The 288,358-nt window shown below is 37.1% G+C and overlaps 2 protein-coding genes across 2 annotated transcripts; one reads left to right on the top strand and one right to left on the bottom strand.

Annotated features, from left to right (window-relative positions):
• The first annotated feature begins 594 nt into the window (after positions 1-594).
• LOC149776131 (bifunctional 3'-5' exonuclease/ATP-dependent helicase WRN-like) lies at positions 595-202,838 on the top strand. The gene is made up of 28 exons (XM_089942399.1): positions 595-632; positions 14,422-15,142; positions 20,171-20,269; positions 42,177-42,261; positions 45,023-45,098; positions 47,267-47,334; positions 51,164-51,272; positions 58,089-58,163; positions 61,363-61,451; positions 62,632-62,738; positions 65,915-66,021; positions 76,396-76,556; positions 79,943-80,034; positions 90,237-90,309; positions 94,704-94,812; positions 103,476-103,577; positions 112,808-112,888; positions 117,100-117,229; positions 127,263-127,369; positions 140,160-140,191; positions 140,634-140,829; positions 141,580-141,712; positions 145,752-145,864; positions 156,458-156,608; positions 158,097-158,186; positions 169,693-169,855; positions 189,809-190,026; positions 194,135-202,838. Exons 2-28 carry the CDS (start codon positions 14,450-14,452, stop codon positions 194,324-194,326), a joined length of 3,651 nt encoding a protein of 1,216 aa, XP_089798525.1. The 5' UTR covers positions 595-632; positions 14,422-14,449; the 3' UTR covers positions 194,327-202,838.
• Positions 202,839-215,771: 12,933 nt separating this feature from the next.
• Positions 215,772-218,305, bottom strand: LOC149776132 (uncharacterized). The gene has a single exon (XM_089942593.1). It carries the CDS (start codon positions 218,303-218,305, stop codon positions 216,533-216,535), a length of 1,773 nt encoding a protein of 590 aa, XP_089798719.1. The 3' UTR covers positions 215,772-216,532.
• Positions 218,306-288,358: the final 70,053 nt, after the last annotated feature.

Consider the following 288,358-nt stretch of genomic DNA (forward strand, 5'->3'; position numbering starts at 1 on the left):
TTATTTAATTTCTATTGACGGGTCTTCGGTAATATGTTTGTAGTATTTTTCATATTTAATTGACTTTCAACTTCATTAACATAACCATCTTGATTCATAATAATAATAGTGTTTGACTTATCATCCTTTTTAATCACTATACTGTCATCATTCATTAGATTATATAAAGACTTAACTTCGTCTTAGAAATATTACTATGATATTGCTTTTTATGAGTACCAGTTAATAACTCTTTTGTGATTGCGTATATATAAAAATCTACATATGAATCACGTAAAAGATGATTTAATTCTGTTATAAAAAAGGTTATCTGGGTGACAAGTTTTGGGGTGACTTCTCTAACCAATCTGGGGCAACTTCTCTAGATACGTTGGGGCGAGTTCTCCATGGGGCGAGTTCTCCGCATACCCACTGTTGACGAGATAGTCAAATACTCTGGCTATCTGAACTTTTGAGCTCATTATGATTCCATATAACAGCCTTGTTCTTTCCAATAGACTCAGAATTATTAATATCGATACCTGAAACAGGATATCATGTGTACTACACATTTTGCAACAGAGTCGTAAAATAGTACGTGGGCTAAATGTACCGAAACACCGTTAGACAGTGGTTATTAAGAACAATCCCGGGTGAGCTATTTTAAACTTTGCATTCTGTTTAGTGTATTTCTAGACGATGTCAGGTATCAGAAAGTTTCATAATAGATTCAGTTCTTATACGGGAAAAAAAGTGTCGTGAAAATGTTCGAAGATATTATTTAAGAATCATTCGGTTCTGTGCAGATCGGCTTGTGTTAACTTGGTTAAATCTATTCTTAGTTAAACCTTAATTAAATGTTATGTTGTTGGACTTGCATGATTCATTTTGTATAAACCCAGTTATACTAAAGTTACAACTGAGATTGTATTGATACACGTATATATCAAACCACATTCTTATTCACAGTAAAACATGTTTTCAGTGTCAGAAATTAATTTCTCCCAGTAACTGGTTTTGTGACTTGACTGTAGTCCTTCAACGTAAGATACATGACACGATATTTTTATTCTGGGGGTGGGGGTGATGCACTAAAACAAAAACAACATGTGCTATATCGTACATTGTAGGACTAACTTGACTGTAGTACAGACTGAGTGTGTGTGTGTGTGTGTGTGTGTGTGATTAGGATTTTTAACGTAGCTTTTAACAATTTTTGAGTCGTATCGCTACGATGTCTGCAGTGTGGCAGTTTATAGTGATGTCTAGCACTGGGGCATCATGCCGCAGACACGTGGCATGATGTCCCACCCAGTCACATTATCCTGACACCAGGCCAACAAAAACTAATACTACTCTCTTACTGCTGAGTGCCATGTGAAGCAGCTGTTCGTACCATTTTTACAAGTCTTTGGTATGACTCGGCCGGGGTTCGAACCCACGATTTTGTAGTATAGGTTGAAGCCATCGTCATATACATTATCGTTGCTTACAATTTACATACAAACCCTAGAACTAATATTAGTACCCCTACTCCAACCACAACAAATCAAGTTGAGGCTACGACATCGTAGCTAATACAAACCCCACATTTACTTTAGGTTATATAGTATATGTATGATTTGTGGGTAAATTGCAAGCAACGATACAAGCCCCTGTGTATATACAATCTTCCATTTTGTGCAGCAACTAATGTCCAAAATACAAGAAATTGTATTTAACGTTATACTGAGTAAAATACATCGAATATTAGCTCTGTACTAGCTGTTTTACCAATATAATTATAATATTTCATAATTCTACAGACAGGTACACAGATAGTACATTACAGTGGAATAGTACACATGTAGACATTACAGTGGAACAGTACACATGTAGACATTACAGTGTAACAGTACACATGTAGACATTACAGTGTAACAGTACACATGTAGACATTACAGTGTAACAGTACACATGTAGACATTACAGTGTAACAGTACACATGTAGACATTACAGTGTAACAGTACATATGTAGACATTACAGTGTAACAGTACACATGTAGACATTACAGTGCAACAGTACACATGTAGACATTACAGTGTAACAGTACACATGTAGACATTACAGTGTAACAGTACACATGTAGACATTACAGTGTAACAGTACACATGTAGACATTACAGTGTAACAGTACACATGTAGACATTACAGTGTAACAGTACACATGTAGACATTACAGTGCAACAGTACACATGTAGACATTACAGTGCAACAGTACACATGTAGACATTACAGTGTAACAGTACACATGTAGACATTACAGTGTAACAGTACACATGTAGACATTACAGTGTAACAGTACACATGTAGACATTACAGTGTAACAGTACACATGTAGACATTACAGTGTAACAGTACACATGTAGACATTACAGTGTAACAGTACACATGTAGACATTACAGTGTAACAGTACACATGTAGACATTACAGTGCAACAGTACATATGTAGACATTACAGTGCAACAGTACACATGTAGACATTACAGTGTAACAGTACATATGTAGACATTACAGTGTAACAGTACACATGTAGACATTACAGTGTAACAGTACATATGTAGACATTACAGTGTAACAGTACATATGTAGACATTACAGTGTAACAGTACATATGTAGACATTACAGTGCAACAGTACACATGTAGACATTACAGTGTAACAGTACATATGTAGACATTACAGTGTAACAGTACACATGTAGACATTACAGTGTAACAGTACACATGTAGACATTACAGTGCAACAGTACACATGTAGACATTACAGTGCCAATGGTAACAGCAGATTAAAAGAAAATTAGATAAAGGACAATACAACAGTAGATAAAAGACAGTAGTTAACTTACAACAAAATGGTAGACATTATGCAGATGATCATTTTTTTATATTTATGTATAAACATAAGTAACATGTCACAGAGGAACACACTTAATAATTTAAATATAAAAAATGACTATTTATTGTTTAAATAAAAGCATGCACAATGTCAGTGATTACATATGATTAAAAGACAAGACAAAAAAAGATTATATCCCATGAAGCTAAAGGTGTTCATTAGGTAAGAAAAGTGATGTTGGGTGAATGGAGGGTGCTAATAGTTAAAATGGAAGAAGGTGCTTACTTAAAATAGGTATCATGGTTGCAGGATTTAAGTCAGACTATCGCAGTGAAAAAGGTAACTGTACAGCTCAGGGGCATGCATTATTTTCAGGAGTTTGGGGGGCAAAAATGTAGTGGTCAGCTACTAAGTTTTACAGATGTTGACCAAAACATGTTTAGAGGTGAAATCCAGAGGTGGGTGTTGGGGTGAGGGGGCATGTGCCTCCTTGCCCCAACGTGAAGGCACCCATGTTATAACTTGAATGCCATTGAAAGCTAAATAGATAAACATAACACACATTTACATTGTGTCCCAGACCATATTTGAATCAGTCTGTTCAATTCTTTAAAATCAGAGATTGTTCTTAGTTCATTTGGTTGGCTGTTCCAGACTCTGGGAGCATAAATTTTAAAAGAGAACTTACTCTTGGTACTGTTGCCAGATTTTGTTTTCTTAGAATGTATTTGCAGTTTTGGAAAGAGACCAGATAACTTGAATAATTTGGTGTTTTTTGTGAAGTATCTCATATACTTCAGTTAAATCTGAAACGGATAATGTAAAGAGCAGGACGGTTTGCTTTTCTTCACAGAGAATCATATGAGATTGTAAAATCACAAAACACCAGTTTTGTGATCTATGCTGTATTTTTTCCATTTTATCTGAGTTTTTTTTGCTACATAAATGCCAAAATAATAGGGCAGTAGTTGAAATTTGACCTAATAAAGCATTTGTAGGTTAGTTGCTTGATATTAGGGGATGGATAGTCATTGCAAGGTGTTTAATTTTCTTAATGCTTTTTGACAGATTTTATATACGTGGTTGCTGAAATTTAGTTGAGAATCAATATCTATGCCAAGGAATTTCACAGAGTCCTTATGTGGTATTTCATGGTTTTCTCACGTGATATTGGTAACTTGTTGTACATTTTTGCCAAGAATAATAGCTTGGAATTTCTGAGGGTTTGGGTGTAAACCAGTCTCTCATTATCTTGCTCAGCCTTTTGTTGAACAGATATTACAATATTTGGATCTTTATGGATGTATGATATGGTATTATTATCAGCCTCTTTATGGATGTATGATATGGTATTGTTATCAGCCTCTTTATGGATGTACGATATGGTATTGTTATCAGCCTCTTTATGGATATATGATATGGTATTGTTATCAGCTTCTTTATGGATGTACGATATGGTATTGTTATCAGACTAATTATACATTGTTGTTCTTTGAAGTAGAATATGTCATTTATAAAGATAATAAATATCAGAGGTCATAGTATTGAGCCTTGCAGTAAGTCTTTGGACATTATATCCAAATTACTGTATGAGGATACCAGTTAAAGACATTGTTTTCGGTTATACAAATAGTTTTCAGTTGGTTTGTTTGAGTTTAGACCAGTGTCTTGTAGGATTTCATTTTTTTTAGGATGAGGCAGTGTGGACGATAGTCAAAAGCCTGGGATAGATCCATTAGTACTGCACCCACATTGAAGCCATTATCCAATGCACCCTTCCAGTCCTCCATCATTTTCAAATAAGTTGTTTGACATCCATACCCTTTCCTAAAGGCAGATAGAAAGCTATACAAAATGCACTTGTATCTGATTACATAGAAGCTTTTAAAAATATTGGAGGTGAAAGGTTGCATAGAAGCATTTAAAAATATTGGAGGTGAAAGGTTACATAGAAGCATTTAAAAATATTGGAGGTGAAAGGTTACATAGAAGCATTTAAAAATATTGGAAGTGAAAGGTTACATAGAAGCTTTTAAAAATATTGGAAGTGAAAGGTTACATAGAAGCTTTTAAAAATATTGGAGGTGAATACTAACTGGTCCAAAGTTGTCCTTATCAGTAGGATCAGATTAAATTTTGTAAATTGGGGTCACCTGTTCTCTTTTAAGATGATATGGAAATGTTCCTTTGTCAATAAAAGTATTAATCTGTAGGTAATCTGTTCTGAAATTGTTAAAATTATTGAGGATATAGGTATTGTGAGTGTTGTAGTAAATTGATTGAGCATATAGTCATTGTGAGTGTAGTATTGATTTATGTACTCCTCTTGGGACCACAAAGTCACATATTGTTAGTACTCCCCTGGGGACCATAAGGTCACACATAGTACTTCCTGGGGGCCCATAAGATCACATATAGTAAGTACTCTCCAGGGAATCATAAGGTCACATATAGTTACTATTCCACTGTGGACTATAAGATCACATATAGTTAGTACTTCCATGGAGACCAGAATGTCACATAATGTTAGTACTCCCCTGGGGACTATAAGGTCACATATTGTTAGTATTGCCTTGAGGACCATAAAGTCAGATATTAATACTCCCCTGGGGACCATTAGGTCACATATAGTTAATACTTCCCTGGGGACTATACGGTCACATGTTGTTAGTATTGCCCTGAGGACCATAAAGTCAGATATCAGAGATCTCGGAAATACTTAATTACGCATATTTGGATGCCAATTTTTGATCTGGGACGCAGAAAATCACTGAGGCAGGAGTCCTCCGTACGCATGTAATAGGTATGCGGCAAAGTTCAGACTTGCCAGTCCTACTTCAGCCACCTGCTTTGTGGGAAAATATGTTGATCATTTAGCTGTGCTGATATTTACCATGACAGAATTCAGTGACTGAAAGACCCCTTGATGTACATACATGTTGCCATTTTATAATAGTACATAAAAAAGAACATGATGCAATAGCTGGGCAGCAAGTTCAAAGGCTTTGACTGGCGGGGGGAGGGTGAGAAAATGTACTGATATTTACAGTGATTGAATTTAGAGGCAGAAATGACACAGAGATGTACATGTGGTCATTTATAAAAGTACATCAAATAAACAACTTTAGCTGTCATTATTGTGTTCATTTCCGAATGTAGCGGAATAAGCAGTGCACGTGACCTCAGAATCAAGACATGTTGAGACTTAGACAAAATGCCATTCGTTAGTGGGTGGCAAGTCACCTAAAAATGTAAACTTCGCCTTCTTCTGTTAGGAAAGCGAAAACAACTTTGCCCTGTGATTATTTAAGAGGTACATTGACTGACCATACCATATTTTTTTTAATGCCCCTCGCCTTATCCCGGTTAGTTCTAGTGTTGTATCAAAATGTATTCATCAAGGCATCAGTAGATAGGCCTAGTTTTATATAAATTACGTTGACAAACTCTTGCCCATTCACAAGCATTATGTTTTGATAGCTGATTGACCATTAATCCTTTTCTGAGTCAAGTAGCAACTATCAATTTCCTGCATGCTATTCTTTGATGATAAAACATACAAACTTGTGTTTTAAGATCAGAATCAATGATCTGGATATTTATTAACTGCCTCTTATACACTGTTTCATCATAAAATTAGTTTGAAACTGTAAGTGAACCAGTAGGCCTAACAGGAAATAATGGCGGACTTCGCTAAGTCTGGCATGTACCAGTTTATTAGATTGTCTGTTTTCTTAAATCATTGAGCAAATATATTCAGAAAAAATACACAAATCATTGAAACCAAAGCCTAGGTATTATGTTATTAAAGATTTAACTTTAAAATGCAAATTATGTAGGTCAGAAACGTATGGGACAATGCTATGTTGTGGAATTCACGAGATGCGCTTTACGGTCTAAGCTGTTTTCTGACTTGACACGTATTTGCGAAAATACAGGAAAAAACAGCAAATTGGATATTATTTATTTGCCTACAATTATTACAAGTATGTATACAAATAAATAAACCATAAATTTGTGATCCTGTCAGTGGACTGTTGTAATGAAGCTATATTATAGTGAGTGATTACATTACGAAAACCTCTCCATCTAAAAATAGATGCACTCACATCTGTGTTGATTCTGTAGGAAAGAAGGGACTGCAACTTTTGATGGTGGGACTCCTAGTTTTAAGCTCCTAGCGAGAACTCTGGATATTAGTGCTCCCCTGGGGACCGTAGGGTCACATATAGTTAGTACTTCCCCTGTGACCAGAAGGTCACATATAGTTAGTATTCCCCTGGAGACCATAAAGTCACATATAGTTAGTACTCCCCTACAGACCATAAAGTCATATATTGTTAGTACTCCCTGGGGGCCATAAAGTCATATATTGTTAGTACTTCCTGGGGACCATAAAGTCATATATTGTTAGTACTCCCTGGGGACCATAAGGTCATGTATTGTTAGTAATTTAGTACAAGGGCAGGGTAGGCATCAAGTTAATATACCTCGTAGCTTGAAAGGAAAAGGATTTTCTACAGGCCATATTAATATACAATAGCTTTGTGAAACTGAGGAAATGAAACAAGTATTTAGCTGAAACAATATACATATTCTAGGTTATTTAGAATCTCAGCTTAAAGTTAAGCACCCTGATAATCTGTTTGAAACTGAGGATACCACAGGCCAGTATGTAAAGATAGGACCACAGATCCTAGAGTTGGAGGGAAAATGAAACATGTTGGGAGCATTATCAAGGGTATACAGCTGATATTGAGGCCATATAAATTCAGGAGAGAAATAGGGGGCCATTCCTTGTTGGGTTTGTGTATGTGAGAAAGCTTGCCAGTAGTGTTCTGCGAGTTAGTGGTTCTTACTGGAGTTTTCCCCGGGTTCTTCCTCCAGAAGTTATGCTGGCTGGTATATATAGCCTATCTTGTGTTGAGAAAAGGCATTAAACCCCAAAACAACAACAATGTTCTTCACCTGTAAAGTAAGATAATTCCTTCCAAAGACAGCCAGGCCACTATCAAATACAGATATTTTAATCTGGATATTTTTTATATGATCTGTGGGATACAGATAAGATATTTGATAATGTAGATGAACCCCTTGATACCAGGATGAAATTATTCTTTGGTGTAGCTGATCAAACACTTGCCTCAAAATATTTAAAAGGTAAAGTTTGAACACCAGACCCCAAAATGGTTGACAGCCAATACAGTTTGAACACCAGACCCCAAAATGGTTGACAACCTATAAAGTTTGAACACCAGTCCCCAAATTGGTCGACAACCAATAAAGTTTGAACACCAGTCCCCAAATTGGTTGACAACCTGTCAAGTTTGAACATCAGTCCCCAAAATGGTTGACAACCAATAAAGTTTGAACACCATTCCCCAAAATGGTTGACAACCAATATTCTTGAAGCAGTGAGAGCCAGCAACAGAGCTAACGCTAGGGGAAATGAAGACTATTACAAGTTTCAGAGGAATAAAGACATAACTCCTATTTTTATCCTAAGAAAAATTGCCAGAAAATTATGTAGAAGAGAGATCCCAGTTCTGTTTTAAAAAAATTATAAAAATTGGGTAAAATGGAACAGTTTTGTGATGTTAAAACTATTTCACAAGATGGACAGGATATCACTGATTTTGATCAGATAGCTGATATTTTAATGACTTTTTGTGCATGTACCTGCTAAATTAATAGAGCCAATTGCTACAGATTATGATATGCTAAAGGCTTTCTATACATAGAAAATATCTATGATGCACTTTTCAAAATTCATGAAGTTCAGATAGATAAAGTATTTAATGTCACTTGTCAAATGTTGTGAGTCTCAATCTGACTCTAACCTTGACTTGTCAAAAGCAATGACTCAGTCTGACTCAAAACTTGTCAAAAGCAATGAGACTCAATCTGAGTCTCAACTTGACTTGTCAAAGCAATGAGACTCAGTCTGACATTGAACTTGACTTGTCAAAAACAACAAGACTAGATCTGACTCTAAACTTGAGTCACTTGTCAAATGTTGTGAGTCTCAATCTGACTCTAAACTTGATTTGTTAAAAGCAATGAAACTCAGTCTGACTCTAAACTTGTCAGAATCAATGTGACTCAGTCTGACTCTAAACTTGACTTGCCAAAAGCACCAAGACTAGATCTGACTCAAAACATGACTTGTAAAAAGAAATGAGACTCAGTCTGACATTGAACTTGACTTGTCAAAAGCACCAAGACTAGATCTGACTCAAAACTTGACTTGTAAAAAGCAATGAGACTCAGTCTGACATTGAACTTGACTTGTCAAAAGCACCAAGACTAGATCTGACTCTAAACTTGACTTGTAAAAAGCAATGAGACTCAGTTCGACATTGAACTTGACTTGTCAAATCAACAAGACTAGATCTGACTCTAAACTTGACTTGTCAAAAGCAATGAGACAGTCTGACTCAAAACTTGTGAAAAGCAAGAAGACTAGATCTGATCTAAACTTGACTTGTCAAAAGCAAGAAGACTAGATCTGACTCTAAACTTGACTTGTGAAAGCAAGAAGACTAGATCTGACTCTAAACTTGACTTGTCAAAAGCAAGAAGACTAGATCTGACTCTAAACTTGACTTGTGAAAGCAACAAGACTAGATCTGACTCTAAACTTGACTTGTCAAAAGCAACAAGACTAGATCTGACTCTAAACTTGACTTGTGAAAGCAACAAGACTAGATCTGACTCTAAACTTGACTTGTCAAAAGCAATGAGACTCAATCTGACTCTAAACTTGACTTGTCCAAAGCATCAAGACCATACATCTGACTCTAAACTTGACTTGTCAAAAGCAATGAGACAGTCTGACTCAAAACTTGTGAAAAGCAAGAAGACTAGATCTGATCTAAACTTGACTTGTCAAAAGCAAGAAGACTAGGTCTGACTCTAAACTTGACTTGTGAAAGCAAGAAGACTAGATCTGACTCTAAACTTGACTTGTCAAAAGCAAGAAGACTAGATCTGACTCTAAACTTGACTTGTGAAAGCAACAAGACTAGATCTGACTCTAAACTTGACTTGTCAAAAGCAAGAAGACTAGATCTGACTCTAAACTTGACTTGTGAAAGCAACAAGACTAGATCTGACTCTAAACTTGACTTGTCAAAAGCAATGAGACTCAATCTGACTCTAAACTTGACTTGTCCAAAGCATCAAGACCATACATCTGACTCTAAACTTGACTTGTCAGAAGCAATGAGACTCGATCATATTGGCCCCGAATGTTTGAAAGCAGCTTGCCATGTCACAGCAGAAAGCATTATTTACCTTTTTGACAGTACTCAAACTGGGCAGATCTCCTCACACATGGAAGGTAGCTAAAATCACCTTAATTCACCAAACTGGATCTGTGAGTGATGTTAACAATATTAAACCACTGTCAGTTCTACCAACCCTTTATAGATTATTAGAAAAATGTGCACCACTGTTTAATGGATTTCATTGTAATTAACAACCTAGTTCTTGAAAATCTGTCAGGATTTTAGCACAGTCACTCATGAAATGGCCTTAATATTAATGGTAGATAATGGCTAAAAGCTCTATATGTGGGAAGGCTTGTAGGGAGAGTCTTTAAATAATTGAAATTTTGTTGTGTCTTAAAATTGACCCTCAATATCTTTAGGAGAAACTGCACATTTATAAATTTGGACGGACTGCTTTAAAATGGTTTTCATTTTAACTCTTAGAGAGGTACCAAAAAGGTCACATCATAATGATCAATTTGTACAGTAGGGTTTTCCACAGAATGAAGTACTAGGTCCCCTCCTGTTTTTAATCTTAATCATTGATTTGCCACTTTAATTACGAAGTAATGTGTCAACTATAGCTTTCTATGCTGATGGAACCACACTCTCTAAAGCACAGTTCTCTTTTGTTGCACTACAGATGTGCAAGGTGCCCCAGTTGATTTGGAAATTTGGTACAAATAGAATGGAATGACTCTAAATATAATATATCAAATATAAAAATTATTCAGATTACAGACAAGATTAAGATTATCTGGTGCAACACTGGACAGTTCTTAAAAGGATGCCTCACTACTTTTCACACATGAGATTCTTGGTGGTGCATGTTGATAACACTATTTTTCATACAAGGATATGTCATGGCAGGTTTTCACACATCAAGTTCTTGCTGTGCATGTTGATAAGAACACTGTTTTTCATACAAGGATATGTGATTGCAGGTTTTCACACACAAAGTTCTTGGTGCGTGTGTTGATAAGAACACTATTTTTCATACAAGGATATGTGATTGCAGGTTTTCACACATAAAGTTCTTGTTGTGCATGTTGATAATAACACTTTATGTTTCATACAAGGATATGTCATTGCAGGTTTTCACGCATAAAGTTCTTGTTGTGCATGTTGATAACACTATTTTTCATACAAGGATATGTGATTGCAGGTTTTCACACATAAAGTTCTTGCTGTGCATGTTGATAACACTATTTTTCATACAAGGATATGTCATTGCAGGTTTTCACACATCAAGTTCTTGCTGTGCATGTTGATAACACTATTTTTCATACAAGGATATGTCATTGCAGGTTTTGACACATACATTTCTTGGTGCGTGTGTTGATAAGAACACTATTTTTCATACAAGGATATGTCATTGCAGGTTTTGACACATAAATTTCTTGGTGCGCTTGTTGATAAGAACACTATTTTTATACAAGGATATGTCATTTCAGGTTTTGACACAAATTTCTTGGTGCGCGTGTTGATAAGAACACTATTTTTCATACAAGGATATGTCATTGCAGGTTTTGACACATAAAGTTCTTGGTGGGCGTGTTGATAAGAACACTATTTTTTATACAAGGATATGTCATTGCAGGTTTTGACACTTAAATTTCTTGGTGCGCGTGTTGATAAGAACACTATTTTTCATAGAAGGATATGTCATTGCAGGTTTTGACACATAAATTTCTTGGTGCGCATGTTGATAAGAACACTATTTTTTGTACAAGTATATGTCTATGCAGGTTTTCACACAAAGTTTTTGGTGTGCATGTAGATAATTTATTTTTCTTACAAGGATATGTCATTGCAGATTTTCACGAATGATACAGTTCTTGTTGTTCATGGTGATAACAACCTGATATGGATTGGACTCGTTAGACATGTAATGAAAATGTTCTGATTGCTTTATGGTATGGGGAAACTGTTGCCAGATTTAATTCTTGCAATGACTCAACAAAGAATACTTTAAATGAAAGGAGAGATATTTGTGAAAAAATCAAAACTTGTATATCAAATTTGAGATGAAGAGGGTCCTCAGCGCTAGTGAACTGTGCTCAGACCACAGCAAGCAGGTCCTTATTCAGCATTGTTAGAGGCTACATCAAGTAGTACTGGTAATTCCATTCAGAACATAAAAGATAATTATTTACCAAAAAATTTGCATATTCAGGCCCATGGAATAATTTACCTAAAGAAAGAATCACCCACATTAAATACTTTTTCTTCTCCAAGAATAAGAAATTAGCTACAAGTAAGAAGTACATTCTTTTGTTCCTCTAGTTTCTTCCTTTTTCTGTTCTCACAATATCATACTGTTACTTTACATTTGCCTCTCTCTACTTTGATGAAATTGTAAATAACCATGCTTCAAGGCTTCTTTGTACATTTGTTGTAGTATAATTATATAAAATAGAGGAGTTTAAGGGAAATTAGCCTGCAAACTCTGAAAATAAAGACCTAATTATTATTATTATTATTACTAATATGATTACTTCATTCAGAAATATGCTCATTTTAAAATATTTAATGATTGCATACTTATTATCTAATTGAAAAAGATCTCTATAAGAAAATTAGTGATGATGTTAATTTTCTGAAAACCATGCCGTTTTCATTTCCCTTGATTACAAATTAACACTGAAATAGAATGTACATTATTGCCATCTTCGTTCTTGTCCATTTCAAATTATGGTCTGTACCCTGTAGATTCTGTCAAATCTGGTCCAAAAGAAGAACCTTTCATGAACCAAAACAGGGGGCCATTCTTACTTGGTACAGGTATGTAGTTAGGATGTATACTTCGATACTAGTGAGAGCGTCCGCCTCAAATGCAGGAGGTCATGGGTTTGATCCCCGACCGAGTCATACCAAAGACTTACAAAAATGGTACTAACAGCTGCCTCGCTTGGCGCTCAGCATTAAGAGATTGGTGTTAGGACTGGTCGGCCTGGTGTCAGAATAATGTGACTGGGTGGGACATCATGCTACATGTCTGCGGCATGATGCCCCAGTGCTAGACACCACTATAAACTGCCACATTGTAGACATCATAGCAATATGGCTGAAAAATTGTTAAAGCTACGTTAAAAATCCAAATCACATCACATCGATACTAGTGTGTCCAAGGTGGATTGATTTTTAATACTTTGCAGAACTAGCTCATTCCACATTTTCAAACTTTCTGAATTCTTAAATGTTTTCAGTCATTTCAAGAACTATGGTACCCCTTTGCAAATTTACAGGCAAAAACTGACTCATTTTTTGATGAATTTTGGATAATGGAAGTTTCTTGTCAAAGTGCTGTGTCATATCAACATGTATCTTTATTTCATAACGCAGTGAGTTAACTTTTTGATGACCTTATAACCTTACTTTGTACATCATTTAACAAATGTAGGCATCTATGACCCATCTTGAAAAATATTATCTCTACTCCTCCAAACTGATGGTTTTATTAACATGGGGTTTTCATCAGTAGACTTCTTATGATGTTTACATGGTCCTAAATGAAAATAGTGACCTTATGTTCAGTGGAAAAAATTGTCTTGAATTCCTGAAAATTCTTTTAACCCAATAGAACATGAGTCTTTAGTGCTGTTTACAGGTACATTATCATGTGTTCATAGTGCCATTTACAATTAACATTATCTACTCTAACACTTTACATTATTATCTAGTTTAACTCCTTGCATTTATAATGGGTAGGACAGGGCATGTTGGCTCAGATAGCTCAAATGGTAGAGTGCCCGTCTAGAGTTAGGGAAGTCCCAGGTTTGTTTATCCCCGGTCTGGCAGTGAATTTTTCCTGTTTAGCAACGCTGACAGGATTCCACATCTATACATCCAGTCTTATAAGGAGGATGCAGTTAAATGGAAGTTAAACATCGAGACATAGGGACACGTCTCAGAAATGAAGAGAGAAAGTGTAGCAGGTTGCACTGGATGTGTTGACTCAGATTGCTCAAATGGTAGAACATCCATCTTGAGCTATGGAGGACCCAGTCTCAACCCTGGTTTGGCTGTAAACTTTCCCAGTTACACATTATTATTATTAACTTTTTTCACTTTACATTATTATTTAGTGTAACTCTTTTCCGTATCATTAACTTTAACACTTTACATTACTTAGTTTAACCCTTTAATTATTATTTAGTTTAACTTTTTTTTTGACAATAATATCTAGTTTAATTGTTTACATTATTATCTAATTGAACTCTTTTCATTATTATTTTGTTCAGCTCTTTACATACATATGAAATAACATTTTGCTTGCTTTTATTTACAGACTGATGATGTAACATCAAGCCGTAAGAATGGCTGATGAACTCAAGAGCAAACTCTTTGAAATACAAGAGTTGGTATCAGGCTTAATTCAGAAAATCCCATCTAGATTTGACAAAGGAGAAACTCTTCCAAGATTAGCAAAACCTTACGTTGAAAAAACTATTGATAACCTGAAGGATATCAAGAAGTTGTTTGAGAGAAAACATAGAGAGCTACAAAAAGAAGTCAAACTCACCGAGATAAAAGTTTCAGACAAAGACTGGGATTCAGATGCAACAGATGATTTGAATGATGATAATGCTGATAAAGAAAGCAATGATGTATCTAAAAAAATCATAGGAGTTAAGTTTGTGGGTTCAGATACAACACAAGAATTGGATAATACGTCCGATAATGATTCAGATGAAGAGTTCTTGTTACCAGGAGACAAAACAGTTGTAAAACCTTCTGAATTTTTTTGTAAATTTGCGGAAACAGATGATGATGCAAATTCAAACTCTCAAATGGCTAAAAGTGGTGGAAAGGCAGACAAAAGCAAAAATAATAACTATGACTCCGATGACCTTGAAAATTTTGATGAGTTCACTTTGGATGACACCAAATCATTTTCTACACCTGTTGGGAAATCTAAACACAAAATGGATGAAAGTGCCAGTTGTAATGATGATGAATCCAGTGCTTGTGATTTGAGCAAAGATGAAGAGAATCAGCAAAAAAATGAAGTAGGTGAATAGGGTTTCCTTTAGACCCCATAAAATGAGCCCCTGACTTGTAAATATGTGAAACTGCTTGAAACTCATCACTTATGCTCTTTAAAGGACACATAGCTTAAAAGATACTTACCGTAGTTTAAAACACTTAGTTTTGAAATCTTCGGAAAATCCCTGATTTATATGTTCACATTTAATCTATAATTCTACCGCCTGGGTGTAAGCCCTATTATTTGTTGGTGTAAACATTGAGCCTGTTTTGGACGATGTCCGTATTCTTGCATTAAAAATATAAGCCCATTAATTAATTCACATCTAAATTTAGGAACTGCTGAATTAATGCCATGATTAGAATTTCTCCGGAATAAAAAGTTAGCTGTGTCTAGATTTTGTAGAAACGTTTTGTCACAGGAATGGGCATTCAAATGCATTTTTATGTATTTATATATAACTTTGCTTCTGTCATTTCACTTTTTATTTCCCACTAAAAATTCTTCTCTAGTTTTGGACTTTGAAGTTATACATGGCATAATGGCTTAGTTTATTATTACATAATAAATACATAAAATAGAACCATTTTGTTAGTATTGATGCTTTGACAAAACATTGCCTTACTTCCAGATTTGAAGTATTTTTGTCTGTGAAAATGTGATTGATTTTTAGTTCTACTTTGCAGTTTGCTTACAAATATTCCACTTTATAACCTGTTGTAAAATGTCAAATATTCTTCCATTATATCGCTTGTGTACCTTAATATCATTGTGATCTGCTGATGATATCCCCACATTAAGTCACATGGTGATCTGCTGATATCCACACATTAGGTCACATGGTGATCTGCTGATGATATCCCCACATTAAGTCACATGGTGATCTGCTGATGATATCCCCACATTAAGTCACATTGTGATCTGCTGATGATATCCCCACATTAGTTCACATGGTGATCTGCTGATGATATCCCCACATTAAGTCACATGGCGATCTGCTGATGATATCCCCACATTAGGTTACATGGTGAATCACTGATGATATCCCCACATTAAGTCACATGGTGATCTGCTGATGATATCCCCACATTGAGTAACATGGAGATCTGCTGATGATATCCCCACAGTTCATTTGGTTAAAGCGCGCTCACCAATTAATATTTACTTTAGAGAGAGTGACATATGTAAGGTGAAGTAGTTTGCATTTAAAACATGTACAATGGAGAGAATGTTGGCATACCTGTATGCTACAGTAATGTAATGTGGATGATCTTTCTTTGGATATTGTACTTTTGGAAATTTTACATGATTTAAGCACACTGCTCTTTTTTATACAATTTACCTCTGAAGTTCAGGAAGTGAAAATGACCAAGTAGAGCTAGCACTTTTTTGAAAGGTGCACATTTGAAGTAAGGCCAAGTTGTATACTCTATAACCCATAGTACACCCATCAATCATACACCAAAATAAAGGGAATTAAAGGTTCTTTGAATTATACCTAAGATATATAAGGTCTTTTTTAAATAGCCAGTATAACCAGTGAGGAAAGCCGGGGAAATTCTTTTTCTTTAAAATCCTAACCCTATGGAAAATACAAAACTGTATAGCGCCATCTTAAAGCTTGTTTGTGTGAGTAGTGACCTAAATTATGGAAAAATTAGAAGTCTTAGAATATAGGAATAGAGTCAACTTAAATTTAAAACTGTTGCAATAAGTAACAGAAATACATGGTGAAAATGTTTCTTTTCATTTATTTGTAATGAAATGAAAAAATAAATGATGAGAAAGTGAATTCACTTCTTCTATATTAAACAGTAGGCAAATATTTTACACTTTGACCTTTGACCTTTATGAACCTGATGAGTTACCTCCCTTTTCAAATTGTAAAATTCATTGTTGATATCTCAGAAATAATTCTGGCTAGTTTCATGTTCCTGTCATTCAGCATAACATTGGTTGCTATGTTTACAAAATGTAATGTGCATTCTTAAAATAGCTCACTTTTTATCATAAGGGGGTTGGGCTGGACTTGTTAGAGACTCTGACAGTCATAAATACTGTTCTGTGGGGGGAAAGGCAGGAGAATTATTCAGAAGGATTGTTTTGATGCTTGCGACTTAAATGTTTCAGCCATATAAACATAATTAAATCATACAATAATAATACCTATATTCTCTTTATGGGGGTGCTCACCAATTAATATGTACTTTAGAGAGAGTGACGTATGTAAGGTGAAGTAGTTTGCATTTAAAACATGCACAATGGAGAGAATGTTGGCATACCTATATGCTACAGTAATGTAATGTGGATGATATTTCTTTGGATATTGTTCTTTTGGAAATTTTACATGATTTAAGCACACTGCTAACTAAAATGACTGCTCCCTTGTGTTAAAAAATCAGCCTGAATTAGTCTAAAGTACACTATACATAGCAGCTATTAATATAGGGAAAATGAATTTTGCCAGACTAGACAATACCAGCTTCTGAAAGTGCAATTAATGAATTACCAGATATATAAAACGTAAAAAAAGTTATTTGCTCTTTTTTATACAATTTACCTCTGAAGTTCAGGAAGTGAAAATGACCAAGTAGAGCTAGCACTTTTTTGAAAGGTGCACATTTGAAGTAAGGCCAAGCTGTATACTCTATAACACATAGTACACCCATCAATCATACACCAAAATAAAGGGAATTAAAGGTTCTTTGAATTATACCTAAGATATATAAGGTCTTTTTTAAATAGCCAGTATAACCAGTGAGGAAAGCCGGGGAAATTCTCTTTCTTTAAAATCCTAACCCTGTGGAAAATACGAAACTGTATAGTGCCACCTAAATAGGTTAGAACCTTGGGCACACGGTAATTTGATGCAGATAACCCAACACTTCTGGTGGTTGGGCAGGTTGTGGCTTAATCAATCTGATTAAAATCAGATCTACGCTGTCCTACATGAAGATCTCATGATGACCGCTTAGGGGTAATGTTCTGGTGACCTTTGAATTAGTCAATGGAAATGCAGCTTTCAAAAATCTGAAAGTGAATCAAATCATTCGGTACACATTCATGCTCTTCATCCACAATGCTTAGTCTCCAAATGCGATGATATAAGACTTCATCTGATTGGCTGATAAAATTAGTGATTATGGTGATAAAATAGGTTACCAGAACATGACCCCTAAGCAGTCACTATCAGATTTTCATTTATAACATTGGAGGTCCGATTTTAATAAAGTTGGGGACTTAGTGTCTATGGTGATTTTACTTTATCTGTCCTAACACTTCTAGCTTTTGGACAGGTTGGGGCCTGTTGCCGATGGTGATTTTCTGCAGCTGTGCTGACACTTCTGGTGGTTGGACCAATTGGGACCTTGGGAACTTAGTGAGATGCTGTATATACTTGCACACTTCAACTGATTGAACAGGTTGGGGCTTTGTACCTGTGGTAATTTAATACAACTATATCCACACTGCTGATAGTTGAACAGTTTGGGGCCTTGTGTCTATGCTGACTTGCTGAAGGTATATCCACACTTATACTGATCGAACAGTTTGGGGCCTTGTGCCTGTGGTAATTTAATACAGCTATAGTCTATATCCACACTGCTGATTGTTGAACAGTTTTGGGCCTTGTGCCTGTGGTAATTTAATACAGCTATATCCACACTGCTGATGATCGAACAGTTTGGGGCCTTGTGCCTGTGGTGACTTACTGAAGGTATATCCACACTGCTGATGATCCAACAGTTTGGGGCCTTATGTCTGTGCTGACTTACTGCAGGTATATCCACAGTGCTGATGATCGAAGAGTTTGGGGCCTTGTTTCTATGCTGACTTACTGCAGATATATCCACACTGCTGATAGTTGAACATGTCAGGGCTTTGTGCTCTTTCAGCATTGAAAATCAGAGTATCTTCATTACCATCATCATAAGGACTTAGTGTTAATCTTCATTACCATCATCATAAGGACTTAGTGTTCATCTTGATTACCATCATCATAAGGACTTAGTGTTCATCATCTTGATTACCATCAGCATAAGGACTTAGTGTTCATCTTCATTACCATCAGCATAAGGACTTAGTGTTCATCTTGATTACCATCAGCATAAGGACTTAGTGTTAATCTTCATTACCATCAGCATAAGGACTTAGTGTTCATCTTGATTACCATCAGCATAAGGACTTAGTGTTAATCTTCATTACCATCAGCATAAGGACTTAGTGTTCATCTTGATTACCATGAGCATAAGGACTTAGTGTTCATCTACATTACCATGAGCATAAGGACTTAGTGTTCATCTTGATTACCATCAGCATAAGGACTTAGTGTTAATCTTCATTACCATCAGCATAAGGACTTAGTGTTCATCTTGATTACCATCATCATAAGGACTTAGTGTTAATCTTCATTACCATCAGCATAAGGACTTAGTGTTCATCTTGATTACCATCATCATAAGGACTTAGTGTTAATCTTCATTACCATCAGCATAAGGACTTAGTGTTCATCTTGATTACCATCAGCATAAGGACTTAGTGTTCATCTTGATTACCATCAGCATAAGGACTTAGTGTTCATCTTGAATACCATCAGCATAAGGACTTAGTGTTAATCTTCATTACCATCAGCATAAGGACTTAGTGTTCATCTTGATTACCATCAGCATAAGGACTTAGTGTTAATCTTCATTACCATCAGCATAAGGACTTAGTGTTCATCTTGATTACCATCAGCATAAGGACTTAGTGTTTATCTTGATTACCATCAGCATAAGGACTTAGTGTTTATCTATGTTACCATCAGCTTAAGGACTTAGTGCTCAAGTTTTGAAAGTCAGTAAATCTATGGTATTCAAATGAAACTATTACCTTATTTACTTTATGCCCGTAGATTGTGCTCTGATGTGCAAGGATTCCTTTCGCACCCAGTTAACATTTAACAGTGTCTTTATATTGCATTTATTGGCAATACATACAGTTCCACACACTCCTTGTTCTAATTAATCTTCAAAACTAATTTAACCACTATTCTGAAACATTTTTTCTTCAGAATGACATGTCACATGAGGAATTAGAGGAGATAATGCAGGCTTGTGTCAATGATGGAGATGAGTTTAATGATGATGACTTTGATGAGGAAGATTTGCATGTATGTATTTAGTATGTTCTTTAGATATGCTTTTGTTATATTGTTACACCTAACACTTTAGTATTTTGTACATGGCTCTGTTTTTAAAAGAAGAAAGTTAGTCCTTACATTTGACCTTTCGAACCATGTGTTTTAAAGACTCCATGACTGGTTATGTTTGATGAATCAGTTTTATTTGGGTATTCAGTACATACCAGATGCTGTGGGTAATCTTTCTTAGTATTATCGTCACACATTTCTGTATGTACCAGACACTATCATAATGATTACCACAGGGTTCCATATATACCAGATGCAGTGGGGTATCTTGCTCAGTATGATTACCAGCAGCAGAGGGGCTGTACAGACCGAAACTTTTTGCACAATAAACCCCTCCAGGAAACTATTCCTCGATAGAGGGCTTATTTCGACGAAATAAACCCTTCTATTCAGAATACAGGACAAAAAAAAATGTCCCCCGAAAACTCGAAGAGTTTCCAGGGACAAACTCGTTGAGTTTGCACTGACAACTTGGGTTACTTCAATAAATCTGAAACAGTTTCCGTGGCGGGGTCGTTATTGAAAAATCCATGGGTCGGGTCCATCCCCTCTGCTGCTCTGGGAAATGAGTTTCCAAGGAAAAACATTTTTATGTTGCAAATAGTGTATCAAGTCCAATACGGTATCTTGTTCTGGGATCGTGTAAATTTATTGTCACAAATCCGTGAGGTTTTCTTTGAGCATGACTGAAGAAATTTTTAAATTTATTTAAATCCATATCGCCACCACACCAGGTTTGATGAATATTTCTCAGTGTATGTGTATCAACTCCATTGAATATCGCAAGAAGATTACAATTATCCCTGATTACTTTAGGAATTTGTGTATAACGCTGAGTAACATAAATCACATCAGTGTTTTTGTGACGTCCCCGGGAAAATATTCTTGCGGGATTTTTTTGCTTGTCCAACATAACATCATCATACACTACTAGGTTGTTAATTGATTCATCAAGATCCTCGACGCTGGGGGCTTCTTCGATATCAGTGATAAATTCAACAACATCCTCACCGTCTTTACTCAGCGCGCTTGCACTCTCATTAAAATCTTTTATAACGTTATAGCATCGTTGATCATCTACAGATGGAGCTATCAAATACAGTTTATCCCATTTCATCCACTTCATTATCAAGTTCAGCAACAGCTGTGTTTTACCTGAACCGGATGGCCCAATTATAATCGCGCGGATAGAGTTTGGTAGCACTGAATTATGCTTAACTGGCTCTTTCTTTTTTGTCGCAGAAAAATCTGTAATTTCCATTTGTATATAAAGAATAATAATTATGGATCTATATTGTGTGAAGTGTAAGGCACGAACCCCTACGAATGATCTAACAACCATTACAACAAAAAATAACAGACAAGCACTTTCTGGTAAGTGTACGCGATGTGGCACAAAAAAATTTAGATTTAAAAAAAAAAGCGAGAATTTAGCGGAGGTGACATTGCAGCCAAACTTGGAAAGCTCCCCGGAACTCCCTGGGCAAAGTATCCCGGAGAAAAACATCTCCCAGGATACAATTACTGCGGTCCAGGGACCCGACTAGATATCAGACTTGATGAACAATCTAAACCAAAACCGGGAGAGTATCCGATAAACGCTATCGACGCAGCGTGTCACATACATGATGTTGCTTATCGAAGTAAAGATCTACAAGACAGGCATATCGCGGATGTGAAATTAATTCATGCACTAAGCGCCATAAAAAATAAATCATTTAAGGAGTCACTCGCTAATTGGTTAGTAAGATCAGCGATGAAATCTAAATTAGTATTAGGCGCTGGATAATTAAATAAAAATGCAAGCGATTTATTATTCCCCAATCGGATACTGGAGAGGTAACTCAGCAATTAATAAACTCGCCAACGCGGCATCAGTAACACGCGAGGTTGCCAAAAATTGGCTATCAAAACAAGCAATATGGCAAATCTACTTACCACCACCTCGACAAATCAACTTTGCACATTTTGATGTTAGTGTGCCCAATGAAGTTCATCAGGCTGACATACTATTCCTGCCTCATGATACTGTCCGTAGAAAAATATACAAATACGCGCTAACAGTAGTTGATGTTGCCAGTAGATACAAAGAAGCAGAACCGTTAGCGACTAAAACAGCGTCCGAAGTCGCCTCTGCGTTTAAACGAATTTATCAACGAGGACCTCTAAACTGGCCACGATTATTACAAGTTGATCCTGGCAAGGAATTTCAGGGCGCGGTGTCATCACTGACAAAGCAGCATAACGTTACCATACGACGAGGACATACTGAAATTCATCGGGATCAGGCAATTGTTGAGCGATTTAATAGAACACTCGCTGAGAGATTATTCGGATACCAGTATGCGAGGGAATTCATTTACGATACGAGATCTCGTGAATGGGTTGCAAGACTGCCAAACGTGATAGCCGCACTGAATAATGAAATTACCAGAACAACAAACATGAGACCTGTAAATGCAATCACAAAAAAATATATACCCCGCGTCAGTGAACGCGGACAACAGCAACAAAATGTTTCAACGCAGCCAGGGACGCTAGCGTCCCCACTGCTGGGTAATGTCACCGTTAGGTATTTATACGAACCAGGCGAACTAGAAGGAGGAAAAAAAAGAGCAACCGATCCCACATGGAGTGTTACTACACATAAGATATCCAGCATAACCAGATCAACTGGGAGAAACGCAATCTACAGATTAGATTCGACTGCTCCTCAACGCGGATTTAAACGCGAGCAACTTCAGGTGATTCCCGAGGATACACAATTACCACCCCGATCACTAAAGTGATCCGCACTGAAGTGATTCAATCATTTAAATAACTGCAGCAACACCTCTGCGTCGGTTACACTCAAGACAGGTCAACATCACATTTTCACGTGTATGACCGCGACTGCTATCTATTCTATCTACGGTGAATTGCCTTGGGTCGTTTTTCGAATACTGCCACAGCAATAAACAATTACAACTCGCACAGTGATTATTCTGCTGTTGTTGTAATTGTATTACAAATTCAACATCCAAACTTTGTTTGGGATCAAACTCTCTACCATTTTTTTTGTCGCTCTGTTTGTAACCGGCTAATTTCTTTCTTATTGTGTCATCAGCGATTGAGCTGTCGTTGACAACATCATCTAATACAATTCTTCGTAACTGACCTATCCTTCTTACTCTTGACACGGCTAAATAAACTAAATTTGACCACTCGATGCGATCATCAACAATCCAAACTGTTGTATCTGAAATAGTTAGTCCCTGCGAACTGTGGATGGTCATAGCGTATCCTAGCGTCCACGGGGATTTGCTCATTTTCAGTGCCTGTTCAACAGCATCAACATCAACTGTGACAATATCATTTAATACTAAATTCTGTTTCTCCGGACCCGACGCAGTCAGGCGCCCTGGAATATCAACATCAATATTCTGCAATCGCGTATCAGCTGGTCTATAACACAACGGCACTGGCAACATGGGAAATTTCTTCTGATGTAACTGAAATAACCGCTGCTGAAGTGTGTCCCTGACTATCTTTCTACTTGCCACAATTAAATCACCTGGTTTCCACGTTTCCCAAAAGTCGCTCAGCGAAGTCTCTGGAATTATTTCACGCATTATCTCACACTGGACTTTATTGGTTTGTAGCCTGATCAGTGCCTTAAACTCTTTCAGCGTTTCATCGAGTGCTCTAACATCGTTAGTTATTTCCTCATAATAATCTACAAAAGTTTTCAGCCACTCGTGTGGAGATTCACCTGTAAATGGGGGTGGTTGACCATGATCGCCGCACATCACCACTGCGGTATTTTTCTTTAGCAGCCAATCCAGAAACTGTTTTAATGTATCCAACGGCACAGTGTCTATCTCATCCCAGATGATTTTCTCGGGAATATATTTCGTTCCCATTCGTTCAGGTGTCCACGTGCCGCCGCTGTATTTGAAAAAACTGTGATACGTGCACGCGTTAACATCCCGTTGTCTCATCTCCCTGGCAAGTCTGTGTGTGGGTGTTAGCACAATCATGTCAGAGTTTCTAAATAATTCAATCGCTCGAGTTGTTTTACCAGAACCACCAGGACCGTTCAGATAAACTGTTTTGTGTCTTGTAACAGGATCGTGCACCGGCGGCAACAACGAAGTTGCCCCCGACGAAACCATCGAAGATATTTCTGCGCTGCGATACTCATCCTCGATTTCAACATCAGCCGATTTACAATATCCGTGTAACATTTCATTCTTTATTCTCCACGAGCCCCACGATGGATCATCCGATATAACATTATCCAACAGCGCTGAGTGTTTTTTATCAATATAAAATGAATCCGTTGCAACTCTCACTGCGGCAACAGGGAATCTATTGATCATCGACAACAAATTTATGGATACATAAGCCAGCATCGAAGATCTCAAATGTATGTACTGAGATGATTCTCCGTCAATATAACTAAAAACAGTCCCTAGTTTTTCCCCGTTTGACAGAAACACATCTTTGCGGTTACAGAACATGTTGTTCGTGGCTGCATCAGCGACAATAAGATCCAATTCAGTCTTGTCCATGATTAATCGACTGTGATGTTGTTTATGATCATACGCTCCACCTTGAGTGAATTTCCCTATTATTCTTCGTCCTAGATCTTTTGCTGTGCTTTCATCATTTCTGAGTTTGCTTTTAAGTACTTCAGGAGCTTTCTTGATGATAGCGTCGATAGAAGTTTCTGGATATTCTCGTGACCAATCTTCGATGACTTCTTCTAACGTAACCGGCGTTGGAGTTGGCAACCAAACTTCGGTTTGACGACAATAACATATAATCGCTTCGCTGACCGTCAGCGACAACAGTATTCGACTGTCAAGCATGTATCGCAATAACACTATCGGTGCCCATCGCTTCTCAACGAAATGTCTGCCAAACCAAACATAACACACAGGATGTAAATCCTTAGCGAATTTAAACGACGACACACAAGCAAATCCGGTCAAGTCAGAATCGGGTAAAACACCGTTGACAGCTACTCTTGTCATGGTATTGCCAGCGTGGCCAAACCGTTTAAAATATTCGCTGCATTCTCCACGCCCAAGGAAACTTCCTGGATAACACGCCGTCATGTCCACGGATATCATACCGCGGTGATCATACTGAGTATTCCACAAACCGCCGTGTCCGTATTCGACACAGCTCTGCTGGATATCAGCAAGAAAACTTTTCGGAGTTGGTCTCCATGAATTTCGTTCCCGGGCTACATGCGCGACAACACCCGGGACAGTAAAACAGTGTGTCAGTAACGTATCAGTGTTGCCAGCATGATATTTTTCTGCGAGTTTTTTCATTTCCTGCTGTAACGCCATTGTTCTGTATATTTCCCCGTTGGGTCTCACAAACTGATCATATTCTCCATCTTCGCTACTTCTGAATAACCACACAGACACTGGATCGGTTTAACTTATCTGATAAATAAAATCAAACATGCTCCCAGAATTGCTTTGCAATTCCGGATAATACTTCACAACACGGTCTTGCGGAAATATCCTAACCGAGTCAGTCCAGGCGTGACTGTTATGATCGATAATAGTTATTGGTGTTCCACGGGAATTGTATTTACACTCATACAATACCTCACCGGTTAACGATGAAACCGTTATAGGAAATTTTAGTAATCGCTCTAGCTCAGCAACATCATTTATTGACGCTCCTTTATCCGCTACTCGTGTCGCCCACGCTGTTATTTTAGTTTGTCTTAGCGGTGTTAGGCCGTTTCCTCGCATTGCATTTTTAAAATGTTCCATTACTCGCTCAGCTACACAATTCAACACCGACACCTTCATCGGTTTGAGTTTATCAACGCGTGGTTTCTTCATCGGATAAATTCCATAAACAACTGCGGTCACAGGATACGCTCTGGCATAATATGGTATATCAATCCCAACAAGTACTCCCGGTTTTGAGTCTTTACTTAACAGAACGGTTTTTCCACGAACGCCTCTGGCATCAAGAACAGGGTCTAGTTTGTCTCTGATAATCCACGTTCCCTCGCCGACTCCAACAATAAATTTTATCTGTACGAAATATCTTCTATCGTCGAGATACCCAATTATGTTACGCGCGATTGTATCGTTCATGGTAGCATCAATGATACGGTCACGAGAAATGCTTTGCATTTCCCGAGAAACGCTCGCGTTTCCGAGGATAATTTTATACGAAGACCACGTGTGTGCGGCACCATCACGACGAAACTCTTCTTTGGCATTCTTGATAACACCAATTACCTCTGCTAACTCTCTTCGTCGTGGATCAGCGGTTAACCGGTCAAGATCGAATCTAGAACCTGATATGGGTTTTATTCTGGATAGTCTTTCAAAACCCATTATTATAATTAAGACAAATATTTAAATAGACAAATATATTATATGATGAACCAATGCAAGTGGATCAAACTAAATTCATCAGCGCCGTGTAGCAAACCCTGCAGAGGCGAATACTGTGGACAACATGCTCAACAGGTCCGCGGTGGGAGTCTAGGACCGATACCGTGTATCAGATGCGGCATTGGAGTACGAGGAAAAACGCAATTATGTTCAGCGTGTGGTGGAAAACGCTATCGAGAACTAAAACGGTATTATGATAAAAAAAATCCAGACTGTGATAACGCTCTCAAATGCGAGCGTGATTACATAAATAAGTTTTCAGACAAATTATGAATTAGACAATGATTTGCTTATAGTATAATGAATCAAGAATTCGTCCGACATCCAACTATTCCAAATTATGAGGCAAACCGAGATGGCATAGTGAGAAACTACAGGCTGAGGAAACAAGTTGGTACAGTTGATAATGCTGGTTATTTAAGATTTACTGTTAGGAAAGGGAGGTATTTATGTCATCGTTTCGTCTATGAGGTTTTTAACGGAGAGATCCCTAAAGGCCTTGTCATTGATCATATTAACGGGAACAGACTTGATAACAGTATTGAAAACCTTCAAGCGATCACTCAGAGCAAGAATACCATACGAGGAAGAGTTAAATGTAAAACAGCTATAAGAAGAGCAGTGAAATCTGTGAATGTTGAGACTCGTGAAGAAATAATATTTCAATCAATGAGCGCAGCCGGTAGGTATTTCGGTATTTGTCCACCTTCTGTACAGCATGTCGCAGATGGGATCTACAAAACAGCATTTTCAAAGAAGCTCAAACAGAAGATTTCATTCTGTTATATAACTCTTATCGTTGACACAAACGACGATAACTCCTCCGAGAGTGTGTAACGCTTTGCAGAGTTGTCGTTGCTGGTCAGAGGATTTGCTCCCCCTAAGAAAGCCACCTTGATAAAATATTTTATCGAGTTCATAACATGTAATCATTTATTTACCGTAGAATATATATTTTTTTACAAACAATATCCTCGTTTTACTGAATATATCCGACTGTTTTGCTCTTCTGTGCTTGTTATATGACCGCGCTTAAGAAAACATACAATTAAAATATTTTAAACAAGTCCCGCCCACTGCTAGAGCGAATTTCCAACTCGCAAGTAACAGTTGGGTTATATACGAAATCGCTCCCTAAGACCTTTGGGTCGATCGAAAGTCAGCACGCGCAAGCAAAACCATAAATTTAATCCGCCAATGGCGGGTGTCTTTTGTGCACCATCCAATGGTCGATTCAATGGATGGTTTTGCTCTGCTGCTGACCGTAGAAAATGACCCACCTGTGTATGTTTGTGTCGTCATAGGATAAGGTCTTAGGATAAGTTAGGATAAGATTACATGTTCATTGTGCCTTTACTTGCTGTCATACTCGAATCAGAGGTTAAAGGTTGTCTGTTCTGTACCGTCTCTTAGGATAAGATTACATGTTCATTGTACCTTTGCTTGCTGTGATACTCGAATCAGAGGTAAAGGTTGTCTGTTCTGTACCGTCTCTTAGGATAAGATTACATGTTCATTGTACCTTTGCTTGCTGTGATACTCGAATCAGAGGTAAAGGTTGTTTGTGTTGTCAAATAAATGTTTGCCGGGCCTGCTAGAGAACTCGATCCTAGAAGCCAGGGCTGTCTCGTCTTGTAAATAAATGTGCCTCTGAGTCACTTGGCAGTCAGAGGGGTCCGTCCTTAGGATAAGTTACGTGTTATATGTTTGTCCTTGTCAATTCACTAAACACGTCCTCTTGAGCCTATAGAACGTTATTTGACGATCTAGAGGCTCTTGCAGGGGATAAAGTGTTTCGTGTTACATGTTGTATTGTCATGTCGGAAGCAGTCCTCGTGGGGTTCTAGAACGTTATTTGACGATCTAGGCCCTTGCAGGGGATAAATGTTTCCGACTGTCTCGTTTTGTTTTGGAAAGCTAGCGTTTCTCATGCAAAGTGTTTCTATTAAAAATATAAAAATATATAATAATATGAATCACGAAAATATAAATACCATACTTGTTGAAATTAAAGAATTACAACAGCGAGGTTTTAATATTTTACTAGACACTGAAACAATTATGTCAGATTTTGAATCCTTGAATGAGCTATCACGCTTGGGGAAGAACAATCTCCCTGCTCGTTATAGGTTCATTAAGGGTTTGCAAGATCGTGTTTACAGATCACTTGCCGGGATAACTGAAAATCAGGTATCTGAATTTATTCCACTGTGCCGTGCAGTTAAGAAGATTCGTCTTGGATTGTCACAAGAGTATGAGACTCGAAAATTAATTAGCACCAGGGTGAGACGGTTAAAAGGTTATATAAAGAATCTAGACACGGAAATGCCTTGCATTTCTGACAAAAATACTAGTGTTTCTGACTACGAGGCCGACAAGGAAGTATAAACCGCATAGCGTGTGACTCACAGCACAAAGTGAAAGTAGAACCTGAGAACGCTAGCGCCCCCCCCCCCCGCTTGGAGTGTAAAGCACATTTCCACGGGTAAAAAAAAAAGTGTATTATTTTTTTTGCCCTTGGAAACTCAAAGAGTTTCTCAAGTGAAGGGCGCTTTCAGATTTTCAGGATTTGCTTAAGCGTTTCAACATCAATACAGGAATGAGAATAGTTCATAATCTGTTCTCGTTGACACCAAACTATGATCATATGATTTTGCTGTAGCTCTGTTAATTGTGACGGAGTTAACAAGAAGTCTTCGTCACCATACACGTCAATAACTATTTTAACGGGGAAATACTGTTCTGGGAATGTCTGTATTTGAAATGCGGTTTTTATTGCCTCGTAAAGAATTTGCTTATCATGAATATGAACTCGTGCATGAATGTACTCGGGTTGATACATTATACACAACCGTTTTTTTTTAAATGCGTGCTAGCACTTTCAACGATAACTTATGCTGGTTTTGATAGGGTATTTGCACGATAAAATGACGAAAATGGATCAGTGCAGAAAAAAAAACTATTATAAATATTATGGATCCCTTGACTTAGGACTTCACCAGTAAGTTTATACTAACAGTCTCGTCACGCAGGTCCAACAAATTCCCCCTCTGGTCGGTGAGTTTGAAATTTATCGTTGACAACCACGGGTTATGACACCGTAGATAGACCGGATTGATTGGTTCTTGCACAATCAGAAAACCAGGGGGGTCTCTTGGTGTGAACGTATACAGGATAAACCCCTGTTGTGCCGTCGTAGTATCTGATGCGCTGTAACTGCCATCGATGACGTCACATACAAGATTGACCGCAATAACATCTGTGATATTTACGATCCCGGGTGAGATGTGTCTGCCATCGGATGCTGTACTGTTGTCGTGCTTGAGAATAACAGGTTGTGGTTTTATTCGTTCGTACGCGGCAAGAATATCTTCGAAAGATTGATCGATGAGATCAGAGACTGATTTTCTCAGCTCGGGCACGTTATATCCAGGAAATTTAAAATCTGAAATATCATTCACTTGAATACCATATTTAATTGCAAAATCTGCTCTGGCTATCTGTCTATAATTATCATCGATATAGTCTTTAAGATCCAGTAAAGCCTGAATTATTCTTAGATTTATAGTTTCCATGGCCGATGCGAGTTTGTTTAGTTTTTCTATGGTTGTGATAATATTATCACGCGGACTTGTTAAATCAGAAATATAATCTTGGAAATATACTCGCAGGAGTTGTAGCTGTTGTTTATGTACTAGATTGATCGGAATAAATAATTCAGATTCTATATCATCTAGACGGTAAACACGGAGCTCCTGCCCCCCCTTAACACGTGGAGCTTCTATACTCCAAGTATCGGGCATTAAAGTACTTTTTCTTGCTAGTAATTGATCTGCAAGGAGTAAATAATAATTGTACTCGAGGTCGTGTAGTGCTTCTTTATAGGTCATAAAATCCGATTTTTCAGGTTTTGGTGGACGAGGTTTAACCTCGGGGGCCTTTGGCCATCCTAATAATGTTCGGATTGAGCTGTTATAAATATCCACGGCGTATCCTGGCGTTGAGATTTCAATGACCGCAGACAGCGTTGGTTCATGAGCTGTTATAGATATTTTGGCTTCCTTGCCGGTGATTCGTTTTATTTGGCGTTGTATCTCATTATTGATTTCTTCGATCTGATAACTCCCAGTGGGAAGTGTAATTGTATTCCAGTCAAGTTCACCCTGTTCGCCGGAGTCGGCTTTGCTTTTCCCGAACACGAATGAATTATTTGGCTGCAGACCACCAAATGATGCCGACCTAACATTGGGCCAGCTGTGATACACACTGAGCTTTGCTAACGCGATTTCACTCACTGGAATTGGAGTTCGAAAATTAATACCGAATTCTGGTGTCGTCGAGGACACTGAGATCATTGTGGTCCTTACCGGTGTTGTGTTTGTGACTATTTGTTGAAGCAGTTCTATTGACATTATTTATTTGTTTAGTTTTCAAATAGTCATTGTACGCATCTGACATTAGTTTGAATTCAGAATCTGATATCGTAGCGTCGCTACTTTGCACGTCTAACGATGATGATATCAGCGATGATAATTTCTGATATGCGGTCGTGGCTGTATTTAATTTTGTCGTGTAATCGTGTAATTTTGTGTTAGCACATGATGATATTTTTTTTGCTATGATGCCGAAAACTCCAGCTGTTGTTGTGGCCGCGGAAACACAGATCGTGGCGGCGACTGCTGCAGTTACCGGAGTGACCGCTGATAGTATTGCTCCGGCAGATGCAACAACGGCAGATACTGAATAAACCATAATATCCAGCACTGTTATGCGGCGCTTGTATTTTTTTACTTTTTGACTAGTTACTTCGATGACAGTTTTTAACTCAGATTGCCACTCACGGACTTGATTGTATCGATATTGTTGAGCATCTGGCGTCGTTAACATTATTCAATTACGCGGTAACCAATTGAGGCGTTGCAGCGACGAATTCCAAACAAAACCAGTAAGATGTTGCTGTTAAACTATCGTCCTCGGCTTCAAGCATAAATGTTTCCTCGGTTCCGCTGTTTAGTATTACAGTGCAAACCCCGGAATACTTATCGGTGGAATGTCTCCAAGGATATGTTGTGAAGATTTCAAATTTAGCGGCTGAAAACACAGACAACCTGTAAACACCGGTGGCTGTTGCTGTATATTTGATAGTGTTATTTTGTCGTGACCATGTTGCGAATCCCGATGATACCGTGAATACGATGTTGGTGATATGCCCCGGAGTAACTCCAGTGGGAACTTTAATCAAACTGGTTTTGTTAACGATATCAGGAATACCCGATACGATATCCTGCTGTGTTTGTTTGATCGTGTTAATGTCGGTCTTTACATCAGCGAGTTTTACATCGACGACTGGAGGAGTCCCAAAGAACTTATCCACGACCTCATCAGTTTTTACGAAGTTTCTTCGAAATCTTGTAAACGCGCCCACGTGAACATCATGCTCTGCACGCAGCGTATTTAGTTTACCGTTGACGATGTCCACGTATTGTTTGTTTGACGCATCCTGGTCGGATTCGGGATTCGCTAACGCGGTTATTTTGTTGCCGCTCATGCTGAGTTCGCCTGTCATCGTGTCACCGGCTTTTTTCACACATTTATCAACACCTTTATCAATACTGTCTTTGATGCTTGCGATTGATATATTCGAGTCCTTGATCCGGCCGCCATCACTAAATGCAACGAAGTTATCCTTGGTAGCTCCAAGAACTCTGCGAATTATATCATTCCACTTAATGTTGCTCGTTCTTAGTTTTCCTTGCCTGTCTTGGAAAATAGCAACTTCATCTGGGTCAACTCCAGCTATATTCAAAAGATTATCGACTTCATCTTTGGTCGCATATTTTGAGAGATCAGCATCTGTGCTTGGTTTACCTCCTCGTGTGAAAGGTCTTCCGTAAATATCCACCTATATTCTTATTGCTGTTTTTCAAATGCTAGCATTTCTCGATGCGGTATATTCATACACTACTTTATGAGGAGGAGTTGCTGGATTTCTTGAGATTGCATCAAGAACATTTAAAACCTCCCTCCCACAAATGGGCGGATCAATTAATGTTTGTGTTGGTAACGTCGACTGCCACACTGGAACATTAGAAAATCTGCTGACATACTTGAGAAACTCAACTGGCGGTGCTAAACCGTACGAATCAAAATAGATAATTCCACGTGGATCGATCGCGTAAGCAACCCAGTGAGTTCCCGGACCATCTTTGTTGTCGAGATTGATAATGCCAGTTTCTGGATTATTCGGTCGTTGCGGTAATTGATCTCGCATAAATACGCCTCTGAAATGTTTTACACGCAATTTTTTAACAGCATCGAGTAAATCAAAATTGCTCAACGGCGTTAGAATTTTTTTGGATACCATGATGGTGGAGTTCCTGGTAGTCTTAGACCGCGTCCCTTTTTTTTCTTGTATCCTTTTCCCGTTGCCTTTTTTAGTGCCATTCCAGCTGCAGTTCCAACTGCACCGAGTGCTGCGGCTTTTGCTACGGCTGGTGCTGCCGCGGCAATCAACGCCGGTATTGCTGCGAGAAGAGGAAATATTCCACCGGTTTTAGTCATGTCCTTGATAGCTGCAGCAGAGAAATCAAGTCGGACACCGGTTTTTGCTGTTAGTGCCTTATTAAAATGTTTAAGCTGAGTATTAGTCAACGACAATTTGTTTGGACCACCAGTAATCTGATCTCGTTTTAGTGTTATTGATGTCCCGCACGTGCTTGCGTTCTTTGATTGCAATTTCTTCGTTTGACCGGAAGTCAAGGTGACATTAACATGACTGTATGACATTATATCCTAAGTTTGATTTTAATTGCGTTACATATTCTCGATTGGAGCGTCGATGACCCTCATTCGTCCGCCAACACCTTCAAGCAGCATTGCTTTATCGGAGAGTATGACAGCAATCGCTCTGTAACCACCAGCAGGAACACCTACACGAGCTCGGAAATGTAGGTCGACAACAGATTGTTTAACCAGATCAAGATGTTCCAGCGAAAAGTAATAAATCGGATATAAACTCATAAAGTCTCGCTGTGATATTTGCAGGCCAGTGTCTACATTAAGGTCGCGCCCCATAAATGACATCAGACGATGATACGCGCGTGCGACACGATGATGTTCGAAATCTATTAATATATCCTCAGATGGCTCCTGATGCCCATTTATTCTCAACGAAACTTCAGAAACTCCAAGTGTATCAAATACCATTGGATTTCTTTCCTGGCTATCTGTTCTAGCACGGTATTGAAATGCAATGAAAATATGTCGTGGTGCTGATACTCCTTGTTGCGATGATATATGCCATGTAAACAACCCACCATTATCACCCTGAATAACGTCTGTGGTTGTTGTTTTCCAGGATAGCAGTGATTTACCGCCCGTGTCCATGAAAGACAACAGTCGTTGTTCTTCGGTGATTGACGGAGACAACACTGGCATCCACAACCACAGTTTAGTTAGTATTACCTGACCAGGGGCAACAGCAGCATCTCGCCAGATAGCGTCATTATCATCAGGTTTTCGCACAAGTACAACTGTGTGTTTGGCACCGAATATGACCTTGTGGACATCTCTGCAGAATCCAAAGATGTGAGACAATGGAATCACACCTGAGAACTCTTCATCTCCACTTAACATCGATCTACGTGTTGCAAAACCCAAATTAAAATTTTCGTTCATCGATGCAACTGCGTCACCGGCATTATTCATTGTTACATTCCTGTTCTCGGGGCTGTCGGTTATATCCTTTGCAAACATCATTGATGGTCCGGCTGATCTGGTGTAATCATCCGAGTATCTCGCCAACCCGAGAATTGTTGTGGCAACGTCGACGTTATCATGAATTGTTTCAATTTCTTTTCCATCTATCATGTAAATAGCGGATTTAAATAACGCCATGATGCCGTTGTTAACAAATCCAACTCGGTCGCCGATTCCGTAGTTAGTGTTATCATTCTTTAAAAGCCTACCTTCAACTTCGATGAAGGCCTCAGCGGGCAAGAAGTATCTACTTGTATCCTGGACCTGTAGTTCAATTCTTCCGCGTTGGTTAGGATCACGTGCTTCATAAGAATAATATTGAAAATCACGTACAGAATCATCTTTAAGTACTGGTTTGGACATATCAAACGCGTCATTGGATTTTCGTGCAAACATTATTATTATTTGTGATGATCTAATTAAAATGTTATCGTCACCGGAAACCACTACCAGCTATCAAATTAGCAGTTACACTATCTTGCAACGCTTTGGAGGTAATTCCTGCTGTTGCGATCTCAGCTAATTTCTGATTTACGGCCTTATTTACTACGCTACTAACATTTGCCGGCATAGCTTCAGTGGATGGTAGTTTTACTGGCACCAACCTCTCGACTGGGTTTTTTTTTCGTATCAGCTGTGCTAGTCGATCCTTGATTGATTGAAATGCTTTCCCGGCAAGACTACCAACAGTGCCAATGGCTTTATCCTTGACAACATCAGCGGCTTTCATCGCGAATTGTTTTGCTAACGGTCCAGCTTTCGGAGCGATTCTTGTGACTAAATCCCTAACAACATCACCGACTCCATCTCCGTAAACAACCTCGTATACTGGTAATCGTGAGTTTACTACTCTGACACTTCTTGGTCTGCGAAAAGAATCGTGTAGTATCATTTTATTTAATTATTGTTTATCTAACTGAATTTGCTAGCAAATTTAATTATTAGTCGCTGTGGTAACCGTCTGCGAGTTCATCAATGAGCCCCCGGTAGATGCTGATATCCATGATGCCACGCTGAAATAGTCTCTGACAGATATCTGCGGCTTCATTTATAATTTCCGGAGAATTGTTTCCGGCACGTCTTCCTCCGATGAGAACTTCCAACCGTGATACATCATCGATGATATTATTAGGGCAGGCAATAAAACCGGATCCTAAACCCTCCCCTGTTGATGGTACAATTCTTGGGGATAAAATGTCTTGAGGCAAACTTTCAGAAGATGTTGTTAAGCTAATTATCGGCGACCTAGTTTGTTTGAATTTTTGGCCCCGCGGACTTCCTTCAGATGCAGCCTCGTATTCACTTAACGGAGTTAGGTCAGGATCTATTGCTCTTCGCCGTGAAGGATATTGTTGTCGTTCTGTGTGTTGCAACGGTGATTTTTCTTCTTGAGGTTGCGATGGTGGAATTTCAAGTTTACGTATAGCATCTACAAGTCTATCGTATTTTGTATCGTCCCTGCTGATTTGTTTTTTATTTTCACGTATACGATACGAATATTTGATAAAATTATCATCTGTCATAGAACCGTGTTCTGGGTTTAAAGACACATCTCTTCTAATCAATCCTAACAGTATTGTCTCAGGTAATTTCTCTTCTGGTACATTTTTAAGAAGTTCAATATAATCCGGCGTAAATCTTTTGGCGGGGTCAGTAATTCTCCCTGTTACTCGCTTACCAGCAGGTACTGACACAACAACTTCATCGGGTGGAGGCGGGGGTTTAAGTCCAGCTGAAATATCCTGTAAAATTTTCCTTTGCTCTATTAAAGCCTCTTTGGTAACAGCTGCGGATTTTTCAGTAGCTTTGGTCACGGGTTTAAATAATTCCTCCGTAGTCTCTGCAAAGCCTTCCCGTGCTTGCTGTCTTAGTTGTAATTTTTGTCTGACACTATCACGGACAGGAAGAAATTTCTGAATTGCTTCGAGACGTTCTCGAGCTAATCTAGTCGTATGTGCTTCTCCAATATTTGCCATTATTTATTTGTCAATGATTTAATTCCGCTAACATAAAAATGTTTTTCCTTGGAAACTCATTTCCCAGAGCAGCAGAGGGGATGGACCCGACCCATGGATTTTTCAATAACGACCCCACCACGGAAACTGTTTCAGATTTATTGAAGTAACCCAAGTTGTCAGTGCAAACTCAACGAGTTTGTCCCTGGAAACTCTTCGAGTTTTCGGGGGACATTTTTTTTTGTCCTGTATTCTGAATAGAAGGGTTTATTTCGTCGAAATAAGCCCTCTATCGAGGAATAGTTTCCTGGAGGGGTTTATTGTGCAAAAAGTTTCGGTCTGTACAGCCCCTCTGCTGCTTTACCACAGGGTTCAGTTTGTACCTGACACTATGGGTATCAGAATAGTTACCAGAGGGTTCAGTATGTACCAGACACTGGGGGTATCAGAATGGTTACCAAAGGGTTCAGTATCTACCAGACACTGTGGGTATCAGAATGGTTACCACAGGGTTCAGTATGTACCAGACACTGTGGGTATCAGAATGGTTACCAAAGGGTTCAGTATGTACCAGACACTGTGGGTATCAGAATGGTTACCACAGGGTTCAGTATGTACCAGACACTGTGGGTATCAGAATGGTTACCACAGGGTTCAGTATGTACCCGACACTATGGGTATCAGAATGGTTACCACAGGGTTCAGTATGTACCAGACACTGTGGGTATCAGAATGGTTACCACAGGGTTCAGTATGTACCAGACACTGTGGGTATCAGAATGGTTACCACAGGGTTCAGTATGTACCAGACACTAGGGGTATCAGAATGGTTACCACAGGGTTCAGTATGTACCAGACACTGTGGGTATCAGAATGGTTACCACAGGGTTCAGTATGTACCAGACACTGTGGGTATCAGAATGGTTACCAAAGGGTTCAGTATGTACCAGACACTGTGGGTATCAGAATGGTTACCACAGGGTTCAGTATGTACCAGACACTGTGGGTATCAGAATGGTTACCACAGGGTTCAGTATGTACCCGACACTATGGGTATCAGAATGGTTACCACAGGGTTCAGTATGTACCCGACACTGTGGGTATCAGAATGGTTACCACAGGGTTCAGTATGTACCAGACACTGTGGGTATCAGAATGGTTACCACAGGGTTCAGTATGTACCAGACACTAGGGGTATCAGAATGGTTACCACAGGGTTCAGTATGTACCAGACACTGTGGGTATCAGAATGGTTACCACAGGGTTCAGTATGTACCAGACACAGTGGGTATCAGAATGGTTACCACAGGTTTCAGTATGCTTTAAGGATGAGTACATACAGGATTAATACAATTAGTAGTCAGAAACGTGTAAAACATTATAGATGAGTATGTGATAATAATGTTATAAAGATAGCAGCACTGAATTAAACAAAATCATGCAGATGATTGTTTCTGTAGATGTTGACTAAGAAGCTTTTTAAAAACTTGGCATGTGTCAGCTGACTTTATATAAAGGTGGTATGGAATTCCTTAGTTTGGCTCCTGAAAAAGCAAAACTCTTCTTATAAAACTCTGAATTTGGTTTAGGTAAATATAACTTGTTGTTTGAGATGGATGTTAGTTCATACATATGTACATTTTTACCAAATTTAAAGTTACATTTAAGATAATCAGGAGCCAAACTATGTAAGGATTTATAGACTAGTAAACCCTTCTGAAATTGAGTTCTCTGCTGAAATGGTTAGGGGTTTTAAAAAATTGTTGTTGGTGTATCTAAATTAGCATCAAGAATAACTCTAGCTGCTCTTTTTTTAAATTTCAGTAATCTTTCCTGATTTTCTGTACAGTATTACAACAGATATAACATCAGTATTCTAGGTGAGGCATGATATATGCATTGTAGAATATCTTTCTCTGTTCTTGAGGGAAATAAGATTTTATTCTTTTCAAGAGATAAAGCAGTGAGTTAACTTTTTTGATGACCATATTAACTTATATTTTCCAGCACAAGATATTGTCTATCATAATGCCAAGTAGTTTTTCATTTTTAGACTGTTGTATATCCATTCCTTTTTTCATTACTTAGAAATCATTTGTCTCTGCTTTTACTCTTGCTTGACTACCTGTGATCATGGCTTTTGTTTTGGCTGCATTTATCTTCATACCATCATGTTCACACCAGTTATTTATTTTTACCATATCTTTAGTTAATTTAGTACTAATTTCAAACTGTTGATCCAATATTATTTATACCAGATGCTGTGGGCAGCTCTTTCAGTATAATTGCCACAGGGTTCAGTTTATACCAGACACTATGGGTATCAGAATGGTTACCACAGGGTTCAGGGTTCAGTATGTACCAGACACTATGGGTATCAGAATGGTTACCACAGGGTTCAGTATGTACCAGACACTGTGGGTATCAGAATGGTTACCACAGGGTTCAGAATGTACCAGACACTGTGGGTATCAGAATGGTTACCAAAGGGTTCAGTATGTACCAGACACTGTGGGTATCAGAATGGTTACCAAAGGGTTCAGTATTTACCAGACACTGTGGGTATCAGAATGGTTACCAAAAGGGTTCAGTATTTACCAGACACTGTGGGTATCAGAATGGTTACCACAGGGTTCAGTATGTACCAGACACAGTGGGTATCAGAATGGTTACCACAGGGTTCAGTATGTACCAGACACTGTGGGTATCAGAATGGTTACCACAGGGTTCATTATGTACCAGACACTGGGGGTATCAGAATGGTTACCACAGGGTTCAGTATGTACCCAACACTGTGGGTATCAGAATGGTTACCAAAGGGTTCAGTATGTACCAGACACTGTGGGTATCAGAATGGTTACCATAGGGTTCAGTATGTACCAGACACTGTGGGTATCAGAATGGTTACCATAGGGTTCAGTATGTACCAGACACTGTGGGTATCAGAATGGTTACCAAAGGGTTCAGTATGTACCAGACACTGTGGTTATCAGAATGGCTACCACAGGGTTCAGTATGTACCCGACACTGTGGGTATCAGAATGGTTACCAAAGGGTTCAGTATGTAACCAGACACTGTGGGTATCAGACTGGTTATCACTGAGTTCAGTGTGTAACCAGACACTGTGGGTATCAGACTGATTATTACAGGGATTAAAATGTACCAGAAAATGTATTTATCTTGCTCAGTATGATTATCACAAGCTTCAGTATAGGCCTGTTTGTAGATAGCTGTTGTTACTGTCCCTGATAATAGGCTCCCTTGAAGAGCTCTTCAGTGCATTGAAATAAAAAAATCATGTGCACAAATTTATAATCCCTATTTGTGGCAAGCAATACCCCATTATGGGTGCATCAACTTGGCTGCCTGAATTGACAGAAAAGTGTGTACATGTGTTTTTTTGTTTTTGAGTTTGAATCTATATTATCATTAAAAATCAACCCATCATACATAAATTCTCCTATTTAAAGCATTTTATTATTATTATTATTATTATTACTATTAAATAAATCATCCATACACTTATTTATATAAATTTATTGTTTCCCAGGTAACCCTAGATGTGTAAATAGTCAGGTTTATTTTTTTATGAAAGTTCTTGTGCTTAGAAAAAGAGAGGTCTGAATTAGATTTGTCTGGAAATGACACATTAGAAAAACAATTATCAGTTCTGTCTAATATGTAATAAACACTGGGATTTGAATGATTACCACAGTGCTCAGTATGTACCAGATACTGGGCTTTGAATGATTACCCCAGTACTCAGTAGGTACCAGACACTGGGATTTGAATGATTACCACAGTGCTCAGTATGTACCAGATACTGGGCTTTGAATGATTACCCCAGTACTCAGTAGGTACCAGACACTGGGATTTGAATGATTACCACAGTGCTCAGTATGTACCGGACACTGGGATTTGAATGATTACCCCAGTACTCAGTAGGTACCAGACACTGGGATTTGAATGATTACCACAGTGCTCAGTATGTACCGGACACTGGGATTTGAATGATTACCCCAGTACTCAGTAGGTACCAGACACTGGGATTTGAATGATTACCACAGTGCTCAGTATGTACCGGACACTGGGATTTGAATGATTACCCCAGTACTCAGTAGGTACCAGACACTGGGATTTGAATGATTACCACAGTGCTCAGTATGTACCGGACACTGGGATTTGAATGATTACCCCAGTACTCAGTAGGTACCAGACACTGGGATTTGAATGATTACCACAGTGCTCAGTATGTACCGGACACTGGGATTTGAATGATTACCCCAGTACTCAGTAGGTACCAGACACTGGGATTTGAATGATTACCACAGTGCTCAGTATGTACCGGACACTGGGATTTGAATGATTACCCCAGTACTCAGTAGGTACCAGACACTGGGATTTGAATGATTACCACAGTGCTCAGTGTGTACCGGACACTGGGATTTGAATGATTACCCCAGTACTCAGTAGGTACCAGACACTGGGATTTGAATGATTACCCCAGTACTCAGTAGGTACCAGACACTGGGATTTGAATGATTACCCCAGTACTCAGTAGGTACCAGACACTGGGATTTGAATGATTACCACAGTGCTCAGTATGTACCAGACACTGGGATTTGAATGATTACCCCAGTACTCAGTAGGTACCAGACACTGGGATTTGAATGATTACCACAGTACTCAGTAGGTACCAGACACTGGGATTTGAATGATTACCACAGTACTCAGTAGGTACCAGACACTAGGTATCATGTTCAGTATGTACCGGACACTGGGCTTTGAATGATTACCCCAGTACTCAGTAGGTACCAGACACTGGGATTTGAATGATTACCACAGTACTCAGTATGTACCAGACACTAGGTATCATGTTCAGTATGATCATGACATGACTCAGTAGGTACCAGATACTAGGACCGGTTCCTTGTGTAAGGATAATATGAACCCTTAGGCAAGTAGTACCATACATGCTGATAAACAAAATGAACAGAACCCTTGGGCAGGTTGCTAACAGGGGAAGATGGGCCTCATGCTGCATTAGGCAGGATGCTAACAGGGGAAGATGGGCCTCATGCTGCATTAGGCAGGTTGCTAACAGGGGAAGATGGGCCTCATGCTGCATTAGGCAGGATGCTAACAGGGGAAGATGGGCCTCATGCTGCATTAGGCAGGTTGCTAACAGGGGAAGATGGGCCTCATGCTGCATTAGGCATGTTCTGGGCATGATGATATTCTGTTTTTGGAGCTTTTTCGGGAACTCTCACTAAACAGGGTTCTTACGGTCTTTGAAGGTCTTTGACAGTTTTAGAAAAATGAGGTAGCATTTTCAAAGCCTTGAAAGTTTGGGAAAATCAAGTAGATTACCCTGAAGTCTTTAAAAGTCTTTGAAAATTGAAACGAACTCAAACATTTTAATATCTTTCCAAAATCACAAATAAAATTGTCCAAGGTTGTTAGATCGGATGTAGTCAAATTTTCCTGGTTTCTTTTTTTCTAAATTAGGAAATTAATTATAGTTTGAATTGCATCATTAAAAAAATATTGTAGTATTTTGCATTTGTTGTTTTCTCATACAACATAACTTGTATACAAAATGTAACAAAATACAAAGTGAATATAGGTCTTGAAAATCTATGTTTGTAGTCTTTGAAAGTTTGGGAATTGAGAATTCTGTATGAACCCTGCTAAAGAACTCACTGAAATGTAACTGAATGTACAAATATTGACAGATGCTGGAAGAGGCAGAGAAGTGTTACGCAGAAGATACAAATGTACAGGATGTGGAAATGGAGGAGAATGGTAATGAAGAGGAAGGTACAGTAACCAGGCATTAAAATCTTTTTTAAAGTTGCCCATGAGCCAGCCAGTACTGACATAATTTTACTTTCCCATGTACAATTTTACATATTGTGTGTAAAGGTGTTACGTATATCACATTTATTTCCTAAGAGCTTACCTAAATCCAATTATCACATTTCTTTCCTGAGAGTTTACCTAAATCCAGATATTACATTTCTTTCCTGACAAGTTGCCTAAATCCAGATATCATATTTCTTCCCTGAGAGTTTACCTAAATCCAGATATCACATTTCTTTCCTGACAAGTTACCTAAATCCAGATATCACATTTCTTTCCTGACAGGTTACCTAAATCCAGATATCACATTTCTTTCCTGAGAGTTTACCTAAATCCAGATATCACATTTCTTTCCTGACACCGCTCCGGTGCCTAGTGGTTAGAGCATCCGCCTCGGATGCGGGAGGTCGTGGGTTCGATCCCTGGCCGAGTCATACCAAAGACTTACAAAAATGGTACTAACAGCTGCCTCGCTTGGTGCTCAGCATTAAGAGGTTAGTGTTAGGACTGGTCGGCCCGGTGTCAGGATAATGTGACTGGGTGGGACATCATGCTACATGTCTGCGACATGATGCCCCAGTGCTAGACATCACTATAAACTACCACATTGCAGACATCATAGCGATATGACTGAAAAATTGTTAAAGCTACGTTAAAAATTAAAATCACATCACATCTTTCCTGACAAGTTACCTAAATCCAGATATCAATTTCTTTCCTGACAGGTTACCTAAATCCAGATATCACATTTCTTTCCTGACAGATTACCTAAATCCAGATATCACATTGCTTTCCTGACAGGTTACCTAAATCCAGATATGTGCTTTCCAATGTAAAAATATGTTCCCCAGGATCCAGGCAGTGGGAAATTTGAAGGTCTGAGTAAACCATTTATTTGTATTCTCCAAGTGTGTAAATACTCAACCATTGTCTGTTGATCCAGAAAGCTTTTGTAATATTACACAAAGTGATAGCAATTGCACAATCATTAATAAAGTTACATTTTTTCCATATTTATGGGAATTATTATTTCATGCTGAAATTGTTTTCTCAACATATGCAAATGATAATCTACCATATTGATCATGGCTCATCTGAGATGCAGGAGAAATAGTTACCCCGTTGCCTTTCATTTTGCCCAGATATGCAGAAAAATGAAGTTGACATAATCTATTCTACAGTAAATTCAGTCTCAATATGATCCAGTAGGCACATGATTCAAGTTTGTTGGAAAAATACCTCACCAAATAAAAAATGATAACTTGCTAATCTTAACATTGCATGAATTCAGTTATATTTAGCAGGTAACTGAAATTAAATTTAATTAAGAAGTGTGATTTGTAGCAGACAACAGAACACACGGGTCATTAATGCAAGTTATTGTATTAATGTTTTGCAAGGTATTGTGGGTAAAACTGGTACCATATTATATTTTAACATCCCTGAAATCAAAATAAAAAAATTGCAAACTAGAACCTAGTACAAGCCATATATATTATGCAGTGCAGAAAATTACCCACATTGACATGTAAAGATGGCTACAATTTGTACTTAAATTTCTCTTGCATTGACATTCTTTGCTTCAAACCAAACCATACTTTTAACTGAAATGGAAATTCATTTACCAGCTAGAAATAACTGAGCTTTCATGTTGTCGAGGTCTGCAGTTATCATTTGAAGTTTATGTAAATATTTATTTCAGAAAATAATGGAAAGATAAACCTATTTGACCCTTGGGAGAGGAACTTTGACATCTTAACCCATGTATCTGCCCTTTCTGTCCGTTGAAGGATTTTGTATTCCATGTACAGTATCAACTTTTTGGTGTAGTTTTTGTTCCGTTAACACTGCTGAAAATTGTAAAGCTTAAAAAGGTGTGAATTGTTTTGCATTTATGGCTTGATCACATGCAAATTATTTGTCTTTTGGGGTGTATATACTGATTCGTAGCAAAAGTGAGCTAGTGTATTTCATATTTCATCCTGTAATGGTAGGCAGAGAATGCTTGTGCCTGAGAATAAAGTCATAGTACAATTTTGAAATTTCGAAATTGTGGTCTCCCTGCACTCACTTCTAAGCTATTTTCTCACCATGTAGCCATGTTCTGGCTTGGAAAGAAGCTATTTTCTCACCATTTAGCCATGTTCTGGCTTGAAAAGAAGCTATTTTCTCACCATGTAGCCATGTTCTGGTTTGGAAAGAAGCTATTTTCTCACCATATAGCCATGTTCTGGCTGGAAAAGAAGCTATTTTCTCACCATGTAGCCATGTTCTGGCTTGAAAAGAAGCTATTTTCTCACCATGTAGCCATGTTCTGGCTTGAAAAGAAGCTATTTTCTCACCATGTAGCCATGTTCTGGCTTGAAAAGAAGCTATTTTCTCACCATGTAGCCATGTTCTGGCTTGGAAAGAAGCTATTTTCTCACCATGTAGCCATGTTCTGCTTGAAAAGAAGCTATTTTCTCACCATGTAGCCATGTTCTGGCTTGAAAAGAAGCTATTTTCTCACCATGTAGCCATGTTCTGGCTTGAAAAGAAGTCATTTCACCCTAAAAATTAGAGTCCAGTATGGACCCAATATAGACAACAATGTAAAGAAATCATTTTTTGGACTCTGTACAGGAACAAGAAAATCAGTATAATGTATTTAGTAAATTTGATGGAGATTTCTTGATTTATTAACTACATTTATATATATCTTGCTATTATTCTTTTACAGATCTTGAAAATCAGCCCCAGGACAAGAAATATCTTGATGTTTTGAAGCAGTATTTTGGATACTCAAAGTTTAGACCGTAAGTGCTGAGCAGTATTTTGGATGCTCAGAGTTTAGTCCATAAGTGCTGAGCAGTATTTTGGATGCTCAGAGTTTAATCCGTAAGTTCTGAGCAGTATTTTGGATATTCAAAGTTTAGTCCATAAGTGCTGAGCAGTATTTTGGATTCTCGGAGTTTAATCCATAAGTTCTGAGCAGTATTTTGGATACTCAAAGTTTAGACCATAAGTGCTGAGTAGTATTTTGGATACTTGGAGTTTAGTCCATAAGTGCTGAGTAGTATTAGTATTTGGGGTACTCAAAGTTTAGTCTGTAAGTGCTGGGCAGTATTTCGGATACTCAAAATTGAGACCAAAAGTGCTGAGCAGTATTTTTGATACTGAGAGTTTAGACCGTGAGAGCTGAGCAGTATTACTAAGTCATTAGAATTATTACCAAATATTGCAAATGTTTTGTTATAAAAACAGTGCTATGTAAGTGCAGTTCTTCCAAGTGGGTGGGTGGGTATTGTTGGGAGTATGGTCAGTGTTTGTTATTTTGCGAAAATAAATTAGACCCGTTAAGAATACAAGTTTCATGAGTAAAATAAAATTGTAAATTTTTAATGACTTTTTATTACATCTCTAGGGACGTTTATGGCATAATGGAATCCGGTGTATTTATATTGTGAGGATTTATCATGTTTATACCAGTGTTACATCTATGAGGCAGGGTCCCCATCAATATGTGATGAGCACAATCAGCAATAAAATCTGCTGGCAGTGAACACAATTAACTATAATGTTATTAATTCCTGTATCTAGTATATAACTTTCCTGCTGTTTATTCTTTTGAGCCTGTTGCTGGCATTTGTTTTCCTTGCGGCTACTTCTCAGTCTAATGAGGTGTTTGACCTCATTGCGGTGATCTCACTAGAGTTTACTTCCAGGTAGTTTTTTTTCCTGCGTCCAAAATTTCTGAAGTTTTGTAGAATTTGTTTTGTATATTTCTCCACAAAGAAACTGTGTTCGTTGTGTGGTAATTATTATTTAATAAATATTAAGTTACTGTAAAAATGATGTTGTTCTTCATTGAATATTCTTGCTTTTTTTTAAATATATTCCATAGTGGGGTTAGAATCTTTATGATGGTTTTCCACAGAATTCTGATTGAATTCTATGGGATTTTGTAGGGTATATAAACCAGAGGCTTGTCGGAATAAGGAGGAATGGTCAAACATTTATCTTAGGGAACCATCCCCATTTTACGTCAGAAATCCAAATTATATGTACATATATATTAAATTTACATGTATTTCAACTTGTACTAAATAAAACTGATTTGATTATAGTCTATTTCAGATAAGGAAGAGGGAAGTAATAAGTAAATCCTTGCATATAAATTATTACTTTAAACTTATAAGCATACAGCTTTAACTTTTATATGAAGGTTTAGTGATCTGAAATTTTCATTATAATTCCATTATAATATTCATTTCAATTGGTGTAACTGAGATTTTAGTTATAAAACCAAATTTTATTTTGTTTATTTTACTGTGATATTCAGCACTGTTCCAGTATTATAAATAAGCTTAAATTATTTTAATTCTTAAGCTTGTTCTTTAGCTAAATATTTACATGTTATTTTTGAGCTTGATTAAATTATTTTTGCAGTAAACTGAGGAACCCAAAATCAGAGTTGGTTAGTCACTTAATTCTATGATACATATGCACACATGCATTCATTTGTTTGCAATACAATTACAGATAACTACATACATCATAATGTTGACAGTCACACACACACTACCAAAGGATGTCACAATATTGTCTAAACTATTGACAGCTACACCCTCTTGCCATAGATGCAATTGCAGGCAGTGTTTTTGAAAAATATCTGCCCCAAGAAAATGCGCATCCAACATAGTTCATGGAGTGTTCCAACATTAGTCCTTGAGGTGTTCTGACAGTAGTCCTTGGAGCTCCATCATAATTCTGTGGAATGTTCCAACATTAGTACATGGGGCATTCCAACATTAGTCTGTGGAGTGTTCCAACATTAGTCCTTGGGGTATTGCAGCATTAGCCCATGGAGTCTTCCAACATTAGTCAATGTGGTGTTCCAGTCCATGGGGTGCATCCCCACCTTTTAGATTGAGCTCAATCGTACATTTAGACATATAATTAATAATAAGCATATGCATTTCAGAATGCAGTGGAAAATCATAAATTCTGTGCTCAATGACAAGAGAGACAACTGTGTGGTTATGGCGACAGGTGAGTAAAGTACAGAGATGAAAATTTTGATCATGTTAAAAATAAACTAGAAAATACATGACAGTCTCTTGATGCTGACTGTATATAGGTAGCTTGTCTTTAAAATTGACAAAACTGCTAATGTTATTAACTCTAGTATGTAAACTTCTGCTGTATTAACTGCTGTTATTTTTAGCTTGAACTTTTAATTTTGCTTGCTTTTTGTAGAAGGCAGCATTCAAACCTAAACAAGAAATTAAATGGTTAATTAGTTAAAAAAGACTTTTGGCATTTGCATAAGATGAAAATACAAATCAGTGGGTTCCAGAAAGGTTACTTGCATTGAAAATTCCAATGTGTGAATCGGTGGGTTCCAGAAAGGTTACTTGCATTGAAAATTCCAATGGTTTCATTCAGATGAAGCCGTTCTTACATGCCTGTCATAAGATGGCATGCATTGTGTTTTGATATTGTCTGTCTGTTCCCAGTTATTGTTTCTGCACATTCACTTTTGTTCTCCATATTTACAGTTGGCAAACTTAATGGCTAGCTTGCACTTTGGGTAAAGAAGAAGCCTTTCAGTTTCAGTATCATTGGTCAAAGGTTTAGGCCAGTGTGGCTGATAGAAGTGAAAAAAATCCTGCACAATTACATTAGATTTGTATTACAGACTTGGACCAAATTTTGGTGGCTTGCTCTTTGGATAAGGAAGAAATGTATTAATTTTGGGATTAAAAGATTAAAGGTCAAGGCTGGTGTGACTTAAGAAGAAAAATGGTTTCTCCACAATAACGTTAGTTAGCATCACAGGCCTAAATCAAACTTTGTAGATGGCTTGCCCTTGTGAAGCAGAAGAAGCCTGTCAGTTTTGGGGTTAGAGGTGAAAGTACTGGCTGAAAGATGAAAAATGGTTTCAGTACAGAAAATTCAAGTCTTTTCTACATACTTTTACCAGTGTTTGGGGATGACTTACACATTGGATAAGAATATAAAGCCAATTCATTTTGGGGTCAAGTTATTAAAGGTCAAGGTCACTGTGACTGGGAAAAGAGGAATGTTTTTGCATTACTCTAGTTCTAGACCATGTACCTTGACTGATGTTTGTGGAGTAGGAAAGATACCTTTGGACTTTGGTGTCAAAGGACCAATAGTCAGGGTCATTGTTATTTAAAGACAAATCAGTTTCACAGAATAACTTTTGTTCTAACGTAAGTTTGTTGACCAAAGTTTGTGGATGGCTTGCAAACAGGATACCTATTTTTTCTAGGTTTTTGATAGTGAATGATCAGATGATGGTATGTCTAAAAAGAAAATAATGATTTCTCCATAGTAAGTTGAGTTGAAAACCATATTCCTTGACCAAAGGTCAGAGTCATTGAAACCCATTGGTCAGTAATTCCTTGAGTTAATTATGCTCTACTAATGCCTACCTTGAGGATAATATACTGTCATGGTACTCTGTATAATGTACTGTCCTGGTACTCTGTGTAATGTACTGTCATGGTACTCTATAATGTACTGTCATGGTACTCTGTATAATGTACTGTCTTGGTACTCTGTATAATGTACTGTCATGGTACTCTGTATAATGTACTATCATGGTACTCTGTATAATGTACTGTCATGGTACTCTATAATGTACTGTCATGGTACTCTGTATAATGTACTGTCATGGTGCTCTGTTTAATGTACTGTCATGGTACTCTGTATAATGTACTGTCATGGTACTCTGTTTAATGTACTGTCATGGTACTCTGTATGATGTACTGTCATGGTACTCTTAGAAAATGAAACATGAGCTGATTTTGTTGATATGTCATATCCAGGTTAATGCAGCACATTCTCAAGATAATCTTGTTTCATCAGAATTTATAACTAATGCACATAATTTTGTAAAACAGATTAGAAAAATGAATTTGAAACTTATTGATTCTTATGATGAGATATGTGCTGTAATAAATATATCACATTTGCATGTACACATTATATTTGCATATACACATTATATTTTCATATACACGTTTTCATATACACATATTTTCATAAAGACATATTTGTATAAACACATTATATTTGTATATACACATTATATTTGCATGTACACATTATATTTGCATGTACACATTATATTTGTATATACACATTATATTTGCATGTACATATTATATTTGCATGTATGCATATTTTCATCTATACATATTTTCATAAACATGTTTTCATATACACATATTTGCATAAAGACATTTGCATATACACGTTATATTTGTATATTGTTATGTATATTTGATTTAATTTATATTTGATTTGATTTGTGTTTGATTTGATTTTATTGTTTGTGGGTTTTTGTAATCTTTTTATTTTCTTTACATGTTAATGTAATATAATTTTGCTTACAAAGAATTTGATATTTTCCAGAAAATTCAGTTTGACCTGAATGTTTCCATAAATACCTAATAATAGAAACAATTGTTTCTATTTTTGACATAGTTCTTGACCTTGATTGAGGGTCAAGTAAACAATTTTTCTTGGAGTAAAATGATTGGTTCTTGTCAAGGACATACACATGATTACGCGATCCTCTATTTTGCAATTAGGCATTTCCAAAATTTTGAAATACTTAGTATTAATAGTGATGTTTAGAGAGAGAGATCTCAGAGTCAGGGCTTTTAAACACTTGATGCCAAGTTGTTTTCTTCTGTTGTGACTAGTATTGAGTTTTTGAGTTATTTGTTAAGTTTGTTCAGATTATTTGGACTCTGAAAGATTAATTCGTTTCACTGTAAATATTATTGTATTCATACAGAATTCTTGAACAAGGACATTTCTTGAAAATTTTATTTGGATTTCCAAGACCGGAGGATTAATTATTGTGTTTGTACAAGGAACTGTAGACTTAACACAGTACAAGTTACATCATACGTCATCACCTTCCATCTTGGATTCTTTGTCGGGACTTGAACTTGGAATCATTAGAACATTTCAATATTAGGACTTCAAAAATTTTATTTGTGGATTATTCTTGGATTATTATTGGATTTGATTCTGGAAACCATAAGTTCATATATTTTCATTTTTACAGAATTTTTCCAGGGAAATAAATTATTTATTATATTCGTCAAAGCTTGTTGTTTTCACTCTTTCTTGTGTTACTGTGTATTCAAGCCAAAACACATAAGAATATACATATTATATTTGCATATACATGTATTTTCAAATACACATTCAAAGGAAGTGCTTGTTGTATATTTCAATTTGAAATAGGTTCTTTATACACTCAGCAAAATTAAAATTTTCACATCTCCAAGTCAAATGTCTAAATTTGAGTACGGAAAGAAATGCATCAGTTGCACCATAACCATATTTGTTTCATATAAATTTGGACTGCTCTGGTGTCTGACGTAGTTAGAGTGCCTGTCTCGGATGCTGGATGTCACGGGTTTGAACCCTGACCAAGTCATACCAAAGACTTATCAAAATGGTTCTAGTAGCTGCTTCGCTTGGCATTCAGCACTAAGAGATTATTGTTATGGACTGGTTGGCCTTGTGTCGGGATAATGTGACTGGGTGGGACATCATGCTACATGTCTGTGGCATGATGCCCCAGTGCTAGACATCACTGTAAACTGCCACACTGCAGACATCATAGTGATATGTCTGAAAAATTGTTAAATCTTTGTTAAAAATCCAAATCACACACGCACACACACACAGGCACACACACAGACACAGGCACACACAAACATTACCATAAGGGTGTTAGCAATATACAACATGCATTATTTATTTTGATTGTTTTTAAATGTGAGTAAAAATATTTTCATTCACTAGCAATCAATATATGTCATTTCAGGATATGGAAAAAGTCTTTGTTATCAATTCCCGTCTGTGTTCACAAGTGGAACAACTCTGGTTATTTCCCCTCTAATTTCTCTCATGCAAGATCAGGTTCAGGGACTACAGTGAGTATAGAAAAGATGTTGATGTGATTTAAAGCCTTGTATAGTGCTTTACAGAATCACACTAATTCTTGGTAAGAATTGTTACAACACCAGGACAATCACACTAATTCTTGGTAAGAATTTTTACAACGCCAGGACAATCACACTAATTCTCGATAAGAATTTTTACAACGCCAGGACAATCACACTAATTCTTGGTAAGAATTTTTACAACACCAGGACAATCAAACTAATTGTTGGTAAGAATTTTTACAATGCTAGGACAATCACACTAATTCTTGGTAAGAATTGTTACAACACCAGGACAATCACACTAATTCTTGGTAAGAATTTTTACAACACCAGGACAATCAAACTAATTGTTGGTAAGAATTTTTACAATGCTAGGACAATCACACTAATTCTTGGTAAGAATTTTTACAACACCAGGACAATCACACTAATTCTTGGTAAGAATTGTTACAACACCAGGACAATCACACTAATTCTTGGTAAGAAATTTTACAATGCCAGGACAATCACACTAATTCTTGGTAAGAATTGTTACAACACCAGGACAATCACACTAATTCTTGGTAAGAATTGTTACAACACCAGGACAATCACACTAATTCTTGGCAAGAATTTTTACAACACCAGGACAATCACACTAATTCTTGGTAAGAATTTTTACACCAGGACAATCACACTAATTCTTGGTAAGAATTTCTACAACACCAGGACAATCACACTAATTCTTGGTAAGAATTTTTACAACGCCAGGACAATCACACTAATTCTCGATAAGAATTTTTACAACACCAGGACAATCACACTAATTCTTGGTAAGAATTTTTACAATGCCAGGACAATCACACTAATTCTTGGTAAGAATTTTTACAACACCAGGACAATCACACTAATTCTTGGTAAGAATTTTTACAACACCAGGACAATCAAACTAATTGTTGGTAAGAATTTTTACAATGCTAGGACAATCACACTAATTCTTGGTAAGAATTGTTACAACACCAGGACAATCACACTAATTCTTGGTAAGAATTTTTACAACACCAGGACAATCAAACTAATTGTTGGTAAGAATTTTTACAATGCTAGGACAATCACACTAATTCTTGGTAAGAATTTTTACAACACCAGGACAATCACACTAATTCTTGGTTAGAATTGTTACAACACCAGGACAATCACACTAATTCTTGGTAAGAATTTTTACAACACCAGGACAATCACACTAATTCTTGGTTAGAATTGTTACAACACCAGGACAATCACACTAATTCTTGGTAAGAATTTTTACAACACCAGGACAATCACACTAATTCTTGGTAAGAATTTTTACAACACCAGGACAATCACACTAATAATTGGTAAGAAATTTTACAATGCCAGGACAATCACACTAATTCTTGGTAAGAATTTTTACAACACCAGGACAATCACACTAATTCTTGGTTAGAATTGTTACAACACCAGGAGAATCACACTAATTCTTGGTAAGAATTTTTACAACACCAGGACAATTACACTAATTCTTGGTAAGAATTTTTACAACACCAGGACAATCAAACTAATTGTTGGTAAGAATTTTTACAATGCTAGGACAATCACACTAATTGTTGGTAAGAATTGTTACAACACCAGGACAATCACACTAATTCTTGGTAAGAATTGTTACAACACCAGGACAATCACACTAATTCTTGGTAAGAATTGTTACAACACCAGGACAATCACACTAATTCTTGGCAAGAATTTTTACAACACCAGGACAATCACACTAATTCTTGGTAAGAATTTTTACAATGCCAGGACAATCACACTAATTCTTGGCAAGAATTTTTACAACACCAGGACAATCACACTAATTCTTGGTAAGAATTTTTACAACACCAGGACAATCACACTAATTCTTGGTAAGAATTTTTACAGCACCAGGACAATCAAACTAATTGTTGGTAAGAATTTTTACAATGCTAGGACAATCACACTAATTCTTGGTAAGAATTGTTACAACACCAGGACAATCACACTAATTCTTGATAAGAATTGTTACAACACAAGGACAATCACATTAATTCTTGGTAAGAATTGTTACAACACCAGGACAATCACACTAATTCTTGGCAAGAATTTTTACAACACCAGGACAATCACACTAATTCTTGGTAAGAATTTTTACAATGCCAGGACAATCACACTAATTCTTGGTAAGAATTTTTACAACACCAGGACAATCACACTAATTCTTGGTAAGAATTTTTACACCAGGACAATCACACTAATTCTTGATAAGAATTGTTACAACACCAGGACAATCACACTAATAATTGGTAAGAAATTTTACAATGCTGGGACAATCACACTAATTCTTGGTAAGAATTTTTACAACACCAGGACAATCACACTAATTCTTGGTAAGAATTTTTACAACACCAGGACAATCACACTAATTCTTGGTAAGGATTTTTACAACACCAGGACAATCACACTAATAATTGGTAAGAAATTTTACAATGCCAGGACAATCACACTAATTCTTGGTAAGAATTTTTACAACACCAGGACAATCACACTAATTCTTGGTTAGAATTGTTACAACACCAGGAGAATCACACTAATTCTTGGTAAGAATTTTTACAACACCAGACATTGATAAAATGGTGGTGCTTACATTTTGTGAAGACAATGTTTATACTTGAAAATCAAAGTTAACATATTGGATGAACTAAATGCTGCATTGTATCGGTGGTAAAGAAGCATTTCCATGTTGAAAAACATTTTTCTACTATTCAAATGTACCATTATATATTTACAGCAGTGTGTTATTGCACTGAGTGTAATATTTTGTATATAATAGTAATAGTATGTATTTTTAGTAACTCTGTGAATACATTAATTTGTTTTGAGACCTTGTTGTACATCGTATTCATTTATGAAAAAAACAATCTTCAGAAGCAAAAGCAAGTAAAGATAAATCATTTAACTTTTGAAATACCTATATGCCTAGTTTCTCCCTGGGTGGTATGTTTTAATGGTCCCACTGCTGATTTGTGTCATCTCATACATTGTCAGTATGGCTTCCTAGTCTGACCACACAGTCTTAATGGAAGACCAATACAGCTTGTCAGAAGCCGTCATTTACTACCCAGTACTTTTCCATGATTACTGTATTTACTGAGCTGGTGTACTGCTTTGACCTTTTGTTATACCAGCCATGTCCTACTTGTGTGTTATGTTGATTGCTTTGACCTTTTGGTTATACCAGCCATGTGCTACTAGTGTGTTAAGTTGATTGGCTTGACTTGGATGGTTATACCAGCCTTTTGCTACTAGCGTTTTGCATGATTTCTCCACGTGCATCAGAAAGAGGCAAGTTTTACAGTGTTGTGATTATGAAGTCAGTAGTTGAGTTGTTATTGCAGGTCTATATCAAGACATCAGAATGTTTCATTTCCAGTTTTGTTAGAATAATTCATTAAAAACCGAATGAATGCACCATCCAGTGCATCTCACTCAATGACCTTCACCTTTCCATAGCAGTTAAGATTCATATTTGATTGAAAAGGGAACACAAAATAACATTGCATATCAAGAAAGATGATTCCTTATCCTTTTATATAAAGACAGCCTCTTAACGAGTTTATACTGCTTTTATAATATATAGTTTGGAATTGACATTTTTATTCTCATGCAATATTGTACTTATAAAAGGAGGTCACTTGTATTGCAGATGAATGTATAAAGAGAGTAATTTGCATTGTATTTGAATACATGTGCACAATGGAGTGGATCAAGGAAATTGGGCATGGAATAATAAAGTGAAAGTGATAAGAAAAATAAAAGCAAAAACAAAATAATTTTAAATTTGTATATTTTGTCTGCAGAATATTTATTGGACAGTATTATAATATCAAATGGCTCATACTTTCAAGATTTTATTTCTGTAAATTGCCACTGACTTAGCTCATTGTTAATTCATATATAACTAAGAAAAATATTTGCAAATATATTTCATTGCAATGTTTATTTCAGGAGTCACTTTTCTATATATGGAATGTAATGTATGTTAGATACTAAATCAGGATATTTATGCTCTTACACAGTTTGCATGTTTTACAGTTTCAAACAGTGCCCACCCACCCCACACAGCTTTAGAAATGTCTTGGACAAACCCCTGCCTATATTCATAACATATATCTGACCACGGGTGTCATGACACATGCATTCACACACTGACATACCCATTCACATTAATACAAATTCATTCACACACTGACATACCCATTCACATTAATACACATACATTCAAACACTGACATACCCATTCACATTAATACAAATTCATTCACACATTGACATACCCATTCACATTAATACAAATTCATTCACACACTGACGTACCCATTCACATTAATACACATACATTCACACTGACATACCCATTCACATTAATACAATTTCATTCACACACTGACATACCTATTCACATTAATACAAATTCATTCACACATTGACATACCCATTCACATTAATACAAATTCATTCACACACTGACATACCCCATTCACATTAATACAAATTCATTCACACATTCACATACCCATTCACATTAATGTTCATACATTCACACACTGACATACCCATTCACATTAATACAAACTCATTCACACATTGACATACCGATTCACATTAATACAAATTCATTCACACACTGACATACCCATTCACATTAATACAAAATTCATTCACACATTCATATACCCAATCACATTAATGTTCATACATTCACACACTGACATACCCATTCATATTAATACAAACTCATTCACACATTGACATACCGATTCACATTACTACAAATTCATTCACACACTCACATACCCATTCACATTAATGCAAATTCATTCACACATTGACATATGCATTCATATTAAAACAAATTTATTCACACACTGACATACCCATTGACATTAATACAAATTCATTCACACACTGACATACCCATTGACATTAATACAAATTCATTCACACATTGACATACCCATTCACGTTAATGTTCATACATTCACACTCTGGCATGCCCATTCACATTAATGTTCATACATTAATACACTGATGTACCCATTCACATTAATAACAAATTCATTCACACACTGTCTTACCCATTCACATTAATATAAATTTATTCACACACTGACAAACCCATTCACATTAATACAAATTCATTCACACACTGACATACCCATTCACATTAATGTTCATACATTCACACACTGACATACCCGCTCTGGTGGCCTAGTGGCTAGTGTGTCCGCCTCGGATGTGGGAGGTCGTGGGTTCGATCCCCGGCCGAGTAATACCAAAGACTTAAAAAAATAGTGCTAACAGCTGCCTTGCTTGGCGCTCAGCATTAAGAGGTTAGTGTTAGGACTGGTCGGCCTGGTGTCAGGATAATGTGACTGGGTGAGACATCATGCTTCATGTCTGCGGCATGATGCCCCAGTGCTAGACATCACTATAAACTGTCACACTGCAGACATCGTAGTGATATGACTGAAAAATTGTTAAAGCTAAGTTAAAAATCCAAACCACACACACACACACATACCCATACCCATTCACATTAATACAAATTCATTCACACACTGACATACCCATTCACATTAATACAAATTCATTCACACTGACATACCCATTCACATTAATACAAATTCATTCACACATTGACATAACCATTCACATTAATGTTCATACATTCAAACATTGACATACCCATTCACATTAATACAAATTCATTCACACATTGACATACCCATTCGCATTAATGCAAATTCAATCACACACTGACATACCCATTCACATTAATACAAATTCATTCACACACTGATATAGGAATTCATATTAATACAAATTCATTCACACACTGACATACCCATTCACATTAATGTTCATACATTCAAACACTGACATACCCATTCACATTAATACACATACATTCACTCCCTGACATACCCATTAACACTAATACACATTCATTGATACACTGACATATCCATTCACATTAATACACATTCATTGATACACTGACGTACCCATTTACATTAATACATATGCATTCACTCACTGGCATACACATTCATATTAATACACATTCATTGACACACTGACATACCCATTCACATTAATACACATTCATTGACACACTGACATACCCATTCACATTAATACAAATTCATTCACACACTGACATACCCATTCACATTAATGTTCATACATTCAAACACTGACATACCCATTCACATTAATACACATACATTCACTCTCTGACATACACATTCACATCAGTACACATACATTGACACACTGACATACACATTCACATTAATACATGTTGTAATGTGCAGAGTTTCATGTCCTTTGCACATGCAGATAAATATTAGTTGCATTTTCAGTCCAACTTATAGCTAACATACAACACATTCTTTTTATCCCAAAAAATAGAGAAACATGACTTGTAGCTATAAATGTAAAAATTCCAACTAGTGTGTTAGGGAAACATGACTTGTTGCTATAAATGTAAAATTTCCAACTAGTGTGTTAAGGAAACATGACTTGTAGCTATAAATGTAAAAATTCCAACTAGTGTGTTAAAGATGTGTGCAAATAAGAGAATTTATATTTATAATATTTTAGTGTAAATTTTATGGGCATTATTTGATGAGGTACTTAAAACAGGAATTGATTATAAATTTTGCATGTACAGTGTATTTTAAGATCCATCAACATATCTGATTATTGTGACTTGATTTTTAGGGTGGCCAATATTGAAGCTTGCTTTCTGGGCTCTGCACAGGAAAACTCAAGGCAGGTTAAAGAGGATATGCTAAAGTAAGTCTCGATTTAATTTCTTGTTTTTATAGCGCTTTAGTGTCTTACTGTTGATTCTAAAGTAAGTCTCGATTTAATTTCTTGTTTTTATAGCGCTTTAGTGTCTCACTGTTGATTCTAAAGTAAGTCTTGGTTTAATTTCTTGTTTTTATAGCGCTTTAGTGTCTCACTGTTGTTTCTAAAGGAAGTCTCGATTTAATTTCTTGTTTTTATAGCGCTTTAGTGTCTTACTGTTGATTCTAAAGTAAGTCTCAGCTTAATTTTGTTTTTATAGCACTTTAGTGTCTCACTGTTGATTCTAAAGTAAGTCTCAGCTTAATTTTGTTTTTATAGTGCTTTAGTGCCTTATTGTTGAATGATGCATGCATAATTTGGGATGTTTGGGAGTCCTTTTGTCCATCCATCATTCACATGATTTTGTCCATCCATCATTCACATGATTTTGTCCATCCATCATTCACACGGTTTTGTATTCATTCTTGTTATTCAGATTTTAGTGAATTGCAATAAAAGGAGATGTATGTTACAATAATATGGAGATATATGTTCTTTGAGTTATGTGATTGTTGTTTTTCCTTCTATCTTCCCTCCTTTTTACTTAGAATATTTTTAGATCAGGGGTATGTTGTCATCTGCATCCAGCTGGTACATGCTGATGAGTATTTGGTTGGTTGTTGTTGTTGTTGTTGCTGTAGGGTTTAATGCCATTTTTCAGCACACGATAGGCTATACATGGCGGCCAGTATTAATGGTGGAGGAAGAAACCGGAATAACCCGGAAAGAAACACCGACCCATGACAAGCTACCGGCAAGCTTTCTCACATACCCACATTAGCTGAATCTGAGACTCGAACCCACGCAGACAGAGATGAGATGGCAGTGATCCGTAACGGAGAACGCTTTAGACCACTTGGCCACTTGGGGCCCCGAATATTTGGTTGGGATATTGCTGGATGAGACATATGGTTGCCAAATATACAGATTCTGATAATTTGATTGGCAAAAGGAACAAATCAACAGTAATGCCTTTAATCTCTCATCACTATAAATAAACGTTTGTATACATTTTGTAAACAGAAACACTGGAAGGTCAGAGGTAATAACCATGTATATTAAACTTAAATAGTTGGGCAACATTTTGTGTAGAAACAGTTAATATGGCCTGATTATTGAAGACAGTAACATGAGTAACAACGAACTCAGTAGATTTAATGTTACAGACTTTATATTAAACTTGTCAACATGTTACCTTTCTTAATCCAGCAAGTGTTGATGATGATGTCAGCTTGTTACCTTTCTTAATTCAGGAAGTGTTGATGATGATGTCAACATGTTACCTTTCTTAATTCAGTAAGTGTTGATGATGATGTCAACTTGTTACCTTTCTTAATTCAGAAAGTGTTGATGATGATGTCAACATGTTACCTTTCTTAATTCAGTAAGTGTTGATGATGATGTCAACATGTTACCTTTCTTAATTCAGTAAGTGTTGATGATGATGTCAACATGTTACCTTTCTTAATTCAGTAAGTGTTGATGATGATGTCAACTTGTTACCTTTCTTAATTCAGCAAGTGTTGATGATGATGTCAACTTGTTACCTTTCTTAATTCAGTAAGTGTTGATGATGATGTCAGCTTGTTACCTTTCTTAATCCAGCAAGTGTTGATGATTTTGAAACACTTTAATTTAGGACATTTATTTTCAGCAATTTGATCATGCAGTGTGCATTGAAACTTAGTATCATATATACACAAAGAAGCACCTGATAGCACAAAAAATAGTTTTCTGTAAATGATTAATGCAGAATTTCACCTCTCACTTGTACAAGATTCATTCAAAACTTCACCTTTCACCTGTAAAAGAGTAATTCAGAACTTCACCTTGCACCTGTTAAAGATTAACGCAGAAGTTCACCTCTCACCTGGGAGTCATGATAGCTTTGTTGGTAGAATGAATGCAAGTCTTGTAATCCTAGCATTGCAGGTTCATTACCTGCCCAGGCCAATCCAGGTCAACTGTCCCAGTGTATCCTTAAAAACGGTACTTAGGTCCCGTTTCCTCTGCTTGATACAGTCAGTAATGTGTTAAAAGTCATGTTAAATCAACACAAAAACCAAAAGCTTGTGTAACATTTGTCTTTGCCATCATAGTGATAACTGTAATTTTGGCTTGTAGTGATTAAAAACCCTAAAAAGCCTACGAGAAGTTGTCTACTGTTACTAAGAAAAGTTTGTGTTTCTTATAATAGGCATTTTACTATTTTTAGCTTTAGTCGCCTTGAAGGTATCACGGTACCAGTTGTTTTTCCATATACGTCAATGCTAATGTTTTGTGAAATATACTTTCTATCCTACCTCAGCATGCATGTCACACATTGTCATAGAGAAGAATGTTAGATTGTCAATTTGACAAGGACAAAACCAGGTACTCCATTGCATTTAAGAGAGATAACTCTACTGGAACTAGACAGGGGTAAGAGTTATCTTGTCACAACAGTCACATTTTCAGCTATGTCTACCACATTTTTTAAAAAATCTTAAAAAATACAAAATATTATCTAGATATGAATTAACATAATCTCACATGTTGCCAAGAGGCTCAACTTTAACTCTTACATAATGCACCAATCACAGCTAGTTTTGTTATTTATTTCTGAATAAAATGGTTCTACACCTTAAGCTCCACCCACCTGGGTTTGTTCAGTTGGTACCGTTATACCTGAAAGTCTAGTCTTTTCGATGGGACATAACTCATTCTATACCTTGGAGGAAATTAGAATCTGAGTGGTTATCTCCCTTGATATAATTTGCTGGCTTCTCTGTAGTACTTAAACAAGTGGAGAATCATTTATTTAGAAATGAGTGATACAGTTAAAATATTTTCTCTCAAAATTTTTATAAGTTTTAAAATCACTCAATCATTTGTTTATTGGCCAAAAAAGAAATTAAATTTCATATATTTACAAGATTGTTGGTATTCACTTGTGATCATTAACAAGAAACAAGATTTTCAATATTTTGCAAGTTATGTTCATCTTTTCTATTCAGTTTAATGTTGTCGTACCTGAAAATTTCAATTCATAAAGGGGAGTATAATGATAGGCACATTTTGCTTTTTGATTCAGGTAATGTTGAAGGATACTTATTCTTTACAAATTTACTGACAACTCATTAATTATATCTTTTTTTTTTTACAGTGGCAAATTCCGTGTTGTTTACATAACTCCAGAATTTGCTTCTGCTACTGGTGTAGTAGACATGCTTAAGGACCTCAATGCAAAAGTTGGTTAGTAATATGTTCATGAAAGAGAGCAGGCTTTATGGTTACGAAACATTTTTTTTATCACAAAATGTGAACTGAGACTCAGATTTCATAAAATTCTTTTTTATTAACTTCACTCACAATCAGTTTGTAGGGGATCTTAACTATATGCATTTCTGTTCTGATGACTCAGTCATTGTAATGATGTCACCTGGCTTCATTTCTAAAAAGCAGGATACCACTGATAGGTAACCAACAAATGACTATCCACTCTGTCCCTGTCCTGCAGGACTTGGTATGTACCATGAAATGCTATCAGAGGCATACAGAATGTGAGTGGTATCTGTCAAAGGCTCTTCCTACCGGTTAAGGCATAAAAAGAAAACATAATTCTACAAGCAATGGCAGCTTGGCTAAAGGGGGTTATTAGATCAACAATGGCTGCCCAGACAGTTACCACACACTATTCAGGGTAACAAAACATCAGACCCAGGCATGGCCTTGCAAGGTTCGCTGGATTCACCCAGGAAATCTTCGAATGTAAGGCAATAGCCTGCTGGGGTTTCATATAACAATTACACTTGCATTTAGATAAACACATAATCTTCAGTTGTACTAACCTCACACTAGAAGAAGAACAGTCATCATGATCCTACAGGGTGACATGGGTAGATGTTGAATGTTCAGAGATTTCTTATATTTTTAACTTATTCTTCTAATGTTCATTTGATTGGGTAATGTATTTGATGGAGAAAGGAAGTTCTTTGGTAAGATGTTTCACTGAAAATACTTACCCAACATTAATGTCAATCCCACCCACATGTCCATACAAATGTGAGCATCTAGGAAATATATTAAGACGGAGATATATCATTAAAGTGAAATATTGTATCAGATATATGTGGAATTTTAGGAAGGTATAATCTGATTGTTTCATAGCAATTCTGAAATGAAAATAAGGAGTCATTAGGGAGCAATGATGGGTATGATGTGAAAGATAACCTTATTTATCCAAACCCTTCATTAAACAAATATTTGGTTTAACTGAACCAACACCATGTCTGCAAGACAACTTTAATATATAGAGATTTTATTATCAAAACTCCATGTGATCTAGCCAGTCTCATGTCCACCAATGAATTTAGAAAATGGAAGTTCTAAATATACTCGGGGACAATACACACAATGTGCATATCTCTTGCAGGAATTGATCTAATTGCCATAGATGAAGCCCACTGCGTCTCTCAGTGGGGCCATGACTTCAGGTCAGCCTACAGATCTCTGGGACAGCTTAGAAATGTTTTCCCTCAGGTTTGTTGTCTTCATTAATACAGTTTCCTTCATTTCTGTCATGAATATGGGTGTGGGTATTGAACATTAGTTGCCATAAGTTCTCTGTAAACAGAACATGTTTCAGTCTATATGACCATCTTTCCATTATCAAAGTGTATGTGTGTGTGTGTGTGTTCAAGTTGTCTGACAGATTTTGATGAGTGTAGTGAAATTGTGTTGGCAGACATTCATTATCATTGTTACTTATTCATGTGAATATTATTTATGTAGTTGTTACAGAAGTCACTTCTCCGTTTGAGGACAATGAGAGAGCAATTTTAACTCACAGTGACCTTCTTGGGGACAGCACTTACTTTCCTATACACTTATATTTCAGCTATGTTTTTATGCATCAAAAACCTGCAGAATTTGTCACAAGTGACTTTTTGACTGACTATAAAATTCACAAAATTAGATATTAATAGTTCATGCTGCCCCATACTAAACTCATATCCAGACATAGTAAATAATTGGTTTAACTGAAAACCATATTGACATTATCCTATTCATAAGATAGACATCACAGTAGGTAAACAGAATAATGCAATCTCTACCAGGGCCAATACAAGAGAACTTGTTCTCAGCCTCAATCAAGTTTGGGTGTAGACCATTCAGTTTTGCAGGTAAGATGGAAAAAAGGAATTCCCATAAAACAGTTAACTTTAAACTCATTCTCAAAGAAAGAAATAGTGAAATAATACCTCATCATCATCTTTATTTCCTTCCATGGAAGATTACATGATATAAGAATAAATCACCTGAATACAATCAATAAATATAAAAAAAAAATAAAAAAATAAAAAAATAAAAAAAAAAAAAAAAAAATTCTATATTGGAATACAAATTCTTACACAATATCAATCAACAAAGTGTTCGTCAACTCATAAGTTGCAAGTTTCAGTACCTTATTTACAGAAGATAGCTGCACACTGCATGACAAAGTATGCTGCATACAGGACGAATAGCTTGGAGTTTTCTTTGTCGATTACTCCTGATGGTAACCTTTTACCTAAAAGATATTGTAGTTGCAGCTCATCTTCTGCATTAAATAACGTAATGTGCAGGCTCAGGGGAAATTTATCAGTAAGGAAATCCCAGAAAGAATTTCGAAAGTTCGACATATAAGGACAACTAACACAACAATGAAGTATCAAGTCTGTATAAACATTCCCACATCTAATACACATATCAAGCTGTGTTTGTGGAACAGCAGCCCATAGTTTAGCTACATATGTAAATACCTTAGTGTGTTGTCTAGTTTTAGCCGACTGCCACACTGAGGCAGGTCGTAAGTATTCGTGTATCGAAGAGAATCTATCAAAATCTGCTTGATTAGACATACGAACTCTCCAGAGGCTATTTTCAAGACCAACAATTTTTGACCTTACAATTTCTTTCCAATTATGTTTATCTGGAATTTCAGAATGATGTAAATAATCAGTTAGATACCCGAGCAAGTCAAACTTCTTTGAGGTATAATATAAATTTGAAATTAACCCGCAGCTTGACATGCATCCGCTCAGAATGAAGTGAAATAACGCAACGTTAAACACACGTTTAGTATGTACATTGTTAGGCATCAAACACAATCTGTGTAAAAACATCAATTTTCTTCTATCAATTTCGGACTGCGCTGATGTCCATCCTAGCATTCCCAGGGCAATGTCTGATCTTGTATGTATTGGAAAACCTTGTAAATGTTTGGCAAAATACCTCAGAGTTTTATCCAATAAAGCGAGGTCACTTTTTGAAATGTTACACCATAATTCACTTCCATAAAACATTGAAGGGAAAATTACCTTTTTAATTACATTTGCAGCAACCAAAGGATTTAAACCATTCGGTTTAATGCCAATACCAAACAGACCGTGAAAAGATTTTTTCCCTTTCTTGCATGCATCGAGTATTGCGTCATGCGACGTCAGCTTTGAGTTAATCCGGTGACCCAGGTGTGTTGCCGAATCGGTGACCGGCAAACATGACGGGCCAAGATACCATTTCATATTGATAAAATTCTTGTATTGGGGTCCGAAATTAAAATAACAATAGCTTTTTACTAATGCACAGCAAAAACAGTAGGATGCTTTACTTGAACAGCCGAACACCTTGACCCTTACAACTTAAATGGTTATATTCCAAAGTCAGATCAGTTTGTCGTCTGTCTGAGTGAGATGATGCTTATATTTGCATTTTAACTTTTAAGAAATAAAGAAAAGGATTGTGGCAGATTTTAAGCATATTGGGTAATTCTGTTGCTTGTTTAATTTACTAAAAACAGACCAAATATGGAATGTATTGGAGTTAACTTCGGAGGTAAGATGAACAGGATGTGGGGGTGGTAACGGGGAACATGGAATGGGGGTGGTAATGAAGAACAAGGTGTGGGGTGGTAATGGTATATGGATTGACTACAACTGTTGATAACAAAGCAGATGTCCAAAACGGTGCACAACTTTTTTGTCCAAAAATGCCGATATTCATTGAAGGTTTTTCTTCAGAACATACTTTCTTATAATTCAGATCTGCCATCACATAATGCGCCAGCACATCTTGGTTTTTGCAGTTATCACTACAACAAAACAATATTAACCCTGATTTGCTGGAACATTATATTTTGGTAGCTTAAGGTCTATGTTGTTTGAAGTTGGACCTGACTTGTAAGAGAGTACCTGCCAGCTGACATTATTTCAAGTTAGGTTTTTAATTTTAATATTTGCACTGGCCATTAATGTTTTGCTTAAACAGTGTAGCAAATGCAGTAATCAGATTGGTTGCAATTGTCGACATATATATACCTATTGAAATGGCCGAGGATATCACTTTATATAAAAATGTATACAGTAATTTCGACATTCAAAAGCAACATTTAACAATAGAGATGATAAGCTGGAAATATTTTAAAACCTGAAATAGGAGATCAGTTTTTGAAAATGTTTAAGGAAGTCTCTGAAGGCAAGTGGTCCTTTAATTAAGAGAGTCTCTGAAAGCAAGTGGTCTTTTAATTCATGTTTTTTGAGCATCTTAGTACTGTGGCAGATATGGAATTCAAATTTGGTGTTGGTCTCTTGGATGAGTTTCGTATGTTATTCACCTTGTCCTGCTCCTTGCCTGAAAGATATTCTGCCAGAATGTTAGACCCAAACATCCATTTCCAGGTTCCTATGATGGCCCTTACTGCCACAGCCACTCCTGAGGTCAGGAAGGACATTTGTCGGTCCCTCAAGCTGAAGAACCCTGTAGTAATTTGTACTGGCTTTGACAGGTAAGCATTACTGTGTGTCAGGTTAATTTTACTGCTGTAAATGACTGCAAAAAAACCCACTAGTAAAATTGGATAATTAAGTTTTGCAAGTGATTACTTTTAATGACTAAAGGATCAATCTATAATGGATTTTATGTACATTTCTCCATAACATACATTATCCATTACATTAATGTTAGGGAATTACTTCAGGTACCTCCTGAATCCAGCCCACCCATGGACTTGAAAAATTTAATGTCTATACTTTGTATGGAACATGGGAAGTAACTCTTACAAATTACCTCCCCATACATCACTATTCGGTGATCAGTGTACTGAATTTACTCAGTTTTAACTTTCATTGCACTGTCAACGGGTCTGCAAGAATCTGGATTTTTATCCTTTTCTGTTAGCCATCCAATAGTCCTTTTTAGATTTACAGTAAGTCAAAAATTGTACTATGTAGTGTTTACTACAATTTATGTATTTTCAGATAGTTTGTGCGAATTTGTTACCACTTCATGTGATATGTTTACATTGGTAACGCCATATTGCAGGTATGTGTTACTGCAGTACAGTTGTTCTTGTTCATAGGCTCATCTATTGCACATATTGTGTCTTTATTCAGGTATATTTAGTTCTGTCCTATTTAATTCAATTAGTTGGTATTTGTTTTTCGTTTTCCATTTGCAGACTGTTGTTGATTTAGAATGTCTCATGAATTATATCTTCATTTTTTATATATTCTCACATTGTGTTTACACTGGGTGTGTTTTGTTTTTCATATTTTCAGATAGTCTGCGACAACATGGCTATTAAATGTAAAAAATGCAAATGTTCTAAGGTGGCAGAAGACATTCATGAATCATTCCTTTCCTGCACTAAATGATGTTTGTGCAAAATCTGTAAGGTGTGCTCTTTGTGGAAAGAAGGGGTTCGAACCATTGATCTTATGAAAAAAACCAGCTCAAGGGCAAGGAGAAATGGGCTCGATCCAAATCCAGTGATCAATACACCTTAAGTCTACACTTGCCCTCTGACTCGTTATCTTGTTTTGCCAGTGAATGCCTTCCTTTCCACCTGTTAAATTGCATCCTATTGAGAACATATCGCAGATGGATACCAAGAGAGATCTTGAATTGAGGGTGATATATGATCCATAAAGCTTTGTCAACAAGAATGATGAAGTTGCATTGTACAAATCTAGGCAACCCACTGAGTATAATTCCAGCTCCCCACAAAGAAATGATATAGGCAATGAAGCTGTTCATATTGGAGTGATTTTATGATTTTGCCAACCAATCTGGCTAGTGTCATTATTAGGGTAAATTATTTACTGCTCTGGCTGTTGCATAGCTGCCAAGTGTCCCGTTTTTTCGTATTTGTCCTGTAGTTTGGACCTGAATATGGGTGTACGTCTTTGTGTGCAAAAAATGTTTTTTAATTTTAAAAAATAATAAAATATTTCCTTGCAGTTTTCAGTTTAGATTGGGTACTTGGTTCCATTCTGATAGAAAAATATCACATGTATATAGGAATACAGTTCTACAATATGATTGGTACATTTGAAATCAAGGCTACCATATCTGTCTTTATCTGCCATCTTGGGTTTTGCAAACAGTTACTGCAGTCACTGTATCTCATCTTTGTAATATTCAACTTCTAATCATATTGAATAGGAAAGCAGAATATTCAAAATTTTCTTCAGGAAAGAAAAGATAATGGAACTGGAAGGACAATTGTGCCATCTTGTTTAGATTTGTGAAACTATCTTGTAAAGGAGAAAACTTTTATGTTTTGCAAATTGTGTAATGTGATTTCGCTATTGGGCATGGAGGCACCCATGAAATACAAGAGCACGCTAAAGCTAATAAACATCAGCTTGCTGCTTCATCATACACAACTCAGCCTGAACTTATGACGTATATAAATACCAGAGAGAACCTTGATGTAATTCGATCGAAATTTGGTTTATTAAATTTCTTTTAGAAATGAACCTTCCTCTTTGAGTTACTAATGTTGCTGGTGATTGTTTTTGCACACATTTTCCAGACAGTACAATTACAAAGGATTACTTGTATGCTTGAACAAAAATAGTTAAGTAAAAAAATCTCACAGAATTGAGAACACCAGTGAAAGTTGGTGTATTGGAATCAATAATGATTGAAAGAAACAAAAAAATAAGGTGTGGAAAAGGCTCCTATAAACAGCCTTTGTCTGAGTGTGTTGCACTCTTGCACCTTCTGAATGGGCACCCAAATGGAACATGGTGCCCATCAAGAAGGTACAAGTGTGCAACACATGCATCTTGGACATTAAATAATTAAGTAAGGTACTATCCTACTTTACTGAATGTTGTTTTTTGTAAATAGTTACATATGCATTAAAATTTTAAAATTCACTATTTGTTCCTGAGAATCAGTATTTTTGTCACAGGCAGTCAGTATTTTTGTACTTGGGGGCTGGCAGCTGTGCTGTTGACAAGTTTGTCCAGCCATCAAAAGTAATATATTTGCAGTCCTGGCTGTTGAAAGAATCATACAGCTGTTCGGACTCAGTAGATATGGTACGAGTTCAGTTGTCAAACATCGTTCATCCATACCATCAGCGATGACGTCTTATACTGCTTTAGCTGCCTGAACCAGCCATCTATCCAGCTGTCCTTACAACCAACCCAACAGCACCTGTAATGCTGATTCAACACATGCAAGCACAGCAGGGTAACCAGCCAAGCCAACTTATCATACTGACTCACCCACCCCAGCTGTCCATGCCAACCCAGGCAGACACTCGTATTAATATAGAAGTTGTCTGGAATGTCCCAAAGTCACCATTTGTAGACTGCCAGTTTCATTGCTAAGAACAGGCTTCTATCTGCTGGAAACCAGATAATAACTTTATGGCCCCTTCTTGTTGATTGATACTTCATTTGAAGCAAGGCTACAGGAACGCTCTCTGAATTTATCCAAAGTACTCAAAGTCCATCTGGTCCAGACACCAAAGGCTTTTCCTCCCACTGAAAGGAGAGAAACATGTCATAACCCCACAAACATTATTGTTTTGGCTAAAGGAATTTGTCCAATCAGCATATTCTGATCTCTCACAGAAACAGGTACATCTGATGAGATTTTTGCCTCCTGAAATATACGCTGTTTCTATGAACCTGGGCTTTCAGTGCAATGTCTCAAGTAAAAGATATAATGGAATAAGTCGGTTGGCGTGCCCAGTCCACTTTTTCCTGTTTCTATTTGCGTGACATGGTCTCACATGAATCTACATGGTCCAGTGATTTCTGTTCAGACGGTCACCAGACCACACCACTCCTGACATAACCACATATTTGTGTAGGACTTTTGCTGGATTGCCAGAAAAACCTTCCTTATTAGTATTTATTGGGTACTGGAGTTTGCAGGTAGTTGCTTGCACATGTATATATGCTTATATTCGGTTGTGTCACCTATGGTTAAAATAGTCTTACCCTTAAAATTAGAGACTTCTTTTGATCCTACAGGGAGCTTTTAGGTAGAGGTTGTATGCTTAGCATTGTCTCCTCCTCTTACTCCTTTTCCTAACATTAATGTGATTAATGTATTTGACAGAGCAAGAAAATTGTATGTTTCTCTGAAAATACTTATCCATCACATTACTGTAAATCCCACTATCCTCCCCCAAAATGCAAGCATCCTATCTCTGACAGTACTCAGTTTACTGAGCACCACCTAGTGGGGTAAGGGGAGGTAATCTATAAGAGATCCTTCCTTTTATCGGAGAGACTTTTTCACATCTATGGGAGGGTTGGATTTAGCAGGTAACATAAATAATTCCTAATGCTGATGTGATTGGGTTAGCATTTTCTTTATGGCCAGTGATAAAACAAGGCTTTAGAGGAGATATAGTACTAAATTATGTATGTTACATTGATATATCATGTACTAGCCTAAGCACTGTTTGTATCATTGTTATATGTTGGTGTGTCTGAAAATAATGTCCTTTTCTGTTGATTCAAAAAGTTTGTCAATGACTCGGATTGCCAATTTCACCCTTCTAGAATCTATTCTGATCAATTGAACTTTAATGCATCAACTTAAAATCTCATATTGTCTGTGCCATTTAAACAAATTGGTAATACTGTTTGAAAAAATTAGAGCCACTCAGACAAGAAAAGAAGGATGTAGACTTTTTAAAAACATCTTTGTGTTCACAAAACATTGCTTGTGGCATAGTTTTTGGCAAAAATGTATCTCAAATTGAGCATGTTTTTCAAGATGACAGCATTTGATTTGAAGCAAGTTTTTGACCTTAATTGTACAATAACTAAAGTTTCACAAAAATGCAGCAAAGACACAGAAGTAGTTGCTGTTTTCACATTCTTGAGTCTGAGCAAGTCTGATTTCTTCAGCTGCTTCAACAGCTGTTGCAGGTGACTGTCACATAAAGCCATTGCCAAAAGATGAGGTTTGCAGTTGGCTGTCACATAAAGCCATTGCCAAAAGATGAGGATTATTCCAGCTATTGCCTTTGGCTGTCACATAAAGCCATTGCCAAAAGATGAGGATTATTCCAGTTGTTGCAGTTGGCTGTCACATAAAGCCATTGCCAAAAGATGAGGATTATTCCAGCTATTGCCTTTGGCTGTCACATAAAGCCATTGCCAAAGGATGAGGTTTGCAGTTGGCTGTCACATAAAGCCATTGCCAAAAGATGAGAATTATTCCAGCTATTGCCTTTGGCTGTCACATAAAGCCATTACCAAAAGATGAGGTTTGCAGTTGGCTGTCACAAAAAGCCATTGCTAATAGATGAGGATTATTCCACATACTTTTGGTGTAGGTTGGTGAGATTGGTTCCTATACATACTGCCTTAAAAGTCAAGTCCAGCTGCCAACTGCATAGACCCAGAATTAACAAAAGCAAAATGTGCCAGCAGGGTTAATGCTGAGATAACCATTGATGGGGAAAGGGGCTGTTATCTTCATAGATTGATCATTGTTCATTGATAGGGAAAGGAGGTGTTACCTTCATATGTGGGTTATTGTTCATTGATAGGGAAAGGGGGATGGAGGCTGTTATCTTCATTATTGGATCATTGGTCATTGATGGGGAATGGGGGCTGTTATCATCATAGATGGATCATTGTTTATTGATGGGGAAAGGGAGGCTTTTTTCTTCATAGATGGATCATTGTTCATTGTTGGGGAAAGGGGGTCTGTTATCTTCATAGATGGATCATTGTTCATTGATAGGGAAAGGGGCTGTTACCTTCATTGATGGATCATTGTTCATTGATGGGAAAGAAGCTGTTACCTTCATAGGTGGGTTATTGTTCATTCAAGGGGAAACGGCATGTTATCTTCATAGAGCTGTTATCTTCATAGGTGGTTCATTGTTCATTAGATCTTTAAATGTGTGGTTTATTGTAACAAAATTGGCAAATATAGTAAATTGGAAAGGTGGGTCATTGTCTATTTGGTGTGAATTCTATTTGGTGTGAGTTCTTTTTGATTTTGAATTCTATTTGGTGTGAATTCTATATGGTGAATGTTTGCCTCAGATTTTACTCAAAACATTCTAAATTGATGTAAGAGAGGACTTTCCATGTAATGCTTTTTTCATACCTAATGTACTCCTAGGATAGCCATCTAATTAGCCCATTTTCCTTCAGATATGTACTATGGACTGTTGGTTAATATAACGTAGAACTGCAAATGCAAAATCAGAAGTTCTTAATCGATGCAGAAAATTCTCATAATTGGTTAACATGAATAAATACCCATGGTAGATAAGGTTATTTTACCGCATCCAATCAAAATTAAGTTGTTCAAATTTGAACACTGCTCTTATGTGATCAAGACAAGGAGAGCATATAACTTGAATGGACTGATAAATAAGCAATTTTCCAGTGCCAGTCCGTGTTTGTACAAGTACCTTTCACTCAAATACACCTGTAATGGCTTCCCTCTGGTACATAGTCATACTTTTGTTGTTAAACTTTAAATTTTTCCTTTTTAGGTCAATTGCCCCCACCATTTTTGGCCAATGTACAATGCATTATGCTATTTTTCCTTTTTAGGTCAATTGCCCCTACCATTTTTGGCCAATGTACAATGCATCATGCTATTGGTTAGTTGGCATTACATACTAAGGGAGACAACTCATGAAATTCAATAGCTGTCGCTAGGACAAGGCATCACTATATCTGTTCGATCTGCCAAGGTATAGTTAGGTTTATCAGAACCTTGGCTAGTGAAGTTGATTGATAATAAACATCTGATAATCTACTTCTTTAATAGACTTTCATTCTAATTGTATCCTCAGTTGAAATAAAATCTATGAATATTGGTAAGCCACAGATAAGAGTGAATTTACAGTATTGCTATGGCCTCTATTGACCCTTCAGTAACCTATAAATTTTAATTTCTGTTCATACACTCAAGAATGAAGAAAGTATCTCAGGCAAACATGGAGGTAAACTGAGATAACACTTGAAATTACCTATAAACTGAGATAACCCTTGAAATTACCTATAAACTGAAATAACCCATTGAAATTACCTATAAACTGAGATAACCCTTGATATTACCTATAAACTGAGATAACCCCATGAAATTACCTATAAACTGAGAAAACCCCTTGAAATTACCTATAAACTGAGATAACCCTTGATATTGCCTATAAACTGAGATAACCCTTGATATTACCTATAAACTGAGATAACCCTTGATATTACCTATAAACAGATAACCCTTGAAATTACCTATAACCTGAGATAACCCCTTGAAATTACCAATAAACTGAGGTAACCCTTGAAATTACCTATAAACTGAGATAACCCGAGATAACCCCTTGAAATTACCTATAAACTGAGATAACCATTGAAATTACCTATAACCTGAGATAACCCCTTGAAATTACCAATAAACTGAGATAACTCCTTGAAATTAGCTATAAACTGAGATAACCCCTTGAAATTACATATAAAGTGAGATAACCCTTGAAATTACCTATAAACTGAGATAACCCCTTGAAATTACCTGTAAACTGAGATAACCCTTGAAATTACATGTAAACTGAGAAAACCCCTTGAAATTACATATAAACTGAAATAACCACTTGGAATTACCTATGAAATAGGATTACACTTTAAAATTACCTATAAATGGAGATAAGCCTTGAAATTACCTATAAACTGGGATTACCCCTTGAAATTACCCATAAGCTGAGATAACACTTGAAATTATCTATAATAATAATAATAATAAGTACTTTGTATAGCGCCTAATCTTTAGAAGCTCTAAGCGCATTACAACATTGGCAACACCTATAACATAACAAACATATATAATGATATGATTACAAAAAGCAAACACCATGAAATTAGAAAACATAAAAAACATGCTGAAAATATTTAAGGTAGAAAACATTTTTAGGTCTTTAAATTTGTTCTTGCAGTCGAAATAAGTGAGTTTTGAGAGCACTCTTGAATGGGATCACTGTGTCTTTGTGTCTAAGTTCAGTGGGCAATTCATTCCACTTGCTGGGCCCTGGCATGCAAAAAATTGCTGTCCATATGACTTTGTTTTCAGAGTGGGAATAATGAGTATACAATTGTCAGAAGAGGAGTAGGTATCTTGCTGGTGTGTACACATGGGTGAGGTCGGATAGGTATGTTGGACTGGAGTCTGTCAGTGAAACATAGCACAGGGAACAAATTTTATGTTTGATTCTGGATCAAATGGATAGCCAGTGTAGGGTACAGAGCAACGGGGAGGTGTGCTATGATCGTGGTACTCTAAGTATGATCTGAGCAGCTGTGTTTTGAACTTTTGAAGTTTCTGGAGTAGATATTGAGATGAACCAGACGGAATTGAGTTACAATAGTCCAGTCTTGAAAGTAGTAATGAGCACACAAGTGTTTTAGTGGCATCAACTGAAAGATATTTGCGAATGGAGCAGATGCGTCTCAGCTCAAGATATGCAGCCTTGCATATGTTCATGACATGTTGGTGCAATGTGAGAGTACTGTCCAGAGTAACACCTAAGTTTTGTACTGACTGTGTGAATTTAATGTAGATGTTGCTGATATTTATTGTTTGAGGTAAAGAATGTGAATGAGAAAGTCTTTGTGTTGTGATCAGAATGGCCTCAGTTTTATCATCATTCATCTGCAGCTTGTTACATGTCATCCATGATTTAACATCAGAAATGCACCTCTCTACATCTTGGATGGTAGCATCAACTTCAGTTGGGTGGCTAGATTTGTATATCTGGGTGTCATCAGCGTACAATTGGTGAGACACTGGATGATGATCTATGACACTTGAGAGCAGCTGAGTATATAGAATGAAGAGAACAAGTCCAAGAACAGACCCCTGTGGAACACCACAACATAGATTAACTGGGCTGGAGTGTATTCCATTTGTAGACAAAATTTGTGTCCTGTTGACCAAGTAGGACTTGAACCACAGTAAGGCTGTATCATGAATGCCAAATACATGCTGGAGACGGTGAAGTAATATATCATGGTCTATTGTGTCAAATGCTGCAGACAAATCAAGGAGGGTGAGGACTGTAATCTTTCTGCTATCCAAAGCAGAGAGAATGTCATTAACTACTTTTAGAAGAGTAGTTTCAGTACTGTGGCAAGGGCAATATGCAGATTGTACATTGCTAAAAAGACTGTTTGAATTTAGATGAAATACAAGCTGGGATAGAACAACCTTTTCTAAGATTTTTTATATGAATGGGAAATTAGAAACTGGGCGGTAGTTCTTTAAATCGTTATGGTCGAGTGTTGGTTTCTTCAGCAGAGGCTTTACAATGGCAGTGTTGAAAAATGATGGGAATTCCCTGGATGAGAGAGAGGAGAGATATTAATAATATCAGTTAGTAAAGGCAATACTGGATCAAAGCACTCAAGCAGCAGTGATGTTGGAATTGGATCAAGTTCACATGACTTTAGTTGCACTCTTCATCAGGATTGTATGTACAAAATCCATACAGACAGGTTCAAATGCTGCTAATGGTTGCCGCTCAAATTCTCTATCCCAACTGTATGGTGACGATGAGTCAGTTGAAATTGTGGTGTCAAGCTTATCTGTAATGGTTTGTACTTTGTAACAGAAGAAATTTGCAAGCATGTCCGGAAGGTCGACTGGAGAGAAGGTAGTTGGAAGTGGTGTAGATTTGTTCCTTGACATTAACTTGTTAGTAATCTCGAAGAGCTCTTTGGAGCTGGAACTTTCCATGATCTTAGTAGTGTAGTGGGCTGATTTCGCTGCATGGACTATATTTGTGACATTCTTCTTAGCGGCTTCATAGATTTGCTTATGAATAGTGAGTCTGGTGGAAAGCCAAAGCCTCTCAGCTTTACGGTGGTATTTTTTAGCAGTGCGAAGCTGGTCCCTAACACTGCTATACCATGGAGAACACTTTTGAATTGATACTCTGCACTTGTTAGCTGGGGCATGTTTGTCGAGCAATGAATGCAGGCATTTATCGAGTTGTTCTGCTGTAGGAGGTAAGCAAGTTGTTAGGTTTGCTTGGATGTCATGCATTAGTTTGGTTCTATTTATCATACGGAGGTTTCTCTTAGTAGCAGATAAAGGTGGAGGGTTAGGGACTGATACGTCAAGATGGCATATAATGCAGAGGTGATCTGATGCAAGTTCATGGGATACCAGGGAGGACCGTAGAATGTTATCATCAGGTCTATGAAGAATCCAGTCAAAAATGTGACCATGTTATGGGTGGGTTGGTTAACTGACTGTTTGAGGTTGAAAACATTAATGGAATCTAGCGGTTTTGATGTGTTTGGGTTGAGATAACATTTGAAATTATCCTTAAACTGAGATAACACTTGAAATTATCCTTAAACTGAGATAACACTTGAAATTATCTATAAATTGTGGAGAGAAAAAAGAGAAAATATGTTACATCCTCTACAGAACCTACTTTTGAGACCTATATCTAAATAAAATGTATTGTTAATCTGAAACAAATAATTATACATTTTACTTGGTATCAATATTTGTGGTTTAGTTTCATCAGGACTTAATGAGGTTTTGGGGAGAGATCCTATTATTTACACAGAAAATTGGTTGGTTGGTTTTTAATGGTACTTTTAACATCATGCTGTCCATATCACGCCTAAGAAGTGGGAGCTAAGTGCCTTTCACAAGGACACACTGGTATTGGAATAGTTCATTGGCGCTTTAAATTCATTGTTGTAGGAATTATGAACTCAATTATTTTAACCCCAAGGAAAAATTATGAATATTCAGCATCTGCTTTAGTAGATATATCCATCAGTAATTGGATTAATTGGATTAACATAATAAAGAAAGCAATCCATAATTTTATTTGATGACCTCCTTTCAAACAATGAATTTGTTTCAGACCTAACCTATTCTTGTCAGTGGTGCCCAAGAAGGGTGATGTTCAGATGGACCTCAAGGCATTGATGGTGAAAAATGGGAACAAATATGCTTTTGAGGGACCAACAATTGTGTATTGCTTGACTAAAAAGGTCACTGATGAGGTTGCCACAACGTTACAAGGTATAGTAAGTCAATTGATTTTAAGTCTGGTATCTATTTAGATGCATTTTATATGCTTTTTTTACACTGGAGCATGTTTTGAGGAGATGTTACCATTTTCTGTCAGTTTAGAAACAATTTACAGAACTTTATATTACATCTTGTATGTTTATTTGGAATTCTTTATCTTCCTAAAATGTTGTGCAATTCAGTTTCATATTTGTTTTATTTAACTTTTGTTGGCACAGAATAACCACTTTTATGCAGAGGTGCCATAAAACACTACTACATGGGGATTTTGGCAGTTTTTGCCTTTACCAATTTTGTAGGACAAGGTATTCTCCAGGATTGTGCTGATTAAACCCAATACATAAATCTTAAACACTTTCTCCACCTAATGCCAAAGTGCGATCCATTCATTGATTTGTGTATTGTCTCACACACTTTAATATCAGTTAGATATTTCACTCATTCCAGTGTTGTCCTCATTAAACATTAGTATTTTGGTTAAATGTTGTTTATTTTTCTCGTCATGTTCATTAATCCAGACTGTAGTATCAGTAAGTTCTGCATTTTCATACCCATGTACCCCTACCCCCATCTGACCATCAGATAACGGTCAAAATCACTTTAAAATCTTGTTCAAGTTTTGGTGACTTTTGTTCTGTATGACCAGAAGTCCCCAAACCAAGGAGTGATTGTTAATACTTGAGCAGTATGACTTTGTATAATTAATTAGCACTGCATTATCATATCTGTGCACCCCATCTTATCCCTCTGACCTCAAGGGAAGTTTAAGCTAGTTTGAAAATGAAATCATACCTTTATCTGCCAAGGCAAAATATATAATTCCTTGGATTTTTATTGTTATTTAAACTCCTTAACTATTAAAACAGTTAGATATATGACAATACAGTATTAAACACCTTGACATTTTACAAGATGATTTGTCACATATTGCATGCAAGTACTTTGACTGGAAATAAGTTCATAGGAAAGTAAATTATTGTATTTGAACCTGTTCTGTATTTCTTGAATAACTTTTCAGCTATGGTGATAAATTTGTGAAACTCCATGCACAGCTGAATTTTGTTGAGAATCCTACATTCAGTTGCCATGTAGGTCAGGATCACATCAAATGGAAGTGCTATCACATTACATGGTAACAAATTTCACAGTAAAAGAGATGGGTACATGATTATTCCTCAAGCCCAATCAGGGATGCAGGATGGGTACATAATTAACCCTCAAGCACAATCAGGCAGGCAGGATGGGTACACAATTAACCCTCAAGCCCAATCAGGCAGGCAGGATAGGTACATTATTACCCTTCAAGCCCAATCAAGCAGGCAGGATGGGTACATTATTAACCCTCAAGCCCAATCAGGCAGGCAGGATGGGTACATAATTAAATCTCAAGCCCAATCAGGCAGGCAGTTGTGTAGAACTGAACTCCACGTAGTAAAATTCAGTTTTGAAATCAAATTTTCTACTAACCAGTTATCATCATCTCTATTCATTATGTCGAAGTCTACATCATAATCAGCACTGCCGAAAACATAAATTTTCCTACAAAATCTGCTTCTACATCACTGCCATCACTTTACTTTTAGTACTGATCACTATTTTGATCCCCACACATCAAAACTCAATTTATACTTTAAAATTTTACAGATTGGGAGCTTTTTAGAACTCATTCCATCACAGTGCATTTGCATACCTTCTACCTTTATTTCCATTTTTTCAAAGGAGTACACTTAAAATGATGATCTGTTACATAGTTTAAATGCATACTTCCACGAAGTGGTAGACAGAATTAAGTGAACATGCGATTGAAATTGTGTCGTGTATGAAAAGGTAAAATACAACTGGAATCCTATTAATTGTGTCATGTATGAAAAGATAAAATACAACTGTATGAAAAGGTAAAATACAACTGGAATCCTATTAATTGTGTCATGTATGAAAAGATAAAATGCAACTGGAATCATGATAATTGTATCATGTATGAAGAGGTAAAATACAACTGGAATCATATTAATTGTGTCATGTATGAAAAGATAAAATACAACTGGAATCCTATTAATTGTGTCATGTATGAAAAGATAAAATACAACTGGAATCATGATAATTGTATCATGTATGAAGACGTAAAGTACAACTGGAATCCTATTAATTGTGTCATGTATGAAAAGGTAAAATACAACTGGAATCCTATTAATTGTGTCATGTATGAAAAGGTAAAATACAACTGGAATCATTAATTGTGTCATATATGAAAAGGTAAAATATAACTGGAATCATATTAATTATGTCATGTATGAAAAGGTAAAATACAACTGGAAACTATTAATTGTGTCATGTATGAAAAGGTAAAATGTAATTGGAATCATTAATTGTGTCATGTATGAAAAGGTAAAATATAACTGGAATCATATTAATTATGTCATATATGAAAAGGTAAAATACAACTGGAATCATGTTAATTGTGTCATGTATGAAAAGGTAAAATATAACTGGAATCATTAATTGTGTCATGTATGAAAAGGTAAAATATAATTGGAATCATATTAATTATGTCATATATGAAAAGGTAAAAATGCAACTGGAATCATATTAATTGTATCACGTATGAAAAGGTAAAATACAACTGGAATCCTATTAATTGTGTCATGTATGAAAAGGTAAAATACAACTGGAATCCTATTAATTGTGTCATGTATGAAAAAGTAAAATACAACTGGAATCATATTAATTGTGTCATGTATGAAAAGGTAAAATACAACTGTATGAAAAGGTTAAATACAACTGGAATCCTATTAATTGTGTCATGTATGAAAAGGTAAAATACAACTGGAATCATATTAATTGTATCATGTATGAAAAGGTAAAATACAACTGGAATCCTATTAATTGTGTCATGTATGAAAAGGTAAAATACAACTGGAATCTTATTAATTGTGTCATGTATGAAAAGGTAAAATACAACTGGAATCCTATTAATTGTGTCATGTATGAAAAGGTAAAATACAACTGGAATCCTATTAATTGTGTCATGTATGAAAAGGTAAAATACAACTGTATGAAAAGGTAAAATACAACTGGAATCCTATTATTGTGTCATATATGAAAAGGTAAAATATAACTGGAATCATATTAATTATGTCATACATGAAAAGGTAAAATACAACTGGAATCATATTGTGTCATGTATGAAAAGGTAAAATACAACTGGAATCATATTGTGTCTGAGACAGATTAAACTCTTAATGTAACTGATTAAGAACTTAGGTTGTTTTTTCCTCTTACTCTAGTTATATGACACAATTTTTTTAAATGTACACTTTTTATCATGAAAAAATGATGTAGATTAGTTATTTTTTAAAATATTTCTTTCTGCTTTTCAGCTATGGGTCTAAAGTGCATGGCATACCATGCTGGGATATCTGTGAGTAGGAGGAAGGATGTTCATAGTAAATTTGTCAACGATGAACTCCAGGTATAATTTGGGTATAACCAGGTGAAACAGAAATACTTAATACCATTTGTACTGTTTTCTTCATACAGTAAAACAAAATTGTTACATTCTTAGATTAAATGTTTCCTTGTTTGAACACTAAGTTTAATGTCCCCATTCAAAATCCTAATTACTGTATATTCTATAGGCTTTGTCTTAATAGTCTTTATTAAAACATTTAATTGGTAATAGCATTTGATTTGTGTGGTCCATAAGGTACAATTGCAGTAGCATTTGATTTGTGTGGTCCATCAGGTACAATTGCAATAGCATTTGATTTGTGTGGTCCATCAGGTACAGTTGCAATAGCATTTGATCTGTGTGGTCCATCAGGTACAATTGCAATAGCATTTGATTTGTGTGGTCCGTCAGGTACAATTGCAATAGCATTTGATTTATGTGGTCCGTCAGGTACAATTGCAATAGCATTTGATCTGTGTGGTCTGTCAGGTACAATTGCAATAGCATTGGATCTGTGTGGTCCTTCAGGTATAATTGCAGTAGCATTGGATCTGTGTGGTCCATCAGGTACAATTGCAATAGCATTGGATCTGTGTGGTCCATCAGGTACAATTGGTAATAGCATTGGATTTGTGTGGCCCATCAGGTACCATTGCAATAGCATTTGATTTGTGTGGTCCATCAGGTACAATTGCAATAGCATTTGATTTGTGTGGTCCATCAGGTACAATTGCAATAGCATTTGATTTGTGTGGTCTATCAGGTACAATTGGTAATAGCATTTGATTTGTGAGGTCCATCAGGTACAATTGCAATAGCATTTGATTTGTGTGGTCCATCAGGTACAATTGCAATAGCATTTGATCTGTGTTGTCCATCAGGTACAATTGCAGTAGCATTGGATCTGTGTGTCCATCAGGTACAATTGCAATATCATTTGATTTGTGTGGTCCATCAGGTACAATTGCAATATCTTTGGATCTGTGTGGTCCATCAGGTACAGTTGCAATAGCATTGGATCTCTGTGGTCCATCAGGTACAATTGCAATAGCATTTGATTTGTGTGGTCCATCAGGTACCATTGCAATAGCATTTGATTTGTGTGGTCCATTAGGTACCATTGCAATAGCATTTGATTTGTGTGGTCCATCAGGTACAATTGCAATAGCATTTGATATGTGTGGTCCATCAGGTACAATTGCAATAGCATTGGATCTGTGTGGTCTGTCAGGTACAATTGTAATAGCATTTGATCTGTGTGGTCCGTCAGGTACAATTGCAATAACATTTGATCTGTGTGGTCCGTCAGGTACAATTGCAGTAGCATTTGATCTGTGTGGTCCATCAGGTACAATTGTAACAGCATTTGATCTGTGTGGTCCATCAGGTACAATTGGTAATAGCATTTGATTTGTGTGGTCCATCAGGTACAATTGCAATAGCATTTGATCTGTGTGGTCCATCAGGTACAATTGCAGTAGCATTGGATCTGTGTGGTCCATCAGGTACAATTGCAGTAGCATTGCTCTGTGTGGTCCATCAGGTACAATTGCAATAGCATTGTATCTGTGTGGTCCATCAGGTACCATTGCAATAGCATTTGATTTGTGTGGTCCATCAGTTACAATTGGTAATAGCATTGGATTTGTGTGGTCCATCAGGTACCATTGCAATAGCATTTGATTTGTGTGGTCCATCAGGTACAATTGCAATAGCATTTGATTTGTGTAGTCCATCAGGTACAATTGCAATAGCATTTGATCTATGTGGTCCATCAGGTACAATTGCAATAGCATTTGATTTGTGTGGTCCATCAGGTACAATTGCAATAGCATTTGATTTGTGTGGTCCATCAGGTACAATTGCAATAGCATTTGATTTGTGTGGTCCATCAGGTACAATTAGCTCAGTTATAGCTGGGTTTTTTTCATCTGACACGCCAAATCCAGGCAGACAGTGATGGTGGTTTTTTCGTCTGACACGCCAGATCCAGGCAGACAGTGATGGTGGTTTAAATAACAAATGCACAGCTTAAATAATAAAATCGTGATAATCACACTTCATTAATAATCAGTAATTCAGAATCACAAGTTGCTGGTTCAGTGCAATTAAAATGAAAAGAAAAATGTTTACAGTTAAATTATCCTATTCTATACTTGTATTGAATAATTGAGCTTAGCAATAATTTTGCCATGAATTTTCTTCTTCAGTTTCATAAATCTTGAACTCAATTTCTCTCAGATTCATTTTGGCATGAGACTGTACCTACAAGCTCAGAGTGACACATTGATATTTATATATTCATTTTGACATGAGACTGTACCTACAAGCTCGGAGTGACTCACCTGATATTTTTATAGTCATTTTGACATGAAACTTTACGTACAAGCTCGGAGTGACTCATCACCTGATATTTTTATAGTCATTTTGACATGAAACTTCACCTACAAGCTCAGAGTAACTCACCTGATATTTTTGTAGTCATTTTGACATGAAACTTGACCTACAAGCTCAGAGTGACTCATCACCTGATATTTTTATAGTCATTTAGACATGAAACTTTACCTACAAGCTCAGAGTGTCTCACCTGATATTTGTATATTCATTTTGACATGAGACTGTACCTACAAGCTCAGAGAGACTCACCTGATATTTATATATTCATTTTGACATGAGATTTGAACTACAAGCTCAGAGTGACTCACCTGATATTTATATATTCATTTTGACATGAAACTTGACCTACAAGCTCAGAGTGACTCACCTGATATTTATATATTCATTTTGACATGAAACTTGACCTACAAGCTTGGAGTGACTCATCACCTGATATTTATATATTCATTTTGACATGAAACTTTACCTACAAGCTCAGAGTGACTCACCTGATATTTATATATTCATTTTTGACATGAAACTTTACCTACATGCTCAGAGTGACTCAGCTAATATTTATATATTCATTTTGACATGAAACTTTACCTACAAGCTCAGAGTGACTCATCACCTGATATTTATATATTCATTTTGACATAAATTGATTTTTATTATTCACCAACTGTTACATACACAAGTATGTTCACTCATTTGGTGGATGGTAGACTGTATCATTGCTCATAAATTTTTTCATGAAAACATGTACAAATGAGTGCTGTTTAAAAAAATAAATGTGTGCTGTTTGAAAATGTAATTACCATTACAAGTGTTCAAATAAATGAGTTCAGACAGTAAATCTTATAGATTATTTACTACATGTATGTCCAACATTACTGACACTAATTGCCACCACTTAGAAGTCAGAATATCTCATAAAAATTGTGACCACAGTAGAATATTGCTTCTTGGACTTAAACTGCCAAGTAAAGGTGTGCATCTGTCCATGTCTTAAACTGTATTATAAAAAAAGAAGTCCCTGTCTATAACCATGTGAAAAGTGAAGCAGTCTCTGTCTATAACCATGTGAAAAGTGAAGCAGTCTCTGTCTATAACCATGTGAAAAGTGAAGCAGTCTCTGTCTATAACCATGTGAAAAGTGAAGCTGTCTGTGTCTTGAGCCATGTAAAAAATGAAGCTGTTCATGCCATAAACCATGTCAAAGAATCAAACAGAGATAGCTGATTTGCTGTAACTAGACCATTTATCCCAAAAGGCATTTTTTTCCTTCTCAGTACAGACATCAGCCACTTTCTCTTTATCGTTGATGTCTATATACCACAGAGTGATTAAACTCATACCCAACATCTACACTTCACCCACACCAGTTGAGTTTAAACTTCAGTACTGGTAAAACTTTCTCTCACATTTCCTTCTCAAATCTTTCAAGAATCTTGATGATTTTGAACCACCTGTCCGAAAGTGCAGTGAAATTATGTGTTCAGTTAGTCTGTAAGGGATTAGTAGAAATGCATTTGGGGGGTTTCTTTTTTGTATATATATCTTCAGTATTTTTTAAAGCTTGTGGACGTTATTTTCTCACCTGGTAAGTCACACTTGACTTGTGTGAACTGTAATTTTGAATTGCAAACATGGGTGAATTTGGTATTTTTCTGGGTGTTGTTGTTGTTGTTGTAGGGTTTTCTTCAGCACCAGATTAGCCATACATGTCAGCCAGTATAAATGGAGGAGGAAGAACCTGGGGAAACTCCGGAAAGAACCACCAGCCCACGAGAAGCTACTGGCAAGCTTTCTCACATACCCACATTGGTCGAATCCTAGACTCGAACCCACGCAGACAGAGGTGAGGTGGCAATGATCCATAACAGTGAGTACTTTAGACCACTTGGCCACTCAGGACCTCTTTTTATGGGTGTTATTGGCGAATTTTCACATTTCATAATAAGTTTCAGAGGTGCAAGGTGGTTTTCTTGTCTTCCAAAATAACATCTAGTAGAAAGAGAGGAAGACTGAAAATGAAGCATGATATGATTATTCCAGAGTTTGATGTGTTGAGTTTTCATCCTGTATCCTCCTCCATCATCATTATAGTGAAGGATGCTTTGTTGCAACCCCCCTCCCCCCAAAAAAAGAGATAGTTAGGAAAGGGTCGCCAGATAATATCATATCTAATCAGATAGAGATGGATAATGCATTGTATCTAAATGTATAAAAAAATTACACCAGACTTCTGTCTTCGTGGAATTGATGATGGGGGATTTATCAAGGAGGTAACAGCACAGTTGCTTTCATTGGGATAATTGTTTAACCCTCTTCACTTTTTAAAATAAAAAATGCTTTTGTTTTGCCTGGAGAGCTTACTTACGATGTTTGGCAAATCTCCAATAGTGGCCTGGAGCATACAAGAGAGTGTCCTCCCTTTGGCAGCCTGTAGGTTCAAATCATCCATGCATGACTGAGCAAGGCCTTTGGGCCTGTCAGGCAGGACCATGAGGATTGTTTAAGATTTGGCTAATATGGGTTTCCAGCTAATACAGCCACATGTTAACCGTCATTACATTCCTTCCTTCCATCCTGGTGATAGGAAGTGAATTTTTTCAATAGAATGTGATGCACACCAGCTGCACATTCCATTATATATGAAACTCAGAGATCAGATTGGTCTATCCATTTTACTAGTCAACGTACCTTCCAAATGACAACATAGCCTTCCTTTCAGCCTACCTTAGGGTCAGGTGGAACATACATTATTGTTGACTGACCTTCAGTACAATGGGGCTGACTTGATTGGCCTTTAGTGACATGTATAACACATACGCTCTGAATGTTGCAGCGGTATAAATATCTTATCCACTATTCTGTAAAGTCAATTTCAAAGTATTTGAGGCAGCTTTGAAACTGATGCAGAATACGTTGGTGACATCATTAATGCTAGATTTAGCATCTTCATAAATTTATGCCTCGCCAAAACAATGTGGGAAACAAGGATGCATGGGAGTCTACATCCTGCATAGCCAAATTTATCAATAGGGCAGCTCACCAATCAAGTGTAAATGCCTTTATGGCTTTGTCAAATCTTGTTTTTATATGAAATGACATGCTTCTTTTTTTGTCATTGCTGAAAATACATTAGTTCCTGGCTTTGTGATCATTCTGTTCGGCTCACTGCCATTGCTTACAAGTCATAAAGAGGAAAAATGAAAACAGTTGGTGCAAGTGGTAGTCGCAGCTTCAGAGGAGAGATAATCAGGAGGCAGAGGGTTAAATGGTACCTTCAAGGGGGAGATAATCAGGAGGCAGAGGGTTAAATGGTACCTTCAAGGGGGAGATAATCAGGAGACAGAGGGGAGATAATCAGGAGGCAGAGGGTTAAATGGTACCTTCAAGGGGAGATAATCAGGAGGCAGAGGGTTAAATGGTACTTTAAGGGGGAGATAATCAGGAGGCAGAGGGTTAAATGGTACCTTCAAGGGGAGATAATCAGGAGGCAGAGGGTTAAATGGTACCTTCAAGGGGAAATAATCAGGAGGCAGAGGGTTAAATGGTACCTTCAAGGGGGAGATAATCAGGAGACAGAGGGTTAAATGGTACCTTCAGGGGGGAGATAATCAGGAGGCAGAGGGTTAAATGGTACCTTCAAGATTTGTGATCTTAATCACAACAAATCTTCAGATATCAGCAGACATTTAAGTCTTAGAGGCAATTTAATAATGAAGAAAGGAAACTAAAGTTTCTCTTTACCCAAGATTTCCAACAATCAGCAGTGACTCAATAGCCCCAGGACCCTTCAGAGAGTCTCTTTCTCTGTGTGCCAAACTGCTGTATTTCAGTTATACTTGGAACAACTTTTTTTCTAACAATGAATGGGTCATCCAAGTAGTTTCAGATAAGCATTTGAATTCATTTATCCAGCCCTCTTCCTCTCATTTTCCCGTTCTGTGATGGATATTTTAAAAGGAAGCTATTGTTTTACTCTCCAAATAGGTGGTGTAGCTAGTTCACAAGCCAAACTCTCCAGGATTTTATCCAAGGCTTTTCCTGGTACCAAAAGTCAATGGCAGACTCAGGTCATTGATAGACCTAGCAGTACAAATCAAATTTGCCTTTCCATCAAAATGTGTGAGATTGCAATCAACCTTGATCCAACAGGCACATGTGTCAGATTGCTGTCAACCTTGATCCGACAAGCACATATGTCAGATTGCAATCAACCTTGATCCGACAAGCACATGTGTAAGATTGCAATCAACCTTGATCTGACAAGCACATGTGTCAGATTGCTATCAACCTTGATCCAACAAGCACATGTGTCAGATTGCAATCAGCCTTGATCCGACAAGCACGTGTCAGATTGTAATCAACCTTGATCAGACAAGCACATGTGTGAGATTGCAATCAGCCTTGATCCAACAAGCACATGTTCTTATCCATTGATCTTCATTCAAGCTCCTTTGCCAGTCTCAAGACCAGTGTCAAACACTGGTTTCTATGAGGGATCTTACACAGCTCAACTGTTTATTAAACACAATGGCATATTTGATTCTCCTGGGTCACCTCTCTTTTGCACCCTCTGCAGATGGCATTGCTTGCAATGTCACCTATTTTCCATCCTCAAGACCAGCACATTTGACCTGGATTAAGTTAAAGCAGGAAGACAAGTTTATGACAGGGAATTCTCTGAAGCAGCCCAAGCCAGACAAAGCGATTTATGTGGATACCAGTTCACCAGGATTGAGTGCTCACTTGTTGCCTCGCTTCACCACAAAAATGTGTAAACTATAATCCTCTTGGAAATGAGGGCAATACTGAACTCCTTTCATTTGTGGTGAGAGAACCTGTGTGGAAAAGCTATTCTTGTAATGTCAGATATTTCTTTGGTGGTGGTTTGCCTCAAATGTAGGTTGGGAAACCAAATCATCAGACTTAAGTGGCCTGGTCCAGGAGTTTCCATGCATGTTCTCCTGACCAGATCAGACATCTCCAGCAGACATTGTTCTCATACAAAATGTAATAGAAGTTGTTGGTAGGCATATACAGTCAGCATCTAAAGTTCTCTCTCTCATATATGATTTGAATCTGATTTGCCCAGTAACCCATTTAATCCTTTTGATGTCAGCATAACCTCTTCGCAGATGCAGGTTCAGTGCTTTCATTTGATTTTCCATAGCTTTTTTGCTCCTTATGGGAAATGTCATCCTTCTGCCTAGTTGTTTTTACTCTGTAAGGGAATTCATCCTTCTCCCTAGTTGCTTTTACTCGGTAAGGGAAGAGTCATCCTTCTCCCTGGTTGTTTTAACTCTGTAAGGGAAGTCATTTTTCTCCCTAGTTGTTTTTACTCTGTAAGGGAAGTCATCCTTCTCCCTAGTTGTTTTTACTCTGTAAGGGAAGAGTCATCCTTCTCCCTAGTTGTTTTTACTCTGTAAGGGAAGTCATACTTTATCCTTATTGAAAAAGAGCAGTTTATCCTTCATATAGGAACTTTAACATTCTTCCCTCAATAGAGGCCAGTGTTTGGATGCTCAAGCATTTCTTTCTCTCATTCTCCTAACATTAATGTGAGTGGGGACAAGGAGAAAGCAAAGCAAATTGTTTCAGTAAATTATGTTTCTTCAAGAAGACTTGCCCACTTATATTACTAGTAAACCCTACCACACTGCCCCACAAATGCAAATACCCTTATTGATATCGGTTATGAGCAATGTCCATGCATAACAAGGATGTGGTCTTGCATCTAAAGGTCAGATTTGGTATGTAAGCTTATATGAGTTTAATTACAGGTGACATCAGTGCATTGTAATGTGGTCATCTTGCATATGATTGGCTTAGTATGTGAACATTTTTAAGGTCATATTTCTGAGCAGATTTGATATCGAAGCCTGTATCATTCATGGTCACAGATGAGTTCAGTTACAAATGACATCCGTGCATATTAATTAGGTCATCTTGCATTGGATGTCTGAGCCTGTGAAGGTCATAAATCTTGTCACATTTTGATCCGATTTTGCAAGTAAGCTTATGTCATCTGGTTTGGTATGCGTACTTGTATCACTGAAAGTTTGGATGAGTTAAGGTATGAGCGACATCAACACATTTTAATGAGGTGAGCTATCATCTGATGGACTGAACCACTCTGGAGGCCTTATTTCTAATATGAATTTAATCATGCCTTGATGCCTTATTTCCGATCTGATTTTAATCATGCCTTGAAGCCTTATTTCTGATCTGATTTTAATCATGCATTGAGGCCTTATATCTAAACTGATTTTAATCGTGCCTTGAGGCCTTATTTCTGATCTGATTTTAATCATGCCTTGAGGCCTTATTTTGATTCGATTTTAATCATGCCTTGAGGCCTTATTTTGATCCTATTTTAATCATGCCTTGAGGCCTTATTTTGATCCGATTTTAATCATGCCTGGTTTGTAAGCTTATCAAGATTTTGCATGACTGATTATGAGCAAGATAAACAGGTTATTAAGGTGATCTTGCTTCTGGCTGAGCTTGTGAGTTTAACACCCTGGAGGCCATATTTTTGGCCAGACTTTTGGTATGTTAGCTTAAATCATCAAGATCTCAGACAAGTTTGAGTATCAGCTAGATTCTCACATATTAATGGGGATCCAGGGTGATCAGAAGGAGGTATTCGAACCTGTGACTTTTTGGTCATGAGTCCGGTGTCCTAACTACTGTGCCATGGTAGCTTCCTTGGATCATGATTTCAGTTGTTTCCAAGGTATGACTCTAGAGGTGGGACACCAGGGCAGACTGCACAGATTAACTCCCCTTATAATGCGAGACTCTTTTCTTTATGGGTAGCGTTTTGAGCAGTCTCTAAATTATGAATTATTGCCTAGGTACAGGGAGAGATCCATTGGAGGTTCATAAATGATATCTTTTTTATGTGAAAAAGGTAATCCTGCATGTATGTGTGTGTATATATATATATATATATATATATATATATATATATATATATATATATATATATATATACTCTGATAAAGAAAATAAATGACACAAACAAGCTCCAAGCTCTTCTTTCCTTTCTTCAAATGCAATATATATGTGACTGCATTCACAATTTGGGGGGGGACCCTGAGTGGCCGAGTGGTCTAAAGCGATCTCCGTTACGGATCACTGCCATGTCACCTCTGTCTGCGTGGGTTCGAGTCTAGGATTCGGCCAATGTGGGTATGTGAGAAAGCTTGCCAGTAGCTTCTTGTGGGTTGGTGGCTCTTCCAGGGGTTTTCCCAGGTTCTTCCTCCACCATTAATACTGGCTGCCATGCATAGCCTATTGTGTGCTGAAAAATGGTGTTAAACCCCACAACAACAACAACAGCATTCACAATTTGATGTTTGTCAGCCACCAGGTGAGCAATATCAAGCACAAAGGCCTCTTGTTTACCTTTTAGAACATTGTTATGAATACTTACATTGTTACTGATGAGTAAAAGTCAAAACTGGCTGTGGCACACAGGTAACTGTTGTATACAGGTTAATGCTTTACTATTGGTTTTTGAACAGTTAGCATGCATCAGATGTTATTATCATTATTAATATTTTCATGACATCAAGTTTGTTTATGTGCACTGTACAATAAAATCATAATTACAGGTAATTCCACAGGATGCTAGGATTCCTGATATTCAGCCTCAGGTTTTGTCATCTCTGATATGATCCACTTTTACACCCAACTCACTCCTTCGCGCAAGAAAGGCCATTAATGATATTGTTTCATTGCAGTCTCACAGAAAGGGACCATTTTCTTTTTTTATTTAATGGAACATTATATTTTCTCTAGCAGATTAATTTCTTTCTTCATGGCAGGTTGTGGTGGCTACAGTTGCATTTGGCATGGGAATAGACAAACCAGATGTCAGAAAAGTTATCCATTATGGAGGTAATTTATGATTTCTGAAAATAAAACTTTCGATATACAATGCTTTTATTAGACTTACATCAAGTCTTATTTCAAAGACATTGTCCAATTACATAATCATTAAGAAATTACTCTCTGCTACTTCTGAAATCCTCCCTCCCTGAAAGATAAAAGATTGGCTTTCAGACTATATATCACATAGACCAATGAAAGCAACTCAAACAGATTAACTCCCTTATCAAACCGCTCCGGTGGCCTAGTGGTTAGAGTGTCCGCCTCGGATGCAGGAGGTCGTGGGTTCGATCCCCGGCCGAGTCATACCAGAGACTTAAAAAATGGTACTAACAGCTGCTTCGCTTGGCGTTCAGCATTAAGAGGTTAGTGTTAGGACTGGTCAGCCTGTTGTCAGGATAATGTGACTGGGTGGGACATCATGCTACATGTCTGCGGCATGATGCCCCAGTGCTAGACATCACTATAAACTGCCACATTGCAGACATCGTAGCAATATGACTGAAAAATTGTTACAGCTACGTTAAAAATCAAAAATCACATCACATCACTCCCTTATCAAACATTAACTCCCTTATTCATGCTGTGTAGACCACTTATCTGAGATGTAACCAGTTTAAACTTTCATTTGCAAATGCGAACACTGCTTCTGAGGAATTCATTGCAGTTTAATTTTGACCATCACTGATATATTTTCAGTGGTATAGAAAGTTGGAAGGTTGATATACCAGTTGTATACAATGTTTGTATATTTTCCAGTGAATATTCATATGGATGCAATTTCACTGATTGCTATTTTCCATGTAATATCAAAAGGTAATACTCAAGTTTTCATAGGTATAGGTGTATTGCACTGTTAAATTTTGGTTTATTACACACTTGTTGGGTCATCTTAGTGCAGTTTTATTGCACTGTTAACTTTTGGTTAATTACACACTTGGGTTGTCTTGATGTAATTTTATTGCACTGTTGAATGCAGTGTACTTGCAATATGGGCAGCAGATATTTTGTCCATTGTCATGTTAAGGGATGTGAGAAAACAGCACGCTTTCAGTATGCTTAACATGAAGTACTTAGCATTATGCATTCATCCAAATTTAAAATATTTTACTAGTTTTATGGCATTGATACCACATACCCCAAATGAAAGTACCTAAACCAGCCCATACAATGACAATTAAATCAGATCTGGTCTAGGCCATGCCAGGTGATTCTACTCAAATTAGATCTGGACCAGGCCATGCCAGGTGAGTCTACTCAAATCAGATCTAGCCTAGGCCATGCCAGGTAATTCTACTCAAATCAGATCTGGTCTAGGCCATGCCAGGTGAGTCTACTCAAATCAGATCTGGCTGAGGCCATGCCAGGTGATTCTACTCAAATCAGATCTAGTCTAGGCCATGCCACCACTTTGAAGGGGAATTAGCACAATTCAATAACTGGTGTCATGTTAACATCACCCCACTCTTAGCCTCCATCATACAGCTGGTTAACTTCTTGCTTTCCTCTTTAAAGACAAGAACGTGGACCCTGGATACTATTTCATGATTTCACACACATTCAGATATCATGGAAAAGATGATATTGGCTGCAGCAAATACCTTCCAACTTGTCCGATTTCAACATATCAAGGCCGTGCTCGCTCACCTTGCTATCAGATTGGTACCTCTCCTGGATTTTGATGTGGTTCAGCTCATCTAAGTTCAGGCATCTGTCTTCCACCTTGCTGAAGCAGTTGTCGTATTAGATTTGCTTCCTGATACTGCTAGCTTCAAAAGGGGTATTCCTCACACATGTAAATGCATTGTCTTCAGGAGAGTTGTGATCATGCTGAGTGTTGTAAGTAGAGATTGAATTGTCCTCCTCCTAATGTGATCAGGTAATGTATTTGATGCCTTAAAGGAAATTTCATTACTATCAGTCCCTCCCACCCATCAAATGCAAACATCCTGTTATAGGTTTCATTCAAGATTAAACTGTTCACATCAGATAACTTGTGGCCACCTAGTGGAAACAAGTTGATCTGTCATAGTTACTTTCTTTATAAGATATATTGACAGAAAGATATTTTTTCATCTTTCCACATTGGGCTGGATTCAGAGGAAGTAATTAACTAATTTTAATGTGATTGCATAAGTATTTTCAAATAAACATAATTTACTGAAATATTTGTTCAATTTTCTCTTAAGTGAAACTTTTCTGTCTGATTCTACTTTTGCTCATACAGAACCTAAAGTTGGAAAGGGCCGTTAAGAAAGTTCTTGGAAAAAGGGAAAATATACTGAAAAGCAGATCTGTTGCAAGATTATCTCAGCACAATGTGTGACGGCAGATCTCCAGTATGTGTGGTCATCTGATAGGTTACCACAATAGAAGCTATGGTAGCCAATCAGAAATTTTGGTAGCCACAGTTTTTCAGTGGGTAAACATTTCCATTTAATGCACCATTAAAAACATAGAGGGACTAACTTGCAAGGTGTTCAAAGGTTATAAAAAAAGTGGACAAACACTCCAAGTACATAAATAGAGGATTTCAAATCGGTAATAATTTAATATTGAATTTATGAAACAAGCTGGACATTACTGAACAAAGTTTCATAAATTTAATATTAAATCATTTACCATTTGAGATTCTTTTTATCACACAGTTATTATTTCAGTGAAGACAAAGAAGAAGGAATGATTTCATTCATTCTGACTGGGACATTGCACCTTTCATTTGTTGTGCGTAAAAAATAGCCCTAAACAAAATTGAACAAATATTACCATTTAGATGTAGATTATTTTTTTTACGTTTACAGTAGTCCCCCTCTTGAACATGTGCCCCCCTCGACCAGCGGCCACTTGCTTCTTACAGCCAGAATCCCTTGGCACTGACGAGTTTGTATTTTAAAGTACCCCTCAAGATTGGCCACCCCTCTATTGCGACCAGTGGCCAGCATATTAGTACAACAATGTAAAATGTTCCCCTCACAAGTAGTCAATTTTTATTTTAAATGTGTCCAGAACCAATAATTTTTTCATATCATGATGTAAGGTAAGTAATGAGATTACCTCTACCGTTGATACCTGTCTCCCAATGTCAGGTTTCCATTACTGAAAGAAGTGTTAGCTAAAGTACATATAACACAAAGATTAATATTATATCATTATCTATAAAAGCAGACATTTACAGGAAATGGGGTCACCAATGTTATGATAGAGTTTTGGGCTTCACACATCTGTCGAGTTCTTCTCCATGATGATTACAACCGGACGTAATTGTCAAGATCATATCATGGTCAGCATAGGCTAAAAATAGATTTTGTGGATTAACACCTTTATAGAAATTAAACTTGAACAAAACAGGATACCAGACAAAGACTGAAAAATCACGTGACACTATATTTATTGCTTCTTTTACAAAGAAGGCATTTCGTCCACTCTACAAAAGTTTCGTCTGCATAATTAAATCGCATACAGTAAGCAACATCTTAATAAATCATTACCAAAGATTAATATGTCTTCACATAAATAGAGACGTATTATTTTAGAAGAAAGTCTGTTTTTCTACTCATCGACATGGGGGAAGGGGGACTTGCCAAACAATTTTACGTAGAAAAGACTCGAATAAACAATGTCATAACCGATAAGGAGGTTATTCAGCAGCAGTGGAAAAATGGAGAATAAGAACTATTTATTTATTCAGTTGAAACAAGTCTATTGTTAAGACAAGAAGAACCTTTTAATAATTAATGTTACCTTTAAATGAAGATATTAAATGAAGATATTAAATGCTTTGGAGTATGTAGGTTTCTTACTACATACATTATGTATACTTCTCACAAAAAATGTAGTCCCCCTCTGGAAAGACCACCTGTCTTATAAGGCCGCATTCCGAGTGCAGAAGAGGTGGCCCTATAAGAGGGGGAGTACTTTAATGTATTTGTGACTGGACATTTGCATTATTTGATTTGGAACAATGGACAACAGAAGATAGAACAAATTTTATTTTGAGTCAAATTTGCATCGCGTATTTACTGAATAAATATGATGTGGTTGAGACTGGTTTATAGCCACATTCTTCTGTGAACACAGGTGAGTTCATTTACTTGTGCAAGTTAACATTTAAAATATGCTTATATATAGGGTGGATTCCATGTTACATTTATACAGCTCACCCCTTTCCCCACACCTACTATCAACTGAACAATAACCTTTGTTTTACTTGTTGTTCTTGGAGTTTTGTTGTTGTTGTTGTTTTTGTTACTCACTCGGCCACTTGGGGCCCCGCCTTGGAGTTTTGTGCCAAAAAAAGGAAGAAAAAAGAAGCTGAAACAGGTAAAGAGTTCATGATGATTTGCATGTTGAAGCTGCACATGATGCAACATTTTTTTATTGAACTGATTTTGTTTTCCCTACAGCTCCCAGGGACATTGAGTCATACTACCAGGAGGTGGGCAGGGCTGGTAGAGATGGGCTACCCAGTAGCTGTCATGCCTTCTTCAATAACCAGGACTTTAACACCATCAGGTATGAAGATGATGGAGGTGTTGGTAGTATTGGTACCACTATGGTGATGGTGATGATAATAATGTGGTGGTGGTGGAATTTGGCAGTCTCAATTACAACAATTAATGGTGATGGTAGTGGTAGTGATGTGATAATAATGACAATGATGGTGATAAAGATGGCGATTGTGATAATAAAGATGATAATGATTGATTGATTATGGAAGTAGTGTTAGAGATGTGGTGATGATGCATGGTGACATTGGTAATGATGGTGATAAAAATGTGAACATACGATCTTTGCAGTTAAATCTGGATTTTTTTGTGCTTGACTGTGCTAATTATATAGTGGTATATTAGATGCATTAATCTGCCCAATTACTCATGCAAAATGACTGTGTCTAATTATATAGTGGTATATCAGATGCATTTATCTGCCCAATTTCTCATGCAAAAAAACCTGTGTCTAGTTATATAGTGGTATATCAGATGCATTAATCTGCCCAATTTCTCATGCAAAAAGCATGTGTCTAATTATATAGTGGTGTATCAGATGCATTAATCTGCCCAATTTCTCGTGCAAAATGACTGTCTAATTATATAGTGGTAAGATGCATTAATCTGCCCAATTTCTCAAGCAAAATTGCCTGTGTCATCATGCTTTTGCTTATATATTGTAGCTTTAGCTGGAAATTTCCAGCAAACAAAATGCACTCAAGGTAAAGGGGACAATCATCCTCTTGAATCCTTCACTGTTCATGAGTGTGGAGGCACATCAGGTTATTGTTTTCATTGAATTGTTAAGATCGAATACTTAAAGTCAGTCAAGTTTTGGCCTTATATTTTGTGCTTGTATTTTTCTAGAATGTACTCACATGGTCTCAAACTGTTCAGATATAAAATAGTATTTTTGTCTTAAATTGATTTGTAGAAATTTACTCCAAAAGCTTGGTTACTATGGTAACAATTGAAAAATGCAATGATAATATTAAGATTTTGAAGCTGATTTTATATTGTGTCTCCAAAAATTGAATTCCTCTGTACAAGTTCAAAAGAAGCTGAAAGAAAGCTGAAAACAACAAAAAAATTTAAAAACCATAAAGATAAAATTTGCATTTGCATATTTCACGTACACACATATATATATGTGCATGTACTTAACAACTGTATTATTTTGATCTAGACACGAGGAATATACCATGATGACACTAATGATGAACCAAGCTCCTATATACTAAGATCAGAATTTTATCCAGAAAAACTGCAAAGATCAGCTTTAAAATGTGTTACAACTAAACCCTGACTTACATGATAGTTGCTTTTCCCAAAAGTGGCTGCGTAACTTGAAATTTTGGTTTTACTGACTTTACTTTTTATGGCAAAATACATAATTCAATAACCTTTAATGGCATTTATTAGCCATTTATCAATCCTAATATTTTTGTATTAGACAAATAATTTAATTATTTATAGTCTTATCTAAAAAATTAAATAATATAAAAATTCATATGAAATTGCATTAATGCAGAATTCACATGAGTCAGAATTGCCTGAGTCGGTGGATACCTGTGCAAGATTTTCCTGTTGTTGCATTGTAAACTTTAAATAAGTGGGAATTATTGTATGTATTCACTGATTTATTATCTTGCATCATGGAAGCAAGCACATTTTGTAGTGACTGCCTTAAGATGACATAAAAAAAGAAATTTATTGAACACTTCTGAAAATCCAAGTAAATTCTCAGAAATCTGTTGTTTGTTTTTCACCGTTACCATCTTATCATTTTAATTTCAACTATTTGGTTTTGATATCGCTGGTCGTTATAAGACTTTTTATAATTTTTAACAGATTATACATATAACATTTTGTTTGGCGCTAAATAGCCTAACAGTGCTGATGCGCCGTTAAAATACAATCAATCAATCAATCAATCAATCAATTGTTTGTTCTTCCAAATTGAAGACATGCTGTTCATCAAGCCATCAACTCTACAAAAGAAATGTACTACTTAACCCCCCACACTTGAAGTATGCCATTCCATTAGATCTTTCTGTATTCAGTATTTGACAAGTTTGCTGTCATGTAACAAATTTGTTTTTATGTATAAACTATGTAAATGCACGTGTCATCAATACTAGTGATCAGCAGAGTATATAAGTATGTAAATTTTCAGATTTAAAGTAATGGGAATTAAAAGCTCAAAATAAATGTTTTTGGTATAAACTGATTGCAACAATTGTAATGGTTTTTGAAATGTAAAATCCTCTATTAACTCATTGAGGCAGATGCTACTGTGCATCAGTTGATGAAATATAACAAATTATTAACCATTATGATTTAAAAATGATATGTTACATTTATTAAATTTTAGTTATTGCACCTTGATGATCTTGATCCGTTTTCCCTTTTTTCACATATTTGAGGACTTTTTATATTTTTTCATGCTGATTAGTATAATTAGCAAGTAAGTGTATTTTTAATACTGAAAATTCATAGTTTGAGAAGTTGTTCATTATTGGTCATATCTTTTTGTTGAAATGAGGGATACAAACTTAAGAAGTCAGTACATATCAGTAGCATATATCCTCATTCCAGAGTTTGAAGTTTGTTCTAGTCTTCCTCTTTATGGTGAAACCTTGATAAGAATAAACAAAACTAGTTCAAAGAGCGGCATATTCCTGTATAAATTATGAATAATCGGCGAATTGTACTTTTCAATATTTACAATGACTTCCAGTCACAATGATGAGATGCAGAGTGCATGTTTATAAATGGTAGATACACTGTTAAATACATGTTTACAAATGATAGATACACTATTAAATACATGTTTACAAATTGTCGATACACTGTTAAATACATGTTTACAAATGGTAGATACACTGTTAAATACATGTTTACAAATGGTTGATACACTGTTAAATACATGTTTACAAATGGCAGATACACTATTAAATACATGTTTACAAATGTTAGATACACTGTTAAATACATGTTTACAAGTGGTAGATACACTGTTAAATACATGTTTACAAATGGTAGATACACTATTAAATACATGTTTACAAATGGTAGATACACTATTAAATACATGTTTACAAATGGTGGATACACTGTTAAATACAACATGTTTACAAATGGTAGATACACTGTTGAATACAACATGTTTACAGATGGTAGATACACTATTAAATACATGTTTACAGATGGTGGATACACTGTTAAATGCATGTTTACAAATGGTAGATACACTGTTAAATACATGTTTACAAATGGTAGATACACTATTAAGTACATGTTTACAAATGGTAGATACAGTGTTAAATACATGTTTACAAATGGTAGATACACTGTTAAATACAACATGTTTACAAATGGTAGATACACTATTAAATACATGTTTACAAATGGTAGATACACTGTTAAATACATGTTTACAAATGGTAGATACACTGTTAAATACAACATGTTTACAAATGGTAGATACACTTTTAAATACAACATGTTTACAAATGGTAGATACACTGTTAAATACAACATGTTTACAAATGGTAGATACACTATTAAATACATGTTTAGAAATGGTGGATACACTGTTAAATACATGTTGACAAATGGTGGATACACTGTTAAATACATGTTTACAAATGGTAGATACACTGTTAAATACATGTTTACAAATGGTAGATAACTATTAAATACATGTTTACAAATGGTGGATACACTGTTAAATACATGTTTACAAATGGTAGATACACTATTAAGTACATGTTTACAAATGGTAGATACAGTGTTAAATACATGTTTACAAATGGTAGATACACTGTTAAATACAACATGTTTACAAATGGTAGATACACTATTAAATACATGTTTACAAATGGTAGATACACTGTTAAATACATGTTTACAAATGGTAGATACACTGTTAAATACAACATGTTTACAAATGGTAGATACACTGTTAAATACAACATGTTTACAAATGGTGGATACACTGTTAAATACAACATGTTTACAAATGGTAGATACACTGTTAAATACAACATGTTTACAAATGGTAGATACACTGTTAAATACAACATGTTTACAAATGGTAGATACACTAATAAATACATGTTTATAAATGGTGGATACACTATTAAATACATGTTTACAAATGGTAGATACACTGTTAAATACATGTTTACAAATGGTAGATACACTGTTAAATACAACATATGAGTGTAGATTGAACTGTCCAGTTACTTTAATCCTGTGATTAAACTAATGATTTCATCCTGTGATTAAACTAATGATTTCATCCTGTGACAAAACTAATGGTTTCATCCTCTGATTAAACTAATGATTTTATCCTCTGATTAAACTAATGATTTCATCCTCTGATTAAAGTAATGATTTAATCCTGTGATTAAACTAATGATTTCATCCTCTGACAAAACTAATGATTTCATCCTGTGATTAAACTAATGATTTAATCCTGTGATTAAACTAAAGATTTCATCCTCTGATTAAACTAATGATTTCATCCTCTGACAAAACTAATGATTTCATCCCCTGATTAAACTAATGATTTCATCCTGTGATTAAACTAATGATTTCATCCTCTGATTAAAGTATGATTTCATCCTGTGATTAAACTAATGATTTAATCCTGTGATTAAACTAAAGATTTCATCCTCTTATTAAACTAATGATTTCATCCTGTGATTAAACTAATGATTTCATCCTCTGACAAAACTAATGATTTCATCCTGTGATTAAACTAATGATTTCATCCTCTGATTAAACTATGATTTCATCCTGTGATTAAACTAATGATTTCATCCTGTGATTAAACTAATGATTTCATCCTCTGACAAAACTAATGATTTCATCCTCTGATTAAACTAATGATTTCATCCTGTGATTAAACTAATGATTTCATCCTGTGATTAAACTAATGATTTCATCCTCTGACAAAACTAATGATTTCATCCTCTGATTAAACTAATGATTTCATCCTGTGATTAAACTAATGATTTCATCCTGTGATTAAACTAATGATTTCATCCTGTGATTAAACTAATGATTTCATCCTGTGATTAAACTAATGATTTCATCCTCTGATTAAACTAATGATTTCATCCTGTGATTAAAGTATGATTTCATCCTGTGATTAAACTAATGATTTCATCCTCTGATTAAACTAATGATTTCATCCTCTTATTAAACTAATGATTTCATCCTGTGATTAAACTAAAGATTTCATCCTCTGATTAAACTAATGATTTCATCCTGTGATTAAACTAATGATTTCATCCTCTGATTAAACTAATGATTTCATCCTGTGATTAAACTAATGATTTCATCCTGTGATTAAACTAATGATTTCATCCTCTGATTAAACTAATGATTTCATCCTGTGATTAAACTAATGATTTCATCCTGTGATTAAACTAATGATTTCATCCTCTGATTAAACTAATGATTTCATCCTGTGATTAAACTAATGATTTCATCCTGTGATTAAACTAATGATTTCATCCTGTGATTAAACTAATGATTTCATCCTCTGATTAAACTAATGATTTCATCCTGTGATTAAACTAATGATTTCATCCTCTTATTAAACTAATGATTTCATCCTGTGATTAAACTAATGATTTCATCCTGTGATTAAACTAATGATTTCATCCTCTGGTTAAACTAATGATTTCATCCTCTTATTAAACTGATGATTTCATCCTCTTATTAAACTACCGATTTCATCCTTTGATTAAACTGATTTGCTTCATGTTTTTTTTCTAGATTCATTCCCTCTGCTGTATAAGTGATAGTTATAGATACAAGGCTTAAATTTGGTAGTACTGATTATCCTAACTGGACTTGTCACGAAAAGCATAAAAAGTTGTCATGTAGTAAAGGAATTTATGTCAAAGGCATCATTATCATACCTGCCATAACCTGCTGTGTCACAACAAACATGATTATGGCCCCACCACCACCATACACACACATGGTCATGTTTGGACACAGTTTTCAGGAATCTTAGCTTGAAAGTTTTTTTCAACAGCAAAAAAGACATATTTTGTGACCACGATGATATATGCTAGCATTCTATAGTATTATGAACAGTAAAGATTAATGCTTAGAGCTAGGGTACACCTATTCTTGGGCATGCAGTAGATATAGAGGCAATCGAAAGATAAGATGGACAGAGATATACAACCACTTTTTGGAGATATTTGATTGGCTGACAATAGCTCAGGTGATGTTATGTCATATTCTGATGTGGGAGAGTCCATTTAGCTAATTTGCATAGGTAGAGTACACAAAGTAGAACAACCCAGTTCGTCTGAAGTTAAGTTCATCAAAGAGATGTGCTGAAGAACAGATGTTATTACGCATCACAGCATTAAATGAGAATTATGAAGCCAACTTTAATAAAGTTTCTGATCATCTGCAACGTTCCATTGAAATTGGATTTTTACTCCATATATAAAATGCAAAATGTGATTATTTCATTTGTTGGAATAGGGTGGTTCAGTTTTGAAGAATGCGATTCAGGAAGCAATACACTATCATCAAAGCAAGCAGAGCCCACTGAAAATAAATTTAAAAACTCCCGGTTGACAGAATTTTACTTTGTCAAGCACAGTTGCAGGGAAAGGGGCATTTGATTATTTGCACATACTGCAAACATCATACCAATATTGGTTATTGTATCATGTCTTTTGAAATGGGAGCACCATCTGTATATAGCATATTTGACATACTAAATTGAACATTCGGATTAGTTCTCATTATCTTAATCTTGTTAAAACTGACCCATGCTGTTCAGGTTGATTTTAGCCATGAAATAGATTGATTGAAAGAAATAATAAACACATGTTCATTTTTGCACAGTTGATTTGTATTGAGAAAGATTAACACCCAAACTGGACAGAGGTATTTATTACTGCTCTATTATTTGCAAAGACCCCTGTAAACTTGAAAATATTATGTTCTCCCCCTTCCCCAATGAAATGTACAGTCCCAAATGTGATATATCTATTTATTTATTTTTCAAGAGGCAAGCAGATCTCATGGTCATACTGCATCAGATGCAGTTATGAAAATGCTAACATCATGAACAAGTCATTCTGACCGGGATTTGCTAAAATAATCAATCAGGGAAGTTTGGATAACAGTACCATCCAGTTTCTCTTGAGTGCAGTGATGAACACTAATGACATTTGCATTACCTTCAAATCCCACCCCCATTAAACTTTCAACATCAACAATAACTGTTTCATATTAAACATATATTTTGCCCTCCAATGGATATTAAAGACAGAAACTTGGTGTATGTTTTATTTAATGTCAGTGTAGTTATGACTATGTGTTTGCACACGTGTATGGCATTGATATTTGACAATGCTAACATTACTATTTCTTTCTTTGTAAGTGTATTAAATGCTTTGAAAATACAGACAAGTTAATTAATTTTATTCAGATTTGAATTTCCAGTTATATTCTATTAGCTTATATGAAAATTTAGTTTATTCTTAATTTACACAACATCACAGTTTTTGTTCACACACACTTCCTCTTCCTCCCCCCATGGGACCTCAGAACGCTTTTTGAGTCTCAAAACCCCACGACACTGGAAATATAGTAGATATTCATTATGTAGTAAAGGTTTAAAAAAGCTAAGCGATTAGTTGTTGTGGTTTTAATGCTATTTTCAGCACACAGTAGGCTATAACTGGTGAAGGAAGAATGTGGGGAAACCCTGGTAAGAACCACCAACCCACTTGAAGCTACTGTCAAGCTTTCTCATGTACCCACATAGGCTGAGCCACAGACTGGAACTCATGCCTCAGAGGTGATTAACATTTAGTAAAGTTGAACAAATGGAATGTTCATTTATTGGACATCGTGTCGTGTCATTTTCAGTATTGCTTATGGCAGGAGAGAGATGGCCATAACTGTGTGAAGTAAAGCAAATATAAAGATTATATCGAGTTGTGAGTTACACCATGAAGTGATTGACTGACATGAGGTTTGGAAGTAAAGTTCTGGAACTTAACTGGAGGTCATTAAGGCAAACTTGCAGCTGAATATGATGTTGCCTTCCCTGCATCAGACCACATTTATAAACTTTTTTAATGCATGTTTTCAGACCACATTTATAAACTTTTTTAATGCATGTTTTCTATGTTGACAATAGCAGTACATATTTCCAAAATCCTTATACCTTACTGAAAATTGGTCTAACTTATGGGAAAATATTGACTGCCTGCTTTGGGTCTTGTACGGTTGGCAGGTCTGGCATGATGATGATGTTTGTTGCTATTGTGCCATAGTAGCAACAACAGCAACAGTAATAATATTAACAACAACAATAACAACAATAATAAACTATTTGCAAAATGAATCTTTTCAATGATTTTGTCAAGAACTATACACTTTAAATGGCTGTTATTATTGTCATTGCATGACCAGAATAATGTTTTAGTCCATTAACATTGCTATAATTTTCCAACATTGTTTCAGAGAAATACTTTCCAGAAACATTCAGTGGCTATCATATTGTATACTTGTATACATTCTCTTCTGAAACAGTGTTGAACATTTTTATATTAGAAAAACATTTATTTGTTGATAGTTTCATGTTTTTGCATTGGGTTCTTATTTATTTATATATGTGTTTGTAATTAGGTTCTTGCTGAAAGATTACAAAAACCAGAAGTTTAAGCAACACAAGTTGGACATGTTTTCCAAAATGCAGCAATACTTGACATCCACAACTTGCAGAAGAAGGTGAGTTATCATGCCCTCTAGATGGAGGCATATTTTGATTTAAATCTCTGAGGGTTGGTACATCTCTGTATCCATCATCCTACTTGGTACATCTCTGTATCCATCATCCTACTTGGTACATCTCTGTATCCATCATCCTACTTGGTACATCTCTGTATCCATCATCCTACTTGGTACATCTCTGTAGCCATCATCCTACTTGGTACATCTCTGTAGCCATCATCCTACTTGGTACACCTCTCTATCCATCATCCTGCTTGGTACATCTCAGTATCGATCATCCTACTTGGTACATCTCTGTAGCCATCATCCTACTTGGTACATCTCTCTATCCATCATCCTGCTTGGTACATCTCAGTATCGATCATCCTACTTGGTACATCTCTCTATCCATCATCCTACTTGGTACATCTCTGTATCCATCATCCTACTTGGTACATCTCTGTAGCCATCATCCTACTTGGTACATCTCAGTATCGATCATCCTACTTGGTACATCTCTCTATCCATCATCCTACTTGGTACATCTCTGTATCCATCATCCTACTTGGTACATCTCTGTAGCCATCATCCTACTTGGTACATCTCTCTATCCATCATCCTACTTGGTTTAAGCCTCTTTCAAAAATGTCCTGACTGAATTTACTCCTTACTTTTCCGGGATACATTTGTCAGAAAATTTTCACTTGAAACAGTATAAAAGTATTCAAACATGTCATACAATAATGTTTTGTTTAATAGAATCAAAATAATCAGTGTCATATAATTTATTGTATTAAAATTTGCCTCCTAATGAAATTTTTTAGAGATTTGTGGGGAAAATTTAATTTGATAGATTATAAGCATAATTTGTATTATTATTACAAGTTTAGTTTCGTGTTCACCCAGCCATAATGTCATGTGAGTTTTTGGTGTGGCACTGTTTGTCATGTACCATCCATCATGTATTATGCTCATTTATCATCAAATTTGGATGCATTTGCAAAACATAGGGAACCTTTTCCTCAAAAACCACAGTAGAATTTGATCATATTTGACAGAAAGCATCCTGTCATTGAGGGTTTTCAGGCTTATACAAAGCCAGTCCATCATAAAATAACAGTAGACGTCCTGAAATATGACTCAAGAGAATTTGACCAAGTTGGAAGAAAACACCATGAATGGTTTTCAAGTTTATACCAGTGATAATGATCCATCATCTAATATGGCTGCTGCTACCAAAATATAAAATATAATTTCTTTTATTCAATTTCTTAAACATTTCCCAACAGAAATGACCAAATTTGACACAAAGTTACCAAATGACCAAATTTGACACAAAGTGACCAAAGTGACCAAATTTGACACAAGGTATGAAGGGCTTTCAGATTTATTCAGAAATTGTCAGTTTACTCTGACCCATTAGGTGCAGTCCTTCTGACCTATTGGGTCTTTCTGTTGACTTCAGGGTGAGGCAGATACCAGTGATATACTAATTTAAAACACTAAGTCATATTGTAATCTACTGTTTATATCCAGTATGCACGCTAGTTCTGTCCACCTATCCAAATTCTACACTGATGTTTATCTACATTGTTTCTCACTATATTTGTCCACTCAGTATATCTATCTATCACTCCATTATGTGCATTAGGTATCCTTTCTCTAAACTCCCCATCTTGTATATCTCTGTCTGATTCCTATTTCCAACTACATCTTAACTCTGCTGTCCCTTTTCCTTTCTCTGCCATTTTTCTTCTTTTCTTTCTGCTTTCTGCCCTTCTGCCTTCCGCTTTTTCTGCTCCACACTATATCTTGTATTTATATATGTACACATATTGTAATCCCACACCCTTTCCCCACATTCAGAATACGATTGGCTAACCATTACTAGATGAATGACAGCTCCCTTCCCCTCAGATCATACCATAACTAAATGGTGCTGAAACAGTTGGAATATGACCTAGTTATCCAGATATGTGATGATGCTGACCTGTTGACCCAGAATTGTCAAAGCCTTCCTGAAACCCAAAAACTTTGCTTGCTATTGATGTGTTATCACACCCAACTTACATTAGTTCCTATATCGCTGACCTAGTTACCTAGATTTATCATTGCTTCCCTCACATCTATCTCAGAAATTCCTATATTCACTTCCCCCCACATAATACTAGTTAGAAACCTGGTAATTTTACTGCTATATATTTTACTTTCCCAAACCAAAAATCCTTTTGTCATTTGTACTAACAATCCCTTTGGTCGTATTGCCATTAATACAGTCAGTGTTGCCAAAAAAAAACGAAACAGAATAATCTTTAAATGACTACTTAAAAAACTTCAGAAAAATATTTCATCAAATTTGACAGCATCCTGAAATGAAGGGTTTAAGATTTGTGTCAGTGATGCCATTTTGTCATCAAAAATGGCTGCTATTACTAAAATTAGAAAAAACTTTGAATGACTTGTCAAGCATTTCTTACCAGAATTTGACCAAATGATTCCCCAGTGCTGGACATCACTATGAACTGCCACACTGCAGACATCAAGGTGATATGACTGGAAAATATTTAAAGCTGTGTTAAAAATCCAAATCTCACACACACACACACACACACACACACACACACACACAGAGAAGCATTCTACTGACAGATTTCTTGGCCAATTACTATTGCATTTGGATGTTAGGTAGATGTCAGTCAGATGAGTGATCTCAAGCCCTTTTGATCTGTAAATATAATTCAGCTTGTAATTTTGGGGGGTTGCATTCTGTATGCTGTGATTACTTTTCCCTATGTGTTTTCTTACCCCATAAAAGGTCAGCAATTGCTTTTGTGCATGCATTAATATTTAAAGATGCAGGTATTACAGAATATTTATGCTGGTGTTCATAGTCAAATTTCATATCTGATGCTTATTACTAATACTATGAACTAGGTAATTGTTGAAAGCTCAACACAGTATAAACTTTGGCACCTCTCTGTCTGTCCATACCCTTGATTAAAGTCACTCTTAAACTAGTTAAGACAAAGGTCAATTTTAATGTAGTTAAGATTAAGGTCATTGTTAAAATAGATAAGCTTAAGGTTATTTTTACAATAGTAAACATTAAGCTCAGTGTTTTGGTAAAGATTAAACTCACTGTTAAAGGAGTTAAGACAAAGGTCACTGTTAAAGGAGTTAAGACAAAGGTCATTATTAAAATAGATAGGACTAAGGTCAGTATTAAAGTAGATAAGATTAAGGTCAGTGTTAAAGTAGATAAGACTAAGGTCAGTGTTAAAGTAGATAAGACTAAGGTCAGTGTTAAAGTAGATAAGACTAAGGTCATTGTTAAAGTAGATAAGACTAAGGTCATTGTTAAAGTAGATAAGACTAAGGTCATTGTTAAAGTAGATAAGACTAAAGTCATTGTTAAAGTAGATAAGACTAAGGTCAGTGTTAAAGTGGATAAGACTAAGGTCAGTGTTAAAGTAGATAAGACTTAGGTCAGTGTTAAAGTAGATAAGACTAAGGTCAGTGTTAAAGTAGATAAGACTAAGGTCAGTGTTAAAGTGGATAAGACTGAGGTCAGTGTTAAAGTAGATAAGACTAAGGTCAGTGTGAAAGTAGATAAGACTTAGGTCAGTGTTAAAGTAGATAAGACTAAGGTCAAGTTTAAAGTAGATAAGACTAAGGTCAAGTTTAAAGTAGATAAGACTAAGGTCAAGTTTAAAGTAGATAAGACTAAGGTCAGCATTAAAGTAGATAAGACTAAGGTCAGTGTTAAAGTAGATAAGACTAAGGTCAGTGTTAAAGTAGATAAGACTAAGGTCAGTGTTAAAGTAGATAAGACTAAGGTCAAGTTTAAAGTAGATAAGACTTAGGTCAGTGTTAAAGTAGATAAGACTAAGGTCAGTGTTAAAGTAGATAAGACTAAGGTCAGTATTAAAGTAGATAAGACTAAGGTCAAGTTTAAAGTAGATAAGACTTAGGTCAGTGTTAAAGTAGATAAGACTAAGGTCAGTGTTAAAGTAGATAAGACTAAGGTCAGTGTTAAAGTAGATAAGACTAAGGTCAGTGTTAAAGTAGATAAGACTAAGGTCAGTATTAAAGTAGATAAGACTAAGGACAGTATTAAAGTAGATAAGACTTAGGTCAGTGTTAAAGTAGATAAGGCTAAGGTCAGTGTTAAAGTGGATAAGACTGAGGTCAGTGTTAAAGTAGATAAGACTGAGGTCATTGTTAAAGTAGATAAGACTAAGGTCAGTGTTAAAGTAGATAAGACTAAGGTCATTGTTAAAGTAGATAAGACTAAGGTGAGTGTTAAAGTAGATAAGACTAAGGTCATTGTTAAAGTAGATAAGACTGAGGTCAGTGTTAAAGTAGATAAGACTAAGGTCATTGTTAAAGTTGATAAGACTAAGGTCAGTGTTAAAGTAGATAAGACTAAGGTCAGTGTTAAAGTAGATAAGACTAAGGTCATTGTTAAAGTAGATAAGACTAAGGTCAGTGTTAAAGTAGATAAGACTGAGGTCATTGTTAAAGTAGATAAGATTAAGGTCAGTGTTAAAGTAGATAAGACTAAGGTCATTGTTAAAGTAGATAAGACTAAGGTCAGTGTTAAAGTAGATAAGACTAAGGTCATTGTTAAAGTAGATAAGACTAAGGTCAGTGTTAAAGTAGATAAGACTAAGGTCAGTGTTAAAGTAGATAAGACTAAGGTCAGTGTTAAAGTAGATAAGACTAAGGTCAGTGTTAAAGTAGATAAGACTAAGGTCAGTGTTAAAGTAGATAAGACTAAGGTCAGTGTTGAAGTAGATAAGACTAAGGTCAAGTTTAAAGTAGATAAGACTAAGGTCAGTGTTAAAGTCGATAAGACTAAGGTCAGTGTTAAAGTGGATAAGACTAAGGTCAGTGTTAAAGTAGATAAGACTTAGGTCAGTGTTAAAGTAGATAAGACTAAGGTCAGTGTTAAAGTAGATAAGACTAAGGTCAGTGTTAAAGTGGATAAGACTGAGGTCAGTGTTAAAGTAGATAAGACTAAGGTCAGTGTGAAAGTAGATAAGACTTAGGTCAGTGTTAAAGTAGATAAGACTAAGGTCAAGTTTAAAGTAGATAAGACTAAGGTCAAGTTTAAAGTAGATAAGACTAAGGTCAAGTTTAAAGTAGATAAGACTAAGGTCAGCATTAAAGTAGATAAGACTAAGGTCAGTGTTAAAGTAGATAAGACTAAGGTCAGTGTTAAAGTAGATAAGACTAAGGTCAGTGTTAAAGTAGATAAGACTAAGGTCAAGTTTAAAGTAGATAAGACTTAGGTCAGTGTTAAAGTAGATAAGACTAAGGTCAGTGTTAAAGTAGATAAGACTAAGGTCAGTGTTAAAGTAGATAAGACTAAGGTCAGTGTTAAAGTAGATAAGACTAAGGCCAGTATTAAAGTAGATAAGACTAAGGTCAGTATTAAAGTAGATAAGACTTAGGTCAGTGTTAAAGTATATAAGACTAAGGTCAGTGTTAAAGTATATAAGACTAAGGTCAGTGTTAAAGTAGATAAGACTGAGGTCATTGTTAAAGTAGATAAGACTAAGGTCAGTGTTAAAGTAGATAAGACTAAGGTCATTGTTAAAGTAGATAAGACTAAGGTGAGTGTTAAAGTAGATAAGACTAAGGTCATTGTTAAAGTAGATAAGACTGAGGTCATTGTTAAAGTAGATAAGACTAAGGTCAGTGTTAAAGTAGATAAGACTAAGGTCATTGTTAAAGTAGATAAGACTAAGGTGAGTGTTAAAGTAGATAAGACTAAGGTCATTGTTAAAGTAGATAAGACTGAGGTCAGTGTTAAAGTAGATAAGACTAAGGTCATTGTTAAAGTTGATAAGACTAAGGTCAGTGTTAAAGTAGATAAGACTAAGGTCAGTGTTAAAGTAGATAAGACTAAGGTCATTGTTAAAGTAGATAAGACTAAGGTCAGTGTTAAAGTAGATAAGACTGAGGTCATTGTTAAAGTAGATAAGATTAAGGTCAGTGTTAAAGTAGATAAGACTAAGGTCATTGTTAAAGTAGATAAGACTAAGGTCAGTGTTAAAGTAGATAAGACTAAGGTCATTGTTAAAGTAGATAAGACTAAGGTCAGTGTTAAAGTAGATAAGACTAAGGTCAGTGTTAAAGTAGATAAGACTAAGGTCAGTGTTAAAGTAGATAAGACTAAGGTCAGTATTAAAGTAGATAAGACTAAGGTCAGTGTTGAAGTAGATAAGACTAAGGTCAAGTTTAAAGTAGATAAGACTAAGGTCAGTGTTAAAGTCGATAAGACTAAGGTCAGTGTTAAAGTGGATAAGACTAAGGTCAGTGTTAAAGTAGATAAGACTTAGGTCAGTGTTAAAGTAGATAAGACTAAGGTCAGTGTTAAAGTAGATAAGACTAAGGTCAGTGTTAAAGTGGATAAGACTGAGGTCAGTGTTAAAGTAGATAAGACTAAGGTCAGTGTGAAAGTAGATAAGACTTAGGTCAGTGTTAAAGTAGATAAGACTAAGGTCAAGTTTAAAGTAGATAAGACTAAGGTCAAGTTTAAAGTAGATAAGACTAAGGTCAAGTTTAAAGTAGATAAGACTAAGGTCAGCATTAAAGTAGATAAGACTAAGGTCAGTGTTAAAGTAGATAAGACTAAGGTCAGTGTTAAAGTAGATAAGACTAAGGTCAGTGTTAAAGTAGATAAGACTAAGGTCAAGTTTAAAGTAGATAAGACTTAGGTCAGTGTTAAAGTAGATAAGACTAAGGTCAGTGTTAAAGTAGATAAGACTAAGGTCAGTGTTAAAGTAGATAAGACTAAGGTCAGTGTTAAAGTAGATAAGACTAAGGCCAGTATTAAAGTAGATAAGACTAAGGTCAGTATTAAAGTAGATAAGACTTAGGTCAGTGTTAAAGTATATAAGACTAAGGTCAGTGTTAAAGTATATAAGACTAAGGTCAGTGTTAAAGTAGATAAGACTGAGGTCATTGTTAAAGTAGATAAGACTAAGGTCAGTGTTAAAGTAGATAAGACTAAGGTCATTGTTAAAGTAGATAAGACTAAGGTGAGTGTTAAAGTAGATAAGACTAAGGTCATTGTTAAAGTAGATAAGACTGAGGTCAGTGTTAAAGTAGATAAGACTAAGGTCATTGTTAAAGTTGATAAGACTAAGGTCAGTGTTAAAGTAGATAAGACTAAGGTCAGTGTTAAAGTAGATAAGACTAAGGTCATTGTTAAAGTAGATAAGACTAAGGTCAGTGTTAAAGTAGATAAGACTGAGGTCATTGTTAAAGTAGATAAGACTAAGGTCAGTGTTAAAGTAGATAAGACTAAGGTCATTGTTAAAGTAGATAAGACTAAGGTCAGAATTAAAGTAGATAAGACTAAGGTCATTGTTAAAGTAGATAAGACTGAGGTAAGTGTTAAAGTAGATAAGACTAAGGTCATTGTTAAAGTTGATAAGACTAAGGTCAGTGTTAAAGTAGATAAGACTAAGGTCAGTGTTAAAGTAGATAAGACTAAGGTGAGTGTTAAAGTAGATAAGACTAAGGTCATTGTTAAAGTAGATAAGACTAAGGTCAGTGTTAAAGTAGATAAGACTAAGGTCAGTGTTAAAGTAGATAAGACTAAGGTCAGTGTTAAAGTAGATAAGACTAAGGTCAAGTTTAAAGTAGATAAGACTAAGGTCAGTGTTAAAGTAGATAAGACTAAGGTCAGTGTTAAAGTGGATAAGACTAAGGTCAGTGTTAAAGTAGATAAGACTTAGGTCAGTGTTAAAGTAGATAAGACTAAGGTCAGTGTTAAAGTAGATAAGACTAAGGTCAGTGTTAAAGTGGATAAGACTGAGGTCAGTGTTAAAGTAGATAAGACTGAGGTCAGTGTGAAAGTAGATAAGACTTAGGTCAGTGTTAAAGTAGATAAGACTAAGGTCAAGTTTAAAGTAGATAAGACTAAGGTCAGTGTTAAAGTAGATAAGACTAAGGTCAAGTTAAAGTAGATAAGACTAAGGTCATTGTTAAAGTAGATAAGACTAAGGTCAGTGTTAAAGTAGATAAGACTAAGGTCAGTATTAAAATAGATAAGACTAAGGTCATTGTTAAAGTAGATAAGACTAAGGTTAGTGTTAAAGTAGATAAGACTAAGGTCCATGTTAAAGTAGATAAGACTAAGGTCAGTGTTAAAGTAGATAAGACTAAGGTCAGTGTTAAAGTAGATAAGAGTAAGGTCAGTATTAAAGTAGATAAGACTAAGGTCAGTGTTAAAGTGGATAAAACTAAGGTTAGTGTTAAAGTAGATAAGACTAAGGTCCATGTTAAAGTAGATAAGACTAAGGTGAGTGTTAAAGTAGATAAGACTAAGGTCATTATTAAAGTAGATAAGACTAAGGTCAGAGTTAAAGTAGATAAGACTAAGGTCAGTGTTAAAGTAGATAAGACTAAGGTCAAGTTTAAAGTAGATAAGACTAAGGTCAGTGTTAAAGTAGATAAGACTAAGGTCAGTGTTAAAGTAGATAAGACTAAGGTCAGTGTTAAAGTAGATAAGACTAAGGTCAGTGTTAAAGTAGATAAGACTAAGATCAGTTTTAAAGTAGATAAGACTAAGGTCAGTGTTAAAGTAGATATGACTAAGGTCAGTATTAAAGTAGATAAGACTAAGGTCATTGTTAAAGTAGATAAGACTAAGGTCATTGTTAAAGTAGATAAGACTAAGGTCAGTGTTAAAGTAGATAAGACTAAGGTCAGTGTTAAAGTGGATAAGACTAAGGTCCATGTTAAAGTAGATAAGACTAAGGTCAGTATTAAAGTAGATAAGACTAAGGTCAGTGTTAAAGTAGATAAGACTAAGGTCAGTGTTAAAGTAGATAAGACTAAGGTCAAGTTTAAAGTAGATAAGACTAAGGTCAGTGTTAAAGTAGATAAGACTAAGGTCAGAGTTAAAGTAGATAAGACTAAGGTCAGTGTTAAAGTAGATAAGACTAAGGTCAGTGTTAAAGTAGTTATGACTAAGATCAGTGTTAGTTTTTTGCTTTCTAGCTAAATAAAACACAGGCTCAACAAAAGAGGGTAATTTTATATTGTGGAGTTTTCTACAGATTTTGAATTTGATCCTTTTGCAAATAAGAATTGATTTGTAATGACAATAGAGACCCTTACCAGTGAGAGATATTTCCACAAATTGAGATACAGATAAAAATGTCACATTGTTTTAAATTCAAAACTTTCATGCACATGAAAAATAAATTTATTTATATATATATTTTCAGAATTTTACTGTCACATTTTGAAAACAGGAGCCTGGAGGATGTTGGAGGAACAGAAAACTGCTGTGATAACTGCAGGAAAAGGTACCATCACTTTTCACAAGTGAGATACCTAATGTTTGTGCATAGTTTATTTTACAAAAATAACAACATTGTATGATCACATGACCATTGCCAAAGAGTCAGCTGTGAAATTATTTCACAAATATGTTGTATTTCATGAATTTGCAGAAAATGTATTGAGGCTAAAATATTTTGATTATATTGAAGTCATTCTGAACCTCATATTTATTTGAAATTGGTTTCTGGTGAATAATGCACTCACTCCAAGCAATATGGTCCCAGACATGTCAAGTTAAGCCTTTATGATTTGGCCACATGACTTGCTGAAATGATTCTTAAATAACAGACTTGAGGAATAATAGCAGAAGATATCAAATACAATTGTTGCAGTCAGATCCAAAATATTGCTTCATCCTGATCTTGGTTTCATAAAAAGTTAAGTTGAATTAGCCAGGGAACTAAACTAATCTTACCGAAGTACCTCAGGTGCCTTATTCTGCCCATTTCTTTAATGCAGAATGCATCCATAGCTGTTACTCAAAGGATTTTCGTGAAAATGTGTCCAATAAACAATATGTTGAAGGTAAAAGGGCAATCAGCATTTTGAAAGATTGAGATAATCGGCACAGAATTATAAAAAGAATATTTAGATTTTTAGAGAAAAAGCAGGAAAAAGGTAATTATTATATTTATTTTATGCTAGGCAGTGAATTACTGGATTTTTCAAGCAATATAATCGTGATAATTCACTGGAATGAATTATGATAAGTAACATCGCTGCGACATCAGTACCAAGGTAACCATGAAATTCAAATTTATTCTTAGATGCTTTTTATGTGGCTGAGTGATAAAGATGACTGAAGTTCAAATCCAAATGTGCTGTTTTACTTTGAATTGGGAAGGAGAATTATCTAACTGTTTATATTTTCTGTGAGAGTTTATATTTTCTGTGTGAAATAATCACAAAACACAGCAGAACATAACTGGTAAGCTGTGGACATCATGTGGGATCTAGTAAGAAATCGGCTTCTTCAGTCTGTTATACAGTACATCTTGCAAAATAGAGTTTTTCACCCACTCAGTCAAATATTATTCACTCATTTCAAGCGAATATCATCTATTTATTGGACATTAACAAGCAACATGTTGACGGTACAAGAGCAATAAGCATTTTGAAAAGTTAAGAAAATCGGCACAGAACTTTAAAAGGAATAATTAGATTCTTGGAGAGGAAAAGAGTGGGAAAAGTAATAATTACATTTATTGGACATAGTGTCATGTTTATTTGAGTGCTTGCCAATGAAAAATAATATTAATTGATTTTGAAATTTAAAAATTAAAAATTGATTATGTCAAGTTGAGATATCTAGCAAGATGTCATTGACCTCCATGGGTTTTAGAACGGAGTTTCTGAAACTGTACAGGAAGTAATTTGCGGTGCTCAAAATTGACTCTGGCAAGCTAGCATTTTGTTAGTTACAATTGTAAAATGCTAAAACGATTCTAAGATGCTTGGAAATTGCAGAAGATTTAAGTGGAGACGTTTAAAATTGTGCTGGTACTGGCAAATGTTAAGTTTGAGGTAAGAAAGGTCGTAATGACTTTTAAGTTGAATATGATGTTTGTCTTTTCTACATCGGATCACATTTCTGAACTTTTCATGTTTTCCAAGTCGACAATTGCAGTGCATGATATTTTGTTACATGTTACTGAAAATTTATCTAACTCAAGGAAAAATATAGACTTACTGAGAAGGTTTTGTTAGGGTTTGGCAGGTCTGTAGTCCCTTGATTTAAATAATAGAACTTCCCTCCATTCAACCGGATCAGTCTAGTGATCCAGTCAACTGTACTTCAAACATAAATTGATTCTTTATCTCATTGTTTGATATTACCCATATCCATTTATGTCTGTTCATCTGCTTGATGAAGACCGCTCCGGTGGCCTAGTGATTAGAGCGTCCGCCTCGGATGCGGGAGGTCTGGGGCATCATGTTAAAGCTACGTTAAAAATCCAAACTACACACACACACTGTTTGATGAAGCTTGTTGCAATTTTGCACTAACTCACAACTGAACACAGACTAATTAAATTTTGCTTATTTATTTTTATGCATATGTATTTGACCTAATTAGATTTTTGGGCCATTACAACAGTTTTTTAATGTTTTATACATCTGTATACATTTTGAACTTTGAATTTTGTTGCAACAAACTTGTTAGCACAGTTAAGATTAAAAATTAAACTTTGTAGCCTTATTTGAATTTTTATATATATATATATTTTCTGATTATTCTTTGAGTCATTACAGCAATTTTTGAATAGTTTACACATTTCTGTGCTTGGGGAAATTACATAAAATATATATTTTTGGTCACTAGTGTGGGCTTGTATGTTTTAGCAAGACATTTCTAGTTAAGTACTTGTTAGCCTTAAAAGTTCACATTTAAGAGCAAAAGGATGGGTGGATTTCACAAAGAAATTAATGATATTTGATCACTGAGTAAATTAGTCCTTTGGAAAAATAATACGTCCAAAATTTTTTTATCTTTCAGTAGGGCGCTACACATATTAGTCCTCTAAGTTGGACACTGTATGCTTTATTGAGCTTTTATGTTGTTGGCTTACTCTGGTATTTATTGCAGTTGGGGTTAATATACACTTTATTTTCCTCATACCAAATAAATTATCTGCAATGACATCTGATGAAAAGCTATCTCAAGTTCTGGTTCCTTGGAAGATCCAGTTAGTTTGCTAAATCAGTGATTTGTCTTAATTGAAATCAAATTCTCAGTTAGAGTGGAATTTATTTATCTGATAAGTTACCTGATCTTTGTCACATTAGGAATAGCCTTCAAAGAGACCACGAATACTACCATGATGATCTTTGTTATGTAAGGAGTTGCCTTTAAGAAAGCTTACGGATACTCCCATGATGATTTTTGTTACATTAGGAGTGACCTTCAAAAAGACCATGAATACTGCCATGGTGATCTTTGTTATGTTAGGAGTTGCCTTTAAGAAAGCTCATGAATACTGCCATGATGATCTTTGTTATGTTAGGAGTTGCCTTTAAGAAAGCTCATGAATACTTCCATGATGATCTTTGTAATGCTAGGAGTTGCCTTTAAGAAAGCTCTTGAATACTGCCATGATGATCTTTGTCATGCTAGGAGTTGCCTTTAAGAAAGTTCATGAATACTTCCATGATGATCTTTGTCATGTTAGGATTTGCCTTTAAGAAAGCTCATGAATACTGTCATGATGATCTTTGTTATGCTAGGAGTTGCCTTTAAGAAAGCTCATGAATACTTCCCTGATGATCTTTGCTATTCTAGGAGTTGTCTTTAAGAAAGCTCATGAATACTTCCATAATAATCTTTGTTATGTTAGGATTTGCCTTTAAGAAAGCTCATGAATACTTCCATGATGATCTTTGTCATGTTAGGATTTGCCTTTAAGAAAGCTCATGAATACTGCCATGATGATCTTTGTCATGCTAGGATTTGCCTTTAAGAAAGCTCATGAATACTACCATGATGATCTTTGTCATGCTAGGATTTGCCTTTAAGAAAGCTCATGAGTACTGCCATGATGATCTTTGTTTTGTTAGGAATTGCCTTTAAGAAAGCTCATGAATACTTCCATAATAATCTTTGTTATGCTAGGAGTTGCCTTTAAGAAAGCTCATGAATACTTCCATAATGATCTTTGTTATGCTAGGAGTTGCCTTTAAGAAAGCTCATGAATACTTCCATGATGATATTTGCTATGCTAGGAGTTGCCTTTAAGAAAGCTCATGAATACTTCCATGATGATCTTTGTTATGTTAGGAGTTGCCTTTAAGAAAGCTCACGAATACTTCCATGATGATCTTTGTCATGTTAGGAGTTGCCTTTAAGAAAGCTCATGAATACTTCCATGATGATCTTTGTTATGCTAGGAGTTGTCTTTAAGAAAGCTCATGAATACTTCCATGATGATCTTTGTTATGTTAGGAGTTACCTTTAAGAAAGCTCTTGAATACTTCCATGATGATCTTTTTAAGGCTAGGAGTTGCCTTTAAGAAAGCTCATGAATACTTCAATAATGATCTTCAGAAATACCATGAATAGTCACCTGATGATAGACTGCAATATGGAAAAACTTGTACTGCAAAAAGGTTTAGAAAAGCATGAAACCTGGACTTTAACAAATGTTACAGAGTAAGATTTTTTTTGTTTTGGTCACAGAATAGAAGCAAGTAAACAGCAGAGTTACTATGATTCTAAGAACTGGTCCTCCATTGTATCAACTCAAGCCAATGCAGATAAACCTAAAGATTATGGGAAGGAGGCCAAAGACTTTTTCCAAGTCGTCAAGGTAAATGCTGCCCACTGTTCAGGGAACCATTGATTCAGCAATATATTAGAGAAAAGAAGCATTTTTTTGGTGGTTTGACAGCTCATATAGTCCTCACTCATATCTTGATCATGATGTTACATATGAAAACGTAACTATATATCCATTTCAACCAGAATACACAACAACATTTTACGTATGAAAACGTAATTATGTATCCATTTCATTGAGAGCATACAGCAAGATGTTACATATGAAAACGTAATTATGTATCCATTTCAACCAGAGTACACAGCAAGATTTTACATATGATAATGTAATTGTGTATACATTTCAACCAGAGAACACAACTAGATGAAATTTTGTAAGATTATTCACACACACAGCTAAAAGAAATTTCCTAAACATGCAAAACAACTTTGTTTCGTATTTTATCACATTGCAGCCACTATTGATAATAAATTAATTTTTTTTCTGCTTATGCACTTACACATACACTGACACACAAGATCTAACACATACTGTTATGCAAGATCTAGCACATACACACTGATGCAAGATGCACATATACACAGCTATGCAAGATCTAGCACATACACACTGCTATACAAGATCTAGCACATACACTGCTATGCAAGATATAGCACATACACTGTTATGCAAGATCTAGCACATACACACTGTTATGCATGATCTAGCACATACACACTGTTATGCAAGATCTAACATATACACACTGTTATGCAAGATCTAATACATACACACTGTTATGCAGGATCTAACACATACACAATGTTATTTAAGATATAGCACATACACACTGTTATGCAAAATCTAGCACATACACACTGTTATGCAAGATCTAGCACATACACACTGTTATGCAAGATCTAGCACATACACACTGTTATGCAGGAACTAGCACATACACACTGTTATGCAAGATCTAGCACATACACACTGTTATGCAAGATCTAGAACATACACATTGTTATGCAAGATCTAGCACATACACACTGTTATGCAAAATCTAGCACATACACACTGTTATGCAAGATCTAGCACATGCACACTGTTATGCAAGATCTAGCACATACACACAGTTATGCAAGATCTAGCACATACACACAGTTATGCAAGATCTAGCACATACACATTGTTATGCAGGAACTAGCACATACACACAGTTATGCAAGATCTAGCACATACACATTGTTATGCAAGATTTAGCACATACACACTGTTATGCAAGATCTAGCACATACACACTGTTATGCAGGAACTAGCACATACACACAATTATGCAAGATCTATCACATGCACATACACTGGTATGCAAGATTTTACAATAACACTAATATGCAAGATCTAACACATACATGCTGATATAAAGGCGGTACAGTGCAACCCCGATATAACGCGTCCCGCATTAATGCGAATTCACATATAACACAGTCATGGTGTGGCTCCCGAAATTTCGTATATTCATTTACACATGAAAAAATATTTTTTGTTCAAAGTACTTGAAATATTGTACAAAAATGTGTTATCATTTTGGGGAAGAGATTATGTATGAATTAGAATAAAATATGATTGTGGCATGGTTCCTGAAATTTTAAATACATGTATGTGTATTTTTCTCGTACCAGAAATTATTTTTTTTAAAGTACGAGAAATAGTGTCATTTATTATCATTTTGGGGAAAAGTTAGTCTATAAATTCGAATATAATGCGATTGTGGTGTGGCTTCTCAAATTTATCAATTTCACCAGGTTCTTAAAGAGTTATGCCAAAATAAACATTATCAGAAATGTTACTTCTTTCTGATCCATGGGTAAAGCCAATAAGTCATCTTTGTGATTGTCTTCAATTAATTCAGTATACAATCGTTGCTCAAACAATAGCCGACATGTGTTTCTTTTTTAACTGCATACACAACCAAACAGCAGACAATGTGGTGGTTGATAAATGATTTTCACAATTTAGTAAGCATCAAAAAACAAAAGCCACCAACATTTTTGCTGGGCTTGGTGGTATTATTAGACGCAATCAGTTGACCAGTAAATAATGCCCACTTTATAAGCTTGAAATTGAAAGGGTATGAAATAGTACATGCGTTCAGCTTAAAAAACTTTATAAAAGTGACTCATGACCATTGCAGGCACTTGGCACTTAGTTCTTGGCTTTTACATGTGTATGGTGTTTGCTTATGAACTCGTTATTAATTCCCTATTTTACTGTTATGGAAAAGCAAGTTCACAAACACAAGTAATTCTCTGCCGAAGTGAAATTGTACGCCTTGGATCAAATAAAGAAGGGCAAACAATAAATTCAGCTTGCCAGAAATCTAGTAATTAGCAAGTCCACTCTGCGAGGGTAGAAAACAGAAGAAGAAAAGCTCCATAGTCTATTCTACAGTCTAGGAGAGGCACTTTGTGCAATGATTAGTATAGTAGTTTGCACGTTTCTTATCGATAGTCACAAGTGTTAATTATTGGGAAGTTAGAATGGATAAAGGTACATGGAAATGCATATGAGAAAATTAGACACTGTTCATAGACCCTGGAACATAATGAACTGTACATGTGCTTCATCTTTCTTTACCTAATTTTGCTGTTAATTTTTCCCATTGAATTCAGACACATAATGATCTGTGACAAAATTATTGAATAGTTTAAATGTGTATACAATTTTTGCAATAGAATTACATGTATTATGGATTAACTGCATGCCATGACGGTACAGTATCAGATGGTAAGTAAACAGTGTTAATACTCTGTTCGTGCCATGTATTTGACATTGAATTCAGACACATTGAGCTGTGGCAAAATTACTGACTATTTTAAATCTGTGTGCAATTTTTCAATGGAATTACATGCATTATGGATGAACTGCATGCCACGACTTCACGATAGTAAACGGTGTTGATGCCCTTTTCATGATATACATTAGACATGAATACACATATGTGCCAATGCGTTGTTCTCTGAAAAAAGTAAAATTCTGTAAAACCCAGCATTAACGCAACCCCGCTATTAACGCAATCCAATTTTTTGGACCCCAATTATTGCATTGTAATGGCATTCTGCAGTATATAAAATGCTGCTGCCTTAGGAATGCCCTCCTCTTGCTGTTAGTAAGTTCATTGCCTTGGTAAATGCTGATCATCACAATGAATTTTGCCCTTTCTTAGAAGATTGTATATATTTTCTAGCATCTTTCTGATATAATTTGCAACTCAGGTAATTTCAGAGACTTTTCTTTGTTACTCAGCTGTGTTCATGTTCCATTCTCACTGTACTGGTGCAAAACTCCCTTCTGGTGTTTACCATACACAGGTACAAAACTCCCTTCTGGTGTTTACCATACACAGGTACAAAACTCCCTTCTGGTGTTTACCATACACAGGTACAAAACTCCTTTCTGGTGTTTACCATACACAGGTACAAAACTCCCTTCTGGTGTTTACCATACACAGTTACAAAACTCCCTTCTGGTGTTTACCATACACAGGTACAAAACTTCCTTCTGGTGTTTACCATACACAGGTACAAAATATGAATAAGGATGTAACTGCTATCAGCATGTCTTTGCCACTTTTCTATAAAGTGGATAAACAGGTATTTAACACTACATCCAAGTTAATGTGATATATCACAACTTCTTTCTTCTTGGCCTCTATTCTTTGGCTATCTTTCCTCTAGTGGCCTATCTTCTTTGGCTATCTTTCCTCTAGTGGAGAAGGTCAGAAGGTACCATGCATGGAGTGCAAGTCCCTCCATATGACAGAACATTTCAAGATTTCCTATTTGTCTTGATGCATGGAATTGACAGCTGACATTTCAAGATTTCCTATTTGTCTTGATGCATGGAATTGACAGCTGACATTTCAAGATTTCCTATTTGTCTTGATGCATGGAATTGACAGCTGACATTTCAAGATTCCCTATTTGTCTTGATGCATGGAATTGACAGCTGACATTTCAAGATTTCCTATCAGTCTTGATGCATGGAATTGACAGCTGACATCTCAAGATTTCCTATCAGTCTTGATGCATGGAATTGACAGCTGACATTTCAAGATTTCCTGTTTGTCTTGATGTATGGAATTGACAGCTGACATTTCAAGATTTCCTATTTGTCTTGATGCATGGAACTGACAGCTGACATTTCAAGATTTCCTGTTTGTCTTGATGCATGGAATTGACAGCTGACATTTCAAGATTTCCTATTTGTCTTGATGCATGGAATTGACAGCTGACATTTCAAGATTTCCTATTTGTCTTGATGCATGGAATTGACAGCTGACATTTCAAGATTTCCTATTTGTCTTGATGCATGGAATTGACAGCTGACATTTCAAGATTTCCTATTTGTCTTGATGCATGGAATTGACAGCTGACATTTCAAGATTCCCTATTTGTCTTGATGCATGGAATTGACAGCTGACATTTCAAGATTTCCTATCAGTCTTGATGCATGGAATTGACAGCTGACATCTCAAGATTTCCTATCAGTCTTGATGCATGGAATTGACAGCTGACATTTCAAGATTTCCTGTTTGTCTTGATGTATGGAATTGACAGCTGACATTTCAAGATTTCCTGTTTGTCTTGATGCATGGAACTGACAGCTGACATTTCAAGATTTCCTGTTTGTCTTGATGCATGGAATTGACAGCTGACATTTCAAGATTTCCTATTTGTCTTGATGCATGGAATTGACAGCTGACATTTCAAGATTTCCTATTTGTCTTGATGCATGGAATTGACAGCTGACATTTCAAGATTTCCTATTTGTCTTGATGCATGGAATTGACAGCTGACATTTCAAGATTTCCTATCAGTCGTGATGCATGGAATTGACAGCTGACATTTCAAGATTTCCTATTTGTCTTGATGCATGGAACTGACAGCTGACATTTCAAGATTTCCTATTTGTCTTGATGCATGGAATTGACAGCTGACATTTCAAGATTTCCTATTTGTCTTGATGCATGGAATTGACAGCTGACATTTCAAGATTTCCTATTTGTCTTGATGCATGGAATTGACAGCTGACATTTCAAGATTTCCTATCAGTCTTGATGCATGGAATTGACAGCTGACATTTCAAGATTTCCTATCAGTCTTGATGCATGGAATTGACAGCTGACATTTCAAGATTTCCTATCAGTCTTGATGTATGGAATTGACAGCTGACATTTCAAGATTTCCTATCAGTCTTGATGCATGGAATTGACAGCTGACATTTCCAGAATATTCTGGCAATCGTAGTCACTTACACCATCTTCTGCCATCCTGGTTCCTGACCAGTCTGGCCAGCTGGCCACCCTCTACAACTAAAAGTTACTTCTTTACAGACACCAGCACACAAGGTTGGGGTACCCACTATTTGCCTCCTTTATCGACAATTTGAATGGAGAGACCTCTTGACGTAATAAATATCTTGAAAATGAAGGCTGAAATCAGTCTTTCATTCTTGGCAGAACTGCTTTGCACAATGGTTCACCTCATAATGTCAGGTGATTCTATAGTGATCAGTTACCTCTGCACACTTGGAGGAACAGAGCTACTGGATCCCTCTGTTCTGATCTGCAATTTTCTTTGTTGGTGTGTCCTTCCACTGTCAAGATAAGGCACATCCCAACAGTATTAGGTGTGTCCTGCCACTGTTAAGATAAGGCACATCCCAGCAGTATTAGGTGTGTCCTGCCACTGTCAAGATAAGGCACATCCCAACAGTATTAGGTGTGTCCTGCCACTGTCAAGATAAGGCACATCCCAACAGTATCAGGTGTGTCCTGCCACTGTCAAGATAAGGCACATCCCAGCAGTATGAGGTGTGTCCTGCCACTATCAAGATAAGGCACATCCCAGCAGTATTAGGTGTGTCCTGCCACTGTCAAGATAAGCAGTATTAGGTGTGTCCTGCCACTGTCAAGATAAGGCACATCCCAGCGGTATTAGGTGTGTCCTGCCACTGTCAAGATAAGGCACATCCCAGTGGTATTAGGTGTGTCCTGCCACTGTCAAGATAAGGCACATCCCAGCGGTATTAGGTGTGTCCTGCCACTGTCAAGATAAGGCACATCCCAGCAGTATTAGGTGTGTCCTTCCACTGTCAAGATAAGGCACATCCCAGCAGTATTAGGTGTGTCCTGCCACTGTCAAGATAAGGCACATCCCAGCAGTATTAGGTGTGTCCTGCCACTGTCAAGATAAGGCACATCCCAGCAGTATTAGGTGTGTCCTGCCACTGTCAAGATAAGGCACATCCCAGCGGTATTAACTGTGTCCTGCCACTGTCAAGATAAGGCACATCCCAGTGGTATTAGGTGTGTCCTGCCACTGTCAAGATAAGGCACATCCCAGCAGTATTAGGTGACTTTTTATGAAAGAGAGGTCAGATACTGCAGACCAGATGGTGTCTCCATAGTTTACTCTTTACAACTAGATGGATCCACCTGCTACCCACATTTGAGTCTCCAGTATTGGACCCTGAAGCCTGGGCATTCAATACTCGGTCATTAAGCTGGTATGGAATCTTGGGGTATGTTTTACCTCCCACTGTGATTATTCAGAGTGATTTTTGAAAACAAGGGATTATAACTTTCTGGTGATTCCAGTCATCCCTATGAGATGGGACAAATCCTTGATCAGTGACCCACTTGACCTAACAGTAGACATTCCCAGGAAGATCCAGGCATCCTCTTATCAGTACAAACAGCTGAGATCACAGGTCTTCCAACTCAGCCCAGACTTCTTCATACACTTCATTCTTATTGGGAAAGCCCTGTGCAGAAAGGGGTTAAACCCTTCAGTTCTAGAGAGAATCACTAGTACTAGAATGCCTTCTAGTTTGAAGGTGTATGATGGAAAGTGGCATTCACCAAAGTATGAATTACGCTAGAATGTATATGGATTATGCCATATTGGTACATTAAAAAATAAAAATAAAGCAATATAAAGTTGTTTGTCAGTTTTATTATCATCTCTTTGATTCCACTGATATAAATTTGAGAATATTCTTAAAAAGGTGACTGCTGCATGAGAATAGTATAAAAGTACTTTCCTTATTTGCTATTGATAGCAACTGTACATGACCCATTTCCAAGAAAACATGGGTTTCTTTGGATGTAAACTTTGCCTCACAGATTCATTTTATTGATAAGCTAGGAAAGTTGTGAACCAGTCAGTACATTTGAAGAAAATGGCACCAGATGTTAAGTGAAATGCTTTACAGTATGATCTGTGAATGTTGTATGACAAAAAAATGTTAGAGCAGATGGATCTTTACAAACTTTAAAACATTTCAGATCAGAAGAAGAAAAAAAGACAAATCAACACCACTTTACAAACATTAAAAGTAGTATACGAGATTAATGTAATACAGCCATCGGAACACATGACCTCATTGCAGATTTCCAGTTCACAATCGTTCAGTGAAATTTACACACATAGAATAGTTAAGGGGTGCTGAATTAAAATAATTTTTCACTAAAATTTGTTGCTTGTGTTTTGGTTATAATCCATATGAATTTGGCCCTTTGTGACAAGAATTTGGCCCTTTGTGACAAGAAGTTGGCCCTTTGTGACAAGAATTTGGACCAGCTGCAGAACCATGTTAGTACTAAAAATCTATCTTATTCACATGTGCTGTAATTCAGGCATGTAATATAGAGATTACACTTTTTATGCCCAAATTATGCTTTTTGCCACTTATAATAGCTGTAATTATGATTATACCTCTCAGGGGGTTAGGGAGTTGGTATGTATGCTTTTAGTACTGGTGAAAGAGCAGTGACAGCATCACTTTATGAGCTTCCATCCCACAGTCAAATAATTTCTTTCCCCACAGAATACATTACCCAATCACAGTATTGTTTGGAATTAACTTCCACTACCTCCCAAATCCAGTCCTCCTGCAAAAAAGAACAAAGTGACAGATTAAGTGCTTTAATTTGTGTACAGTTTAATTTGTATACAGTTTACACCTTTTTTGTTGCTTATTGCATGACTTAATAGTTTTTCATTGTTGTCATAGGTACACAATGGTGACTAGAAGCACCTACTAGTACAAAAAATTCGAGATTTCAGAGGACACTCAAAAGCCTCTGGTGTACTAAACCTTGCATTTCTGGTGCATGTTGGTCAGATGGGACTTGGTCCATAGTTCTGTGAAAACAATTGAAAAGCAGGGAAAACACCCAAGATCATAGTCTTCAGATTTTGGAAGTTAAGTCTTTATCCCAAGACTGAGTCAATTATCAGAAGAGAGGCAATACCTGTCTCCACCTCTCAAGTTTTCTTTGGAGAAAGATACAGCAGCAATAAATATGTCAGCTCTGATTTTCTCAAAATTTCAGGCAGTATTGAAGTTGGCGAGAAATATTGTAGCAACCTTGTCTTTGCAAGAGTTGCTTCACTTGCAATCTTCAGATGTGCAAAGAAAGTCAGTCACAATCACACTTAAGTGACATCTGCCACATTGTGAAAAATGTTAACAGTACAGCTCAGCAGACTTCCACCAGGCCTTATTGAAGCCAGCACAACTTAAAAATTGGTAAAATTTTGTTAGTTTTTGCTGGATTTGCCATAATTGTTTGTTTGGTAAGGAAGCCACATGTTTCTTCATGCCCCCAATTAAAGCTTCAAAGTTTATTGTGTGTTTCTTGATTTATAGTTATCACTTGGCTATGATGTTAGAAGATTGATTTTACCCTTAATATAAGGATCCCTGTCATCTGGGTTACATAGAAGATTGATTTTACCATTAATATAAGGATCCCTGTCATCTGGGTTACATAGAAGATTGATTTTATCCTTAATATAAGGATCCCTGTCATCTGGGTTACAAGAGCTGAGGTTGGATTCTCTTGCATTTCCTCGTTACCTTTATTGTATATTTTAAATATTCATGGAGAAAGGAAGTTTTTTTGTTGTAAATTATGTTTCTTCCAGATTATTTCCATGATTACAATACCACTAAGCCTCCCACCCATGCAAATGTAAATATCAAGCACCATAGGTCTTCCACCAGACGTATACCAAGACTACTGACCTTAGACCTGTAACAAGAGCAGTATGAAAACACAATATTAAAATACACAGTAACATGACATTAAAACACAATTTACCATAATATTAAAACACACAGTAACCTAATATTGAAACACACAGTAACCTAATATTAAAACATGTGAAATGCATGTTTTCATAGCAGAGGCAGATTACTGGTACTTAAGTTTCACGTCACAATATGTTATAAATTTATTCACTGACTGTGACTATTCATTATTCTTGTTATACACCTGCCATAAGGCAGAGTGTTGTATGCTTTGGTTATGCTCATTCGTTTGTTCGTTCGTTTGTTCATTCATTCATTCATTCATTCACTCACTCACTCACTCACTCACTCATTCATTCATTCATTCATCATTCCTTCCTTCCTTCCTTCCTTCCTTCCAGAGGTCATGATCATGATGACTTTAGAAAGTAGTATGATAACATATAATTTTGTTTTACATAGCTTTATAAACTTTACATATATGTGGTCATTTAGGAGACAAAGAAGGCTGTTGATTTCGAGATTCAAAGGTCAAAGTCACTCTGGACGAAGAAAGTAAAATGGTGTCTGCAAAAAAAAATCAGCTCTGAATTTTGTCACAGAAAGGTGACAAAAATGGATATTTTTTAGAGCATAGCACCTTCAGTTCTGATGAACATATACATACTTAACTTCATAGGTGCATGATGAACTTATGATAATGGAAAGAAGCAAGATGATTACAGGGACATGTGGGTTATGGTGACTTGACCTTTTGATTACAGGGTCAAAAGGTCAAGGTCACCATAACCCACATGAAGATGGTCACTAAGTGCATTATGATCATTTGCACAAGGAAATGTATGTGTACGATGTCACATGAGACATATTTGTTTATTATATTGAAGTCAAATGGGGATGATGACTCATCGTTATATTGAAGTCAAATGGGGATGATGACTCATCGTTACTTACCCCAGGCTTTAAGTGATTTCCTTGCTTGCAGGATCTGGGAGAGAGATACGGCATCACAATTCCAGCACAAGTTCTCACCGGATCAACAAGCCAGAAAATCCAGAAATTTTCAAAACAGAAGATGTTTGGAGTGGGAAAGTATGTATGTTATTAACAGCCACTTACCTGCACGCAACATTGGTCATAACATACACACAGTTTTTGAAATGCTTAAACTTTAATTATGCTACTTGGAAGTTTGAATAGAGACCTACTATGCCTTTATATCTTACATGAGAAATATTACATTTGAATAGACACTTCATATGCCCGTACATTGTACATGAGGAATATTACATTTGAATAGACATTTAATATGATCGTACGTTGTACATGAGAAATATTACATTTTGAATAGACACTTCATATGCCATTACATTTTACATGAGGAATATTACATTGTAAATAGACTCTTCATATGTTTTTTGTGTGTTACTTGAGGAATATTACATTTTTGATGTCTAAAATCTAACTGCTTTCTTATGGTATTAGACTCAAATACACTCTGTCATTCTGGCTATTATACGGCAATTGGAGTCTGTAACTGACAACTATGTTATGTTAATGATATATCAAAACTGTTAGAAGTCGTTGTTTTACCTCTAGTGGCAACAGTGGTATGGTAGGTAGGTAGGGGCATTGTTATTATCATTAGAACATCTGCTGTTCCACATAGTTTACAGTGGTTCTGCATTTTCTTTGGGGTTTATAATTGAGTCACATGTACCATAAAGGAAAGCACTTATTTACTGTGGACATCTAAGTGGTTAGCTTTAATGGGGTTTATATGCTGAACCCCTATTTGGTATTAGATAATAGAATGATTACCCCCCCCCCCCAGCCCCTGTTAGTTTAAACAAATACGAAAACAACTTGTTGAGGCAACAGTGTTGATTTCATTATTGATTACTTGTCAAGGACCTACCAATGAATCATTCATCGTTGTCATGCAAAATAGGGTTGGCTTAGAAATGCCCATTATAGTCTACTACTTTGGGTTTTTGCTTGAAATTGCTAGCGATCCATATTTATATTTCACACAAAATTACTATACCTAACACTCAGGGTTTTTCCATTATCAGGCCATGTGCTATTAATAACCCACTGGGATTTTTTTTTAAAAATTGATAATTGCACAAGTGCTCCAAGGATGGTCTGCATAAATTAGATCATTCGAATTTCAGCTTTTGCTGTTATATAGCTTTCATCGTCATGATGAAACAGGCACAGATTAACGTTACCACTAATGAGAGAGCCAGGTTCTAGCATTTTTATAAAATTTTGTGTATTGTGTGATATTGGATTGTAAAGATTATCAACAGCAATAGAAAATGCATCTGGAATCCAGGTAAGCTTACTAAAATAATCTGAATTTTCTGTGCGAACCAGAGACAATTTTATATTATTTCTGTTTTTGAAATATGTGCTGTACTTGTCATCGTTAAGTATAATCGTCATATGATTACCCTGGAAGAGAATTCTCTTGATCTTTAATAACGTGGTATCTTCCACAGTTATATCTTCCATAGTTCATATTTCACACAAAATTTACTGAGTATCATTTTTCGTATTTCGCAACTCTGCTATGTATCAGATCAACAAGCAGAACGTCTTTGACTAACAGTTCTTGTTTCACCTCTGAGATAAGCTCAAAGTTGATTAAGAATTTGGTTATAGGTCGCTATTGCTAATTTACAACACATATTTTTGTTCTTGTATTTTGGCCCAATCTTTTTGTTAACCACTGATAAAACATCACCTACCCGGGGTACTGTTAACAATATCGGATTTAATGCCCCCCCCCACTGAAATAATTCCACTCATTATTAGTATCAATGGAATATAATTCAGCATACTTATTATTTTACTATATTTGATATTTCTGTATTTTAGTTCTGTCAGTAACTTTCCAGCTTCTTTTTTATAGTATTTCAATGCCATTTTTTAGAACTATTATGTATTTCATAGTCTAAATCAGTTCCGGGTTTATAGATATAATATCATCAAGCTCTTTCTAAAATATGTCTCATTCGACATCATCATATAACTCAATTTCATTCTCAAATTCTAATACTGCATTTAGTGCAGAATTAATGTGATGTATGTTATACTTTTGTTTATCACGGGTGAGAGAGTCTGTTAGAATTAGATATGCTGCTGTTAGCAGGTTAGTGTTGGCACTATTATCCATTATTTCTAACAGCGTCTTTTTATCATAATAGTCCATGTCTAGTACACAAAATACTAGATGTTTAGCAAATGTGTCCTTGAGCTTACGATTTTTAAGAAACTTCCTTCTTTCAGCTTATCAAGCTTGTCGAGCGATTATTTTCATAGCTCTTGCTTCCTCAACACTCTCTGGGTTTAGCGAATCAACATTTTGATCTCCATTTTTGGGTTTAGTATAAAATTATAAAATTCTTTTGCGACCCTGATCGATGGAGGATGAACGGAAATTATGTATTACAGTTACATTAAAATCACAGCGTGGTAGTATGCCAGATCTATACTAGGTAATAGAGTGTATATATCTGAAAAATCAACAAACCAAGGAAAGGACCTCTAGCATAGAAAACAAAAATCCAGAAATACGAGTACTTTTTTGTGGTTTCTTTAGGATCAAGTGTAAGTTGCAGAGTAGTAGTAGTAACATTATCCTGAGAATTATCATCAAAATGATGATTCCATATCTAACGTGCCACTCATGGTAACACCCGATTTTATTACAAAGTTGTCCTTGACAAACTTTACAGTTGTTACAGAAGTGTCACTGGTCAGCATTGTGTTATCAAGGCAAGTATTAAATATTAGTTTCCCACCTATATCTTTATTTCCAGACATCATCCCACCTGATAATGACAAATTATCGAGCTAAGTTGTGCGTAACTTACCGCTTGTGAATTATTTATGTTAGTAGGGGGTATTCAGTTTCAAGATTTAGAATCTTTTTTAGTCATGTTGATATTTCCGATCATTTTCCCACCTGACAACGATAACTTACCAGTACTAACCACACTAAGTTGTGCAAAACTTACAGCTTGTGAGTTATCTGGGTCAATAGGTGGATATGTTGTTTCAAGGTCTTGCACTTGCTGACCTGACATACTTAAGTTACCAGTCATCTTTCCACTCAACAACAATAACTTACCAGTACTAAGCACATTAAGTTGTCCAAGGCTTACTGCCTGTGAGTTATCTGCTCTGGTAAGTGGATATATTGTCTCAAGGTCTAGCACTCACTGACCTGACATATTTAAGTTACCTGTCATTGTATCTCCAGACCTTTTGAGATAATTTGTTAAATCTACACCAGCTGTAGTGGTTGTAGCTGAAGCTGTTTCGTCAGTTGAACAGTCAATTAACGTACCAAATTTTGTGTAATAGCTCATTCTTATTATTACCGCGAGATAAATTTTGTGAATACCTAGTATAGAATGGGTATAATCAACTTTGACATGGAGCGATTAATCAAACATCAGCATAACAATGACCTACCAGACTGCCATTACCTGATAGTAGGATGAACTGGATTGGGCAGAACTAACCTTTTGATGAATTTATTACTTAACAACCTCTTCAACTATGATCAAGTTTATATTTACACTATAAATCCACATCAGGATAAACATGAGCTGCTTAGTGAATACAATGAAAAGCTAACAAATGAACTTGGTGTAGGAGATGATATATTTATCATAAAACAGCCCGAAGGCCTAATTCCTGTTGCCAAGCTAGATTCAGACAAATGTAAATTGTCTTTGATAACATTCTGCTCAGCAATAAAGAGATGAGTAAGATAAAATCTTATTTTTCCCTATCGCGCAATAAAAAATGTAATGCTGTTTATTTGGCACAAGGATTTTATAACATTGGGTGATTTATCAGGCGAAATTCAGGCTGTTTCATAATATTTTCTGGTTGAGCTGGAATGTTGGGGTCTACAGCAAACTGCAGAAGAAAATGCCAGACTTTTTAGACCAGTAACTGAAGCTGTACTTGGCAAACAGCCAGATATTTTTGCGGCATCACCAGAAGATCTTAAAAAATTATCAGTTAAAAGACTACATGGTATTTTTGAAGAAGGACATAAAAATACTGTTGAGTAAATTATTTAAAAAATAGGAGTTCCCAAAGAACTAAAAAATCTTGTATCAGAGTCAATGAGGTGACAGGGAGAGTTAGCAAGGGAAAGAAAAGCTTTTACTCATATAATGGCCACAACAGTGTCACAGGAGAATCAGATTAGGTTTCATAGAAAAGCTTCAAGAGAAGAAATGTCACAAGAAGATTATAAAAATGGTTTGATAGAAACAACATCATGTTTATCAAGTTCGCAAATGGCCAGAAGATAAGTACAATGATTTTATTTAAATTCTGAAAGATATTCAAGATGTTGGATTGCAAGAAGATATTAATAAAGCACAAACTAAAGCAGAATTTTTAAATTCATAAAATAAAATGTGTGCTAGATTTAAATTCGTAAAATAAAATGCGTGCTAGATTTAAATTCGTAAAATAAAATGCGTGCTAGATTTAAATTCGTATTATAAAATGCATGCTAGATAGATTCATTGCTGGTGTTATGTTTTATATTGCTGACAAGTATAGAACTAAAGAAGTCCATACAAATGGACATTTTATTACTATTTGAGGGTACTGATAGAAAGCTTGATAAATGTCTTCCAGAGGAAAAACCTGAAGTAGAAGGTCGTGGAATTAAAAGCATTAATTAGACCGCTGAAATAGTTGATAGACTGATGCTATTGAAGCTGGAAATATGAACACAGAAATTGACAATGAATACTATATTTTACACATTTGTCTTTTCTGTTGTTGGAATTGACAGCAATAAACAATATGAAATAGGCCTGGTTTCAGCTACTACTTGCCATGCTGTGGTGAATATCAGAACTAATTTGAATGACGATTTTACATTTCAATCAATCCAGCCAGTTGGCTGTGTTTGAACTTCTGTCAGCAAGGTGCTTACAATGTTACAGATCTAAATAAAGCAAACAAGTTATTAATTACAACTAAAGCTGAATCCGCATCAGATAATTTTGAGCTCATCCCAAACCATAACACTGCATACCAGAATCATAATAATGAAATCATAACATATTATCTGCACTTGAACTCTGCTCACTGCAGTTAACTAATCACAGTCAATTTTATCAGACAGTTTTGTATAAAAATGAAACAACGAAACATTTATTACAGAAATATCGTAGGAGGTTTCTTTCGAAATATATTCTCTAAAATAATTGAAAATGTACCTGGAATTGCAAAACAAAAGCTCCTATCTCATTAGACTGATCTAAAGCTTTTGCCACATCCTCCTCCTCTGAAACAAGTTCAGCCACTGGACAGAAGATAGTTGAGAAAATTAAGGGTGGACAACCGAGTGACAGGGATATCAAACAAGCAATTTCTAAAATATCACCATCATCAGAAACTACTAAGGTGCTAATATTTTATTTTTTTTTAAACTGCCATCTCCACCAGGCCAAGAAATTATCAGAAAATTTGTAACTAAAACTATACCTGGTCCACTAAAAAACCATGCTAGCATTCAGCCAGATATCGCGGCGTTCTAATTTTTGTCTAATAATAACAGATAAAGAATGTCTGTCAAAAATTACCTTGACCTGACCGAGGAAATACCAGCAGATGACACAACCACTGAATTTGGGCATGTTGAGTATTTCAATGAAAATTAAAATGAACTTAAAAAAACTGGAATTTGAATTTTTAATACAAGAGACAAGGACGTATTTTTGTTACCACATGAAGCTGTACTTAAAGTACCAAGTAGAATCCAAATGACTGCCGATCCACCTGTAAATATTGCTGCTGGTATACAAGTGACACTTGTTAATAACGGCTGGAGTTTGTTTAGAAGTGCTAGATATCAACTAGCAAATCAAACTGTAGAAGATATTTCATTGCACCTGCCAATTGCATGTACTATTCTTAACATGGTTTTGTTCAGCGACGACTACTCATGATCTGTTGCAACAAATATGTGGTTAAAAGATACTAGAGGTGGAGATGCTGTTTCAGATGAGTTTATTTATTGTGGTAAAATTCCCAATACAGCTATTACTGCTGATAATTTAACTCTTGTTAAAACTTTTCTTAATTGATAACACTGACGAGGCTGGAATTGCTGCACCAGCTGCAGAGGCAAATGAAGCTGCTGTAAGGACTTCATTGACTGCCATGTGTAATATTCTTGTAATTACTCCACCAGCTGATGAGCTAATGGAACCGTAATTGTAAATGAAATAATAAAAAGGGCTCGATCTTACAATGAAGGTTATGTTAAAAGATGAGCATTCTCAAACAACTCGCATTGAATAACCATGATGCTGCCGCTTAGCACAATGATCAGATTTTGCAGAGACTATGATAAGGTATTTTATGGTATAAAAGATACACTTATCGTTGACCAAGCTGACCAATCAAAACAATTGTCTGATATGAGCTGGTGGTGATGATGCACAATTTGTAATTTCACGATTAGCGTAGTGGATGCCACATGTAGTTCCATTGATTGATAATACCAATAGACCTTGAAATGATGCTAACAGCATTCACAAAAAAGATTAATTTTATGCAGAATAAATTTTTATCAAACCGCAATACCGAATTCGAGCAATAAAACCTGGCAGATAGCATCACCAAGTGAGCATTTACCAAGACATGTATTTATTGTTTTTCAGTGACAAAACTGACGTGGAAGTCAGTTTCAGAACAATGCTACATTTGATGGTCCAGATGAATATTTGTCAGTTTCAATTTTAAGTATTTTCCAGAACGAGCAATTGAATGCAACTCTGCAGCTAATGCTGCAGCGCTAGCTGACAGAGATGTATCTAAAGCGTATATGTACCGTATGGAAGCCATGCAGAAATATCAGGATACTGACAGTGGATCTCAAATTTCAATCGAAGAGTCTAGAACGCTTTATCCGATATTTCACTTTAATGTCAGTAAGCATAGAAAACGAGCTATCAGGTCAAATTCTGACATTGAAGTCATGTGGTCACTTGGACAGGCTCCAGGAGCTGTTAATTATTATGCTTACTCGCTAATTGTATCTGACAGATTCTTAATGATAGATTATACCAAGGGAAGGATGACCATTCAAGTCTAACTTTCTCAAACAAGCTGTCAGAATGTATTGATTTCCTGATCAAGAATGACTACCAGGTGTTATGGGCGGTATAACTTTATCAAACAAGCTGTCAGAATGTATTGATACCATAACAAGTGGCAGACTGACTACATTATAAATTTTATCCAGCGGAAGGAAAAAGTACAGAATGAAATACATGATACATTAAGTGAATTTATCGTCGGGACAAGTTAAGAAACTAACACAAGCTATTGTTAAATGACAGTCTGTTTTGCTAAAGATAGATTCCAGAACCCCGAGTGCTGGTGTTTTCTCAGCAAAACTAATGTTACCACTAAAAGGGTGTGTTGTGTTCAAATCAATAAAATAGGACTGGGAAAACTTTTTATCTTAACTTTATCAGCAGCACAAGTTACTGCAATGTCTAGATCGGAAGCAATTCATGGTGGTTTTCTGGGACCTGCACTGGCAACTATTGCGAAAATGATATTACCCAAATTACTGCCAGTGCTAGGCACCCTGGGGATAACTGCTGCCTCAGGTGTTGTATCCGGCGCTGTCTGGCAAGGGAATCAAACAGTGTAAAATGGAAAGCAATTCACTTTTGTCTATCAATTATAAATAAAAAATACCTAAAACACGAAGTGTTCAGAAATGTAAAACAGTGAAGAAACGTAAAACAACTAAAATAAAAGCAGTCCAAGGTGGCTTATGGGTCTGTTGCTAGCATGAATAGCAGGAAGTCTACTTCCCAATCTGCTGGGAATAGGGTGTGGGAGAGGATTAATGCTACCCGGTACCATTAGGTAGATCGTTCTGCGATCTATCCACTAAACAACTTTGAGAACTTAGATAAACTGTCTTTTTGAGAAGACAGCCTAGTCAGCTAGTTATTTGCTTGCATTTTTGCACGCATGTCCGAGCATGGACTCTTGGCCTATCAGTCAGGATGCATGGGGTTTGTACCTATATCCATTGGATCCAGTGCATAATAAAACTGCAACATCACTGGCCATCCGGCCATCTGGCATTTCCAACATTGGAATCTTTTTGCTGAATCAGTCCAGCCAGCTGTGATTTACAGGGATCTTAATGACAGATATGTTCATCTAGCTGTACCATTGGCAACATGTCCTTTCTATGATGGAGATTTTAGTGAGAAATCTGTCAGTCTTGCCAGGTCCTGTGAGTGGCTGGCACCTGTGATAGCCAGACCATCTTCTATACAGCCAGCTTCCAGGCAAACGATTCACTGGGAAAAACAGCTGTCAGGCCCGCCAGTGCCATACTGCTGTATGTTCACTGCTTATCTAGTGGAATTATCATTGGAATGGTATTGAGTCTTCATACCACCTGGTATGTCTTCTCCAGAGCTGCAAGTAGACCCAGATTGAGCCTCAATGCAAAGTGAGTGTGATGAAAAATCCTTTAAATCTACTCCGATCCGACCATGGAATGGACTGAAGTTTAGCTTTCAAGCCACCATCAAGGACATTTACAGGGTCTTGGCTACTTCAGAATGCCCCCCACCCCCTACCGCTGCTCGAAAGAATTGGTAGATCTTGACAAGGAGAAGAGACACCATCCTTCTAGTTCCTTCCCTAATTGGATAGACTTAAAGTGACAGATGCCTTTAGTGCTATCTCTCAGCATTTGACAAGAATATAGGAGCTGTCCAAATGTCCACTCGTCCATTTTGTAAGGCAGACAAATGTGTTTCATGCCCATCAGAGCCGGTTCAGGATGTCGTTGCACCTTCTTCGTTGTTGGATTTGGCATCATTGGCACCTTTCAGGCTAATGGAGACACCTTGCAATAGCCACACTTGAGAGTCAAAGGCCAGAATTGCTAGTGTCATTGACCAGAGCTGCTCACCATGCCATGGCCAATACTTCGATATGACATGGCACATGTCTTAAATCCTCGTTGCTCAAACCTTATCATACCCTCTCTTTTCTCAGTCACTAACATTGATCCCTAGGAAAAGAGCGAGTAAGAAACAGAATTGGGAGTTGGTAGTGGTTGTGATCCAAGTCAGTCGGAGGGGTTTCAGGTTTCATTCATCAGCAACTCCGTCCCTCTCCTTCTCTCCCCTCAATGATGCACCATTTGATCAGGAGAAGGATGCCTTTCTACAATAGGAGATACGATCGCTCATCAGAATAAGAAAACAGGCGTTGGAGCTTGTGCAAAGACCACAATCCTCAGGTTTTATTTAAGGCCGTTTCTTTTTCACAAAGCAAACAGCAAGTTGAGACCCAGCATTGATTTGAGTCACCTCAACCAATTCATTGTACCTCCAAAATTCAAGATGAAGATGATGAGTTCAATCTGCCTCTCCATTTGATGGGACAAATATAACATCAGTCTTTTTCTAACAGATGCATATTTTCACATCCTGGACATTTTTCTTCACTTTGCTTACTGCAACACAGTGACCCTTCAACTCGTTTTTCAGTTCAAAGTTCTCCTTGGGCCTCAACATCAGCATGGGCTTTTATCAAGATTATGGATTATGTTGTCTTCCTGTTCCGATTGATGTCATTTACAATGATGACAGCTTACCTGGATGACATCTTCCAGACACATATGGTAAGTTCTATTTTACCCAAGGCAAGAACGATCTCTCTCTTTTAGATCATGAAGGCTTTCTAGTGAACTGGGAAAGTCAGACCTCCATCCATCCCAGAATTTTGTCCATCTGGATTTTTAGTGAACCAGAATCTGGTGTGACTTATTTGTGTTTATGTAATCAGAATCATCAAACTCTTTCAGTCCATTTCCAACAGGTCTTGGATTCAGCAAATTGTTTTGCAACTTCTCGGTTTATTCAATGCAGCAGCAGACTTGATCCTACTTGGGCGTCTTTTTTATGCGAACATTGTGAAGACGACGAAACACCTTTTCAAGTCCCCTTATGTTTTCAGGGACTGATGCTGTGCCAACAGCATCATCCCTCTGTGTGCCTTAATCCATCAACTGGCTCTTTGAGAAGAAACACTTGGGCCCAATCTCTATCAAAGGCTACCACCCTATGATAATGAACACATTTTGGCAGACATGATTTTATGCATGATATAGACCTGTCAGATATATTAGTCCGTTTTGGTCTCAATTGAACAAAATCTCTCTTAGTTCAGATTGGAGGGTTTGGTGGTTTTGTACCTAAAATGTGTTACTAGCTGTGTTATGTGTTTAGGCTCTTACAAAACGTAACAAGAAAAAAGTGAAGACAACAAGCGCTGTAAAATTTAACAAATAATTTATTGCCCTAGAAAAACAAGGTGAAAATGAGAAAAAGAACTTATGGTTCTATGAGTCAGATCCAAAAATAATCCAAGAAATAAAAAATAGAAGTCCTAGTAATAAAAAGTCCTAATGAAACTGAGATCGAATCCTGATGAAATCCAAAATGGAAGGTGATGACATATACTGTGGTCAGTGTTGTACAGATGTGTCAACAGTTCTTTGTTGAATCACAGAAAATAATATTCCATTGTTTCAATTCTGTGTAAAATTCGATAACTGTCATTGATCAAGAATTAATTTAGAGCACTAGCATTTCCAGGGAAAACAAACTTGTAATCCATATAAATTAAATTAAACAAAATAATTAGCCCAAAAACAGGACACAGCATAAAACACCTTAAGGCACAAATGACTATTCTTTCTCAAACGTCAACAATAGATCTAGCTACGATGCAAAACGGATGCCCGGATGTGGATCAGTCCTCTGAAAAAACCTAATTGATACATGTTATTTGTCATGTACTCCAAGTATAGCCTCAACTCCACTTTATGAAGCTTACTCTGAGAAAGAATTTTAAAAAATGTAAAAAAGTTGTTTACTTCAACTCTTACTGGTTCAGAATCAAGGTCAGGAACTAGGTAAGCATTAGATACAATGTCTCTATAAAGTTGTTTACATCAAAAATAAAAAAGTAAAAATCAGTCAGAACTGAACTCTATTTCTGGATAATATCAAATACATTACTTAAAGTTACATTACAATAAAAAGTTAAAACTAACAAACAAACAATTAAATTAAATCAAATATAAATTAAATCAAATATACATAACAATCCATTGATAACCAAGGAGTCATCACTTGCTCATTGTCTTCCATAGACAGGTTGAGAGCAGGGGCCATGCAAGATCCTGTTTGTGCTCTCAAGCCCTACTTGAAACACACAGACAAGTTGTGGCACATGCAAATGACTCTTACTTCTGGTCTGAGCCAGAACAGAGGATATCACTCCCTCAAGTCCATGCTGAAGTGGGTTGCATGTTGGGCATACTCTGACGACTCACCAGGTCAGAGTCACCTCATGAAGATTACTGCTTAGAAGCTTCGAGCCATCTTTGCGAGCCTCGTGTTCAAATGCAGTGTTTCAATCCGAGATTTACTAGAAGCTGTTGGCTGGCGTACAGAGTCAACCTTCTTAAACCTTCATCTCAAAGATTTAGTGTCACAGAGGCAAACCTAGGATCTGGTAAGTCTTGTTGCAGCAGCACAGATGGCCACCAGACCTATCTAAATCATTCACCATGGCCTGTTAGTTTCGCTGGATTTGCCAGTGAAATTTTGTAGGCAAGAAGATTTCAGTCTTCATCTCCTTAACCATAGATAAGGGTCACAGATCAAGTAACCCCAGGCTGTGTTGCTTATGTAATTAGGTTAATGGGTTATCGTTCACATAGGGGATCCAGCTATTTGTCCCTATAATATGTCAGATGCTCAGCATCCCCTCCTCCTATTACTTATTCTAATGTAATGTGATTGGGGAACATATTCAAAGGGGAAAGCAAATTTTTTAATAAATTATGTTTCTCTGAGAATACTTACCCAATCACCTTACTTGAAAACCTCACAACCACCCCACCATGTGATCATCCTCATTAGCATCTCACTCAGCGAAAAACTAGCATCACCAGGCTGTGGCAAGGGGAGGTAATGGGCAAGAGTTATTACCATTTGTCTATTGGAAATAGAATAAAACAATCTGCGTCCTTTAGTAGGGTTGGAATTGCGAGGCAGCAGGCTAATATTCCTAATATAATGTGATTGCCTAAGTATTCTTGGAGGAACATAATTCACTTAATTTGCTTTCTAAGTAGATTTTGTTTCTCTGAAAATAACTTAAACAATCACATTATTTTATGAACACCCATCTCTCACCATGCTAGCTTACATATTGATCAATCACTTAGCTTAAAAATATGCGACACCTAGTGGAATCAATGGGAGATAATGGGCAAGAGTTATTGCCTTTTGTCTATATGATCTCGGTGGAAAAGATATTTTTCGTCTTTTGGGTTGTCTGGATTAAGGAGGTAGTAAGTTTATATTCCTAATGTTAATGTAAATGGGGAACATATTATCTTGGAAAGTTAATTTACTTGGAAAATTGGATTTTTCTTAAGATTCACTGGAAATCATGTTTTTATAAACACAACTATGTCAGTGGGATTGGGAGTCAAAAATCACATTTATAGTCGCTTTACTGATGTTCTCAGGACCTTCAGTTACTAGTCTTGGATTCCATGTTATCAAACTCATGTCTGTTGTTTCCATATAAGTTTTTTAAGTTTTTTTTATTATAGAAATGTGGCCCATGGGCATGTTTTCAAAATACCAAAGGTAGATATGAAATGTGCATATTTTCTCTTAAGATAAAATTAAAGATATATATTGCATAATATTTTATTTAAGTTGCATTAACTTTGAATTTCTTTAAATTTGTTTAGGTACAGAAAGTTGAATTGGTGGAAATCATTTGGTAAGTTTGTTTTTACATTGACTCAGTCTAAATTGAAAATTTGTATAAAGCTTTCCATTAGCTATAAATTCAGGTATAGTTTACATGATTTTTATTGCTTCAGCAATAATTATGTTTCTCATATGTATAAAATATATAACAATCATTTAGTTATTTATCTTTGGTTTTTAAAACAATGTTGCTAAATTATTCTTGTTTTAAGATTATGTCTTGCATGTTGCATTCTCCTATTCAATTCTCCATTTTTAACAGATGTCTAAAATTGTTATGAAAATGCTATCAAATGAATTGCAACAGAACTTATTGGCAATGACAGACTTTGATGTGATTGAATTTTAATGATGACTTTTATTTAAACCAAGAATTAGGAATCTAAGATGATAGCAATTGTTTGATAGCATGAAATATTGGATGCCTCTTTATAGTCTTTGTTTTTTTTCAGCCAAATGCCTTATAGCTGAGAAATATTTAATTGAGAAGGCTGTAGATCATAGTTTTGGCTCCACTGTTGAACTGTCCCATAATGCCAGAGATTGGCTTTGTCAGTGTGCTAAATCATCCAAAATTCTGCCACTGGAAATGGTTCCTAATACAGATATGCTGGCTGAGGAGAAGCCCACTCTGTCAATCACAGTTAAGTAAGTTGTCAATCACAGTTAAGTAAGTTGTCAATCACAGTTAAGTAAGTAATCAATCACAGTTAAGTAAGTTGTCAATCACAGTTAAGTAAGTCAGTAAAGGATAGTGTTATATACCACATAATGGCCTTCCTACATACATGCCTGTGTGGAAACGCTACATCCATATATTGTTATGAGTAATCTCGATTTTATGGCTGTATCTTTATGATATCAGTATATTAACCTTTTGTGTTAACTTCTCTTGTATTTTTTTCTTGTATGCAGTAGATGATATCCTTGTAGACTTTTACTAATTATGCACATATTTGTTGTACATTTATTTTAACTTTACAGCCATTATGTTAACTATTATTATTATTATTATTATTATTATTAATATTATTATTATTATTAATGAGTAAATATATTTGGTTCTTACTGACATTGTCAAGCATTTGTTGAGTGCTTTTTTGACAAGTTGGACCAATTAAGTTTTGTATTTATGTAACATAATGTCACAGTAGGTCTATAGAAGTACAGTGGTAGTAAAATTATGTTAGGTCATAAAATTCACTTATGGGTCATTCTGTCTTTAAAATAATTCACACGTTGGTATTAAGATAATGAAATGGCAATATGTGGAATGAAAACTCCACAAACAAGCATCAAGCATCAGACCTATAATTGAAGAATGGCATCCCTTACTTTACCAGTTCTGTTTTCTTTTAGTGAAAATTTGCAAGTCTTTTAAACTGTTGTTTCTTTCAGCTCAGTGCATGTTGGTTCACAACCAGCAAGGCTAGCTAGTCATTGTCCTGCTTTCAGTCCAGTGGAGGTAATTAAGACAGCAGCCTACACCCCCGTCAAGCCTTTAGTAGATGAGAAGACAGCCAAGCATCAGGTACATAGTTTTAAAAGTCTTGCATTCTTTCTTTGTATATTTGTTTTTACTAGGACATTTTTTTATCTGAAAAACCTACCTTGTGCTTGAGGTTTTTAAACTTAAAAGTGCTAAAGTGGGCTACATTCTCACAACTTTCATTTTATGTTTTTACTCCACATTTTAGGAAGACATATTCTTTAGTCAGCCAATCCTGTATACATACAGATATTAAGATTAGAATAAAACTGATAAGTTAAAATATATACATTTATTTCCTATTTGTTAAAACTTGCTTTAAATAGTCAGTATTCTAAAATATCATGTCTGTATGAGAAAATGTGGGACTGATCATGACATTTAGCACTTGATGAAGACGCTATTAATTTAGCACTCGATGAAGACGCTATTAATTTAGCACTCGATGAAGATGCTATTAATTTAGCACTCGATGAAGATGCTATTATTCCTAAATTGAGTCTTACTGACATGGGGTTTTAGCCATAAGACTTGGAAAGCTGTATCAACATGGGGTTTTAACCATAAGACTTGGAAAGCTGTATCAACATGGGGTTTTAGCCATAAGACATGGAAAGCTGTATCAACATGGGGTTTTAACCTTAAGACTTGGAAAGCTGTATCAACATGGGGTTTTAACCATAAGACTTGGAAAGCTGTATCAACATGGGGTTTTAGCCATAAGACATGGAAAGCTGTATCAACATGGGGTTTTAACCATAAGACTTGGAAAGCTGTATCAACATGGGGTTTTAGCCATAAGACTTGGAAAGCTGTATCAACATGGGGTTTTAACCATAAGACTTGGAAAGCTGTATCAACATGGGGTTTTAGCCATAAGACATGGAAAGCTGTATCAACATGGGGTTTTAACCGTAAGACTTGGAAAGCTGTATCAACATGGGGTTTTAGCCATAAGACTTGGAAAGCTGTATCAACATGGGGTTTTAGCCATAAGACATGGAAAGCTGTATCAACATGGGGTTTTAACCATAAGACTTGGAAAGCTGTATCAACATGGGGTTTTAGCCATAAGACATGGAAAGCTGTATCAATATGGGGTTTTAGCCATAAGACATGGAAAGCTGTATCAACATGGGGTTTTAACCATAAGACTTGGAAAGCTGTATCAATATGGGGTTTTAGCCATAAGACATGGAAAGCTGTATCAACATGGGGTTTTAACCCTAAGACTTGGAAAGCTGTATCAACATGGGGTTTTAACCCTAAGACTTGGAAAGCTGTATCAAGATGGGGTTTTAACCCTAAGACTTGGAAAGCTGTATCAACATGGGGTTTTAACCCTAAGACTTGGAAAGCTGTATCAACATGGGGTTTTAACCCTAAGACTTGGAAAGCTGTATCAACATGGGGTTTTAATCATAAGACTTGGAAAGCTGTATCAACATGGGGTTTTAACCCTAAGACTTGGAAAGCTGTATCAACATGGGGTTTTAATCATAAGACTTGGAAAGCTGTATCAACATGGGGTTTTAATCCTAAGACTTGGAAAGCTGTATCAACATGGGGTTTTAACCCTAAGACTTGGAAAGCTGTATCAACATGGGGTTTTAACCCTAAGACTTGGAAAGCTGTATCAACATGGGGTTTTAGCCATAAGAGTTGGAAAGCTGTATCAACATGGGGTTTTAACCCTAAGACTTGGAAAGCTGTATCAACATGGGGTTTTAACCCTAAGACTTGGAAAGCTGTATCAACATGGGGTTTTAACCATAAGACTTGGAAAGCTGTATCAGCATGGGGTTTTAATCATAAGACTTGGAAAGCTGTATCAACATGGGGTTTTAACCCTAAGACTTGGAAAGCTGTATCAACATGGGGTTTTAGCCATAAGACTTGGAAAGCTGTATCAACATGGGGTTTTAACCATAAGACATGGAAAGCTGTATCAAGATGGGGTTTTAGCCATAAGACTTGGAAAGCTGTATCAACATGGGGTTTTAAACAGAAGACTTGGAAAGCTGTATCAACATGGGGTTTTAATCATAAGACTTGGAAAGCTGTATCAAGATGGGGTTTTAACCATAAGACTTGGAAAGCTGTATCAAGATGGGGTTTTAGCCATAAGACTTGGAAAGCTGTATCAACATGGGGTTTTAACCATAAGACTTGGAAAGCTGTATCAAGATGGGGTTTTAAACAGAAGACTTGGAAAGCTGTGTCAGCATGGGGTTTTAACCATAAGACTTGGTAAGCTGTATCAACATAGGGTTTTAAACAGAAGACTTGGAAAGCTATATCAACATGGGGTTTTAAATAGAAGGCTTGGAAAGTTGTATCAACATGGGGTTTTAAACAGAAGACTTGGAAAGGTGTGTCAACATGGGGTTTTAACCATAAGACTTGGAAAGCTGTATCAACATGGGGTTTTAAACAGAAGACTTGGAAAGCTGTATCAGCATGGGGTTTTAATCATAAGACTTGGAAAGCTGTATCAAGATGGGGTTTTAACCATAAGACTTGGAAAGCTGTATCAAGATGGGGTTTTAAACAGAAGACTTGGAAAGGTGTATCAACACGGGGTTTTAACCAAAAGACTTGGAAAGCTGTATCAAGATGGGGTTTTAACCATAAGACTTGGAAAGCTGTGTCAACATGGGGTTTTAACCATAAGACTTGGTAAGCTGTATCAACATAGGGTTTTAAACAGAAGACTTGGAAAGCTATATCAACATGGGGTTTTAAATAGAAGGCTTGGAAAGTTGTATCAACATGGGGTTTTGAACAGAAGACTTGGAAAGGTGTGTCAACATGGGGTTTTAACCATAAGACTTGGAAAGCTGTATCAAGATGGGGTTTTAAACAGAAGACTTGGAAAGCTGTATCAAGATGGGGTTTTAAACAGAAGACTTGGAATGCTGTATCAACATAGGGTTTTAACCATAAGACTTGGAAAGCTGTATCAACATGGGGTTTTAAACAGAAGACTTGGAAAGCTGTATCAACATGGGGTTTTAACCATAAGACTTGGAAAGCTGTATCAACATGGGGTTTTAAACAGAAGACTTGGAAAGGTATATCAACATGGGGTTTTAAACAGAAGACTTGGAAAGCTGTATCAAGATGGGGTTTTAACCCAAAGACTGTATGAAGATGGGGTTTTAAACAGAAGACTTGGAAAGCTGTATCAACGTGGGGTTTTAAACAGAAGACTTGGAAGCGGTATCAAGATGGGGTTTTAACCCTAAGACTTGGAAAACTGTATCAAGGTGGGGTTTTAAACAGAAGACTTGGAAAGGTATATCAACATGGGTTTTTAAACAGAAGACTTGGAAAGCTGTATCAAGATGGGGTTTTAACCCAAAGACTGTATGAAGATGGGGTTTTAAACAGAAGACTTGGAAAGCTGTATCAACGTGGGGTTTTAAACAGAAGACTTGGAAGCGGTATCAAGATGGGGTTTTAACCATAAGACTTGGAAAACTGTATCAAGATGGGGTTTTAAACAGAAGACTTGGAAAACTGTATCAACATGGGATTTTAACCATAAGACATGGAAAGCTGTATCAACATGGGGTTTTAACCATAAGACTTGGAAAGCTGTATCAACATGGGATTTTAACCATAAGACTTGGAAAGCTGTATTATCAACATAGGGTTTTAACCATAAGACTACTTATGATATCAGGTTGGTGTTGAATGAAAATGATGTGACTTTAAATATGGCTGACACAAGGAACATTTTGAAAATCTTGTCACTAATTCTTAATATCGTATCAATCGGTGGTTTTTACCAAAAGTCTTCTCATAGTGTCTAGTTTGTCCGAAATGAAAATGATGCCAGTCTTGCATCCAGTATCGCTGCCATAGTGACCAATTAGAAAATGTTGTCACTCAAAAATACCAGAGATGATTTCAAACTCGACAGTGGATAAAAAGAAATGGTCTTGTCTTGAATTGCTGGAAATTTTTTGATGGACAGGAGAGCATCAGTCCCTTCAAGGGATTCTTGTTTAATTGCACAGTGCTGGTTTTTGTTTTGTATGGTATGAATTGTAACCTGGTATAATATCTTTTTCAGATGGACCTGTACACAAAACTGATTAAAGAGAGAAATGAAATTGCTCACAAGACTGGTTATACACCACACTCTGTTGCAAGCAACAAGGTTCTTCTTGACATGGCCAAAATAAGGTTAGATGATAACTTTAATTTCTGAATGAGTTTGGTTTTCATAAAGGGCATTTAATGAAAAGAAAATACATGTGTTTATGAAGGGAAAATTTGGAATGTGAAGCCAAAATTTAATGTTCACATGCTTGCAAAATTCATGTTAACTGGAAAATCAGAGTTGAGATTTCAGGCTCTTGCATCCTTTTGCTAGTGCTAAATTTTCCAAAGATATAGTGCAAAACATTAGCTAAGTCCTTTGCTAGTGCTAAATTTTCCAAAGATATAGAGCAAACATTAGTAAAGGTCCTTTGCTAGTGCTAAATTTTCCAAAGATATGGTGCAAAACATTAGTAAAGGTCCTTTGCTAGTGCAAAATTTTCCAAATATATAGTGCAAAACATTAGTAAAGTCCTTTGCTAGTGCTAAATTTTCCAAAGATATAGTGCAAAACATTAGTAAAGGTCCTTTGCTAGTGCAAAATTTTCCAAAGATATAGAGCAAAACATTAGTAAAAGTCTTTTGCTAGTGCTAAATTTTCAAAGATACAGAGCAAAACATTAGTAAAGTCCTTTGCTTGTGCTAAATATTCCAAAGATATAGAGCAAAACATTAGTAAAAGTCCTTTGCTAGTGCTAAATTTTCAAAGATATAGTGCAAAACATTAGTAAAAGTCCTTAAATTATGTTAATTCAGCAAAGTCAAGTGCATATTTCCAAAACATTAAATGAAGGTTTTTCTGCACTTTACCTTGGGATATGCTATTTGGCACAGAACCTATGACTGTGGCCATACATGTACTTACTGATACTACCATATATATTCTCTTATTGATCCACTCAACACTAAGTCAGTGCCACCCCCTCTTTTTTTTTTTACCGCTCTGGTGGCCTAGTGGTTAGAGCATCCGCCTCGGATGCAGGAGGTCGTGGGTTTGATCCCCGGCCGAGTCATACCAAAGACTTACAAAAATGGTATTAACAGCTGCTTCGCTTGGCGCTCGCTTGGCGCTCAGCATTAAGAGGTTAGTGTTAGGACTGGTCGGCCCGGTGCCAGGATAATGTGATTGGGTGGGACATCATGCTACATGTCTGCGGCATGATGCCCCAGTGCTAGACATCACTATAAACTGCCACATTGCAGACATCGTAGCGATATGACTGGAAAATTGTTAAAGCTACGTTAAAAATCCAAATCACATCACACATCACCCCCCACCCCCCTTTTACTAGGGGTGCAGAGCTAAATTTTCTTTGCCCCTACTGTAAGTCGGGTGTATTTTGTAACTCAGATCCATCTGTAGGGGTGACATGTCAGTGAGTCAGAGTTGTCAGTGAGTCACTTTGGTAAAAAACACAAGCCAGACTGGATGGATAGGTAGATAGGAAAAGAAAGACAAAACCATTGTAAAATACAATTATATTATCGAGTGGAATATGTCACAAATAAATTTACTTCTTACATTTAATCCATCTTCTTGTCATAAAGTCCATAGACATATAATGCTTGATATTTTAAATCTGATCCATTTATATAATAAGTTGATGAATTCTATTATAGGTCACATACCGGTATAGAAATAGTTGCACGAAATGATCCAGTTCTTACTATTATGTAATATGTTAAATCCATACGTCTTACAAATAAAGAATGAACCTTATGTTAAATCCACACGTCTTACAAATAAACAATGAACCTTATGTTAAATCCACACGTCTTACAAATAAACAATGAACCTTATGTTAAATCCACATGTCTTACAAATAAACAATGAACCTTATATTAAATCCACACGTCTTACAAATAAACAATGAACCTTATGTTAAATCCAAACGTCTTACAAATAAACAGTGAACCTTATGTTCAACTTCTGTGATTCAAGTATCCAGTAAATGTCTAGCATCATATGGTACAGAGTCCAAGAATTCCTCATTTTCTGAGTGGCCAAAAAATTTCTGAAATCCTCCATTGTCTTTTGTCATCGTAAATGTCATCTAACTCCAGTTCCTTGTCTTTGCCGTCACATGCTGGTGCTTTTGTGGAGACTGGGCTGGATACTCCAGTCATACAGTCAGCAAAATCTATTAAAGGATACAACTGAACATGTGTCAGTCATGCAGCAAATTCGTAGGGAGTTCAAATAACCACCCTCTTTTACTTGGCACTTGACAAGTATCAGAAACGTAGTTTGGACGATGGGTAGTCACGTGGGAAGACAAAGAGGGTGCTAAGGGATTAAGGTCAGATGTGCACAGAGAGTTGTAGGACTCTACTTAACACCAGGCAAGTAGTATCAAATTGGCGCAATCAAATGGATTGTCAACAAAGTGAGTGCTGCCTTTGCAAGCCAATGGCCTATTGGCTATGTGTACAGGCAGATAACTTGGGAAATATAATTAGCAATTAGTAATTGATAATGAAATCTAGCTTATGGATTAGAAAATATAAATCAGATCAAAACCGATCGCATCAAACATAGTCTTTATAGAGCAAAACACAAAATATAATGTACATTCAAAACTGATTGCATCAAACTTAGTCTTTATGGAGCAAAACACAAAATATAATGTACATTCAAAACCGATTGCATCAAATGTAGTCTTTATGGAGCAAAACACAAAATATAATGTACATTCAAAACCGATTGCATCAAACGTAGTCTTTATGGAGCAAAACACAAAATATAATGTACATTCAAAACCGATTGCATCAAACGTAGTCTTTATGGAGCAAAACACAAAATATAATGTACATTCAAAACCGATTGCATCAAACGTAGTCTTTATGGAGCAAAACACAAAATATAATGTACATTCAAAACCGATTGCATCAAACGTAGTCTTTATGGAGCAAAACACAAAATATAATGTACATTCAAAACCGATTGCATCAAACGTAGTCTTTATGGAGCAAAACACAAAATATAATGTACATTCAAAACCGATTGCATCAAACGTAGTCTTTATGGAGCAAAACACAAAATATAATGTACATTCAAAACCGATTGCATCAAACGTAGTCTTTATGGAGCAAAACACAAAATATAATGTACATTCAAAACCGATTGCATCAAACGTAGTCTTTATGGAGCAAAACACAAAATATAATGTACATTCAAAACCGATTGCATCAAATGTAGTCTTTATGGAGCAAAACACAAAATATAATGTACATGCAGGTTGTTCAGACTTGTACTAAAATGGAACCAATATCCTTGGTAATTAACACCCATGGTAAACAACATTGTTGTAAACTTTGCTTTGCAGTGGGTATTATTTAATTTACCAGCAAAATTTTCAAATTATTTCAATTCAAATAACTGTAGGTAAAAGTATTGTGAAATGAATAGGGATGGAGCTGATAAACACAGCTCATACAATATATGCATGTCTGAATAGGAATGGTGGTGTCAGAAAGTCAGTTCTTGTTGTTGTTGTAGGGTTTAATGCCATTTTTCAGCACACGATAGACTATACATGGCAGCCAGTATTAATAGTGGAGGAACAACCCGAGAAAATCCCCAGAAAGAATCACCGACCCACGAGAAGCTACTGGCAAGCTTTCTCACATACCCACATTGGCTGAATCCGAGACTCGAACCGACGCAGACAGAGGTGAGATGGCAGTGATCCATAACGGAGAGTGCTTTAGACCACTCGGCCACTCGGGGCTCCCAGAAAGTCAGACTGTTTGCATTGACAGTATTTGTTCATACTACAATCTTACCCCTATATTCATCAAATTCTTTGTATGTTGGACCGCTCTGGTGGCCTAGTGTGTAGAGCATCTGCCTCAGATGCAGGAGGTCTTGGGTTCAATTCCTGGCCGAGTCATACCAAAGACTTTAAAAAATGGTACTAACAGCTTCTTCACTTGGCGCTCAGCATTAGGAGGTTAGTGTTAGGACTGGTTGACCTTGTGTCAGGATAATGTGACTTGGTGGAACATCATGCTACATGTCTGCGGCATGATGCCCCAGTGCTAGACATCACTATAAACTGCCACACTGCAGACATCGTAGCGATATGACTGAAAAATTGTTAAAGCTATGTTAAAAATCCAAATCACACACACACACACATACACACACACTCTTCTTTGTATGTTTTGCTTATAAGAAAATCCTTATTCTGCATGAATTGAATTTTCAGTAAAAAAAAGAAAAGGAGGGCAAATTATAAACAAGTATAGATGGTACATAGTGGACTAGGACAAAACCATTTAGGGCAAATTATAAACAAGTATAGATGGTACATAGTGGACTAGGACAAAACCATTTAGGGCAAATTATAAACAAGTATAGATGGTACATAGTGGACTAGGACAAAACCATTTAGGGCAAATTATAAACAAGTATAGATGGACATAGTGGACTAGGACAAAACCATTTAGGGCAAATTATAAACAAGTATAGATGGTACATAGTGGACTCGGACAAAACCATTTAGGGCAAATTATAAACAAGTATAGATGGTACATAGTGGACTAGGACAAAAATATTTAGGGCAAATTATAAACAAGTATAAATGGAACATAGTGGACTAGGGCAAAACCATTTAGGTTTTTATGGGGAAGCAGGATATCTCATTTGTATTCTTCATTTTTATTTAAAAATATGTAAATATTTCACTGGTATTATCTTCACTTAACATGATCCACACTAGGGTGCAATGCATTCAGAATAGTTACCACAGTGCCAGTCATTTTGCCCAAACACACAAAGAAAGTAAAGTAGACTTCACATTTTTTCTCTGATGTTGACATCCCACCCTCACACCACCACCACCACCACCAGTTTTCTGGCCAATGAATGCTTTCATTTTGTAAGTACAATATTGGTTCTTTTGCCATTCTTCTGTTTGCAATGTAAACCAGCTTAAGGATCATATTTTATACTTTTATGTCTGCTGAAAGGTTGCATATGTCTGCAATTCTGTTTAATTTGAGAGACTTCCACTGAAATGTACACAGCAGGCTTAACAAAGTGGGTGAAAAATTTCATGCATTTTATACAAACAAATATTACTCTATGGAAATTTATATGTTGATTATTAGTAAAAGTAAACAAATTATTTCATTTTTTCAAGCAAGTAAAGTAGGTGTAAATGTTTTGGACCTCGATATCTTTTACCTGTTTTCGACAGAAACTGAAACAAATTTTTTATTATTTTCGTAAAGTTTAATGAGTATTTCAGTTGTATTATATGATGCAGCGGTTTAGTAAAATGAACTGTTTTAAGCAACTTGTAAATATTCAAAATATTGATTACTCCATACCTATATCCTTATTTTCCTACCACATCACCTTAGTCAGATGGGGCAGAGAAGTCAATCAGATATTGTAAATATTCAAAATGTTGATTACTCCATGCCTACATCCTTATTTTCCTACCACATCACCTTAGTCACATGGGGCACAGAAGTCAATCAGATATTGTCATCAATCATTATAGGTAAACTCTGTAATCATGTCTCTGTAACCGTGTCTCTGTAACCGTGTCTCTGTAACCATGTCTCTGTAACCATGTCTCTGTAACCGTGTCTCTGTAACCATGTCTCTGTAACCGTGTTTTTGTAGCCAGTTCTCTGTAACCATTGTCTCTGTAACTGTGTCTCTGTAACCGTGTCTCTCTAACCATGTCTCTGTAACCATGTCTCTTTAACCATGCCTCTGTAACTGTGTCTCTGTAACTGTGTCTCTCTAACCGTGTCTCTGTTACCATTGTCTCTGTAACCGTGTCTCTGTAACTATGTCTCTGTAACTGTGTCTCTGTAACCGTGTCTCTGTAACCATGTCTCTGTAACCATGCTTCTGTAACCATTGTCTCTGTAACTGTCTCTGTAACCGTGTCTCTGTAACTGTGTTTCTGTAACCATGTCTCTGTAACCATTGTCTCTGTAACCGTGTCTCTGTAACCGTGTTTCTGTAACCATGTCTCTGTAACTGTCTCTGTAACCATGTCTCTGTAACCATGTCTCAGTAACCATTGTCTCTGTAACTGTGTCTCTGTAACCATGTCTCTGTAACCATGACTCTAACAATCTCTCTGTAACCATGTCTCTATAACCATTGTCTCTGTAACCATGTCTCTGTAATCATGTCTCTGTAACCATGTCTCTGTAACCATGTCTCTGATCGTGATATGTTCTGCAAAAATAATTTTATTGGATGGCTAGTTTCAAATTCTTGTTTCATTTATTAAGCAGACTGTCCCCAAAAATGAAATGGTTGTCCCTGGTTTTTATGAACGTTCATGTAATTGAAACTGATAAATTGTGGTTTCTTTTTATTCCCAAATTTTTGGATTACATTATCAATAATAACAGTAACTCAAGTTTATTTTTTCTGCACTCACAAAAAATACAGCTAATATTAAAGTTAAATATGAGTTATGGTATGTTTTTTTTATATAAAAGAATTTTATGGTTACTCTATCTTTTTATTTTCATAGATTGTGAATGACATGTTGTGATGGATAAATGCCTATTGAAGGGTCCAAACTTCAAGCAACTCTGGATCACTTGAATTTGTTGTAGTATTTTATCAAGTTTTAATGTATACCAGTTACATTTTCATTGTTTCATTGTCTTTTCAGAACCCATTTTCACACTAAAAGCCTTACAAATCTTAATTTTGACAACCTGTTCATATCCAAAAAAATTACAAAGCAATGATTTGCTCATAAAATCATGGAGGAAGTATTCATTACTGTTGACTTCCTGGTCACAAGGTATTAAGGGTACTGAAAAGAAAGATCAAGCAGCAAGAGCTGCACTGCATTCGCCCATGTTTGAATGGAATATTTCATAAGCTGACTTAGAATATTGTTTTATATAGTTGGCAAAATATGTGGAATGAAAATTCCACCTACAAACAGTAAAGCATCAAAGCCATCACTGGAGAGTTGTATCTCTTACATCAAACCCATCACTGAAGAGTCACATACCTTACATCAAACCCATCACTGAAGAGTCGCATCCCTTACATCAAACCCAGCACTGAAGAGTTGCATCCCTTACATCAAACCCAGCACTGAAGAGTCGCATCCCTTACATCGAACCCATCACTGAAGAGTCACATCCATTACATCAAACCCATCTCTGAAGAGTCACATCCATTACATCAAACCCATCACTGAAGAGTCACATCCATTACATCAAACCCATCACTGAAGAGTCGCATCCCTCATATGAAATGAATCACATCTGGAGAGTTGCATCGCTTATATAAAACAAATGACAGCTGAAGAGTTGCATCCATTATATCAATGAAATCACAGAGATGTGATGGCATTGTACTGATCCATGAATACTGTATATACTCACTAATAAGTCAAATCAAACTGCAAACAATAAATTTCCTGATCTATCATAGTATAATGTGCCTGCAGATCTAGGTCTATATTGTTTGTTCTTCTGAGTACTGTTTATGGGGCAAATTTCGTTATATTTTTAGAACCAATGACCTTTGGGTTGTCACTCCATCAATGAACCACCATGCTCCCATCATTGAAGGTCATAAACTAGTTCAATTACAGTCACCTATGATAAATCCACAGCAATGAAGGTCATAAACTAGTTCAATTACAGTTGCCTATGATAAATCCACAGCAATGAAGGTCATAAACTAGTTCAACTACAGTTGCCTATGATAAATCCACAGCAATGAAGGTCATAAACTAGTTCAACTACAGTTGCCTATGATAAATCCACAACAATGAGGGTCATAAACTAGTTCAACTACAGTTGCCTATGATAAATCCACAACAATGAGGGTCATAAACTAGTTCAATTACAGTTGCCTATGATAAATCCACAGCAATGAAGGTCATAAACTAGTTCAATTACAGTTGCCTATGATAAATCCACAACAATGAAGGTCATAAACTAGTTCAATTACAGTTGCCTATGATAAATCCACAGCAATGAGGGTCATAAACTAGTTCAATTACAGTTGCCTATGATAAATCCACAACAATGAAGGTCATAAACTAGTTCAATTACAGTTGCCTATGATAAATCCACAGCAATGAGGGTCATAAACTAGTTCAATTACAGTTGCCTATGATAAATCCACAGCAATGAAGGTCATAAACTAGTTCAATTACAGTTGCCTATGATAAATCCACAGCAATGAAGGTCATAAACTAGTTCAATTACAGTTGCCTATGATAAATCCACAGCAATGAAGGTCATAAACTAGTTCAACTACAGTTGCCTATGATAAATTGATGGCAATGAGGGTCATAAACTAGTTCAACTACAGTTGCCTATGATAAATCCACAGCAATGAAGGTCATAAACTAGTTCAATTACAGTTGCCTATGATAAATCCACAGCAATGAGGGTCATAAACTAGTTCAATTACAGTTGCCTATGATAAATTGATGGCAATGAGGGTCATAAACTAGTTCAATTACAGTTGCCTATGATAAATCCACGGCAATGAGGGTCATAAACTAGTTCAATTACAGTTGCCTATGATAAATCCATGGCAATGAGGGTCATAAACTAGTTCAATTACAGTTGCCTATGATAAATCCATGGCAATGAGGGTCATAAACTAGTTCAATTACAGTTGCCTATGATAAATCCACAGCAATGAGGGTCATAAACTAGTTCAATTACAGTTGCCCATGATAAATCCACAGCAGTGAGGGTCATAAACTAGTTCAATTACAGTCACCTATGATAAATCCACAGCAATGAAGGTCATAAACTAGTTCAATTACAGTCACCTATGATAAATCCACAGCAATGAGGGTCATAAACTAGTTCAACTACAGTTGCCTATGATAAATCCACAACAATGAGGGTCATAAACTAGTTCAATTACAGTTGCCTATGATAAATCCACAGCAATGAAGGTCATAAACTAGTTCAATTACAGTTGCCTATAATAAATCCACAACAATGAAGGTCATAAACTAGTTCAATTACAGTTGCCTATGATAAATCCACAGCAATGAGGGTCATAAACTAGTTCAATTACAGTTGCCTATGATAAATCCACAGCAATGAAGGTCATAAACTAGTTCAATTACAGTTGCCTATGATAAATCCACAGCAATGAAGGTCATAAACTAGTTTAATTACAGTTGCCTATGATAAATCCACAGCGATGAAGGTCATAAACTAGTTCAACTACAGTTGCCTATGATAAATTGATGGCAATGAGGGTCATAAACTAGTTCAACTACAGTTGCCTATGATAAATCCACAGCAATGAGGGTCATAAACTAGTTCAATTACAGTTGCCTATGATAAATCCACAGCAATGAGGGTCATAAACTAGTTCAATTACAGTTGCCTATGATAAATTGATGGCAATGAGGGTCATAAACTAGTTCAATTACAGTTGCCTATGATAAATCCACGGCAATGAGGGTCATAAACTAGTTCAATTACAGTTGCCTATGATAAATCCATGGCAATGAGGGTCATAAACTAGTTCAATTACAGTTGCCTATGATAAATCCATGGCAATGAGGGTCATAAACTAGTTCAATTACAGTTGCCTATGATAAATCCACAGCAATGAGGGTCATAAACTAGTTCAATTACAGTTGCCCATGATAAATCCACAGCAGTGAGGGTCATAAACTAGTTCAATTACAGTCACCTATGATAAATCCACAGCAATGAAGGTCATAAACTAGTTCAATTACAGTCACCTATGATAAATCCACAGCAATGAAGGTCATAAACTAGTTCAATTACAGTTGCCTATGATAAATCCATAGCAACGAGGGTCATAAACTAGTTCAATTACAGTGGCTTGCTATGATAAATCTCCATCTGTCTGATTAAACCAAGATCTACTTACAGTAAGTTGATCTCTGATGAGCAGATATATGAGGTCATTTTCTTTTGACTCACCAATTAGATGACATCTTTCATTTTTGTGATGCTAAAAAAGATAATTAGGAACATATATTGTTACAAAACATTAACTCTCCTCAACTCAGAATGAAATGCCATATCAGATTGGCTACTGACAAGAAGTGTACTGGGAATTCCAAAAATCACCAGAAGTTGATGCTTGCCAGATCTTCACTATGCTGAAAATATGGATTGGGCATCCTCCAGGTGTGGTTGCAAGTAAAATGTTTGGTTAGACAAATATTTTGAAATGTCACTTAAAATTGAAATTTTATACATTTAACCTTTCATTCTTCCTGGAGAGAGAGAACCAAAAAATAATACCCATCTGGAAAAGATAATTATAAAGTTTTGTGAATCTCTACCCAGCATTTTGGATGAGTTGCAGTGATGGACATATGAGTGGACAGATGGGTGGACAGACAGTAATTATATCACAATATCCTGATGCTAAAGCACGGGATTAAACAGTAATCACAGTGTTGTGGTCAGTTTGGACATAGTGTTTCATAGAACTTTATACAGCTTTTTATGTTTATCACAGTGTTGTGATCAGGTTGGACATAGTGTTTCATAGAACCTTGTACAGCCTTTTTTTTTATCACAGTGTTGTGGTCAGTTTGGACATAGTGTTTCATAGAACCTTGTACAGCTTTTTTTGTTTATCACAGTGTTGTGGTCAGTTTGGACATAGTGTTTCATTGAACCTTGTACAGCTTTTTTTTATTATCACAGACCCAGTACCAAAGATAGCCTCTTGAAGCTTGAGGACTTTTCTGAGGCCAAGGCAGAGAAATTTGGTGACATTTTCATCAGAGTCATTGTGATATACTGCAAGGAGAATTCTTTACAGATGGATGACTTCCCAGAACTGTCTATACAAACTGTAAGTTCAAAATTGATCAGAGGGTCATTTATAAATAGTCATATAATGATGCAATCGACAAAATTGTATGATATATTTTATGATATATGATATTGTATGATATATTGTAGATATACTGTAGATATATGATATTGATACATACCAACCGTTACGCTTTTTAAACCAAATTACTTCTTACGCTTCATTGTATATGGATTACGCTTTTTGATATATTAAAAAATAAAATAAAATAAAGCAATAAAACATTTTTTTCAGTAGTTTTATTAGCACCTCTTCAAACTCACTGAGATAAATTTAAGAATATTCTTAGAAAGAAGACTGTGGTATAAAAATAGTTTGCAAGTACATTTGCTCATGGTAGACTTACATGTGTTTTCCTAATTTTCTGTTTACGGCAGCTGTATATGACAGAATTCAAAGAAAACAGACTGTTCTTTTGATATGAACATTTGCCTCACAAAGTCAAGAAAGTAATAGTGCATTTAGTTAGCAAACTAGTCTGTACTTGTAAAGAAAATGGCACCAAATGCTTAAGTCAAACAAACCTTATCGATGTGGTTCATGGATGTATGAAAAATGTTACAGCAGATATAGCTTTATAAACTTTGAAACGTGTCATATCAGAAAAAGAACAAATACAAATCAATAGGGCTTTAGAAATTTGAAATGAGGAATACGAGATCATGCTCATTGCAGAGTTTGTGGACTTTACAATAATTTAACAAACGTTAGACATGTAGACTAGTTGAAACGTGTGATGTATATAAATAATTTTCCAGTATGTTTTATATTTGTATTATGAAACTAATCCACATGGATGTTGTGCATTTGTGACAAGAATTTTAACCAGCTGCAGATCCAGGTTAGCAGAAAAAAATAAATGTACTGTACATTTTTTATACAGTTTCCTGTAATTGTGGCATGTAATATAGTGATTACACTTTTTATGCTCAGATTATACTTTTTGCCACTTAAGTTAGCAATAATTACACTTATACCTCTTTCATGGTGGGCGTTTATTTATGATATTGTAGAGAGCAATATTGATGATATTTGAGAGAGCAGTATAATATGATATTATGGAGGACAGTATAGGAGAAGGCAATATTGTATGATATTGATGGCATTATTGTATGATATTGATGGCAGTATTGTATGATATTGATGGCAATATTGTATCATATTGATGGCAATATTGTTGATGATGGAGAGGACAGTATTATATGATGGTTAAGAAGACAATATTGTATAATATTGGAGAGGATAGTATTGTGTGATATTGGAGAGGAAAGTATTGCATCATATTGGTGGGGACAACATTGCATGATATTGGACAGGACAATATAATGTATGTTATTGGAGAGGACAGGACTACGTGATATTGAAGAAGAAATATTGCCCCTTTTTGTAACTAATAGTATTGTTTTACTTTTTATGTCCAAAAAGTTTTGGTTTTTGAAATAAATACATTTTGCTTTTATATTTCAGGAGGTTGGCAGACTGCAGACAGAATTTTATAAATTGACAGACACACAAAGGTTGTCATACACGCTGTTTCAGCTTCAGAAGCTGAGCATAGTAAGTATTTCCTATACCTGGTATTGTATCAAAGCTCAGTTTTTGATTCTAGAAAGAGGTCTGCAATTTCCATAGATGAAAAACAGACCTGCCAACTCTTATGATTTTGCTATAAGTCTTACAAAAATTATCTTAAAAATACAGACTATGGCATACGAGCAAAAACTACGGAAAAATAACCATTGCCAAAAAATCAGGATAATTGGTTCATCCCTGTTTTATTTGGATCCGGGTTTCATCTTAGAATTAGTGAAATTAGTCAGAGAACCAGAATAACTTTACAGCAGCACCCCAGACGCTTTAAACTGCATGATCAGACTGTTGATTATAGAATTTTTAAAAATGGCATCCAGAAAGCGATGCATGTTTAAAACGAAAGGGAAAATAAGCTTCTAGAAAAGTGTTAACAATCAACACAGAAGAATAAAAAGGAGTATTCAGATTCTTGTGAATAAAAGCTAGATAGCACACAATTACGTTTGAATATGTCTCATGGCAAGAGATATGATTACCATCGTCATGTGAAATGGACAAGAATTGAGAGATAGAAACAAGCCATTGAGCTGAATAGGGTTTGGAACTTGAGTTAGTGCAAATGTACTAGTGGTAAGTAAAGTCTGCGCGTACTTTACAGACTTTTCAGTTGAACATAATGTTTATTGTCGATGTGTTGAACTTTTAATTACATTTTTCAGCTTTACAATAGCAGTTATGGATAATTTGTTACAACTTACTGAAAACTGGTCAATCTTATGGGAAAAAATCAACTGCATTACTGAGACGGACTCATCAGGGTTGGCAGGCCTGATGAGGCATAAGGTTTTATAGTCAAGCTTGTCAACACCCATAAGGCATAAGGTTATACAGTCAAGCTTGTCACCACCCATAAGGCATAAGGTTGTACAGTCAAGCTTGTCACCACCCATTAGGCATAAGGTTGTACAGTCAAGCTTGTCACCACCCATTAGGCATAAGGTTTTACAGTCAAGCTTGTCACCACCCATTAGGCATAAGGTTGTACAGTCAAGCTTGTCACCACCCATTAGGCATAAGGTTTTACAGTCAAGCTTGTCAGCACCTATTAGGCATAAGGTTTTATAGTCAAGCTTGTCAGCACCTATTAGGCATAAGGTTTTATAGTCAAGCTTGTCACTACCCATGAGGCATAAATTTGTACAGTCAAGCTTGTCACCACCCATTAGGCATAAGGTTTTACAGTCAAGCTTGTCACTACCCATGAGGCATAATGTTGTACAGTTAAGCTTGTCACCACGCATTAGGCATAAGGTTTTACAGTCACACTTGTCACTACCCATGAGGCATAATGTTGTACAGTCAAGCTTGTCACCACCCATTAGGCATAAGGTTTTACAGTCAAGCTTGTCACCACCCATAAGGCATAAGGTTGTACAGTCAAGCTTGTCACCACCCATGAGGCATAAGGTTGTACAGTCAAGCTTGTTACCACCCATTAGGCATAAGGTTGTACAGTCAAGCTTGTCACCACCCATAAGGCATATGGTTTTACAGTCAAGTGTGCCACCACCTATAAGGCATAAGATTTACAGTCAAGTTTGTCACCACCCATAAGGCATGAGCATTTGCAAGTATTATGTACCCCATCCATACATGAGAATATGGAAGTTGGATGTGAAGGTGTACATTATGACTTACATGGCTGACTGGACCATAATTGGACTTTTATACAGTGATGCCCATTATCCCAAATATGAAGCGAAAGTCCCAAGTTGCCGAACCTGTTCACGAATCACAACACTGTACACAAAGATCATGATTTTTTTTGTAAAACAAAATAAACTGAAAGAAACATTTGGTGGAAGTTAAAGACATATGCCAGTATTTTTGGTCCTTCCAAGTCTTTTCTGCTAATTTGTAACATATCAGTTTCCAGCATATAGTTAGAGTGTTTTCGGTCCTTTCCTGTTGTTATGGTAGTTTGTGACATAAGACCAGTTTCCTGCATATAACATGCCATTATATTCAGAACAGTTTGTTTCATTTCTTCCCAGTCGTTTCTGGTAATTCGTATCATATGATCAGCTTCGCGCCACTTTTCTGAACACTTTATTTCACTTGATATGTTTTCTTCATTATGTACTGTGTTGTTTGTTTTTGTTGTGTTTTTTTTCAAATTAGATTTCTGCAACATTTACTTGAAAACTATAGTCGTCAGTGTTTCTATAAACCTTTCGTGTTTGTCTTGACTTTAATATGTCAGACAGTGATTTTAAACCCATCTTGAAAGCTATATGGAACCAAATTTAATTAAATTCATCATTTTAAAGAAAAAAGTGTTCTTTTTATTTTAAAGATACAAAAAGATACAAAAATCTGTCCCAATAATTTAGAGACCTGAGGATAGAGTCATGCGGTGCGATAAACGGGGATCTGACCTTTGCCATGTGGAAAGGATTATGGAAAAGGATCTATTGGCAAAGCTGCCAGTAGCAGTTTGGAGGACAATTAAAAGAATACACAGAGCTGTGATAGTGCTATATTACTGCACATAGACATGTTTTGTAATATTTTTAAATGATTTTATCATTCTTCTGGTTTCCACATGGAATTTTTGTTTGCTGAGGTAAGTGTCACAGATTTTTAAAAGAATCACGAATTTTTACCCTTTTGTCCTTAATTTCTCTGGTTGGCAATGGGCATCTCTGTTTATATCCTGCCAGCCAGCAAAATCACAACCAACCTAAACAGCTGACCAACAAGCCATTTATTGTTTTTTGTACACTGTTGTGGCTGCTGATGAACCAGTCCAGCCATATGAATGTACTATGTATGATTACAGTGGTCAAGAGTCTGTTACCTCAGACTGGCAAGCCAGCAGGATGTCACATAATCTGGCATTTTACACCAAATAGACCAGACAGCTAGCTGGTCAGCTGGCTGGCCTTACCGACTGACCGACTGACCAGACCAACCTTTCCTATGAAAATACATAGCAAACTGGCATTGCTTATTAAGTAAACCAATTCCACACTCTTTTGGTTTCGACCTTTTTCTTTATCTGCAGTCTGGAAGAGATAATCAGTATGAATAAGCCTGACTTTATCCCCTCTCAACATTTTGTCCATCAAAGTATGTAGTTTTTAACATATCAGTTTGGTACAGTGTGACCCTACTATAACACGGTAGTTGGGAGCCATAGAACCCGACCATGTTATAGACCAAACCCTGTTATAAGCAGCCAGGTCAGTTAGCTGAAGAAAATGAAGCATGTACCCCAAAACGCTTGCGGGGTGGGAGGGTTAGGTAATAAATTCGGGTGGTAAAATACATGCTTCATCGGCACAGTTACCAGCTTAAATCGATATATATTAAATGAGAAATACACCTGTAGTGAAAACAGAGAAGGCATATATAATATTTTACTTTATTTAGAGAACCATGAATTGGTACATATATGTGTATACTGTTTATGTATACATGTCTGATATAGCATGAATAGAGTATCAACACCATGTACTCGCCTGCAGATCTCATCACATACATTAGATCCACAATACAAGTACAGTTTGACCCCCGCTATAACACGGTAGTTGGGAGCCATAGAACCCGACCGTGTTATAGACCAAACTGTGTTATAAGCAACAAGGTGAGTTAGCTGAAGAAAATGATGCATGTTCCCCAGAAAATGTGCAGGGGTATAGGTAATAAATGCGTGGTTAAAATACATGCTTCATCGGCACAGTTATCATCTTAAATCGATGTACATGTCGATGTATAGAGTATCAACACCATGTACTCACCTGCAAATCTCACTATATGCAATAAATCCACAATACAAGTGATTCCAACGAAAATATGCATACAAACAGATTTAAAATATTCAATAATTTTGTCACAGGTCATATTGGTCTGAATTCAGTGGAAAAACATAGCACAATCACGTAACGAATGACAAAGCACATTTACTTTTCAGAACGTCCCAAGTCGGTAAAAGTTAATTTGCATTTTAAGCTGCTGTTGGTAGTGTTCGTAACCATAAACATTTTCCCTGCAAAAAAGCAAACTTTAACGGCACAGTAAATGTGCTTGAGTCATGTTGGAAAATGTAAAAATCCATCAGATTCCATTACTTTTTTTGAAGTTGGCTTTCTTTGATGAAGGGTGCATGTGTTATTGAAGTCACTGCTAAAGGACAGCTTTGGAGAACCAAACAAATGCCCATTTCTTATTGTGGCAGCAACATCAAATAATTGTATTCCATGATTGAGACTGATTTTTTTCCATTTGCTGAGTACATTTTCATAACAATCAGTGCTTCAAAGGTATTCTGTTTCCTTTGAAATTTCAGCAAACTATTTTATCTGGGTACATTTTTAAAAATGAATTGGCCGTAGTTTGGTTTATTCTAGTAACTGTTCCCCCTGCCTATTGAATAAACCAATTAGTAATATGTGTTTTCTTTTTTTTTTACATTTGTGGTAGCAGCATGATGCTGCCTTCCATGCTTGCATCAGAAATTTAACAAAGGATCAACGGACAATAGAAAAGCAAGTGTTCGGGTCTGATGACAGGGATTAATACAGAAGATGTGAGTGTTCTGAAGGATTTAATTCTGAGTAAAAAGAAGAGGAACTTTACTTACCATCCACATACAAATGTCAGTCTATGTAAATATATTAATTACTAGCGAGCGGCCAAAGATCCAACAAAAGATATATTACAAGATAATGCCTTGTCTGGTTGATCTCCATTACCAGAAATGTCAACAACAAAAAAGCGGATATCTCACAACATACATGACTCATGCTAGATGTCAAGATAAGCTGATTATGATATAACAATGCTGTTTAGATGGTTTGTTAATATGGACAAAGAATTTGTTTATATAACAATAGATAAATTTCAGTGCATTTTATATCCAGTTTGTGGCTTCCTTTCATGGGGCCTCTGAATTTCTCTACTCCAAAACAATGGTTGTATATACAAGTTTAAGCAGCTAACAATGTCGCCAATGAAAACAAAAATTGCCAGATGGTATATTTTGCCACCAATAAGAGAAAAATCCAAGTTTGCAACATTGGTGAATCCTTACGCGATCCCAGAATAAACTTTTTACATGTTATTTTTACATACTTTTACGACGAAAAAACTACTTTTTCGTGTATAAGAAAAATACGTATAAAATTTCAGGAGTCACGCCACAATCATCTTGTATTATTCATACGTGATCTCTTTCCCACAATGATAATAAACTTTTTACATTTTATTCGTATTTTTAAGATTTTTTGTTTGTTTTTTTTGTACAAGAAAAATACGTGTATATGAAATAGCGGGAGCCACATCATGACCGTGTTATATCCGAAGTCATGTTATAACAGAGCATGCTATAACGGGGTCACACTGTACATCTTCCCACAAAGAGTATTAAAACTATTGTACATGCATTAGGATGCCAAACAAGATGTTAATTTCATTTAAGGAGTCCCATGAACTAATCAGTCCGTTCGTTGAAACATTAGACTTTTTACACCTTGGCTGCCTTTACATGCATTCCTCACAGATAGTCAGCAACCATTCATGGGCCGTATGGATTACCACATTTTGATCTTGTCCAATATCATATACTTCTTTTACAATGGCTAGACCAGGCAAGAATACCCCTAGAAAACCACCAACCAGAAATAGTGATTTGTAAATTGCTTGTTTGTCATGTTGGGGAGAACACTGCTAATGGACTTTACAACAGTCAGTGGCAATTTAATGCTTCAGAAGTAACTTCTTGGAAATTAAAACCATTCTCAACGACCTTCTATGCTTGGGTTTATTACATGCTAGGAAGAACAGATCTGATAATGTCAGACAGTTCAGAGGTGTACCTTTCATCATGGTATGGGATTACCTTTGGTGGTGTTTTCAATACCAAAGAGATATTCACAAGTCAGATACATACTGGGCCAGCTAAATGTAGTAGCCAACTTATTATCAAAGAGAAGACAACTGCTTCATGCAGAGTTATGTCTCCACTCATCAGTGTTCAAGATGTAACCCCACTAACAACATGGTTAAGGGGGTTATCAAGTTAGTGTACTCTGAAGTCTCTTAGGATTAGGTACAGCTAATGAAAATTTCATCTTATGAAACACGAGCCGTTTCCACAGTACTGGCTACTGAATATAATGTATCAATTCAGGACACAGTGGAGTCAGTTGGATGGTATGCCCAGCTTCTTTCTGCGTGATGTGGCTTCACACATTTAGAACCCAGCCAGGAATTTGCCACTTTCCTTGAGTTCACCTGGATAACTTTAGACAGTAATAATAATCAAGTGCTAATCAGAGAAGGATCACTCACACAAGCAGTAACAAATTGTCTAGGAGTAGTTCATCCATTTAGTAGAGCATTAATTATGGCTGCCACAGGTAGAGGTAGGATGCTCAATATATTTGGCTGGCTGACACAGGTAGAGGTAGTATGCTCAATATATTTGGCTGACACAGGTAGAGGTAGGATGCTCAATATAGTTGGCTGGCTGACACAGGTAGAGGTAGTATGCTCAGTATATTTGGCTGGCTGACACAGGTAGAGGTAGTATGCTCAATATATTTGGCTGACACAGGTAGAGGTAGGATGCTCAATATATTTGGCTGGCTGACACAGGTAGAGGTAGTCATCATTGGCGATTCAGTCTCGAAAGACCATGCGAATAACGTCCTTGGGGTGTTGTCTGTCTCTGTTGGCATCGTCTGCTGTGGCTGTGCAGGCCTATACATGAGTGACAGTCCCTATTGCAGTTGGTGCAGACATACTGGGAAGTCTGCGTTACTGTGATTGCTGCCGCGTTCTTCTTTCTCTTACGTTTCTCTGCCGCTAACTGGCCTCTCCTCGCATCAGCGACTGATATGCTATTGTTTACCATCAGTCTCCAGGTGCCTCGGTCCTCGGCCAGCTCTTCCCAGCCATCGGGTGAAATGTTGCATGCCTTCATGTCCCTCTTGCACACATCTTTGAAATGGAGTGAGGGGCATCCGACTCTTCTCATGCCAGTGGCCAGCTGTCCATATAGGATGTCCTTTGGCAGCCTTCCATCCTCCATGCGTCGGATGTGTCCCAGCCATCGAAGGCAGCGTTTAATCAGCAGGGAGTACATGCTGGGGGTACTTGCACGCTGCAGGATCTCGCTGTGCGGAACACGGTGTTGCCAGCTGATTTTCAGGATGTGTTTTAGGCACCGTATATGGAAGGAGTTGAGCCGGCGTTCTTGCCTCATGTAGGTACTCCAGGTCTCACTTCCATATAGAAGGATGCTGAAAACGCAGGCCAGGTAGACTCGGACCATGGTGTGCTCTGTCAGTGCGTTGTTTTCCCATACCCTCTTCATTAATCGAGCCATGATGGTGTTTGCCTTTCCAAGCCTTCTGTCCAGCTCCATATCAATCGAGAGAGTGTTGCTGATGGTTGACCCTAGGTAGGTAAAGTTGTTGACTGCTTCCAGGGCGACACTTGATTTTGATGGAAGGAGCAATAGTGGTATCTTGCACGCTGACATTTGTTTTTTCCAAGCTGATAGTGAGACCAAACTGCATGCAGGCATCAGCAAAATGATCTCCCAGTCTCTGGAGGGCTTCCTCGGTGTGGGCCACAAGAGCTGCGTCATCTGCAAAAAGCATCTCCCTGATGAGCACAGGTCTCACTTTGGTCTTTGAGTGCAGTCGTGCCAGGTTGAACAGCCTCCCGTTGGACCTGGACGTGTTGAAGGCATAGGACAGGAGCAGGGAGAAGAAGATCCCAAAAAGTGTTATTGCCAGCATGCAACCCTGCTTCATGCTGCTGTTAATTGGGAAGGAGTTTGAGGAGGATCCATCATACAGGACTGTTCCCTTCATATCTGCATGGAAAGAGATTATCATGCTGAGGAGTTTTGGGGGGCAACTGTTCTTAATCAGAAGTTTAGAAAGGCCCTTCCTGCTGACCAAGTCAAAAACCTTGGTGAGGTCGATGAACATCATGTAGAGTGGTTGACCTTGCTCTCTGCTCTTCTCTTGGAGTTGTCGTAGGGAGAAGATCATGTCTGTCGTCAACCTGCCTGCTCAGAAGCCGCACTGTGATTCCAGGTACACACGGTCCGCCAGCAACTGCAGCCTGTTGAGTATGATGCGGGCATACACTTTACCAACGATACTCAAGAGCGAGATCCCTCTGTAATTATTACAGTCACTGCGGTCGCCCTTGTTTTTGTAAAGGGTCACAATTGTGGCATTGCGCATGTCTTGGGGGACTACTCCTTCCTCCAAGCAGAAGCAAAGTAGCTTGTGCAGTGGTTTAATCAATGTTGGTTTGCCACGTTTGATAGCTTCGGGCAGGATGCTGTCACTATCTGGTGCTTTGTCGCTTGGAAGGGAGTTGATTGCTTTGCTGAGCTCCTCTAAGGTTGGCACTTTGTCGAGCTCTTCCATGGTGGGCAGATTCTTTATGCTGCTGAGGGCTGCATCGGTGACTGACGTTTCTCGGGCGTATAGCTCTGAGTAGTGCTCCACCCATCTGGCCATCTGTTGCCCACGGCCTGTGATCTTCTGTCCCATCAGAGATTTCAGGGGAGCGACCCCTTTCACTGTAGGGCCTAGAGCCTTCTTGATGCCACTGTACATATCTTGGATGTGTCCGGACTCGGCACTGCGCTGGATCCCTTCACACAGTTGTTGCCAGTACTCGTTTGCACACTGTCTAGCGATGCGTTGGGTGTTACTTCGGGCACTTCTGAGAGCAGCAAGCGTCCATTCATTAGGGCATTATTTGTAAGCTATGAAGGCTTTTCGTTTCTCCTTGATTTGTGGTTCCATCCTTGATAGGTTTGGATTGAACCAGTCCTGGCTGGGTCGTTCCTTCTTGCCAAACGTTGACATAGCTGTACTGTAGATGGCACCCTTCATGGCGTTCAACTTGGCTGTAGCGTCGTGCTCAGGCAGGTCCTGGAGAGCCTTGTCGGGGGCGGACACATACTCCTCCACCCTGGCAGGGACTGACATCTGCGCAGTGTTTATGCGAGGACGTCCTTTTGGTTTTGAGCGGTGTAGTGTGTGTGGCTGTAGTTGTACTCTGCTGCTCACAAGGGCATGGTCGGAGTCGCAGTCTGCACTGTGGTAGGTTCTGGTGAAGAGGGTGCTGTTAAGGGCAGAGTGCCTGGTGATGACCAAGTCGAGTTGGTGCCAGTGATGAGATTTGGGGTGTTTCCTTGACACTTTGTGTTGTGGCTTACACTTGAAGAAGGTGTTTGTGACGCACAGGGCCATGGTAGGTGCATAGCTCCAGCAGTCTCTGACCGTTTTCGTTGGTCTTTCCAGTGCCATGATATCCGAGACAGATAGGCCATGACTCGTGGTCCACACCTACTCTGGCATTAAAGTCTCCGAGGAGGAATAATGGTTCATTTTTGGGGCATCCTTTGATCTGTTCGTCCAGCTGCCCATAGAACTGATCCTTCGCGTCTTCTGACGACGTGAGGGTTGGGACGTAGATACTGATGATGTTGACAGGACCTGAAGCAGTGGTGAGGCGGATGGACAAGAGACGCTCAGTGCCTCCTATGGGAGGTTAACCGAGGCCAGGAGATTGTTTTTGATGGCAAAGCCCACTCTGTGCTGGCGGGGCTCCTCAGGTTCTTGACCCTTCCAAAAGAAGGTGAAGTTTTCCTCTCTGAGGGAGCCACTAGAGGTGAGCCTGGTTTCCTGGAGGGCAGCTATGCTGATATTTAGTCTGGTGAGTTCTCTGGCCATCTTTCTGGTGTCGTCCACTTCTCTGAGGTCGTCGGAGATGCCTGTACACATGGTGCGCACATTCCAGCTTGCAAATCGAAGAGCTGGAGTCTTCTTTATTGGTTTCTTGTTTCTTTTGTGTGGTGTGGAATTACCGTCTGCTTGTCATGCTGAACAACACACTGAGCTCCAGACACCCACTGGAGCAGGCAGACGATGGCGGGTCAACACCTTATTGACCAGGGGCTGCCGGCTTGAGGCGGGCAATAGTTGGCCAGTGGGACATGATGATCCCTCCCACCATCAAAGCTGACCTGTGCCGCCCATTCCCTACGCCATTCGGGTGGGACTTATAACCCGTAAACTGTCAGCTTCCGTGTTGTTTCCTCACTCAGTAGCGAGACTGGAGTGTCCTCTCCAGGGTGCAAGCCTGGGCATGGAGTATGGAGATCCTGGGCTGCCCAGATGTCAGGATCCCCTTCTCGTCCTTGCTGGTGGGGTCCAAAGGAATGCTGAGCATGACATTTGGCACCAGTTTGGATGCAGGAGCTGCTGGAAGAAGGTCGTAGTTGACCCCCAGCCGCCTTAAGGGCTCCACTCCGGATTTTCTGTCTGGGTTTACTCCCGTAGCCTTTCCTTCTCCCGAAGATATCCACAAGGCAGTGGAGCCATAATCCAATGGATGGGACTTGGTGGGTTTTGAATCAGAGTTTCCTTCTCCTAGATGAACTGCCTGACAAGGCTAACGAGCTTCATCTGCCCGGGTTTGGAGTCAGAGTTTCCCTTCTCTTAGACTGTTTGCCTGCCAAGGGCAGACTGGTATAGGTAGGATGCTCAATATATTTGGCTGACACAGGTAGAGGTAGGATGCCCAATATATTTGACTGAGAAAGCAAATTTTCAGAACATACTCACCTGATCACATTACCTAAAATCCCTTCAACTCTTCCCCACCTTGCAAGAATCTTATTATAGGTTTCTCTCAGGTGAAAAGGTATGCTTATAGCGATCGGTAACCTGCAAGAATTGCTTCCCTTTATCTATATAATACAGACAGAAAGGTGTTTTTCGTTTTCAGAGTTAGCAGTGAACAAGCCGTAATGTTAAAGTGATAGGTAAGTATCACTGGAGAAATGTAATTAACCAAAAATTGCTTTTAATTGTCCTCGAGCACCACCTAATATCATGGGCTTAGTAATCCATAGTACCTGATGCAACCCACAAACCTCGCGTGATAGGCCCATGGTTGACGATAATCCCAATCTCAGTGTGCTTGATACATTGCATAATTCTCGCCCATCTTTAATGATAGGCACTTTTTCATAGTGTGTGAAGTATCGCATATTTCTTTCAAAACCCTAATGCTGCCATCAATAATAAATTATCACCATTGTTATAATCTAAATAAAATTTCGAAGAATGGCAGTGATTTCTTTAAAAAGCTGTCTGACATAAATCTATCTTTGAAATAATCAAGATATTTGATTTAAACGATGATGTTCAAATGTTCTATTTAGAATTAAGAAGTGCCACACCTTAATTCAGTCCGTGAAGCTGCTCATAATTCCGTTCTTTTTCATGAATGCTCCAAAAGTAGTGATGTGATACGTTTGACAATTTCCATTAGTGACTAATGCCCACCCCTCAGTTTCAAAATAGTACAAGGCATGCCTTAAGTGATTATCATGGGAGAAATATGGTAAGTTGTTGCATCTTGTTTTACAGTTAATGTAATCCAGTATATTCAAATTCATGCAGTTCATTTTACTTGTTTCCAGGAGGAAGTAGCTTCACGCAGAGGGTTCAAGACTTCCACCATTGTCTCACACCTGTGTGAAGCAATAAAGATGGGACTGCCAGTTGAGGTTACAAGACTTGGAGTCACACCCCAGATTAAGAACCTCATCACTGATACTATTAGAGGAAGCAAGATTAACTCAGGTTACATGTTAGATCAGTCATCACTGATATTATTAGATGGAGCAAGCTTAACTCAGGTTACATGTTGTATGGGTCATCACTGATATTATTAGAAGGAGCAAGCTTAACTCAGGTTACATGTTGGATGGGTCATCACTGATATTATAAGAAGGCACAAGCTTAACTCAGGTTACATGTTGGATGGGTCATCACTGATATTATTAGAAGGAGCAAGCTTAACTCAGGTTACATGTTGGATTGGTCATCACTGATATTATAAGAAGGCACAAGCTTAACTCAGGTTACATGTTGGATTGGTCATCACTGATATTATTAGAAGGAGCAAGCTTAACTCAGGTTACATGTTGGATGGGTCATCACTGATATTATAAGAAGGCACAAGCTTAACTCAGGTTACATGTTGGATGGGTCATCACTGATATTATTAGAAGGAGCAAGCTTAACTCAGGTTACATGTTGGATGGGTCATCACTGATATTATAAGAAGGCACAAGCTTAACTCAGGTTACATGTTGGATGGGTCATCACTGATATTATTAGAAGGAGCAAGCTTAACTCAGGTTACATGTTGGATTGGTCATCACTGATATTATAAGAAGGCACAAGCTTAACTCAGGTTACATGTTGGATTGGTCATCACTGATATTATTAGAAGGAGCAAGCTTAACTCAGGTTACATGTTGGATGGGTCATCACTGATATTATAAGAAGGCACAAGCTTAACTCAGGTTACATGTTGGATGGGTCATCACTGATATTATTAGAAGGAGCAAGCTTAACTCAGGTTACATGTTGGATGGGTCATCACTGATATTATAAGAAGGCACAAGCTTAACTCAGGTTACATGTTGGATTGGTCATCACTGATATTATAAGAAGGCACAAGCTTAACTCAGGTTACATGTTGGATTGGTCATCACTGATATTATTAGAAGGCACAAGCTTAACTCAGGTTACATGTTGGATGGGTCATCACTGATATTATAAGAAGGCACAAGCTTAACTCAGGTTACATGTTGGATTGGTCATCATTGATATTATTAGAAGGAGCAAGCTTAACTCAGGTTACATGTTGGATGGGTCATCACTGATATTATAAGAAGGCTCAAGCTTAACTCAGGTTACATGTTGGATTGGTCATCACTGATATTATTAGAAGGAGCAAGCTTAACTCAGGTTACATGTTGGATTGGTCATCATTGATATTATAAGAAGGCACAAGCTTAACTCAGGTTACATGTTGGATTGGTCATCACTGATATTATTAGAAGGAGCAAGCTTAACTCAGGTTACATGTTGGATGGGTCATCACTGATATTATTAGAAGGAGCAAGCTTAACTCAGGTTACATGTTGGATGGGTCATCACTGATATTATTAGAAGGAGCAAGCTTAACTCAGGTTACATGTTGGATGGGTCATCACTGATATTATAAGAAGGCACAAGCTTAACTCAGGTTACATGTTGGATTGGTCATCATTGATATTATTAGAAGGAGCAAGCTTAACTCAGGTTACATGTTGGATGGGTCATCACTGATATTATAAGAAGGCTCAAGCTTAACTCAGGTTACATGTTGGATTGGTCATCACTGATATTATAAGAAGGCACAAGCTTAACTCAGGTTACATGTTGGATTGGTCATCACTGATATTATAAGAAGGCTCAAGCTTAACTCAGGTTACATGTTGGATTGGTCATCACTGATATTATAAGAAGGAACAAGCTTAACTCAGGTTACATGTTGGATTGGTCATCACTGATATTATTAGAAGGAGCAAGCTTAACTCAGGTTACATGTTGGATTGGTCATCACTGATATTATAAGAAGGCACAAGCTTAACTCAGGTTACATGTTGGATGGGTCATCACTGATATTATAAGAAGGCACAAGCTTAACTCAGGTTACATGTTGGATTGGTCATCACTGATATTATTAGAAGGAGCAAGCTTAACTCAGGTTACATGTTGGATGGGTCATCACTGATATTATAAGAAGGCACAAGCTTAACTCAGGTTACATGTTGGATTGGTCATCACTGATATTATAAGAAGGCACAAGCTTAACTCAGGTTACATGTTGGATTGGTCATCACTGATATTATAAGAAGGCACAAGCTTAACTCAGGTTACATGTTGGATTGGTCATCACTGATATTATTAGAAGGCACAAGCTTAACTCAGGTTACATGTTGGATTGGTCATCACTGATATTATAAGAAGGCACAAGCTTAACTCAGGTTACATGTTGGATTGGTCATCACTGATATTATTAGAAGGAGCAAGCTTAACTCAGGTTACATGTTGGATTGGTCATCACTGATATTATAAGAAGGCACAAGCTTAACTCAGGTTACATGTTGGATGGGTCATCACTGATATTATAAGAAGGCACAAGCTTAACTCAGGTTACATGTTGGATTGGTCATCACTGATATTATTAGAAGGCACAAGCTTAACTCAGGTTACATGTTGGATGGGTCATCACTGATATTATAAGAAGGCACAAGCTTAACTCAGGTTACATGTTGGATGGGTCATCACTGATATTATTAGAAGGAGCAAGCTTAACTCAGGTTACATGTTGGATGGGTCATCACTGATATTATAAGAAGGCTCAAGCTTAACTCAGGTTACATGTTGAATGGGTCATCACTGATATTATTAGAAGGCACAAGCTTAACTCAGGTTACATGTTGGATGGGTCATCACTGATATTATAAGAAGGCACAAGCTTAACTCAGGTTACATGTTGGATTGGTCATCACTGATATTATAAGAAGGCACAAGCTTAACTCAGGTTACATGTTGGATTGGTCATCACTGATATTATAAGAAGGCACAAGCTTAACTCAGGTTACATGTTGGATTGGTCATCACTGATATTATTAGAAGGCACAAGCTTAACTCAGGTTACATGTTGGATTGGTCATCACTGATATTATAAGAAGGCACAAGCTTAACTCAGGTTACATGTTGGATTGGTCATCACTGATATTATTAGAAGGAGCAAGCTTAACTCAGGTTACATGTTGGATTGGTCATCACTGATATTATAAGAAGGCACAAGCTTAACTCAGGTTACATGTTGGATGGGTCATCACTGATATTATAAGAAGGCACAAGCTTAACTCAGGTTACATGTTGGATTGGTCATCACTGATATTATTAGAAGGCACAAGCTTAACTCAGGTTACATGTTGGATGGGTCATCACTGATATTATAAGAAGGCACAAGCTTAACTCAGGTTACATGTTGGATGGGTCATCACTGATATTATTAGAAGGAGCAAGCTTAACTCAGGTTACATGTTGGATGGGTCATCACTGATATTATAAGAAGGCTCAAGCTTAACTCAGGTTACATGTTGAATGGGTCATCACTGATATTATTAGAAGGCACAAGCTTAACTCAGGTTACATGTTGGATGGGTCATCACTGATATTATAAGAAGGCACAAGCTTAACTCAGGTTACATGTTGGATGGGTCATCACTGATATTATTAGAAGGAGCAAGCTTAACTCAGGTTACATGTTGGATGGGTCATCACTGATATTATAAGAAGGCACAAGCTTAACTCAGGTTACATGTTGGATTGGTCATCACTGATATTATTAGAAGGAGCAAGCTTAACTCGGGTTACATGTTGGATGGGTCATCACTGATATTATAAGAAGACACAAGCTTAACTCAGGTTACGTGTTGGATTGGTCATCACTGATATTATTAGAAGGAGCAAGCTTAACTCAGGTTACATGTTGGATGGGTCATCACTGATATTATAAGAAGGCACAAGCTTAACTCAGGTTACATGTTGGATGGGTCATCACTGATATTATTAGAAGGAGCAAGCTTAACTCAGGTTACATGTTGGATTGGTCATCACTGATATTATTAGAAGGAGCAAGCTTAACTCAGGTTACATGTTGGATGGGTCATCACTGATATTATAAGAAGGCACAAACTTAACTTGGGTTTCATGTCAAATCTGATATAATTGACGAATCCTTTGCAACAATCTTGTTGTTCAGTTATTTACTCCTCCTAAAAGATTGAGTTACAGGATTTGTACAGGTATATATACAGCCTGTAGTGATTTTATGGTACATAATCTTACAGCTTTTAGGGATAGTATGATGTATATCTTACAGCTGTAGTGAGTGTATGGTACATAATCATACAGCCTTTAGTGAGTTTGTTGTTGTTGTTGTAGGGTTTAACGCCATTTTTCAGCACACTTTAAGCTATGCATGGCGGCCAGTATTAATGGTGGAGGAAGAATCAGGGAAAACCCCGGAAAGAACCACCGACCCACGAGAAGCTACTGGCAAGTTTTCTCACATACCCACATTAGCCGAATCTGAGACTTGAATCCATGCAGACAGAGGTGAGATGGCAGTGATCCGTAATGGAGAGCGCTTTAGACCCCCTTTAGTGAGTGTAGGGTACATAATCTTACAGCCTGTAGTGAGTGTATGGTACATAGTCATACAGCCTGAAGTGAATGTATGGTACATAATCTTACAGCCTTTAGTGAGTGTATGGTACATAATCATACAGCCTGTAGTGAGTGTATGGTACATAATCTTACAGCCTGTAGTGAGTGTATGGTACATAATCAGCCTGTAGTGAGTGTATGGTACATAATCTTACAGCCTGTAGTGAGTGTATGGTACATAATCATACAGCCTGTAGTGAGTGTATGGTACATAATCATACAGCCTGTAGTGAGTGTATGGTACATAATCATACAGCCTGTAGTGAGTGTATGGTACATAATCTTACAGCCTGTAGTGAGTGTATGGTACATAATCATACAGCCTGTAGTGAGTGTATGGTACATAATCATACAGCCTGTAGTGAGTGTATGGTACATAATCATACAGCCTGTAGTGAGTGTATGGTACATAATCATACAGCCTGTAGTGAGTGTATGGTACATAATCAAACAGCCTGTAGTGATTGTTTGGTAAATAATCATACAGCCTGTAGTGATTGTTTGGTACATTCAAATGTGATACAGAAGTCGTACAGCCAGTCATGATTGTATGACACATTCAAATGTGATGCAGTGCAGTCTGTAGTGATGGTACGGTAAATTCAAATGTGACACAGTCCTCTCATTATCTTTTAAAGTAGCTGGTTCAGATTCAAGCTGGGTCAGTGCAACAGTGTTATCCAATTTAAGAGGAGGGGCCAGATTGTTGATAAAAACAGATAACTGTAATATATAACATTATATTGATAAAACCAAGTGTGATGTGACAAATATGGCCTCCATATTTAATTTTCTTTTTTCAGTGTAAAAATTGTGCTATTGCATTATATTTCACTTGCCCAACAATGACTTTTAGTTATCTAGACTGGTTGGGTTATGTAATTTTTCACTTGCCCAACAATGACTAAATTACTTGCCCAACAATGACTTTTAGTTATCTAGACTGGTTGGGTTATGTAATTTTTCACTTGCCCAACAATGACTTTTAGTTATCTAGACTGGTTGGGTTATGTAATTTTTCACTTGCCCAAGAGTGACTTCTAGTTATCTAGACTGGTTGGGTTATGTAATTTTTCACTTGCCCAACAATGACTTTTAGTTATCTAGACTGGTTGGGTTATGTAATTTTTCACTTGCCCAAGAGTGACTTCTAGTTATCTAGACTGGTTGGGTTATGTAATTTATCACTTGCATAACAATGACTTTTAGTTATCTAGACTGGTTGGGTTATGTAATTTTTCACTTGCCCAAGAGTGACTTTTAGTTATCTAGACTGGTTGGGTTATGTAATTTTTCACTTGCCCAAGAGTGACTTTTAGTTATCTAGACTGTTTGGGTTATGTAATATTTCACTTGCCCAACAATGACTTCTAGTTATCTAGACTGGTTGGGTTATGTAATTGTCATCCACTGACTATATGGACCACAGTCAGTTTCATGGTTGGATCCTTTCCATCATTACCGATAGACGTCATATAAATGACTGAGAACTGTAAAAAGTATAAACCACTGTAAAATCTACCTAGTTCGTAGATTTTTGCTTACATTTTATGAGAAGTATAAAGTATGAATCATTACAAATCTGCACAGGTGATAGATTTTTGCCTAACTTTATATGAAGATTATAAAGTTTGAGTCACAACAAAATCAGCATAGTTCACAGATTTTCCTTGTTTGACTTTCTTTGAGTATCAAGTATCAGTTGGTACAAATATGCATAGTTAATGATGACTGTAGTTAGTTACATGTAGTGATTTATACACCCATTTATACACTGATTTATACACCCATTTATACACTGGTTTATACACCAATTTATACATGGATTATTACATCGGAAGCACATTAATGTGTTCAACACTTGTGATGGAGTGTACTGTAGCAGAGATTTGTGCATACCCTGCCATGGAACAGCATTCTTATTGTCGAGTTATCAGCTTCCATCGGGTCAGATGTGATCTTGAATAAGAAACATCATGATTTACCACTGGAGAAGATCATAGACTTTCTGAGAGAAAGCAGTTTATATAGCAAAGATGAACCTTATTATTGAAGTATTTTATATCTTTTAAATTTATCTTGTATCTTTATTTACCTTGCAGAGATCATTAACATCTTTACCTTTATCGTTTGTATACCTTGTAAATAATTTGAAAGACTTTATTACCTTTCATCTTTCATTTTGTAAAAGTTTGGAAGGATTTATCTCCTAAAACATGTTTTGCCAATTGTTTATCTTACAATTTTTAGAACTTATAGTGAACACTTTATAACCAGTATTGTGCTGATATGTCATGAAAACCCTATGCATACATACATGCATAGATTTACAGATGCATGGGTTCGTGTCTTGGATTCAGCCAATGTGGGTATGTGTAAAAGCTTGCCAGTAGCTTCTCGTAGGTCGGTGGTTCTTTCCTGGGTTTTCCTGGGTTTTTCCTCCACCATTAATACTGGCCCCCATGTATAGCCTATTGTATGCTGAAAAATGGCGTTAAACGCTACAACAGCAACAACAGATGCATGAGAAATTTGTAACAGTTTTCTTTATTGACAGCAGGAAGCATAATGTTTAAGAATTCAGCAACGTTTGTGTTTAAGATTACTTTTTTTTATCTTCAGAAATTTGTTCTGCATGCATGTATAATTTGCTTTTTAAAGGAAGAGCTTGACATATTTGTATACCTAATTAGAGCCTCAAATTGAGTTTCAGGAATCCTACAGTAATGACCTTTTTGGTCATGTCATTTTGTTCCGTCCAGCCATTCCCACTTGTCATAACAACCAAAGCTCTTCAACCCTTACATATAATTGGATGTCATTTAGTAGGTAAATTGCCTATGGCACATAGATGTAACTGTTAAGGTTGCATCTATTAAGGTACAATTTTAACAGAATTACTGACATTTTTTATTCAGATTTATATTACCCAGTAGCAAATCCTTGTAATCATCATAGCTCAGAAACCATTCCACATATTTTGATGCAATTTGATGTGTACATTGTTGCATAAGCCAAGATACGCCATTAATGGGGTTTATTTTAGACAGAGTTATGGCCCTTAACTATTGAAATCTTAACACGAATGTTGTAACTGGCACAGCTGAAGAACCATTCATCATTTACGGATACCATTTGGTATGAAGATTGTATACTATACCTATTTGAGCCATTTATGGGTTTTGTTTCAGCTCTTTTTTTTATCTGTACTGGATTTGCCCAGAAAACTTTTGACTGTAAAACAATTTCTGGGTGCAGGACCCCACAGTGTCCTTCAATACACATGCATAATCATTTGAATTTGTTCTTGCTAACTAGTGTTTGGAGAATTTCATTTATCAATTAGAGCATTCATTATGCTCCTACACAGAGAATTTCATCCATCAATTAGAGCATTCATTGTGCTCCTTCACAGAGAATTTCATCCATCAGTTAGAGCATTCATTATGCTCCTACACAGAGAATTTCATCCATCAATTAGAGCAGTCATTGTGCTCTTTCAGAGAATTTCATCCATCAGTTAGAGCATTCATTATGCTCCTACACAGAGAATTTCATCATCAATTAGAGCATTCATTGTGCTCCTTCACAGAGAATTTCATCCATCAGTTAGAGCATTCATTATGCTCCTAGACAGAGAATTTCATCCATCATTTAGAGCATTCATTATGCTCCTACACAGAGAATTTCATCCACCACTTAGAGCATTCATTGTGCTCCTTCACAGAGAATTTCATCCATGACTTAGAGTATTCATTAGGTTCCTACACAGAGAATTTCATCCATCAGTTAGAGCATTCATTATGCTCCTACACAGAGAATTTCATCCATCAATTAGAGCATTCATTGTGCTCCTTCACAGAGAATTTCATCCATCAATTAGAGCATTCATTATGCTCCTACACAGAGAATTTTATCCATCATTTAGAGCATTCATTAGGCTCCTACACAGAGAATTTCATCCACCACTTAGAGCATTCATTGTGCTCCTTCACAGAGAATTTCATCCATCAGTTAGAGCATTCATTAGGCTCCTTCACAGAGAATTTCATCTACATTTAGAGCATTCATTAGGCTCCTACACAGAGAATTTCATCCACCACTTAGAGTATTCATTGTGCTCCTTCACAGAGAATTTCATCCATCAGTTAGAGCATTCATTATGCTCCTTCACAGAGAATTTCATCTACATTTAGAGCATTCATTATGCTCCTACACAGAGAATTTCATCCATCAATTAGAGCATTCATTATGCTCCTACACAGAGAATTTCATCCATCAATTAGAGCATTCATTAGGCTCCTTCACAGAGAATTTCATCCATCATTTAGAGCATTCATTAGGCTCCTACATAGAGAATTTCATCCATCAGTTAGAACATTCATTAGGCTCCTACATAGAGAATTTCATCCATCATTTAGAGCATTCATTGTGCTCCTACACAGAGAATTTCATCCATCATTTAGAGCATTGATTGTGGTCCTTCACAGAGAATTTCATCCATCAATTAGAGCATTCATTATGCTCCTACACAGAGAATTTCATCCATCATTTAGAGCATTCTTTAGGCTCCTACACAGAGAATTTCATCCATCAATTAGAGCATTCATTGTGCTCCTTCACAGAGAATTTCATCCATCATTTAGAGCATTCATTAGGCTCCTACACAGAGAATTTCATCCATCAATTAGAGCATTCATTAGGCTCCTTCACAGAGAATTTCATCCATCATTTAGAGCATTCATTAGGCTCCTACACAGAGAATTTCATCCATCAATTAGAGCATTCATTATGCTCCTACACAGAGAATTTCATCCGTCATTTAGAACAATCATTAGGCTCCTACACAGAGAATTTCATCCATCAATTAGAGCATTCATTACGTTCCTACACAGAGAATTTCATCCGTCATTTAGAGCATTGATTAGGCTCCTACACAGAGAATTTCATCCATCAGTTAGAGCATTAATTAGGCTCCTACACAGAGAATTTCATCCATCATTTAGAGCATTGATTGTGGTCCTTCACAGAGAATTTCATCCATCAATTAGAGCATTCATTATGCTCCTACACAGAGAATTTCATCCATCATTTAGAGCATTCTTTAGGCTCCTACACAGACAATTTCATCCATCAATTAGAGCATTCATTGTGCTCCTTCACAGAGAATTTCATCCATCATTTAGAGCATTCATTATGCTCCTACAGAGAATTTCATCCATCAATTAGAGCATTCATTAGGCTCCTACACAGAGAATTTCATCCATCAATTAGAGCATTCATTGTGCTCCTTCACAGAGAATTTCATCCATCAATTAGAGCATTCATTGTGCTCCTTCACAGAGAATTTCATCCATAAGTTAGAGCATTCATTATGCTGCTACACAGAGAATTTCATCCGTCATTTAGAGCATTCATTATGCTCCTACACAGAGAATTTCATCCATCATTTAGAGCATTCATTATGCTCCTACACAGAGAATTTCATCCATCAATTAGAGCATTCATTATGCTCCTACACAGAGAATTTCATCCATCGGTTAGAGCATTCATTATGCTCCTACACAGAGAATTTCATCCATCAATTAGAGCATTCATTATGCTCCTACACAGAGAATTTCATCCATCAATTAGAGCATTCATTATGCTCCTACACAGAGAATTTCATCCATCAATTAGAGCATTCATTGTGCTCCTTCACAGAGAATTTCATCCATCAATTAGAGCAATCTTTATGATCCTTCACAGAAAATTTCATCCATCAATTAGAGCATTCATTATGCTTCTACACAGAGAATTTCATCCATCAGTTAGAGCATTCATTATGCTCCTACAGAGAATTTCATCTATCAATTAGAACATTCATTATGCTCCTACACAGAGCATTCATTATGCTCCTACACAGAGACTTTCATCCATCGGTTAGAGCATTCATTATGCTCCTACACAGAGAATTTCATCCATCAATTAGAGCATTCATTATGCTCCTACACAGAGAATTTCATCCATCAATTAGAGCATTCATTGTGCTCCTACACAGAGAATTTCATCCATCAATTAGAGCATTCATTGTGCTCCTTCACAGAGAATTTCATCCATCAATTAGAGCATTCTTTATGATCCTTCACAGAGAATTTCATCCATCAATTAGAGCATTCATTATGCTCCTACACAGAGAATTTCATCCATCAGTTAGAGCATTCATTATGCTCCTACACAGAGAATTTCATCCATCAATTAGAGCATTCATTATGCTCCTACACAGAGAATTTCATCCATCGGTTAGAGCATTCATTATGCTCCTACACAGAGAATTTCATCCATCAATTAGAGCATTCATTATGCTCCTACACAGAGAATTTCATCCATCAATTAGAGCATTCATTATGCTCCTACACAGAGAATTTCATCCATCAGTTAGAGCATTCATTATGCTGCTACACAGAGAATTTCATCCATTAATTAGAGCATTCATTGTGCTCCTTCACAGAGAATTTCATCCATCAATTAGAGCATTCTTTATGATCCTTCACAGAGAATTTCATCCATCAATTAGAGCATTCATTATGCTCCTACACAGAGAATTTCATCCATCAGTTAGAGCATTCATTATGCTCCTACAGAGAATTTCATCTATCAATTAAAACATTCATTATGCTCCTACACAGAGCATTCATTATGCTCCTACACAGAGAATTTCATCCATCAATTAGAGCATTCATTATGCTCCTACACAGAGAATTTCATCCATCAGTTAGAGCATTCATTATGCTCCTACATAGAGAATTTCATCCATCAATTATAGCATTCATTATGCTCCTACACAGAGACTTTCATCCATCAGTTAGAGCATTCATTATGCTCCTACACAGAGACTTTCATCCATCAATTAGAGCATTCATTATGCTCCTACACAGTTGTCCACATAGAGGCTGGATATTAAGCATTTCTTCTTTAAATACGTTACCCAATCATAATTCCTTAGGAGAACAACTACTACCTTGCAGATCCAGCTCTCCCAGATACTACTTTCAGCTAAATGGAACTAAAAGTTGTCTGCTGACCTATGTGGAAGTTGGGCAGAGTGATCTCTCCTTTGGTGTAAGAATTGGCGGCTAAGTCTGAGAACCTCTCTTCTACAACTAGAACAGAATGCACAATCTCTATGGACATAACTGTGGGGAGGCTGGGAGGGTGTTTGTGTATTATGATTGGGAAAATATTCTCCAACAAAAACATATTGCAGGGAAAAAAATTGCTTTCTTCTTTAAATATGTTAACTAATCATAATACCTTAGGAGAATATGTAATAGGTGGAGGCAGGTACATCCCCTTACCCCAGAGATACCACCTCCAGTCCCCTAAGGTATGTGAGACAGCTTCTAGGTAACCTGACTGGAGGGGACTCCATCTGTTGGGGTGCAGCTTCAAATAGGGGAAAAAATCTCCCGCCCCCGCAAATCCAGCAGAAGTCCTGAAGCCATGTCTGTCAATCAACCTGGAAGGGTAATCTGTTGAGCTGCGGACATAGGTCCTACCAGTTCGAATTGGGCCCTTTGGAATGAGAGATCTCAGAGATAAAAGCTAGTGGATTCCAGAAATAGCAGAAAGACTTTCCTAATGTGACTGTGATTGGGTCAATATTTTCAGAGAAGCATAATTTACTATAAGATTTACTTTCTCAATAATGTCAGAGATGTTTCAGTACTCAGCAGATAAAAGAATAAAAGGACAGAAAAAACGGTTATCTTGCATCTCAGGAAATTGATTTAGTACCAAAGAGGACTTGTTTTATAGAGTTATGGCCCTTGACAGTGAACTTCATATTCTTAGCATGGGTGTTTGATTGCAACCAGCATAGCTCAAGGACCTTGATAGAGTTATGGCCCTTGACAATGAACCTCATATCTTAGCATGGGTGTTTGATTGCAACCAGCATAGCTCAAGGACCAGGATAGATTTATGGCCCTTGACAGTGAACTTCATATCTTAGCATGGGTGTTTGATTGCAACCAGCATAGCTCAAGGACCATGATAGAGTTATGGCCCTTGACAATGAACCTCATATCTTAGCATGGGTGTTTGATTGCAACCAGCATAGCGCGAGGACCATGATGCAATTTGATGTAAAAAATTTCATAGACCTATGTGTCTTACCTACTGCATTTCAGATAGAGTTATGGCCTTTGTCAGTAAGGGCTGTTGCTTGGAAGACACTGTGATTAGTGGGTCCCTTTGTGTTGTACCCATCACCAGTAATTTGTTTTATACCCTGCTTTTACACTAAGGATTTTACACTGGTTTTCATTTTATATGAGTTTTATGAAACTTGTTGAATAGCATTATGCACAAAGAGCTGCATATACCAGGTACTATATTGTGAATTATTCAGTAAGTGGCATAGCATATAGTAAGTAGCACAGCTTTTAGAAAGTAGCATATCTTAGCAAATAACACTTTGTTGTAAGAAGGCAAAGCTAATTGAGTGGCATAGCATATAGCAAGTAGCATATCTTAACAAATAACACTGTTGTAAGGAGGCAAAGCTAATTAAGTGGCATAGCATATAGCAAGTAGCATATCTTATAGCAAATAACACTTTGTTGTAAGAAGGCATAGCTAATTGAGTAGCATAGCGTATAGCAAGTAGCATATCTTATAGCAAATAACACTTTGTTGTAAGAAGGCATAGCAAATTGAGTGGCATAGCGTATAGCAAGTAGCATATCTTAACATATAACACTGTTGTAAGAAGGCAAAGCTAACTCAGTAGCATAGGGGGCGCTCACCAATTGATATGTACTTTAGAGAGAGTGACGTATGTAAGGTGAAGTAGTTTGCATTTAAAACATGCACAATGGAGAGAATGTTGGCATACCTATATGCTACATTAATGTAATGTGGATGATATTTCTTTGGATATTGTACTTTTGGAAATTTTACATGATTTAAGCACACTGCTAACTAAAATGACTGCTCCCTTGTGTTAAAAAATCAGCCTGAATTAGTTTAAAGTACACTATACACAGCAGCTATTAAAATAGGGAAAATGAATTTTGCCAGACTAGACAATACCAGCTTCTGAAAGTGCAATGAATGAATTACCAAATATATCAAATGTAAAAAAAGTTAACGGCTCTTTTTTATACAATTTACCTCTGAAGTTGAGGAAGTGAAAATGACCAAGTAGAGCTAGCACTTTTTTGAAAGGTGCACATCTAAAGTAAGGCCAAGCTGTATACTCTATAACCCATAGTACACCCATCAATCATACACCAAAATAAAGGGAATTAAAGGTTCTTTGCATTATACCTAAGATATACAAGGTCTTTTTTAAATAGCCAGTATAACCAGTGAGGAAAGCTGGGGAAATTCTTTTTCTTTAAAATGCTAACCCTATGCAAAATACGAATCTGTAGAGCGCCACCTTAAAGCAAATATAAAAATGTTTGCAATTATTTTTTTTATTTTCATATAATTATGTGTGATGTTCAGAATAAAATGGTACATTCATATTGATGTTAAGCATGAAAATAAGCTAATTATGATCATTTTGCTGTTGCTTACATAATTTGCCATGAGGTATGTTTGTGTGAGTAGTGACCTTAATTATGGGGAAATTAGAAGTCTTAGAATATAGGAATAAAGTCAACTTAAATTTAAAACTGTTGCAGTAAGTGACAGAAATATATGGTGAAAATGTTTCTTTTCATTTATTTGCAATGAAATAAAAAAATAATGAGAAAGTGAATTTGCTTCTTCCATATTAAACAATAGGCAAATATTTTACACTTTGACCTTTGACCTTTATGAACCTGATGAGTTACCTCCCTTTTCAAATTGTAAAATTCATTGTTGATATCTCAGAAATAATTCTGGCTAGTTTCATGTTCCTGTCATTCAGCATAACATTGGTTGCTATGTTTACAAAATGTAATGTGCATTCTTAAAATAGCTCACTTTTTATCATGGAGGGTGGTGGCTAGACTTGTTAGAGATTCTGACACTCATAAATACTGTTCTGTGGGGTGAAAGGCAGGAGAATTATTCAAAAGGATTGTTTTGATGCTTGCGACTTAAATGTTTCAGCCATATAAACATAATTAAATCATACAATAATAATACCTATATTCTCTTTATGGGGGCGCTCACCAATTAATATGTACTTTAGAGAGAGTGATGTATGTAAGGTGAAGTAGTTCGCATTTGAAACATGCACAATGGAGAGAATGTTGGCATACCTATGTGCTACATTAATGTAATGTGGATGATATTTCTTTGGATATTGTACTTTTGGAAATTTTACATGATTTAAGCACACTGCTAACTAAAATGACTGCTCCCTTGTGTTAAAAAATCAGCCTGAATTAGTCTAAAGTACACTATACATAGCAGCTATTAAAATAGGGAAAATGAATTTTGCCAGACTAGACAATACCAGCTTCTGAAAGTGCAATGAATGAATTACCAAATATATCAAAAGTAAAAAAAGTTATCGGTTTTTTTTTATACAATTTACCTCTGAGTTGAGGAAGTGAAAATGACCAAGTAGAGCTAGCACTTTTTTGAAAGGTGCACATCTAAAGTAAGGCCAAGCTGTATACTCTATAACCCATAGTACACCCATCAATCATACACCAAAATAAAGGGGATTAAAGGTTCTTTGCATTATACCTAAGATATACAAGGTCTTTTTTAAATAGCCAGTATAACCAGTGAGGAAAGCTGGGGAAATTCTTTTTCTTTAAAATCCTAACCCTATGCAAAATACGAATCTATAGAGCGCCACCATAGCATATAGCAAGTAGCATATCTTATAGCAAATGACACTGTTGTAAGAAGGCAAATCTAATTGAGTGGCATAGCATATAGCAAGTAGCATATCTTGTAGCAAATAACACTTTGTTGTAAGAAGGCAAAACTAATTGAGTGGCATATCATATAGTGAGTTGCATATCTTACAGCAAATAACACACTTTGTTGTCAGAAGGCCAAATTCATTGAGTGGCATAGCATATAGTAAGTAGCATTGCTTGTAGCAAGAAGGCATTGACAGTAGCAAGTAACATAGGTTGTAGAAAATAGCGTAGCTTGTAGGGAATAGAATATTGTATTAATCAGTTATGTTAATAAATTTCATACATACTTTGCATATAATATATCAGGGCTGTGTCATTAAAAAATCCATGAGACACAGGGAAGGAACTTTTAAAGTGAGGTACTCACACGTAGATGCAATTTGAAATTTTCTTATCAGTTTAATATGAACTCAGTGAAATCAAAGTACCCAAGAACATATTGTTTAAAAAATTGCCTTCCCTGGGTACCATGTATGTTTATTGGAACAGCCCTCAGAATTTACAGTATTCACTGACATTGCTGTGTGATTTTTGGCAATACTCAGTAGTGTTGCTGTATACTGCTGCTGAGTGCTGTGTCGCAAAATATTCAACTTTGCAGTACTTCATAGCTTTGTTTTTTGTGATGTTGCTGGGTTTTGTCACAGCATATCAGACTTTACTCACTAACTTTGCTGTGTGATGTTACAGAGTGTTCTGTCATATAATATATAAGACTTCGTTGTACTCAGTTACATTGCTGTTTGATATTGCAGAGTGTTCTGTCACATAACATGCAAGTCTTTGCAGTACTCAATAACATTGCTTTGTGATGCTGCTGTGTGCCATGTCACAAAATATGACTTTGCCAAACACACTAACATTGCTGTGATATTGCTAATCGTTCTATCACATATCATGCAGATTTCGAAGTACTTATTACATTACAGTGCGATGTTGATTAGTGTTGTGTTACATTGCATACAAGACTCTGCAGTGATGCATCACATAATATATAGGACTTCACAGTACTTAACGATATTTGCTTTGTGATTTTCCTCAGTGTTCTATCACATATTAGATTTTGCAGTACTCAGTGACATTGACAAGTGATGTTGCTGTGACATGCCATCATAACTATAACGAAGGTGAAATTTATATGTTGCTGTGACATGCCATCATAACACTAATGAAGGTGAAATTTATATGTTGCTGTGACATGCCATCATAACTATAACGAAGGTGAAATTTATATGTTGCTGTGACACGTCATCATAACACTAACGAAAGTGAAATTTATATGTTGCTGTGATATGCCATCACTACAATAACGATGGTGAAATTTATATGTTGCTGTGACACGCCATCATAACACTAATGAAGGTGAAATTTATATGTTGCTGTGACATGCCATCATAACACTAACAAATGTGAAATTTATATGTTTCTCTGACATGCCATCACTACAATAACGAAGGTGAAATTTATATGTTGCTGTGACATGCCATCATAACACTAATGAAGGTGAAATTTATATGTTGCTGTGACACGCCATCACAACACTAATGAAGGTGAACTATATATGTTGCTGTGACACGCCATCACAACACTAACAAAGGTGAAATTTATATGTTGCTGTGACATGCCATCATAACTATAACAAAGGTGAAATTTATATGTTGCTGTGACACGCCATCACAACACTAATGACGGTGAAATTTATATGTTGCTGTCACACGCCATCATAACACTAATGAAGGTGAAATTTATATGTTGCTGTGACATGCCATCACTACAATAACGAAGGTGAAATTTATATGTTGCTGTGACACGCCATCACAACACTAATGACGGTGAAATTTATATGTTGCTGTGACACGCCATCACTACACTAATGAAGGTGAAATTTATATGTTGCTGTGACATGCCATCACTACACTAATGAAGGTGAAATTTATATGTTGCTGTGACACGCCATCATAACACTAACGAAGGTGAAATTTATATGTTGCTGTGACACGCCATCATAACTATAACGAAGGTGAAATTTATATGTTGCTGTGACATGCCATCATAAAACTAACGAAAGTGAAATATGTTGCTGTGACATGCCATCATAACACTAACAAAGGTGAAATTTATATGTTGCTGTGACACGCCATCATAACACTAACGAAGGTGAAATTTATATGTTACTGTGACATGCCATCACAACACTAATGAAGGTGAAATTTATACGTTGCTGTGACATGCCATCATAACACTAACGAAGGTGAAATTTATATGTTGCTGTGACATGCCATCACAAAACTAATGAAGGTGAAATATATATGTTGCTGTGACATGCCATCATAACACTAACAAAGGTGAAATTTATATGTTGCTGTGACATGCCATCATAACACTAACGAAGGTGAAATTTGTATGTTGCTGTAACACGCCATCACTACACTAATGAAGGTGAAATATATATGTTGCTGTGACATGCCATCATAACACTAACAAAGGTGAAATTTATATGTTGCTGTGACATGCCATCATAACACTAACGAAGGTGAAATTTATATGTTGCTGTAGCATGCCATCACTACACTAATGAAGGTGAAATATATATGTTGCTGTGACACGCCATCATAACACTAACAAAGGTGAAATTTATATGTTGCTGTGACATGCCATCATAACACTAATGAAGGTGAAATTTATATGTTGCTGTGACATGCCATCATAACACTAACGAAGGTGAATTTCTTATGTTTCTGTGACATGCCATCATAACACTAACGCAGGTGAAATTTATATGTTGCTGTGACACGCCATCACTACACTAATGAAGGTGAAATTTATATGTTGCTGTGACATGCCATCACTACACTAATGAAGGTGAAATTTATATGTTGTTGTGACACACCATCACTACACTAATGAAGGTGAAATTTATATGTTGCTGTGACACGCCATCACTACACTAATGAAGGTGAAATATATATGTTGCTGTGACATGCCATCATAGCACTAACGAAGGTGAAATTTATATGTTGCTGTGACATGCCATCATAACACTAATGATGGTGAAATTTATATGTTGCTGTGACATGCCATCATAACACTAACAAAGGTGAAATTTATATGTTGTTGTGACATGCCATCATAACACTAACGAAGGTGAAATTTATATGTTGCAGTGACACACCATCATAACACTACTGAAGGTGAAATTTGTATGTTGCTGTGACATGCCATCATAACACTAACAAAGGTGAAATTTATATGTTGCTGTGACACGCCATCACTACAGTAACGAAGGTGAAATTTATATGTTGCTGTGACACGCCATCATAACACTAACGAAGGTAAAATATATATGTTGCTGTGACACGCCATCACTACAATAATGAAGGTGAAATTTATATGTTGCTGTGACACACCATCACTACACTAACAAAGGTGAAATTTATATGTTGCTGTGACATGCCATCATAACACTAACAGAGGTGAAATTTATATGTTGCTGTGACATGCCATCATAACACTAACAAAGGTGAAATTTATATGTTGCTGTGACACGCCATCACTACAATAACGAAGGTGAAATTTATATGTTGCTTTGACATGCCATCATAACACTAACAAAGGTGAAATTTATATGTTGCTGTGACACGCCATGACTACACTAACAAAGGTGAAATTTATATGTTGATGTGACATGCCATCATAACTATAATGAAGGTGAAATTTATATGTTGCTGTGATATGCCATCATAACTATAATGAAGGTGAAATTTATATGTTGCTGTCACACGCCATCACAACACTAATGAAGGTGAAATATCTAGGTTGCTGTGACACGCCATCATAACACTAACAGAGGTGAAATTTATATGTTGCTGTGACATGCCATCATAACACTAATGAAGGTGAAATTTATATGTTGCTGTGACATGCCATCATAACACTAACGAAGGTGAAATTTATATGTTGCTGTGACACGCCATCATAACACTAACAGAGGTGAAATTTATATGTTGCTGTGACATGCCATCATAACACTAATGAAGGTGAAATTTATATGTTGCTGTGACATGCCATCATAACACTAACAAAGGTGAAATTTATATGTTGCTGTGACATGCCATCATAACACTAACGAAGGTGAAATTTATATGTTGCTGTGACATGCCATCATAACACTAATGAAGGTGAAATTTATATGTTGCTTTGACATGCCATCATAACACTAATGAAGGTGAAACTTATATGTTGCTGTGACATGCCATCATAACACTAATGAAGGTGAAATTTATATGTTGCTGTGACATGCCATCATAACACTAACAAAGGTGAAATTTATATGTTGCTGTGACATGCCATCATAACACTAACAAAGGTGAAATTTATATGTTGCTGTGACACGCCATCATAACATTAATGAAGGTGAAATTTATATGTTGCTGTGACACACCATCATAACACTAATGAAGGTGAAATTTATATGTTGCTGTGACATGCCATCATAACACTAATGAAGGTGAAATTTATATGTTGCTGTGACATGCCATCATAACTATAATGAAGGTGAAATTTTTTATATGTTGAGTTTTGTTTCTACTTTCAGATATTAGTAGACTTACAAAAATCAAAGACTGCCTTCCCATGTATATTGAATACAACCACATCAAAGTGGTCATTGCTTTGCTAACTCATCGCTACGGGGAGACTGTTCTTGACACTGGGATGATAGTTCTAGGGAAGCCATCAGATAGTCAGGGAAGTCAGCTAGGACCTTCATCACTGCTGCCATCTACATCAAGAGTAACAAACTCTGACCAACAGGTTTGATGAAATATTTCTACTTAAATTGAACATGATAATTTGTTTAAGTGGGAATCATTTTGAACCTTTTTTATTATGCAGAATAATGATTACTATGGCCGATATTTTTTTATTGGGATCATATTTTTTCTGTTATAAATGTTTCCCAAGTCCCAAGTGGGTTAGATCTATACCTTGAAGAACAAGGTTTTCAGTAGATGTGAAGGATTCAGCAGATGTGTATAAGATGAAGCATGTTTGATAATGTAAATAAATTGAATGGAAAGCTTATGAAATTTTAAGATAGAATTTAAAAAATTTCCAAAGTGAAGGTATTATTCCTGTATGTTTCCTGTATTTAATCATTTTATGACTGTGTGTACTTCCACTGAGGTCATAAAACTTGTTCCATTACATTAGCATCTCACACTAGAGTCAGCTGTGAAAATCTATAGAGAAATAAAGACTCTTTAAGCCAATTGTGAAGTATATTATGTAGGTATGAGCCTCTTTAAGCAAGTCATGAAGCATAATATGAGAAATAAGCCCCTTTAAGCAAGTTATGAATATGGAGAAATAAGCCCTTTTAAGCAAGTTGTGAAGCATAATATGGAGAAATAAGCCTCTTTAAGCAAGTTGTTAATATGGAGAAATATGCCCCTTTAAGCAAGTTGTTGATATGTAGGAATATGCCACTTTATGCAAGTTGTGAAGGATAATATGGAGAAATATGCCACTTTAAGCAAGTTGTGAAGCATGATATGGAGAGATATGCCACTTTATGCAAGTTGTGTACCTTAATATGGAGAAATATGTTCCTTTATGCAAGTTGTGAATATGGAGAAATAAGCCCCTTTAAGCAAGTTGTTAAACGTAATATGTAGAAATATGTTCCTTTAAGCAAGTTGTGAATATGGAGAAATAAGCCTCTTTAAGCAAGTTGTGAAGCATAATATGGAGAAATATGCCCCTTTAAGCAAGTTGTTGATATGTAGGAATATGCCACTTTATGCAAGCTGTGAAGCATAATATGGAGAAATATGCCACTTTAAGCAAGTTGTGAAGCATATGGAGGTATGAGCCCCTTTAAGCAAGTTGTGAAGTATAATTTGGAGATATGAGCACTTTAAGCAAGTTGTGAAGCATAATATGTAGAAATATGTTGCTCTGAGCAAGTTGTGAAGCATCATATGTAGAAATAAGCCACTTTGAGCAAGTTGTGAAGCATATTTTGAAATAAGCAGGTTCAAGCATGTTGTGAAGCATAATATGTAGATATGAACCCCTTTAAGCAATCTGTAAAAAATAATATTTAGAAATAAGCCCTTTTAAGCAAGCTGTAAAAATAATATGGAGAAATAAGCCCTTTTAAGCAAGCTGTATAAATAATATCGAGAAATTAGCCCCTTTAAGCAATCTGTAAAAAATAATATGGAGAAATAAGCCCTTTTAAGCAAGCTGTAAAAATAATATGGAGAAATAAGCCCTTTTAAGCAAGCTGTAAAAATAATATGGAGGAATAAGCCCTTTTAAGCAAGCTGTAAAAATAATATGGAGAAATAAGCCCATTTAAGCAAGCTGTAAAAATAATATGAAGAAATAAGCCCTTTTCAGCAAGCTGTAAAAATAAGATGGAGAAATAAGCCCTTTTAAGCAGGCTGTAAAAATAATATGGAGAGATAAGCCTTTTTAAGTAGGCTGTAAAAATAATATGGATAAATAAGCCCTTTTAAGCAAGCTGTCAAAAATAATATGAAGAAATAAGCCTCTTTAAGCAAACTGTAAAAAATGATATGGAGAAATAAGCCCTTTGAAGCAAACTGTAAAAAATAATATGGAGAAATAAGCCCTTTCCCCTTTGACAGATCTGTGAGAAAAAGTGGGCTACCATCAAAGGCTACTGCTCCATAATACCTAAGAGATTCAGGCATGTCGGCAGATCAGTCATGTTGGCAGATTAGTCATGTTGGCAGATCAGTCAGACCTACAAACCTATTTTGATCTGAATATACCAGCTTCCTTCACCATGTTTCCAAACTGGAATATGTTCTGCATTTTATCATGGCTCAAGTCAGATAAATTTGAGTCATTAGCACAGGTGTCACTGAAAAGCTGTTGTTGTTACAAACCAGTTTCCTGATAGCTTCAATCTCAACATGCAGGGTAAGAGACTTACATGCCTTTTCAGTTGAAACAAACTATGTGCAGTTCAGATTGAATGGTTTGGAGAGCATTGTATCGCAATCAGGCTTAGAAGCTAAGAACCAGTCACCATCAACGGGCATTCAGAGAGTTGTCATATGCTTCTTGTAAATACATTCAGAGTAACGACCATGCAAAATCCTGTCCATTCCCTCAAGCACTACTTGGAGCACACAGAGACAAGTCATGATAAGCGCAAATGACTCTTTCTCCACGAAAGTTAGAAAGCAAGGTATTACACTCCAAGACCGATTTTTGTGGTTTAAGTAGTTATATGCTTGGCACACTCTGACATCTCAAAAGTTAAAGAGTGGTAATGATTCATGTCACCATGTGGTGTGTTGTTTTAAGTAGGAGGGTGGGTTTTCATTACCATAGGGCATTCAATCTTTCTTCCCTTGAAGGATACCCAAGTTATATGTAGGTTGCTCAGCATTCCCTCCTCCTATTACCTGTTCTCATAACATTAACTTGACTGGGGAACATATTTGAAGGAGAAAGCCAATTTTTAAGTAAATGCTTCTCAGGGAATACATACCTGGTAACATTACCTAATATTGCTCTTAACCACCCCACCACGTAAGGAGGCACTCTACAGTTTCATATTCTGCATAGGGTTAGGATTTTAAAGAAAAAGATTTTCCCCAGCTTTCCACACTGGTTATACTGGCTATTTAAACAAGACCTTGTATATCTTAGGTATAATGCAAAGAACCTTTAATTCCCTTTATTTTAGTGTATGATTGATGGGTGTACTATGGGTTATAGAGTATACAGCTTGGCCTTACTTCAGATGTGCACCTTTCAAAAAAGTGCTAGCTCTACTTGGTCATTTTCACTTCCTCAACTTCAGAGGTAAATTGTATAAAAAAGAACTGATAACTTTTTTTACATTTGATATATTTGGTAATTCATTCATTGCACTTTCAGAAGCTCGTATTGTCTAGTCTGTCAAAATTCATTTTCCCTATTTTAATAGCTGCTATGTATAGTGTACTTTAGACTAATTCAGGCTGATTTTTTAACACAAGGGAGCAGTCATTTTAGTTAGCATGTGCTTAAATCATGTAAAATTTCCAAAAGTACAATATCCAAAGAAATATCATCCACATTACATTAATGTAGCATAGAGGTATGCCAACATTCTCTCCATTGTGCATGTTTTAAATGCGAACTACTTCACCTTACATACATCACTCTCTCAAAAGTACATATTAACTGGTGAGCGCCCCCTAAGCAGCCATATTGGCATATCGCTCTGCTTAAAAACTAGCAACACATGGTGGTGATGACAAGGGGGGGTAAATGGCAAGAGTTATTTCTCTTTGTCAATATGAGATAGAACAGACAAATTTTCATATTTTTTATATAGCTGGATTCAGTAGGTATCAGGCTTTTATCCCTAACATGAATGCATTTAGGTAAGTTTCTTGGAGAAACATAATTGCTTACAAGTTTGCTTTCTTTTGCATTGAGTTCATAATAGGCTATGGGAGAAAACAGCAATTAGCACAATATTTTCTTGCTTTCTTTGCGTTGGGGAACAAAACATGCTTGCATATTTCACCCAGTACACTTGCAACTGCATCTGGCAGGACTTTTGGGTATCTCTTGTATCAAAATACAATAAAATTTTGTTGTCATTTAAGACAAGTTTCCTTTGTAATTGTAAGTTGTCTTTAGCACATTTGACTGTGTCTTTGTCCCAGTGATCATTAAGAATAAGTCTGTTTATACCAGTTATCTTTTTATTTATATTTTGTTATTTATTTACTTTGTTAATATTATGCCAGTGGTTAAATAATCGAGTCATTTTATCTGAAGCTGGTACATGTTGAAAGTTGTAGGTAATGTATAATACTTGGGATGAATTTTTGGAAGGGTTTTTTAAATAAAAATAGTTCACCATACATTTCCATTATTTTAGAACTCCCAACCCATGGGATACAGTCAGACAAACTTGGAAAGAGGAGATTCCCAAGGAGATTTGTCCCAACCAGCTGCTTCTGGGAATGAATCTGCCAGTGGAACTAAAAGAAAACTTCCAGCCTGGATGACCGGAACAGCAAACAAACCAGTACTTACCAAAAAAATGAAGTCTAACAGTCTGTTCAAATAAAAACTTTGACTTGGTGAACATTCAGATATAAAGTTCTGTCATCATCAGCTTGGAAGTGATCATTGTGAACATCAGAATGAGAAATTCAGCAGTCTATACTCATAGAAATGTTCAACGTAAACAGTAAGAGTGAAGTTCTTCATTGAGTCATTTTGAATAAGAGGTTTTGCATTATCTTGGAGTCGTACATTCATAGATTATTGGATTGCCTATCTTTCTACATGAAAAGGAAATGCTTACTTTGTTTTCTGTATGTTTTAGATTGCCAAAAAATATTTCATTTTCCAGTCTAAAAACTAATTAAACTGTTTATTTAGTATCTCAAAATAATGGTGGAAAAAATCACCCCAATAAGATTAGCACCTACAATAATTTACCACCCATGAAGTTAAAAAAGGACTATTTTTGTATCATTGCATGTAGGGTAATGTATCTTTATGTGTTTGGTAATCAGTTTAAAAAAACAAACAAATGTCTTCCTCAATTGTTATATTTGATATTTGTCCTTCAAGAAACGACCATACATTTATTAGAGTCAAGACTTGTTGCGGTTCAAAAGAGAACTACCATGTTAGTAATCTCCCTTTACTGTGTATAGTAAGTCATTGTGAAAATCTGCAGAAAAATGCACTAATATTTGACTACAGAAAGTATAATCCACACATTGGTGATTCACAGTGTCCTAAATATGTTGCTGTCTAAAATCCCAAATTAATCCTGTCATAAGCATGTCTTTCTTTTCCCCATATTTGTGAAACGCGTCAGTTTTATCATTTTTTAAAAATAGGATATCCTAGTGACTTGAGATAAGTGACAGAACACTGACAATTCAGAAACTTTCAGAGATTGAGTTTTAAGCTTCCATTAGTGCCAGTTCAGCAATACAGTTTGTGTAGTCTTATCAGAGATTGAGTTTTAAGCTTCCATTAGTGCCAATTCAGTGATAGCTTGTGTAGTCTTATTAGAGAATACACACAAACAGGTGTCAGGATGTTTGGCATGATCATAGGAAGTTGTCAATCGAGCAAACAACACCAAATGAACATGTGACACTATTGAGACACTGTATATGTGTAAAATCTGCACTTAAAAAAAAAGAAGTTGTCTACTGTGAAAACAAAGTAGTCGCTGGCTTACAAGCAGTGGCAGATCATCCACAACATGTTGCTTACAAAATAGATCTAGGTTATAAAAGAGACAAATACAAATTTAAATTAATGCTTTCTTAAACACAGTATTTACAGGAAACAATATAAAACAGGTTGCTTGGAATTGGCAGCAGTTTATTTACTTTTTTTTTTCTTTTTTGAAGTTATGTCAAATAAAAAAAATCTGGTCACTGTGTTACAGGACAATAACTAAAAATGACAACAAGGATCATTGTTTTTGTGCCTTTTTATTTTCTAATCTTTACTGACTCTATTTATATATTGTGTAGTGAGATAAAGTAAGGAATCCATGCTGGGCCTTGATAAGCAAAAGAACATCATATGACGGGATCTGTACTGACTCTTTTGATATCTTGTGTAGTGAGATAAAGTAGGGAATCCATGCTGGGCATTGATAAGCAAAAGAACGTCATATGACAGATCCGTACTGGCTCTTTGATGTATTGTGTTGTGAGATAAAATAGGGGATTGTCGTTGATAATTACAAAACAGATATTACCATTAGTTGTCTTTAATCAAAGCCATGACTATTGCACCCAATTAACAGACGATTAAGTTGTCTTTAATCAAAGCCATGACTATTGCACCTAATTAACAGATGATTAAGTTGTCTTTAATCAAAGCCATGACTATTGCACCCAATTAACAGATGATTAAGTTGTCTTTAATCAGAACCATGACTGTCACACTAGACAAACAACAGAATAATTTGGACTACTATATAATAATATCTACATTGACAACCAATGATATTTATGTTAATTAAATCAAGTCAGTTATGAAGAAAAACAATGAGAAATAGTTGTCCCATGATAATGCATCCACTGAGATCTGTCCAGTTTACATACACATGATTGATCTATGCTAGGCCTCATTTTAGAATGAGACACTGTCACATTGCAGCTTTCCAAATATGGGGTCAATAACAAAAAAGACAACAGAGTGACAAATTGGATTAAAATTATTTTAGATTTTATAAGTTTATGAGCACATTAAATATTATTGCTGTTAAAAGTAAGTGCAAGTATTTTCTGAGAAAATTAGGTATCTCTTCATAGCCAATTAAAGCAGCGGCCCTGATTGGGCGAGTGGTCGAAAGCACTCACCATTATGGATCATTGCCATCTCACCTCTGTCTGTGTGGGTTCCAGTCTCGGGTTCGACCAGTGTGGGTATGTGAGAAAGCTTGCCAGTAGCTTCTCGTGGGTCAGTGGTTCTTTCCAGTGTTTTCCTGGGTTCTTCCTCCACCATTTATACTGGCCACCATGTATAGCCTATCTTGTGCTGAAAAATGGCGTTAAACCGTACAACAACAACAACCAATTGAAGCAAACTCTGTCAGTTTAATCACAGGCAAACACACTCTGACTTGAGCCACCTCAACAGATTCATTGTGGTGCTGAAGTTCAAGATGGAAACACTCGTTCAGTCAGACTTCCCATAAAAATGGATGAATTTGTGATCAGCCTGGATCCAGTTTCACACAAATTCCTATGGCAAACTGAACCCCAACGTAGATGTACCTAATGAAGATGGTCCTGTCCTGCTGGCTCCATGTTGCCCCTTTTCAGGTCACCTTCATCACAAACTCAAGATCACAACTAGGTAGTAGCATTTCAGCATTATTGGCACAGCAAAGGTTAACACAAAGCAGGAATCATAATGGAAAAGTCCCAACTACAGTTTGTGCAGATGGCAGTTTGTAAGTTTGAGAAGCCCATTTCTTGCTGTGCTTCAGCAATCAGTGGCAAGTGGGGTCTGCAGGAACTACCTCTTTATACCAGCCTTCTGAAAATGAAGACAATAAGGCATTTCTTGTCTGGAAGGACTGTCTTGATGGGATAGTAGTTTTGATCATGGTAGTAGTGGCCTGTCTCCTCAAACTGGGTTGGTAGGGGGAACCAAATCACCCAGTCTATGTATAAAGGCTTAGGAGTTTCTGGTGTTCCCAGTCACATATGTCCATTCAAATCAGACACATTCCCATCAGGCTCAATGTCCTGGCCTACCCTCAGTCAAGAAAGTGTCAAATCCTTAACTCAAGATGGGCACCTCATCACTTGAACTTACATAGGATTTGTACACTTTGGTATCACATGATGGACCTTCTTGCAGCAAGGTAGAACCACATGATGGACCTTCTTGCAGCAAGGTAGAACCACATGATGGACCTTCTTGCAGCAAGGTAGAACCACATGATGGACCTTCTTGCAGCAAGGTAGAACCACATGATGGACCTTCTTGCAGCAAGGTAGAACCACATGATGGACCTTCTTGCAGCAAGGTAGAACCACAAGATGTCCACTTTTATGTCTCCAGCCATGGGATGTGGATACACTACTACTTATTTGGGAGGGGTTTGAGGCTTTAGCCCACCTCCACCCTCACCCCCATGGTAGAAGTACTGAAACAAATACAGAGAGGGGCCAAAACTGCAAACAGATTCTGATTCAGGTGGGACAAATCCTGGGTCCCAGCAAAATGAAAATTACTCAGTTGCTGCAGTCACAGGTATTTCATCCCTGGCTCCTCCATCACACCAGGCTCTTGTTTGAAGAACACTGCAAATAAAAGAATTCCAGCCTTCAGTTGTGGAAAGAATCTCAAGATTTAGAAGGTCCACCATTTTGAAGGCATCTGAGGGAAAATGGTATATATTTAGGGACTGGTGCAAAGCCAACATTATCATCCTGTTGAGTATTGTAATCAAACAGTTGACTGATTTCTTTATCTGGCTGTTTGAGGAGAGCAAATTAGCCCCAATTAATATCAAAGGCTACCACTCCATGAGTTCTATTAGCCCCAATTACTATCAAAGGCTACCACTCCATGAGTTCTATTAGCCCCAATTACTATCAAAGGCTACCACTTCATGAGTTCTGTTAGCCCCAATTACTGTCAAAGGCTACCACTCCATGAGTTCTATTAGCCCCAATTACTGTTAAAGGCTACCACTCCATGAGTTCTAACACTTTCAGGCAGAGATGATTTTGGTCATGATAAAGATCTTTCAGAACTACTAGTCAGTTTTGACATGAATAGACCAGAATCACTAAAGCTGTTTCCAAAATGGAATCTTTCATGGGGTTTCACCTGCTGCAGTTCAAATCGATTTGAACATATAAGCCAGAACTTTGCTGAAACTCCTGTCATGCTTACCTTTGGTATGCGGAGTGAGCAGGTTACATGCCCTTTCAATGGACACTATCCCTAGTTCATATCAGTTGGTTTTACAGTATTAATGACACAACTAGGCTTTGTAGCTATGAATAGGCTGCCATCAGTGGGCAATCAAGGAGTCATCATTTCCTCCCTTTCTTCAACTGATAATTCGAGAGTAGCAACAATACAAGGCCCATATTGTGCACTCAGACATTACTTGAAGTGCACAGAGAACATATGTTGACCAAGAAAATGTCACTTTTTCCCCATGAAAATCAACCCTTTCATTGTTGGTTATTTGTTAAGTGTACTCTGAAGTCTCCAAAGATCAGAGTCATGTTATGAAACTTTCATGTCATGAAACAGAATGCAAATGGAATGCAAACAGAATACAAATGCTATGTAAATAAAATGCAGATTTGGTAAAACTACCTACTTCAGGGTCTGTATTATTCCTAGATTTCAAGTAGTGTTTGATTCAGAAGGTTGCTGATGCATGAATATTGTATTTCATTTTTATTACAGGATGTGGTAGTCGTTTAGCCAGACTGTAGACATTGTTTTTTAAATTGTAAATCATGTTTTGGAAAAGCACTTAAAAGTTTTGCATATTACTGAATAACATTTTGTAAATTTCCTTTGAATCAGGATGCAGATATTTTGTGTTCATCACCACCACCACCACCACCACCACCACCATCATCATCATCATCATCATCAGTCACTATTGTCTAATTAACTTTCACTTGGATGCCAATCAAAATTGCCATTATTAGATACCTACTTGTTAAATTCAGTGCAGGTCAATTGTAATCATGCTCTCTGTCCATCATAGCATGATAGCTTTATTGGAAATAATGGAATCTCAGCCAAATCTTTTATGCACTTTTTCTTATAGATCTGAGGCAAATTGTATTTTTGTCTGATACTGCTCTAGTGGCATAGGTGGTTATTTCATCCACATTGGATGCTGGAGGCCGCAGGTTCAAACCCCAGCCAAGTCATACCAAAGACATAAAAATGGTACTATCAGCTGTCTCGCTTGGTGCTCAGAATTTAGAGGTTAGTGTTAGGCCTGGTCGGCCTGGTGTCAGGATAATTTGACTGGGTGGGAGACGTCTGCTCATGATACCCCAGTGCTAGATATAACTATAAACTGCCACATTGTAGACATCATAGCGATATGACTGAAAAATACGTTAAAAATCCAAATCACACATATGCACTATTTTGTTCTGTGTTCAGCGTTTTAATTAAGAAGTTATGGCTCCTGATCTGAAAACTTGGGTTTCTGCAACCTAAATTTGTCAAGAATTGCTGATTTCAACAAATGTGGTATGCATCTTCATCTTGAGAAGACCCGTCAGCTTGCTATGCCATCACTTATAGGAGTTACTAATTTTCACTTGATTTGGTTTCGGCAAAATTACTTAGCAGTTTTGGATTTCATTGAAATTTACCTTTGATGAGACCAGTTTTTCTTGCATTCTGCATCATTTATAAAAGTATCCACAGCATAACTTTACAATGTTGTCCCCAAGTGGACAGGTGATACAAGACATTCATGTTTACAGATCACTTACATATCACCTGTTGGTTCAAGTATTAGTTCAGCCAACGTGGTTATTTGAGAAAGCTTTCCATTGGCTTCCTACGGATAGGTGGTTCTTTCCAGGGTTTTCCTGGGTTCTTTTTTCATCAGATATACTGGCTACCATATGTAGTCCATCATGTGCTGAAAAATGGCATGAAAAACAAGCTAAACAAATTTGCAAAGAATATTTGGATTTTAACTACATTTGGTGTGCATCTTTATATGGATAAGATTTATAAAGAGGTTACTTGCCAACATTCATTGATGTTATTTACCCAGATTTTGGCCTCCAGTGGCATCATGTAAAGGAGTAATAACCTCGATTTTCCATCATTTTAAACTTTGGTGTCTGCAGAAAAACTTTACCAAGAGTTGTTGGATTTCTACTAAATAGGACAGGCAACTTTATATTAACCAAACCTCACTCAGTTTGCTTTTCATTGGGGTTTTTTCATCATGACTCCAAAGAGTTACGGCCTCTGAGCTTCACTTCTCAGAACTCTGGTTTTGTACATAATTACCTTAAAATGTTGGATTTCAGTTAAATTTTGGTATGCAGGTTTTTATTGAATAATAATTTTCAACTATTCTTGTAATTTTCAGGATATCAGTAATAAGTGTTGATATCGTCCAGATTTCAGGATATCATTAATAAGTGTTGATATGGTCCATATTTTAGGATATCATTAATACATGTTGATATGGTCCAGATTTCAGGATATCATTAATAAGTGTTGATATGGTCCAGATTTCAGGATATCATTGATGAGTCTAGTGATGGCCCATTTTTCAAACTGTTTTTTTTTGGTACCATAGCAATATATATAATGAATCATTGGATTTCATGATCATTTTTGTGTGCAACTTTATATTGTAGAACTCTTGCTTGAGTGTACCAGTATTTTTTTTTCTTTTATGGAGTTGTTACCCATTATTTTTATTGTGCAAAGTCTGTCTGTTCAGAAAAAAATTGTGACACACAAGGCTTTTTGTAATACACCCAGTGCTAATGGTTTTAGTTGTCCCATCTGGTATGTAATAAGAAGGATATATAGCTATCACTCTGACTGTCTGTCCTTAATTTTTCTGTCTGTAAACAGATTTCGTTTTGGGAGCATAACTCTCAAACCATTCAAGCTATCTCAACTAAACTTGATACACATGTTATGCAAGATGTATACCTTGCATTTTCTACTGTCAGTATTTTTTTATGTTACCATAGAAACATGGTCAAACACAAGTATAAATTTATGGAATTTGACCATAGGTTATTAGAATTAGTAGTATGAAAATTGAGAGTACAGGACCATATGTAACTTCAGTAAGAGTCTTTACTTAAATGGGGGATTGGGGGCAGGGTGAATACAAAGCATTCTGTTTATCAAAAGAATAATCTGGTTTATTTTCATTATTGCTTTCAAATTTCAAAAAAAATTAGAGCTGTGATTTCTGCATTATTTTCATGCAATATTTCACAACAATTCAGGCTGCTGTTCAGAGTATTGATTTTACAGGCAGTCTTTTTCTGCAAAGATGCTGCATACCCATGTTCTAGTCATTTATTAGATTCTTCAGCCCTTTCATTGAAATGCTTGAGAATGCTACACTTCATTCAAGCATCTGAATGACTGAGTTATACCAGTAGATGTGAATCTCATAAGTATGATGTAATGCTGAACTGTTGATAAGTAAATCATGTCAATGGAATTCATGATCACTGAGAATAGAAGACAAGATGGTCTTAATAGATATGAAGGAATGCATGAAAAATTGTGAGATTGCATCAGTCAGTTGTTTCAAACTTCATTTGGTGTAGAAATCAGGAGTATGCCAGCTAATTAGAGGATCAGTGATTCTAGATAATAAGCCATGTGCATACTTTCATTTCTTCCAAACTGTTTTATGGTAAACTACAGACGCTGGCTGAAACTACTGAGTAGACTTTGGGAATTCCAGATAGAAATCTGTCATATTAAACAGGTCTGAGATTTATATCAATACAAATATATACATTCTTGTGTTGATTTACGTGATTGTCTTTAAAAATTATTTGGCCTTGCACTGCAGTGATAAAGATTATTTTGAAAAGGGAGATAATCTATATCATTCTTGAGCAGGGGTCTCAAACTCAAACCACTCTGAGGGCCCTGTTAACTAATATGAATGTGTTCATTTGATGCTGTACAGTTAGTGCTTGTTATACATAATTAATATCGAATGTATTCAAATTATACCATACAGTTAGTGCATATTATGCATAATTAATACTGGATGTATTCAAATTATACCATACAGTTAATGCTTGTTATGCATACAGATATGAAGAATATGTCTCTGACGGAAGTCTTGTATATTATGTATAGACTTCATTGCGACATTTTTTTGTACCGTACACTGTCAAATCTTTTTGTACTGTACACTGTCAAATCTTTTTGAACCGTACACTGTCAAATCTTGACAAGAAAATCCAAATTGCAGTACATTCCTACACCAGATTCATGTTACTGTTTGTTTGTTTTACAGATGACAAGTTTTGAAAATAGAAATTTGGGGAAAAATTGGAAATTAAAACATGTTCTGCTCAAAATGGTTGTTACTTTCTTCTTTTTGTTATGTTCTCTTCATGTCTCTCTCTCTCTCTCTCTCTCTCTCTCTCTCATTTTAATATGAGAACTCCAGGGCATTGATCACTTATTAATATTTCTTAAAATATCACCACCTAGTGGTCTTTGGTTGCAGTCCCCCAACAAATTGTCACCCATGTGGGGCACCTTGGTCTTTCCAATTTCAAGTCTTCTAAAAAAAATTGAATATCAAAGATGTATCAGCTAACTGTACACTGTACATGGTTTTGGATACTTAAAAACTGTACACTGTACATGGTTTTGGATACTTAAAAATCTTCATTTGTTTCATAATATAATCAAAAATATTGTTAAATATTAAACGACTATTAGATTCTTCTTTAAGTTACTGTTGTTGTACATTGAAAGACCTTTCTTGGATTTGGTATCTTTACCATATAACTTCGTGTATTTCATGTTTACATTTACACCTCTGCCTCAATAACTTGTGTACAACAGGGTGCCAATGCATAGACCAGCCTCAATAACTTGTGTACAGCAGAGTACCAATACATAGACCAGCCTCAATAACTTGTGTACAACAGGGTACCAATACATAGACCAGCCTCAATAACTTGTGTACAACAGGGTACCAATGCATAGACCAGCCTCAATAACTTGTGTACAGCAGGGTACCAATACATAGACCAGCCTCAATAGGTTGTGTACAGCAGGGTACCAATACATAGACCAGCCTCAATAACTTGTGTATAACAGGGTACCAATGCATAGACCATGGCGTAAGTAAGCATGCAAGTTAATGAGGTACCTTAGAAAAATATATTAAAAAAGGGATGGACATCCACGGTGAGACTGAGGGATTGGGTGAATGGTTGAATGCTTGTACCTGCCAACCTTCCAGACAATGATGTTTCTGCTCAAAGTTTGGATGCCCAGAGAAATGATGGTTCAGCAATTCCATGTTGACATGCATGCTCGTGTCATGGACAATGACAAGTTGTCTGAACTATTTCCGGTCACCAAGGGAGTCGAGAAGGGAGGGCTGTATGCTGGCCCAAACCCTTTTCAGTATGATATTTTCTGCCATACTTATTGATGTCTTCCATGACTATTACACTGGCAGCTACATTATTCACCGCACTGATGGCAAGCATTCAATCTGAGGAGACTACAGGCAAGACGGAGTTACAGGAAGTGACTGTTCGTAATATGTTTGCTAATGACTGTTCACTGAATGCCAAATGTGAGTCTGCATGCAACACAGTATGGACTATTTCTCTTAAGCATGTGACACTTGGGTCTCGCAATCAGAATCAAGATGATAGGGGTGATGCACCAACCTGCACCAGGAAAGCCTTACATATAGCCTACCATCACAGTAAATGGGCAAGCCATCGTGGCAGTGGACAAGTTCACCTATGTCTGCAGTACACCGATACGTGCAGTCCACATAGATGATGAAACCAATGCCAGAATTGCCATAACAAGTGTGGCGTTTTACAGACTACATGCAGATGTGTAGGAACAGTCTACAAACAAAACTTGAGGTCTAAAAAGCCATTGTGTTGTCGACCCTATCGTTTGGTTGCAAAACCTGGACGGTGTACAGACCCCATGCCAAGAAATTGAATCATTTTCACCTGTGCTGCAGAGGAAACTGATGAGGATAAGATGGCAGGACGGAGTCATTTTGACATTTTCAGCAAGTAGGTTTTTGTTTGTTCTTTTAAATGAAGTCCTTAGCTTTTTCTGTCAACGATAGACAATCATAGGAAGAGCGTTGAAACCAATACTCAGAGAGTTTTCAATACACATCATATGTACGAGAAAAAAAAAAACATATTATGTCACTGCTTTTTGCACGTGGGTACATTCAGTTGTTATTGTTGATTCAGAATTTACGTGGACTTTTGTCTCCAAAAGAAACATATTTGTTCGAAGAAACAAAGTCAGACACAAACTTTTTTGTATCATTAAAACATCGATGACGTGATTTAATTACAAATAGTTGCGCAATTTCTGGACAGTTAAATCAGTTCAGACTTTAGTTCTGCTTCTCAATAATGAAGCCAATATATGAAACTAAGTTTTTCGTGTATTATGTCTTTCATTTGGTTTCCTTGCTATCCTTGATCATATTTGCGATGAGAAAGATAAATCACTGAATACTTTTTATGCTTTATATGTGTTACATAATATTTAAAGCACTATTAGATTATTCAGTTAAAATGACTTGACACATGACCTTGACCGCTATCTCTTATTAGCACATTTTTAACTTTGTTTTTAAAATTTTACCCGTTTTACTCGATCGGATGCAAATGATATAAGTGCCAGATAATACAAAGAAATTCTACTCTTAATTAGTTGCAACAATGGATCAAATACACAAAATTTAAGTCGCAAATTAAAACATAATAGGCACTCGCGTAGGTTGTCAAAATTTACACTTTTTAAATTGTAATATAAGATGACATACCACATTTCCGATGATTATACTGATACCGAATTAAAAGATAAGACTAAAACAGGAATTTCAATCGACAATACTTATTTAATTGTTGGGTTTTTTTTTAAGTGTTGCCACCAATAGGTATTACCAGCTTTTTATTGGAGCGAAGTTTCATCAGATGTTGCTATATACAGTGCATTTAAATTTTCTTTAGAAGAGAATATAGCAAATTAAATTATTTTTTATTCAAGTTTAGAAGTGGATGATGCTGAATAAAAATATCGGAGCACCAACTGCTGTTTTCAGCGATAAAACGATCGGAGCACTAACTGCCGTTTTCAGCGATAAAACAACCGGTATATCAAGGTTTCATTGGCCAGTTTTGATCGTGACTTTATTCGTGTTTAGCAAATGGAGGGGTGGGGTATCTTCTATCTGAAAAAATGGGATCGACACCTGCCCCTACATTATAGGTGGGTTGGCAAATTGTCTGGACACTAAAACAACGGGGTGGTCTATTTGGAAGGTTTATCTTTCTAAAGTTTAGTGCAATTCGTTTTACTTTTTTTAACTTGACTATTTGTTGGTGCCATATTACCATTAACGTTAATTTGTAAAACGTATTCCTTATGATTTTTGTCCTCCCGCGCATCCATTTGGCATTTAGTCAGTAAACTTGGAACACAGAAGTTGAATGTGAACTTGGGATGTCACATTATGAAATCATACTCTGTCTTTCGACTTTCATAAAACTGGAAATATATGTTGTCTGTGGAGCAAACGTTCTTAGACTTATCCGAAAATGCTGTACCTTATTACGAAAATATAAACATTTTAAAATTTTAAGTCTGGGGTCATATTTTAGGTTATTTTGGAGACCATGTGGTTTGGCTTCAAGATGGGAAACGTATATCTGACATGGAAGCAAAACCTACAGTTCGTAACTTTCTTTGAAATTGTATTTATATATCCACACGAGGTGTGTCCCTGTCACCAATGGATTCCTTGGTTAGCGATCAATATTATTCGAGAAATCAAACAATCTTTAATGATACCGTGGTTATACAACAATGTTAATAAACTGAGACACTAACAGTGTTGTCAACAATAAGCTTACATAACTTTAAAATGTATCATAATTAAATTATTACATAATATTTTCCTCTGATAGTAGTATGGCATCATGTCATAAAACAGTTTTCCACACTGTGACATAACATTTAACAATGTCACATAGATCGTTTGTCATCTTGGTATGTACCACTTAGCAATGTCACATAGATCGTTTGCCATACAGGGATGTACCACTTAGCAATGTCACATAGATCGTTTGCCATACTGGGATGTACCACTTAACAATATCACATAGATCGTTTGCCATACTGGTATGTACCACTTAGCAATGTCACATAGATCGTTTGCCATACTGGGATGTACCACTTAGCAATGTCACATAGATTGTTTGCCATACTGGAATGTACCACTTAGTAATGTCACATAGATTGTTTCCTATACTGTAACATAATGGCAATGCCACATAAATCGTTTCCCACGTTTGATCGATTTGGAGATCAAAAGGTCAAAAGTCAAGATTATTGTGACTGAAAGAAAAAAATGGTAACTGCAGAACAGTTTTGGTTATCTACATATAGAACTGTTAACAATGTGCTACCGCATAATGTGCCATTCACAGTACTCTTCATATCGGGTTCAGAATAGCATTATACTTAAGGAAGGGCAGCTCCCTACTGAGCCTGTGATCAACAGACCAAAAGTCAAGGTCAGTGTTTAAAATTGCAATGTGTGTGTGTGTGTGTACTAGTCATATGGATGCAGCAGGGAAATATGTGCCTTACAGATCCAAATCGATTATATTCTTTATTTCCACTGAAGTTTTGAGTTGGTTCCAAAAAAATTAGTTGGTGCAGATTGTAAAGAGGATTTTAAAAAAAAACAAAAAAACCAAATATAAGAAAGCCCACCTACTTACTTAAATACCGCACTTGCCCACAGTATCAACCCTGCATTCGCCTCCATCAATCTAGCATATGCCCACAGTGTCAACCCTGCATTTGCCTCCATCAATCTAGCATATGCCCACAATGTCAACCCTGCATTTGCCTCCATCAATCTTACATATGCCCACAGTAACAACCCTACATTTGCCTCCATCAATCTAGCATATGCCCACAGTAACAACCCTGCATTTGCCTCCATCAATCTAGCATATGCCCACAATGTCAACCCTGCATTTGCCTCCATCAATCTTACATATGCCCACAGTAACAACCCTACATTTGCCTCCATCAATCTAGCATATGCCCACAGTATCAACCCTGCATTTGCCTCCATCAATCTAGCATATGCCCACAGTAACAACCCTGCATTTGTTTCCATCAATCTAGCATATGCCCACAATGTCAACCCTGCATTTGCCTCCATCAATCTAGCATATGCCCACAATGTCAACCCTGCATTTGCCTCCATCAATCTAGCATATGCCCAGTATCAACCCTGCATTTGCCTCCATCAATCTAGCATATGCCCACAATGTCACTTAGTTTAAAGCAGCAGATATAATCAGCAGCGTACTAACTGGGGAGGGGCAGACGGGGCGGGCGTCAGAGGCCTTGGGGCACCAAAACCCCATAGGGTCTTCATCTTCGTCACGGGCGCCATTTACCCCTATTACAGCACTGGATATAATAATTAGAATTATGTCATAAGGCTGCATTTCATTTTGGACAAAACTAAGGCTGTGGACTGAATTTCTTCAGCTCCATGATTTTCTCTCTCGTCTCTTCTTTTTCTTTTGGTATTCGCTCTTTCTTTCCCCAGTTTATTTTAGTGATTTTGGACACGTAGTATCAGGATTTACTTGTAAAGCATTTTTGTATTAAGGCAGAGTTCAACATTTCTACAGAGTATTACATTTGTGTGAAATAACTCCAGATCAGAGTAAACACTTCAATTTTGTAGGCTTCATTGGTAAATAAACTTTTGTGCACAAAATATTACCTTTATATGTATTTTTATCATTCAGCTCAGTTTACTTAAGGTTATTATATACATACCTAAATAAGTGTTCTAACTTGGACGTTGTGTTTAACAAACTGTCTGAGAATAGAGGCGTATATGAAATACAGTTAGCTTGTATTATGCGATGTAAATAGACTAGTCTTCGATCAAAGCACAAATTATGGAAATTTCATTTCAACGATGTAATTTAGCTTTTAAGACTGACGCTCATGTACGTGACATTGTTATGTCTTTTGTTCAGACGTCAACCCTTCATTTTTGAGAAGAAATGTATGCATTATAAAAATGAAATGCTTAACCGGCTGTATTGTCCTATTTTCAATTACAAAACAAATTAAGCGTTGAAAGTATTAAATCTTCAAGTTTCATAAACGTATACCGACTTCTTTTGGCCTCCCTCAAAGGAAACGAGTTTTATTTATTTGTTCGTCATACACCGTCTGTAGTCTCTTATACGTTGGGTCCAACTGCAAGCAACATAGTCCCTAAGCGGCAGTCTCATGTTGTGAGGCCAGATCAGGGTCTATGGTAATTGTTATACTGACGCTTCATGACATACAGCATATACCCGGATGCGCCGGCATATAATGTGACCGCACATCTGGGTCTTTGTGGTTTGCAGTCGGAATCGACTTAATAAGCGAGTATAGTCGATTATTGAAAGCATTTATTTAGGTATGCAGTAAATATCATGGTCGACCTCTTTCATTTAGGTATGCAGTAAATATCATGGTCGACTGTTTTCATTTAGGTATGCAGTAAATATCATGGTCGACTGCTTTCATTTAGGTATGCAGTAAATATCATGGTCGACTTTTTTCATTTAGGTATGTAGTAAATATCATGGTCGACCTCTTTCATTTAGGTATGCAGTAAATATCATGGTCGACCTCTTTCATTTAGGTATATATCATTATCATACTGTTATGACTATTTGCTACGGTTTTTTTTCAGTCATAACATATTCTGGGTTCGCCTGGTACTGGTTTGATGTGAAATGAATATAGTATTTTGATTTTTGGTGTTTATATTGATATTTCTGTACAATAAAAGGCTAGAATGGCAGAGGAGATTATAGAGAAGAACGAAAAAATGTGTGCTATTTATAGTGTAAATAAATACAGAATAAATTATATTTTACTTTTTATTGTGTTCTCTTATTTCCTTTTTCTAATACTCACAAGATCACAATTACATTGACATACACAATAATACTTTTACTTGATGACCATACATTTACTATACAAAATAAGCAAACAAGATTAATTTTAATACACAATTTTTCATGTATACTTTAAGAAACAACGATTTTAGCATAAATGTTTTATAAACTAAATTTGATGAAATGAAGATTATATTTTTATAACATCAAATTATAATCTTAATAGTGGAGAATTGTATTGACCCTATTAATAGGAACTCTCTATAAAATAAAACCTTCAAATGAAAATCTGGGCAATTCCGAAATTTTAGACAAACCCGAAATTTGGATAAGTCAAAATCTGGGCAAATCCGAATTTTGGACAAATGCGAAATTTGGATAATTTAAAATCTGGACATGTCCGAAATTGATATAAAATCAAAATCTGGGCAAATCAGAATTTTGGTATTGTAATATCACAACACTTTCAGAGATTTTTTTTACCTGAATAAAATTAGTCATGACTGATACAAATTTGGATTTAGAATTTTGTAATTTTGGTCCGAAAGGAGACAGACGGTTCTAATTTCAATGCTGTCAGTCTCACGTCTGCAACGACCGGGGGGTGGGGGTGGGGTGGGGGCCTTATTTATACTCTCTTTACCCTTGGAGAACCTCGGATGTTTACACAAATATAACGGGGACACTCGAGTTTCTCCGTATAGGGTTAGAAACGGGAACGCTACCACCTCGCGCTCAGCAACATAGAATTCTGAGAACAATGGCGCCATTATAAGCCTTGCGGCACACGTTCCGGGAGGCAATAAATAATATAAACAAAAATGATTAAAATACACTGTAAACAATTGAGGCAACGATGGACCATCTCAAGGCAACGTAATCATTGAAAACAAGGTACATGTACGCAACATTTTAAATAATTGTACTAAACATATAGATAAGAAAAAATTGTGAGACTGGCATAGAAAGTTCGTAATAATACAGTCTAATCACAACGTAATCCAGATTGAATCAAAGAAAAAACAGCTACCGTTCAATGACTATCGACGTTGAACATAAATATAAATTAATACATGATTGATTGATTCTGTGTGCAGGGATTAGGCATAGATTAAGCAATAAGTGGGTGAAATGGTTAAAATTCAATATGGATTAAATCCACTAAAATAAATATTTCGAAGTCAAAAGGGGAATTGAAGGATTCTACTTGTTCATGAGAGAGAGAGAGAGAGAGAGAGAGAGAGACAGACAGACAGACAGACAGACAGACAGAGTAATACCTTCCGCAGCCATTATATAAATAGGAGATACTTCTTCGAGGTTAATAGATGGAAGAAGTTTAATTAGGGTGTTTTATGGAATTTAGACAATTTAATTAGGGTGTTTTATGGAATATAGACAATTTAATTAGGGTGTTTTATGGAATATAGACAATTTAATTAGGGTGTTTTATGGAATATAGACAATTTAATTAGGGTGTTTTATGGAATATAGACAATTTAATTAGGGTGTTTTATGGAATATAGACAATGTCAGATAGAGCAGTTAGATATTGTTCATCACCTGTTATATATCCTCTTTAAAAGAGAGTCCCTAAAGTCCATACATCATCATATCAACAAATACACAAAAATGAGTTACACACACACACACACACACACACACACACACACACACATATATATATATATATATATATATATATATATATATATATATATATATATATATATATATATATATATATATATATATATATATATATATATATATATATATATATATATCATGATAACATTCATATGATCCAACTTCATTAAACGTAAAGGGACCACACCAAACCAAGATTGATATTGCAAGCAGTATGTATGTATGTATGTATGTATGTATGGATGCATGTATGTATCTATGCATGTAAAATATCGATATTGCTAATACTAAATACAAAAGTACATGTGTAAAATAATGCATGCTTTGCATTTTTCTTTGAGGTAATGTATGTGATCAGTTGGTTGTAAGTTTTCAATGTTAAGTGACTAGTCGGCGGTAAACAAGGTTTTCAATGTTTGTCATCGGTCGGTTTTAAACAAGTTTTTCGATTGAATATCAAGTCGGGTGTAAGTAAGTTTTCAATGTTATGTGATTAGTCGGCAATAAACAAGGTTTTCGATTGTATGCCATCAGTCGGCTGTAAACAAGGTTTTCGATTGTATGTCATCAGTTGGCTGTAAACAAGGTTTTCGATTGTATGCCATCAGTTGGCTGTAAACAAGGTTTTCGATTGTATGCCATCAGTCGGCTGTAAACAAGGTTTTCGATTGTATGCCATCATTTGGCTGTAAACAAGGTTTTCAGTATTTGTCATCAGTTGGCTGTAAACAATTTTTCATTATTTGTCATCAGTTGGCTGTAAACAAGGTTTTCTATTGTATGTCATCAGTCGGTTGTAAACCAATTTTCAATTAATGTCATCAGCTTTCTGTAAACAAGGTTTCAGCTACTCCCACATTTCGACATCGAGAACATCGAGCATATTTATAAACAAATAAAATGAATGTTGCGTTTTAACCATACGCGGATCTCCAGTATGGCTTTAATTAATGTTGCAGTAGGATGGATTTAATTAATGTTGCAGTAGTATGGATTTAATTAATGTTGCAGTAGTATGGATTTAATTAATGTTGCAGTAGTATGGGTTTAATTAATGTTACAATTGTATGGATTTAATTAAGGTTGCATTAGCATGGATTTAATTAATGTTGCAGTAGTATGGATATAATTAATGTTGCAGTAGTATGGATTTAATTAATGTTGCAATTGTATGGATTTAATTATTGTTGCAATTGTATGGATTTAATTAATGTTGCAATTGTATTGGTTTAATTAATGTTGCAGTAGTATGGATTTAATTAATGTTGCAGTAGGATGGATTTAATTAATGCTGCAATTGTATGGATTTAATTAATGTTGCAATTGCATGGATTTAATTAATTTTGCAGCAGTATGGATTTAATTAATGTTGCAATTGTATGGATTTAATTAATGTTGCAATTGTATGGATTTAATTAAGGTTGCATTAGTATGGATTTCATTAATGTTGCAGTTTAATCATTTGTGGATCCCCAGTATGAATTTTGTTAACGTTCCAGTTGAATTATATGCATATCTTCTTTTTCTTTGTTTAAGCAGTGTTTGTTTTATCTTGTTATTAATATGTATACAATTTAATTATACAGACTGGCTATCTTTCTTTGTTTAAGCAGTGTTTGTTTTATCTTGTTATTAATATGTATACAATTTAATTATACAGACTGGCTATCTTTTTTTTGTTTAAGCAGTGTTTGTTTTATGTTGTTATTAATATGTATACAATTTAATTATACAGACTGGCTATCTTTTTTTGAATTATTTAAAGTATGAACTAAAGAAAGCTCTGCATAAGATCAGAAAGTTTGCAAAGTGTTTTTGGTTCGTATTTAGTCAACTTAAAAATAAACCGTTCATTCTTAAATATATTCAGATAAATACAGAGAGAGAGAGAGAGAGAGAGAGAGATTAATACATGCATGCGTATTTATCTGTCTAGCTATAATGGCACATACATACGTACGTACGTATTATTTTGTAACAGTAGAAACTTTTTTCTTATTAACAAAGACTATTCAGTTTGAGCAATCCTACTGTAAGTATGTTGACCTGAAATTCAAGACTAACGTATAAAATGCGCTACCGTAAACAAGACCATACAGTTAAGTTGCAAATTGGTTTAAGTAACAAACCTAAATGTTACGATCGGTTTAAATAACAAACCTATATGTATAGGGTTGTACGTAATCCATGCTATCTAAGGTCATATTGAAGTATTCGTCATGCCCATAATGCTTTTGTATTTGACGTGCACAGGCAGGATAAAATTAGCACTCTTTCCTTCATCACGGTTTGCTATAAACTGTACTGCAAGTCATGCATGTCGCTGACAACAGCAGTTTACAGTTATTTCATTGAGGACTGTACTGACTGCCGTTATATATAGCAGTGAGAACTCTGTAACAACTGTGCTTACAAGTCATCGTACACCGCATTATGATACTAGCATACAATACAATATAAGTTTAAAGTTTCCATTTTGATAATTCTATTTTGATATATTACCATTGTTCACTTCAGAAGGGCATGCCACGCATAATGAGGAATCCCTAGAAAGAATGAAGATATTAGAAATGCGTTATATTCTTGCATTTCAAATTTATGAGATGAAGGCAGGAAATATAACAAATGATGCAAAAGCGATTTTAAATGACAGTCGAAGAGGGGGGGGGGGTTGACATGTTTTTCTAGAACATACGCAATCAAAATTATAACCAAATATAATATATTTAATAGTATTCTTTCTGTTAAGTTCTCAAACGAAACGCATCCATGATTAGATATACGCATTTACATTATATTTTGTTTGCACAAATTTTAAATTGGTCCATTTTGTTCCACGATAATAATTTTCAATGACACAACAACGTATTCACAAACATTTTCCTTCATTTCTCTTTCGCTTTTGTGCGAACGTGCTGAAATGAACATGCAGATATTTTGGCATTTAAAGTCTTTAATAAACTCCGATAGAAATCTTTAGAAAATAAATGTCATGCCCTTCATATTTCCCCTTTGTATGCTATCAGTGATCTAGAATATAGAATATCATTAATACATCAATGAATTCTGAGTAGTACTAAATTATAACGAACAAATGGAATAATTTTCGTGTTTAAATCCACCATATTAACTTATATGATACGATATTTCTGTGGCTATCCCAACCCCTAGTAAGTAACACGCATTGTCGAAATCCAATCTTTCTACTCCACCAGCAATTTCTGTATTTCCTTAAGAAGCGTTTAGGCATCATGTAAAAAATAACTTCCATGTAAACCAGCATGGTGTGCGCAAAGAATTGAATGCGAGTAGACCTTTACTGAAGCCGTAGGTTTATTTACTATGTGGCTGATGTCAGAAATTATTGAAACCAAAAGTTTATCTTGGAGTTTTATCATGTAATGTTTAATCTTGGTTACATAAAGTATGGACAATATTTTACACAAAGTTTATTCATACCATGTATACCTACTAAAGATCCAGGATGAAAATCTGCTGAAGCTCATTGCTTCACTATTTAAATCATAACTGTCATTCAACCAATAAGAAACTGTCACTTAACCAATAAGAAACTGCCATTCAACCAATAAGAAACTATCAGTTAGTCAATAAGAAACTGTCACTCAACCAATAAGAAACTGTCAGTCGACCAATAAGAAACTATCAGTTACTCAATAAGAAACTGTCATTCAAACGATAAGAAACTGTCATTCAACCAATAAGAAATTGTCATTTAACCAATAAGAAACTGTCAGTCAACCAATAAGAAGCTGTCAGTCAACCAGCAAGAAACTGTCAGTCAACCAATAAGAAGCTATCAGTTAGTCAATAAGAAACTATCATTCAAACGATAAGAAACTGTCATTCAACCAATAAGAAACTGTAATTTAACCAATAAAAAACTGTCAGTTAACCAATAAGAAACTATCAGTCAGTCATTAAGAAACTGTCATTCAACCAATAAGAAATTGTTATTTAACCAATAAGAAACTGTCAGTCAACCAATAAGAAACTGTCAGTAAACCAGTAAGAAACTGTCAGTCAACCAATAAGAAACTATCAGTTAGTCAATAAAAAACTGTCATTCAAACGAGAAGAAACTGTCATTCAACCAATAAGAAACTGTAATTTAACCAATAAGAAGCTGTCAGTTAACCAATAAGAAACTCATTCTGCTCATTTCAAGAGATGACATACTCGGCCTTTATTCCGTTAGACTTTTTACATTGATGGCGAATAACATCTTCCTTAACTGCCATATTTTATTTTGGGACCAACATATTCATTACTATTAACGTGAAGAATTATTTGCAACAGCTTCCCAGGATTAATGTATTGAAATTTTATGATAATAGAATTGAAGAATTTTAGGCGATATGAAAGATATAACCCGAGTACATAAAATAGTTGCACCTTCTGGATACATCCGATTTAGGCTGATGTTTCTCGTTTGTTAAAATTAGGGATTTTATTATATATATGAAATTCCAAAAATGTTTTAAAATTGTGTTTCTTTACATTCAACTCTAACGAAACATTAAAAAATAACCGAGGTTTCTTGAAGGAGAATTTAGAATTATCTTATTAAAAAAAGAAATATAAACACGAGGTAACGAACAAGCTGCTTTTTAAAGAAATGCATGAACATAAATAAATTCAAATATATGCTGTGTCGAACATCCTAATACAGGTCTAAACAAATCTGATGAAATATAACTGTCTGTTAATACAGTAATATAGTTATGTTTCAAAACATGGGATCATCTGAAGATAAAGGCTGGTAAGTTCGGTTAGAGAGAGTTCTCTAGTGAGTTTGTATTTAGAAGAGAAACCTGGGAAGTCATCTAAGTAGAACCACCCGTAACGAACGCTTTCATAGTATGTGATGTTCAATTGTTATTTTCCCTTACAATCGTTGAAAGGTGGATCAAGGTCTATGTTGTTTGTTCTAATGATTATTCCTAACCAACGGCACGCGACAACAGATCTGGGTCTGTGCAATTTGGGGTGAATACGGTGGTATGGAACTTTTATTTTCATTGCTATGCATACATCTTCTGCATGATTCAAAAAGTCTTTGTGAACAAATCGTTTCACAATACTGTGTCAATTATATTTCTTTTGAATTTTCATCTTACCACCACAAATCAGCTTGATAAGTATATTTTAAATACACTTTATATTCATTTATATAATTGTTTAATTGTTTAAACCAAAATCTGTCATTCGCATTGAAATGAGCATAGAAAGCGACCTTTTGCTGTTTAATGGTGTATTCTTCATTGCTAGACATGGACTTGAAACTCACCATCTTATGAGGAAGTCTTGTTTGAAAAAAATTCAAAACCAAGACAAAGTTTAAGAACTGACATAGTTACTTTGGCACCAAAGTATCACCATTCCGCAGCTAACCCAAACTCTGTTGGACCCTGAGTATGAGGTCCTAGGCCTTTGATTGGTGTGCCTGGGTCTGAACGTAGCATCATCTCGTCGGGTACGGAAGTGACGTACAGTGGTTTTGAATTAAATATTGGCTTTGGTGGTAGGTACTCCGGTTGTAAAGGATTTGTCCCCACAAATTTTGCAAGTTCGCGGGGCGTTGGCGTTGTTGTGGGAACATTCTCTTTGGCATATAGCCTATTTGAAAGGCTTTCTTTATCGTGCGTGATTGGAATAAGTGCTGCTTGAATCAGCTTTTGCTCTTTCTTTGCATTCTCTAATGTTTCCTCAAGTTCCTGGCAATGATCCTGAACGTCATTTGTGTGAAGAATAACATTTACTTTTTCCTCCAACTCAATGTCAAGGTCAGTCTGAGCCAGATGTTGGCGGAAGTTCAAGGTCTTGAGCTGCCTTTCCAGAGCGAATCTCTGAAACTTGTTCCTTTCATAAATAGGCCTCAAACTCCTGTACGTTTTCCTGTCATTCAAGTCTGCAGCCTCTTTCAATTTTTTAGCCAGTTCATTCCTTTCATTTTCCAGATTGCTCAATTGTTGTTGAATATCGTTTCTTTTGCTCTCCACGTCTCGCATAGATTGATCAAGTTTTGAAGCCCGTTCTTCTCGCTGCAGAAGCTTTTGCAATTCACTAGCTTCTCGCTCTAATTTAAAATCTTGCTCCTGGATCTGCCGAGACAAAGTTGAAAGCCTCTTTTGCATTTGTTCCTCTACAAAACAAAGTCTTTGCAATCTTTCATTAAAATCCTTTGCCTTTTCATCGTCATACTCCAACCATCTCCTACAAAGCCATGCCGCTTTCTGGAACTTTAAGATGATGTCCGGAACACATCTCATCAAGTTTTGCGTTGGAGCTTCTTTTATCTTCAGGTGAAATATGGAACTTTCACTATCCTGGCACAAAACTTTATAATCAATAATAGTTTCGTTATCAAGCAGGTAGTCTATCCGTTCTTTAAGACATGATAGTCTTTGAGCCAGTTTCTCAATCTCAGATGTGTCATAGAGTTTCTTGATATCTTTGAATTGAGCGCTTAGCATTACAAGGGCGTGTTTTGTGATGGCGCGTCTTCGTTCCTTTCGAAGATCTTCATCCGAGTTCCCCAAAAAGACATCGTCTTGCTGACCCTCCGCGAGGAGGGTGGATAAACCACTGACACCACTCATTCGGCTGTCTATACTTCTGAATGAGGACATACTGACGTTGGAACTAGAGAGTGCCGAATCTGTTGTGCGTTCTCTATCAGGACTATCATATCCTATGTCAAAGAAATATCTAAAGAGAGGATTGAATATTCTGTCAACGAAATTGTCTCTGAGTTGACGCAGGTAATCGAAATATTGAAAGAACCACGTGAAATACTTGCTTGTTTTCTCTTCCTCCGCGGTAGCTGAGACTTTCATGCCTCGTAGCTTATAACGAAGTCTCTTCGTTTCGGCCTTGAAGCATTGGCGTAGTTTTGCCATAGACTTGACCTTCATTGGTCCAATGGTAGTTCTTTTTGCCAGATCCATGTACATTTGGTAAAAGGTGTCCACGTTGAATTGCTCATAACACTGGTACACTTTGTCCTCGAAAGCCTGGATCTGCTGATACAGAAGAAAGCTTCTGTACTTTTCGTCCACCGTCAGAAGACGAAGCTGTAAAATAGCAGAAGTATTTATTTGTTTTGTTTCTTTCAGCGGTATATTTTGATGACGATCAGTACTCATTTATCTACTAACATCTTAAATTCAGGGTGGCCTATTAATGTGCGTAACTTTAACTTAAATATCTATGTAGAATAAAAACGTTCGACTCCAAGCTTGTAATTTATTATTGTCTAAATATATATATATATATAAAACAAGGAGTGGGATGAAAGAGAGAGGCGGCTATATTGATATATTGATATATTGGCCTTATTTTATAAAATTTTCAACGAAGTCTTTTGAAAGCCATTTTCTTTTCAACTGACATTTGTGTAGTTATTAAAAAAACAACAATACATCCAATATAAATACGTAAGGACTATAATAACGGATATAATAATTCTAAATAGCTTAATAGAATTTACACATAATTTTGTTTAACTTTATTTATTATTTCTGATAAAAGCCGGAATTTCTGCGTCAGATCGAATCCGTGTTTGTGGTAAGCTATTTAGGCAATGTATATATATATATATATATATATATATATATATATATATATATATATATATATATATATATATATATATATATATATATATATAACAAGGAGTGGGATGAAAGAGAGAGGCGGATATATTGATATATTGGCCTTATTTTATAATTTCTGTCTGATATTTTGCATCTTAATTTCATCTTAATCTGGTGTAGACAAAATACAGTAGATTGTTCGAACCTAATAATACGAGCCTTTATTTTGGACTAAAATTTATTTGACAAAAAATAAGAACTCTTTATAAAGCTTTGGAACCAGTATCACACTTCACATATACGACTATTTGGCTTTCAGCAAGTAATCCGAAGTAATCCGAAGCAAACATTATATCACTATTGGTTCTAGCGTATCATGTAATTCTATTGTTGGAAGTAAAGGAAATCGCCTAGCATATATTATTCAGCAATTTATTTAATATATTAGAGTAATTAAAGATCATAAATGAAGTATGGATAATAATTTATCTCTTGTATTATTACTGCTGACGTGAGCGTTCCTAAAATATGAATTTCGACTGAATTTGACACTTCATTTTAGGATTTATTCGGCAAAACATACAAAAGCTTGAGGCTCGAATGTTGAGTTCCTGATCCATGGTTTTTTGTATGTGTATGAGACCGTTTCTTGTGATAATTGCAGGAGCCTTCAAGTTTATGATTCAATATGACATTTATTATATCTATTTTTAACAATACACAAAATGTAATAAGATAAATCATTATGGGCACTCAGTGGTGATATATATTGATTATGTTTGTTCCACAATGCACCGAGAAACTTAATTACTCGAGATCCATCTGGGCTTGACAATGGAATACAAAAATCTATTCATCAAGATTCGTGACGAATGTAAAAAAAGAAATCGAATAATTTTTGTCTAATTTTAACCGATAAGGCCTAAATTAAATATTTATCTACTTATCGTTTCACAGTAATAGATCTCCACGAATTTGGCCATTTAGTTAATGCAGCTAAACGAAATGTATGTACAGGTATGTAAAGGTAGGTAGGCATTTATGGACATTATTATTATTATTGTTATTATTATTATTATTATTATTACCTCTAACTGTTCGCCTTGTTGGGACTTGGTGCTACTTCGTCTGCTATCAGGTTGCCTAGAACAAGAAAAGTCCGTAATTTCGTTAATGGTTTTTACTCATAAAAAAGCTGAAACTATAAACTTTTTCTTATATATATATGGGTTAACGATCATACACACAACTTCACTTCAGAGATGACGTCAAATAACATTCATATGCATGCAGAGGATAAAGATCATTTTAGCATTCAACACTTTCATTTTTCTTTCTTTTTAGTTATGAGTCAGAAAGGCAAAGGTACAAAATGTATATGCATAGCTTTGTTTTTCAGTCCACGCGTTTTCAGATTGAATTTTTCATGTGTACAGTTTTATTAATGTCACACATTTCGATAATTATTTTCCATCAGTTTACTTTTTTAAACGACATGGCAGCTTTAAAATGTGTTGTTTCATATATGCGCTAGAAGTCTATATATTACTTGCTTATAATTCTGATCCAACTACAATCAATATAGACCCTGATTTGCCGTCGTATATACGCCGGCAGACCAGGTTCTATGTTGTTTCTTCTACTATTTGCTCCTAGCAAACTGCACGAGTCAGATCTGCCAGCGCACAATGCACCGGCAGACCTTGATCTATGTAGGTTTGCGGTTGAACCTTACGTATTAGCGAATACATACTTTCACAAGTCATTTTTTGGCGTGTGTACTAAATGTAAACTAAATTTAATATCCGATATGTTGTGAACTTTTTTAAGCATCGAGATATCGCACAAATAAAAAAAAAATTAATGACATAAAAAATAACAGATTTCATATCTCGAATATTTATTGTAATTTTGTAACAAAGCCAGCAATCGGTTTCGAAAAATAAACTCTCAGTTCTATATGATTGATACTAATGAAAATAGACAATCATTCCTTTTGAAGACCTCTTCCTTCTTTGATGGAGGCCCCGAGTGGCCGAGTGGTCTAAAGCGCTTTCCGTTACGGATCATTGCCATCTCACCTCTGTCTGCGTGGGTTCGAGTCTCGGATTCGGCTAATGTGGGTATGTGAGAAAGCTTGCCAGTAGCTTCTCGTGGGTCGGTGGTTCTTTCCGGGGTTTTCCCGGGCTCTTCCTCCGCCATTAAATACTGGCCGGCCATGTATAGCCTATCGTGTGCGGAAAAATGGGGTTAAACCCTACAACAACAACCTTCTCTGATGTAATTTATCGATTTATTTACAAATTAAGTTTACCTGTGAATGTTCCATATGTTTTTATCAGAAATCCGCAACAGTTAAATATTCCGTTGTTATCTTGGGCGAATAAACAAACTGACTATAGTCAAATTTTATGTTGGAGACAGAAGCTAAGACATACTAACAAGTAACTAGTCCATATCTATTTAAAACACGGTATTGCCCACTATATATAAAAAAATCAAATAATTGCTTGAATATAATAGATGCGTGAGCATATTTGCATATAAGTAAATACCATAAGATATAGATTTCGTACGTTTACACGTTATCTGTAGAGATGGTACCATTTCGATGTTGTCTATAGAAAGTTATTGACTGATTCATTCGAATGTTATTTGTAGAGTGAATGACGGTGTCGTTTCGATATCATAAGTACAGAGTGACTGATGGTGTCATTTCGATATTATAAGTACAGAGTGACTGATGGTGTCATTTCGATGTTTTCTGTTGTGGTTACTGATGTAGTGGTTACTGATGGTGTCATTTCAATGTCATCTCTTGAGAGATTTGGTGGTGTAATTTCAGTGTTATCTGCAGAGTTACTGATGGTGTCATTTCAATGTTATCTGTAGGCAGTTACTGATGGTGTCATTTCAGTGCTTTCTATATGTGAACAGTTATTAATGATGTTTCGATGTTATCTGTAGGCAGTTACTGATGATGTCATTTTTGATGTTATCTGTAGGCGGCTATTGCTGCTGTCATTTCGATGTTATCTGTAGATATTTATCAATGGTGTCATTTTGATTTTATCTGTTGACATCTATTGATGGCATATGTAAAACTGGCGACCAAAGTTTGTCATTATCTGTATTTGACATTATCCGTATTTGTCATTATCTGTATTTGTCATTGCATAATCAGAATTATCATAATTATTAAAGACAGTGCACTCGTTCAACCTGAAATTATTTGGATCTATGGACAATACACACAAATGAACACTCTTCAAGTTTCAATTACGTGTGTTTCCTATGTTGCACAGAACTTAAAACCTTTTCCAATGTACACGTGGTTGATTTCTCAGCAGAACTTAAGCAAACAGACTCATTTAATCCCCCGTCCCAAATTTACTTCAAATGGGTTTAATTCATTTCGTATTGCAGCCGTTGAACTGATACATTTCTCTTTAGTATAGCATTCATTGGATCATCTGACAGTAACCATCTAACTTAACACTATTTGTTATTTTGACAAAAGTTGGAGAAGTATATCTCGCCTTTTGTGTGAAGGAAAAGCTACCTTAAAAGTCTAAGCTAATAAAATCAAATACCTCCATTGATCCTTTATAACAAGAAGGTACCAACACTAATACATACACTGTTTTTTCATGTTAGAAGGTTATGTTTGGATTGCCTCCCGGTCTCATAATTAGTCTACTCCATATCCAACCTAATTACAACGGGATCATAACTTTTCTACGATCTGATAGTTTTGAATCAAACACCAATATTCTAAAATATCGATCAATATGTAACACTGCAGAACATGTATCGACTAGTCTTTAGAGATCTTGTATGTTGTACAAAACCGTTAATTGGCGATAGAGAATCGAGCGCATTAAATGAACTCCGTGTTGTTTAAAATGACGCCATTGTCTCTGTATGTCTGACATAATCCGACCACTTTCAGCTGTTCTTCTTAAAGTTGTTGAAATCTCTTTTGAGAACCTTTTCAACTGTCAGCATCACAGTGTAATATAAATGTTGACAGAAATTGTGATATATCGGGATATCGTGAATTCCTCATGAAAATTGTTTTATTGATATAGCGGATCTCCAAAGTCGATCAAGTGACCATAAAGTCGCTTCATTACATTGCCATGGAAACCGTGATTAAATATGAATAACTCACACCGCCGAAGATATTTTTGTTTGTTTTTTGTTTGTGCCTACCATATAATTTTTCCTTGATGCCAAAAATCCTGTCCGCGGCCCTGGTGTATATATATATATATATATATATATATATATATATATATATATATATATATATATATATATATATATATACAAGTATTCGAATCTGTCATACTGCAGATCCAGTATTAATATGTAATGTCAGTAAAGGGTCAAATAAGATAAGAACTGGTCATATGCTAGCATATATGTATTTATGAATCTGCGTATGATCCCTTTTCCCATGGTGCCTCGCCTTTCTTTATTCATGTATAAGCTCGCAGCTCAAACAATGAACGATCATTTTAGTTCTTACTCATTTAAATATCATTTCTAGTTTTCTTTGTAAGTTTCCCCCGATGCATTAAATATATTTTTTTTTATATCTTACGAGAAGGCTATTCTAAGTTGGAAGAATTTATGCCTAACCCTTTAGCTTTCCTAATACATGCAATAAAATATATTTAAAAACGGGAAAGAACTGTATGTGCCGAATTTACGCTTGAAAATCGCAAATTGCTGAGAAACACACTGTAATTAATATAGATTGGAAACCCCACTTGCCAATTAGAAACAGTTGTTGCTTTACATTCAGGACCCTGAATTAGGGTTGGGCCTGTGCCATGCCCCCCCCCCCTTATGTCGTGTCGAGTAAGCATCACAGTAGCAGGTGCGGATTAAATAAGGCTTTAAGAAAACTCCCTTTTAAAATAGATTCTTGTCAATAAAATGCGTACTTTGTCATCATCTGCTGATTTTAAACGTTTATAAAGCACTCGGGAAAGACTTGAAAACTTATACCTCAAACCTCTTGCAAACCTCTTGCATTCCAGGTGCTTTGGTAAATGTTTGAATTTAGAAAACCACGATTCCTATAAATTTTTTATCGAATTCGTCTTATTCATCTCAGAGAACAGCGACTTCCAGTCTTGTCATTTCCAGTCTTGTCATTTCCAGTCTTGTCATTTCAAGTATTTTCTGTGTGTGTGTGTGTGTGTGTGTGTGTGTGTGTGTATGCGGTATTTAAAGAAAACCTGTTTTTTCTAGCTTTACAAAGTGTACTAGTTTGTGAACCAGTATTTGATTTAACTTAATTGTGTATTAGTAAATGGTTTAGTAAATAGTAAATATAATGCTAAAATGCCAGTAAACACCCTGAACAGATGTTTATTACAATTGACCTTCTCAACCGTACGTGATTGTTTGCAAGCGATACCTGTTGACCGTTCAGCCGTTCATATATATATATATATATATATATATATATATATATATATATATATATATATATATATATATATATATATATATATATATATATATATAGTGTGTGTGTGTGTGTGTGTGTGTGTGTGTGATTTCAATCATAAAACAAAAACATATTCTTTTGGTATAATCGGTTAAAGAAAATTCTGACATATTTGCTAAAACTGAGATTATTTTCTTTCTTTTCTTCTTGAAATATTCATGATTTTTTTTATCAGCACAGTCATTATTTTATCTATTATTAGACGTTTCAATGAATACTTTAGATCGGGCAGACGATACCGTAAACAACAACAAAAAGAGAATCTACAAAAACTATGTGGTCACCTATTCATTCAACTGTTCTTCTTTTTATCTATGTACTTATTTATCGGGTCAACATAGTATTGAAATTGTATTCAGTAACTTCATAGTGAAACTGTTCAACATCAATCTAGCGTCATCCATGAATATCAACAGTATAAATATATACGTGACTATCTTTAATAAATAATTTGAATTCGTGACGGGTGTGGAATTTTTTATTTAGTCTTGTAAATATGCACACATAATTCCTTTCGAGTACTTTTTTATAACAACCTTACTTTACTTGCTTATAAGTCGGGTCAACCTGCAAATAACATTGATCCTGATCTGCCGTCTCATAATGCGTCAGAAGGTCAAGATCTATTTCGTTTTGTTATTTGTTCTGCTGGTTACTCCTACATTACACTGCACAGACCCAGATTTTCCAATATGTGACTGAAAATCTGGGCTTATCCAGTTTGCAGTAGCGAGTGTTAGGCGAACTTTGCTGTTTTAAACACTTGGACCCTTCGTCAGACAAAGCTATAATTCATTGTTATACTAAATATTAACTTTGTTGCAGCCAGAGTGCAGAATGATCAAATAAACTGATTAGCAATGGAGGAAATATACAGCTTTTGTTCACTGCCACATAAAGTAACAACTTTTCATTGAATATTGTCATTTATTTTTTTTTTGTATTGTTACTTTCTAGTGAAGCGTTGTTTACAAGTTTAAGGTTTTATCCCGTGTCAACCACTTTCTGGCATGAAGATGGATAATGTTAGCATCATTCTAGGACTGTAATTCAAACACATAACACGTCATCAGGGGTGTGGATTTTCATTTAGAGTCTGTTAAGTCCGCACAAAAACTTGATTTAAAATATTTTCACGGGTATTTAGTCGGGTTCAATACTCTCACGTTTAATTAACACAGAAATATACTCCAGTCATTATTAAAGTTTATTAACCTGGTTTTAGCCGTACAGTATGAAGAAAGACCACAAATCGAGGAAGTGCGTAGTGTTTGCAATTTGTTCACTAAAGTGCTAAGGATATAAGTCATAGTTACTGAGTTTTATAGTACTGCATTTCAACGAAATAGTTTGTTTACAAACTTTACATTTTATTCCATGTCATTGGTTGATAATAATAATAATAATAATAATAATAATAATTATTATTATTATTATTATTATTATTATTATTATTATTATTATTATCTCGGTTTCGTTTTAATATAAAGGAAAAAATATATGTTGGTAAATATATGTTGGTTGGTTCGTTGAACCACTTGAACATCGCTGAGAGTCTCGGCGGACCACTTAATGGTTTAATCGCTTTGCATAAAAGGGCAATAAAAATAAAGGACTTAATAATAATTAACATGTTTGTTCCACAAATAAAAGCACACATATTTTAATATCGATTAATCTTTCCTTCTAATGCGATGGACGGGCCAACTCTTGTGAGCAAAGTTCAGGTTTTCGATTCTTCACAACCTTTCCTCGGCCCACCTGAATGGAGCTAGCGGACCACCAGTGGTTCGACTATCACAGCTTGCGAATCTCTGGCCTATGCCATGCCTGTGAAATGGGAGTTAAGCTCTTCTCCCAAGGACAAACAGAGGTACACCGGGCTCTCCGGAGCGTTATATAAAGTTTGACGGGCGAGTCCGATGCTCTACCCGCGGAGCTAATGCGGCTTCCATAGGAAAACAGAACGGCAATGTGAAACAAGATACGCTTCGTGATGATTCTTCACGTTTAATCCCGCTCAGCATGTACAAGTCTCATTCTGTTTGTTTCTTTTTGTGTTTTGTTTTTTTATTAAAGAAAGTTTTCAACTTTAAGAGTTAAATTAAGTAAGGACATTTTGTGGTGCGGAATCAATTTCAAAGAGTTATAAGAGAATTCAAGATAATCGTCAGGCACTGTAATATCTTTTGTCAATTGCTGTTATCAAAGTATTTGACAAGGTGCCTATATAATAAGCGTATATTTCACATTAAACATGAATTTATATAAAACCTCAGCACATTTTGTAAATTATTCTTCTTAGTGTCAAAACTGCACTGCAAGTTGATTTTTCCTTTCTCTCAGAGAGAGAGAGAGAGATGTATTTGGAAGCCAGTCACTAAACCATCCATATATCCAAGCCTCGAAAAACAGTCAACTATATAGTCAGACAGGCCGACAAAATAGCGGAGAGTAAGAAGAGAAAGAGAAAAAGCATAAATATTGTAATCAGGTTCTTTTGATATAGCAAGCAAATGATGGAAGTCTGGAGCAACATTTTTCCATAGAGAAAAGAAGTCAAAAATAATTTGGTAATAACATACCTGGTTAGAATTAATTTTGGAATTAGTGTATCTTCCTTCATCTTATGCTGTCGGACCATCGCTACTTGGGCTGCTGTCGTGTCAGTTTTGCTAACCATAAATATTGGCACAAAATGTCTGCTAATCACATGATTAACTTAGAATAAATTTCACTTCGTATGAGTTCCTTTTGTAGCCCAAAATGAAAAGTAGACGCAAAATCCCTCAGACACAAGCTTTAACAAAACTTTATGAGAAAGATCCCAGTCTCATAATATCTTTGGTCCCCTTTCAAAGTCTGAAAGATGCTATAACAATGGTTATGTCAAGGAAAATATGAACCAGACTAAAAAGCAATGCAATTTCAAGTTGAATCCAGGACTTGTTTGACTTAGTAAATCATTTCATCTCATTCGAAACACTTAGTTAATAATACTGAGTCCCCACTGTCTAGTGATTTACTGTGTAAAATCCGCCTTTACAAAGCAGTGTTTTGTTGTTCATTTAATGTTCTTCTCTTGCGAAGATACCAGCTCTAGCTGAGATCACGTATAGAGCTCTCTTTATATTAACATACCGAACAATACCTGACAGGACCTATCAATAGAGGTGTCTAATTTAATGCGAATTCCCAACAGTGATTGAAATACCATATCTGCCAATACAACTATCATATATACGCTCACAAGGTGCACAGTTTACGACGAAGCGCTTTATTTTGGGCAGAACTGTACATAAATGTTACGTATTACACAACGCAAAATTGTTGCATTTTGAGGATACCTCATATGTATTTGCACACACATGAAATGTCAAAAACGCAGTGGCATCAATAACAGGATTAAGTTAATCTAGCAATTTATTTTAAATCGCTAATACATACACAATATCAGGATGTAAACAACAAAACAGTTTTTATAATTAAGATGTGGCTGTAGAGCAGTACTCAGGGTGTGAATCTTTAAGGGTAGTGGAAGAATGGATTACATACGCAAAAAACGTATTCGGATGTTTTTTGAATTGATTAACATGGAAGACCGGTGCGTTGCGACCAATGTTACTGAATTGGTTTCTTCGTAGACAAAGTTTACGTGGAAACAAACGTTTGCATAATTCAGAAAAGGAACACGTAAAATAACCCTGTAAATAAGTATCTCTGTCAATATTTGTGAAATTTTTTATTGAAAAAAAAATGCTATTTGAATCTGTGGTCATTGTTGATTTAAAGATATGTAATGCTTCTTAATTTCTATTTTGCAGATATTTGCCATTTTTTATTCTTTATCATAGTACAATTGATTTATTGCCAGAGCGGGTATTTATTTCAATTTCAATTCATCCTCATTTAGCATCAGGATGCAAGAAGATTTGTTATAAAAGAATGAATAGAATTAATGCAAACCAGTTCTTTTATTCTTTTCTGTGTTTCTAACGCGGATAATTACAAGAATATTATATTTTACCAGCTCCGTTGTAGAGAGAGGTGCGCAGTATTACCGTTTTACCGCGGTATTTTTTCTGCAGTGTTATCTCCCACGATACATTTTCACTGTAAAAGTACTTCGGTAGTTTCCGTCAGTAAGGACTATCGGACCATCGCTAGGATATTTCCGTCAGGTCTTGAAAAAACCTCGTTGTGGTATTACGAATACACATCAATTTGATGTGTTGGGTGATTCGAATGCACTAGATATGCCACAACAGTAAGGGAATAATTTGTTCCGATTATGACTTTGTCTCTTCCGTCACAATATTATTATTATGTGAACAAATGTAGTTAGAATATAGTTCTCAAAGGCGACGAATCACGTCTGAGATTTATTTCACGACCTGACGGAAATGATCGAACGATGATCCAATCGAGTATAGACTGGGCAAAAATTCCCGAGTAATCTTGTTACGGATTTAATTATATTAGCAGCATGTTTTCATTTTTCATGATAAAATAATTCAGAACCATTGTTATTTTGTTTTATAAAACAGTTGATGTGTTAAAACTTAGTTTTGAATATTACAACTATCAGTTATATTTATGGTCCTTTAACCACATGTTTGACACGTGTCACGTATACCAACGTGGTGGCTAAATGGGATGTTGTGAAATATATTTGGTCAAATCCAACGTTTTAGTAAAAATGTTAGATTAAAATAACAAAACAAAAAACATGTCATTCTTAGTTATTTGCTAGCATATATTCATGTACTATGTCCGTTCATTCCTTTGTAAAACGACCATCCTGTGATTTTCAGGAGAGTAGTTGTTTTCAATAAAAAGTTTACGGAATTTCTTAAGTTCATGGTAATATTTTCCCCTTTCGTTCAGTAAGTGTGTTTTATGTTTACTGGCCCTCTATGACAAATATCTTGCCCAGGTGTTGACATCCCACTCAAAGTTGCCATGCATATAATATTAATAGAGTGGCTAGTAAATTGTAGGCTTCATTATCAAAACTTCCTCCTTTTATCAACGAGACTTCTAATGTCACCGCAATGACTTGTACAGAGTGTCATCTATCTTGCATTTTAGTTACAGACCTTAGATAAAAACTTGTACAATACACACAGATAGAGTAATCTCATACAAAGTACTGGCCATTTCATTTTCAGGGGATGGGAGGATGGTCGGGCTGTAATTTTCTTTTCAGCTGGGATAATTTCTTTTCTTTTCTTTAAAATATTTTTTTTTTAATTTCTTGAAATAATAAATAATGAATATAATGATGGTGTTATTTTGCTAAAATCAGAGCAAGATGTTTTTCCAGCTATTGACAGACGGAACGTTTTAAAAAATTATAAATATCAGGCTTCTGCCTCAGAACATTAATTTGTTGGTCACTAATATAATTGCGGTATACAATGGTACAATACGTTCGTGGTACCAAGCTCTTCTCTGCTGTGACATAATTAACAAACTTTGCAAAGTCATTAGAGCAAGAAACGTAGGTCGCTGTGATCTACTTTTGCCTGCGGTGAGAAGTATCCCGCAAGATAAATATATCGATAAAGTTTCATCACTGTGCCTGAACGGGTATCTAAGAAACTAAGCGACATGTGAAACATTTAAAAATCATTGAAGTGTGAAAAGTAACTTAACTGTGACCTGGTTATATCACTTGTGAGCAGCACCATGATGAATACACCCATCAAATTGACATGATTCTGGATGTAACAGTGTCAGAGAAAATGAGCGAAATGCAAATACTTAACGCATTCTCCAAAAACAACACCGTCGGAAAACTGAAGAGACAAAATCTCATATTTCTGTGTTGCAGTAAAGTAGCCCCAGATGATAACTTTATCGTAAATCTGATATTTGTCTAGAAATTCCTACTAATTAATAAGGTTATGTATGTTTGATTTAATTTATATCTGATTTAATTGTTCGTAAGTTGTAAAATCTTTTTATTTTTAATTTCATTATGTATCAAAATAATGTAGTTTTGTTTACTAGGAACTCGTTACTTTTCCAGAAAATAGTTTGACCTTGACTGTTCATTTGTAAGCACATAAAGCTGACCTAGTTCCCGACCTTAATTTAAAATTAGTAACATTCACGTGGACAAGCTTTTTTTTTTAATTTATTTTTATTGTGGACATAATAAGGATGAGATCGAGGCTGTATTGGGTACGTGATCCTTGACTTGTAAATAGTTTTTAGTGAAGTAAACAACTTTTTAAAAAATGTTATTCTTAGATTGATGATTGGTTTTTCAATGATTGGTTATTGTCAGGGCCACGTTGAGAGTACGTGATGTAAACATGATCACGTGACTCTCGTCCGAGCATCTGTTTTGCGCAGTATTCAGGTTTTATACCATTGTTTTAGAGAAATAATCTCAGTCTGGGCTTAAAACACTTGATGTCAATGTGTTCTTTTGTTGTGTCAGTTTGAAGTTATTTTAATGCTTTTTCGAATTATTTGGATTCAAAAGAATTAATTATTTTTTCCTGTAAATATTTGTGTGCTCTAAGAGTTCTTGAACAAAGACATTTCTTAAAAAATATTTATTCGGATTTCCAACACCGGAGTGTTATTTGTTGTGTTTCTACAAGGAGCTGTAGACAACAGTATACGTCATCGCCTTCCATGTTGAATTCATCGTCGGGACTCGAACTTGAATTAATTAGAACATTTCATTATTAGGACATCTAAAATGTTATTCGTGGATTATTCTTGAATTATTTTTGAATTTGATTCTTAAAACCGTAAGTTCTTTTTTTTCTCTCCATTTTAACAGTATTTTTCCAGGGAAATACATTATTTGTTAAATTTTTCAAAGCTTGTTGTTTTCACTCTTTCTTGTGTTATTATTTATTGGAGCCTAAACACGTAACATAAGAATAAATAGCCCTTTGTTCCCATTACATGATCTTCACCGTTCCTTTGTTTTTACTATACATGGACTTCATAAAGGTACAGTAAAACACATCATTTAAGACACACCTGAAACGAAAATACAAAATGCGACCACTTTATTTGCAGTCCCACGTTTGCGAATTAATTTATATGCAGTTCTATTTTCCGAGTTGAGAACCATCACCGAGTCAGAATAGGTTAAACTATAGTAAATGAATGTTACAGCGTCTTTTTACCTGGATATGCCTGATTTTCAATAGTTGAAACAAATGAGAAGTGTATAACAATGAACTTTAGGTTTAAAAAAAAGGTTTATTCGACAGTCGCGACTATTGGACAATTTTTGTTAGTGCGATGGACTTTGTTGGACAATCAGGAGTAGAATGTAACTGACCTGTCCAGCGGTCCTTTTTAATATCTCGTTTGAGTCAAAAGAAAGCGGATTAAAAGGTAATTGGAATAGCCAGGGGTTGGTCAGGGACGACTGCTTCATAATTAAAACAAATATATACCTTTACCATCGTAATAAGAAGTCCATAGGTGTATCACTTCGATCCAGAGGTGCCGTATGTACTCGCTTAAAAGAAGAGTCCAACTACAAACTGCACAGACCTATATTTACCAGTGCATTATGTGCCGGCAGATCTTTTTCTATGCAGCTTGCTAGGAGTAATCAACAGAACAAACTACATAGATCCTGATCTGCCGGCACTTTATGCAATGGCAGATCAAGATTTACATTGTTGCACTCGACTCGATGTATAAGTGAGTATATACTGTTTATCCTTTGGATTTATTGTGATTTATTCAGATGCAATTATCCTTTAGAGTTAGTGGTAGTTTATTCGGATGTAATTATCCTGTAGAGTTAGTGGTAATTTATTCGGATGTAATTATCCTTTGGATTTACTGGTAATTTATTCGGATGTAATTATCCTTTGGATTTACTGGTAATTTATTCCGATGTAATTATCCTTTGGATTTAGTGGTAATTTATTCAGATGTAATTATCCTTTGGATTTACTGGTAATTTATTCAGATGCAATTAAACCTTTGGATTTGTTCAGTTGCAAGAAACGTTAGTTTTTAACATTGTGTGCATTTACTGAGATTTTCTGCCAAGACGATGTACTTAATGCGTTGAATAATATAGATCCATTTCTCTGTTTCTGATTATATTCTACTATTTCTTTCTGTTCCTATGTCCGTCTGTGCTTTTGTTTTAATATTTACATTTTGACCCCCTCTATTCTTCTTTCAAACTCCTTTTCATATTTTTTCTTCTTTTCTCTTTCATTTTGTTTCTTTCCCTTCGTTACATTTGTGTGTATGAGAGATGATATTCAAAAGATTCCTTTCCATTCTTATTTCAGGGACATTAACAAGCAGCATGGTTCGAGTCTAGGATTCGGCCAATGTGGGTATGTGAGAAAGTTTGCCAGTAGCTTCTCCTGGGTCGGTGGTTCTTCCCGGGGTTTTCCCGAGTTCTTCCTCCACCATTAATACTGGCCGCCATGCATAGCCTATCGTGTGCTGAAAAATGGCGTTAAACCCCACAACAACAACAACAACAAGCGGCATGACTTGTCCACCGATTTCAGACCACTTCTGAAAAGGCCACTTTTCCTAAGTCCAGATGGTTATGTTAAACTGGGTCAACTTGCTGCCAACAATTGATGCAATGAACCGAATTCACGGCATGTGATTGTTTAATCGGTTTTGTGATATCTCCTGTAAGACAAGGTTAACCATGCTTATAATAATGATAATAATAATAATAATAATAATAATAATAATAATCTGTTTAAAACTGACACTAACTCTTATACAAATATTTGGGGGTTCTAAATGTCATTAAATTATTACGACATTCAAATTGTCGACAATATACGGCTAACGTAATTAAATGAATAGGCAATTCTTAAGTATTTTGTTTTCTTCCTGTTACCGAATTCTCATTCCAATTAGTTTGATATGTTTAGCTAATTACAAAAATTATCACGACTGATATGTTGACAGAATCTGATTTGCATACATTGAATTATTTGGTTCGTTAACCAACATCTGACATCAGCGATTCTGTTAATTATTTTTTATTTTGTTTACAAATGTTGATCGGATGTTGTTATACAGTCTGGTCCCAATATGACCATTCAAATGCTGATTAAATATATGGACACAGGAAAGAGTGCATACGAAAGTACGAACATATCTTTGACCCTTCCCATCCTAATTTTTATATTATAAGAGTTCAGAATAACACATCATTTACTCTGAGAGTCAGTACGCTTCCCGCTGTGTGTCCTACAATAAAATACTAGCACGCTTTTAATCCTTTATTACGGCCATCATATTTTTCTGCCTCATATGTACACGTCAAATTTGGAACTCTCTAAATTAATTGAAAGTCAGTCTACCTTGTTAAAAATAGCAAAATTGATTTTGTGCATGGCGACTGATGAAAGAAACACTTGGTTGTACTCACTTGCCTATGGACTAGTGAATATGATCTTTATAGTAAAAATAACTACCTGTTTATGCCATTAAGAAAGAATTTAGGGAAATACGAAAGCCTAGGTCATGTTTTTGAAAGATAAATAACATATCACGAAGAACACGAACTGATTTTTATAAAGATGATTATACAGGAACACTATAACAAGATAACCGGGGTGGGGTCGGATCACGACGAAGATACTGAACAAATGTAACGAAAATACGATGTTAATTTATGAATGATTTGAAGGTAGAAAAAAACCTCATATCCAACTCGTGCGCATTCAAGATCGAAATATTGGACATTTAACACAATGATGCACACCGTGTTAAATATCTGATATAAATAATAGAGTTCCTACCTGGAGCGAATTATAAATTAAACTAAAAATGAACTGAAATCAAACAAAAAAATTAAACGCAAAATAGAAACCAATATAAATGACTCAAACAATATGATACCACTCAAATAATGATGAGTCTTGTTAACAATAACTTACGATCCAAACAATGATAAACGATTCATACAACCAATCACAAGCTTTCACTCAAATAATGACAAGTAGTTTTAAAAAAATGATTATGATTTACAAATAAATAATGATGACGATGCTCACGCAAATAACAGCGATAATGATGTTAACAATAACAAAAAAGACGTTCTCTTAATTAGCGATGATGACGTTAGCTCAGATAATTATAATGATAGTATGTTATAGCAGGGGCCCCGAGTGGTCTAAAGCGCTCACCGCTCTGTCTGCATGGGTTTGAGTCTCGGGTTCGGCCTATGTGGGTATGTGAAAAAATTTGCCAGTAGCTTCTCGTGGGTCGGTGGTTTTTTTCTGGGGTTTTCCCGGGTTCTTCCTCTACCATTAGTACTGGCCGCCATGTATAGCCTATCTTGTGCTGAAAAATGGCGTTAAACCCCACAACAACAAGATTTTATAGAAATGATGGTGGTTTTTATGCTAGATTAGTGACAATGGTATATAACCCAAAGGTGGGAGATAACCTGTGGTGTCCTGTTGACACGTACATGGTATATTTGGTCCCACCGCTGTAGACTGGTCAAGGAGCCACCATGAATAACCTGCCCCTCCTGCCCACCCATGGATCGGTTTTCCCAACGTAAGCACTTCGCTCGTGCAGCATGGAGTGAACCGAACTGACTACTTCGAAATAATGTATAGTATAAATATACATAAACCACCCTCTGGTAATGCTGTACTCAGAAACCCGAATACATTTTATCCCCAATACACGTAATTAATATATATAACAATTCCGTGACAAACACATATTTGTCAACTTTATAGAAATATATATATATATATATATATTGGATTCAATTTACTCAACTGTTGGACCTTTTGCGATATAAATTCATAATGGTGTAATGTTGGAAAAATCAGCTAGTCGAGTCTTTTACTATAACCGAATTCCATTTTATTGACACAAACAACAGAGAGACTTACATTATATCCAAAATCCAATTACATTTTATTGGTCATGAACAACAGAGATTATTACAGTATAATCTATCTACCTTCTATTCACAACGAACAATAGTCAGATAGTTCAATCCTATGAGGTACGAACAAGTTAAATAATGTTAAAAGAGAGTCCAATGTAAAAGCATGCAGTAGATGAAACGTTGTACGAATCAGTTCTGTCAGATTAAATGATTTTAATTAATAGGTTACACAAAGGGATTTATATCGTTTACAGTAAACTGCATACAATTACAACTGTTACAGATAGCTAAATTACAACTTACTAAATAAACAATCAAAACTATTAAATAATTAAATTCCTGTTTAAGAAAATTTAAACATGAAACACAAATATATTACAGATATTTTGGGGTAAATATTACAGACATTTTGGGGTAAATAACAAGTTGTGGAAAAGGAATCAGAACCAACAGAGTAATACAATAACCACAATAATAGCTTATACCACATGTACGGTACGCAATATTTGTAGTTATGTTCAACAGTTGCGTTATTTTATTTTTCACTTTGTGATGTGGCATTAAAACATATTGAACGGTTGGTTATTTTACCCAGTTGCAAAATCAATTATGTCACGCCGACAGTTGCTAATAGCAACTAGATGAACGCCACTTTTATTGGCTGTATTGTTGAATATTACATTCTACGTACATACATGGCTGCAAAGGAGCAAAATACGGGAAGATATTTTGTCGTTGCAAAAGCAATTGTCAAATCATCAAAATTAACTGTATCAAGTGCCAGAGCAAATTTGTTGCACAGAAATTCGAGGAAAAAATAATTGGAGGGAATAAGTGTGCAGATGAACAAAGGCCAAATGGCAACAAAAAATTGAATTAAAGAAGTTACAATATACAATCGTAAAAGACGAATGCGAAAAAAATCAAACCATAGTTAATTCAATTTTTGTCACTATTTTAAAACAAAATACATAATGAATGAACGTCAGAAAAAATTTGAAACGTAAATAAATTAAAACAATTTTCAATTTATAATTCCGAGAATTGTTGATCAATGGATAAACGTATGAAAATTCAATAATTAGAAATGACAAGCAAATTTCACAATATGAATCTGCTGACAAATCATGGATGGATAAAAAAAACTCTAACCCACTGACTCATCACAAAGTGCATTACAAGAAAATTTACAAACTTTTCAACATAACAACTATTACATGCCAAAATGTTTAAACAACTTTCCTTTTGAATCCTGAGTGCATTTTTGTTTCTGAGTCCGCTTCCACGATAAGTACAATGTTAGATGCAACGCAAAAAATCAGTAATGTACTGTGTTTCTTGCTTCAGTAAAGTAAGGTAATCATTGAACTCATTAATAGTCCTGTTTATGTTTTAATTATATCACCTCTAATAAGCGCACTTTGTGAAAATTACCATAAATGATATTACTCGCATTGCGTTGACTATTCAGCCTTATCGATTGTTTCCTCATTATGACAAAAATTTTACAAATAGAAATATAAATCAATAAATAACTATTATAAATGAAGAAAAAAAAACAACAAGAATTTTGTTTTTAAAAATTAAAAAAATTACACAAAATAAAAAGAGCCCCCCCCCCAAGCAAATGTACAGCAGAGATATTTCGTAGGGTCATACATACCATAAGAAAAAAATTACAATGAAATTTTAATGTCATAATAAAGTTCTGGGACAGTGTTTATAAGTATTAAGGCAAGTTGTAATTTAACCTAGGCATCTCAATGCATTAATAACGTACAATTCACGTAATGCACTGTTCTGTTGCAATCATGTTCTGGAATGTTTGAGAACACGTTTGATTCAGATGGCATTTTTTTCAGTCTCTTTGGAAAACTGTCTGAAATCGTTTTAAGTAAGTGCCACTTCGATGACCGGGATTATTGTTAAAATTAAAATAAACTTATTGAAAGAAGAACAAATAACGTATTAACATTTGAAATTAACTTATTGTGCCATAATTGCTTGTTTGGGCCTAAGGTACAAGTATGAAATTTGATGGAATGGCCTTGCGGCTATTTAAGACAAAATACATACAAATGACTTACTATGCACAAAGACAATATTCTTTAAAATATAGAGAAGGTTAATTGAAAAAAACCGCCAAAGATGACAATTTCTCAACGCTTAATATCTTTTAAAGCAGAAGAGGTTGTATGACGCTGTTATACGAATATAATTAATTTTTGTTAATTTACCAGATGGAAGGGAGTCTAATTCAGTATGTAGGAAATTTGAATATATCCATATTTCAAAGAGCAAAACTATTAATACTGTGGAAATCAGGTATAGGCTAGTTTTTTGACAAACCAGTATTGTACATCCTTTTTTATTAGTAATTATCAGCAACCGATCCTTTCTATTCCAGTCTCCAGTTTCACACTATTCCCAACCCTCTGGTAAAAAAAACCCACCACATATGCAAGGAGATATGCTACATGTAAAAAGTGTGCTTGTAACGGTGTCTGGAGTAGATAGTAGTACTTTCATTGAACTGGAATGGAATAATGATGGAATATGCACTGGCAATCTAATATTTTGTGTCTAACATATTTAACTGAAACGAACTCGTAAAGAACCAATACAATGGATCATTTGGTGCTATGAGCGCACGCTAGTATGCCAGATGAATCAGCATTTCGAGCATGGTGAAATTTTGGGAGCACTTGGCGGTTAGTATATATTCCGTGACTTTCGGGTCAAACAAAAAAAAAGATGTTTATGGCCCAAGTATAGAAGAGAAAGTCATATTTTTGATCGATGGAGGTCCATGTGTTATTGCATTTCTGTATGGCATCAATTTTTCATTAAGTCGAATTCATAGAGACCATTATGAATCACATTAGCACCCAACAGCCACTTCCCATCAATCATCTTAGTTTTCATCGTTGAAATATTTAGCGATGAATAGCCAGAAATCAGTTATGGATTATATAGAAGACGAATTTGATAACGCTTTGTGCATATGCTAACCGTAAAGATCATTGGAAAAATAAAGATCATTCAGTTTGCCTTTTGAGATGTCAAATCGATTCAAGCAAACGGTAAAATAAAATTAGTGTAGGTCTCTCTTTATCCTTCTCTCTGTTTATTTGTCTGTCTCTTTGTATATCAGTGATTTGAAGAGCTAGCCATGATGGATATACATATGTACCGAAGAGCACAAAGAACTATAGATAGATAGACAGGTAGATTGATAGCTAGATAGAATGATATTCACACACACACACACACACACACACACACAATGATAGCGGACAGTGCTGTCCATGGATCCTACGAGAGTTTCAGAATAGATGTATACTATGTACGCTGTATCACTGATATACCACGATATACCACGAGATGCATACATTTTTCATTAAAAGGAAACGAGACTTGCCGAGTTTCCTTCTAATGAAAAATTTATACAATGAGCGGAACATCAAAGATACAGAGTACATACTATACAAATATTTTATTTATATCACATACAAATACACATACTTGCATTTCCAACGCAGTTACAAATACACATACTTGCATTTCCAACGCAGTTAAGATTGACTGCAAGCAGATGTGTATTAACGGAATGAACGAATTCTGCACACTCCTGTCCAGTGTGTCAGCTACAAAATGCAGTTCTTAACCTTTAACGAGGAATCTCAACCTCCTTTGCAAATCGAAAAATTGCTTCTTTTAGTTTTTTTTTTTAAATTTCTATTTTCATTCTTATTGATTGAATAAATGCAAGACACATTTGTGATGCATTCACATACTGGCTAGCATATTGAAACAAGTTGGAAATATAAACAAAGCTAAATGAAGAAACCAGCGAAAGGTAATTCAAACATTTAAATGATCTACAGTTCATCGAAGTCATTAATATGATTTAATTATCATTGCTACCAACCATACAATTATTAATTTCGACATACGCGCTACAACAGGATCGATCCCAGGTTCCCGTAGAAGAAAACGTTTGGTTTACTCAAGTCTTATTCTTCATCTTGCATTACAAGTGTCTAATTTCGTCATTATAGAAATTGTCAGAACGAATCTTGGAAAACCTTGGGAATACATTTCAACATGTTATTGGTTAGAAATATTTAGCTCTAAAACAAAAATAGAAGGCTAGAAGCAATTTCTTTGCTATCAAGGACGAAGGTCTAAAAGGATACAAATTGAGTCAATCACCTCGAATGAGTCCGATAGCGGTGTTTGATTGGTTGAAATGGGAGACGTCATGTAGAAATTATCAATTGTTTCATCCTCCATTTATAACCTTTCCATTGTTTCGTGTGGCTACATTTTTCCATCACTCATAGGTCCAGAGACCTCAACAGGCGAAAATACACCACACTCGTGTTTTAAACGGATTTTCACTGGTACCTTTCAATGGAGAGAGAGAGAGAGAGAGAGAGAGAGCGAGAGAGAGAGAGAGAGAGATATGGTTGCAGGGCTGGGGAGACTTACCATAAAGACATTTTATTAAATGCCTATGCTTGCGTTGCCTTACCAACCCACATAGGGATAGAGAGATGTTGAGGGAGGGTTGGGCGGCCTTCCAACATTTTAATATTAAATAATACATTTTTGACCCAATATTTATAGTTTCTAGAAAACATGAAGCAATAAAAACAAATAAAGCATTAAGTAGATTACAATATCTGACTTCCTCCTAAACAATAAATGTACCACAAGAGTCTTGACATGCTAATTTGGTATTATGAACACTTTCGTATTATGAACACTGTATTAAAATCCCATGGAACGTGTAACACCTAACCTTTATTAAGTCTAAGGTTCTTGTTGGTTACTTGGTGCAAATTCAGTTTCTTTTTTCTTTCACTTCACATACTTCCCCGTATTTTATCCCTTTTGTATGTGTGTGTGTGTGTGTGTGTGTGTGTGTGAGAGAGAGAGAGAGAGAGAGAGAGAGGATTTCGATGAAATTCTGTATCATGTTTAATTCATTTAGAACAGTTGATATTATCGTTATTTATTGCAACGCTTATGGTTAATCAGTGGAAATTTATCACACTCACTGCTGGAAACGTATGCTCCCTGATGGGTCAAAACCACTCTAAACTGTGAAATGGTTGACTACTTAAATAATAATACACGCGATGAAAGATTGTAAATCTTGAATCTGGCCAAGGTGTCTTGGGAAAGGCAATTAAAAATTGTTGGCGAATTTAAAATAACATTTAGACCATTACGGTTTCAAATTTATGGATACACATAAGAAAGAGATGATGACAAATTTCAGATGTATTTAAAATACTTATAAATGCAGGTGTGTATAAAATGTTATTGGTACAAGTGTTTCCTCGAAATAGTTTTTTAAGTGTGTAATATTTGAGCTAAGTAACTTCGCAGGTTAGATAAATAAGTATTTCGCCACTTGCATCTCGTTTGTAAGGGTCGAATTCGAATTAATTCTTCTCACTAATAAAATGACCGTTTGTTCGCCAGGCTTAGTGACGTCATTGTTTCCAATACTCGCAATAAAATTAGTGAAAAATCAATTAACACCTAAATTACGATATATCCATTAAGGAGAAATTTATTGAATAACTGAGCGCATAACTTAAAATAATTAAGATAAAATAAGGTCTATGGTCTTCATGAACGAAACCAAGATGTATAAAAGACAAGCAAACAGACACACTGGCTAACAGACTTACAGTTTCCAGGCCTTCAACTTTATTTATAGTTGTCAGTAGATCATCAAAATATATAAATTAAAGATTTTCATCCAAACTTTATCTACAGTTCACAAGTTTAAAAATATCACAACAAAATATTTCCACAAGATTAAAGACAGCCTTCATACAAAGACCGAATATCAATGTTGCTAAGCCATCTCTGTTGAGTATCCATCTTTCATACAAAAACCTAATATCAATGTAGCTAGCTATCTCTGTTACGAATCAATCCTTCATACAAAGACCTTATATTAATGTTGCTAAGCTATCTCTGTTGAGTATCCATCCTACATCCAAAGACCTAATATCAATGTTGCTAGCTATCTCTGTTGAGTATCCATCCTTCATACAAAGACCTAATATTAATGTTGCTAAGCCATCTCTATTGAGTATCCATCCTACATACAAAGACCTAATATCAATGTTGCTAGCTATCTCTGTTAAGTATCCAGCCTTTGTACAATGACCTAATATCAATGTTGCTAGCTACCTCTGTTAAGAATCCATCCTTCATACAAATACCTAATATCATTGTTGCTAAGCTATCTCTGTTGAGTATCTGTAACAGGATATACCTGAATGGATGCCTGGATGGAATGACAACACTGCACAATGTGATGATAATTTATATAAAATGAATTAATAAAAATAATATATATATAACAAATACAGTGATTCTTTCACCGTCTAAACATACGCCTCATTCAAATACTCTATCCAAATATTCACAAGTAGGAAAACAAAACAAAAAATATGATTCAAATGAAAGTGAGATTCAAATAATCTCCTGGAATGTAAGTGAGATTCACATAATCTCAATTAATCAAAAAAAAAAGATTCAAATAATCTTATGTAAACAAAATGACTCGATTGTACTGAATTGAAACAACCAATTGAAACAAACATGACTCAGTCATTTGTACAGCCGTATGATTTATATATATTTGTAAAACTTCCAAAATGTGTCCACTGACAAACCTCACAGCTCTCCCGAATTCTTGGGTTGGCCCTCACTTGTATTGGCCGTACACACCCTTCATGGACCCAACATGTGCACAAGTTTACAAACTAGCGGGTTCGTCTTCGTGTGGCCCTGATGGTTACATCATCTTCCATATCGACACACAGACTGCCAGACAGATAGCCTGAGATACCCGCACACACATACGCACCGACAGCACACAGTTCTCCTAGATTGGGTTGGCCCACCTGTATTGGTTACACCCTTCCTTCATGGATCCACCATGCGCACAGACATACGTATATACACATACGAACAGACAGCTACAGACAGCCATAGACAGCTTCAAACAGCTCTAAATAGCTTCAGACAACCCTAAACAACTTCAGACAGCCCTAAACTGCTTCAGACAACCATAAACAGCTACAATAAAACCAAACTGGTCATAATAATAGGTTCGGAATTAATATCTATAGATACGTGCCACTAAATTAAACTAATAGCAGCTTGTAATTCAAAAGTTCACAATATTTCAAATCGGCGTAGTAATAAATGCATCATTTCACGATACGACATTAAAAACTGAATACGCTTTACGTAATATTAATGTAGCTAGATACCTCTGTTACGAATCCATCCTTCATACAAAGACCTAATATCAATTTTGCTAGCTATCTCTGTTAGTATCTATCCTTCATACAAAGACCTAATATCAATGTTGCTAGCTGCCTCTGTTGAGTATCCATCCTTCATACAAAGACCTAATATCAATGTTGCTAAGCTATCTCTGTTGAGTATCCATCCTTAATACAATGACCGAATATCAATGTTGCTAGGCTATATATGTTAAGAATCCATCCTTCATACAAAGACCTAATATCAATGTTGCTAAGCTATCTCTGTTGAGTATCCATCCTTAATACAATGACCGAATATCAACGTTGCTAGGCTATATATGTTAAGAATCCATCCTTCATACAAAGACCTAATATCAATGCTGCTAGCTATCTCTGGTAAGCATCCATCCTTCATACAAAGACCTAATATCAATGTTGCTAGCAGCCTCTGTTGAGTATCCATCCTTCATACAAAGACATAATATCAATGTTGCTAGGCAATCTATGTTGAGCATCCATCCTTCATACAAAGACCTAATATCAATGTTGCTAGGCAATCTATGTTAAGAATCCATCCTTCGTACAAAGTTCTAATATCAATGTTGCTAAGCTATCTCTGTTGAGTATCCATCCTTCATACATAAATATAAAATCAGTTTTGCTAGGCAATCAATGTTAAGCATCCATCCTTCATAAAAAGACCTAATATCAATGTTGCTAGCTGCATCTGTTGAGTATCCATCCTTCATACAAAGACCTAATATCATTGTTGCTAGCTATCTCTGTTAAGTATCCATCCTTAATACAAAGACCTAATATCAATGTTGTTAGCAATCTCTGTTAAGTATCCAGCCTTCGTACAATGACCTAATATCGATGTTGCTAGCTATCTCTGTTAAGAATCCATCCTTCATACAAAAACCTAATAACAATGTTGCTATCTATCTCTGTTAAGCATCCATCCGGCATGCAAAGACCTAATATTGATGTTGCTAGCTATGTTAAGCATCCATCCTTCATACAATGATCTAATATCAATGTTGCTAGCTGCCTCTGTTGAGTATCCATCCTTCATACAAAGACCTAATATCAATGTTGCTCGGATATCTCTGTTAAGTGTCCATCCTTCGTACAAAGTCCTAATATCAATGTTGCTAGCTATCTCTGTTAAGAACCCATCCTTCATACAAAGACCTAATATCAATGTTGCTCGGATATCTCTGTTAAGTATCCATCCTTCATACAAAGACCTAATATCAATGTTGCTCGGAAATCTCTGTTAAGTATCCATCCTTCGTACAAAGACCTAATATCAATGTTGCTAGCTATCTCTGTTAAGAACCCATCCTTCATACAAAGACCTAATAACAATGTTGCTAGCTATCTATGGTAAGCATCCATCCGTCATGCAAAGACCTAATATCGATGTTGCTAGCTATCTATGGTAAGCATCCATCCTACATGCAAAGACCTAATATCAATGTTGCTAGCTACCACTGTTAAGTATCCATCCTTCATACAAAGACTTAATATCAGTGTTGCTCGGATATCTCTGTTAAGTATCCATCCTTCGTACAAAGACCTAATATCAATGTTGCTAGCTATCTCTGTTAAGAACCCATCCTTCATACAAAGACCTAATATCAATGTTGCTAGCTATCTCTGTTAAGAATCCATCCGTCATACAAAGACCTAATATCAATGTTGCTAGCTATCTATGTTAAGTATCCATTCTTCATACAAAGACCTAATATCAATGTTAGTAGTAAGGTGGGCCACTTTAGGGACAATGGGACTTACCATTAAAAACACCCCTGGGCCACTTTAGGGACTATGTAAATTTAACACGGGAAAAATTGCTGGGCCACTATAGGGACAATGGGATTTAACATGGGAATATATTTTGGGCTTGTTTAGGGACAAGGGGAATTTAACATGGCAGAAAAAGCTACTTTAGGGACAAGGGTAATTGAACATGGCAGAAAAAAAATAGCAATTCTAGGGACAAGGGGAATTTAACATGGGAATAGAGTTTGGGTCTGTCTAGGGACTAGGGGAAATGGAACATGGTCGGGACCCTATTTTAATACGGTCCCGACCTGATGGGTCTCTATTTTTTTGTTTTTTTTAAAAAAAAAAAATGGAGTAGGCAATTGAAAGTCTATCTCTTTTCGAGAGATGTGGGTGGCCCTGAAAAGGGCCTTTGGTTTTCTTCTTCTTCTAATTTCTTCTATTTCTCCACCAGCTTCTTATTTTCTGTCCTACATTTTTTCTCTTCTTTTCTTTCTTTTCTTACTCCTTTTTCTTCATTTTCTCTTCTTTCTGCTTCTCCTCCTCTTCTTTCTTCCTCTTCTCATTTTCTTCTTCTTTTTCAATTTTTTCGTTCCATGCTCTCATCCTTATCCTTTCCACTTCATCCTCCTTCTCCTCCTTTATTTCTTTTAACAGATCACTGATGATGTCCTTTACTTTTCTTAAATTGTTGATTTCCATCTTCACTCGAAGGCGACTGTAAGTATCGATGACCTCTTTGGAGGCTGATTGAATGAGTTTTTTTCGTAGGGGTGGAGAAGCTTTGGACAGAACAGATAACATGTCCCCATGTTTGACTAAACGAGGAGGCAGTCCTGTCCTTTTCTTTCCTTGGGGTTGTTTAGAAGAGGGACGTTTTCTGGAGGGTGACATCTTTGAGTCTTCAGCACCAAAAAAAACCCACTGATACCCCTACTTGGTCACAGACCTTTTTTATACTGGAACGGGTCCCAACTGATTGTCTTTACGTCGTATCAACTTCAGGACAGGCATGACACGTCGTGCAGGGGTACGCAACGGACTAAATCGAGCCAGTTCTTTCTTGGACAAATCCAGTAAACTTTGTAACATGCCCGATCTTTTATGGACTTTGATTTTGGGAGAAGGTACTTTGTGAGCAGCGGCTACTGCCACTAAATTGGAGGGTCCTGCCACTGGGGAAGTTCTTGGGGTTATCAACGGAGAAGTTCTTGGTGTGATCAACATCTCCAAGTACTCTTCAGTTCTTGGTGACATCAACGGAGAAGTGAATGAACCTAAAGTTACCGGAGACGCGGTTACCGCCGCTGCAGGTCGTGGTTTGCGAGTGCAAGGTTGCGTCTTGGCCGAAGTGCCTCTCTTGCGACTAGTTTTCTTCTGTGGGCTTTTCTTTTTCTGGGGACTTTTTCTCTGTTTCTTTTTCTGGGGGCTTCTTTTCTTTTTCCGGGGTGGTGTCTGGTAAGAGGAGGGTCCCGCCACTGGAGAAGTTCTTGCAGACACGGGTCTCCTTGGGGACCTGGTCTTGGCACCGTGGCTCTTTTTCTTCTTGGAGCTTCGTTTGACTTTTTTCTTGGGGAGAATTTTGGGGGCATTAGGATCCCATCTTAAGAGAGAGCGAATGATGACCCCTCCAAGAGTACCGCTCGCTCCAGGTGTCAAAATGATTTGTTTTTTGGTTTGAGTGTCGATGCGAAGATCGGCCAGTTGTGTCAAAGCGACTTTGTTTCGATCAAAAAAGCGTTTGGTTTGATGAGGAATCTGAATGATCCATTGTAGTAATTGACGTGCCGTCACCGTGAACCATCGTAAGACTTCTTTGAGACTAGCTTCTAAGACGCGAGCTCGTATTTGTGGATTTTTTCTCGACTGATGCCATACAAGGCACGAATCAATTTGACGGGAAGATGCGACTGAAGGGACGTCATGTTCAAACTGTGTGTGAGACAGACGAAAAGTGTCTGAGGTTTTTATAGATTTTTTTGTTGAGTGAAATTAAGTCGAGGATGGAGACATGTACAGGACAGGCCCTCCGTCTTGGCACCAGTGGTGAAACAAGTGGGTACGAAATCGCAAATCCTCGGGGGTCGTAGGTTTCAAATCGACGAGTAAATAGGCGTGTGGAGTTTGAGTGGCATCATCGTACGCCTGAGTCAGCCAAGGCGTCCCTAACTGTTTGGCTAAGACTTGCACTTGCGATTTATCTCGAGAGCTTTTAAACAAGACCACGTAATGCGCATTGAGACTGATGGTGCGATGGGATTTACTTTGTTGAAACAAATCTTGGGTGATGTAAACGACACTGGCATTACGGTGATGCCCTTTGCGCGTAAACCACAGTTTAATTTCTTCTTCGTTTTCTCTTAACATGTCGTCGAAAATGACCAAATGGGTTTGACGGGAGTCAGAGACGATGCCGTCGTCTTCTTTAGGAATGCCTTCCACAAACACGATGGAATCGCCTTGACTTTCTCGCAAGAGGCTGTACGCCGATTGCCACTCTTTGTAACACCATACGATGCGTTGAGGTGGCCGATCGATCAAATGATGTTTATGTTCGATCAAACGTTTGACGAATTCGGTTTTGCCTGAACCGCTAGGTCCAGCAATGAGCATGTTAAAGGGATGGCGAAGATACAAAGCCTCCCAACTGGCACGATCTAAGTGTTCGTCGATGACTTTGACGGTGGAGGAAGAGGGAGCAGAGACAGCAGAGGTAGCCATAGTGTCAGGAATGTCACTTCTGACACGAAAACAAACAAGACAAGCGTTTATACACTTTTTTCAGGACACGTTTATTGAATGTTTTAAACATGAATACGAAAGACAAAAATACATAAAAACCAAAGGCTTAAGTACAACGATAAAAGGCACATGAAAACCATTAACGTGGAATAAAAACAAGTGTCTGTACAACATGTTTTGGGTAAGGTTCTGACCAGTTCTATATTGGGTAAGGTCACACAAGTGTCCTCCCTAAAGGGTCTTTCAGGCCTGTCCACGACAGTCTTGTCCTGGGTGACGGGTTCTTCTGGCACTGTACTAACACTGGTTGAAAAGTGACTTTTTTCCTTGAACAACTCTCGTGCATACTGGGCCACTTCTTGGGTCCAAGCCTCAAAACCCCCTTTTTTCCAGGCACGGACATCTGTCCAGTGGGGGTGTAAGTCACAAGCTACACACACATCGTCATACACGTCTTCGGTAGCTAAAAGTTGACGAATATTTTTTCCTGTTGAGGTCGAGAAGTATCCAGATGAAAACGCAAGGCTTTAGCAAAAGGAGTCTTTCGTGACCATTTAAGGCCATTGGGGTGGTAAGTACTGATCGTAAAGAGCCCAAAAAGAATCGGCTGGTAAACGAAATCCCAGAAAACAAGTCACTAAGACACACACCACTTGTCGACCCAAATTGACTGGATACAGTTCTTGTAATAATTGATGGTAATAATCCACGGTTTGAATATGGTCATTGAGTTCCTTCCACGGAATCTGTTCAATCACTTGTGATAAAAGTCGTGGCATGGCAGCCTGTTTTTATACTCTCTTTGTTTCGGAAGCAATACACGTACTTTCTAGCCAGAGATCTTCGTTCTCCAGTGGGGAATCTAAATCTTGCATACTGTAACCTAAACTTCAGAGTTCGATTAGAAGTTTCCTCTTCCGCTAAGTAGATTCCACGTAAAATATGTTGGTAATCCTTCAACTTGTCTTCCTCAATGTCATGCACTAGGTGAATCTCGAAGTAACCAAAATGATGAACATTTCGTTCATTCACTAACTCAAAGTGTTCAACAAGGTCTGACCACTGAAACAATTTCTGACGAATCAGTTCTTTTATACCATTCAGGTACCAGTGGTTAAACATCTGGTGACGTAACGGATGCAACTGTTCTTTACGTTTGACCAGCTCTCGGTAAATGCGTTCTCTCAACTCCACAGGCAAAGCACGAATGTTCTCTTGTAAAGTATCCATGAATAGGTCAGTCCGTGCAATTCACAATCTTCTTCTAGAGCAAAAGTAATCCGCATAGTGAGTAATTTCTGACCACTGCCATTCAGGGTAACGTCCAAGAATGTCACTGAACTCTTTTGATGTAAACGGTCTAGAGTAATATAATAGGACGAATGCACACTTGACCCAGAGAAATCTAACACACTGGTTGACTTTTTTCACTTTCCTCTTGTTAATTTCTCGACACAAAAGTTCTACAGTTACCCTTTGAGATATCACTCTGGCAAGTCCCTGCCAAACTTCCTTGTAAATCTTCTCTTGCAGTTCTTTAGGTAATGATTCAATATCGTTTCTGAAATGAAGTTTAAATACTGGTCTCGGTGATGTCCAACATTTGACTCCTAGCCAATCTGGTTTCTTCTTCAACGACATGTTAAGTTACTTCAATGTCTCGGTCCCACTAAGGGTAAGTAATGACAATTCGGTGACCAACGAGCATGTTCTAGGTAGGCCGAATCTTGTGGTTCCCAGTGGTGAAGTGACACACCGCAACTGAAGCACTTGACTTTATCCCCCTTCACCCAAATAGTAAAATCCTGCTCTGGCTAATTCTTCGGGGGTCGGTCCTCCCAGATACTTAGGCCATTTTCCTTTGAACGATTGAAGACGATTTTCAAAGTCGCAGTATTCCGACAAACGCACAGGGAACGAATATTCGTCTTTCACAGGTTCGTTTCGATGAGGGTTGGGTGACATGGACAGGAGTTTGCTCAGGGCTGGATGACATCCGTAGGGAGGTAGACGTGAAGGTAGGCATTCACCTTTAAAATGAAACCCAGTAAAGTGTCCAAGAGGACGAGTGACATCGCTTTCGCATCCCTCAGGTTTGACACGCACAGCATCACTTTCCATGATAGAGGTAGTGAGAACAAAGTTCCCATGATGCTTTACGGCATCGCTAAGGTCACAGCGTACAGCATCGTTCCCATCGCAAGGCTCACAATCGCATTCCACTTCAGAGCCCCCAAACTTGAAATGTGCATGTCTGAACTTGTTTTGTGTTTCTCTGAAAGTATTCATCTTGTTCGCTTGGTCTTGGTAGTCACAATGAACTATCGATCTTGCCTAGGGTTCCTTTTTATATACAGACCAATACCGACGTGTCCATACGGTAAGGTGAAATGATTGGGAAGTCGCACTCGCTTCTGGTACACGATTTGATAGACTTTTCTCCAAGGGTCGACTGACGATGTGGTGAGTGGGTAAACGTACAATTTTGTTGGGTTGGTGAGTGGTCACTTTAAAGTGTTTATCCTCTCCAGATTGCAAGGCTTCTTTGAATACCCCAAAGTTGACCACTCGACTGGTACGATAATTCAGAGTCAGTCCTTTCACTTTGCACGTCGTGTGCACTTCTCCTTGTTTGTCCCGGTATTCGTAGCCGTAATTTTTGAGACCACCACTGACGAAACTTAGAATCTTATCGTCGGGGTGCTCGTCTGTCCAGGCTCCTAAACGGTCTCCTTCGATGTCAGGGTGCTGTTGACTCGGGTGATGGATGTAAATGCAACTGTCCGTTTCAAAGTACAGGACACGTTCCCCTAACAGTTCTAAAGCTTCGTACAATTTTAAGCGAGCATGAGCTGTCACATAAACCGCAATGATGACATTTCCAAAAGGGTCGTCTTGTACAAAGTCCAGATCTTCTTCCTAACTGACCAAGATCAAATCCTCGCGAACGACGTCCACGTGTTTCATGAATTTGGTTTTGTCGTGAATCATCTGGAAGTAGCGGGAAGGTTCTGTCAAATATTCCGTCTTGGGTAAACACGGTCGTTGTGCCATTTTACCCCACAAGCAATTTAACATCACTTTGGCAAACGAACGCCTGCCTTCGTTTTTCTCGATGTGGTCTGAAGAGATGCCTTCCTGTGCCCAGTATTTCTCTTTAAATGTCTTTTGATCTTCGGGAGTGTGACACCAGGAAGGATAGCCGCTGGCTTCTTGCTTCAGTTTCAAAAAGGCATCCACGTAGTCGGCGAAAATGCCTTTCTGCGTGGGGTCACCCTTGTGGTATTGTTGTGTCTTGGGAAAGTGGCAAATTTCGTACACTTCTAACAGTTGGTATCCCATGTCCAGAGCTTTGAACAATTCTACGCTGACCCACGTCCCCGTCAAGGCCCGTTCTTCCTGGGTGTGCTGATAAGGTTGGTCTTGGTTGCACGTTTCGGCATAAGTACGGCACAAAGGAAACATCAGTTTGCCTTGACAATGGTGAGGTAAGACGGGATGGTACAAGTCAGTGGGCGGCAAAACTTTGCACTTCATCAGACCTTCGTATTGTCGAATGTTTTTCAGGTCGATGTGTTCGGTGAACAATTGTGAGTGCCCTGCAGGAAAGCGACAATATTTGCACACGTAGGGATACAGCGAACACACGTCCAAGTATTTGATTTCTTCTCCTTTCTCTTCGTCGGCTTGGTACAGCAAACAGGTGGCATTGGTCCTTCCTCCGTACAAACTATCCCTCGGGTTCAGGGGTTCCATGAACTGGTAGCTTTCCACGAGGCGTTTAAACTCGGGATCGGTTTTCAAACGGTAATCGTACTCGTGTTCCCACATTTCCACCACTTGGTGTCCTTCCTGTTCCAACTTTAGGCGTCGCTGACAAGTGGCCTGGTACAAGTCTTCCATGGTTCGTTGTAAAAACTGATTTTTAGTGCCGCGGTCAGGGTAGCAGACGGGACATCCGTGGAATAAGCAACCGTTAAACTCGTACACGATCTTGGGGTTTTCTAAGTCCCAGCCATCGACCGAATGCGTTCCGATGGTCTTTTCGCCCCCTCCGTTGCGAGCATGCTGAATCCATTTGTCTTCCTTGTCGCACAAGTAATGTAACCAGCGTAGGGCTTTGACCGAGTATTGACGTTTGACATAGTTGGTCGTTTGAGAACTGATGACAGCAACGGTGTTTTCAGGCATGAATCGTTGCCTGTACACTAAGGAACACGCTTTGGCAATGGTGCAAGCTTCTTTCAAAGGTTCGACCCCTCCGTGTTCCATGAACAGTTCTCGAAATTTTCCACAGCAACGTCGTAAAATGTCCACGTCGGAACGACAATACTTTAGCATTTCTTCCTGAAAGTCGAAGGGGTCAGAGGCATGAGCCTGGTACCAAGCGTAGAAAGCTTCTCGTTGTTCGGTACGCATGTTGTCGGGGTCGTAATAGTGAGCCTCAGGCAAATGGGGTAGAACGGCATGTTGATTGGCTTCGGTATGGAAAAAGTGTGGAAAGTACCCTTTAGCCATTTCTGTCATTCCAAACGTTTTAGGCATTCGACTCAAAGGCATGGCCAAGTAACTCATCGAATCTTTAAACTGTACTTGTCCCACTTGCATGAAAATGATTTTGGCTCCGTTCAAAGTGACTTTAGGACCTTCGGTGCCATGTTCCGTATAGTATCTCAAAAGAAACTGTCCATCGTATCCGGAGAAATTGTGAGCCATCACTGTGGCATGGCGATGACAATCTCCGTAACGTTCGATGTCCACTTGGCTCCACGTTTTGTCGATGGGGTCTAAGACCCATTGTGCGAAATCGGCTAACGTCTTTGGTCCTCGAAAGATTTTTTCACGTCCTCCAGGAATCTTACTGCAGTGAAGGCAATAACTCAAGATAGGTTCTTGAATGCACTTTTCGCACGCTCGATGAGCCACGCAGAAATTAGGAATGTGAATGCCGGTCTCTTGCATGCATTCGAAATCGAAAAAGATGAAATTGCCTTTCTTCTTCGTGTGACCATCATCTTTCTCTGGTTGGGGTTGGTATTTTTGCACGTAGCATTGGTGTTCCAAGTCCACGATGTGATGACAAATGTGACATTTTTTCTTTCCTGAACATACGTGTGTCTTGGTATTATTGGTAAGTATGCCTTGTCCACACGTAGGGCACAATCTCAGCAGTTGACAAGCACATTTCTGCTGTGAACCTTGCGTCTTCAAATGTTGTTGGTAACAGGCAGGGCTGACAAACGTGCGCAGACAAGCAGAACAATGCACTGGTTCTTGTCCTTCGTTCAGACAGGGTGGAGAGGCCAAACATCCTGGGCATTTCGATCCACAATGCTTGTGTTGCTCTCGATTGTTATAACCATAGTCACATTTCTCACAATATTATCTGCATCCCAGGAACCCTGTGATAGTGGTAATGGTATCGAAATGGTCATCGTGATGATAGAGGTGAATGTATTTTCCATCTTTAAAGTTTTGGCCTCGAAACAACAGAGGCCCGCGTACTTCTTGAGGGTACACTTTCAAGGTGTATCGTGGAGCTAGGGCATCTTGCAATTTTTGCATCTCAGGAATGCCACAGGGTTTGTCTTTGGGCAAGTCGGCTTGTTGCAACAGGAGTTCTGCTTCATTTCGATGTTTGGCTCGGTCCGATTGTCGAATGTTCTCCCAGTCTCTTTTCCATTCTACCGTGTCGTTCTTGGTGGTATAGGTTCGTCCCACCACAATAGCCCGGGCTAAACACATCTGGTCTTGAGAATTGTGAATTTGGACGAGGCTACGCTTAATGCTGCGAAGGCCGTTCACCAATAACATCTTTTTGCGTCCAGTCCCTTGAGGAGGAGAGACGTGGGTCATGTCCAGTGTGGCTTTTCCATCGGTGATGTCAAACTGGTAATTGGATTGTTGCACGTGTTGAATCTTGTCCATGACTTTGGAAGCGGTCAATTCTGCAGGGCTGCTAAACTCGATCCAAACAGGGGATTTCAAACCGTCGTGTTGTATGGAAAGTCGCAAGCGATCGTCTTCTTTGGGTTGACATTGTCGCTTGAGTGTGGCAAGCAAAGAATCCCACACCCCAGTGATGAACCCTTCTGCTTTCTCTTACGGTACTTCGGACTTGAAATCTTTAAACTTCACCGTGTATTTGTAAGCCGTGGTTCTAAATTTTCTAGAGGAGCGCTTTTTCGTCTCTCGAATGTCATAGTACTTTTCAGGGTTGACTAAGGGCGGTGAACTTTGTTTAGAGGGTTCGGATTCTGGTTCACTCATGTCCTCTTCAAAATCACTGGCATGAATTTGTGCCAAGACTTCAGCCCTGGGACGAGGAGATATATCACGTTTCTGCCTCTTACTTTCTTCTTCTTTCTTCTTGAATGAATTGGATCGTTTCATCTTGATAGCAAAACGTCAAATGACTAAAGTTTAAACACCATGGACTAATTTATAGTCATGGCAGACCAGCGTATATAAAAGGGTGTGTGTCTTGTCCTTTCACTATTCATTTCACTCTCAAACCGAGCACAACGATGGAAGAGACTACCCAAATCGAACGTTTCATCAGAGCTTTGCGAGGGGTCATTAGAAAATTCTCTTCAGACCAGCCGACGGACTACTCTCCTTCCTTGTAAGATAAAAGTCAAGATACTTGCTATATCTGTCAGAAGAAAGGGCATTGGTCTTCAGAGTGTCCAGACCGTCAAAAAAGAAAGAAAGGGGTTAGAAAAGACAAAAGTCAAGATACCTGTTATTATTGTCAAGAAAAAGGAATTGGTCTCCAGATTGCCCAAAAAAGAAACAAGAGGAGTCAAAAGAAGAGAGGGATTCTTCAGAGGAAGAAGAGGAAGAAAGAAGACAATTCTATTTACAAGAGGCAAAGAAAAAGAAACAGGAGAAGAAAGGAAGAAGGGAAGAAAGTGAGGAGGAAGAGGAGGAAAAGACTGACGGTGAAGAAATTCAAAAAACAGAGAGAGTGAACAATGAGACAGAAGAAGTCTATGAACTTTTTAAAGTGATTTGTTGTGAATTGTGAATTGGATTGTAAATATTTATAAAAGAATAAGTTAGATATAAAGGTAAGTGTCTTTGGGTTTTGATTTTAAAATAAGAACGTACACTCACACACTCATACACAGAAACGTACTATAGGGGTAAAATGTTTTTTTTTTTTTTGAGTTATTGGCAATTGAAAGTGTATCTCTTTTCGAGAGACGTGGGTGGCCCTGAAAAGGGCCTTTGGTTTTTGGTGTAGGGGTGAGTTTAAGCAATCAACTTTAACTGTCTTAAGCCTTTGCCACGGCCGAGGCCTACTTCTGGACTGCGTAATGTTGATGATGATGATTTAGTTGAAATCACTAAGGGTGGCACGATAGGCTTAGTCACAGGGGTTGGAGTGTTTAGCTCGGGAAGGTCGTATTCTCTTCGGTTGTGATAAAGAAGTCTGATACATTTGTTTCAGACTTCTTAACTCCGCTAAAATGTCCAACAGTACCGTGACCGTTTGATTTTCACACCCTTGTTTCTTTGCTGCTGATTCTTCTTCTTCTTGTTTTTCTCTTGCCTCTTCTTCTTGCTGCTGTTGTTGTAGGAGAAAAGCTTGTTCCGCTTCCTTTTGTCGTTGTATAAATTTCTCCACTTCTTCTTTCTGTCTCTGTCTAAAATTCTCCACGTGTGGTAATGAAGAAGGTGACGAAGGTTCCGGAACAAATTCTTGCGAGGTAAGAAAATCCACAAAATCACAATTCACCTCTTCTGAAAGTAAGTCCGGGTTCCCTTGGGTGGTCTTCACTGCTGGTGCACCCCAATTTATCGTTTTCTGAGTTTCCGTCATGTTGACTAACTGTCGCATGGATTGACAGCGCACAGGCGCTAGTGAAGCTATATAGACCACGTGACGTCACAGACTGTTCTCTTCGGATTGGATGCGGGCTGACTGAATTTTGTAACGCGTGTTTGGATTGGTCAATGAACTTAATCCGTTTCAATCCTTCCTCACCTATAAATAAGCGGAGTTCACTGCATTGATTTACCTGTTCTCGGCGCCTCAAGATGTGGTCCACAGTCGAATCATCAACCCTTGTTTCTTCGATGATGTTCAGGACGGACATGCTAATGTATGTCCGATCCAAGTGGACAGTTGTCCACAGGTCAGACACCAGTCTGTGGATACGAAGAGTCTATGTGGAAAGACAAGGATTCCTCAAGAGGACTCTGATTTATGGCCCTGCAGTAAGACGCAGCTTGAGGACAAGAAGATGCCGCAGATGCCCTTTATGTTAAGGGCATATTAACATAAATCCAAAGGCCTTTTTCAGGGCCACTCCAATCTCTCGAAGAGAGATAGACTTTCAGTTGCCTACCCCATTTTTTTATTTTTTTTATTTAAAAAAAAACAAAAAAATAGAGACCCATCAGGTCGGGACCGTATTAAAATAGGGTCCCGACCCTGTTCCATTTCCCCTAGCCCCTAGACAGACCCAAACTCTATTCCCATGTTAAATTCCCCTTGTCCCTAGAATTGCTATTTTTTTTCTCCCATGTTCAATTCCCCTTGTCCCTAAAGTAGTTTTTTTCTCCCATGTTAAATTCCCCTTGTCCCTAAACAAGCCCAAAATCTATTCCCATGTTAAATCCCATTGTCCCTATAGTGGCCCAGCAATTTTTCCCATGTTAAATTTACATAGTCCCTAAAGTGGCCCAGGGGTGTTTTTAATGGTAAGTCCCATTGTCCCTAAAGTGGCCTACCTTACTACTAATGTTGCTCGGATATCTCTGTTAAGTATCCATCCTTCGTACAAAGACCTAATATCAATGTTGCTAGCTATCTCTGTTAAGAACCCATCCGTCATACAAAGACCTAATATCAATGTTGCTAGCTATCTCTGTTAAGAATCCATCCGTCATACAAAGACCTAATATCAATATTGCTAGCTATCTCTGTTAAGAATCCATCCGTTGTACAAAGACCTAATATCAATGTTGCTAGCTATCTCTGTTAAGAATCCATTAGTCATACAAAGACCTAATATCAATGTTGCTAGCTATCTCTGTTAAGAATCCATACGTCATACAAAGACCTAATATCAATGTTGCTAGCTACCTCTGAAAAGCATTCATAGCTAAAGATAAGGAAAATAAATTTAAAACACTAGGAACAGTTAGTTTATATTTTAGATAGACAATGAGCGAGTCACATGACATCATAATATATGAGATTATTTTGAAAAAAGACCCTGAACCAAAGAAAAGGCAGTATTGGTGTAAACGTCAATCTCATAATGAGTGTACATGATATAGCATTTCTTCGGTAGATATTACTGATTTCTTTGTCCTTCTCAATGATCTAAACGAGTTATTCTTTTCACGGTGTTAGGTCGTTGATATTTACAATATATCACTGTAGTGATGTTTGGTATATTCTGTAAGGACCTATTATATGTGACTGTAATCTCCTATTATCGGGGATCAATTTCAATCTGTTTAATGCCAAAGTGAACATCAGAATTAAAATGACGTCCATCTTTTATACTGAAAACGCATAGATTCTTAATCATTTAGTTAGAGGTGATGCATTGACAATGTCTGGAGGTGGTGCATTGACAATGTCAGGAGATGGTGGTGATGTGAGATCTCCGACTCTTTAAAGATTTTTGGTTATCGTTATCGAGGAGATGATCGAACACGGTTCTACAGTACTATTTCCTGTCACTATGGTAATATTTCGATATGGTGCTATTTCAACTCGTAATGGTTTTGTTTCAACTTACTATGGTACAATTTCATCTCCCATGGTACTATTCCATCAGCTTTTGTACTATTTCGTATAGCTGTGGTACTATTTTAGCTCGCAAAGGTAAAATTTCATCTCGCTTTGGTACCATTCCACTTCGCTATGGTACTATTTAAACTCGCCTTGGTATTATATTGTTACGTATATTTACTTTGAATTGTGTGCTGTTTTTCGTCTATGAATATATGTTATGCATATTTAATTTGCATTGTGTAATATGTAATTGACATTTGCCCATAACTGAGTGTAGGAGTTTGGCATACATGTCTAATAACACGTAGGATAAACATGTTTACTAAGTTTGAGTTCCGGATACAGCTTTGAGTCTGACCTTAGGATTTTCTGGAAACCAGTTCTGTTTACAGTTTTATGGACATTGTAATGATAGAGTAGTGGGTATCGATATAAGATTGTTTATACTCGGAATTTTCCAGAAATCAACTTTTGACCCTAATTCTTATCCTCAAATTGTGTCTTAATTTTTATATTAAGGTTGATTATATTGGAATTATTAATTCCTATCTTAACATCCAAACAACATTCAATGTTAAAATTCATTCAGAACACCACTTAAATTCATTAAGAATACTCTATACTTTTTAACTTGTGATAGAACATTTAGGAGCATTTGGAATTAAATCACAATACTGTCAAAACCTTTTGAAATTTTCATTTTGTTTTCCAATGAAATCAATCATGCGTTGAATTTTACAAAACTTGTTGGATTTTACTCTTTTCTGTTACTAGTTTAAGACCACAGATCGAGTCGTAACAATTTCGTCTAGCTATGGTACTTATTCAACTGTTTGTGGTAATATTGCATCTCGCCATTGCATTTCGCTATAGCACTATTTCAACTCGCTATGGTAATATTTCACCTCGATTTCGTACTATTCCAACTCGTTATGGTGTCATTTCAACTAGATTTGATAATAATTCATATCGCCATGGCACTATTTCATCTTACTTTGGTACTGTTTCATCTCGATATAGTACTATTTCATCTCACTTTTGTTCTATTTCATCTCGATATAGTATTATTTCATCTCACTTTGTACTATTTCATCTCGATATAGTACTATTTCATCTCGCTTTGGTACCATTCAGTTAAATATGATACTAATTCATCTCGCTATGGTACTATTCCAACTCCAACTTGCTATGATACTATTTCATCTAGCTACAGTATTATTTCATCTCGCTAGTGTACTATTTCATATCACTATGATACTATTTCATCTCGCTATGGTACTATTTCAACTCGCTATGGTACTATTTCATCTCGATAGGGTGTTATTTCAATTCTCTATGTTGATATGTCATCTCGCCATAGTACTGTTTCATCTCACTTTGGTACTATTTCACCTCGCTTTGTTATATATTCAACTCACTATAGTACTGTTTCAACTAACTATGGTACTATTTCATCTCGCTGTGACAATAATTCATTTCGCTGTGGTACGTTTGTATCTCGCTATGGTACTATTTCATTTCGCTAGTGTACTATATCATCTAACTATGGTACTATATCATCTCACTATGGTACTATATCATCTCAATATGGTGCTATATCATCTCGCTATGGTAGTATATCATATCGCTATGGTACTATATCATCTCGCTATGGTACTATATCATTTCGCTATGTTAGTATATCATCTCGCTACGGTACTATATCATCTCGCTATGGTACTATATCATCTCGCTATGGTACTATATCATCTCAATATGGTACTGTATCATCTCGCTATGGTACTATATCATCTCGCTATGGTACTATATCATCTCGCTATGGTATTATATCATCTCGCTATTATATCATCTCGCTATGTTACTATATCATCTCACTATGGTACTATTTCAATTCACTATGTCAAAAGGTCATCTCGCTATAGTACTGTTTCATCTTACTATGGTACTATTTCACCTAGCTTTGATACTATTCAGCTCACTATGGTAATCTTTCAACTTACTATGATACTATTTTATCTAGCTGTGATAATAATTCATCTCGCTTTGGTAATATTGCATCTCGTTATGGTACTATTTAAACTTGTTGTACATATTTTTATGTGGGAAGTTCACATTTAATTGCCAAGGCTTTAACGTACAAAAAAAAAAAACAATGCTAAAATAATCCAGACATTTACACAAATACTTTGTTACAACACGTCTTTGCTATCGTTTAAAACCTGTAATCTCACAAAGAAATCTGAGTAACAAGAATATTCTAGACACTCTAATGGACATTCCACGCTTACTGATGCAAACATTACATATTGATATTGCCGATTTTCCATTTCCCAAGTTATCATCAACTTCATGGCTGTATTACATCTGAAGAAGGGCAGTTCCCTATTGAGTCTAGGATCGATCGATCAAAGGTCAAGGTCACTGGAAGTTAAAAGCATTCTTGTTTTCTGCATAACTCAGCTTCCACAGAATGTTTTCATCAAAACTTCACATGTTCATGAAATTTGTGCAGTTGCAGTTTCCAAATAATTCTGGGAAGCAACATATTGAAAGTCAAGGTTACTGACAATACAATTAAAACACACACACACACACACACACACACACATATAAAATGAAACCGCCCCATTTCAAGGGGTGTCAAAAGTCAAACCTCAAAGTGACTGGATTTTAGAGTTTGACTAGGTTTATGCAAAACGATATGAAGTGACATCATTACTGGTCAAGGTCATTTGAGGCCAACTTAAGTTCATTTTATTGCTTATAGCTACCGTAAATTCGAGGTTGTCAACCGTTGATCTGATGGCTATTTCTTATATTGAATAATAATACAGTTATGCATAGTTCAAGGACAGGGAAAGGTTGAAAGAAAATAGCTTGAAAATACAGATATGTCCAAGGTGTAACACATTCAATATCCGTCAAAACAAGTTCAATATCGTCGTGTATATGTCCAAAGTATACACGTTCAATATCCAACATATTATTATCCAATGTATACACATTAAATATCCGACATATTAATGTCCAAAGTACAACACGTTCAATATCCGACATATTATTATCCAATGTTTACACATTCAATATTCAACATAATAATGTACAAAGTACAACACGTTCAATACCCGACATTTTATTATCCAATGTATACACATTCAATATCCGACATATTAATATCCCAAAGCACAACACGTTCAATATCCGACACATTAATGTTCCATTGTATAACGTTCAACATCCGACATACTAATGTCCAAAATACAACACGTCCAATATCCGACACATTAATGTCCAAAATACAATACGCCCAATATCCTACATATTAATGTCCAAAATACAACACGTCCAATATCCGACATATTAATGTCCAAAATACAACACGTCCAATATCTGACATATTAATGTCCAAAATACAACACGTCCAATATCTGACATATTAATGTCCAAAACACAACACGTCCAATATCCGACATACTAATGTCCAAAATACAACACGTCCAATATCCGACATATTAATGTCCAAAATACAATACATCCAACATCCGACATATTAATGTCCAAAATACAACACGTTCAATATCCGACATATTAATGTCCAATATACAATACGTCCAATATCCGACATATTAATGTCCAAAATACAATACATCCAATATCCGACATATTAATGTCCAAAATACAGTACATTATATATCCGACATATTAATGTCCAAAATACAACACGTTCAATATCCGACATATTAATGTCCAAAATACAACACGTCCAATATCCGACATATTAATGTACAGAATACAACACGTCCAATATCCGACATATTAATGTCCAAAATACAACACGTCCAATATCCGATATATTAATGTCCAAAATACAACACGTCCAACATCCGACATATTAATGTCCAAAATACAACATGTCCAACATCCGACATATTAATGTCCAAAATACAACACGTTCAATATCCGACATATTAATGTCCAAAATAAAACACATCCAATATCCGACATATTAATGTCCAAAATACAACATGTCCACTATCCGACATACTAATGTCCAAAATACAACACATCCACTATCCGACATACTAATGTCCAAAATACAACACGTACAACATCCGACATATTAATGTACAGAATACAACACGTCCAATATCCGACATATTAATGTCCAAAATACAACACGTTCAATATCCGACATATTAATGTCCAAAATACAACACGTACAACATCCAACATATTAATGTACAGAATACAACACGTCCAATATTCGACAGTAGTGAATGGGGCCACCCTAGGGACAATGGGACTTAGCATTAAAAACACCCCTGGGCCACTCTAGGGACAATGGAAATTTAACATGGAAAAAAACGCTGGGCCACTCTAGGGACAATGGGAATTTAACATAGAGTTTGGGCTTGTCTAGGGACAAGGGGAATTGAACATGGGAATAGAGTTTGGGTTTGTCTAGGGACAAGGGGAATTGAATATGGGATTTTTTTTTTTAAAGTTTTTTTTAAATTTAAATTTAAATTTAAATTTAAAAAAGGGTAGGCAATGGAAAGGCTATCTCTTTTCGAGAAATATGGCTGGCCCTGAAAAGGGCCTTTGGGTTTTCTTCTTCTGCTTCTAATTTCTTCTTTTTCTCCACCAACTTCTTATTTTATCTCCAACACTCTTTCTCTTCTTTTCTTTCTTTTTTTTCTCCTCCTCTTCTTTCTTCTTCTCTTCCTCCTCTTCTTTCTTCCTCTTTTCATTTTCTTCTTCTTTTTCAATTTTTTCATTCCATGCTCTCATCCTTATCCTTTCCTCTTCATCCTCCTTCTCCTCCTTTATCTCTTTCATTACACCACTTATCTTGTCCTTTACCTTTCTTAAGTTATTAATTTCCATCTTTACACGATGGGGACTATAGGAATAATGGTCTTCAACGAGTCTTATTAACATCTGTTCCATCATTCCTAAGTTGTCTAAAACGTCTTGCAATGTTTGTATTTTGTCCATTTGGTTAGAAGCCATCTTCTTTGTAGAATGGTTTGAACGACGAATACTGTGGGTTCTTATAGTGAAAGCGCGGACGTGAAGGAAAACATCCCCCTACTTTTCTCATTTCATATAATAAAACCCAAACTATACTCTCCACATACGCTAAGAAACAATAAACAAAATCCATAATCTACTATCCACACAATCGTACGTGATCGGTTACAAAACCCAAACTATACTCTCCACATACGCTAAGAAACAATAAACAAAATCCATAATCTACTATCCACACAATCGTACGTGATCGGTTACAAAACCCAAACTATACTCTCCACATACTCTAAGAAACAATAAACAAAATCCATAATCTACTATCCACACAATCGTACGTGAGCAGTTACAAACACAAACACACAAACACATACCCTCGCACTATGAAAAAAGAGTTAGTGTTTATAATCACACTACTCTACCTACACACACACACACACACACACATTGGCAAATCGATAGTTATTTCTTTTCTAGAGTATTGGGTAGCCCTTAAAAGGGCTGTTTTTTTTTTGAACTCCAGATGCACCTATCTAATGGTTGCACCTTCCTGGCCTGGCGCCACACACGCATCTTCTTCCCCAGTCTCCTTTCACCTTTCTTCTGGGGAGCGCAGAGGGAGGATGATTCGCTTCAACACCCCAATCCTCTGTCTCGGGAATATTGTACGACATCCTCTCTTCTAGTTTCTTTTCCTCCTCTTCCCTCTGTCTTCTCTCCTCCTCTTCGTTCTTCATTCTTTCCTCTTCTACTATAGCCTCCGCGGCCAGTTCATTTAACAGGCGCCTGACATATTCCAGATGTATCTGGAGTTCAAGAAGTTTGCTTATTCTGCTATTCATTCTTGTGTTGATCAATCAACAAGGGTAGCTAGACTGCCCAGCGAGTTTCAATTTATAGTGAAAGCGCGGACGTGATGGAAAACATCCCAAAACATAAAATTGATCTTACCTAGATCATAACCAAAAAACAACAACGCGCGGACCTAAAAGAAACACTCACTCACTTTTTTATGCTACCCATCACTATTTTAAAATTTTTTTATAAATCACTTCAATAGACTATCCACATACGCAAAGCAATCCAATCTAACCCCAAATTTACACCTCAAACACCAAAAAAAAAAAGACATCATTTTAATCTACTATCCATACCAACTTACTTAACCACTTACAAACACAAACACATACCCTCACATTTTTTTTAAAAAGAGTTAGTGTTTATTTTCACACTACTCTACCTACACACATTAGCAAATGGATTGTTATTTCTTTTCTAGAGTATTGGGTAGCCCTGAAAAGGGCTGTTTTTTTTTTGTTTGCTATGGCATTCTTTTTTAGTTTCTAAGAATGCGATGTCCTCTGAGGATAGACTTTCTGGCGATAGGTCTGCTTCTTCGAAAACAGAAGAAGAACTCTTTGGTGTCGATACGACAATCGACAAAGCCTCTGTCAGCTTCAGGTTGCTGCTGCTGTTGTTGTTGTTGCTGCTGTTGCTGCTGTCTCTGAAGTCTGTACTTCTCTGTCCATTCTTCTTTTTCCCTGTTCATTTCTTCTCTGAAGAGCTCTTCTATCAGGTCTTCAGTGATTTTTAACATTCTCACATTCTCTATTTCTTCTGGCTTCGGTATCAGACTGTGTCTGACCCTATGCAAATTCACGTAGGCTTCGTTGACCTTAGCTAGTTTGGAGCACATCTTCGTAGGAAGATGAGTCGACAATGGATGGTTAGACTGGAAACAACCCCGGTTCTTAAAGTCAAAGCGCGGACGTGAAGGAAAACATCCCCTACACGGTTTTTGAGTCGCAACGTTTAGTGAGTGTCATGAGAGGGATAGTAAGAAATGAAAGAGCATCAATCCAACATTCTTATAGCTAAACAAACCACAAAGGCATTTTTTTCAAAACACAACATTTTTTATTCAAAAATCACTTAACACTAAACAACAACTCTAAAATTTTTAACAATAATCCAACAATATAACATCAAACAATTTTTTCAAAACACAACATTTTTTATTCAAAAATCACTTAACACTAAACAACAACAACTCTAACATTTTTTAACAATAATCCAACACTAAAAGTTTCTCCACTAGGTAAAGAGGGATAACAGTCTTCCATGGTTTCTAGTAATCTAGGATGACTTCTCTCAAACTGTTGATTTCTATGGTATTATCGAATTCTGCATACAGGATGACGTTCACCGTTTCATCAGGGTCTCGGTCTTTAAACTGAATTTCCACACGAATCTGGCCGGATTTTATAGGGTGGAAATGTCTCTCGTCGCTGCCTTGGTCTGGCGTGAAATCGAAAGCCCACAAAGCGTAGCCTCCTGCATAATCCTCGTACGTAATACCGTGACTGGTATTGGTTCCTAACTGTCCGGTGGCTTCGTACAGGGACAAGTACGATCTCAAGTAATTCTTCTTGGTAAAGTCAGGTTCGAAAGGTCGGGTACACAACTTCTTGCCATCCGACTGACTTCGATTTTGGACACGCCAAAGTGTTGAAAGTAGAAAGGATTTTTTTCGGCAGCTCCGTTGAAGGCTGTATTCTCGACGATACCAACGATCAAACGTTTGGGTAACTGTCCTTGGAACAGATGATCTTCGATCATGGATCGCTGTCCCTTGGGAATGGTGAAGGTTTTCACTTCCACGCGTCGTATGGGATACTTGGCAGTCGTTCTGCTCAACGTCTGACTGATGTCGTTTCCCACTTTAGGTAACACTTCCACACGGCGTACGTAGAGTCTGGCTTCTAGGATTTTGGTTTTGTAACCGTCACTATCAGCCATCAAATGGAAAGCGGCACTGCTACGATTCAGTCTCAGGCGGACATCCACCCCGTTCAGCAAATACTTTTCTTGCAACCACATGTCCAAATGCAAACGATCCATCAGTTCTAAACTTGTGTCGGCTCCCGTGATTCTCTTTCTTCTTTCTAGAAATCCATCATTGTTGTCTTTCTTTTCATCAGTTTCCAATATTTCAAACTTGGTAGGTTCGTCAGCTTCCCATACCACACAGGCATTGAGATGAGTGTTCTTGGCATCTATTCCGTACGTCAAGAGATTTTCCAGGTAGGCACGATAAGGGTAAGTATCCATGCTGCTACTGACCAATTTGTTATTCAAGTACAAGTCCACTCCATTGAACAAGGAATGCATGAAATTGTTGACGGGAGCTACTGCTTCATCGTCTATAGCACCTCCAGTCTTATCTAGAATTTTGACTTTCAGGTACAAGTAACTGCTATTCAGATCGATGTAATCTTCGGGCTGTCCTTTGATTTCAAACTCGATGGGAGCGGAATCGGTCAGTGAGGAGACGGGGTGAAATTCCACCCACTGGGATTCTTGCATCGTCATCATGGTAGGGGGCATGGCAAACAGATCCAGTTCCGTCTTGGAACAATCGCAAGATTCTCGGTGCATCATTTTTTTGTCTCTTTTCTCAATAATCGAAAACGTCTAAGTCTCGAACGGTTCTTCTTTTCTTGGCCTTTCTCGCTTGAAGTCTGGTGAAAGGGTGTTTTCTTCGTCGTCTCTTTCTGCCTTGTCCTTGCTGAATGCCTGACTCGGTAGCGTGCAGGGCATTTATAGGTGTTTCTCGTTGGCCTAAAATGTCTTTGCCCGTTTGCAGCAAGACATTTTTGCCTGCCCTCATGAAGGCTTCTTTAGGGTTTTGTTTGTCGATGATGACATTTTGGAGAAATTCTTTGCCTTGCGTCAGTGCCACATCTTTCAAGGCGTGCAATCCGCGTGTCACCATCGGTTTCAACACCGGGGCCACCGAACGAAAGGCCGATTTTAACATATCTCCTAAGCCGTGTCCTCGCTGTCGAGCAACCCCTCGGTACACTGGATACATGACTTAAGAGTCGTGAGAGAACCGTTTTCGAAAATGGAGTTTCACCGTGACTTTTCCTTTGGTGAATGGAATATTTTGTCCCAAATCTCCTTTTATAGCAATGTTGACCGTGTCCAAATACGACTTGCTGACCGGCAAATAGTGAGGATGGACAAATTCGCGGTGGACGTGGTAAGTGTTTCCACCTTCCTCGTCAGCGTTCGTGGCAGAATCTACTTTGAAAGGAATGACACGCAGTAACGGTACGGAGGTGTGTCCCACCACGTTGTACTCCACCACATCGGAATACACGAACATCAAATTCAGTCCTTGGTTCAGTTCTACCGGGGCACGAAATAACTTGCTAAAAAACTCGTTGTCGTAAACGATGGGTAATTCGTTTTTCTTGATCATGGCCTTTCTCATGTCCATGTCTCCGCCCAACATGTCAAACAATTCAGGACAAAATAAAATGGACATGATTTTACTCCGTTCAAATTTCATCAAGAAGCGACGAGCTGCTTTGTGGTACTCCATGGTGACATTTTTGTTGACATGCTCCAAAGCTTTCAGAAACACGACATTAAACCTGGAGGTTATGGTGCTGACCAAATGTTGACCACTAAAATAATAGCCTGGGGGAATGAACAAGTGATAGGTGGTGTACTTTTGTGTACGGGTTTTCTTGTCATATCTGACATTGCTATCCATCCACTGTTGCATTTGCTCGTCATGAACTTCCACATCAAAAAAATTTTGATTGGGAAGGACATTGAGGACTTGGGTCGGGTGAATCATTTCTACTAAAGCCACTTCCCAATGGGCTTCGTGATCTAACTGGATGGCCTGAGGTAATTTGGCCGTGTAACAGCACAACGTGTTGTTGGGAAACACCTCCATGGAACTGTCACTGGGTAAAGTTAAGTAAAATTGGTTTTGGTGACTCATAATTCCAGAGTTCTGTGGCTGTCCGAGGGGTTACTGGACGTCAGAGGCGTGTCTCCGTCTAAAATGGGGTTCTGGTTGTGATTGAAGTGGTGACTGGCACTGGCACTGGACACAAGGTTCCCGGGGTTCCCGTTCGAGGTGAATTTCAGGGAGGGATTAGGAAGCAGGTAACCGATGCAACTGTTCAATAAAATGGTCCACAATTGTTTGTCTCCTTGTTGCAAACTCAAATTGGCGATGGCTGCCCCGATGACACAATACACCACGAAGATTTGGCAGAAAAAGACGATTTGCGTTTTAGGCACACGTTCTCCACACCACACCCACAAGGGTTGTTTTTGTAAATCTTGCACAGAAGAACTAGGTGAAGGAGGAGTGGTCGACGTAGCTGCGTCTGCTGTGTGAAAGGGCATGATGGTCACTTCTTTTTATAGTCGATCCAAGAATCAAAACTGGGTGGATATCCTTTCCAACGTACTTTGACTTCTTTGACACGTCGTTTGCGCACTTTACGGGTTCTGCGTTCGAAAATGCTTTCGATGTCGTACACGTCGTCTTCTTTTTTGGTGACACATTGTAACTCGGGCAAATAAAACGTTCCTTTGAGCACTTCTCCGTTCATGTCTTCCAATTTATAGACGGCAGGATGACGGCCATGCACTCGTCCAGTGACGCGAAACAATTCGGTCGTCCAGTTAGGTAAGTAACCTTTGTCGAAAGTGCGTTTGGTTTTGCCAATGCGCACCCAATCTCCTACGGCCAACTCTCCACTTTTCTTGGGGACAGCCCTCGTCGGGGACGTACCAAACAGGCGCTCAAACACCAACACTTCGTTCTCGGGAGTCACGTCTTGCGGGGCACGTCCAATGCTTCGATGGTAAGATTGGTTGTACGCTTGCACCAGGTGCGGTAAGATGTCGATGTACTTCAGAGTGTGGTGATGCGTAAAATATTTCCACATGCGTTCTGTCAAAGTGCGTTGAAAACGTTCCACGATGCTGGCTTTGGTTTCGGGATTCTCGGTGGTAAAAAAATGAATGTCACGTTTCTTTAATTCTTTTTGGAAAGCTTGGTTCAGAAATTCGGTACCTTTCTCCGTTTGCCATCGAAGAGGGTGACGACCGCTTTGTTTCAACACCCGTTGCAGGGCTCGCACTAACTCGCTGCTCGATTTGGAAGTCAAGGGCACGACCCAGGCAAATTTGGAAAAGACGTCGATGACACAAAACAAATATTTGTAGCCACGATTGTAGCTGGCCAAATGAGAGACATCGGCTAAATCGGCTTGCCATTGATGATCGATGCCTTCCACTCGGGTGCGACTTCTGGCAAACTTGCGTCGAATGGGTTTGTGTAAAGTGTAGGTAGCTTGTTCTTGTAACCATCGTTGCACTTGAGGTAGACGGAGACTTTTCAGTCGCGTTTTGGCAGCACGATACAATTTTTGAACTCCTGCGTAACCTGCAGGATGGGAGGGATCGTAGTAAATGCTGCCTAAGACTTTTTCCATTTTTATTCTTTGTGTTAATAAGACACCCACTCTTGGAGGATGCTACTCTTTTTCTCTTGGGGTACTTTCTTGGATTGCAATGCTTTGCGTGTGCGGCCGGCAATAGGTGTTGAAGAGGAGGATGTCTGAGCGGGGGATATCGGTTCTTGTTTCACTTCTCTCTTCACTTCTGTCTTCACTTTCTTTTTCTCTTGTGATGAAGAAGGGGTGGCCATCATCTTTTTAATCCATCCAATTCTGGAGGTAGGTGGTGTTGTTAACTTGCGTACTTTTTCTGGTGGAGTTTGAAACCCTTCCTCTTCTTCTTCTCCTTTTTCTGTCTTGGTCACTGGTACTGGTGGTACTGGTACTGGTACTGGTGATGGTGCTGGACTTTTCATCAAGGTCTTAAAATCTTTCAGAGTGGGTAGAGCTGTTTCGTCTAAAGCTTTCTGGTGAAAGAGTTGCAGTCGTTGCAAGAGTTGACCGTACTTTTGCGATTTTTCTGTTTCGGACAAATCTTGGCGATCCATCAAGGACTGCAATTCGTGTTGTAACTGGGACATCTCGCTCAAATTGGGATTGGGAGGTAAATGCGGGGTGCGTTGTTCTTGCCACCGATGGTATTCCATCCATCGTTTGTAAGGCACTAAAGCTAGTTTTCGTCCTTCCATGGGGTTGTCAGGGGTCAATTCTGAGATCTTGGGACTTCCGAGGGCCTTTTTATCTTGCTCCCACCAGTCCTCCCAACATGGTTCCCAAGACTCCTTTCAGTATGGGACCTAACAAGAGAGGCAAAATGCCTCCACGTTGGACCAACATCTTCTTTTTTTGACGAATGGGAATTTTCTTTCGAACCATTTGGCGAAGAACGTGACGATGCTTGCTTAAGCATTGTTTCTCGTGTTTGGACAAAGGGATCGTGCCTTTCAAAACGTTCAAACAACATTCGCACACGGTATCGATGACCTCTTTGGAGGCTGTTTGAATGAGTTTTTTTCGTAGGGGTGGAGAAGCTTTGGACAGGACAGATAACATGTCCCCATGTTTGGCTAAACGTGGTGGCAGTCCTTTCCTTTTCTTTCCTTGGGGTTTTCTGGAGGGTGACATCTTTGAGTCTTCAGGAGCACCAAAAAACACTGATACCCTACTTGGTCACAGGCCTTTTTTATACTGGAACGCGTCGCCACTGATTGTCTTTACGTCGTATCAGTTTGAGGACAGGCATGACACGTCGTGCAGGGGTACGCAACGGACTAAATCGAGCCAGTTCTTGCTTGGACAAATCCAGTAAACTTTGTAACATGCCCGATCTTTCATGGACTTTGATTTTGGGAGAAGGTACTTTGTGAGCAGCAGCCACTGCCACTAAATTGGAGGGTCCTGCCACTGGGGAAGTTCTTTTGGGGGTCATTAACGGAGAAGTTCTTGGTGTGATCAACGTCTCCAAGTACTCTTCAGTTCCTGGTGTCATCAACGGAGAAGTGGATAAACGTGAGGATGCCGGAGACGCAGTCACTGCCGTGGCAGATCGTGGTTTGCGAGTGTAAGGTTGCGTCCTGGCCGAAGTACCTCTCTTGCGACTAGTTTTCTTCTGTGGACTTTTCTTTTTCTGGGGACTTTTTCTCTGTTTCTTTTTCTGGGGGCTTCTTTTCTTTTTCCGGGGTGGTGGTGTCTGGTCAGAGGAGGGTCCTGCCATTGGAGAAGTTCTCCTTGGGGACCTGGTCTTTTTCTTCTTGGGGCTTCGTTGGACTTTTGTCTTGGGTATAACTTTGGGGGCATTAGGATCCCATCTTAAGAGTGAGCGAATGATGACCCCTCCTAGAGTACCGCTCCCTCCAGGTTTTAAAATGATTTGTTTTTTGGTTTGAATGTCGATGCGGAGATCGGCCAGTTGGACCAAAGCGACTTTGTTTCCATCGAAAAAGCGTTGGGTTTGATGAGGAATCTGAATGATTCCTTGGAGTAATTGACGTGCCGTCACCGTGAACCATCGTAAGACTTCTTTGAGACTAGCTTCTAAGACACGAGCTCGTGTTTGTGGATCTTTTTCTCGACTGATGCCATACAAGGCACGAATCAATTTGACGGGAAGATGCGACTGAAGGGACGTCATGTTCACACTGTGTGAGACAGACGAAAAAGGGTCTGAGGTTTTTATAGATTTTTTTATGGGGAGTGAAATGAAGTCGAGGACGGAGACGTGTACAGGACAGGCCCTCCGTCTGGCACCAGTGGTGAAACAAGTGGGTACGAAATCGCAAATCCTCGGGAGTCGTAGGTTTCAAATCGACGAGTAAATACGCGTGTGGCGTTTGAGTGGCATCGTCGTACGCCTGAGTCAGCCAAGGCGTTCCTAACTGTTTGGCTAAGACTTGCACTTGCGATTTATCTCGAGGGCTTTTAAACAAGACCACGTAATGCGCATTGAGACTGATGGTGCGATGGGCTTTACTTTGTTGAAACAAATTTTGGGTGATGTAAACGACACTGGCATTACGGTGATGCCCTTTGCGCGTGAACCACAGTTTAATTTCTTCTTCGTCTTCTCCTAACATGTCGTCGAAAATGACCAAATGGGTTTGACGGGAGTCAGAGACGATGCCGTCGTCTTCTTTAGGAATGCCTTCCACAAACACGATGGAATCGCCTTGACTTTCTCGCAAGAGGCTGTACGCCGATTGCCACTCTTTGTAACACCACACGATCCGTTGAGGTGGCCGATCGATCAAATGATGTTTATGTTCGATCAAACGTTTGACGAATTCGGTTTTGCCTGAACCGCTAGGTCCAGCAATGAGCATGTTAAAGGGATGGCGAAGATACAAAGCCTCCCAACTGGCACGATCTAAGTGTTCGTCGATGACTTTGACAGTAGAGGAAGAGGGAGCAGAGACAGCAGAGGTAGCCGTGGTGTGAGAAATGTCACTTGTGACACGAAAAACAAACAAGACAAGAGTTTATATACTTTTTCAGAACACGTTTATTGAATGTTTTTTTTTCAAACATGAATACGAAAGACAAAAATACATAAAAGCCAAAGGCTTAAGTACAAGGATAAAAGGCACATGATAACCATGAACGTGGAATAAAAACAAGTGTCTGTACAACAACCACATGTTTTGGGTAAAGTTCTAACCAGTTCTATAGTAGGGGGTAAGGTCACACAAGTGTCCTCCCGAAAGGGTCTTTCAGGCCTGTCCACGACAGTCCTGGGTGACGGGTTCTTCTGGCACCGTCACTAACACAGGTTGAAAAGTAACTTTTTTCCTTGAATAACTCTCGTGCATACTGGGCCACCTCTTGTGTCCAAGCCTCAAAACCCTGGTCTCGGTGATGTCCAACATTTGACTCCTAACCAATCTGGTTTCTTCTTCGTCAACGACATCGTAAGTTACTTCAATGAACAATGAACTATCGATCTTGCCTAGGGTTCCTTTTTATATACAGACCAATACCGACGTGACCGTACGGCAACGTAAAGTGATTGGGAAGTCGCACTCGCTTCTGGTATACAATCTGATAGACTTTTTCCAAGGGTCGACTGACGATGTGGTGAGTGGGTAAACGTACAATCTTGTTCGGTTGATAGGTGGTCACTTTAAAGTTTCCATCCTCTCCCGATTGCAAGGCTTCTTTCAATACCCCAAAGTTGACCACTCGACTGGTACGATAATTCAGAGTCAGTCCTTTCACTTTGCACGTCGTGTGCACTTCTCCTTGTTTGTCCCGGTATTCGTAGCCGTAATTTTTGGGACCGCCACTGACGAAACTTAGAATCTTGTCGTCGGGATGCTCGTCTGTCCAGGCTCCTAAACGGTCTCCTTCGATGTCAGGGTGCTGTTGACTCGGGTGATGGATGTAAATGCAACTGTCCGTGTCAAAGTACAGGACGCGTTCTTCTAACAGTTCTAAAGCTTCGTACAATTTTAAGCGAGCATGAGCTGTCACGTAAGCCGCAATGATGACATTTCCAAAAGGGTCGTCTTGTACAAAGTCCAGATCTTCTTCGTAATTGACCAAGATCAAATCCTCTCGAACGACGTCCACGTGTTTCATGAATTTGGTTTTGTCGTGAATCATCTGGAAGTAGCGGGAAGGTTCTGTCAAATATTCCGTCTTGGGTAAACACGGTCGTTGTGCCATTTTACCCCACAAGCAATTTAACATCACTTTGGCAAACGATCGCCTGCCTTCGTTTTTTTCGATGTGGTCTAAAGAGATGCCTTCTTGTTCGTAGTATTTCTTTTTGAATTTTATTTGGTCTTCGGGAGTGTGACACCAGGAAGAATAGCCGCTGGCTTCTTGTTTCAGTTTCAAAAAGGCATCCACGTAGTCTGCGAAAATGCCTTTCTGAGTAGGGTCACCCTTGTGGTATTGTTGTGTCTTGGGAAGGTGGCAAATTTCGTACACTTCTAACAGTTGGTATCCCATGTCCAGAGCTTTGAACAATTCTACGCTGACCCAGGTTCCCGTCAAGGCACGTTCTTCCTGGGTGTGCTGACAAGGTTGGTCTTGGTTGCACGTTTCGGCACAAGTACGGCACAATGGAAACATCAGTTTGCCTTGACAATGGTGAGGTAAGACGGGATGGTATAGGTTCGTGGGAGGCAAAACTTTACACTTGATCAAGCCTTCGTATTGTCGAATGTTTTTCAGGTCGATGTGTTCCGTTAACAATTGCGGGTGCCCTACAGGAAAGCGACAATATTTGCACACGTAGGGATACAGCGAACACACGTCCAAGTATTTGATTTCTTCTCCTTTCTCTTCGTCGGCTTGGTACATCAAACAGGTGGCATTGGTCCTTCCTCCGTACAAACTATCCCTCGGGTTCAGCGGGTCCATGAACTGGTAACTTTCCACGAGGCGTTTAAACTTGGGATCGTTTTTCATACGGTGATCGTACTCGTGTTCCCACATTTCCACCACTTGGTATCCTTGCTGTTCTAACTTCAGGCGCCGTTGACAAGTGTCCTGGTACAAGTCTTCCATGGTTCGTTGCAAAAACTGATTTTTAGTGCCACGGTCAGGGTAACAGACGGGACATCCGTGAAATAAGCAACCGTTAAACTCGTACACAATCTTGGGGTTTTCTAAGTCCCAGCCATCGACCGAATACGTTCCGATGGTCTTTTCGCCCCCTCCGTTGTGGGCATGCTGAATCCATTTGTCTTCCTTGTCGCACAAGTAATGTAACCAACGTAGGGCTTTGACCGAGTATTGACGTTTGACAAAGTGGGTCGTTTGAGGACTGATGACAGCCACAGTGTTTTCAGGCATGAATCGTTGTCGATACACTAAGGAACACGCTTTGGCAATGGTGCAAGCTTCTTTCAAAGGATCGACCCCTCCGTGTTCCATGAACAGTTCTCGAAATTTTCCACAGCAACGCCGTAAAATGTATACGTCGGAACGACAATACTTTAGCATTTCTTCCTGAAAGTCGAAAGGGTCCGAGGCGTGAGCTTGGTACCAAGCGTAGAAAGCTTCTCGTTGTTCGGTACGCATGTTGTCGGGGTCGTAATAGTGAGCCTCAGGTAAATGGGGTAGAACGGCATGTTGATTGGCTTCCGTATTCAAAAAGTGAGGAAAGTACCCTTTAGCCATTTCTGTCATTCCAAACGTTTTAGGCATTCGACTCAAAGGCATGGCCAAGTAACTCATCGAATCTTTAAACTGCACTTGTCCCACTTGCATGAAAATGATTTTGGCTCCCTTCAAAGTCACTTTAGGACGCTCGGTGCCTTGTTCCGTATAGTATCTGAGAAGAAACTGTCCATCGTATCCGGAGAAATTGTGAGCCATCACCGTGGCATGACGATGACAATCTCCGGAACGTTCGATGTCCTCTTGGCTCCACGTCTTGTCGATGGGATCTAAGACCCATTGGGCAAAATCGGCTAACGTGTTCGGTCCTCGAAAGATTTTTTCACGCCCTCCAGGAATCTTGCTGCAGTGAGGGCAATGACTGAAGATAGGTTCTTGAATGCACTTCTCGCACGCTCGATGAGCCACGCAGAAATTAGGAATGTGAATGCCGGTCTCTTGCATGCATTCGAAATCGAAAAAGATGAAATTGCTTTTCTTCTTGTGACCGTCCTCTTTCTCTGGTGGGGGTTGGTATTTTTGCACGTAGCATTGGTGTTCCAAGTCGACGATGTGGTGACAAATGTGACATTTTTTCTTTCCTCGACATACGTGTGCCTTGGTACTGTTGGTACGTATGCCTTGTCTACACGTAGGGCACAATCTCACCAGTTGACAAGCACATTTCTTCTGTGAACCTTGTGTTTTCAAATGTTGTTGGTAACAGGTAGGGCTGACAAACGTGCGCAGAGAAGTCGAACAAGGCACTGTTCTTCGCTCAGACAGGGTGGAGAGGCCAAACATCCTGGGCATTTCCATCCACAATGCTTGTGTTGCTCTCGATTATTATAACCATAGTCACATTTCTCACAGTAATATCTGTATCCCAGGAATCCGGTGATAGTGGTAATGGTATCGAAATGGTCATCGTGATGATAAACATGAATGTATTTTCCGTCCCTAAAGTCTTGGCCTCGAAACAACAGAGGTCCGCGCATTTCTTGAGGGTGCACTTTCAAGGTGTAGCGTGGAGCTAGGGCATCTTGCAATTTTTGCATCTCAGGAATGCCACAGGGTGTGTCTTTGGACAGGCCAGCTTGTTGCAACAGGAGTTCTGCTTCGTTTCGTTGTTTGGTTCGGTTCGATTTTCGAATGTTCTCCCAGGTTCTTTTCCATTCTACCGTGTCGTTCTTGTTGGCATAGGTTCGTCCCACCACGATGGCACGGGCTAAGCACATCTGGTCTTGAGGGTTGTTAATTCGGACGAGACTTGTTTTGGTGTTGCGAAGGTCGTCCACCAATAACATCTTTTTGCGTGCTGTCCCTTGAGGAAGAGAGACGTGAGCCATTTTCAGTGTGGCTTTACCATCGGTGATGTCAAACTGGTCATTAGATTGTTGTACGTGTTGAATCTTGTCCATGACTTTGGAAGGGGTTAGTTCTGCGGGTCTGCTAAACTCGATCCAAACAGGGGATTTCAAACCGTCGTGATCTATGGATAGTGTCAAGCGATCGTCTTCTTTGGGTTGACATTGTCGCTTGAGTGAAGTGAGCAAAGAATCCCACATCTCGGTGATAAACCCTTCTGCTTTCTCCAAGGGTACGTCGGCCTTGAAATCTTTAAACTTCACCGTGTAGATGTAAGCCGTGGTTCTAAATTTTCTAGAGGAGCGCTTTTCCGTCTCTCGAATGTCATAGTACTTTTCAGGGTTGACTAAGGGTGGTGAACTTGGTTTAGAGGGTTCGGATTCTGGTTCACTCATGTCCTCTTCAAAATCACTGGCATGAATTTGTGCCAAGATTTCAGCTCTGGTACGAGGCGATAGATCACGTTTCTGCCTCTTACTTTCTTCTTCTTTCTTCTCGAATGAATAGGATCGTTTCATCTTGAGCGCAAAACGTCAAATGACTCAAGTTTAAACACCATAGACTAATTTATAGTCATGACAAACCAGCGTATATAAAAGGGTGTGTGTCTTCTCCTTTCACTATTCATTTCACTCTCAAACCGAGCACAACGATGGAAGAGACTACCCAGATGGAACGTTTCGTCAGAGCTTTGCGAGGGGTCATTAGAAAATTCTCTTCAGACCAGCCTACGGACTACTCTCCTTCCTTTCGAGATAAAAGTCAGGATACTTGCTATATCTGTCAGAAGAAAGGGCATTGGTCTTCAGAGTGTCCAGACCGTCAAAAAAGAAAAAAAAAACAGGGGCTAAAAAAGACAAAAGTCAAGATACCTGTTATTATTGTAAAGAAAAAGGACATTGGTCTCCAGATTGCCCAAAAAAGAAACAAGAGGAGTCAGAAGAAAAGAAGGATTCTTCAGAAGAAGAGAGGGATTCTTCGGAAGAAGAGAGGGATTCTTCGAAAGAAGAGAGGGATTCTTCAGAGGAAGAAGAGGAAGAAAGAAGACAATTCTATTTAAAAGAGGCAAAGAAACAGGAGAAGAAAAGAAGAAGGGAAGAAAATGAGGAAAAAACGGTGAAGAAATTCAAAAAACAGAGAGACTAAATAATGAGAAAGAAGAAGTGTACGAACTTTTTAAAGTGTTCTGTGGTGAATTGTGAATTGGATTGTTAAAATGGATAAAAGAATACATGAATGATATAAGGTAAGTGTCTTTGAGTTTTGATTTTAAAATAAGAAGCTACACTCACGCACTCATACACAGACATGTACTATAAGGGTAAAATGGGTGGGGTTTATTTTTGAGTTATTGGCAAATTGAAATTGTATTTCTTTTCGAGAAATGTGGGTGGCCCTGAAAAGGGCCTTTTTTCTTTATGGTGTAGGAGTGAGTTTAACCAATCAACTTTAACTGCCTTAAGCCTTTGCCACGGCCGAGGCCTACTTCTGATGATTGGGTTGAAATCACTAAGGGTGGTACGACAGGCTTAGTCACAGGGTTGGCGTGTTTAGCTCGGGAAGGTCGTATTCTCTTCGGTCGTGATAAAGAAGTCTGATACATTTGTTTCAGACTTCTTAACTCCGCTAAAATGTCCAACAGTACCGTAGCCGTTTGATTTTCACCCTCTTGTTTCTTTGCTGATACTTCTTCTTGCTGTTCTTGCTGTTGTTTTTTTCTTACCTCTTCTTGTTGCTGTTGCTGTTGCTGTAGGAGAAAAGCTTGTTCCGCTTACTTTTGTCGTTGCATAAATTTCTCCAATTCTTCTTTCTGTCTCTGTCTAAAATTCTCCACTTGCGGTAATGAAGAAGGTAACGAAGGTTCCGGAACAAATTCTTGCGAGGTAAGAAAATCCACAAAATCCCAATGTACCTCTTCTGAAAGTAAGTCCGGGTTCCCTTGGGCAGTCTCCCCTGCTGGTGCACCCCAATGGATCGTTTTCTGAGTTTCCGTCATGTTGAATCACTGTCGCATAGATTGACTGCACACAAGCGCTAACGAATCTATACAGACCACGTGACGTCACAGACTGCTCTCTTCGGATTGGATGCGAGCTGACTGAATTTTGTAACGCGTGTTCGGATTGGTGAATGAATTCAATCCGTTTCAATCCTTCCTGTACCTATAAATAAGCGCAGTTCACTGCATTGATTCACCTATTCTCGTCGCTTCAAGATGTGGACCACAGTTGAGTCATCCACCCTTGTGTCTTCCATGATGTTTAGGACGGACATGCTCATGTATGTCAGGTCCAAGTGGACTGTTGTTGATAGGACAGATACTAGTCAATGGATGAGGAGAGTTTACATAGAAAGACAAGGATGTCTCAAGAGGGTACTTGTGTATGGACCGGCAGTTAGAAGGAGTTTAAGAAGAAGAAGAAGATGTGACAGATGCCATCTATGTTAATATTAATATTAACATAAACCCAAAGGCCCTTTTCAAGGCCAGCCATATTTCTCGAAAAGAGATAGCCTTTCCATTGCCTACCCTTTTTTAAATTTAAATTTAAATTTAAATTTAAAAAAACTTTAAAAAAAAAAATCCCATATTCAATTCCCCTTGTCCCTAGACAAACCCAAACTCTATTCCCATGTTCAATTCCCCTTGTCCCTAGACAAGCCCAAACTCTATGTTAAATTCCCATTGTCCCTAGAGTGGCCCAGCGTTTTTCTCCATGTTAAATTTCCATTGTCCCTAGAGTGGCCCAGGGGTGTTTTTAATGCTAAGTCCCATTGTCCCTAGGGTGGCCCCATTCACTACTTCCGACATATTAATGTCCAAAATACAATACGTCCAATAGCCATCATATCTTAACGTTTCTGTACGTCAGGAAGCACATTAATGTTCCATTGTATAACGTTCGACATCCGACATACTAATGTCCAAAATACAACACGTCAAATTCCTCAAATACAACGTTTTTCAAATACAACGTTCAAATTCCTTCATACTAATGTCCAAAATACAACACGTCCAATATCATCATCATCTTTATTTCCTTCCATGGAAGATTACATGATATAAGAATAAATCATCTGAATACAATCAATAAATATTTTTTTAAAAAATTCTATATTAGAATACAAATTCTTACACAATATCAATCAACAAAGTGTTCGTCAACTCATAAGTTGCAAGTTTCAGTACCTTATTTACAGAAGATAGCTGCACACTGCATGACAAAGTATGCTGCATACAGGACGAATAGCTTGGAGTTTTCTTTGTCGATTACTCCTGATGGTAACCTTTTACCTAAAAGATATTGTAGTTGCAGCTCATCTTCTGCATTAAATAACGTAATGTGCAGGCTCAGAGGAAATTTATCAGTAAGGAAATCCCAGAAAGAATTTCGAAAGTTCGACATATAAGGACAACTAGCACAACAATGAAGTATCAAGTCTGTATAAACATTCCCACATCTAATACACATATCAAGGTGTGTTTGTGGAACAGCAGCCCATAGTTTAGCTACATATATAAATACCTTAGTGTGTTGTCTGGTTTTAGCCGACTGCCACACTGAGGTAGGTCGTAAGTATTCGTGTATCGAAGAGAATCTATCAAAATCTGCTTGATTAGACATACGAACTCTCCAGAGGCTATTTTCAAGACCAACAATTTTTGACCTTACAATTTCTTTCCAATTATGTTTATCTGGAATTTCAGAATGATGTAAATAATCAGTTAGATACCCGAGCAAGTCAAACTTCTTTGGGGTATAATATAAATTTGAAATTAACCCGCAGCTTGACACGCATCCGCTCAAAATGAAGTGAAATAACGCAACGTTAAACACACGTTTAGTATGTACATTGTTAGGCATCAAACACAATCTGTGTAAAAACATCAATTTTCTTCTATCAATTTCAGACTGCGCTGATGTCCATCCTAGCATTCCCAGGGCAATGTCTGATCTTGTATGTATTGGAAAACCTTGTAAATGTTTGGCAAAATACCTCAAAGTTTTATCCAATAAAGCGAGGTCACTTTTTGAAATGTTACACCATAATTCACTTCCATAAAACATTGAAGGGAAAATTACCTTTTTAATTACATTTGCAGCAACCAAAGGATTTAAACCATTCGGTTTAATGCCAATACCAAACAGACCGTAAAAAGATTTCTTCCCTTTCTTGCATGCATCGAGTATTGCGTCATGCGACGTCAGCTTTGAGTTAATCCGGTGACCCAGGTGTGTTGCCGAATCGGTAACCGGCAAACATGACGGGCCAAGATACCATTTCATATTGATATAATTCTTGTATTGGGGTCCGAAAATGATAATGTATGACTTTGTGACACTAAGCTCGAATCGCCACTTATTACTGTAGTCGTATGCTATATCTAACAGCTTTTGTAGATTGCTAGGATATATAGCCAAAAGTGAAATATCATCAGCTAGGGTTGGATTTCCCACAGCTAAGGATCCAATCTTTGCTCCAAATCCATTATTTTCTAACTGTAGCAGCAAGTCATTTATAAATATTGTGTACATCAAGGTTGACAAAACACCCCCTTGCCTCACTCCTTGGCCAATTGAGAACCAATCTGAAAATTGCCCATTTACAAGAATTTTACTCTGTAAATTTGTATACATGTTAAAAAATATCAAAAGGGATTTACCCGTAATTCCCAACGTGAATAATTTAAAAAGCAGTCCTTCGTGCCACACGGTATCAAATGCCTTTTTTGTATCAAGAAAAGCAGCAAAAACCCGCGAACCCATGTTTACATTATATTGTACTGATTGCAACAGCACAAAACTCGCTGTTGTGCAGCCTAAACCTTTTTGGTAACCATGTTGTTGTGAACTGGGTATACTAGAATCAGTATCTTTGAGCCAAGTTACGAAACGTTCATGAATAATTCTCTCAAAGGTTTTGTAGATAACAGGCAGTAAAGTAACAGGCCTGTAACTTTCGAGGGAGTTCTTTGATTTTCTGTTACCTTTGTACAGTGGTATTACTAACCTTTTTTTGCAATCTACAGGTATGTAAGATTGATCAATCATCCGAGTAAATAAAATTGTCATACACTCGATGAGGTAGTCGCTGCCATAGATCAAATGTTCATTGCAAATTTGATCATGGCCCGATGCTTTTGATTTCTTTAGACCTTTAATGATTTCTCTTACTTCGTTTAAACTGATACTGGTATGTAAGGCCTCGATATGGCTTACTTCGTCCTGTAGACCCCGATTTAATTCTCAGTAGTGAAGGGGGGTAGTTTACGGACAATGGGAATTAGCATTAAAAACACCCTTGGGTCAGATTACGGACAATGGAAATTTAACATGGCGAAAAATCGTGGGTCAGATTACGGACAAGGGGAATTAACATGGCAAAAAATCGTGGGTCACTTTACGGACAAGGGGAATTTAACATGGCGATAAATCGTGGGTCACTCTACGGACAAGGGGAATTTAACATGGGATTTTTTTTTTTAAATTTTTTTTAAAAAAGGGGTAGGCAATTCAAAGACTATCTCTTTTCGAGAAATATGGCTGGCCCTGAAAAGGGCCTTTGGGTTTTATGTTAATGTATTCATTAACATAAATGGCACCGCATTGGTCTTCTTCTTGTCCTTAGGCTGCGTCTTACTGTTGGTCCGTACATCAGCACTCTTTTCAGGCATCCTTGTCTTTCGACATAGATCCTACGTATCCACAGGCTTGTGTTTGTCCTGTGGACAACGGTCCACTTCGATCGGACATACATGAGCAAGTCTGTCCGAAACATCATGGAAGACACAAGGGTGGATGACTCAACTGTAGTCCACATCTTGAAGCGACGAGAACAGGTGAATCAATGCACTGAACGGCGCTTATTTATAGGCGGAGGAAGGATTGAAACGGATTGAGTTCATTTACCAATCCGAACACGCGTTACAGAATTCAGTCAGCTCGCATCCAATCCGAAGAGAGCAGTCTGTGACGTCACGTAGTCAATATAGATTCGCTAGCGCTTGTGTGCAGTCAATCTATGCGACAGTGATTCAACATGACGGAAACTCAGAAAACGATCCAGTGGGGTGCACCAGCAGGGGAGACCGCCCAAGGGAACCCGGACTTACTTTCAGAAGAGGTGAATTGGGATTTTGTGGATTTTCTCTCCTCGCAAGAATTTGTTCCGGAACCTTCGTTACCTTCTTCATTACCGCAAGTGGAGAATTTTAGACAGAGACAGAAAGAAGAATTGGAGAAATTTATACAACGACAAAAGGAAGCGGAACAGACTTTTCTCCTACAGCAACAGCAACAAGAAGAAGAGGTAAGAAAAAAACAACAGCAACAACAGCAAGAAGAAGTAGCAGCAAAGAAACAAGAGGGTGAAAATCAAACGGTCACGATACTGTTAGACATTTTAGCGGAGTTAAGAAGTCTGAAACAAATGTATCAGACTTCTTTATCACGACCAAAGAGAATACGACCTTCCCGAGCCAAACATGTCAACCCTGTGACTAAGCCTACCGTACCACCCTTAGTGATTTCAACCCAATCATTATCATCATCAACATTACGCAGTCCAGAAGTAGGCCTTGGCCGTGGCAAAGGCTTAAGGCAGTTAAAATTGATTGCTTAAACTCACCCCTACACCATGAAGAAAAAAGGCCCTTTTCAGGGCCACCCACATTTCTCGAAAAGAAATACAATTTCAATTTGCCAATAACTCAAAAAAACTCACCCATGTTACCCTTATAGTACGTGTCTGTGTATGAGTGCGTGAGTGTAGCTTCTTATTTTAAAATCACAACTCAAAGACTCTTACCTTATATCATTCATTTATTCTTTTCTCCATTTTTTACAATCCAATTCACAATTTATAACACAACACTTTAACTTAAAAGTTCATTAATATCCACTTTTCTCCTTTTTAGTCTCTCTGTTTTTTGAATTTCTTCACCGTCACACTCTTTTCCTCTTCTTCTTCCTCCTCGCTTTCTTCCCTTCTTCTTTTTTTCTCCTGTTTCTTTTTCTTCACCTGTCTTCTTTCTTCCTCAGAAGAATCCCTCTCTTCCTCAGAAGAATTCCTCTCTTCCTCTGAAGAATCCCTCTCTTCTGAAGAATTCCTCTTTTCTTCTGACTCCTCTTGTTTCTTTTTTGGGCAATCTGGAGACCAATGTCCTTTTTCTTTACAATGATAACAGGTATCTTGACTTTTGTCTCTTCTAACCCTTTTTTTTCTTTTTTGACGGTCTGGACACTCTGAAGACCAATGCCCTTTCTTCTGACAGATATAGCAAGTATCTTGACTTTTATCTCGAAAGGAAGGAGAGTAGTCCGTAGGCTGGTCTGAAGAGAATTTTCTAATGACCCCTCGCAAAGCTCTGACGAAACGTTCCATCTGGTCAGTCTCTTCCATCGTTGTGCTCGGCTCGAGAGTGAAATGAATAGTGAAAGGACAAGACACACACCCTTTTATATACGCTGGTCTGCTATGACTATAAAGTAGTTTATGGTGTTTGAACTTGAGTCATTTGACTTTTTGCTTTCAAGATGAAACGATCCCATTCATTCGAGAAGAAAGAAGAAAGTAAGAGGCAGAAACGTGATCTATCGCCTCGTACCAGGGCTGAGATCTTGGCACAAATTCATGCCAGTGATTTTGAAGAGGACATGAGTGAACCAGAATTTGAAACCTCTAAACCAAGTTCACCACCCTTAGTCAACCCTGAAAAGTACTATTCCATTCGAGAGACGGAAAAGCGCTCCTCTAGAAAATTTAGAACCACGGCTTACAAATACACGGTGAAGTTTAAAGATTTCAAGGCTGAAGTACCGTTAGAGAAAGCAGAAGTGTTCATCACCGAGGTGTGGGATTCTTTGCTCACCTCACTCAAGCGACAATGTCAACCCAAAGAAGACGATCGCTTGAGACTTTCCATACAACACGACGGTTTGAAATCCCCTGTTTGGATCGAGTTTAGCACCCCTGCAGAATTGACTGCTTCCAAAGTCATGGACAAGATTCAACACGTACAACAATCTAATGATCAGTTTGACATCACCGATGGTAAAGCCACACTGGACATGACCCACGTCTCTCCTCCTCAAGGGACAGGACACAAAAAGATGTTATTGGTGGACGACCTTCGCAACACCAAAAAGAGTCTCGTCCGAATTGACAACCCTCATGACCAGATGTGCTTAGCCCGTGCCATCGTGGTGGGACGAACCTATGCCAACAAGAACGACACGGTAGAATGGAAAAGAACCTGGGACACTATTCAACGTTCCGACCGAGCCAAACAACGAAATGAAGCAGAACTCCTGTTACAACAAGCCGGACTGTCCAAAGACACACCCTGTGGCATTCCTGAGATGCAAAAATTGCAAGATGTCCTAGCTCCACGATACACCTTGAAAGTGCACCCTCAAGAAGTGCGCGGACCTCTATTGTTTCGAGGGCAAGACTTTAAGGATGGAAAATACATTCATGTCTATTATCACGATGACCATTTCGATACGATTACCACTATCACTGGATTCCTGGGATACAGTTATTACTGTGAGAAATGTGACCATGGTTATAACAATCGAGAGCAACACAAGCATTGTGGATCGAAATGCACAGGATGTTTGGCCTCTTCACCCTGTCTGAGCGAAGAACCAGTGCCTTGTTCAACTTGTCTGCGCACGTTTGTCAGCCCTACCTGTTACCAACAACATTTGAAGACGCAAGGTTCACAGAAGAAATGCGCTTGTCAACTGCTAAGATTGCGCTCTACGTGTGAACAAGTCATACGTACCAATAATACCAAGGCACACGTATGTTCAGGAAAGAAAAAATGTCACATTTGTCACCACATCGTGGACTTGGAACACCAATGTTACGTGCAAAAATACCAACCCCCACCAGAGAAAGAGGACGGTCACAAGAAGAAAGGCAATTTCATCTTTTTCGATTTCGAATGCATGCAAGAGACCGGCATTCACATTCCTAATTTCTGCGTGGCTCATCGAGCGTGCGAGAAGTGCATTCAAGAACCTATCTTCAGTCATTGCCCTCACTGCAGCAAGATACCCGGAGGGCGTGAAAAAATCTTTCGGGGACCAAACACGTTAGCCGATTTTGCCCAATGGGTCTTAGACCCCGTCGACAAGACGTGGAGCCAAGAGGACATCGAACGTTACGGAGATTGTCATCGTCATGCCACGGTGATGGCTCACAATTTCTCCGGATACGATGGACAGTTTCTTTTGAGGTACTATACGGAACAAGGCACCGAGCGTCCTAAAGTGACTTTGAACGGAGCCAAAATCATTTTCATGCAAGTGGGACAAGTACAGTTTAAAGATTCGATGAGCTATTTGGCCATGCCTTTGAGTCGAATGCCTAAAACGTTTGGAATGACAGAAATGGCTAAAGGGTACTTTCCACACTTTTTCAATACGGAAGCCAATCAGCACGCCGTTCTACCCCATTTACCTGAGGCTCACTATTACGACCCCGACAACATGCGTACCGAACAACGAGAAGCTTTCTACGCTTGGTACCAGGCTCACGCCTCGGACCCTTTCGACTTTCAGGAAGAAATGCTAAAGTATTGTCGTTCCGACGTGGACATTTTACGGCGTTGCTGTGGAAAATTTCGAGAACTGTTCATGGAACACGGAGGGGTCGATCCTTTGAAAGAAGCTTGCACCATTGCCAAAGCGTGTTCCTTAGTGTACCGCCAACGATTCATGCCTGAAAACACCGTGGCTGTCATCAGTCCCCAATCGACCCACTATGTCAAGCGTCAATACTCGGTCAAAGCCCTACGTTGGTTACATTACTTGTGCGACAAGGAAGACAAATGGATTCAGCATGCTCGCAACGGAGGAGGCGAAAAGACCATCGGAACGTATTCGGTCGATGGCTGGGACTTAGAAAACCCCAAGATCGTGTACGAGTTTAACGGTTGCTTATTTCACGGATGTCCCGTCTGTTACCCTGACCGTGGCACTAAAAATCAGTTTTTGCAACGAACCATGGAAGACTTGTACCAGGACACTTGTCAGCGACGCCTAAAGTTAGAACAGCAAGGATACCAAGTGGTGGAAATGTGGGAACACGAGTACGATCACCGTATGAAAACCGATCCCGAGTTTAAACGCCTCGTGGAAAGTTACCAGTTCATGGACCCGCTGAACCCGAGGGATAGTTTGTACGGAGGAAGGACCAATGCCACCTGTTTGCTGTACCAAGCCGACGAAAAGAAAGGAGAAGAAATCAAATACTTGGACGTGTGTTCGTTGTATCCCTACGTGTGCAAATATTGTCGCTTTCCCGTAGGGCACCCGCAATTGTTGACGGAACACATCGACCTGAAAAACATTCGACAATACGAAGGCTTGATCAAGTGTAAAGTTTTGCCTCCCACGAACCTATACCATCCCGTCTTACCTCACCATTGTCAAGGCAAACTGATGTTTCCCTTGTGCCGTACTTGTGCCGAAACGTGCAACCAAGACCAGCCTTGTCATCACAGCCAGGAAGAACGGGCCTTGACGGGAACCTGGGTCAGCGTAGAATTGTTCAAAGCTCTGGACATGGGATACGAACTGTTAGAAGTGTACGAGATTTGCCACTTTCCCAAGACACAACAATACCACAAGGGTGACCCTACTCAGAAAGGCATTTTCGCCGACTACGTGGATGCCTTTTTAAAACTGAAACAAGAAGCCAGCGGCTATCCTTCCTGGTGTCACACTCCCGAAGACCAAATACAATTCAAAGAGAAATATTACGAACAAGAAGGCATCACTTTAGACCACATCGAGAAAAACGAAGGCAGGCGATCGTTTGCCAAAGTGATGTTAAATTGCTTGTGGGGTAAAATGGCACAACGACCGTGTTTACCCAAGACGGAATATTTGACAGAACCTTCCCGCTACTTCCAGATGATTCACGACAAAACCAAATACATGAAACACGTGGACGTCGTTCGAGAGAATTTGATCTTGGTCAATTACGAAGAAGATCTGGACTTTGTACAAGACGACCCTTTTGGAAATGTCATCATTGCGGCTTACGTGACAGCCCATGCTCGCTTAAAATTGTACGAAGCTTTAGAACTGTTAGAAGAACGCGTCCTGTACTTTGACACGGACAGTTGCATTTACGTCCATCACCCGATTCAACATCACCCTAACATCGAAGGAGACCGTTTAGGAGCCTGGACAGACGAGCATCCCGACGACAAGATTCTAAGTTTTGTCAGTGGCGGTCCCAAAAATTACGGCTACGAATACCGGGACAAACAAGGAGAAGTGCACACGACGTGCAAAGTGAAAGGACTGACTCTGAATTATCGTACCAGTCGTGTGGTCAACTTTGGGGTATTGAAAGAAGCCTTGCAATCGGGAGAGGATGGAAACTTTCAAGTGACCACCTATCAACCGAACAAGATTGTACGTTTACCCACTCACCACATCGTCAGTCGACCTTTGGAAAAAGTTTATCAAATCGTGTACCAGAAGCGAGTTCGACTTCCCAATCATTTCACCTTACCGTATGGACACGTTGGTATTAAACATTGGTTGTAAGAGGATAGTTACCCCACCAGAAAGATGACTTCGCCACAGCAAGAATCGAGTGAGAAACCCGATAAGAACTCCAAGTTCAAACCCTACCATTTTCCAGTCTTTTTACCTGACTATTGTGATTGTGCCCGTCGATTGGACACGTTTCAGAAATGGCCTACGGATAGGGAAGGATTACCTTCTTCGCATGTTTTAGCTAGAACAGGATTTGTCTACTTGGGACCTGAGTCAGGATTGGGATACGAGGTACAGTGTTTTGCTTGCGGACTGAAGTTACGAATGGATCTATGTATCTATAAAGATTCAGCTATTCTGGAACATACTCGATGGTCTCCGCACTGCCCTTACCTTTCTATGGCCTTTCCACCCATCACACTACGGTACAATGTTGACGGTACCTTAGAGACGGTACCTTCCGAAACAAGACATAAAAAACGTAAAAAAGGAAAGATGTACAAGCTGGAGACTGCATTGAGACTAGTATAAAAAGGGGGCTATGGTCAAGATCGATAGTTCATTGTGACTACCAAGACCGAGCAAACAAGATGAATACTTTGAAAGAGACATCGTTCCAGTTTGGGGATTGTAAAAAAGTTGTATCTTCCTCTAGTGTGACTAATACTGGATGGATAAGACCCAGGCATTGCGACGGAAAATGTCCGGAAGGAGACTGCGATTGTCCATGTGGTTACCATTGTAATTGCGTAACGGAGTTTGCAGACGAGTGCGATTGTGAGCCTTGCGATGGATACGATGCTGTACGTTGTGACCTGAGCGATGCCGTAAAGCATCATGGGAACTTTAGTACCCCTACCCCTGTCATGGAAAGTGATGCTGTGCGTGTCAAACCTGTCGGATGCGAAAGTGATGCCGCTCGTCCTCTTGGACATTTTACTGGGTTTCGTTTTAAAGGGGAATGTTCACCTTCACGTCTACCCCCCTACGGATGTCATCCAGCCTTGAGCAAACTCCTACCCATGTCACTCAACCCTCATCGAAACGAACCTGTGAAAAACGAATATTCGTTTCCTGTGCGTTTGTCGGAATACTGCGACTTTGAAAATCGTCTTCAATCGTTCAAAGGAAAATGGCCAAAGTATCTGGGAGGACCGACCCCCGAAGAATTAGCCAGAGCCGGATTTTTCTACTTGGGCGAAGGAGATAAAGTCAGGTGCTTCAGTTGCGATGTGACACTTCACCACTGGGAACCGCAAGATTCGGCCTACGTAGAACATGCTCGATGGTCACCGAATTGTCATTACTTACCCTTAGTGGGACCGAGACATTGAAGTAACTTCTTACCATAATCATCTGTTCATGGATACTTTACAAGAGAACATTCGTGCTCTGCCTGTGGAGTTGAGAGAACGCATTTACCGAGAGCTGGTCAAAATACAAGTGAAACGTAAAGAACAATTGCATCCGTTACGTCACCGGTGTTTGAACCACTGGTACCTGAAGGCTATACAAGGATTGATTCAATTGAAAGTGTTCCATCGGACAGACATTGATCAACGACCTTCTGGTTATAAAAAGGATTGGTTTGGTATGGACGATTGTAGTTACTACATTGTAAACGTACTGCATCGAATTCCAGAGGAAGAGTTAACGAATTACAAACTTTTTGAACACAATGTCAACTTGGTGAAAGAGGAAACTTCTGAACGAATTGTCATGTGTAGATTAGTGACTCAACGATTTAAATTTGACACTGAAGTGAAACCATGTTTGTGCAAA

This window comes from Sinohyriopsis cumingii, chromosome 18, assembly GCF_028554795.1.
Source record: "Sinohyriopsis cumingii isolate HCF-2022 chromosome 18, ASM2855479v2, whole genome shotgun sequence".
Lineage (NCBI taxonomy): Eukaryota > Metazoa > Mollusca > Bivalvia > Unionida > Unionidae > Sinohyriopsis > Sinohyriopsis cumingii.

Coding starts and splice junctions, on each gene's coding strand:
- LOC149776131 (XM_089942399.1), top strand. CDS start 14,450: ATGGCTGATGAACTCAAGAGCAAACTCTTTGAAATACAAGAGTTGGTA. Junction 103,578..112,807: donor TCCACAACTTGCAGAAGAAG/GTGAGTTATCAT, acceptor ATATATTTTCAG/AATTTTACTGTCACATTTTG. Junction 117,230..127,262: donor ACTTTTTCCAAGTCGTCAAG/GTAAATGCTGCC, acceptor CCTTGCTTGCAG/GATCTGGGAGAGAGATACGG.
- LOC149776132 (XM_089942593.1), bottom strand. CDS start 218,305: ATGAGTACTGATCGTCATCAAAATATACCGCTGAAAGAAACAAAACAA.